Below are 259,052 nucleotides of genomic sequence, written 5' to 3' on the forward strand. Positions count from 1 at the left end.
ATTTGTTGTGATGAACATAAAAAAAGGCAGAAGATATTAATGGGATAGTTTTATCCTAGCAATAGATTAAGATAAGAAAATATAAAAAATGTAAACTAGGACTGTTAATATATAACAATTATGGGCAGAAAGGGTGAAAAACAATACAACAAAATGTTTGGTGACATAACACCATTCAGAATAACCAGCACACACAAAGTTAAGGAGGGTCACCATGCAAGTCTGTGTGAACAAGCATCTGAAAAACAGTCAGGTCATTGTCAACAATGGCTAGAGACAGAAATAATGTATAAGATTCAATAAAGACTAGGATAGACAATTACCCTGACAAGTTATATCAGGTCATAAACAAGCAGCTCATTCTCAGCTGGAACACCATGATCATCTGTTGTTCTATCTTAAAGACAGTAGGTAGAGAAGAGATTTACTGACACCTGATTACTATTGTTAGAGTCATGAGAGAACTAATTTAAAATGATTCTGAAAAAATGTGTTTGGCTGTTTGAATAGGCAAAAAATTAGTGTCAAGTTATAAAAAGTGTGTAGTAAGGGATAGTGGGTTTTGCTAGTTAGTTCATGTTTCATTTATGCTTCTAGGTAAAAAATAGAAAATATTCTGACTAAGGAACTGTGCATAATGGGAAAATAGTGTTGTGAGGGGATGACCTAATATTCCCCCTGCTCTGATAGAGTATCTAACACGCAGTACATAAGTGTTTAGTTTTCTTGATATGGAAAAACATCAACTGAGATTGCATAAATTTCTTCATTTGGGTACTCCATTGCTTAAATATCTCATTTACAAAGTCATGTCTAATATATAACTCAATTTTTTACAGAAAAGTGTTCCAATTATTACTGAATCTACCTATAGTCAACAATTTCAGACCTTTTATAACAAACTTTTACATATTGAAAGGCTGCTACTATGTCTGTCTCCCAGTCTGTTTTCTCCTAGACTAAACAAACCAAATTCTTTCGACCCTTCTTCATAGACCATGCTTTCTAAACCTTTAATCACTCTTGTCACCCTGTCCTGGACTCTCGCCAAACTCAGTTATTCATAAAGCATGGTGCCCAAATCTGGATAAAATATTCCACCAGTAGTAGATAGATCAGAATAATTACCTCCCAAAACTCACATCCTTCTTCTGCATCTCTGACTAAGATTTTCTTTTTGAAACAACATCACATTTCTGCCTCACATTCAGTCTGAGGTGCTGAAGATATTTTCTGCAATACATCATTCTTTCTAGTTACTGTCCACTTTGTGGCTTTGTGTTTGACTTCTCCTTTCTTCATGTATCACTTTATACTCTCCCTCTCTTCAGGTTTAATCTCATTAATTGCAGATTTCAATGTTTTTTTTTATTTTATTCTTCAACTGCATGTAATTCTCCCTCCTAGTTTTGACATTCATCAATTATGCTTTCCAGTTCTTAATCCAGATCACAAAAAATATTGTGCATGGTTCAATTTGAAGTTTTATAGAGTGTTATTGATGCCTTCTCTTTGAGTATTTTTTTACAAACAGTTGTTCATCTAAAATGAAATTATTTCATTGAGTTCATATAATATTTCCTTGGGAATGTAATATGACAGCATAAAAATCTTTACAAACAGCAAGATAAATTATCATTATATTTTTCCAGCTTATTCCAGTCAATTCAACAAAGAAAGAAAACAGATAGTCGAGATAATTTTGTCTGGACAAAACCATATTTATCTTCTATGTGCTTCATATTATTGGCTAATATTTAGATCCAAGGTTTTAAAAAAAATGTGTAGAGTGCCCCATGTAATTTTTGTAGGGTTTTTTTTTTCTATTTTTATGAGTCAAGTGAGGTTTTTTCCCATTCCTTGGTCTTGTGAATCTCTTCCACATTGTAGGAGATTGTTTTGACTAGTGAAAATACATCTCCTTTGTCAATGTATTATCAGGCCTCCTTCCCTTCCCTTCCCTTCCCTTCCCTTCCCTTCCCTTCCCTTCCCTTCCCTTCCCTTCCCTTCCCTTCCCTTCCCTTCCCTTCCCTTCCCTTCCCTTCCCTTCCCTTCCCTTCCCTTCCCTTCCCTTCCCTTCCCTTCCCTTCCCTTCCCTTCCCTTCCCTTCCCTTCCCTTCCCTTCCCTTCCCTTCCCTTCCCTTCCCTTCCCTTCCCTTCCCTTCCCTTCCCTTCCCTTCCCTTCCCTTCCCTTCCCTTCCCTTCCCTTCCCTTCCCTTCCCTTCTTCCCTTTTTTCTTCATTTTTTGACTGCATTAGAGATTTCAATACTGGCTATGCACTGCTTATGTTCCACAAATATTTACTGACTGTAATCTTGTCTCTCTTATGAATGGCCAGTTCTTCTGAGCTTCATTTTTCTTCACAATTCTTTCCCAAGGAATTTACCTAACCATAGGTTACCAACATTTCCCTCTTCAAAGTTTATTGTGACTACTTTCATATTCTTCTTTCTTTTGCTAGAATCAGTGAATCATCTTTTCATTTCATAAATCTTCTGCCCACAAATTTGTCAAAGTCCCTTCAAGTAAACAAGTCAATATATATTGACTGTATCCAATTTCTTCTCTTTTTCTTCCAAAATAAAAGCTCTTTCCCCCAAAACAGTCCAAAATAGAAAGATTTATATGAATAATAGGAATTTACTGATCTATTTTTTAGAGTACCAAAAAAAAAATAGTGGTATTGAAATTTTTACGTTTCAAGGTAAAGAAAATATGGTTTTTCTCCTACAATAAACACATTGTAGAACTCACTCCTGCTACATACATAAAGTAAGGAGTTAAATTCAGAGAAGGATTAGATCTAAAAAATATTAATGACATAAAATACTGATCTTCGGGGAAAAGTTTAACCACTGTCATGTCTTAGAGTAGGCAATTTGAAAACACCCTGTTCTTTTTTTTTCCCTTTCCCTTCTCCTTTCTTTCCAGAAATATCTGGGGTTAGCCAGTGTCAAGATAAGAAAAGTGAACTCCTAAGCTGATCCAGTTCTTCTACTTTCATGGATAACTTTGGCATTTAGCTTGTCTGCAAATTCTTTCTAGTCTAAACACCAGTAAGTAAATTCAAACCATAAATAAAAAAACATTGGCAGGCCAAAAAAGAACTTGAGGAACAACTTTCTAACAGTATAAAAAGCTAACAATAAAACCATTTTTAGACCATAAAAAAAACCAGAAGACTGACAGGGAATCTGTAGAGCTGGTAGATGGTAAAGGTGCAAGAGGGAAGCTCAATGAAAATAAACCTTTAGCAGTTAGAAAACCTCAGAGAATTCCTTGCATTAAGGTTCACTCTTGGGAAGCATAAAGGGAGTCCAACACTTGCCTCTTTCGATGAAAAGGACAAGTTAGAAGAACTGTGTCAAACAAGAGCATAAATTGAAGATGCTTTAGAGCCTATGTCTGAAATTAACAAGAACAAATCTCTGGAACCATTCACTCGAGCTCAGAAAGATCTCAGTATGTTGCTGGACTCTGGTCTGATACTTACTGCTGTGCTCTGGCTCAGTCTCAGCACAGCAGCATGAGAACAGGCAAATGTGACTTCAGTTTCTAAAAAGAGCTCCAGGAGACACTCTTGACACCATGGATCAGCAAGTCTCGTTTCTGTACCAGAAAAGCTGGCAGCAACAGACATGAGTTAGCCTCTGAGTATAAAGGAGGGGAAACAAAGAATGGAGTTACACTGACAGTGGTCAAAGACTACAAGAAGGTGCTCATGCATCTTTGTGCTGGTGCAACTTAGTTTCGATGAATCTAAAGTAAGGTACATTGGGAAAATAATCCTAAAGGTAAATGAAATAGCAGTAATAGAATAACAGATAACTGTTACTCTTCAAAAGGAGATTCTGGAGATGATCTGGCTATTTTTTTTGCAAACCTCAGGTCAGTATTGTACTACAAACAGTAAGTGCTGACAACATATTAAGGAGCTGTTACATGGGCAGCCTCTGTCTCCGGAAATCTCTAATCCATGATGAGAGTAACATGATATTCCAGGAAAAAAAACTGTTCTCTTCTTGCCCTGGGATAATTTTCTTGGTTTGGTTTTTTTTTTTTTTTTTTTTTAATCTGCTACTGGCAACTATTGGACACAGGACAACAGTCTGGATGGATGTTTCATCATCTCCAGAACAAACATTCTAATGTTCACATGAATTATGGATGGATTTGCAAGCTAGCCCCAAATTTACACTGAAGAAGCAGCCACCAAATTCCCCACATCACACAGTGATGTATTCTCCCTTGGAACCTTTTCTGGTTTTGGTTGAATATTTCTTGAGTTACCTGAAAATTTATGGCCAGATTTTTAAAACTGCACATAAACACATTTTTTTAATCAGCTAATGCAGCAGATAAATTCATGTTTAGACACCTAAAACTAGAGATAAAAACATTCTTAGGTGCCTAAATACCTTTAAAATATGGCCCTACACATCTTTGAAGATGATGCCAAGACTTCTGTGGACATCGTTAACATAGGGCTGAACTTCAAACATATTCAGCAGGATTCAGAAAATGCACAGAGCCCATCTTGGCACGAGCTCCTCTTAAAGGTTAAGAACTAAAAAAGGAAATTCTCCTACAGAGATGGATGATGCAAAGAAACTTTTGGGAAAGACAGTTTTGGGGCCCTCCTTTATCTTGATGAATAAGAGCAATGAAAAACAAGGAAAGACAGATAAGGAAACAAGGAAACAGATAAGAAAATAGATAAGAAAAGAGTGCCAAAACTTTTAATATTTACTGCCATTAGAAAGCAATATGCCAACTAGGGAAGTGAAAAGATAATAAGTTTCAAAAACAGCACCTTGGATTTTATTTTTTTTTACAGAAGTACCTGAAGAAATTCTCATTTATATGAAAGAGCTTTAACCTACACAGGATGGACTCTACAGAAGAAAACTTGGAAGTTTATCCCTTTCTAGGAAAAAATAATATGTCAGATAAGAAATAAAATATAATTAATACTGTCTTGCAGATCTAAATTGAAACAGTCTTTGAGGAAAAAAGTTGTCATGACCAAATTCTATCCTTTTTTTTTTCCAAGGTACATACTTTTTTGGAACAGAACATCAATACTAAGTTATATTTAAATTAATTTGTTTGTGGTGAATACTAATTTATTAAAATAATCCATCGTCTTCCTGGGATCCAGTTTTGTTCTGCATTATGAAAAGGGATTACATGTCTTACTGAAGACTGTGGTCTTCTGACACTAATTTTACTAATTAGTCTGACTTTGGTCTTGAGTCAAGATGATTGGTGACCAAATGAATGTTAGGAATCCTTCTGCTCCCTACATCTCACAGTGAAATTGCTGTGATGAATACCTCCATGCCTGTGGCTCTAAAATCTGCAGCAAAGTTACTTTTTAAAGATTTCAGTAATAGCGTTTTACAAATATTACTGTTTTTCTGGTGGACTAAGTCTGATCTGTGATTGTGCTCTTTCACTTTTGACTTGCAGTTTTTGTTGCTATTTATAACTGAGAAAAGCATATTCTATTGTCCTGACATAGAAATATTCCTCATGTAAACTATGGAGATGTAAACGAATTCACATTGGGTTTAGCCAATAATATACAGTGAACATGTATTGTTCCAGTTGATGGAGATTTTTCTTACATTAAAAGTCAGCAAATATATTTCTCCAGAGATAACTCTGGTGATGGAGAATAGTCTGATAAAATGGACTAAAACAACACCAGGAGGAACAAAGGTATCTCTCTGTAAATCAGAATTTGCTAATAAACCTGAAAAAAATTGAAAGATTTGTACAAGTGAAATCAAGAACAATCACAGTGTGCAGTGGTTGTTCATGTAGGCAATAATTTCCACAGCTAGACCTCTGTATATATTTGACCGACTAACAGCGATTCTCCTGCTATGACTCTCTTGATATTGAAACTGGGTTTTATTTCCCATTTTATTAGTCTTAAAGCAGCTACGTAGTTGCAGCTAGATAATTATTATTGGTTCCATGTTATTATACTGAGGAAAATATATTGTGATAATTGTAATGGACTTTTGATGTCATTTTGTTTATCAACTGTGCCATTTTAGTAGTTTTCCACATCTGCATACGTGACACTAGTCATGCTCAGGAAGTGTTAATTAAAGAGAATTTAAAATAATATACAATCTCCTTAGCATTTGCAGCAACAAAATATGTAAACTATCTTCATTTCACATTTCTTTATATAGTGATGACCTCAGTTATATATTCAAATAAAATTTTGTTCATATTATTTTAAATTTCTAAAAAAGGACTTAATTCTTTTGTCTCTTTGTCAATGTTGATTTTAGTAACCTCAATTTTCAAACATGCTTGCTAAATAGTCAGCAGTTATCATGACGTTATGCAAATGAAAAACAAACACAATGCTTCCTTATATTTCTGACTAGAAAATAGTACAGTAACTCAGAGCCCACCACTGGTAAATGCTTTCCCTGAGTTCCTCACTTGAGTTTTTCACCCAGTTTTTTATATAATGTAATTAAAAGGAGTGCCAAACTTAAAATATAGTGTTTATTTAATAAGGTTGATTGGCCTCAGGAGAATATCTAAACAGATTTGGCACTTTAATACTTGGAGGAAACTCAGCTTAACTCTTGATAGATATATCCAGAGATGTGTTCTGTCCTTTTATTTTGCAGAAATGGGTTGCACTGATTTATCTCTTTGTTCAATTGGGAATCATCCAAGACTTAGAAAAATGTAGGAATATTATGGACTATCACTTTAAATCCCATTCCACTCAAAAATCCTTTGAGTAAAGTAAGGCAACTAAATTTAAAGTTTAAAATAAGACAATCCTTGCAGTAAAAATCAGTCACTTATCAGTATACTTCCATGCAGCTCATTTGGAATTCAGAATTTGGAACACAAATTTAGAATATTGAACATGGCATTATTCATTACCTGGCACACAGTCATTCAAGGCAGTTAGCCAAACAAGCTATCTCTCTACTTACAGGTGAAACAACATTTTTGAGAATCTTAAAAATTTGAAAACATTCATAAATCAAAATATGAGGATTTCTAAGAGGGAAGCTAACATCATGCCAATTTTAAGTATACTGGATATGGAAACAAGTCAGCAGTTTAAAAGGATTCTCTGACAGGCACTTCCACTTATTCAGACAATATCAATTAGTGTCTGCAGAGCGGACTTACCCACAATGATATTTCAATCGGTGTGTTTTCCAGATGCAAAGAGACTCTATTAAAAGACTCTATTTTTCCTCTCTTTGTTTTATACTGCTTCAAAAGAAACAATTAATAGTGAAGGTTAAGACATGAATGGGAGTAGAGAACTGGTGTTTAAACAGAAGTTTGAAAACCTGTCAGGTCCAGAAACTTTTCCAGTGATCATCACCACTCTTCACAATTATTCTTCTCTAACAGCAAACTATTTTACTCTTTTTTCCATGGCTGTACACTGTGAAGTGTGTGGCAGGATTGCAGTGGTGGAAGGGCTGATGGAAACTGGTCCAGGAGGGGACAGAGGCCCCAGCCACATAACCTGTTCCTGAGGGAAGGGCTGTCTGCCTGTGCCTCAGCCGCTGCACTGCTTCCAGCCCCTGCAGCCTTGTCATGCTGGGAAATGAACAGCATTTGCCAGGATGGTAGGTGGGATGTCTTGCATGTATCCAGGAGGAGCAGTCCCACCCCACCAAGGTGCTGTATACTCAGGACCTTCCTCCCTCCCTGTCAGCTTCTCCCAGTACCATAGAGTTTCAATAAAAGGAAGGGAACTTGGGAATTTGAGGTGAACACTGCCTTAGTCACAAGACTGATGGCTGAGCAATAGGAATAAAGCCCAGATGGACCTACACACTGTAAATTGTGATTTCCAGGGTGTCCTCATGTCCATGCAGACAAGGAGATCCAGAAATGAACTAGCTCTGAGGCATTCATTTCTTATGGTGCTCACCTGCATCCTCTTACCAGCAGCTAAGTCCTGGCTGAGACTGAAGAGAGACCTCCAGGAGAATTTGGTCAATTGCTGCAGTTGAATGAATACAAGAACCTACTAGTTTAAAAAAGTAAGCTGTTACACTGTTCAATTCTTTATTTCTGCCACTGTATTTGTTTTATATATGCTGAAAATTTCCACTGCACTTCTAATGTTGTGATTTCAAAGACTTTGAATATTTTCAGCATTCATATTTATATGAATACAGTGTTTTGGCATTCATTTTTCATCCTTTGGTATTCCATTAAATAAAGGAGGCACGGGGTCTTAAAGAGTAACCATCCATCAGGAAGACAGAGCAATAGCGTAAGGTTTAGATGATCAGCTATGCCCTACAGAAAGCAATTATTAGTTAAATAAATAAACCCCCATCAGTGCTTAAAAATATATATTGATTGTAATATCTTTATGAGAAAGTCAAAAGCAAACACTGGTGAATAAAATATATCTGCTTTAATGTTGTCCTTAGCGGATGATACAGTTTATGATACAACAAGACTCAGAAAAGTAGTCCTAAATCCAGGACTAAATGGGGAAAAAAGCATTCACCACAAGTAATTTAATCACATCTGCAAATATTATTCTGTCTGCTTGGAATCCCTTGGAATTTCAACTGGATTAGTTCTCCTTCACTTCCTGTCCTAAACATTTGTTTTGTGTTTCTGTCTCCTCTTAAACAGAAATTGCCTTTCACCTCAATGGATGCCAGCATTTCAGTGATGCAGGAAGAGTTTCATGTGTGTATCCTATAGAAAGTTAGACAGAAACATAAGGATAGACAAATGGGTAAGTGTGTGATGTGTTCATTAGGATAAAAGAAAAATTAACATGTCTGTGCAATACTTGTAACCTGAGTTGGATTCATATCAGCAGAAAGGAATATAGCTGCTGTAATTTCAATAGCGCTAGACTGGTGTAAACCTTTCTATCCATAGAACTCAATATTTATATAGGTCCTTCAGCTCAAAAGGATCCTAAAGTGCCTGGTGTTTTAGTAAAAATCTCTTATCTGTATTATAGCTGGATGAATAGTACTTAAGGAATACATTACCTTAAAAATTTACCATTTTTCATCAAATAATGTGTTCAACAAGTAATTTTATGAGGTGTTAGAGTAATTCTGAGTAGTTGAATACTATACATACTTGAACAAAGAATTCAATAAACAATGGTAATATTTACCAAATATGTGTTCAACTATTTTATTCCTTTAAACATGTCAACTAATTTCTATGTTAAGAAATACTAATAAAGCTCTAATGCTGACCACTTTTAATATTCTATCACATTTCCCTATCCCTGCCCTCCAAAAGAATAAATATCTGAATGAAGTCTTCTATTCACATCTCAGAGACCAGAGATCCAGGGATGTGAAGTATAGACACAGATTTTTTTTTTCATGTACACAAACACAGAGTAAGTCTCTTCTAGGACCCTCTGCTTGTTTGCAGTCAATAAATGACAGTAAATAGGATCAACATCTGCCTCCTATTCACTGGTTCTGTCGAGGTGCTGACAAAGGGTGTGTGCTTCATATCCTGCTGATCATTCCCCCACTCAGAGATCCTCTGATGCACTTTTGTCCACCCAGGGTGCACAGCCTGGCTCTCTTCCTTTCCAATAGCTCATCTCATCTTTTCTTTTAAAATGCTGTAACATCCTCCACTGTAACCTACCTTTTGTAAAATATCATAGTGATTATCCCTTCAAACAAGAAAATATCAGACTTCTTTTAACACCCAGCTCACTCTGAAGGATTTAAACACTCATCCAGCTGGCCAGGGGAGTAGAGTGGTTGACTTAGAAAAGGTGGGATTGAATTTTTAGACACTGCTTAAGAAAAAATTCTGTACTTAATAGTGAGCAAAATAAAGACATAAATCTTGAATCAGGTCTTGAAAGGCAGTCCTCCCACTTCTGTGCTCTCCCTCTCTTCCTGTCTTCTCCCCTTCTCTCTCTCACTCCCTCTCCCTCTCACCAGAGAAGTCAGAGAATGCTTTATTTTATTCATCTGCTACACACTCAGCAACAGTCTAGATCAAATCCAGGCCTACAGTTATGTACTAATTTCTGGATCAGCCTTCTTCCCTACTCACTGATACAGACAGAGCAGAATATCTAAATAAAAATGTCCCTCTGATATAGACATAGCTCTTTTATTAAAAGCACAGTTCTTTAATGGAGAAGCAGCAGACATAGTTGCTAACCTCTTTGGGATCCTACAGAATGAAAGGTGCCTTGCTATTTGTGGTACTATTATTGGTACAAAAGCCTCTGTAGTGTCTTATCCTGGACAGATTCTTACAGCTCAAAAGACAAGGATGCATTCATTGTTTTAAAAATTGTGATCTACCACGATGAGACCAAATTTTATCTCATTGGGAGACTTCTGCATACATTTAAATAATGATCAGATCTTCCTTCCTCTTTATCTTTTCAGAGTGCTCATGCAGCCAGAATGATATCAAGGTATTAAAATCCAAGTGTTATTCTTTTAAAAACCAATTTTTCTTTTCCTGTAAGTGTATGGTTTAATTCCATGTAAATTAATTTTACTCGGGAAAGTATTTTTTTCCTTCAAGTATCTTTTAAATGCTTCTTTTTACACCCAACCTGCTGGCAAAAAAATTAGAAAGCAAACAAATGAGATGATTTTCAGTGAAGAGACAGGATGCCTAAAGAGCACAGTATATAATTGGAAGAGCACAGGAGAATGTTTAAAATAAGTTCAAGAACAGTGATAAGGCTAAAGATGATGTTATCTGTTGGACAGAAGAAGCCATTAACATACACCAGAGTGTTTTCAATCACTTAATCAGAAAACCCTTTTCTCGAGCACTGTTTCTTGTCTGTGTGCCATGAACAAACATAAATATTTTGGATTTCCTGCATCCTTCACTCTGATAATGGGCTCTTAACTATAAGCCCTTCCCACCTCAAAGAAAGAGCTAAAAACAAATGATAAAACGTGAACCCTTGAGATGATTTCTAGACCAGAGGAGTTACAGAATTCAACTGCATGTTCAAAACAGCATTTTCACTGCACTTAGTCCTAGTTCAGTATGAATGTAATTCAATATGAGACAAAAGGAGAATGGATGGGGATGAGGATGAAAATGTTCTAAATGAGCTAAAATGACTGCAGTGGTATATGTTCAGCAACACAGAAGCAAAAGCTTAACAGTTCTACTTTTACAGAAATAGAAACAAATACAAAATTCTACTTTTCAGTGAAATAACATTTAATTTCATAGAAATAAAATTAGAGAAAAACAATCTTATGGGGGTTTTTTTTCCTCTTCATACATATTTGATGTGTGTGAGAAATGTTCAGGAGCTCAAATATATACTTATTCTAAAGAAGATTTTTGAGACGGCTTGAAGAGGTCACTGTTTCTGCTTCTGGAGGTTTTTCCACTAGTTTCTGATGATTCCATGGAAAAATTTAGGTGATGTTAGTTTTTCTATGTAGAAACAACAACTGGATGATTTCTGTAGCTGTACAACTCCATCAAAGCATCATTCACATATTCACTCTTCTCCCTTACAGCTGCATGGCAGTCAAGTCCTTACAGCATTGTAAATCCAAATACTGCACCAGGAAAGGGAAAAACAGCATTCAGTCTACATCACAGTATATTACCAAAACTATCCCAACTTTGGCAACAGAAGTAAGGCTTCAGGGGCTGTTTTCAGATAATTCTGACACCGCTGATGCAATGTTTTCCTTGGTCCAAATGAGCTGTATCAGTCATTTGAATTATAATGAACTAGAAACTGCACAGTGTGTTTCAACAAATAAATCAAAGTGGAATACTTGGGCATCAGGTGAAACTAACTTTAAGTAATCATTACATGGAAAACAGTAGATGCCTTTTAAAATGGTTTTGTAATGCTTCAAATGACCGGGAGACAAATTTGTTTGCTGTGTTACAACACATAACAGGAAAAACACACCATAGAGTAGATTGATCACTAGTCAAGATTCAACTTCTCAGAAGTTATGTGAAAATAAATAGTGCCAAATACTCAACTGGTGTAAGCAGCAAGAGTGCACTGAGGAATACCAACTTACATCTGGTAAGGATCTTGCTGTTGCACTAGTTCAGGAACTCAAAAGTGGTTATTTGCGTGGTTTTAAAGTAAACACTTTAAAAATAAAGGAAAAGTTGTTTTATAGTCTGAATTAGACCACAGAAATATAAAATGCATATAAATTTATAAACAAACAAAAAAAAGGGGTATTCTGGCACTGAAAGTCACAGAAAATAATTGCTCAGTTCCATTAAAATATTTGGAAACATTATACCATTGAATAAATGTGCAAAATCTACATTTTTCCAGATGGCATATAATAGTTATAGGTTTTATACCTAAGAAAGGAGGTCTTTTTTTGCCATCACCGAATGTGTTTATGGGCTCTCAGTTGTATTCTACATAAAAACAAAAAAAAATCTTACATACATGCAGAATGCTGAAATCAGAATTGAGTTGATTCAGTGTTTTCGATGTATATTCCCTTTGTGTATGTGAGGTAGCAACAGGAAAATGTTTATGACATTTTCCACTTGTTTTTCTTACAGGTGAAATGCATTTTTATGATAAAAAGGTGAATTTTTTTCTGTGGTAACTGCTAAGGAAATCTGATGGCTCATTAGGGACACTGTTTTCCCTTCATAAACATTTCCTCTCATTACTAAGAAAACTGCCACTAATCAAATGCATTTCTGAAGCACTACAAAAGGATTTGGCATTAAATTTCAAGATAATGGTTGTTAAGTGTGGCTTGTTTCCTTCTTAGGCTTCATTTTAGTCTGTTACTGCTTTATTCTTTGTCCGTACACTGGAAAATATGCAGCATTGTTTGTTATAGAGTGTGGGACACAAATACGAATCAAACCTGTTTACATATGATTCTGATTTTGGGGGGAGGAATTACTTCTCAAACAATCAGACTTAATAACTGCTACAGAAACAGAATGCAAAGTTGGTTTGTTTCTCATTTTAAAAAATGTTGTTTGAATCACATCAAAATCTCAAGACAATTCCAAGATGAACTGACTCTGAGAGTAAATGACCTCTTCATCTCAGTGATAAAGTTCCAGCCAAAATATTCTCTCGGCCTGAGACGTGATTCATTAGAAATATGTGCATGGTGTGGAGCTCTACTTTCTATCTGGCAGAGTCCAGCCTGCAGACTGATAAGAAGCAAATGCAAATGTCCTGATAAGAACTGAATGCAAATATTTATGATATGATATTCCCTGGGAATTATGTGCAGATAAAACAAAGTGTATTATTTTCCTGCTTCTCTTTCAGGTTTGCCAAAATGCCCTTTTTCGCTTTCGGAATTTGCATTTCTTCAAAATTGATTCGGCTTGCGTATTATGTTAAGCTATTTGTTTGCTAAGGATGGTAATTAGTTACTGTAATTACAGCAATGACAGTTGCTAAATTGTTTTTAAAGCATTACAGTGAGCCTGTGCCAGAAGATTGCAGTATTTTTTTGGATTTAAGCAGAGGCTGGAAAAACTCCCACTCTAAGGCCAGCATGGGATTTTCAACTACAAAGCTGCTTTTCCTGATTGAAATATTTTTTTTTAAGAAATCATTAATTTGCATTGATTGTAAGTACTAACTTTAAATTTTGGTTTATTCACAGATCACAGAAATATTAGTGATAGTGGGCCCTGTGGGATAGGAGATACAAGGGGGACTCCCATCGTAAATAAAAGTGAAAGCTGATAGCAGAGGAAAAACGGTATAACTGTTACTCTGAGCCTGTTAATTAAACTCTTTAGCTTAGTTTTTAGATAAATTAAAAACAATTTAAAAATGCTGGATTGAAAGTCATTCCTGAACTTTTCTGAGGTGCTCAGAGCTAAGTAATAAATTCAGAAACAACTATATTCACCAAGTCCATATTGTATAGCTTGCTCTGCATCAAGACAGAGCAGAAAAAGGAAATGGACAGCTCTTGCAAATAAATTCACAGAGCCACAAAGTCAAATAAAGGTTTTTTTTCCTGTGGTATCTTGACATTGTAGTCTTAGCTTTTCATTTTTATTTACAGGCTAACACTGGACACTTGCATCCTGAGTATGTCCAGAGTGAATATTTGATGATAATCCCAGAAAGCTCCAAGTTTCATCCCTTCCTCCTTCCCTCTAGCATTTCCTCCAAAGGAGTTATTGTCACAGCAGGAAGAGTGTTTAGCTCAGCAGTGGAAGAGCCCCAGGCATCATAGCATGAGCTCTTCCTCTTCCAAGACATGTGGTCTCGGGAGATTAGCTGGTGTGTGTGTGGGAACCCTAAGGCTTTCACCCATCTCTTCATTCTGTTCTTCCTTCCACTCCACCCCCGTATAATCTCATTCCCCACAGTTTATAGGAATAGACATAATTACTGCACTTTTCTTCCTTCAGAGAAAAGGCAGCTTCCTTTGAGGCTACAGTTCAGCTCTGTAACTAGGAAGAGCACCTGTAACCCACCTTCCATATCCTTCATCCCTCTCTCAGATGCCAATTCACCTAAAGCCCTGATGCCTGAAGTCCTGGGATTTATTCTGAGATTCCTCCCACCCTCAAAATCAGCCTTTCCTGGCTGTTTCTCACCATATCTTGATTCCTCTTCTGCTCAGTCCTGTTGTAGCTGCCCATGTGCTGCAGATAGCAGCGTGCAGTGCTCACAGGCAGCACACCCTGCTGCACTTGCCTGGGTGGAGTGTACACATCCACTGAGCCTGCTGACACTACGTTTAAGTACACAGCAGTGTTTCCTTCATGGTTTGCAGGCCTCTGCTTTCATTTTGACATAGAGTCAGTCTTTCAAAGGTGCATTTATCTAGTTCCCATTTAATAGTCATTTGTAGTAGACAATTAACTGAATAGCCAGTCCTTGCCCCAGAACAACAGCTTGAATAAGATACTGTCCTCTTGCTTACACAAAATGCCTTAATTCTGATGATACACAGGTTTTACATTTATTTGGAGAGAAAAAAAAAACAACTGTTCTGTATTGTCTTCATGAAGTAGCTAAAGATCCAGAGAAATGTAAGTCTCATGATATCATCAGATCATTCAACACAGGGGAATCTTGCAGTTTCTAATCATGAGGGAATAGCATGCTAACAGCTCATGAGAAACACATGGTGTGACATTCTGAGGTCACTTTTCTATCCCATATATAAACTTAAAACCGTGGATTTTGACTGAGCAGTATTGGATCAAAGAACAACTGCAGGAAACATAAGTTAAGATTCAAATATCAGCTAAGTGATTGCTTAGCTACAGAAAGAAAAACATTTCTCCTGAAGTGAGAGAGTTTTCTTGTCCTGAGTTTCAAAGGCTTATTCCTTACAAAGTTTATTAGCTTATATTTGGATTATACTCTTCACTTTGAAACTCCTACAAAGGATTTACTTCCAAGGCCCTCCACTAGCTACATAGACAATATATCCAGACATAACAGCCCCATCTGCTGCTAAGCAGATTTGTATCTAATTTGTACTTCTATTTGGATGATAGTGTTTTAGAGATGATGGATGAGAGATATCTTTAAGAATTAATTTGGATCAATCTTTATATGTCATTTTCATCTTAAAATGGAAAACAAGTTGATAGTGTGATCATGTATGGTATGTCATAAACTATTCTCAGAATCTTTATTAAAGGAGCTATGACAGATGAATACAAAAACCTTAATTATCATTAGGCTTTGCAACAGCTTATAAGTACTGATAATTCAGTGGGTAACACATCTGGTAAACATTTAGTACCATTTATTGACCTTTTAAAGTCATCATATAAGATCTAATCAAGCAAATGAGAAATGTTCATACATTGTGTCTCTTACGGAAAGTGAGATGCTACCTACTTTGGTGTTCTGAGACACAATGGCAGAACATATTTATATTTAACTTACATAATAGACAAGCAAATATGTTTGATTACTGCAAGAGTAAGCAAAACTCTTGCTTACTGTAAAATGACTGCAAAATTACCTTCTACCTCTATAATGACTTTCTTTTGTTTTGTGTATATGTACATATATATGCAATGCTATCATTTGCATTATGCATGCAGAGCCTTAAAATGCACTTGTGAGTTCAGCAGATAGCACAGAGCTAGATGCATAGTGAGATGCATAGCGAGATGCAACATAAAGCACAGAACACTGATATACATATTTGCATAGACATACAAAACATAGCAATCTACTTCTTGAAATCACAACCAAGGCTGTGGAAACAGGCATTGGTCCAACTCAGAGGTTAGCACAGCAGGTTATAAAGGACATATGTAGAGTATATATTGCCAGCTTAATTTTAGAGTAAAATCAGTCTTGCAAGACACAGATTGGTGTCTGCTTTGATTTTTCCTGGATTACAGGAGAGTGACTTGGCCAGGGGAGAGTTCTGGAGGAAGGGGAACGTTGCACTGTCTCAGCAGCTGAGGGGCTCTTGGAGAAACTGCATCTGAACTCCATCCTGAGTGGGAATGAGAAATACAGGGACTCATAGAGATGGTTTGGGATTCTCAGGAAGGAATATTGGGAAGAGAGGGAGAGAAATGCACAGCTAGTTGTTTGAGGGGATGGACAAAGCAAAAGCTCAAGGACAAAAGAGGAGTGTGCAGAATGGGTGAGATCCAGCTGACAGTTTCTCAGTGGTCTGAACCAAGCAGGGAAGCAGAAACAGACCTAGGAAGACTCAGATGGTTGCAGCAAAGGGCTTTCTTCCCTGCTTGTGATTTCTCTGCACTTTGACCCAAATATTTAGTTTTTTATCTGTATAAGAATTTATTAATTACGTAGTTTAGATTACAATACAAACTGGCATTTTGAATTAAAAGCCCTTTTTTGAGTGGAGCTTGTCACTTGCAGTGAATAAAATCTAGGTAGAATCCCTTACTACATTAGGATTATGTTATATGCCTTTCTTGGTTTTTTGTTTGGTTTTGTTTGGTGTGTTTTGGGTTTGGTTCAGATTTTTGTTTTGAGGTTTGCTTTGTTAGTTTTTTTCCTGAAAATTCTCATCTCTTGGAATCAAGAAATAATAGGAATATATTCATTAAAAGAGAGTCCCAGACTATGCAGAGACTAAGGAAATCTTGAAATTCACCCAAATGAAAACCAACAAGCTCAGAACACAAAAAAATTCACAATAAGGGAAAAAGGTCCTTAATGATATCCTTTTAAAAGTCTTCTTGTTTTTAAACTAGTTTCAGGCTTTTTGCAAACTTGAGTTTGTTAATGCTTTAACTGTTTTACTCTGTGCTGTCTAGAGACTGTGAATACAGAGTATCATAATACCATGCAAAAAAGTTTTACACTCTCGGAAGAATAAAGCAAATGATTAAATAGATTTCTCTGATGTGATGCATTGTATAAGGTGCTGTCTTCCTGTGTGAATCCTGGCAAATGATAGAGATTAAAATCCAACACGACATCTAATTAACACCAGTGGTCTGGCTATAATAAAAGTTCAACAGATAGATACAGTGCCTAGAAATGAGTGTTTGTTGTCTAGCTTGAAATACATGAAAAAGATGAAGTTAATAAATGATTGTAACTTGCTTACTTGACCAAGGCCAATATTCACTTATTATTGTAACAGCAGTTGATTTTATTCTAAATCAAAGATAGAAAAATATTATATCAACACTTAAGTGTGAGTTTCTGTGTTGTTATTATTATATTCTAACATGAGAGAACATGGATGCCTTGACTGCCTAGGTGTCTGGAGTTCACTGTGCTTTTGCTAATAACATCTCTTCCTGCAGTTCTTCCTGTAGCTGCACAGGTTTGCTGGAACTGATGACCTATCAGGGATAACTAAAAAAGAGTTATGAAGTGTGGGTCATTATCAGTGAACAACCTGTCATCAGCCCCATGATGAGCCAGTGACTGGATTCAGCTGTGATGGGGACAGGGTGAGGAGCAGACTGTAGAGTCACTATCTCTTGGATCTTGGATCATTTCCCCAACTAGGGCAGGTCACACTAATGGGATTTGAATGGGGAGGAAGGCGTACATGTCCCTTTGCACTTTTTCATGCACCACTGCAAATCCAGTGGTAAATCCACCACTGACCTTGCTATAACTCTGTGTTGTTACATTATTGCTTTTGGTGTTGTTTAAGTCCTCAACTCTTAAAATCCATCCTATATGCTGCATGCTATCCATTTCAGCCTTCTGCACAAAATGAGAACTACAAATAATTTGACAGAAATTTTCCACCTGAAGTCTTTTTTTTTTCCCTATCATAGAATCTTTCAATCTGTAGAGAGCGTGGGATTCCAGGACGGTTTGGATGGATGAGAGATCTCTGAAGTCAGGTCTTAGAAAATGTGGTTTATTAAAAGGGGTGAAAGTCCCTGCTTGGAGTTGCCAGGCGCAACTCGTGGCAGGCCCAGGGAGAGATGGAGAGGGAGAGAGAGGGAGCGAGGGTTCCAGGTGAGGGTCCCAGGGGAAGGTCCAAGAGAGCGTCCGGTCCCTTGGGCACACCTTATCAGGGGGCTTCAAGGTGGGCTGGAACAGGACTTGGGCCAATGGGGTCACAGATACCTGATACTTCAGGGGAGGGTTACAGGTGTGGGATGAACCATACATTGGGGGTGAGACAGAGCATTCCATTTGACCTTTGGACCTATCTGCAGGTAAAGGGCATTGTTTAATCAGAAAGGGGGGATTGCTTTCAGCCTGGCTATACTATTGTTTTCTAGTTATGCAGTAGTCAAGGTTTGTTATTTCAAATCTAGTTCTCATCTCAATGTCTGTATTTTCCAAATCTTTTGCCAGGCAATCATATTTATAAGGTTTTCCTATTTCATCTTCCCCAACAGACCACGAAGTCAAACTCAGCTTTAGTATGATTGTACTGCCATTCCTCATCCTGTGACATGAGCAAGGAAGAGATGCTGCACTGGAGGAGGCTAAGAGGAAACAGCTACAGCCTCTAACCTAAGAAATTCTTATGATCTTTTTCTTATGCTAAATGCTTTGAATGAATATGTTGATTTTTTCTCTATTTTCATCAATACACAAAAAGAATTTCAGTGGGATGGTCCAGGCTGTTAGGACACACAGGTCTGTGAGATACACTGCCTGGGACAGTACTGCCTGGGACTGCCTTGGCCACAGGAGTGGAGAGCTTTCATGCTCCCTGCCAGCTGACCACAACTTAGAGCTGCCTACGCCACTTGCTTCTGCTGATTCTTGGATCCCTGTCAAAGCCAGGAGAATGGAAGTTCTGCAGCACTCAGTATGAATTGTGATTTTCTAGACTTCTATCCTTCAAGCTTTGAGACAGAGGACTTTCCCAAATCAGGGGACTTCCCCAGAATAATAAAGACCTTTCAGACAAGTCAGGTTTCCCTAGTTAAGTCCCTTTAGTGAGAGACAGCTTCTGTGTTCTTCAACTGAGGACAGTGCAGTGAGTTTCCAGGAACTAGGATACCTGCCTTCTCTTTTTTTTTTTTCTCCCTTGAGAAATATAATAAAACATAACAGCTTATAAAAAAACCCAAGTGGACATTTTCTAAACACACTTAAAATGAGCTTAGTCACTCTGCAGCCTCTATTAAATATATTCTGCATTAACTATAAGAGAAGCTTAGGCACATTAAGGTCCATGTGAAAATTTGCTTGTAGAGTCCTAAATTTAGGTGCTTAGCACTTATATCTTAGAATATAGCTGACACCCCCAAGTTATATCAGCAGTATGTAGGTATTTGCCACCAGTCCCCTTAGTGCCTCACTATTTCAAATCACATAAAGGAGAATTGACAATTAACCCACACTTCACAGATTCATCTAACAATTTGATTGAAGATGTCCAATTTGCTTATTTGAGAGATTTTCAGTTGTTAATGTAAAAGAAAAAACAGTGGTAAAATAGAGTGACTTATGAATGAATTGTCTAAAGAAAACTTGTGATAGATTTTTTGTATACAGGTTAAGGAAAGTACACCTATAACTTTGAGAATGTTAATTGCCCATTGTGCATTGTCTTAATGTGCAATGAAGACATATCTAAATACTAAATCAATTTAGGTATGTGTAACAATTAATCTGTGGTATAGTAGGGATCAGAATTATCTGAGATATTTCTACAGTTTATTGGGTGGCTATATCCTTACAGTTCTATAATGATTTATGATTAGGATTGTGCTACAAATACAAATAACATCTGTATGTGTATAAAACATATCACAGTTTAGGAAGGAAAATAACCTTTCTGATCAAATGACTAACAAATGAGTGTATCCAAATCTAGTATTTGAGGAACTCTGAAATATGTATGATATGTTGACACAAACCAAGTGCTCGCTACCACCAATTAGAAGATGGCTCTGTTGTGTTCCATCAAGAGGATGAACATGTCCTAACCACAAGTCCTAAAATAGTCTCACACTCCATCAAAAGAAATGTATTCAGTCCAGGTGCACTTCTTTTCTAATAAAGTTTTGATGGCAGATGATAGCTGGTAAATATAAATTAGCTGTACTGCATCAAAGACCAGCTGTAATGATGGGGAGAGAAGAATGGCTGCATTCATCACTCCATGAAGTGGAGAGAGACATGAAATGGTACTAGTTAAGCAGAGCTGAGCAAATACGAAGAGGAGAAAAATGAAAGGAAAACTAAGATATAGAAGAGAGCTAATGAACAATCATGCATAATCAGTATCCGTATATTATAAAAAAAATATTATAAAAAAGTGAAAAAGCTATTATTTCCCAAAGCACTTTGCAGGTCATTTTAGATCACTTTAGTTTCCTTGTGCTGAAGCCTCTCAAAACATTGTGAAAAGAGATTGTAATCCTAGTTTGGTTTTGAATTCTTGGACGTTTTAATGTTAACACTAACTTTTTATCAAAATATAAAATCCATGTGGAAGCTATTGATAATCTTAAAGGTTTTGCTAAGTAAGAAAAACCTTATTGTATTGCTTTCATCCACTTGTAGATTAAAGCAATACAATTTTTACACAATAAGGAAAACACAAGGACTATGGAAATTTAAGCATTCTGTATTTTCCCAGATGAAACTCTTGTGATTTGTGTGATTTTATACTGGAAGGGAAAAAAAATCAAATGGATGTTTTTCTAATGTGACAATTATTTAGCACAGCTAAACAACCCCTTTCCCACAAAGCTCAAGATGCTGTTGTAAATAGAACATGAATTGTTTCTGGCTTTTCTCACAAACTTCATTAATCTTTTCTCAGTAATTCACTTTTTTCAAGAACCTCTCCCTTTGGACAGACACTTCCTCCTGAAGTGCTTGATGACTCAAATGTATTGTTCAGAACTACCAGCATTAAGATCCAGCCTCTGAATTCCATTAAGTCTGTGGCCACAGGCATCAGAACATGAAGAACATTGTGCATGTAAAGGGGAATCAAAATTGCTCAAAGGCCAATGCTTGCCCCCTTGCTGGATATCAAAAGCTGAAAAGAAAATGATGTTTTTCTGTAATGGTCAGAATTAATCAGAGAAAGTTGCTTTGTATGGTTAGGACTTGCTTATATTTGCACTGTCTAATCACAAAATATGCACCAAGTGTATCTTATCCTAACTACAGTAAATATATATACTTGGAATTGCTGATTAATGTAAAAATCACCATCTCCTTTCTTCCTTTTCTGCACACCTGATTATTGCTAGGATTCCTATGTTGACTGAGGCAGAGCTATGGAAGGTTTTACTAAGTCTATGTTTCATCAACCTTTGCAGAAGGGACCCTCTGTGTTTATATACCACTTACAGAAGTGAGTCCTGTCTTATCCTAAAATTAAATCAAATAATTAAAATAATAATACTCATGACAGTGGTAATAACAGGCCATCAAGCTTACCTGAATGATATATTTTTGCACACCTGATGATATTTTAATTACTGTTTCAAATGCTCTTTGAAGCATTTGAAAGCTTCAATGGTTTTATGCAGTATTTATTTGGTTTTCCTTTAAGAGCTATGTTGAATAAAGACACAATGAATCCAAAACTAATAGATAATGCATTTTAACATTTAGGCAAAGCAGTTTAACTTCAACACACAGTAAAGTCATTGAAGGTTTTACTTGTAGATTTCTTTGTATTTGTGCCTACATTATGGCAATGCTCTGTTGATGACCTACCAGTACTAAAGAACAGACAGTTTCTACCCAGGACCTTGGACCTGTAAGCTGCCTCATAGACCATCCAATAATAATTTTCATGTTAAACAAGCCAGAAGTGTTTTACAGTCCTCAATATGAGCAAGTGTTGAAACAGACAAAATACATCTGTTAACTAGAAACCTCCTTTGTTGACAGCAGAGAAGTACTTAAAGGGTTAACTCTGCTTCTGATTACCTAGTAAGTAAAGAAATGTACTGCTTTTTCTGATGAACTATTCAAATCTACCTGGAAACAGTGCAGAACTATGTTCAACATATTTATGACGTGACAGTGTTTTCCAGTTTTAGGAAAGATTTCTACTATTCAATAGATGTTGCAAGACTTTACTTGAGTTTCCTTTAAAAATTATGGTGGAAATTTTGCTGCATACCAAGTATTTTGTTATATTAATGTGTTTTACTGCAGTATGGCTGAGGTAGCGAAACACAAAGGGGATTTTTTTATAGCTAGAAATAATTTCCCAGTACCTAGATGCTAGAGTATTGATATACTCTAACACAACAGAGATAAATTTCATCTGCATAATATGATGTGAATTATTTTCTCTGTCAAGCAGTTTTTGATCAAAGTTAAATCAGTAACAACATCATTTTGATGGGTGCAGACTCAAACAGAAGAGTAGTAGCATGCCTAGACTTCATGTGGCTTATGCTCTACATACCCTAGAAGACAATTTCCATTGTTCATGTCCTGTCTCCTCATAAAATGAATCAAGCTGTACCTACCTGGTGGTATTTAATTTCTTTTAACCATTTCTTTTGACAACACTGATGAAACTGCCTCCTTTGAAAATAAATGTTCACAGCTGCCTTGGCACTTGAGTATTTCAATTACTGTTACAGCCATGATGGTCTAAAAGTGTAACTGAAAAAAAAATTTGTGAATTACTCAAAGAAAGCCTGTGCAACTGGAAGTATGCCTGCTTCCTACACATTACCTTTTCTTAAAAGTTCTGTCTCTCAAAGGGTGCATTTATGCACATGGACATTGATTCTGCTCTCTGGTGTCATTCTCTCAGGAGCTCTGACTGTATTTTCCCATCAACTTCCATACTGATATAAGGTCTTTATTCTAATTGTCTCTTTCACAGCTTTTCCCATAGGAGCATGGATGAGGAAACAGTAGATTTTTTTTTTTCTCTGTTTGGTAGTGCTTTGCTTATAAGGAAGCATCTTGGAACTCCAGCTAATTGGATGAAATTTAGATCCAGTTTAAGGCAGTCCTAAATTATGCTGTCAGGGCTTCCATAGGGCTGAGGTATGAGTGTTGGCTAAGAAGTTTTCCCCTGCTTCTAGGCCATATGAGACCTCACTTCACCACCTAGTTATAAATCTAGATACATTCTAAGCAATGAAAAATTCCACAATTTTACCTGAAAAAATACTAAACCAAGTACATGTAAGTGAGAGATGTGATTTTCACATAATGACTAGCTTAAGAAGGCTCAATGAACAAGTGATTCTAAAAATCACTTAATCACTGGTAATGACCATCTTGGATCTGATCAAATATATATTTAAAATGTTGTGGTATCTATTGAGAACACTTTAATTGCCTTGGATAAAACAGGTAGTGCAAAAGAGGGAAATCTATCTATACTTCTTTCTTAAAATGGCCAACATTTGCACAGTCATCTTACCAAGCTACCATCTTTCTACTGAAGTGAAATGCACAACTTGGAAAACACAATTCTCTTTTTTGCTGAGAAAAACATAATTCTGTTGGTTAATAGTAATCAGAAGTCATTGACGTGTTTACTAGATGGCTAAGCAATGAGACTTACTAATAGCTCTTCCTTCAGAAAGGGTTATCAGCCTCTGCTTCACTTTCATGTTTTGTGTCTTTTATCTGGAAAGCACTTTTTAGGCCTACAATTCATGACAAACATAATGAAGGTCCATGCAGATTTCAGATTTCTAATCAACTCACTTAATTTGTCAATGAATGCCAACCTATCATATCTACTTAATGTATGGCATGCTTAAAATAAGCAGAACTGCAGTGTATATTAACACAAAGGGGGTATTTCACTGCCAAAAAAGTCTGTTGTACACAAGTTTTTAACAACGTGTCACTGATTCCCAAATGGTGTGTTACTGATAGTAAAACTGGCCTGTATAATGGTCCCTAGAATGTGCAATGCACAGCTCTCTTGCGTTTGTGGGGCATTACTTAACTGTCTGTCTTATAGAAAACAAAGAATTCCAGACCAGGATTCAAAATATTTGGTAGCTGAAGGCTTTTGTTGCTGAGTTAGTAGGATCTAAATAATTTCCCAAAGGATGCCGAACTAAAGAAGGAATTGCAGACCTCCTGATGCTGTAAAGACCTGCAGTTATCATAAATGAGGTTGAAGCTATGCCCTTTATATCAAAAATATTTGGGGCACATGCAAATGTCCCACTTTTGCTTTGGAACTACCACATTGGCTATTACTAAGAATCAAGTTTAGCAATGTTTCTAAAGTATATGAAGGGCTGTTACCATGTTGATTGTATGCTTCTAAATTTCAAAATGCTTCTATCTGAGATGCTGACTGAATATTTGTGTCAAATACACAGCTAAAATTTTAAAACAAAAACTGGAGATTCATGTAATCTCTTTGAACACTTGTGCAACTAACAGAATTACTGCAGGATTATATTGGTAAAGAAAGTACAAAAAAATCTCCATATGCCGTGCTCTGCATGTTTTAAATGTGAACACTGGTCTGTACATATGCCATTCTTGTCAAATTGTTATACAGTTCTGCAGGTAGTTTGAATTCCATTGTGTATTAACAAATCCATACATCTTATGTATCTGGCCAGAAATATGGAAATGGTAACATAGGTTATAATTTAAGAACACTTCTCAGGTAAATATTGTTACAATTCTTCCCTTGGCAATGAAGGTTTGAAAATCAAGATGGTTTAAACACAAGCTTAAAAGTATGGTTCCCAACTTATTTACCAAAGTAATGCAAGCCCTTTGTTAATTTAGGAAATTTCTTATTACTTTAACTGCTTTATTAATTTGGACTGGGATGTTCACATAAGAAAAGTCAGTCAAAAATACTAGGACACAGGCCTGATTAAACACTCAGGATCATTGTGGATAAGCAAAAAGCTTACACCAAACTCTTTCTACTCCAGGCCATTCAGCTAAGGAGCTAAACGCTCCTCTTCAAAACACAAGAGCCACAAAAGACACAAGGATGTGAAGGATCATGTCAGTGCAAGGCTCTATCTGAAGTCCATACATTTTGCCATTAAACTTAGTTTTTATATTGTCTATGACTTGGAAGAAATTGTATAGTGCCTTAGTGCCTGAGCTTCACTTTCTGTCAATGCAAAAGTAATTCTTGTTCTGCTATGTATTGAGATGCATGATACTAATCCTTGTAGAACAATGTCGAAGTCTTAGACAAAAACAAATTCAAAAGTGCAAAATATTATTCAAGGACAAAAGCTTTCAATAAATTATTCAATACAAATCTTATATTCAGACCACCCACCAACACAAATAATTAATGTGTTAATACTTATCATAACGACTCATTTATCATAGTTTAATATCTGAACCAAATTGAATATGAAATTTTTTAGGAAGCTATGGTAAGCCCCACTATGCACTAAAACTTCTATTCCCAACACCTGCCCTTTTGCAGCTAGCATTCTTCTTGGGGTACGTGGCTGGCCAATAAATAAATAAAAAAAAAAAAGAACAAAAGATGGGAAAATTGGGAAAATTAACAGAAATACAAACCAAGAATATTAAGCCGATATTAGAATTATCTTCAAAGCTTGCCTGTTGGTATTACTGGCCTTTAAGCATACATTTGCAAGTTACATAAAGAAAAAAACCTCTCAAATGGCTGTTCCAAACCCTAATTGTTGTAACTTATCCATGCATTCCAGCAAAAATTTTCAGTGCTCTGCAGAAATGTTTGTTCACTTGCTGCAAACCATGTCACAAATCTTCACTGCAACAGCTAATATTTTACAATTGATCAAATAAACTGGGATATGTATTCTAAATATGTGACTTAATGAAAACAACAAAAAGATTTATGCTCCATTTAATGTACTTAGCTGAAGTCTCATGGGATTGCCAAAGGAGATAAAAACTGCAACGTGGGTTAATGCTTAGTTATCTTTGGTTAACTTATATAGCTTAGTAATCAAAGGACATGAAAGGAAAACCTTTGATAAAAAATAGCCTATTTTAAAATTCCACAAAAGACAGCTGCCTTTAAATATAATACAGTGTAAACTTTTATAATTACAAACAAGAGCTCATAGCTAAACTTAATTTGCAATTTATAGACAAGAACAGAATTCTTAGTTGTTTGGCATCCTATTAAATGTAAAATCAGTTTGGGGAGAAAAATTAAGAATGTGAAATTATAAGTTGTGGTGAGAAATATGCATATTTTCTTCTTGTCTTTCACTAGCTTTTGCAAGAACAACAGTGGAAAGCAAGAATCCGCAATGTAGAATGTTACTAAAAGAAAGATAAATAAATAAATTATGAGTAAATAGTCATCTAGATCTCTGTCAAATTCCCAACATTTTGCAAACAAATAGAAGTAAAAAATGTCTCTGTTTAATCCACTGAAGAAGAGTGTTATTGATTTTTATAACTATATCCCCTTGTGGGTGAATATAGCTGTTGATGTAAAATGGTCAAGTGGTATAACACTGCTGTTACAAATGTTAAAACAAAAAGTACTTAGTAAATCAGAATTACACCAGGCTGCCCCTGTGCTTTAAAGCAAGGTGCAAGCCCTCTCAGGGTCCAAGGCAGACAATCTATTCGAAATCTGATTTCAGTCTCCTTAAATGCAGTGTTTGTGCTCAAACAGGACATCCAAATGCATGCTACTAAATACCAATGACTGAAAGACTGCCTGAGACTGGAAATTTCAGATACTAAGCAACAGAGAATATTATATTGGAAGAAGAAAATAATTAATTGGAACAAGACACTTAAGGTCCGGAAAAAAGAAGGGAAACCATTTCTTTATGGGTGTTTCTGCTCTTCTGGAGAAGGGATGGGCAGGTTGGTGTGCCGCCTGGGTATGTATCTATTTTTTGTCTCCTTAGTGCTTGTTCCTGCATATCTACGGATCCTACCCCATCTCCATTTCTGCATCTCACTTTCCCAGATATGGCAGAAAATTACTATTTTGCTATTACTCCACAGTTTATTTGCCCTTGTGTTAATGAGCTTGAACTTGCTGCTTAATAGTAATATGTTACTCCAAATCACATTAGTGACTGCTGAAATTTGATGTTTCTTGTCTAATACAATTTTTGTAATTGAGAGATTTGGAAAATCCAAGAGGAAAAAAAAAACTTTGTAAGAGCTCTAGGGTAGTGTATCTTGCAATACTTACTATAGAACTCCATAGCTGTGATTATAAAAGGATAGAGTGGAGGAAAAAATTCTTTCTGTCTGTCCAAGAAGACAAGGAGAGACAAGAGGGCATGCTGAGAGGCTGTATGAGTAACACTAGGCTTCCCCCTTGATGGCTTAATGTCAGCAGGGCTGGTCTTGTTGAAATTAATCCAGTCACAATAATGGCATGAAGACATGCATTTATACCTCTATTGACTTTTCACGTTCACAGGATAATTGTTGTAACATTTTCTTAAAGGCCAAAGACCTTTTGATGATAAATATATCTCATTACATGGAATTTTATATGTAATCATCATATGAATCTCAGTGAAATTCAATGGATGTATTTACCATATGTTAATCTTAGCATAACAAGCCTTTAACCTATGTGACTTAATTATAGGCATATCATCAGATTTACTGTAAAAAATGCTGGGGTTTTTTTCACTCACATTTGCTTTTAAAAATCCTTTCACTTCTTTAACTCTTTTGTGAATTGCCTATCAAAGAGTTCATCTCCTCTGCTCCTGACCTTGCTTGAAGGTAAATCCGGGGATGTGTGATACCACTATTTGCTCAACTGATGTACAGATAGGTACAGCTAGACAAGCTTCTTAGTTGAACTTTTGAATAAACGTAGACCTGCCAAAGACTCTGTGTTTCATTTTAAATACCTCCCAATTTGCCAACGCATAATTGATGACTTCTGATGAGATTTTTCATTTTCCAGCAGTGAGCAGCAAGTACATTTTCATTGTATATGAACATGACATATAGAACAATGTTTAAGCATTCCTGAAAAAGAGAAATATTGATACCAAGCTCTCTTAGTAGCCCAAATCTACATCTGGTTAGAAATGAGTAACAGATGCATGAAAAAAGTGAAGAAAATGGGTTTATTTTGATTAGAAAAAAACTCAGTATCCTAAACTGTGGATACATGTGAAAATATTCAAATGTTTTCCCTGACCTCTGGAAGAAGGATGGGATCATAGAATCACAGAATGGTTCAGCTGGGAAGGGAAGTCTGGAGGTCATCTAGTTCAACCCAGCTTGTCAAGTAGGAACACCTAGAGCCAGTTGTACAGGACCATGTCTAGGTGATTTTTTAATATCTGTGAGGAGGGAGACTCCACAATCTCCCTGCACAATCTATAACGGTGCTCAGACATCCTCACAGAATAGTGTTTTCTTATGTTCAGATAGACCCTGCTGCATTTCAGTTTGTGTCCATTACTTCTTGTCCTGTAACTGGGTATTATTGAAAAGAGCCTGGTTCCATCTTAGCACCCTCCTTTCAGGTATTTATATGCATGATGAAATTGCCTTAATTTGCATAGGGAAAAACAGTGTTGCTAGCAAAATTATTCAATAATCAGAATTCTAAATACTGTGTTTTAATGGAAACCACACAACTAGAGATATTGAAAGCTAGGTATAAACTATCAGCTGGAGCTTGTCTTTGTGACTTTCAGTCTGTGAAAATTGTTATACTGCACAATCTCTTGAGATGTCTTTCAACCTTGCAGTTCAGTAATTCCATTACTCTTTTTAGTTTCCCCATCCTATTTCTTTTGACCACTGTCACTCGACTATACTACTTATAGTATACAACCTATTTCAGTTGACTACTGTCACTTGATTATAGACAAACTCCTGGGAGCCAAAACATTTTAAAACTAGTTCTTGTACCCTATGGACTTTTAAAAATGTAAAGAGATTTTAGAGAATCTTTCAAACATATACTTCAATATGGCAGAAAATAAACCCCATTAAAAAACCGCTTCCTTCATGAAAATTCATATGATAGTTTGAGCAATATATTGAGAATAGATCCAACAAAGTCTTAATCAAATCAGGTTACAGACCTGGTATGTACATAATTTACATGTATTCAAGTTTATAGTGCCAAGTGGTATTTAGTCACTGGGCTGTAATGATCTATATAAAGTAATGGACTATCAGTCATTGTGTCCAAAATTTTGTCAAGTATGGGAGAGGTTCCAAAGGACTGAGAATGGTAAATACAGTAACTATTTGCTTTTGGGTTATTAAAAAAAAAAACAAAACAAAAAAAAAAAAAAAAAAAAAAAAAAACAAAACAAAAAAAAACAGAAGAAGAGAATCTTCAAATTATAGTCTAGTTAAAGACAGCCAGAAAGACACACCAACAAATCATTAAACAATCCAGCTGAAAGCACCAAGAAGATAGCAAGGTGAAAAGAAACAGCCAGCATAGATTTGTCAATAACAGATCACATGAATCTAATTTCTTTCTTTGACAGAATGACTGGATAACAGTGTAGCAGAAGGCAGATTTGATAAATCCTGACTTCAGCAGGTCTTTCAACGCAAGTCTGCATATTGTTCTCATAAGCAAGAGAAATGTGGTCTGGATGATTTAGTGAAAAGAGTGTGATGAAGTGTTTGGAAAATAGCACCCACCACAATGATTAGTACAGATTCCCTGTCAAACTGGAGGATATTTCAAACAGAATCCTCTAAGAATCCCTACCAGTGCCTCTGTTCTACTATGATTTTCACTGACAATCTCAGTGTTGGGATAGAGGACACAGTTATGTTTTTATACTTGGCATTTGTCCCAAGAGTACGTGGAACAAGACAAGAACAACAAAGCATTTTGGCAGTTCAGTCAGAATATAAGCCATTCGTCAAATCCTGGAGAAAGCGTTCACAAGTGAATGTGAAATGCAGTCAATACACATGCAGAACACGAAACTTAGAGAAGTTATATGAGCAACTGTTAAAAGAAGAATAAACAGGCAAGATTAATGTAAAACAAACAAGCACAGGAGGCCACAAACTAAATTGTTGCTTGTTATTGCAAAAAAACTCTTTAACTGAAGGGGAGGTCAGAAGTGTTGTGTATAAGCTATTGGAAGTGCTGCTCTTGATGTTCTGTTCTCCTTGGGTATCGCTCAGAGCTCAGCTGGAGTAATGTTTCCCATTTTGGTCACCACACTTCAGAACAGATACAGACAATTTAGAGAGAATCCAGAGGAAAGCAGAAAGAATGATAAGAGCTTTGGGAAATGTGACCTACAAGGAAAGGTTGAAAGAGTTGGATTTGTTTAGTCTGGAAAAGGGAAGACTGAAGGCAGGCATGATAATGTCTTCAAATATATAGAGCTTGTTAGAAAGAGTGTGGTGATCAATTATTCTTAGGGCCTGAGTGGGATTTGTAGGAGAAGAAAGCCAAAAAATTTGAAGCAAAGGAGATTCAGGTTACAAGGTTTCCAATTGGAAGAGGAGTTAAGGGTTGAAACAGCTCACTGTGGCAGGTTGCAGAATCTCTTGCACTGAAGGTTTTTAAGAGCAAGTGAGATATGTCATGCTTGTTTTATGTACAGTGAGGATAGGGAATGAATTATCCTATGTCTGTAGATACCTTCCAGCCCTATATATCTGTGATTCTCATGACAATGAAGCATTGATTCCACAGACACAAAAAAGGATATTGTGGGATGTATCTATAGACTGCTTCTTGACAGTAATTTGTATGACTGCATTGTAGACTGTACTGTGTGTTCCAGAAAGTAAAGAGCTAAAATGTTCCTAGTAAAGATCTCTACTAATCTGGTTCTTCAAATAATAAATAATATTGGTTTATACACATGGATAAAGTGAGCAAGATATTCTATTTACTCTTCACATAAATGAAATAAACACATTTCTTTTGGAAATACAAAATACGGAAATATTTTGTATCTTAGAAGAAAAATTACTATTTGTCAAACCATGAACCAGTAAGAAGCTAAAATGAACATAAAGACAATGCCCACTGGGTGGGTAGCCTCCTATCTCATTACAGTGAATGAAATACCCATAAAATTCTGTGATTTTGTAGCTGATAATGAACACCACATAAACTGAGACCATTATCACAGTGTTTTACCAATGGCAGGAATTCACTGCAGCATCTGAACCTTGGAGACTAGCAAAACCGTGCTGCCCATGTCCAGATGAGTATCTAAGCATAAACAAAGTCAGAGTGATGTAAGCCAGAATATGAACTAAGTACTGCATTGCTCTAAGTATGCAAAAGTGGATATTTTGCATTAGCATATGAAATTTTTTAATGGCAATGAGGACTAAATTGCTCCCATGAGGATTTCACAGGAAGAATAGCCCTACTTTGGTAAATCAGCACACAGGGATGTCAAATACTTTACACTCATAAGTCAAACCCCTCAAACCATGCAATTGGCTTTAAATATGCCTTTACAGTCTCTTACAATGTTTCTTTCATTCGCCTTCTAGGTTTTGAGCCTGCAGTGTGGACCCAGACCACATTTTCAGCCTTTTTTCAACAACCATTATATTTAACTTTTGTAGGAAGGAGGAAAAAAAGTAACGAAAAAAATACACTTGCAATGAAATCTCTAGCCAATACTAGTTTCTGTGATGGTTTACTTTTCTTTCAGATATAGGTAAACTGCTTTGGCCAGCATGGTGATTCTTGTGAGCCTGGATCTGAGCACTAGAACACAGGCAACTACATTGCTTTACTGTTAGTGCACTGCCTCACAAAATTTTCACTCATGCTGTGCAGTTTTCTTTGTGACAACACCTGCACGTGACTTATGTTACATCACAAGTCAAGGACCAGCCTTAGGAATAAGCAAATGAGAAGCTGGAATTCCTATGTATGACCAATAGTGCACTTTTCTTCTAGGTTTTACTTCCATTTGCCGAAGAGAGAGAAAAGCACACAATGCGTGTGCAACTCCGAACAAAATTAAGTGACCAGAACCGTTCAAAATCCAGATGCCCATTGCTTCCTTTAAACTGCATGTAAATAAACAAGAAGGAAATCCTGCTGCCACTAAACTCCTGACAGTATTTCACCTCTGGATTTTCACACAAAACTTTATTGAACAGGAGGACTGCTACTGAGAGAAAGAACAACAGTTGGTCCAAAAGGAAGGAAAAAAATCACTTTTGGCTGCTTCCATGCTACGCCATGCTACATCCATCTGTGATGGAAAAGAGGGCAAGCTGGATGCAACAGCCTTCAAAGAGAAGAAAATACAGTGAATAAATACAGGAAGATATTTACATCTCATATAACTATATATAACATATTAGTAAGCAGTATTTGCACATGTAGATCTAGATAGAATATATATTTAGATATATATACCAATATAGGTAGATATAGATACACACACACAAACACAAATATGGGATATATATATACTCCTTCCTAATATCCAGGACACCTCTCTCAGCAACGACAGAGTTGAAGCCTCTCTTGAAACCTGTTGGAATTTTCCCTTTACTGTGAGGACAATAAATTAACTTTAAACGAACCTCTAATTCGGGATTTCATCTCATACAAAGTAAAGTCAAAAGCCAGCAGGTTACCAGTGCAGCATTAGAGAACATGGTATCCCCACTGATACAGTGGGTGGGGAGAGGAAGCTATTAACATGTCTGTAACACTTTGCTTTATACACAACTACCCTGCTTTTAACTCCAGCCTTGGTCGCTGAGGTCAGGCAAGACAGAGCTGACTAATAGTGTCGCTTTCCTACTGCCTTCAGCGCTCACCCCGGCACAGCACGACAGCCAGCGCTGGAGGGGGTGGTGTAACACCTCGCCGGGGAGCGGAGAATCGCTCACTGCAGCTTTTCATTAATGGTGGATGTTAGGGGAAGAAGTGTCACACTGCCACAGCTACAAAGCTGCTGAAAAGAGAGCTGCTTAGCCATTCATGAAACACTGTTATGTTAACACAATAATGAATAGGACAAGGTCCCTCATTGTCAAGCAGGTGGTGGACTTTTACTCAGCATGAAGGGACCTGAGTGCCCAAATTGCTCTGACCGAGTGTAAAGAAGCTCACAAAACATAGCTGTCAACTCATTATTTCAAGTTTAAAATATAAGTATATGTGATGAAATGCTCCAAAAGAAATTGAATCTTCAGAAGTTTCAGTTCATAAATGTGTCCTCCAGACTGATGTATGCAGAGGGGCATTCATATAAAGTTATAAGCTAGTGGAGCATGAAGCAATGAAGCATTCGTTCAATCATGTCATTTTTGAATATGAAATAACAGCAGATGTAATAAAAAATCTGAAAATCAGTTTAAGCTTTCCCCATCTCTATGGTTGTATTTGTACCTGTCATTCAATAGAAAAATGAACCCCGGGGTAAGGGGCTTTTCTCAAGACCAGTCAGTCCACAGCTCACCTGCAAAGAACAGTGCAGAGTGAGGGCTGTAGGCAATCTCTACCGCTGCTACTTTTCTCCAGCTTCATAACTTTCATGCTCAGCACATTAGCATGGTTAAGAATCCAGCACTTCCTAAAGAAAATTTCCAACTTTCATGCTCAGCACATTAGCATGGTTAAGAATCCAGCACTTCCTACAGAAAATTTCCAACTTTCATGCTCAGCACATTAGCATGGTTAAGAATCCAGCACTTCCTACAGAAAATTTCCAATTGGGAGACAATGGGAATTTTGCCCCTAAAGCTGAGTATTTTGGCCGTAGGTACTGCAGTAACTGGAATACATGACTTAGAGAAATCTGGGCCAATACAGCTCCACAAAACTGAGTCCCTCTTGTAACCTCAGAAAACTACCTAGACCAAGAAGAAAGCTATCCTTCTTCTCCAGCAGAAGAGCTTGAATCCTGAATTCATGAAGCTTTTTCCTTGCATTCTGAATCCAAAATGCTTTTCCATCACTCTTCTAGGGTAATTCAGATTTCAAGAATTAGAAGGTAAGAAGTGTTAATTTTATAGGTGATCTTTCTGATTCATCCTATTGTAAATACTATCAAGATTTCAAGCAACTCAAGATCTAATTTTCTCTTCCTAATATAGTTTTTTTTAAAATCAAATATAACATTGGGTCATTTTCATTCATAGAGATCTGAATAAACCACCCTTAACTAATGGGATAGAATACTTGATGCTAAGTGCACTTGATATAACTAAATTTATTACTCATGCTTGCAATGTAATTATTAATGTAATGGATAAAAAAACTAGAATGACAAGAAATTTTGTAGAAAATATATCTAGGAATTCAATGGCATTCTGAAATGGGAGAATTGATGCACATTTGCATAAAATATAACCATTAATGCAGAACCTCAATATCTCTTTTTTATTTAATGTTTTTTATCAGAAAATGAAACAAATTTGCTTATGGTATATGTGGGATCACTTCTTTATAGAGAAATTTAAGACAATAGAATTATTGAATCAAATTATTCAAAACATGACAGACACTTCTAAAATGAAAAAAAAAAAAAAAAACTACAAAAAATAAATTAATCAAATGGCTCAAAAATAATCTATCAAATCCAAAATGTTTTATTCAGGCCTTCTTCCTGAAGACAGAACTTTTTCCTGCTATTTTATTTTCTCTACAAAAATAATGCCGCATATAATGGAAATGGTAAAAAATATCACAATGACACTAAAAAGATTTCAGGGATGTCACAGGTTGCCCTGTGCAAAGAACTGCCTATAAAAAAACAGGAAGGAGTATTAAACCGGAGGATTGAACCTCAAAACAAAACAGATTCTTTCCTGTAGACAGGAACAGGTAATTCCTCTGACATAACCAAGTGAAGCAGATTTTCCAGTTCCTTACTCCTATAGTTTCCTAGCAATTCTGTTCAGTTTAGTAAACTCACAAATAAACCAGAAAAGGATGTAACAAGTGGAGTGTTTGGTTAGCCTTTTTTAGTTAGAAATTTATTTTGAATAATGATTCCCAGATTTAAAATCAGGCAAGAGACTTGTCCATAATACCAGATGATTCATTTTACTTTCTCTAAAGAGACCATGAATTTAGACAGACATTTGTCAAAGATGATACACTGAGAAACAATTTCACATTCAGTAAGGACTTCATTCAAAACACACAGGCAGAGCTGAAGCTTAGTGAGACATCTGAAATACTGCATCTACTTTTGATAACCCAGTGTGAGGATACTTATAAACTTGGGCTAGCTCAGCTTAGAACCTCCAGCTGGACAGGGTAGAGAACTTGCTCTGTAAGGAAAGACTGGTGGAGCTGAGCTGCTCCAACCTGAAGGAGCAGTTCCAGGCATCTAAGAGCATCCTGCCAGTACCTGCTGGGAGGCTAGACAGTTTCCATCTCTTTGTTTTTCAAGAACAGTCCAGATAAAGCCCTATGCCACAACATAATACGGACAATACTATAGTTGTGTATTCCAACTATCACTGTTTATACTGATGTTCATATTTTCTTGGTTGAATCAATAGGAATCTTAAATCAGTGTAAGCCTAAGGAAATGCTAAAAAGTTCATCCCCACTTCCTCCGCAGTCAATAGAGTTGCAGGCTATGTTAGAGAGTGATGCAGTGCATCACTGTCTGATTTGACCCCTGTTTCTCTCTGTGACTAGACAGAAGACAATATAACAGGAAGACTGATTTAACCATGAAGATTGATCTTCCCTAGTCTCTCTCTTATTCCTTCTTCTATATCTCTCATAGTTACCCTAGAACAGGAGGATTCTGAGTTAGCTGAACCTGAATTTCACTGTGATACTACCTTTTCTTTAACCAGCAGTATTCTTAAAGTACAGCACACAGATTCTTGGGAGATGCTTCACTACTTCAGTGAAGCAGTGGGATTTGAGAAGCTTGGAAGGTCCTGCATAATGTCTTGTTTTGCTAGTAAAAGAAAACACACTTTTCCTTCACAGATAAGAAATATTAAATTAGGTCCAAAGACTCCTATTAGTTCTGTGAGTCAACTTTATATATTCAATGTGTCTGGAGTACCCAGCAAGAGAGAGGAATCAGTCCTGAGTTTGAATGCATGAAGAATTTAATAATTTGTATAAATGTTTAAAAATTAAATTTTCATTTTCTTTGTGAACATTTAATTTTCAAAGTTGTCTTTGATACTTACACTTCAGAAATCAATTAATGGGAAGAGTGTCAATTAATGGGAAGTAGAGAATCAGTGCAGTGCACATCTGAATTCACTCAAATGGAGTCGTCACAGTTTACAGCTATGAAGATTAGTACAAAATCTGGCCCATATTTTCTTTTTCACAGTTTTCAGCTAAAGAATGACAGCATGGCCAACTTCATGATTTTAATTGAAGTAGTTTCTTGCTTGTATCTCACCTTTGTACACAGTATTGGAGTCTTGAGTATCAGGTGGGTTCTTGCAAGAAATCAAAGCAGTACTTCTCACTACAGATCTGGGCTATGAATGTGAAGTGCAGAAATACAGGCTGCACGCATTAAGAGACACCTGGGCTTCAAGCAGCCCCCCCCCATCAGGGGATTTATCTTTCTAATAAGCACTCTTTAAATGCCAGTTATTAAAATGAAAGAAATAAAGGACCTTTTGTTCCTTCATTGAAAATACTGTTGATACTGGTAAATCCTTTACTGTGGTGGAAAAATTACTTGGAAAGCAATTGATTATATTTGGTCAGTGTTTCAGAATGCAAAAAAACCCTACATCTTTTCAACTCCAAGGCTGTTTTTAATGTGAAAAAGTAAAGCTAAAACCCATAATTTTTTAAATATATTTTTGAACATGCCTGCAACATTAACTTGTTCTTTTTTTCTTACTGGTAACAAAACAAGGAATTCGTACAATATGGATAAAATAAATGCTAACTATCAATAAAATATAGGCCTCACAGGGACATGACAAGATCAATATTTTTACAAGGCTAAGCTGCCATATACCTTAAATATCACAAGCCTTGTAAAAGAAAAGCCATTATAAAGAGGGATGAAGGGTGCTCCATACAGAAATGTCCTAAAAAGCTTGAAACACATTTCAGAGTAGCTTGCATCAGCAACGCATCCTCACTTAGGTTCATAAATGACTGCGTGTACTTGGGAATTCATGAACATATTCTGCTGGGTCTTCAATCTATTTAGGTTTTCTGTTGGATTGTGTGGTCAGAACTTTGTTCCAGGCATCATATTAAGCTGGGCAAGAATCTTACTTACAGACTGCCCTAGATAACATTATTTTCATTTTAGGTCTCTCTCCCACCCCTTGCTTCTCAGGCCAGCATGATTTTTCATTACTTAGGTGTTAATAAGCACTCCACTGGGGCTTACTTTGCTGAGAAATCAGAATTCAAAGCAGGAACAAAACTGCAGGGTGTATAATGATGGAAGATATTGTACTATAAGCAGTCCCTTTTTCCTCCTTGCCTCATGGAGTTTAGTGGGTTTCACAGAGCCTCATCACTACTAGATGGTCATAGGTTAGCCAGGTGCATGTGGCTGAAGTGGAGGAAAACTGGGTAGGAAGGAAAATGATAGTATAGAAGGAAGAGTTTTGGTGCTGATGGGTTTCCCTTGACTAGCTGAAATGGGCAATAATGGAAAAGACGTATGGGATAATCTACTGCCACACAGTCCCATGCACATTAGTACAATTATGACCAAGTTACAGCACACCTGTCATGCCTAGTCCTTTCTTTTCATGATAATGTATTACAAGACTTTGTGGTAATAGCTAAAAAATAGAAAGTAATTTTCTAAACCATTATGATTTTGAATACATTACCCCATCTCAAACTCATTCCAACATCACTGCAGATTTAAAGGAAAATAGGAATTTTAACTGCACACTGAATACAGAAATAGAGAAAAATAAAAATAAGGCAAGTGACCACTGTCATAGTGCCACAGATAGAAACCCTTCCCCTTAATATTTGTTATGTAAATTTCCTGCAATAGATCATGGTTTAAATTTCTCGCTCAATTACTCAGAGTAAATCAGGGACATTTAGGCATAATTTAGGCATATATATATTGGATATGGACTTGTGTCCCAGATTTTTCTAGAACGACAGTAGACACTTCCTGGGCATAAGATTTAAAAAATAATTAGAGGATATGTGAACCCATGCCTTACAAGTAGGAAAGTATATCATACAAAATATATGTGAATCAGGACAAAAGGTCCTGCGATATAGATTGCATTCTGGTATAGCAGTTCTGTGAAAAACTATTTTGAAAGTTAGTTTAGAAAATAATTAAATGTAAAGTCATTTTAATATACAAATGTCTGACAGGAACTTGAAGTCCAACCTTTAACCCCGAAAAAAAAAAAGATAAAATAAATTTAGATTAAAAAAGGATTTGAATTTCTCTAAAATCCACAGAAAATGTTACCATTTAGTAATGACATTCCCTTTCCATTTGACCCCGCTTGACATGCTGAATTGCTCTGAACATCCGCCACCATGTACAGAAAATCTTACTTCTTAACTCTTGCTATTCTAATTTGCACACAAAAGTACATTAAAAGGGACGTTAGGGCTGTGACATAGAACAATAAAAGCAGAAAATTCATAAGTAATTAGGAAATATACTATACAAAATGTTCTCCAGTGCAAAAGGGTTGCTAATACATCACAGGCAATAGAGTTCTATGAGAAAACAATGGAGTTTTCTGATACATAATTCCGTGTTTCCATTTCACAGGGAAAAAAAAAGATAACTGCAGCTAGTAAAGATAGACCAGAATAGCTATGTATGCTTATAAAATATTAGGGCTGATTTGGAGACAAAGTCAGCACCATTCTTTGAGAGGCATAGATATCCAAAGGAATGCCTAAAAAAATGTTTTAGACCTTTATTCTCCTAAGTTAAATATGTCTGTGAAAGCATCAAAGGCACCTTCAATACTTTCCTTCATCTTTTCTCTTTGTTTGCTCCGTATCCCACTGAAATCGGGTGGAGAGAAACAGCAATCAAACAGAACAAAGGTGAAAGCTCTTGATTCTTCCTGTGTATGGGCAACTGTCTGCTCTCCTTCAAGGAAGGCAGAATGCACTAGACTGATGTGAACAAAGACTTAGACACCTACTTTACTAAGCTGAAGAATTCCAGCTTCCCATAGATTTCAGGCAAGGACAGAGTTAAGCTAAATGTTGGCAGAAGGATGGCTCTGGAAGTAGGACGGGATTTGTTTTTGACCCACTGATGTGAGTGAGATATAGAGTTACATCATGTGCCTCTGGAAGATGACATTGCAAGCTCTTCAGTAACCTGCTCTGAAGAAGGGGAGAAGGAATTGTTTTACAGATCTGGAACACTCAGAACAATTTTAAGTGCTAAATAATATGGCAGCATGTTTCAGGGCCATATAAACTCTGCTGAAAGGGGAATAAGTAGATAATAGTAAATAGTAGTAATAGTATTAGGTATTTCTGCTATTATCTGTCAGGAAGGTATCAGTCAAATTTCCCTGAAAATTTTAAGAAATACTTTAAAGCAGTGTTTTTTGGTTTTTTTTTTTTTTTGGTTTTTTTTTTGTGGTTTTTTTTTTGTTTGTTTGTTTGTTTTTGTTTTTTTTAATATCTCCAAGTCTCATTTTGCTAGCTCCTTTCCCAAAGGTTTTTTACGGATACTTTCTCAATGCCAAGCTGTCAGTGTTTCTGCAGATGTAGCCCTGCCACAGCATAAGACTCTCCAAGTCAGGTCTGCCATAGTTACAGCCCATGTCTCCTCCAGAATCACCAATTTGTCCTCCATTCACAATGGTGACCCAGTAAAGGGAGCAGAGACACGAATGGAACAAAATAATGACATTTTTTTAACAGATTTGTTCAGAATCAGCACACAGACTTGGAACAAGCAGTCAAGAGTCGGTGAAGGGAAGACAGATCCCACCTAGATGGGATTTTGACACTGCAGAACTGGGCTCTGAGTCTCCTCTTTTCTTGCATTCTGGCTGTTTCCTGCCCTTGCACAAAATTTTCAGTACAGAAAAAGGTATTAGTACTTTTTTGTACATACATTTTGTTAGTATATTCTGGTTAGAAACATGTCTCTAATTGGAATACAGAATGCTCGCTATATAAATGATTTAAATGGTTACATTTATGGACTGCATACATCTCCTTTTTCAGAGGAATCTGGCTCAGTCTAAAGCAGAGTTGTCAGCATTCCTTGATGGTATTTCGTATTTTTATAGAAATTGAAGAACAATGGAAAACATATTCTTTTTTTTTTCTTTTTCCTAAATGAACAAATCAAGCTTAAGCTGATTCATACACAGTGTTCAGTTCTTGCAAGTATTCAGGTGATAACCTAGTATTTGTAAAAATACAGTTCTGAAATTATTGTAGAGGAAGCAGTTTTCTGGGAATCAATATCAGAACTGTAGTCTTTTTATTTACTGTTTTTAAAATCACATTTTTCCTTCACTCTTTTTAATATATCATTTTTTATTTTAAAAATATCTTCCAATAAAAGAGCAGAAAAAGATCCCATTAAGTCAAGTGAAAAATCTCAGTCCTTCTACCAGCTGGAAAAAGCAAACATCCATCTGCCTCCAAATGGAAGCCCAGTGAAGACAGAATTCCTAGTACTTGCAGCAGGATTCAGTGTCAGGTACCAGAAAGCATGAGGGTGCTCTAAGAGGGAAGACAAGCACAGAGATGATGATACCAGCACAGGCAGAGGCAGTGCCCTCATCAGTGAGATGCCAACAATTCTCTTAAGAGAGCAAGAGAGGTAAGAGGAAACATTTCCCTCTAGATGTTAATAAAAGAAATATTTTACCGTGATCTTTAATATGTTAAGTTGTAAGATGCTTTGTAAATACTAACTGCCTCAAATTTGGGAGTCAAAATTTCCTTTGTATTTCCTTCACATTATACACATTTCGATTTCTTCTTCCCAGTAGTCTCCCTAAATTGTTTCTTAGAATTTTGACTGAACACAGTAAAGCAATAAAAACCCAATTTAACCACAAGCAATGAAATACACATACTTAGCTCTAGGAACACATCTCTTCATTAAATGCTTCTGGAGTCTTTTCTGTGTCCCATATGCCTATGCGCATCTCACTTATCATCCAGTTTGCTTTCTTCTATCACTCCTACATCTCCTATAAACATAAGGTCTCTGATGTGATCACTTTGATATCTCTTGTTCTTTCACTTTAAGGTCTCTTGTTCTGTCACCCCTATCTCCTGGTACAGCAGGTTTCTCCAAGTTTCACCCACTCCTTAAGTCTGATGTTGTCTGTTGTCTGTTGTCTGTTGTCTGTTGTCTGTTGTGAACTGTTATTTCAAGTGTGAAACAACTAGAAAATTATGTATTATGTCTTAAAGATAAAGCAATTTTGCTATTTCTTTGCCCACATTTCTAACCTCTCTATGACCCTTTGTATCATTTCTTGTTTCTTGCAATATCTCTCATCCAGTTTAGTACACAATAATATTGTTAACATGCTGGCTGCTGCTTCATCTTGAGATCATTAATTACACTATTAAAGCCTGGAGCTACTATTTAAGAGTACCACTGCCCTCCACAGGAGAGAATGACAGACTGGATTGTGTCCAAAATACTGTCTCTGTAGAGCCACACCTTACAGAGAGTCTTCATTTCATCTGGAAGAAACCATCAGTCGTCGGTGGTCTGAAAGGACAGAAACGTGGCAGTGATATGTCCCATGTATTGGTGAGATCACCTGGGTAATGAGGATTCTCAGCAACCCTGCCCATTTATTCTCATTAGCCAGTGTTAAGTGGCTGTTGTTTCCTTTTCTGCTTCTGGGTAAAACACAACACATGAATACTTCCTCCTTAACTTTGCCTCTTGATCAACAGTAGAAAAGTAAATCCTTTACTCTTCGTCTTGTGAAAGCATCATCCAAATACTTTCTATGTATTACCTCCATCTCTGTTAATCCATATCTCCCACAGGAAATATTTCTTCTTTCTATGAAAGCCTTCCATTTTGGAGCCTCCTTACTTGTAGACTTTCCTTACTCTCTAGTCAAAAGCATTTGAGTCTTAAAGCCATTGAAGTAATTTAGTGGATCATTTGCCCTGTAAATCTAATCCAGTAATTATCCTACACTGAGAGACCTACATCTTCTTCCTCTCAGATTTACCTTTACCACTGACTATGAAATGTCCCAGTCTTCTATAAAACTTACTTTCACAGGGTCAATATAGCTGCTACTAACCCAGATCAAACAGAACAAGAAAGCCCTCAATGCTTTCCTAGTGCCACTTAGGCTACTGAACTGCATCCTTACCTAGCTGGTACATGGTCCTGATTCACCACTACTGCCAGTCAATTATACCTAAGTATGGTAAATGCTGAAGAACTGAATTCGAAAATAGTAAGTATTTTGCACAAGGTAGCGTTTATTTGGTTACCTGAATGTTTTTCTCTTTATCTAGAAACAACTGATTAACTGCATTACAAAAGATCATTTCCCAACACAGCGAACTGGGGCTGGCCACATCACTCTCATCAACATTAACAGATGTGCTCATCTATAAACTCAGTCCTTTACCTTTACATGCGGTGAAGTACTCTGAGATAAGACAATCACAGAGGGAAAGTGAGTAATATTCACTCCTTCACTTCTGGTTTTGCCTGGAGTGATTCCAACATCAGCAGTGAGTTGTCTTTTTTTTTTTGTTTCCCTATAAATAAACACGAGAGTGGCCAGTTTACTTCTCATTATTTATAAATAACAATGTGAAGTGTTATCTCAAAAGGGAATTTTGGTAGTGAAGTTACATATCTTTTACAAGAAGGATTTATAACGGGAACATATATAGAAAGAAACTATACCCTTGGTATTGTAATTACGTTTTTAAAACACCCGATAATTCAGTGTTATTTGTTTTTCCTTTCTTTGATGAACTGATAAATGTCACTTGAATATTTGCGTGAGCACTCAGTAGAGAAGCTAGTTTTCTTCAAAAGAAAATAGCATGCACACTTATTCCTCCTCTGCTATACATAAATTCTAAATAGTACCTTGGCAGAATTATGAAATAAAAATGGATGTTTTTAAAGGCATTTGTGCAGTCTGGGGAATAAATGATAGAATTTTCTTATATTTCTCATATATGCAGATAACAGATACATTTAATGCAAGAAGGAAATAGAATTTTAATAGAATTTTTAACTAAAGATCTTGAAACAAAACTAGACATACATTTTAATTGAATTTCTGGCTCAAATTACAGCAAACCATTATAAATCATTAGGAATCAGTTTTAAAACTGCTTTCACTTTTACCCGTATTACAAACACAGAGGTAAGCTTTTACAGCTACAGATAAGTGTTAATAAATTACCCGAATTTCAAAATTAATGGCTGCCCGGCTGCTTTGGGGAGATATCATTGTGTTTCATGAATATTTTGATTTTGTGATTAGATCAAAATGCACTGAATTCCTAAACAGTCATAACTAAGGTCTGCTGATCATAAACTGTTCTTTTTTTAATAAATTATATTCCTCACAAATCTGCTGATATGGAATAATTAGAAATTGGTTGCCTGCATTTACTGTAATATTTGCATGACTTTAGATCTCCACCTACTGATCTAGTGGCTGGCAGGAAATGTACATTTTGTACATTTCTAAATATACCTTGCCTGCAGAGATAATGGTTTATATTGTGATGTTAAGAAGGTTTTTATTTGCAAAAAACAAAGAGGTGTCACTTGCCAGTTCTGGAAGACATTGATTAGGCTGTTTATGTCATTCCTATTCAGAACTTATTATTTACAGCTTTCCTGTTTCCTTTCCTTTGTAGGAGATAATGATCTGTCTCCTGTAAACTGCTTAAAGTGTGCCTATTTTCTCTTTTTTTTTTTAGGGAGTCTTGAAATACATTTTATAGAAGGCAAGCATATTGAAATGGAATGTAAACTGTATAAAATACAGCATATTAATCGAAAATGATATCTTTCAGTATAATCTTTAAATTAAGTGGCATACAAATATTTATAGTTAGGGAAAATGAAAATTGCAAATCCATTTTTCATTGTGGAAAGCACATGCATCTGAATGTGATCTTGTAGGACATATACATTCCACAATTAAATACACTTATATTTTGGGAACTATTCATTTTAACAGTACTGTACATGGGCATATCTGTTTTTTGCTACAGATCTTTATTGAGGGGAGTGCTCATTGCTGTCTAGCATTCAGGTCTCAGAATGGCCTAAGCACACAGTGTCCCTATGGAGGTTTTATAACCATGTGCTTCAGGACACATTTCAAATTTAGAAAGGTGGCTTCATTTTTTTGCCATATACTGCAGAGATTTAACATAATTGTTGATGTTTACTGCATTACCATCACCCAATATTAAATCAATGCATCAAAGGGGCAGGCTGCAGTCTACTATATAATATATTTAGATGACAGGAAAAATGTATTTGGGATAGCCACATGCTAAAACAACCTTCTGTTTCAAAAAAAGCAAATAAAAATTGCTACCATTGCCATTGCTTTCTAATGTGGATGATAGATCAAGGAAAACATATTGATGACAGGCAAAATACTCAGCCAGTTCACAAGACCTATAACTTATTCTAATGATTTCTGAAGAAAATTCTATTTCACTTTGAAAAAAAATTGACGCTGATCTTTATTTCTTCCCCATTGCTACTGTAGTTTTTTTCTGCAGCACAATGAACAGGTCTTATTCCCACACTGGACTAGTCCTGTAAACTAAAATACATGTAAAACAAACAAGGACAAAGCTGTTAATTGCTCACAATCATGCTCTTTTACCATTTCAGTCCAGCCTGTGTGGTGTTTATTTTATGGGTATTTATCCCATTTCAACTCTCCCCCAAATAAATTCTGTTTTCTTTTTTAAGACACATGAAATAAGTGTAGAACAAGTCCAGTGCCTCCACTTGAATCATGTATTGATTGATGCTTCATCATTAGCCTTTAAAACCATTGAAGAAATATTAATCTCTATATAAAGTGCTCTTGCAATTGTGAAAAACCTGATAAATTGGCCAAACACAAGTTAACAAATATAGTGACAGAAAAGGGAATCATGTGTGCTATTCCCTTTTCACGGGTTGTACTGGATACCAGATTCCTGGTTTCCATGCTGGAAACCAGGCACTCTGGCTGAAGTCCATGGTTCAGAGCCTGGTGATGTGTTGGCCCTTCTTCAACATGTTGTTTCTAGCCCATGAGTAATTTCTGGTCAGAAACCCAAACGGGAGAGTAGGTCATGTGGAGGGCCTTCTCTGTCTCCACAGGTTGGGCACTTTGCCTGGGCAAGGGGGAATATGATCCACAGGAAACAGGAAAAACAGGCTCTCCTAGCACCAAACAATGTACTTTCGGTGACTAAACTGGGCATCTTTGGTTCTAACAAAGGTTTCTTTGGCAAATTTTCCGACAGGAAATCAACTTAGGCAGCCTAAAGTTTGCAATAGAAGAGACTCTGTCCTCATTAGCTATATTAGAAGCTGACAAAAACCAATTTCATGACTTTGGCGTACAAATTTGGCACCTAAAGTTGGCCAAGGAACATACTAGCAAAAAGGTACTAGCATTTTTATACTAAGTGTAAAAATAACAACTGTAGAAAGACAGCACATAATACAAAACATTAATAATTGAATTGATGTAGGGTGGTGTTTCTTTGTTTTGTTTTGGTTTTACCTATTTTTTTTAATTAGAATCTGCAAAATAATCTGGAAAACAAGACCAAAACTGGAACAAATAAATAGCCAGAACTCCTGACATTTGAGGAATATTTGTAGCTCTGTGGAACAGAGACCCATAGAAAGAAAATTGCATGGCAGAGAGAGAGAAAAAAATGTTTTGCTTTGAAAGCTATGTTTGACCAAGATATCCTTAAAAAGTACTATGTAGGACATGAGAGCTGCTATGGTTACAGCAGTGAAGATTGTTTTATTTGAACCTAAAGATTTCTGTGAGAATCCTAATTCTACCCTTAGCAGATATAGCTAACTCCCATTGATGTTAGTTCTTCATGGGACAAAGTTTGGGCTGGAGGATTGTTAACTGCTATAATTCTTATGAAGAAAGAATATACATTTCTTCCTGCAAAGAAATAACAAGGGATAATCTGAAGTGCTCTAAGCTACCATCAGGAGGAAGAATTATTATCTTTTCTTTTCACAAGGAAAAAAGAACTTACATTTAAGCTAATATTGACAGATCTCTGCAGACCAGAAGAGAAACAATCCCACAGCCTAAGCAAAGCAAAGAGATCAGTCTCCGACATGCATTCAGAGACCAGCTGCTGGTGAAAGAGAACAGAGGAGACAGGAGCCGGAGGAACAGATGTGTCTGATGAAATGTGTGCAGGGCATATTCCTGGGTTCCAGTAAGTAGGCCCAGCTATTTAGCAGATTTTGTAAAGTACCTTTTGTGTGGGGAATAAATAGACTAAACTATGATCCTGAAGATTTCAGGATCATACATGGCATAAGAAACTTGGGGAGCATCAGTGTTCTGCTGCTGAATTATTTGTACCTGCACATGTTTGCCTTAGTGATAGTGACTTCAAAGTGCTGTGGTGACAGTCATTCTGCATAATGCCAAACAGCCAAGCCTGTTTTAACAAGGGGGCAGGATTACATTTTCAACAGTTCTGGTACTATTTGCTTTGTGAAAATGCTTAATTGTATGTTAAATTGACTGTAGACATCATCTATTAAAGCTTGGTTTTTCAAGGGTACCTCAGGGAGTCAGCGCCCACCTCCCCGTGACATGCCATATGATTTGGCCAGGGAGCTCCCTCAGGCTCATGTGAATATCCCAGCCTCACTGCACGTTTCTTAGCAGATGTGGTGAGCATTGTCCTGATTTATGTGGGCTGATTAGTCAATATTTATATTGTGTTCTGCAGGCTGGAAAGTAGGAGAGAAGTGCTAACTGCTGTTGTTTTTATTATTGCTTTACAACATGAGGAAGTTGTGGAAACCTTTCCTGGAGCCTTCAAGTGACAGCTATGAGTCACAACCATGTTTACACAGTTTGTGTTAAAACATCCAGCCTCAGGAATACCCTTGGCAATTTTTGAACATTGTGCATTTACATGTGCTCATGGCTCCTGCCCCTGAGTTACAGAAACTGCACATGTGTGACTTAAACAGGCAGCATCATACCCTTAACTCAGGGAAAAAAGGGCCCAGTATCTTTGCCTGGATTGCAGTGAAATGCAGTGTAATGGACAGAGTGCCTCAATCTCTAGTGTTTCCTCCCAGTACCTAAGCTGCAGGACTAGTTCAGTTCAGTCAAAAGCATAGTCTGTGTCATGCAGACTTTGGAGAGCTGGGACTTTGCTTATAACTTTCCTAAATCCATCTTCAAGAAGATGACTGATCCTCTTGTTGTCTTCCATTCCTATCTGATCATCCAGAATCTTCTTTCTTCTATCATTGGTGTGGCACACATCTCCTCACCACAGCTCCCTGAAGGTGGATGTGATCATGACAAATGATGTGGCCAGATTGCTTGATGTGAAAGATTGCTTTCCACTTTTGGGTCTATTTGGTAAGGACCGCAAGGGAAGGAGCAGTCAGGACTATATGAATAGGCGGGGCTTGTAAGGAGACCTGGAATTATTGAGCATGCTGCTACCACAGTTCCCTGCACATAAAGGCAAAAAAGACTAGTTGCCAGAGGTAAACTGTGGGACAGGTAACATTTGGCATGTCAGAAATCTCTCTTTATTTGCCTCTATTCCATCAGAGCAGAGGACGGCAATGTTCAGAAATGAACAATTTATTTGGGACAGGCTGAAAAAAGCCAATTTTCACTTAACACTGCTTATGTGGTACTAAGACTTTCCAGTTCTCACTGGAACCAGTTTAGTTCCTGATGAGTGTGGGAACATTCTTGTCATTATCAAGTTGAAATAGTATGCCTTCTATTCAAATCCATCCTTGTGCCTGATTTTGGGCTTATTAGTGCATATTATTATGATGACACAGAAAAGCAAATTTATTCTGCAGTGTAAGCCAACATGAATTTAGAAAATGAAACCCTAGCCTCTATAGATTTAGAGGCTTTGTAACCAATTAAGAGTATTCCATGAAACACAATATTGCGTCACACATGCTTGTCTTTTTAGAGTAGCCACTGACAATGGTTTCTTAGAAGATGAAGAAATTATAGTTCTGCTGAGAAAAGGCAGATGTGCAAAATACTGGTTCCTTACCTGGATTCTGACTCACCAGAATGGCAACCAAATCTAGTAAAAGCAAAGATTCAGTTTACTAAGGGGACCAATAGCTATGAATATTTATTCATACTCATATGTATGGTAAATTTTTTCAAACTGCAGCTGGAATTATGACTGACATGTGAAAAAGAGCTTACATACCCGAAATAGGATGAAGTTAGGTGGAAAAAATCAAAAGAAGAGAGATATCTTTAAATATATTAAACTCAAGAGAACAAGCCCAAGAGTAGGCCCCCAAGGCACATCTGTATTCATCCTAGAGGCACCTGTGTTATGTATGAGCTGGGATGTGTGCCCACACAACAAAGAAAGGTGCTGTGAAAAACATACATTGGAACTCAAATGCAATATAGATGCTTTTGAAGATCATACCTCCTGATGTCAGGGGTAGTTCCCAGCTCCTGTGTGTTACTGTACAGTGTTGTGCAGGCATCAATTAAGATCCAATGGGTATTGCAGAGGTAAGGGCATCTCTGCTTACTGTTTTTCTTGTTGCTGTCCTCCCTGTGGAGCTTTTCTGCCTGCACTGGAGATCCTGTCCCTGACAGGATTCCTTCTCCCTTTGATTAACTGCTTAGCCTGTTTCAGGGCAAACACTATAGACCAACATTTTCAAAATTAAGCAGGTCAACCAGATACTTCAACCCACGTAAGTCACTTCAAAGAATGGACAGATTCTACATCATGTAAGAGCTACAGCTTTCACAAGATTGATTTGGAGGTATCTGTACTCAGCAGCTCTAAAATCTAGGCCATTTTTATTTAGACTCCTAAAGCCAAAATCAAATACTTAGCTTTAGGCAACTTCATCCTGAACCTTGGTCCTAATCTCTTTTTTAATACTCTGCTAAGTAGAAAGATGCAAATAGTTACTGTGTACATAAATCAGTGTTGTTTCAAAGATTAGTTAGGGCTAATGTTATGCAATGTTATGTGTTAGGGTAAACGTTATGCAACACATTAAAGCATTTCCATTTTTATTCTGTAAAGACAGTGCAAATAAAAGACAATTACTTTTATCTAACTTTTTCTGTAACTCACATTAAAGTATTATTCAAGTTGTACATTAAACTTATGTTTTCCACATTGGTTGATTCTCTCTAGAGTGAGAATGAAATTGTTGTGGGATGGCTGCTTTGGATTGTGGTAATTTTGTTTTAAATTTATAAGCTTCTTTGGGTTCCTGTTAGATAACTCAATGAAGAAGTTTTTTTCCACTAACTAAGAAGGAAATTTAGTGAAGTTGATATGGGGAAGATCAAGAGAACCTTTACTGGTACTGAGAAACATTGCTATGAATTACCATACTTTATGAATGAATGATAGGAAGGCCAAATATAAGTATTTCATTTATAGCTGTAGCTAGACAAATTATGGTTAAATCTTTATTACATTGAACTGGTGGGAATTTAAAGGTTTTTCACATCTCCAATGAGTTTAGAATTAGAGATATGATGAAAGTTTTTCAAAAAGGTTGGATTATGGAGCTTACTCTAAAACTTCTGGAATTTTGTCATTAAAAATTACTAGATTTTGATGGTAAGAGCACAAAATATTTTAGGAAAATATTTCAGGACCTTGGAATAATCTATCTACATGTAATAATCCATTATTAAATTGCTCCAAGAAGCTAAAGAAATTCATTAGGCAGGTTCACACATAAATTCTGTCTGAATTTACTGAATTAACTTCAAGAATAACTGCACATCCACAACTGTGGTGATCCATATGGAAGTACTTTTAGGAGTAATTACTTGCCAGCAAGGAGCATATAATCAAGCTCATGGTCTTCTTGTAACAGTGATTGCCTCTGATTCTGCAAACCACCACCAGTTCAAAATTGGAAACTCCCTGCATATCATGGCTATACTAATCCAAAACCTCACCATAATGCTCATGTGAAGTAAACAAGGGTGATGCAGCTTTCTCCTCTAGTCATTGTTATTTATGCACATTACTTAGCCATTTCAAAACCAGACTTATTTAAAGAAAATAGGGAAAATTATAGATTTCACAGAACCATTCAAAGAAACATAGTCATCCAACAGAGGGTCAAGTATTAACTTTTGCTCAAGCTGTTTTCCAGTTAATTTGTGATCTAATAACTGTATTACATACAGAGTTCTCCATTTGTCCTAAAGGCTAAAAAGCCTTCAGCATCTCCAGGATATAATAATAAACTTTCAGTGTTCTGTGGAATGATTGCTGGATGGTGTGAGGTCTTGGTAGAGCTGGGCATCTCTGACAGTTGGAAACACCTCTTTCACTTAAAAGTTTCTCAAGGTCATATGTTTTAGTCCTTGAATTCAGAAGAATAATTTAAAACAAACAAACAAACAAACAAACAAACAAATAAGATATATCACTTAACTTCATTAATCGTAATAGAAAAATTTGTCATAAGGGGAATTTGTGTTTGAAACTTTTACCAATTTTACACATCCAAAGTAAGAAACTATGGTGTATGTTTCAGTTTCTCAACAGGACAATCACTTTCAAAGCATGCAATATTCAACTAGAAAAGACTATACTTACACTTTTCCAGGTACTAAGAAATGCATCTTATGCCTGAGAGCACGGGTCTCTTCAAATGTATATACCAATAAAATTGGTTTCAAAGCACTTCCTGTTGTAATGAAAACACTATAAAAGAATATTTATTGACTGAAATTAAACACTGAAATAAATTACATATTGAAGTACTCTAAATCAAAGAAGTTATTCAAATCTGCTGGTTAAGTCATGCATTACCAAGATGTAATGCTGGAAAATATAATTTGATAATATCACCTGATATTATCACCAGTAACAAATAATACCCACATTGTTTATTTTCCCTTCACTGGAGCATCCTGCAAGACCCCTAATTTTAGGCAAAGTCACACGAGATAGTAATTAGTACTTTTTGTACTGCACCATGAAAGAAATCAATCCTTCATACCCTCCAATCAATCAATTCTCCATATTGAGACAATGCTAGTCATAGCAATTTTGCGAAAAAATCCTAGAATTTCTACCTGGAGGATTGAAGGACCACAATTACAGCCGGAAAGACATATCTGCTCAAGCAATCCTTCCTGGACCTGAAGAGGAGGAACACTAAGTGATTTCAGCAGAGCTACACAAGCAGCCTCCTGCCTCTGTTAGCAATCTTTCAGCTTTTGGGGCTGCACATGAAAATTCATATCAGGGTATCACATTTGGAACAGAAAATAACTCTGTCCCTGCTCCCTGTTGTTATAGAATTCACAGAATTCACAGAATGTCTGGGTTGGAAGAGACCTTCAAGATCATCGAGTCCAACCCATGCCCTAGCACCTCAACTAGACCATGGCATCGAGTGCCATATCCAGTCTTTTTTTAAACACATCCAGGGACGGTGATTCCACCACCTCCCCAGGCAGTCCATTCCAGTACTTTATCACCCTTTCTGTAAAAAACTTTTTCCTAATAGCCAACCTATATTTCCCTTGACACAGCTTGAGACTGTGTCCTCTTGTTCTCTCAGTTGATGCCTGGTGAAAGAGGTCAACCCCCACCTGACTACAACTACCCTTCAGGAAGTTATAGAGAGCAATAAGATCACCTCTGAGTCTCCTTTTCTCCAGGGTAAACAACCCCATCTCCCTCAGTTGTTCCTCACAGGGCTTGTGTTCCAAGCCCCTCACCAGCCTCGTTGCCCTCCTCTGAATGTGCTCAAGCACCTCAATGTCCTTCTTAAACTGAGGGGCCAGAACTGGACACAGCACTCAAGGTGTGGCCTCACCAGTGCCGAGTACAGCGGAAGAATGACCTCCCTGCTCCTGCTAGCCACACTACTCCTGATGCAGGCCAGGATGCCGTTGGCCTTCTTGGCCACCAGGGCACACTGCTGGCTCATGTTCAGCCGGCTTTCAGTATCCCCATGTCCCTTTCTGCCTGGGCACTGTCCAGCCACACCGTCCCCAGCCTATAACATTGCAGGGGATTATTGTGGCCAAAATGCAATACCTGGCACTTGGACTTATTAAACTTCATCCCATTGGACTCTGCCCATCCATCCAACTGTTACAGGTCTCTCTGCAGAGCCCTCCTACCCTCCAACAGATCAACACATGCTCCCAGCTTAATGTCATCTGCAAATTTACTAATGGAAGACTCAGTCCCTCCATCCATGTCATCAATAAAAATATTGAACAGAACTGGCTCCAGAACAGACCCCTGAGGTACACCACTCCTTGCCTCAACAAACAGCAATGGGATAGTTCTGAAAAGAAACTGCATATCATCCCAAAATTTCTCTATTATAGAGAAATCCCCAATGACTATTATGGTAGCACCACACCTAATACAGCAACATCATTTTCCTGCACTTGTAGCTTCCCAGTTGGTCAACACTTAGTCCGGAGATATTTATATTAAAAGCCTTGTAAAATGAAGAGAATGAACTTCGAACAGGCCAGAGTTTTTCTAGATGGGACTGGGATGAAGTACCTTTTCTGAGCATTTAAAATCATCCCTCTGTCTTAACAAAGTATGTCTCTGCACCATAGTAAAAAATTGGAAGAATGAACAGTCTTCAGAGCATGGCATATTTAGAGTTTATCAAATTACTAACTTAATTTTTTACAAAAGCTGATGATGCCAAAACTATCCAGTAGCTGTTTGCATTTGAAGTCATGCATCAAAAGAAAATGATAATGTTGAGATGCTGATAAGTACAAGCAGAGCCTGGAGCTGACTGGGGAAACCACTAGATAGATTGTAATGCAGTATGTCGTATCCCAGGGAGGTACCACTGCATTGACCTCAAAAGTAGCCACAAAGTTATGAAGCAAAAACTATTTTGAAGGACATTATGGCCCAGTCATTCTCTGATGTTGAAGCTGTTCTGAACACTGGCTTATATGTCTCTGCAAAGAGAATTTCAATGTGAATTAACACCTGTTAAATGATCAGACTTAAAAAATTCTGCTCTCTAAAGCTTTTCAGAAGTATGTATTTTAAAATACATATCTCAAGGGCAGCAGAAAAACATTTTAATGAATGCTAACATGTTTGTAAACACAATGAAAATGGTATTTCCTACTGAGCAGTATAGGATCATTTAAATAAAATATCTGCCTTTGGACATCAGACCCTGCTGGTGATCCCAATAGGATTTGTGCTTCATTTTCCTATTGGAAAACACATCATATATGGACATGTTTTATGAGGACTGATAAAAAGAGAAATCTCTGACACATGTCATCTGTACAGATTTCTCCTTTTTAAATCTGTATATCTTAATAAACTTCCAAAATTTATCCCTGAAACTGTGTTGACTTGTTCCAAATGCCTCATGCTAAGAGGTGAATATCAGCATAAGAATTCATTATTTTAATAGAACTAAAGTCTGTCAGAGGTAGGAGAGCAGAATGCAAATGTCAACATTGCTGGAGGTACCAGCCAACTGATAAAGGCCATTTATTTATATGACTATATTTCCAGAAGAACAGTGTCACTTGAATATCTTCAGTCACATTATGTTTATCCTACTTTCTTTATAAAGTGGCTTCCACCTAACACCACAACTTGACGTCCTTACTAAGTAAATACCGAGTTTTCACATGACAAAATTTTTTGGGGGCTAAATCCTGAAAAACCAACTAAAACAATGAATAGAGACAGGTTTTCATGGTGCTGCACCCTTCTGCAAGGTTTGAAGATCTTTCACTCTGATTAAGTGAGAGCTACAAGTAAGAGAACATGAACATGTGAAGGTGACCAGAGAACCTCCCATGGCTCAGACTCCTTGTTTTGGTGGGAACCAAAGCCTGAGGACCCTGATGGGTGACCAAGACCCACAGATGCCTGCTGCCATCTGTGTTTTCACCCACCTGCTCTTAAAGACCTGCATGTTCTTGTGCAGTCAGTGGCTGTTAGGTTGAACAGCATCTCTCTCTGACCCCATATAGACAGTAGTCATGACTTCCCTAAATACTGTAGACACAGTAAATGGAAGATTTTTCTCCTCTGAGTTTCTTTTCCTCATATCCTACTGCTAGTCCTTCTACAGCACTTCCAGTTTGGATAAATTATTTTTTTAGAGAGCAATGTCAGATTTTTGCACAGAGCAACAAAGGACATCTTATTAGCACAGTGTGTGATGGCACTAATGCCATTTTTTCTCATAAGTTCTCTTCTGTGTTTGTCTTCTTCATCACTGCAGATTCCCAGCAGCCTTCAGCCATCCTGTGGTGATCTGGTACACCAGGCCCTCCTCCACTACAGGCTTTTGCAGACAGTGACCTCTCAGGATGAGTTTCTGAACATATGTTTTTTCCTAATGAAGACCAAGCCAAAACCGACACATCACTTTCAAAATGGTCCTGTGGGATGTGAGCTGTATGTAGATATCAAGTAGCTGTGCTTCAAACCACTGTAAATTCATATGCTAGAAACTGCCCAATCTATTCAACTCACTGTTTTAATTTATTTTTCTTAAAGAAAACATATGCAGAACTGATTTTTTTCTTTAATTTCAAAATATTATTTTTATTTCCTATTGAGAATAGCAGAAAGATTTATATATATGTACTCACAGCAACCATATCTATCAGTATTTCTATAGCTCATTACTGAATCTAAAGAAGGACTATTCACATTCACGTCAGTGATATATATTCAGTAGCATAGTTTATGACATTTGCAACACTGGATGGAGACTGACTAGGAAATTCTAGCTATGTGTGATACAGCACTGAAAAAAATCTGAAGGAACACATTTTTAAACGCAAGGTCTGAGTGCTGATTGACATGCTTTGTACGATAGTAAAATCTGGCAGGTGCATTAACTTGCATTCCTCTGATCTGTACACATCCACACTTGTCTTCTTAGGGTACTTGGTAATAAGCTTCTTTAAAGATCCCTGAGTAAGCACTGAAGATAATATCTGGAGTATGTAGCACTCAGTCCTTTTAGAATGGCTTTTTCCTGCTCCTTTCGTTTTCTTAAGAAAATGTCAGTTTAATCATATCTTAATGCTTTGATAATGCGTTTCTTTACATAGCTGTAGAACACTCACTTCAGTGTTTTAAAAGAATTAATGTAGATGTAAAAATGCCAGTTAAATGAGATTTCTTTCAACAGGCTAACAAAACTGAAGTGCAAGGCTTCAAAACTTGCAAGACACTCACACAGCAACTCAAACGTGCCATAGCAGAGGCCACTGTGTTTATCATTGCTGAAGAAATTCTGTCCCCATTTGGCAACTTCAGAGAATCTATATACAAGCTTACCTGCTGTCAAATGCTATATTCAACTTTTTCAGAGAAGTTTATTTCTGATTTCTACCTAGCAGTCCACAAACTTCACCAACCCAGGAACCCCTATGGCAGCCCTTCAGTAATAAATATTTGTTTCCAGAACTAGCCAAATTCATTATACTTGCCAAACTCATTAACCCTGCTGCTGCTGAACAAAGAATTGTACCATGTTTCCACTGACTTGCTCCATACCAATAAATATGTTACAAACTAGTAACATATTCTTTTAGAAGACTACACACCAAATTCCCTGTGCAGGTTGTCATGAAAGAGCAGGCACACCATAGATAGGGTTGAGGGAAGAGCCTTCAGAGGCAGGCATACATTCCTCAGCTGAGTTCTGCTTGGTTCACAGCCTCCAACAATATATCTCAAACTGCTTGTGTCTCTTAGCAAAAGTAGCCATGACTTTACCTTTCAATTAATTTCTTCTTACAACTCATTCTCAAATACAAAACTTTATTATTCAGTTAAATAAAATTCACTTATTCACAAAATAAAATTAAGTTTGTTGCAGTGGCATAGTTAGAAGTGGCTCAGGGAGTATTTATATATGGCATTTAACTTAGGGAATCTGCATACTTAGGAGATTCTACAGAATTCCCTCTTCACAATTATATTTGACTATCAAGAGACATCTACTTTTTTATTGCTGATTTCTGGAGTCAGCTCCTCAAATAGGTGTAATGGAATGGTTTTGTGATTCTTGTACGTTAGTTGCTAAGATTAAAAGAGGCTTTTTCCTCCAAGAAGAGCATAATTTACGATGTACTGCAATACACATTGCACGAGATAAATTGACAACTTGGATGTCTTCAGCTGTAATGACTTTCTATAAGTAAAAAATGCTTTTTATTCCCTGTGTGTTTTGCAAAAATTAAATATCTACTCTGAAATCCAAATGCAATTTGGCAGAACACAACATCAAGTAAGATGATCCTACCTTCAGGTATTTTGCTTGAAATGTCAGACAACACTCTTCAGTGTTTCAACAGGCATAGAATAAAACCAAATAAATTCTTCATCCACACCCATATGATTTTAAAGAAATTAATTTAATTGATGAATGAATACATAGGTCTGGAATATTTGTGGTCTGATACTATTTTAAAAATACTTTTACTACAAATTGGTTTCATATGAATAAATGTTTGGAGGATGTGTCCTTTTTATGCCCTATGTCAGAACAAGTATGACCAAGGCCAAAATTCTAACAGAAATAATGAAGCACAATGATTCAGAAAGTTCATCTTTCATTTATGTCTTTATCTAAAGCATGTGTAAGTTAATACATTTTTTTCCAATGGTACAGTAGTCTTTGGATGAAGCCCTTACAGAGGCACAAAATTTACAAAGGTACATAGTTGTATAACAAGTGAAAATGTGAGAGAATCAAGACTTTCTTGCCTTACAAACCTTCACCCAGGAGATTTTGAAAAATTCATGTATCATTAAAAAAAAATGTTTAGTATCATTGTTCCAGATTATTATTTGAGCAAATTGTATTTTTTTGTTTTGCTCCAAGAGGATGTTTCACTCCTGTACTGATGAAATCTTCAGCCATTTTATTTTGCAATATGTTGGCTTGATTCCAGCACTATTGTTTGACATCGGTTTTTGGGCTATTTCTTGTAACTGTACAGAGAAGTCTGCTCTTGTTGCCCCCCATCATACCCAAGATAATGCAGGATGGATCCATTTTTTCTTTGCTTGGTTTATACCAGGTATAGGCAGGGACAGCTAACATCAAGAAGAGCTGCTAAAGACATTACTTCTTGGGTGGGTCACGGCAGACTATTTTGAGGATTAATAATTGGACTTCCTAAGTAAAAAGTGAAAATGCACAAATCGTTTTAAAACTGAGAAATGGTAACAGCATTTCAGAATTCAGAATAGAAATTGCATTAACAGGGCTTTTGTCTTTGAACTCCTATATAGATATTCCAACAACAAATTCTTTGCCTGGAGAAGACATGCTTTATTGGCATACCCAGAAATACAACTTCACTTAGATGAGAAAGAACGAAGTTCAGAAGTGTAATGTAGAGTAGCAGACTAAAGGAAACAGAAAGAACTGCTACTGTTGAAACAAAGAAAGTACAGAATCTGACACAAAGTCTTTCTAATAAGTAACTTAACAGCTCTTAAAGCTAGTATCTTGCTGTTCTCATCCTTCTCATGGCTTTAAAACTCTGTGAGACAGAGGCTATGATTTTGTTATAAAGAGCTGGGGGTAAAAAACATGAGCCAAAGATACTTAAATTTAGAGTTCTTGTTTTGTTCTGCAACTAAATATTAAGGTTAGTTCTCATCTAAACAACAGGATACATTAGGACTGCAGACTTTAAAAGTAGGTCTCAAGTCTGTGGGACATAAGATGCTTGGAATTAGACTTTAAAAATTAGCATTTCCTTCTCCCAAATGATTGTCTAGGGCTATATTTGATAGGTATGTTGCAAAGTAGGCTCGCTATGTTCAAATAAAATGAACTCAAGCTACCTAATAGAAAATACTTCATCTGCTGTTGAAAGGTGTCGCAGTTTTGACAAAAAAGAGAAATTGCTTTTTTATCAAGTCTAATGAACGTGAAGTCTAGCCTTCCAAACTTTATTTGTACCTTCCTCTCAATCTCTTTTTGTCCTCCAATGAGCCATAAATTGTCAATAACTGTGAAGTAGCAAACAATGCATCAGCTAAGGATGTGACCTCTTTATCATTACGCACCTCTAACATCCATTTTCTGCTATTGCATAATGCATTGGCCTTACAATGAACAGGAAGTGTGCAGGGCATGGATCACAGCATTTGGATTGTGTGTTCTCCCAGTGAAAGTCCAGTCCTGACTGGACTTAATATTGCAAATGCCAAACAATCTTAAAACTAAACAGTTATGGATGTTAGTCTACCTGATTATCCAAGATTACCTCCAACTGTTTAAGCTTGTACTATTTAATGTACATAAAACTGTCATTATATTTGAATCTGGGTGTGGATTTGTCACTGTAAAAGTATCAAAAAGGAATAAAGATACTAGATAATTCAATTAACACAGTTTTCACCTGTTTCAATTGGAGGTCCTGGATCCTCTAAGGAAAATTTCTTAAAGACTCCACAGAGGGGAAATAGGTTTCCCATAGTGAAAACTGGGGGAAAACACCTCCTACTGGTAATTTTTTCTTCAGAAAAGGCAGACTGCCAGAAGCTTTCAAGCATGCATTTATTTGGTCCTTACTCAATAAATCCTCTTCTGACACTAATTTTCTTGTGAAGAAATTATTGTCTGATTGCTAAACCTCCCATTTCTGGGCAAAATTATTGAAGAGATGATAAATAGCAAGTAGTGTCTAACAGCATCTCCTCTTAATTATTAGACACCAATCAGTTAGGTTTCAGATTTCTACATGGCATCTGAAGGGCATCAGTTTCAGTGACTGAAATGCTCCCTATGTCACTAGGACAACGTTCTGTGCCCTCACTAATAAATCCAGGTCTTACTGACCTTCTATCTTCAGTTCCAGAAAGTTCCATGTGCTGTTTATTTGACTGTGGAACATAATGAATGCTAAAAAAAATTAGTTCATCCTTTCTTATGCTGGAGAGGATCCAGAGGATGGGTTATGATCATTCACTTTTCTTCTTTAGGGGCTTTGCTGGGGCTGCCTCTGAAGTACAGCCCTGACAGCCTTAATCCTCGTTTTTTCTGTGCTGAGGGGAAAACAAACTAGGAAGCAGGAAAGTCATTTAAACAAAACTGGGCAAATTTACAAATGTAGAGCTGATGATATTCCAACTTTGCCTCTTTTTTTTGCCAGATCCTGGCCCTGAATTAAATACTGTCAGGTAAGGGTCTTGCTGGCATGGAGGCAATGCTGGCAAAGGAAAGCCTAGTAGCAAACAAATAAAACTTACAAGCTCTCCATCAAGGAATAGTATCTTCCTTTACATTTATAAGGGGATATGTGTAGATATGTGGTCATGCCAAATTAAACCTGGGTCTGTTTTCCCAGATGAAAAGGATCCAGGTACATGTTTCTGTTCTGCATTTAGGACAGAGCAGATGTCACCACTCTGAGCGTGTTTCTCTTTTGCCAGGGTTACACCAGAACACGCATCACATATGACCTGCTGTGAAATGTTTGTGACATTTACATACAAAACTCAACAGTCAAAGCCCACATAATTGGAAGAAAGTTCCTTTCTCTCTCTCTTTCAAACCCGCCCATCTACCGCAGTGCTGAGTGGGGCCAACCAAAGAAAGTGTGGCTTGGACAGTTCAGAGCGCTTATTCTCTTATTGTCTTATGTGCAATCCAGAATGCAATGAAGTAAATACAGGAGTAAAGCGCAGTGTTCAGATCGTGGAGGTGGTGTCTAACTCATTCTGGTTTTGAGGCTTCCGCCCTTCCTGCCTGGGAGAAAGCATCTGTGCCTGTTCCTGGGAAACAGTTGCTTTTTTATGCAGATGAAGTAGTGTTAGATGTCTTGGACTGAGCGATGTAGCCCCTGCCAAGAAAACCCAAAAGAGCGACAAGGTAAAGTAAGGATTAATGTCAACCAATAAGATCAAAGTTAGAAGCCATGGATTTAAAATCTTAATGAGAAAAACAGATTCTGAAACAAGCTCTTAAAAAAACCTTGCATCAAAACAATAGATTGTTGAAGTTTCTGCAATGTATTTTATGGACATTAAGCATTTGAATAATATTGTGGACACGGAATTTTCAAATGCCTTTCCACCTTCTCCCTTTCCCCACTGAGGTTGTCCTGTGTGATGAACATTCCCCGCTTCTGGGTAATTATGTAATATGGCAGTCAGCCACTCACCAGTCTGCCTAAAGTCTCCCTCCTTTCATATCTGGTACACATGAGGATTTTGGAACTCTGAATCCCACTGGAATCAGTGAACACTGCAGCCTTCCCCTTCCAGCTTCACAAATTCAAATGGTTAGAGGAGATAGTTTATATGCAGAGGGAGATCTAATAATATGTGTTTAAATGCAACTGAGCATTTAATAACATGTATTTTAATGCCCTGAGCCACTGCTATATATTCTTCAGAGTCTGCACATGGCATTTCTTGTAGTACCTCAGTCTCTGCATTGCACTACCCCAAGAGATTTAAGGCACGTCATATAATAAGAAGGAACCAGAGGAATAAGTGAATTTTTAAATAAATATGAAAGAGACTTCATATAGAGCTACAGATGTTGAAAAATTATATATTATGAAAAAACATAAGCCAAATTTTTATTTATTTGAGTCTTGGTTTCCTCTATTGATATCTCTGTTTGTATCATATCACAAAATGATCAGGAATTTACTATAAGAGAAATCTGAGAACTTGAAGAGAGCAGCACAGAAAAGCAGACCAAATACCACATGGTCATAGAACCTGCAAATTCATGTAAGGCATTTGTACCTATAATTCAACTTAAGCCAAATCTTAAATTCATCTCCAGACAGAATAAAGTAAAAATACTCTCCTCAGATATTTTGACCAAAATGTTGCTTTTCTGACATATTTTCCTAGCATTAAATTATTCTAAAATCACTGGAAATATATTTCAGTAAGAATACTTAAAGGAGGCTAGCAAAATTAGCTGGAAATATTAATATTATATATTTTTCCAGAATAATAAGGGGTTCTTGCAAACATAATATGGTATATCAGCTTTACAGAATTCACATAAAAAGCTAAATATAACCATAATTTCATTAAAATATCAACAATTGTTTTGTATTATACTTTGGAATGCTCTCTGAAAGGAAGAGTAGAAAGCTTCATCACTTCAGCCTCTTAAGGCTGGATTATGTAAAACACTTTGGGAGGAAAAAAAATTGCAACTGGTAGATACAGAAGACTAAACATTTCTAGCAACAGATCTTTTCCATTTTCCATTCGGTTTTGGTTTATTAATGTGAGAAATACAGAGATGCAGAATTATGCATCATTACAGCATAGTGTTACTTTCCACAGATAGAATTTATCTGAGATTTTAAAAATCCTGGTGCTACACCAGGAAAAGCTGAAGCAGTCAGAAACTAGGCTGAAACGTGAACAGTGTGCACACACTTTCCAGTCTGATTACTCAGATCCACACAGTTCTTAGAAATTGAAAAAGGACTCGCCTGTTGAAAGTCCTTGATTACTGCAAGCAACTGCAGACTACAGCCCTGTTTAGCTGCTTCTCTAAAAAATATTGTTGAGCTTTTGAACTGCTATTATTAATATGTATTTTTTTGCCCTCTGCTGCAATTATCCAGTGAGTATTTCTGTTATGGAGAATACATAAAAAATACTTCCACAACCTGAAAAGCTATAGTTTCAAGCCAGCACTCAGTAATAGCCCTTTTACTCTAAATAAAATTGTGTATGTATTATTGTCAGATACTGCTTTCTTTTAACAACAAGCTACTGATCAACCAAATTACTTTATGAGAGACTTTTTCTCTGTTGTCACAGATGTTGTTATTTGGTGAAAAAATCTATCCTAAGGTTAAACTGTAAATGGAATATATATCTATATTCACAAATCCAATATTTAATAATCTTTTGTACCCAGCAAATCATGCAATCACTTTTCCCTTCATTCCTCAACAGAATGGGTGATGTCCTCTGCCCTGCCTCATATAGCTCAGCATCAAGCTTTGAGACTTAATTAGCTAGAATCTATTAAGTGTTTTAAAATTCTCAGACAAAATATGTAGAGCTCGTCTGAAATCACCCTTGCTTTTTGTAGGTCTCTTCAATTGCCCGAAAAATATACAGAACATGTATTTGGTTCTTTTTCTTTTTATTATTTTCTGATTCTGGAAAGGTTTGTTCTTTTTGCTATTTTAATATCTCAGGTTTAGGATGGGAAGAATAAAAAGCCCCTGTGGATGTATATTGCATGTAGCAGCTGCTAAGATACCACAAAATAAAGGTAAAGTCAAAGAAACACATTTACCTAAATAAAGAGGTGCTGGCAGGGAAAGTCATGAAAAACCTTTACCCATCTCTTCTTAGAAATAATAAGAAAGGTATCAAAAGATTTCAACATTTCAGGATTTCAAAATAACTGGAATTCATAAGCCTAAGAAAAAGGACTTTGCTAAGTGAAGTAAGTTCAGTCTTTGCAATGTAATTCAAATTGCACTCGTAATTCAGGTCCTGGAATTAACCCACTGAAGCAAAGCTTGAAAAGATTTAGATTTACTCAGGCTACCAACAATACAATAATATCTTACAATTTCACAACTCCCTGTCTATTGGTGATACTGCCAAATGGCGGTAATCTGTCAGTTTGAGGCTCAGACTTGCTAATTGTTAAAAAATGAACCTGGACATCATTCCTGAGTTTCTCTGGCTGAAAACTTGTAGAAATTCAAGCACTTTTTAATCAGGATAAGATAACAACTGAGCTCTTAATTGAGATACCTAAGGAATTATTTCAGTGGTGCTGCACCCCCATTTTTTAAGATAGGAATGTTCAGGAGACAATTCTTGCATTGTCCAACCATTGACTCTGATGAAAAAATATTCTCTCAGACCATTGCTCTCCCTGAGGTAAAATTCATGTTAGGTCAGCTATCAATATATTTTCAGAGGACGAACTTGTTGGATATTGAGCACAGGGAGATTATTTTATATTGATATTAAAATATTTTGTTTATTAATTACTTATTTATTTAGTTTACATTTACTTGTTTATTATTATTTACTTAGTTTGACTTACTAATAATATTATTGTTTATTATTATTTGAAGGATATAAGTGGGAACCTGGGGGGAGAAGAGAAAGAAGGAGGGAGAGAGGGAGGAATGCAGGGAGAGATGGGGGGGTGGGCTGGGAGAAGGACTTGGTTGAGAGTATCAGGACGTGGCACAAGTAGCACATGGGGCTGTCTGTTGGCCTTCTATATAAGCAATTTAGGCTAACTCTGCTATTAAATCTCTATCAAATTTGGCAACTGTTCAGACAGTAAAGTAAATAGGGTTTAAAGATTCATTTTTAATAGCTATTATCTTTGACACCCCCTCCCCCAATAATGCTACAAAATGAGTAACATTATTGTGATGGAAAATACAAAATTTCATCAACATATCCAGCTATTTTTAGAAGTGTTTATGATTATTTGGAAAACCTGTCTGAACCTCCAGGGGACATTGAATACAACTCTTCTTTGTCTTAATCTCCATCCCCAGAGGCAAGTCAACTTCAGCTAACAGGGCCCCTCCAATAATTTCAGTGGGCTTTGGATCCAGCTCAGAGTAAGAGAAAGCTGCGGTAATGTACTAAAACTGGTGCTATGTAAACAGTTAAAATAATAGGAAAACATAATGAGTTCAAAATTGCACACACATTAGAGATAACAAAAAAAATGCTTCACGCAGATGCTGCTCCTACATGAAAAAAGAATTACTGGGACTAGCACAAGGGAAGTATTGCTGGTGAAATCAGAATTCTTTCCAGCATTTTATATGATACCCCTACATGAAAGATATTTGTTATCACAAAATATGTATACTTTTTGTCTCATAAATAAGATACAATTTAGTATTAGAATACTGTATTTTCTGCTAAAAGCACCATATGCAAAGTAGTGCAGTTTTACATATATTTAACTTCCTGCTTTCTCTCTTTTAAAACATTTATTAACCAGAAAGACCTCACTGACATGTAAATTTCATTTTCTATGCCCAGCAGATTAAAATACATCTGTTTCAGACATCATTCAGTAAAGAAAAAATTTGAATAGTTCATTTTATTAGAAAAAGATTTATGTCAGCATTCAACTACAACAAGAGAGGGGATAGTGGCATGTGCACAATACTAGAAACAGATTTTCCATGAAAAGTATCTGTATTGAACAGAATTGTTCCAGAAATAATGTGGGTTTTTTTGTGTACAGGTTAACCTAGTAGGTTGTGGACAACACCTGTCTTTCCAGGTAGAGTTATTCTGTTCCTTCACTGTACAATTTACTCATGCTCCTGAATTAGCAGCTGAGTCAATGTACATTTAATGCACACTGGGAGAATGTGTATGATGAAGTAGATGGGAGTCAGTCCTGTCTCACTATATGGAGCTCCAGGAGTCGAGGAGACAAATTTCATTCTCTTGAGGATTTAATTGTACTGTCTCAGGAAAAGTTAATTTTTTTTTACGTTTACTTTTCTTAGAATTTGCAGCAAGATCAATAGGCTAAATATCTTTTTCATAAAGGCACAGTGAACATAAAGCATAATTAATACAGGAGTAACATGTCAGCATGTGGTATCCTGGGCTATATGATCTACCAGCATATTATAACACTGATATATGAAAGGTGATAAAGTTCCATGCATGACCAGGTAGTTTAGTGAGTTAGAATATAATACAGATCTCATCTTATCTAGGTCACTACTCTAGAAGCAAGCTGGTTTTTGTGATGGAAAGTCATTATAATCCAATGTATTTTTAGTACTCTACTTGGTTAAGATCATCATAACTTCATATTTTAAGAGAAAGTATTACCCCCTCACATAGGCTAAACTCTGGTTTCTTCCAGGACTGAACAAAAATGACTACTGTGTTTTTCAATTTTTGATTCTTATAAATATCAGGATAGTATGCATACTATCATGCATTCATAATGTAAGTATCAAATAATTCATTTCCTTGGAATATTCACACTAGCCTAAGAAAAATGTTTGATCCTGTCAAAGTTAAAATATGCTTTTCAAAACATGCCTAAATACAGAAGGTGGGAAGCTTTCTTGAACTGCAGCATACAAGGAAAATGTAAAGTGGAAGAAAGGATATCTCTATTAAACAACTTCTTTGGGAAAGATTATTCAAGTTAGGATTGTTATTAAAATATACTGGCAGGTGGATTCAGAAGAAATGGATGTCTCTGCACCTCTAATATAGTCATACCATGCTAGTAAATCTCAGCTGCTGGTCTAGGGACTACATTACTACAAAACTTCAGATGCAAAATACATGAAAAAAAAAGTCACACTGGTTGAGCATATTGCAGCATTTTAATGTGTTCCTGTTCATACAAATATTTGATAATACTGAACATCCAATGCAGGTGGATGCAGAAAAACAGAGTATCAAAACAGAAGCAGAAAAAAAATATCCTCAATATAATCATTATTGTTGTATTATCAAGTTAAATCTTGATAAAAAAATCACATAAAAATATTTTTACTAAGCTGCCAATTCTTGCTTATGAAAGACATCTTTTAAACAGAATTTTAAAGCACTTGCTTTATATACCTATGAGATATTGAAATAAATCTTGAGATGTAAAAAAATATATAGAACTCAGTTTGAGATAATAGAATAGAAACAAATTTGGAGGAGAGTGGTAAGAGGTTTTTTTTAAATACTAGCTATATTATTCATTTATTCATCAATCAACATTTGTGTTCCTCACTGGCAAAAGTATATATATATATATATATATATATCAGCCTAATCTTGTAAACCATTTAAATGTCTGCATTGCTCTGGTTCTACTCTGCTAAAAACAACTGGTAAGAAACTGGAAAACTGGTTTGCTTCAAAATCCTCAGAGTCATTTTTTAATTTATCTAGCTATAACTAGAGATTTAGAAAACGGTTCCTCGCATTGCAATACAGTTATAAATCGGACCACTATAACTTAGGAAGGAAGTCTTGATTTTGTACAAGAATTAATATCTAAATGCATTTAAATTGTCTCTTAAATCGTTTCCATCCTTTAAATATTTACACAATATATTTTCCATGTGTATCAGCATTCAATTCTATGTAATTATCTCAGTACATGTACAAGCTAGAGTGAATAGCGTCTTGTGTTAACATATATGTTATGTTCTACATACAAATAAACACAAATCAAAAAGTTTTACAGACGGCAATTACTTTTACACCAATTTTATGTTCATGTTTGGAAGCCATTACAATATGTTTCTGAGATATATGAGTATTACCTTATTTTCACATTTAAAAAATGGAGTAATAAATGAGCTCTTGAAAACATTTTTCTTTCTGCAGTGTATTGCAACTCTCGGTTAGAGATCTCCTGAGAAGGACTTTTATGATGAGAAGGTACTGTATGTCTCAATTTAAGGATCATCTCCTGGTTATATAAACCAAATTAAACTTTCCATAGCAAAATAACAAAAAGGAAAATCTTTTGTATGATGCCAAACATCTCCATTCTTCTTTTTGTTGTAGATGTGATTTCCAACCATTTTTACCTCCTGAAGGATTAACAATAAATGAGAAGTAGAGAAGATTGCCAGTTTGTGGTGTGGGACCAGGCTTGAACACATACATCATTTATTTTTTATTAATGAAATCAGGTATGGCAAGCCTTATTTAACTCCTTCCTGCTTCATGCAATCCCTGTTTAATTCAATGTAAAATAGCCTTAAAAAAAAAAGCAGGTTAAGAACATCCGAGAACTGTGTATCAAAAGCCATTTCCTTTAATTAAATTCTTGGCAATAAAAAATATTTATTATTATATGTCTGAACTAGATTTGGTGACATCCATTATAAAGGACCACAAGCTCTCACAAGAAAAGTGTGTGCATGTTTTTCAAGCCCACAGTTTCACAAGGAGGTGAAATTTTTCAGAGCAAACAGGACAGTTGCTTTTAATACTGGAATGGAAAAGGGTGCACAAAGATGCTGCTCGGCATGATTATATTTTTCTTTTATAGGAAGAAAATTCAGAGGGCTCTCATTGACTGGAGTTTGGAAGGAAAAGCCCAGATCCAAACTGCTGGTGCAGGGAGGGGAGGCACCACAGCTGAGCTCGTAGGATTGGGTCCGCGTGCGCTGCTTGGGTGCCGCTGCTCTCGCTGAGTGCCAGGAGGAGAAATTGGCTCACAAGGGTTTCCTCACCCACACTTCAAGTTAAATATCGTTTAATTATTAAGGCCTTTAAAAGCAAGAAAGACTAAAAGAAAGAAGAGATCTTGGAAGGATCTGAAGGGAAAATGGCATTTTTTATTAGTAGAGAGATTATTTAACTTTGGCACTCTACTAATGATAATTTCTGTGACCAAAAATGTCCCCTTATGATTAATCAATTATGCAAACCATCCCCACTTCAAGGCTAGTAAAGACTTATTTAATGACATTTTTCATGCATCTCATGTCTTTAATATATTATTTTTTGCTTTTGCTCTGACAGAGCAATCAGCTCTGCAGAAGCAGCACTGTGTGTCATCAAATAAAATCATTCTCCACATCGAGAAACAATTGTTTATTTATAATACATTCTAAAAACTTATCCTTTTAAAAGAACTGATTCGGTGTTCAGCTTGTTTCTCTGCAGCACGAATTATTCCTTCACCGGCATGTTTCAGTTCGGAGTGTTCCAAAAATAATGGCATAAGGCACTAAGAACAACAGGCCACTGCAGTGTTGATTGTTTTATTTTCCCTCCTTTCTGCTGCCCGAGGAATGATCCCATTTCACCTTGGATATACCCTGACTCCACAGACGCCGCAAGAAGTCATTCAGTCCTTTCATTAATTCCTTTCTGAGTATTTTCAGGGAAGAAACTGGCAGTAATCCCAAACTGCATGTTACATAGTGTGGGCTAGTGTGTCCCTACAAAATGAGCTGAGACAGCCAAACTCACTTTAGTCAAGACCAGTCCACAGCAGAGACTGAAGGCATGAGGTTGGTGCCATACATGCTTCTTTACAATGAAATTTGCAAAGCCCAGTTTACTGAAGGAAGAAGAAAGAATTCTTTGAGAAAGGAACTATTTGAGACAATGGCTCAAAATATGATTCACATTTTAAGGCTGAGCTTGAAATCACATGAAAGAAAGAGGTGCTTACTAAACAAACAACAACATGGTAACAAGAGAGATTAATTTATTATCATGTATACAAGTCATATGGAGATTTGGGGAAGATTGAAGGAAAGCAGCTTTCACAGTTGTATTGCTCAGGTTTAGTTAGCACACAAAGATCTCATTTATGGAAATAACAATGCTTGGGTCATTAGTACTGCCGCAAATGAGCGACTCCGCCGCCTCTCCCCTTGTTATAATTTGTGCTATGCAGCGGTGAGACAATTGTCACTGCAAACTGCATCCCTCACTGAAAAGTGAGAAAACAATTGCAATGTGCCATTGGAATTAAACAAATAATTAGGATGAAGAAGAGCATGTGCTCTACAGTTCCAGATGCATTCCCTTCTGTTTTGAAAGATGCAGTGTAACCTTAATTAAACTTGTGTTTTTAAAAGTAAATATTTATTTACTGTAGATTACCCTTCCCCCCAAAAAAAACTTAGTATAAATATAAATGCCTGAAGAGTAAACTTGCATTGCATGTACTCTGTCCATGATAAAACAGATTAAAATATAGAAAAAAGCCGAATAAAGGAGGCTCTGGCATGGCTGACTCAAGATCTCCATCTAGCGTCCGAATGAAGATTAACAGAACCTTTGGAAAACTAGGATTTAAAAAAAAAAACCAACAAAAAAAAAAAAAAAAAACAAAAAAAAAAACCACAAAAAAACACAATAAAAACCCAACCAAAAAAAAACCAAAAACAAAACAAACCAGAACAAACCAAAAAATCAAAACCAAAACCCACACACAAACAAACAAAAGTACCAACAAAGCAAAACAAAATAAATAAAATTTTAATTGTTGGCCACTGTTTGCTTTTTTTTCACTTCACAAATCACTTCTAGTCTAGTCTTGTCTATTCATGTCCTTATACTGCCCTCTTAACTGTTTATTAGTATCTTTCAGGGGTACACTAAATATGTAGACATGATAGACACTTCATGTATTTTTCGTCTATCTACTCTTCAGTAGCAATTATGTTTAGTGATATGTTTAACTAGGGTATACCATGGAGAACAGTGGCTTTGAGTCCAACTGGTTCCTGTTAATTGCTTTTTATTGTTGTTGTCACAGCACATTCACATATTTGTCAGAATATTTGCCATAAAAAGCAAGATCAAAATAAATTTCTGAGTGCTCACAGCATCAAGTTTGACAGTTTGAGAACCTGGGTTCTGCTGCTACCATTTGGGCCCAACTCCCTTCCCATAGAAATAACCACACTGAAATAGGGTGTTATAGTCATGGGATGCTCACACACCTGATCCCACAATGGACAGCAACACAGTAACAAAAACAAGGGAAATAAAAATTCCTAATATTTATTCCAAACCTATCATGCACACTAAAAACAGTCTAGGTAGCAATGTGGGAAGAAACAGCTGCATGGACTCAGCAGTGCACAGGAAAGATGCATGCTCCTCTTGGCTGCTTAAGCCTGGCTCTAACTCAGCTACATCCAAAAGTGCTGGCTCTGAGTGCGAGGTAGAGCCCTGAAAGGCTTGTTTATCCAGGGACACACAGGGCTGTCACTCTTCCATTCTGTGGTCCTGGATGAAGGGTTCTTAGGGCACAGGGTGTCTTGATGGTTACCTCGATCAGAGCCACTCTCAGGTGCAAAGTTTTGGATGTATCTTCAGTGCTGGCCACAGTCAAGTCAGGAGAAGGAGGAAAAGCATTATGGGACGCTTTTTGTACTTAAAAACAAACCACAAAAGGCTGAGATGCTAAAATATGCTGGGGCTTAATATTGCTTCCAACAGGTTTGTAACAAGTATAAAAATTTTGTAAGAAAATTTCTTCTGAGATATTCCTGGACTAGAGCAGTCTGGGTGAAATGAGCCTGCAGCTTCCTGAGGCTTGTGCTCCTTCTCTTCCTGTGAATTGAAACACTTGATGGGCACATTTATAAAGCTGCCCATGGTTTTCAAAGAATTTCATAGAATCATAGGAATACTTAGGTTGGAAAGGACATTTACGATCATTGAGGTTTCCAGGCTTTTGCAATAGCACTTATATTTACAGTGGTGAATGCCCCTAGAATTGGTAATATTTCTGAAAGTGGAATCAATTTTTCAAGATCAGGACTGTAACTAAGCACATTACAGCCATGCTGAACTCAGCGAGTGAAGAAGGCTCTCTGAGCTGGCTCCTAAACCCAAGAGGATATTCTGCAAGGCAAGGATAAAACAGTCTGTCTTTTCTATATCTAAACTTTCAGAGTAGCAGTGGGCTTTCTAACACATGAAGACCACATTCTCCTGCTGCATATATACTCTGTGGTAGTGCCTCCCAGCTTTGCTCGGAGGCTTGTAACAGGAGCTTCATGAATGCAAAAGAATGAACAGGAGTGAACCCCACATGCCCTAATAGTCAGATGGATATAGACAGGCTTGAAAGAACAAGATAGTTCTTGTAAGTGATGGACAACTATCCACAAAGCAGTCACCTCAGCAATGGTAGATTGTCTTGCAGACACCAAGGCAAAGGTGTTTTAATTATGAAGGCTAAGGAGACTGTTCTCTTAGACACTTTAGAGATGGAGGTTGAGGAAAACAATCTTTTAGACATCTCCCAAGCCTGGGGCTAGTGTGGGAGAAAGAAGTAAGATACTTCTGGGAAAAGGTAAAAATAGGAAACAACAGCTGGCACTCACAGGGTAAAAGGAGATTGGAATCAACCATGTCAAAACCAAAGCAAGACATGGAGGATGAGAGAGAGAATGAATACCTGAGCAGTAAAGTGGCAAAAACACAGAAGCAAAAGGAGGTGAGAGGGGTAAAGCTCTTTATGGGTCAGAGCAGCGTCTTTCTTCCCCAAGACATGAAGGGCTGAGGATCAGAGACATGTTTTTGGCTATTATTAATGCTGTTATTTCTTTCTCATAGTAAGAATCAACTAAACCTTTCAAAGAGTAACTGGAAAATTATTAATTAATATATAATTATATACTATATGCCAACATTCTTGGATTGTTAGAAGCAAAAATATCTCCCGAAGTTTCTTTTTTCTTTAATTTTTTTAAGCGAAATCTTCTTTTTCCATTGTTCTGGGTAAAGCAATATAATTGCATATAAATATATATAGTACATGGGTGCTTCCTTTAATACACTAATAGCTGTTCTTTGTCTGTACTTATATAAACTGTCAAATATTTTGTTTAACATAAATGATGGAGGAATGGCAAACTGACAAAATTAATATTAATAAATTTCTCATGATCTTTCATGTACCGGTGAAATAATCACTTTCTCAGTGGTCGCTGCATCTTTTGTATCCATATTCATCAAGGTTCATTAACTGTGCTCTTCATGCTTTTAAGAGGAGCCTTTCTATCCAAATTTCTTTCCTCTTCAGGTCAGTTCTGGAATTTCGTCTCCACCACACTTTGATTCCCTCGTTTCCTGTGATTACCCAAAACAGGTTGTATGGCTTCCTGTCTCATATGTAAACACCTTTCCATTAGTAGTTCAGTGGGGATACTTTTTGTGGGACTACGTGCTGCTGTGCCGCTGTGCTCACTCTGAAGCTCCCTGGCTTCGCCTGCCTGGCAGAGGCACGGTCAGCAGCAGGGAACACTCCCCTGTTTCTCGTGGCAGATTTGGGGAGCAGCTAAGACAGAGCGCTTCGCTGTCTGCCTTGTATGGAGGAGAGGCAGTGTCCGAGAAGGCAATGAGAGAGTCAACTCACGGCTGAGAAAAGTCTCAGGTTTATTGTAAGCTCCGGGAAGCTCTGAATTCCATGTCCCGGCGGCCGAAAGTGAGTCACATGGCTTTCATAATCACCTTAAGTACCAGGGCGGAGACAAGGGGGAAGGACGCCCACCACCCAATGGGGGAATTTGGGGGAGTGGAAGGCAGAAGGACAGAGAGAAACACAAGCCAGTGGGGGAAGGTTAAGGGAGGGACCCCTGGCCTTCGTCCACTCACTCGATGCCCAAGGCGGAAGATTTTGGGAGGGTGGGATTAGGAGCTGCGTGATGGACAAGACACCAGGGAGGGGTGGCATTGGAGGAGGGGCGGGAGAGCTCAGGGTGGAACAATTGGGAGAAAATGGGGGGTGAAGGAGCAAACCATTACAGAACTGTTAAAAAGATATAAAAACACAATACAACACTGCTGTTTGATAAGATAGCAGGAATGAAGCTATTTTCTGATTTAAAGATAGGGTGTCTCTCCTGATTGCTTGTGTGACAGTTAAAAAGTTCTAAAAACATTTGGATTCCCATTAGTGCTCTAATGGCAGGGCACAGATAAAACATGTCAAAATTTTATCAACACACAGAAATTTCCTCAGTTTTTAAGGCGTAAATGACATCCTAATATATCAAGCATTAATTCTTTAGGTAAATCAAAAGTCACAGAAATTAAGGGACCTGTAGGGTGGAGAAGACTATACAACAAACCCTGGCCTCATTTGCAAAGTTTTTATCAAAGAAAGGGCAACTTGACAGGGATTTCTTGGTGAATAAACTTTCAGCTATAAAAACTGACAAGGTTTATGGTTATAAATCAGTTCTCCAGTATCATCAGTATCTGACCACCAAGCATGCTGTCTCACTTAGACTTTTTTTTTGTGAAATGTACTGGGAGAGTTTTAGCATTGTCAACAATAATTTCTTAGCATTGTGGGCTTGACACACACAAGTATTTGCTTTCTACTTAATTCTTTTTATAAATAAATATGTCTTCAGAGTGGTGAAGTAACTGCAAAAGTATCAGTGAATTTAAGGAGCAGTCTCCCATTGCAACTGTGGGAATGGCTTTGGTAATATTTCCTCACAGCTAATGTTTCCTCACAGCTCACATGTGCTCTCTTTCTTGGGCATGATGGTAGTGGTAGCATCTAATAGTAGGCTCACAGCCTTTTCTGGGGCTGTCCATGAAGATTAAAAAAAAATCAGTAGTTTTTCTTAGCATGTAGGCTTTTCCTCAGTCCTGTCTCACCAGTCTTCTTCTAATGACTTGGTATCATTAAGGTTGTATTTACATAGCCCTTAAGCAGTGCGCTGTCACCTGGTGCCAATGCGAAGATAGAGAACTAGGGAAAAAAGCTGTCTCAGATAAAAAATAAAACCAGAGAACAATATATCCAGGCCTCCACACTGTCAATCTAAATCTAGCTGGAGTGCAATCACCAAGGCTGTAGTCTCAGCTTTGGGCTGGTAAACTCTCCCTTTGTGCTCTTTGTATCCCAGGGAAATCACCACTCATCTCCGGCTATCAGTAGTCAGAAACTGAAGTACAGTTTACTATTTAAACCAGACATTGTTTATTCAAAGTGGGAGAGACAGAAGATAGACAGAATGCTTGACAAAGGCAAGAAATAAAATACAAGCCTGACCAGAACCTTCCAAGAGGAACCTAAATATCAAATATCATTGTGAAACAGTGGTAGCATTAAACTTCCATGGTGCTGACTCCCTCTCTGATATCAGCAATCCTTGACAGGTCACCCAAAACCTTTTCTTCATCTTCCAAAACATTTGGTACTCACTTCCAAGAAGAATCTGTAGCAATACCACCCCAGTTCCCCCACAGGCTCCAGACAAGGAAGCACCTCTGAACTGTCCTCATCTCAGCCACAGCAGCCGCTGCTGCTTGAGCTGCTTTAAATCAACACACTTACCAGATGCTCAGCCCCGCCAGCTTTGGCAGCTGCACCATCTATCTCAGTCCCTGAGATGGAGTAGACTTGGTGGGCTGCTTGTAACTACCATAGGATCCTCTGCACAGACCATACACTGCTGGGAATGGCACTGTACCAGGGCTCTGCCAGCAAGGAATTAATCCATCTGAATACCCCAGGGCAAAAATGAGGGTAGCATCTTCCACAAACTGTTTCCCTCAATCTGCATCCCAGAGGAAGTAATCTTTATATTCATGTAGAACTCCCGGTTTCAGAAGAGATGACAGCCTTGGGTTTTAAATCTACAAAGGCTTTTTTAAAGTTCTACCAACTCCTTCTTTCTTGTATCTTTTGGCTGAAGTCTGGAGAAATTGTTATCATTTGCCCTTGGAATTCAACGCTTCTCTCTTTCCTGGCTGCCTGAAGGATCTTCTCCTTATCTCTCATTTCCACTAAAGTCAGAAGCTTTGTGTTCTTGGAAGGAGTACCCTTGAGTTGGTTGTGGGTGAGTATTTTTTAGCATCAATCAATGCAGGAAACATCCTCATTCTCTGGCAGCTCACAAAGAGCAGACTGTAATTTTTCTAGGAAATCCACTAGATCTTTTTTGTAATTTCCAGCTGAAGATACTGAGATTTATTCACGAGAAGGATCTGGTTTAAATAATAGCTTTTTTTTCCTGAGCATGTCAGCACTCTGACCATAGATTACGTGGTTCATTTTAACAGATCTCTGTTTAGTCTGCATGCAGAAGGCTTTTGTGTCAAGTCTTTGATCTGTGCAATCTGATTTCCTCTTTATCCATGTAGAGCTGTAGTACTCACTAACTTTGCTAGAAGCTATACATCATCCATACAACAAATACAAAATTTGCATTAGTAATTAGGATCTGAAGATGCAATGCTACCATTCCTTCCTCATTCTTTTTCTCTCCCTTACTTTGGAAATCAGTCATTGGCAGGGGTGTAGAAGAGAATGTTGGCACAAAAGACCTCAGACGAAATGTCGTGTCTGAAGTACTTTTATGATCCAGAGTAAAAGCCCAGAGCTGTAATGGCTTAACAATACGTAGGACCATAAGCTTTGCTTTATTGGGGGACAATCTCAGTAGATTGGAGGAGGGCAGGAGAACTGCATTCTGCTTCTGCCTCCACCACTGAGCTGTGCTGGGTAAATCACCTCATCTGCTGCTACCTCCAGGCCCCCTCCACATTTTGAGCATTTAGACTGGGGGGAAGGGTATAGTGTGTGGTTAAAAAGAGGTTTCAATCACTCAAGATTACTTACCATATGTGACAGTCTGGTCAGAGAGAGAGAAAGCTAGATAAGCTTTCCCATGAGTTGGTCTGGGAAGCTTTAGGGAGCTGGAGAGAAAGAATGATAATCAAAAGGTAACAATCTGCAGGTGGTGTTTATAACAAGTTGTTTTTCTCATAAAGTTGTTTACTGATGGGTGTCTTCTCAATTAGCCAGTCATGTGAAATGTGTTGATTAAATGACCAATCAGGTCCACCTGTAGTGAACCAGGGTATAAAAGAAGAAGATTCAATAAATGGGCTGCTTTTTGCTCTTAGCCTTCTGACTCAACAGTGACAACTGTACAAATTACTGTTAATCATAAAATCCAAGACAAAGAGTGTGTTTGACAGGTTGCAGTGGCTTCTGGATATGCACCTGAGGGATGCTCATGATTTCCAGTATAAGGGGTGTGGTGGGGAGCACTGTGTACCTGATGACTTCCCCCACCTTTGCCTCTGAAAGTGTTGCAGCCAACAGGGGTAACTGCAGGAGATGGATGAAGGGCCTCACCTTCAGCAGCTGGTTTGTGTGGAATTGGGGGAGTGAGGAGGGTGCTCAAGCCATCCTTCTCTCTTCAGTATCACCTCTGAGTAACAGAGAGGCAAGACTGCTGGCTGTAGAAGACCTGGCTGGGCAAGCAGTGCCTGTGCACAAGCCATAGTGATGGAAAAAGAAGCAGAAAAGGGGGTGTGAGGGTGGAGCAGAGAAGAGGACCGGAGACAAAAGCCCCACAAAACTGAATGACAGCATGGTTGAGGCCTTCAAGGATGAGAAACAAGATGATTCAAGGGCAGAACAATGGCAGACATTTGATGACAAATTCTTTCCAGAAGACTTCCATCACAAAAGCTGACATTCTCTACTGAATGCTATAGCTTTATACTAATGACCACAGTGCCACTATATTCATTAACATCTTCAAGTCATACTTAATTATAGTAATTGTCTCCTTTTCCTCTGTTATTTTCCTCCTGGATTTAATTTCTTCATTTCTCTTTCTAATTTTGCTGTTTGTTGCTCACTTTCCCATCTCTTTAAAATGCCATTAATTGTCTGGATTTTATTTAAAAGTTTATATAAAAGAAAAAAAAGCATCCCTCACTGAGTGCCTGATAAAATGAAATTACATGTTAGTCCATATTAGATTACAGGAATAATCTTTGCTGTAAAGTTCCAGATCTCTCTGTGCTGAAGGGATGGAGTGTGGAGAAATCCACAGATCTCATGTCAGTGACTATCAGATACACACAAAAAAAAAAAAAAACCAAAAGAGATATAGGTACAATTAAATTTTGCTGTGTCACCTCTGTGCCATTTTGCAATTACACCCACCCTTCTTTCACTGGATGTGCTAAGCAACCCAGGGTGGGATGGAAGTAACCTCACAAATTCTCTACCAGCCAGAGCTCCTCCACTCCAGGCACCTCCACCTCTGGATACTTTCTGAGCAAGCTGTTTCTGGTACCTTGTTTCAGGTTAGATCTTCATGAGAACTAAATCAGATTAGCTCCACTGACTGCAGGGAAATCATATCAGCGTAAATCAATTCAGACTGTGATAAAATATTCTTGAAACTAACTGAAGTGGTCTTCATTAGAAAATTTTCAAGAATCTAAAGTAATTAAAATTAGGAGGTTATTATTTGACATAAACTACAAGAATCATATATATGGCAATTTTTACCTTTTTTCCTTTTACAAATTAACAACAAATGAGTTATAAATTTGTCACATACACTTATTATTTGAAGTCAGTGGAAACTATGAATAATTTAATCCTTAAATTGTGTATCTCCAGGACTTATTAAGAATTTGGTATTCACAGTCTCCAATATTTATTTTTGTTTTGACTGAACACACAGATCAGTGATGGATTTCTGCTCATTAGTATGAATTTTATGTTGTTGCACATAAGATTTACTATCCCATAAATAATATCAGCAAGCTCATTTGTTAGTATAGCCTGACAAAATGAACACAAAACGAGTATAAGCACAGCTGCATATAATGTAGCTAGAAACTGAATATTCACAGAATTTGACCTTTTCAAAGCCTCTTTGTATGAGTCCAGTTTTAGTATGCTGCAAAGCAGTCAAATCTCTAATGTACTTGGGAGAAAACAGCAATTATGTTCCTTTACACCTTTATAAATAGTCTCAAAGGGAATTGAAAGTATATGCTGATGAGATGCTGAAAAGGTAACAGCTGGGGGAAGGTAGAGACAAAGAGCTGGGCAGAAGGTAGACCTTGGGCATATGATGAGAAAATAATAAAATAAATTCAGTCTGCAAATATGCTGGGAGCAGAGGGAGGCAGCACCTGCTCTGGGGCCACATGATGAGCCAGCAGTTGAAATAGCCATGGCTGGTTAGAGAGACAATTACAGAGGTTAGAGAGGTTAGGCATTGTCCTTTTTTTCCAGCCTCACCAAGCTCTGCCTATTTCTTGCCATGGCTCCTTTTCCTTGAGGGAATTTGTAGCAACCATACAACATTCCTGCTGTTGTTTCAGAGCTGGAGCAGCTCTGCGGTACCCCTGCTGTCAAGCCTCACCTACAGTCTCAGGGTGGTGGCCTGAACCTCCCCTAAGAGTCCATGGGGCTTCGTAGCTCTCTACAGGAGGCCTGTGAAACTATGCCAACAAGAGTATTTAATTTCTCCTGGGTCAATTTGCTTTGTTTAAAGCCTGTTATGTTTGCCCTTGAAATAACATCTCCTGCAGTGGAAATCTCTATTTGCTCTCATTTGATACTGTATTTCTCAGGCATGGAGTTTTTGGTACAGCATTATGCTGGTATTCAAAAGAGGCATCTTGAGAGCAGACAGTTTCTGTCCAAGTACTTTCAGAATTTGCTGGAAGCCCACTTGGCTGAGCAGAGGTACACAGTATAAATGTTTAGGTTTTTTCAATATGCAACTACAAAGTGCCATGTTATTTTTTAGAATTAAATGGGTAAAAATCCTTCTGTGGTTCTACATAGTTTTTTCTCTTTGCTTGGGTTTTAGTTTGGGGTTTTTTTGTCTTTTGGCTGGTGAATGCTTTGGCTGGTGAATGCTTTGACATTAGGGGTTTAATCATAGAATTATAGAATAGTTTGTATTAGAAGGAACCTTTGCAGGTTATCTAGTCCAAATCTCCTCGCACTGAGCAGGGACATCTTCAGAGAGCTCAGATTACTTAGAGCCCCAGCCCAACCTGACCGTGAATGTTTCCAGGAATGGGACATCTGCCACCTTTCTGGGCAACCTGTGCCAGTGTTACACCACTTTCATAAAAAAAATGTATGCCACATACCTAATCAAAATCAACCCTTCTTCAGTTTAAAACAATTACCTATGCAATGTTCTATTACAGGATGACCGGGGTATCAGACCCAGCTAGCATGGGTTTAGGAGGGGTAGGTCGTGTTTGACCAACCTGATCTCTTTTTATGACCAGGTCACCCGCCTGGTGGATGCAGGAAGGGCTGTGGATGTTGTCTATTTGGACTTCAGTAAGCCTTTGACACTGTCTCCCACAGCATACTCCTGGAAAAAGCTGGCAGTACCTGGCTTGGACAGGAGCACTCTCTGCTGGGTTAGGAACTGGCTGGATGGCTGGGCCCAGAGAGTGGTGGTGAACGGTGCTGCATCCAGCTGGCAGCCAGTCACCAGTGGTGTCCCTCAGGGGTCTGTGCTGGGACCAATTCTGTTCAATATTTTTATTGATGACATGGATGAGGGAATTGAGTCTTTCATTAGTAAATTTGCAGATGACACTAAGCTGGGAGCTTGTGTCGAATTACCGGAAGGAAGAAGGGCTCTGCAGAGAGACCTGGATCGGTTGGATGGATGGACAGAGTCTAATGGGATGAAGTTTAATAAGTCCAAGTGCCAGGTACTGCATTTTGGCCACAATAATCCCCTGCAACGTTATAGGCTGGGGACGGTGTGGCTGGACAGTACCCAGGCAGAAAGGGACATGGGGGTACTGGTAGAGAGTCGGCTGAACATGAGCCACCAGTGTGCCCAGGTGGCCAAGAAGGCCAACGGCATCCTGGCCTGCATCAGGAGTAGTGTGGCCAGCAGGAGCAGGGAGGTCATTCTTCCGCTGTACTCAGCACTGGTGAGGCCACACCTTGAGTGCTGTGTCCAGTTCTGGGCCCCTCAGTTTAAGAAGGACATTGAGGTGCTTGAGCGCGTCCAGAGGAGGGCAACGAGGCTGGTGAGGGGCTTGGAACACAAGCCCTGTGAAGAACAACTGAGGGAGATGGGGTTGTTTAGCCTGGAGAAAAGGAGACTCAGAGGTGATCTTATCGCTCTCTACAACTTCCTGAAGGGTAGTTGTAGTCAGGTGGGGGTTGACCTCTTTCACCAGGAAGCAACTGAGAGAACAAGAGGACACAGTCTCAAGCTGTGTCAAGGGAAATATAGGTTGGCTATTAGGAAAAAGTTTCTACAGAAAGGGTGATAAAGTACTGGAATGGACTGCCTGGGGAGGTGGTGGAATCACCGTCCCTGGATGTGTTTAAAAAAAGACTGGATATGGCACTCGATGCCATGATCTAATTGAGGTGCTAGGGCATGGGTTGGACTCGATGATCTTGAAGGTCTCTTCCAACCCAGACATTCTGTGAATTCTGTGAATTCTATTGCAACAGGCCCTGCTAAAAAGTCTCTCCCCATCTTTCTTATAAACCCTTTTAAGAATGGAGAGGATGTTGCAAGATCTACCTGGAGACTACACTTCTTTAGTCTGAACAACCCAAACTGTCTCAAGCTTGTCTTCATGGGAGAGGTGCTTCAGCCCTCTGATCAACTTCATATCCCTTTTTTGGAGTGGTCCATGTCCTCCCTCCCCAGGGCTGAACACAGTGCTCCAGGGAGGTCTTATAGGAGTGGAGTAGAGGGGGAAAATCACCTCTTTGATCTGCCTGTCATGCTGCTTTTGTCGCAGCCCAGGATATGTTGGCTTTCTGGGCTGCCTTTGCACAATACTGGCTCATGTGCATCTTGTCATCTACTTAGTATGTCTGCCTGTTCTCTAAAACAGAAGTGCCATAAAGCACCATAAAGGCCAATGTAACAAATGTATTGTTACATGTGATATATGCTCAACTTACTTTCAGGGTTTCTGTTGTTCCTCCTTTCTGATGCTTCAGACTGTTTCTTTTCCTAAATTATTTTTATTGAAAGATGAGAAAAATGCAAAGCCCCAGTTTACAATCTCTGCTGATAAATGAGTCATACCACCATGGACACTTCCCAATAATGCTGCAAGATTTGTGTGCATGATTTGTAGTCATAGTTTGCAGGAGAAAGGAGAAACTAATTATAACTATGTGTCATGGCAATGTTTCTTAGTGAAAAAAAAGAAATACTGTCAGAGAAAAATGAGGCCTTAAAGGCCCTTTAGGAGGGAGGTGTAGCTGACAAAAATAAAAATGGGGGAGGTAGGGATGCCCTGGAGAAGCTGTATCCTTTTGGACTGAGCTTGTATTTGGAATCCCTCCGAGAGGAGGCTGTTTGTGCAGGCTGCTGTCGATAAATAAAACATTCACAAACTAGGTCAAGATTAGAGCTATGAGACACTAACAAAACTGGATGATGTGAGGTTCTTTTATGTGGTTGAATAAATACACCAAGATCCATGAGCTGAAACTACTAAAAATTACTTGTTGCTAACTTTAAAAGTCCACAGGAAAAAATGAGGCCCATATGAAAGAATTCTCTGGAAGAATTTCTTTGGGCAGAATAAGTATCCAGGGTAGGGTTGCACAACTTTGGTTGAAAATTTTCAGCTTCAGGAACTTGATCTCTGAAGAACTTTTTTAAGTATTAAATATTTTTCAGAGACATGTTTGGCATATCCAGCCTTTACAGTAGAAACAAAATTGGAAATTAAATAGAAAATAAATCAAATAAACATGTTTTTGTTTATTGTATTTGTTTACAGTCTTTATGATTCAACCTATGCAGTGTACAAGATTGTCAGGAATAGCTTAGCAGAAATACTGGAAGTAAAAAAAAAATTAAAATTTGCTGTCAGTCAGCTTGTGACAGACAAAGCAGATGCCACCATGCCGAAGGCATATTATTGAACAAGACCTATCCCAGGCCACTCTTCTAGTTTCCACAAAGTTTCACTGCCATGTTTATCGAATCAGAGTATCAAAGAATCATTTAGGTTAGAAAAGACCTCTGAGACCATCGAGTTCAACCTTTGACCAAGCAACACCATGTCAACTAGACCACAACACTAAATGCCACGAGTCATTTCTCTAACACCTCTAGAGATGGTGACTCCACGACCTCCCCGGGCAGCCCACTCCAATGTTAACAACCCTTTCTGTGAAGAAATTCCTCCTGATATCCAACCTGAATCTCACCTGGCACACATTCAGCTGGCTGTTGACCAGCACCCCCAGTTCCTTTTCCCCTGGACAGCTTTCCAGCCACCCTTCCCATGGTCTGGAGCACTGCCTGGGGTTATTGTGGCTGAAGGGTAGGAGTAGGAAGCATGCTTTGTACACCCTCTGCCTCTAAGGCTGGGAACTGGGATGGTGTAAAAGAGGTAACAACAAACAGAGGATCTCTCAGAGATGGTGCAAAAGAGATAACAACAAATAGAGGATCTCTCACAACACTTTAGTCTCACCAGCTGGGGCTGTCAGCTGGGAAAAAAACTTTGGTTGTGGTCTAGTTCTAGATCGTGACAGTGCAGCTCTGATGTAGAATTGTTATGGTAGTTCAGTTAATCTGTGCAGTTATTACTGTGTCATTTCTACAGTCTGTACGCCTCTGGTGCTGGTATCACAAGTAACTCACACTTTGATTTCAATTTCTTTACATCTTAAGAATAAAATATCATTCTTATTGAAAGGTTATCCAATCTATACCGTCACGCAACCCTGCTCCCAGCTCAAATGCCACTGGATGCTATGCTAATATAGATGACCAAAGGAGTGTTTTTGTGAAATATACCTCAAGGGCTTGATCCAGAACTTGTGAGTCCATGGATTTTCATACAGACTGATGGTGTTGCTATGCTGCAGGATGTGCTCCGTCAGCTGAAGGACCCATGTCCAAGTTTACTTCTGCACTTGAGTTGCTCCACTCCTGCACCTTGAGTTGTTCCAGAATGTGTAAATAATATTTACTGAATAGGCCAATAATTTGGCAAGTTTTCTCATTTTCACAGCTCTTGTTTCTCTTTCTCTTGTTTTTACCTGCTCAGTGAGCTCACCCTAGCTGGACCTGCCTCAGGACCTGCACACGGCCAAGTTCTGAATGGGGAGTGCTGGGTTTTTACAGAAAATTGTTGCCTGTGACAAGAAGTTAGTTAGCTAGGCTGGTTAGTTAGTTAGCAGGCTGGCATGAGTAACGTGAACAGGGACAGACTGCGGAACCGGGCCAAAACAGTGAGACCTTCACATCTGATGGAGACGAGTTCTCAAGGAAGAGCTTGACCCGGGCCGCGGGCACCCACCCGCGTCGCCAGCCCGTTTCCTTCGGCTTGGTTTCCAAGCTGCGCACCTCAGCACGCAGCACCCGCCGAGCGGCGGAGTTCACAGTCGGTGGTGCGGGCGGCAATGGTTCACCAGGCGGCTGTAATTCCCCCGGTCAGGAAACAAGCACAGGGCAGCCGCTACGGCGCCTCCAGCTCCTCCGGCCCCTGCCCCTGCCCGTGCCCCGGCCCCGGCGCGGGCGGGGCTGGCGGTGCCGCCGGAGGCCGCTGTGCCGCCGGCAGAGGGCGCTGCGGCGCCGGCGCTGAGGCGCGGCGGGCCTCGCTCGGCCGCAGGCGCAGCGCGGCGGTCACGGGCCGGGGCTGCCCCGGGAGCTCCAGCAAACTCTGGCACCGCTCTATAGCACCAGAGCCAACCCCCGGCAGGATCGAAAGGATATGGGGTACAGGTATAACCTATGGAACAGTTCTAACCAGAGGCGTTATTTAGGCAGCACGATTTTTTATCAGGCCAGTGTAGCACTTATGACATAATGGTTTTAAACTGAGGGAGGGTCGATTTAGTTTGGATATAAGCGAGAAGTGTTTTGCGTGAGGGTGGTGAAACCCCGAACAAGTTGCCCAGAGATCTCCCATGCCTAGAAACATTTAAGGCCGTGTTTGACGGGGCTCTGAGCAAGCTGGTATCCCTGCCCATGGAAGGGGAGTTGGAACTAGATGACTTTCAAAGGTTCCTTCCAACCAAAACAATTCTGTGATTCCGTTATCTATTATTATGCACAGATCATAGGTCTTCCATACTGATACTTTTCTTCCCCTGCGGTGGCCGAAGAATCAGTGAGTGCTGTTCTGTAGGCATAGTTCCATATCTGTACTGAATGCTTGCTGTAGGCTGATCTGGCAGAGGTCTTCCCTCTGCAATAAAGGTCTGGCTGATAGGCCCTGTGTGCTTGCATTCATGGTTGTGTTTTCCTTAAAGTGGTTGATTTGAGCTCTAATATATGAACCTTCCCAGCTCTATATTTGTACTGTCATGAAAACTGATTTTCAGACTAAAATTCTTTTGGCACCAAATTTTCCAAGATTATTTACACATTTTGAGTGAACTCTACACTAAAGCACACATTAATGCTTCTGTGCAGCGATGCTCCAAAATTACATTTTCTAATTTTAAAAAGTCAGATAACCCCCTTTTCTTTCTTTCTTTAATTTTCATAAATTATTTTTGTGACACTGAATATATACACATATATAAACTCAGTAATTTTCAGAATTTTCATTTGCGATGACATAAATCTGCTCAGTAAATAATAATGTGGGTAATAATCTTAACATAATGGCATCAGAATTGGTAGAAAAGGATAGTTGACTGTAACTTTCAGCCACCCCTCTGTTGCTCAGCCTGTTGTTTCTTTCTGGGGTCAGGCTCTGACCATGACACTGTTTGTCCACTGAGATACCTCCTGCTGCTGCTGCTGCTGCTGCTGAGGGATATTCATTACTTCTAAAATTATCTCGGTTCACAACTCTGCTTTGAAAACTACTTCTACTTTGCAGTTTAAAAGCTATTGTTGCTAACAGTATCTGGATGCTACACAGCACCCTTAGTCCTTTGTAGGTGTTTAGATGTATGTGTATCTTTTTCTGTTTTTATGTTAACACTAAGAATAACTAAATCATACTGGGAAAACACTCTTCAAAACACTGCAAGCTGCTGTATTTTTTGTCTGCTCCCAAGTTTGTTAAAAAGGAAGTCACAGGTCTTCATGTCAGCATTTGGTTTTGGAAGTCTGTAAGTTCCCTGATCCGTGAAGCTTACCTAACTGCCCCACTTGTCCTTTCCAGTATCTGTCATCATTTATCTCACTGACCATTCTGGTTTCTAGGAGGAAGAGGTAAACAGAATCTTGTCAATGCATTGCTCTATGTTCATTCAAACTGATGGGAACCATGGCCTTCCTCTTCTCTCTTTTCACTTTGCAAATACTTCTGAGGGACTTTTGCATTTTTTATTCTTCATAGAATCATAGAATATTCTGACTTGAAAGGGACCTACAAAGATCATCTAGTCCAGCTCCTGGCTCTGCACCCGACAACCCCAAATATCACAGCATATGCCTGAGAGCATTCTCCAAACGTTTCTTGCCAGGCCCTGGCAGGCATGGTACTGTGGCCAGTTCTTTAGGGAGACTATTTTAATGCTTTCTCTTACAAATATTGCAACTTGAAGTAACTTTAATATTCCATACAGGCCTAAAAGACTTTTTAAACTAAGTCAGAGAGCAGAAAAAAACGAAATTAACTCTGGCATGGATTTGTGTGAGAGGTAAAATAATGTTTTGCTTCAGCCACAGTTTCAGCCATAGGAATGTGTACTTATGTCATGCAGGAAAAGATGTAGCTAGCAGGAGGCCAGGACTCCTGATAATGGAGGGGAAAAAGAGAAGTGATGCTTGTTACCTCAGAGTCCTTAACCTCAGAGTCCTTAGCTCTGAGAGGGATAGAAAGGGGAGGGGAAAGGAGGTGTCAGTTTGGACGTGGTAGGCAGTCGGAAAGAATATGAATTCCTGAGTACTCAGCCAAAGGCAAAAGGGACAGGGACCCCACCAGTTGAGGAAGTTTGTGCATTTTAGAGAGAGGTGTGCCTCCTTAGTAAGATGTGCCTGACTCAACTTACTTGTTTATATCAATAAATAGTTTTGCTTTGATGACTTTTTCCTCTTTCAGTTTTGTAGGCAAATTCCTATTTCTCACACTGGAAGGATCATCATCACAGACAAAGTAAATTGAAGGAATCAGAAACAAAAATCTACTCTTTCAAATAAGCTCTCTTTACTCCTGAGAGTGAAGGAAAAAGAGAGAATCCTGTCCTGCAGGTGATTAATCATGGTTTTCTCATTAACCCAAGCTCAAAGGTTCATCTGAAAAACCACAGGGGAATGTTATAGTGAAGCAGTATAAGAAGGAGGGTGATAAGAAAGAAATTTGTTTATGTGAGAATACTGAACTGCCAGCTCTGGACTACTTTTGAGATAGGGAACACTTGGTGGAGATGGAATAAAATATTTAATTTCTGATTTCAATTGAAGTTAATATTGATAAATGATCTGATTTTTGTTGAATTCAGAATTACTGTCTTGAAAATAAAAAAAAAAATAAAGATGAAATTCAGGAAAAAAGTCTCAAATTTTTTCCTCCATCCAACACCAAGTTGAGTTGCAGTGTTGATCTGCTGAGGAAATGAAGGCTCTTCAGAGAGGTCAGGACATACTGAATCAGTTGGCTGAGGCCAGCTGTATGAGGTTCAACAAGGCCAAGTGCTGGGTCCTGCCCTCAGGTCACAACAACAGGCTGGGGACAGAGTGGCTGAAAAGCTTCCCAGTGAGAAGGACCTGAGGGTGCTGGTTGACAACAGACTGAACATGAGCCAATGTATGTCCAGGTGGCCAAGAACACCAATGGCATCCTGGTCTGGATCAGCAATAGTGTGGCTAGCAGGACCTGGGCAGGGATTGTCCCCCTGTACTGGGCACTGGTGAGGCTGCACCTCGAATCCTGTGTCCATTTCTGGGCCTCTCAGTTCAGGAAGGACATTGAGGTGCTGGAGCATGTCCAGAGAAGGGCAATGGAGCTGGAGAAGGGTCTGGAGCACAAGTCCCATGAGGAGCAGCTGATGGAGCTGGGTGTGTTTAGCCTGAAGGAAAGGAGGCTTGGGAGTGACCTTATCATTCTCTACAAGTACCTGAGAGATGGAAGTCAGTCTCTTTTCCCAGGTAACAAGCAATAGTTGAGAGGGACTGACCTCCTTGGTTTAGATTGGATATTTAGAAACATTTCTTCACCAAAAGCGTCGTTATGCTTTGGAACAGGCTGCCAGGGAATACCCTGGAGGCATTTAAAAGAATTGTGGATGTGACACTTAGGGGCATGGTTTAGTGATAGACTTAGCAGTGCTGGGTTTATGTTTGAACTCAGACTTAGAGGTCTTTTCAAACCTAACTGGTACTGTGACTCTACAAATCTACCAGAAACAAACAAAATTATTTTAATCAATCTCTTTTCTTTATTTCTTTAAAGGAATAAGGAAATTTATCCAAATCAGTACATCACTTACATATATGTATATTTTATATATATATAATTTATAAATTAGGGAGGCAGGAGAGGTAGCAAGCCTAGTATCTGAAAGGAGGGCAACGTACAACTCTGCCATAAGGCACAGAGCAAGTCAGGAACATGATGCTAGTCTTAAAGAATTTGAATTGGAAAGAAAAAAAAAATATTGAACTGTTGATTATTCTGCAGAATGGCCAGCTTTCTGTAGCATCAGGTTCTCGACTACATTAGATGGGAAATGGTCTCTTGCCTTTGTGCTTCTTACTTCATCCTTGTCTCCTCTTTTCCTGCTTTTCTAAGTATTTGAATGCCTTCACTATGCATTAAGTGAACTCACTGAGACTTGTCATGTGTTGTTCTTTCCATCTTTCTCTCATCCCTTACTCCAGGAAAAAAAAAAAAAAAAATTATTCAACTTGTTGATGCATGTAGTTATGAAAGGTAAGCCGCATTTGAAGCAGGGCATGTGTGGTTTTGCCTTTCATCCAAAAAGTCTTTTATGAATGGTAGGGTAGGGATTGAAGGATGAGAAATGCATTCCAACATTAAAAAAATACAAAATACAATCTCCCAGATTTCCTAACATCCACAAAACCAAAATTGGGATTAAGCCATTGTAGCCATTCAATTGTTTTTCTGTTATATCAGCTTATAACAGGAATCAAAGCATATTAAGCAGAACTGTATTTCTGTACTGACAAAAAATAGGACAGAAAAATCCTTCAGAAGGGTAAAGATGTGTGCAGAGAAAGGACATATGCAGAAAGAGACTACAAAACTGTTTTAGAAACAATGCTAATAAGAGTTACTCTGTATGTTGCCCCAAAGTTCTATCAAATCATCTACTCATTCTGCCCCAGCAGAATCATTAGGGAGCCCTGTGCTTCTTGACCAAGCCTCTGCTATGTGGTCTGCTTAGCACAGGAAAAATATGCTGTCCTTAATTCTTAGACACTGATAGCAGTTTAAAAACCCACAAATGGGAGGGAAGTGTCCATCTAAGAGTGATTTTCTGAAGAAACTATGGGTTTAATAAAAGCAAATCACTTGGGATCCCATCTGGCAAGGTGGATCTCAAGATACCTCTTAGCTGGCTGCTCTCCCTGCCTGGTGGGTGAGCCACCTCCCTCCCAACAGAGTGGTGCATTGGTCTACTTAAAATGTGTGGGTAGTGAAAGCTGGCACACCAGCATCAGGCTGCTGTAAGCCTCCTCCCACTTAGACCCAGCTGGGCATTTTCTGCTGAAGGTGAGAATCTGCTTTAGGGGAATTTGAAGTTCAGCATCCTCTTGGCCTTGGAAACAAGCGTGCAGCTTAACATGACCTGGAAAAATACCACAACCACTGGGGTGAAATTAAGCTTTGGGAAACATATTTCTCCTCCTACTGCTGAAGAACTGCCTCTGTGGGTAATGCAAACAAAACCCACGTGGTGAAAAATGGGAATGGCATTAAGTGTAACTATGTAATTGTCTGTGTGTTTTATGCTAAACATTCATTAGATTAAAATAATAGAAGTACAAATCCTCAGATCCTTTCCTGTTGAGCTGACAAGTTTTTATCACAGCTGATGCTTATTTTGGAATTTGAGAAATAAAACCCCCATGTTCTTAGGCATGGAAAAATTCAAGTGAGAAGTTACAGGAAACTTTAATGGTCATAAAATATGCAGCTTCTCAAATTTGGCTGACAAAATCACTTCAACTGACAGTTTCCATTGTTAGGGATGTAATGGGTTCAAAAAGATATAGGAAGCAAATTATAGGCTCTCTACAAATCAAACCCACCTAGCACATTTCTGTGGTATGCAACGGTAATTTCTGCAAATCTCTGCCAGGCAGGGACCAGGGTGGAAGGCATGGTGTACCTGCAAGAGGCTGATGTGCAATGTTGGTGAGGTGAACACACTGAGTTGCAGAAATACTTTGCAGGGATGTGACATTAAACTTGTAAACTTTTATCCTTCACTCACAGTGTTTTAAATTAATTCTTTTGGACTGCATCACCTGGCACATATTTTGAAGCACTGTTCCACATCCTCCCAAGTTAGTCTTCTGTAGCTTTCCTGGGATCTAGCCTGAAAGACTCCCAGTTACCTTGCCTAAGACATTCTGTGTCACCTTCTCCCTTCACCCCCTTAGAAAACCCCTTACTGGTAGAGCACACTTGTTGCTGGGGGCCAGCAGGAAGGGACCAGCGAGTAGCGAGAGGAGGCAACAGGGCAGAGTTGAAATGGATACCAGAGGGGAGGCCCCGTCTGGTTTCCTCCGTGACTGCTCCCGTCCCTCTAGGTACACTGGGGATAACAGGATCTTGTCCTGATCCACTCCCTCCAGGAACACTGGGGATAGCAAGGGGGTGGAAGGTGTGTTGGTATCTGCTGCACAGATGTGAGAGTGTGAGTCCCCTCCTGACCTCTTTCCCCATTCAGTAGTGGCAAAAAGGTTGTGGCTGGCTTTGTGGCAATCATTTGCCATCACCACCTGATTTAAAGCTGCTATTACAAATGGCACACAGGACTCATTGCCTGTGCAGCTCTACTCAAAATGGCACTTAACTGTGCTGAGTGAATGCTGATGAATGATCTTTAATTAAAGTGCTATAATAAAAAACATAGAACATCTGTGCCAAGGTGCTAAGTAATCTGTCTAAACAGATGTCTAATTTTAAGTTTGGTCATATAATTCAAAAATTACATAAAATTTTCAAATGGGAAATAGGGTGGCTGCTTTTCATATGTGCATTGTATTTCTTTTCCCTCAATGCAAATCTCAGTCTGCATTTGGTTGCTCCTTTGGGCTTCCTGTTAAGCAGCAGACATGCTCTGTTGGAAGACTTAAAAAAAAATTTCCCTCTTTTTTAATTGTGGTTTAACACCCTAGTATTTATTGCATCTGAACTACTGGAAAGAAATAGATGTGCAGACATGAACTTCTATGATAAATTTGATGTGCAGAAAACATGGGATTGCTTGTGTTGCAAACAATCCTTTTGATAAGGAGACCTTTACCTGAACAAGCTGACCTTGTTAATGAGCTCTGCAGTGCACCATGAGGCTCTGTTTTTAATAGGGAACCAACAGGCTCCAGCATAGCCTGACTGATGACCTTGAACACACCAAACTGCACATAATCCTAAACTCCACATGGGAGAGGCAAGAGACAACAGCCTGAGCTTTTCTAACAGGTATCTTCTACAAAACACAAAGTGAAATTTGATTCTATAAGAAGTTACCTTAAAAAAAAGGCAAAATTTAATTCCATGAATGATCAAGCTGATATTCACAAGCTATATCCACTTGCTTGCATCCTTTCACTCTGTTTATTTTATATCCTCTCTGTAGAAAGAAAGTTATAAATCAGTATAACTGATGCTTCTCCTGTCACTAGCAGCCACTAAAAATGAGATGACACCTTTCACCTTCTCTTTACCTTTAAGGCTCTCTCTCCCTTTCTGCTTTAGCCTTGGTATCACAACTTGCCTTGGGATGAAGTGCCAGCACCAGTAGACTTTTGCTGAATGTCAGAGCTCTGGAAACCGTTGGCAACCACCTGGGCACTGGGAGAGCATGGGACACCTCAGGCAGCAAGGCACACTTGGTGCAGTTTCAGTAAAAGGTTTCTGGGAATAAGCCCCGTTCTAAAAGTAGCTTTAAATACGGTTTGTCACATTCTGTCAAGGTTTTCCCAAAATTCAGAGAAATAAAAACATACTGTCATTGTCCTTCTGGATGACTGAAGTTTACCCCAGCTAAAGCTTGCCACTCACTACCCTACAGGGAGAAAAGCATGAAGAAGGTTATTTATCAAAAAAAAAAATACAAAACAAACAAACAAACAAAAAAAAACAACAAAAAACTCACAAGGAAAAATAGAAGGGGAAAGTCCTCTAACCAGGGGAGTGTCAGCTTCCCTTGCAAACCTAAATGATATTGAGAGGTAGAAGGGCCAAAAGACTTTTTGCCTGCCAGTTTTTATGTGAGATGGGTAGCTTTTTCCAAAGGGAAGTGCAAATGGCCCTGACACTCATCCCAAGCTAGGTGGCCATTGGAGACATAATCAGAAAAAAAAAAAAAAAAAAAAAAAAAAAAGGAGGTGGAATAAAGCTTCTTACATTCTTGAGGGGAAGTGATTTTACTCCACGGGGAGGTGGAAGGTGGGGATATAAAAAGAAGTGCCGTCTGTGTGCGGTGAAAAATTCAGAAAATGTTCAGTTGTCAAAAAGGACAGAAAAGGTGTGTGTGCATGATCACAGGGAAATGATGTAGGAAATGTGTGCAGAATCCTGTGTGCATCAGGAGGGCAAATAAATGCAGGTTTATGGAGACAAAGTAATTAGGGCCAGTGAACCCCAGGGAGAAGCTGGGTGTGGGGAGAGGGGCAGGAAAGAAATTAGTAGGAGCAGGAAACACAGACAAGTCTGGAAGCTGGAAGGATTTGCACACTCCGTTCCCAATAAGCTGTGACCCTTGGGTCCTATGCATGGTTTGAAAGGCTGCCTTCTTTTAGACTACAGGTACTATGTATTTGGGTTATCTCAGATGCATTCTTCTCCTGTCTGAAAACTTTTCTTAGGTATCTCATGTTTCCTGGCATGCAGCAACCTGGCAAACCATGATTTCTCAGGTATTCCAGCCTATGTGCTATGTGTTCCAAATCCTAAGCAACGCCACTGTGGAGTTAATGCCAGCACTTCTGGGAAGAAGCAGCTGTGCTGCACATGAACTTTTCTGCACGTACGGGAGATGCAGGCTCTCCCGTCTGTATTCCCAGGGTGTGAACAGTGGGGGTCAGTATGAAGTTACTGTGGAGGCACCACACAGCCTGTGCCAGGCAGTCTTTACATACGAACCTTTAAAAAGGGCCAATGTTACCTTGTTTTAGTAAGACTTTCCAAGGATTTTTGTTGAGAGATGTAGAATTAACTCATAGTTCTGGCTGCCAGTCAAGTAGGTCCCTATCACTTCCTAGGAAAGCATTGGTGAGGTACACAGCAAAAGCAGCATGTCCAATTAAATTCTCTTCTCCTTTGAATAGTCCTAAGACATTTTCCTCTCTTGCCTGCATGTGGGGATTGGTTATGCCCTATTTCCTGCCCTCTCTATAGTCATGCTCTGTGACCTGCCACAAAATAACAAGAAACCCCGAGGAAACTGTTGCTCCAAGGAAGTAGCAGTTGAGAAGTTCTGTGCATTTGGTAGCAATAAAAGATGGGAGGCAGAGACTGGAGGAGCAGATGATCCAGCAGGATGGGAAAACAGAGCCTGGCAGTCAGCTGGGTGGGATGTCCCAGGGGCCATCTGTTTTGCTGTTCTGCCTGGGCTGATGGAGCCCTGGAGCGTGTGATCTGAGTGTAATAGCTGCCTCTGATTTATGTCTTCAGTAGCAGATGTGCTGTGCACCAAGGAGGAGGTGTTCCTGCTAATGGTTTCTAGAAGGCAAATGCCGAGAGGAGAGGAGAGGAGAGGAGAGGAGAGGAGAGGAGAGGAGAGGAGAGGAGAGGAGAGGAGAGGAGAGGAGAGGAGAGGAGAGGAGAGGAGAGGAGAGGAGAGGAGAGGAGAGGAGAGGAGAGGAGAGGAGAGGAGAGGAGAGGAGAGGAGAGGAGAGGAGAGGAGAGGAGAGGAGAGGAGAGGAGAGGAGAGGAGAGGAGAGGAGAGGAGAGGAGAGGAGAGGAGAGGAGAGGAGAGGAGAGGAGAGGAGAGGAGAGGAGAGGAGAGGAGAGGAGAGGAGAGGAGAGGAGAGGAGAGGAGAGGAGAGGAGAGGAGAGGAGAGGAGAGGAGAGGAGAGGAGAGGAGAGGAGAGGAGAGGAGAGGAGAGGAGAGGAGAGGAGAGGAGAGGAGAGCTAGAAAAGGTGTCATTTGATTTAATTGTGCCACTGACCCTGTCGGGATGTGGGGTTGGGCAACCTGATGTATTGTGTTGCAGTTCTACAGGAAGCAACTTGAAATTTCCTTAATCAGTCCTGATGCAAATGGAAACCTGCTTTCTTGGGTTTTGGAGTTGCAAGCAGTTCCACAAATGAGCAGCCATCCTCTCCTTCCATTACCATGTCCTAATGCTACATGCTTATGGGACTCGTAGGTTTGAATGGATCTTTGTAAATATTCGTCTTCTAGTCTTTAAGCTGTATCAGTCTTTATCATCTGAGGACTTATTTACAGTAATTGCACGCCATTCCTGCAAATATACTTCTGCATTCTATGGTCTCCACAGACTTTCATACAGCCTTCAGAGATTTACCTCAGCTGTAACTCCCTACTCCCTGATTACAGCTTGGCTGCTAGTGAAGTGACTCTAGTCCTTATTCACCAGAAGGACCAAAGCAAAGGAAAATACAGCAAATGCCATATTGATCTAGTCCATTAGTGTTGCAGCTTAGCATATCTAATTCTCAGAACAGCAAACTTTCTAGAGCAAGGATTTTTTTTTATCCTTGTTTATGTAATTTCTAACACAATGGAGTCCAAGCCTTTGATGTCTGCTGTAGTAAAACTAACACATTACCTTTTTTTTTTTGTTGTTTTTGAGGTTTTTCTTGGTAAAAATAATGAGGCAAACAAGAAGGAAATGAAGTTCTATTTCTAAGGGCAGTGCAGAGGAAATGGCTTAGAGGAACATTCCGTGGTCCAGTGCACCTGAGTTGGTAGGTAGTATAAATGATCTCTTACAGGGGTCTTTGTGCACAAAAGTGCAGGACCAGCATCCAAGAAAAAGAAACCATAGGCTAAGGTTAAGAAATGGTGAGCACAAAAAAAACAATAGTCCTCCTGTCCCAGAAAAAATACCATTCACACTGCTGCAAGGATTTGTGCTTGGATATCTGCCATTTCTAACCTAGGTGAAAGGATTCAGACAAATGTTCCAAAGTGAACTGGTTAAAATATTAAGACTAAAGTGTTTTAAAAGCAGGATAAGCTTTGTGTGTATTAGCTGGAGAGGAGGCGATATCTGGAACAAATGGATTTTCTGAATATACTTTCTGAGTGTGATGTAAAGGAGTTCCAGGAAGGAGGCAGATACCTTATTTAATTAGACACTCTGTCTCCTCTGTTGTTTCTTTTCCTATTGGTTATTTTTCTCAGAAAGTAATGCGGGAATTAACTATAACAATGTAGGGGAAAAGTGACACTCATGGAACTCAAATGCTGATTGTATTTACATAAATGCGTGGGCAGAAAGGTTTATGCACAAATGTATGTTAATCACTTCACAATATCTCTGGTTTTCCTCTTGTTTTTTAAGTTATAATTTAAGCAGTGAAAAGGCATGACTTCTTACATGCAATTCTGCTGCTTTTTTATTTTTTTTTAAGTGGAGGCAGTTCACCATGTGGTTTGTGTTTTGTATGAATGCAGTATTTATGTAGCTCAAAGACTTTCCTGGTAACTGAAAGTCATGTTTGTGCAACTGACAAGTCAGAACACACTCCTGTTTTATTCTTACTGGATCCTGAGGATATTTAATCAACAGTGTAGTCTGAACAAGTCTAGAAAATTAGTGTTGTTAATTAATAACTATTTCTGTTGCAAAGATTGAGATGTTTCCAGTCAAAATAAGTGGAAGACAATTATATAGTGTGAATGTTTTCCTATTTCAAAAATATTAATATTTTATTTGAAATGTTAGAAATAAACATTTTCCTGCTGATGTGGTAAATAAATGCCATCAAGCCATTCATCATTAATTTTTTTTTTTTCAGTCTGCAGTTGTTTCTGTTTGCAAACTGTTAATAAAACATATTTAGGTCTTAGAAATTTTGGACATGTTGTCAGTCCAAGGCTTCTTTGCTCTGCTTTGGCTATTTGTTCCTCACTCTTGTTAATAAGGTTCCTTGAAGTCCTGACAAATCAGATTGCTTCTCATCTCTGGTCAGCTGGAACTTAAAAAGGGGAAGGGAATCTAAGTATCTTTAATGATAGCTGAGTAAGCAGGACTAATATATATATATTTTAAATTTAGCAGGTTATCTGCCCAAATACCAATGTTAACAAACTTTGTAACCCCACTTCTGAAACCCTTCATGATTAGTTCAATAGGCCATTTGAAAACAGAGAACCAGGCATTCTCATGAAGCTATTTTAGAAAGCAAATATAGGCATGAATGAGCAAATTCAAGGAAATTGAACTTGACAATAAATGTGGAAATTGAAAAGACCCTAAAATCAGCTAAAATATATTTATTTTCCTAGCTGCAACATTCATATTGTGCTTGCTGCTGCCAATGGTTTCTTTTTTGTATATATGCCTGACTAGTTGATACTAAGCCATGTTCTTGCTGTTACATAACTTCCTCATCCACCTTGTCCCGTCTCCATCTTGCCCTGATTTTTGATGGTCTCATCCAGTATTTACACACTGTCTGTATGAGTGGTGCATTGTAGCCAGATGGGTGCTGCCTGTTGACTTGTGTAATGTGGCTCCCACTTTCTCCAGACATCTGTGTACACCACAAACAAAATAACTACAGCTACTGTACTCTATTATATTAATGGTTTGAAAATGAAAATTATCATAGATCTGTAAATTTCAAATGAATTTTGAATGTCTGTACCATGAAGCTATTGTAGTAATTGAGTATCTGTCCTTATTACTTGAAACAAGATTCTTCTTTGGCAAGCAACAAAGGATGATCCTTTGGAGGATGAATCTATATTGCATATTCATGATCCTGTTTTTTTACTATGCTCATGTATGATGATTCCAAAAATATTTATTTATCCATTGAAAAGGAGATACCATGCTCTTACGCACTGAAACTTGTCTGCCATGGGGACACCTTGATAATTAAGGCTTATCACCAACTGTGAGCAGGAGCAGAGATGGTGTTTGCCTTGGATGACACTGCAGCAGACTGTGCCCCTCCTACTTACATTGTCTGTGGCAAAACTGGGAAGGTCACTATTGGAAGTGAGCTACAATGTGAGGATGAGGGCACATGTGGGCAGCCCAGGCCCATGGGAGTGCCCAGACCTTCTCTCTGGCAGCAGCTAAACAAACAAACTCTATACCTTCACAAGATTCCTGTGGTGATTCTGCCCCTTCCCATGGTCAAAGCCCTGAGTCTCCATACTTGGAGAGGCAAAATTAAATTTTGCTAATGCCCCTGGGCAGCCTTAACCTGTCTCTCCATACTGCAACTCCACACTTCATAATTAAAATCTCTTTTTTATCCTCCTCCTACACAAAACCTTTTCTGTTTAGGACCTCAGAAAATTTTCTGCATGGCTTCTTTGGCCTGAAAAGTAGCACTTAAGGGATTACTACACTGCATTATCCAGTATTACAGATAATAAAAAAATCCTGAAAATTACGATCTTTATAGCTAAAAACAAGTGGTGTTAAAACTAAAATATATATGCATACAGTGTCTTTTGATGAGTATGAACAGGTAGGTTATAAATTGCATAATGTAACAAGTAGAAAAGTTAACACAGTACTGAAAATGAGAACTAACAGATAATTAGATCATTAAAACTATGCATTTTAGCTCATTTGACATGTTTGTTCAGCTCACCCTTTTATAAACATTGTTAGACTGCATATATGTTGTAGCATATGTCACAGTTGAGAGGGCCACAATACACAGAGTATCACCATACAATTTCAGAAGGCTTTAAACACCTGCCCATACAGAGTAACATCACAGCACCTCAGAAGGCTTCAAGTATTTGCCCTCCTTGTTCTTTAGCCCAGCCTTTTATGCCCCTCATGGCTCATGCACTGCACCTGTGTGCCCTCTGTTCCCTTTGGTGGCTGGTCAGTGCACCTGGGCACTCCCTGGCTCATTGCTGTCAATGCTGTTCACCTGCTTTTCACAGCTGTAGCCCATTGGGGATGAGGCTCAGCCGCAGCCCCACTCCCAATTACCACAAACTGTGTACCTACACATATACAATCACCTTTTCACTTACCTGTTAAGGCTAGTGGGGAAAGAATATATTTAACTCCTAATTTGTAAATGACTGCATGATTCTGGCCTGTTATTAATAGAGGTAGACATGATGTAATCTTCAAATTTGAGATATGGAGCCAGAGATAGACACATTTAAAGGTCCATACTTGCTCAGAGTCAGGGATTTGTTTACTAATTATTTCTCCAAGATCAAGTGGGCTAAGTAAACATATTCATCTTCAACACCTTGTTCTCTAGAGGATATATGCCACCCTTCACCATTAATTTTAAATTTCCAAATTCTCCTCTTAAAATAGATATATGACTTGCCCCCAGAAGGCAGCTAATGTAACATCATTTTATCACACGGCTTTGGAAAACATTTGCACAACTGAGTATTTAAGTCTTGTATATATGTTTTGTATTTTCATGCTGAAATGTATGCAAAAAAAAATAATTACTGGAATCTTTAAACAACTGCATGAGGATAATTCACTTTCTTGTAAGATTCAAGCAGATGTCAGAAATAGAAACCTGACTGAGCTGTGCCTCCCTTTGATCCTTGTCTGACTTACATAGAAAGGATTTTGGTGTCTCTCTTTGGAAGCTAATGACAAATTCCTCCTGGTCTTAGGGGCAGCAAGGCTTCACTTAGCACAGGCAGCTGCTCCTGGCAGAGGTGTGTCACTGAGTGTGTCAGGTCAGGGAAGGGATAGCCCAGCAACTTGGATCACTGATGACTCCTTGGTGAGAGGATGAGCATTGAAATACCTTTGAGGGATCTGGGAGTTTTATTGTCATTGTTTGTAACTGGGTGTCAGTTAAGCCAGTAATTAGTTAGCACACTATACCGAGCTTTTAAGGCCCATCTGGAGCAAAAAATATGTAAATGGAAAAAGGGGAAACACATTTAGCCTTAAAATTATCACTGAGTTTACATCAGTGCTGCATCTCATTTTCCTTATGGCTTTGCAGTCTAGGAAAGAATAACTGCTTGACTCTGGCTAGATGTATTTTAAATGTAATTACCTTGGTTGTTCAGCCCGTCAGGCCTAAACCAGATTTAAGATGACAGAGCATGGCATAGAGTTGTTTTCCATGGCAACTGTAATTATGGGCTGTCTGTTGTAACTGTTCTCTGAATATTCAGTTTTGAAGTGCTTATCCAAGCATATCTGGGATTTGCTACCTGGAAAGGGGTAGAATAAGAGGGTGCAGAAATCTATAAATAAGGCAGAACAAGCCCTGAGGGGTGTAATTGTGTAAAACTTTTCACCTCACAGCTTCTTCCACCTGCTTTAATGTGTGCTGTAGTTCAGTGTTCAATGTATCCTACCTGTATCTACTACAAAAGGAGGTGCAGTTCATCTTTAATGAAGTGCTATAGCAGTCCTGAGGGAAGCTGATGCAGAAGATGCTCTTTCCCTGGGGAGGACTTTGGCTGCCAGGACTCTTTCAGAGCAAAGCAAGAGAATGGGAACAGCAATAGGAAATTTTGGAGAGTAGTGCAGGTCCTGTGAATGCATTTGAAGAGAACTTGAAAGAGTTGCTCTCAGTTTTGATTGTAGGGTTGAAGAATGCAGACAGCAGCTGGGAGAACCAGATGCACAAGGACAGCTCAAATGCCATGCAGCTGTCTCAGGGCTGTGTTCTTCCCACACTAAATGACAGCTTAGAGAAAAGTTTGGAAACCATCCTTTAATACATTGTTGACTGAGTGTTCCAGTGTTCCAGGTGAAGATGTGACTGGTACCCAGTAGTACGTGCTTGACAAAATCTAGTCTAGAAACTGAAACCCAGAGACTTACTTTCCTTCATTATTTCTTTGTTATTGTTTGAAGGTGAGGACAAACAATTAACCATTGAATGCTGCAGGTGGTCTACTACCTTTATTGTTTTTAATAAATCTGAACCACTTCGATAGATCTACGTGATTTTAAGTGGTTGCTTATTCAAGGATATTCTATAGCCTTGTCCATCAGAAAAAAAAGATTATGGTCATGGTTCACTCTAGTATTTTAATGTGGAAGATTTTGTTGCTACTTAAAATACAAAACCAAAACTAGTATGTATTAAACAAGCATTGAATTTCCCACAGTGATTGCCCTCAGTCTGGTGGGAAGAAGAAGAGACAGAAAAAAAGATACACAAACAAATACTGTGTGAACTGAAAATAGGATGTGCATAATGATTTTCAACTGGTAGAGAAGAGGCTTGATGAATTCCCACAGAATTGGCAAATGACATACATCACCTATTCCCACAAGGTCATTAGTCATGGGATGTTTCATCCTAATTCCTCCCGAAATCCACCCAAGAAAACAAAGCATATGGAGGGAAAAAAAAAAAAAAAAAAAAAAAAACCAAAAAAAACCCAGAAAAAGTTCCTTGCTGCCTGGTGAGATTTTAAGTAATTTCCTGCTCTTGAACTTTCCTTCCTATGTAACTAGAAGATGCACATTCAGTCCAAAATGAAAAACAAACAGTCGGGATGACCAGCTTAAAAATGGTACCTGCACACTGCTTCCAGAACTTCCTTGTACCTCATTCTGTGACCTTAAATGTTGTCTCTTAAGGTTGTTTAGCTAGGTCATTTTCATTTTGCTATGGAGAACTGCTACACTCTACCTGCTCTGAAATCTTAAAGTGTGTATAGATATTTCTGTGAGGGTTTTAATATGTGCCTCTATGGTGCCCAGTCTCCAGTTGCACCGGGCTGCTCTTGTGTTGGAGCAATAAAGAAACACCTGGAGAAACAGTCCCTTTCCAACACATTAGCTGCTTAAGTAGAAAAGTATTTTCATTTAATTTGATAAATGCAAAGTTATGAATAGAAACATGAATTGCATTGATAAATACAAGAATTGACTCTAGGTTTTCTAACTGTAAACCCAAGATTTTAATCACATGGCAATCCAACCAATCTCTCTTTTAGTTGTGGGTTGTTATTTCATTAAGTCTTGTTTTTATTATTTTCTTTTTAATTTTTAGGCAGGTATTTTTTACAGTGGTTGCTGCAGAAACTAACAGATTACACTTCCTTCAGTGTAATCAATTGGTTTACCATAATTCTTCTGGTGTGACTGGGGAATGGGTCATTTACAAAGCTTGATAATGATAAGCATATGCCAAAGGACACTTATAAACTAAAATTTATTGTAGTCTGATCTTTCTAAAATGTATACACGTAATAAAAATTTTCTGAATTCAATGCTGTTTATCTAATGATGCATTAATACCAGGTTATCTCTAATATATGAGATTAATTGATACTTTTAGTATGGTAAGAGTGCTAATATTCTTATTAGCAATTATATAAAAAGATCACTTAGCATGGTTATAAACTATTGCTTTGTAGGATTTAAAAGCAGTTTGGAACTCTTAAGGACCATGCTATATATAGCTAATCTTTTCTGTAGGAGTAGAGACTGTGTTTCTATTGAAATGTATGTAAATTTGACACATCAGGTCAGTTCTAAAAAGGTAAAGAAAAAAGATTAGCAGTAACTAAATTGAATGAATTATGTACTTAGTGACAAAGAACACTGGTATTTTCTAATCCCTTCTAAGACTTTTTCTCTATGTGCAAGATTAGGACTAGTTTTCCTGAATATAATAATGTTTTCAAAGGTCCCTAAAGGCTGACACCTGAATCTTCTTACCTTTTACATAGAAGAATTATTTCTTAAAATTATGGGGCATTATTAACACTTTCAAACTGGTTCAGGAAGAGATTAGAAAGTTATACCCTATCAGATGGCAGTCAACATTTCTGAGAAAAAAACCTGCCTCCAAAGAAAACTAAGAGTTTTGTGTGGGGTCAGTGTCTTTGTAAAAATCACCCCAGAATGGTCTTAGGTTGCCAACATTTTGGCTGGTAATTATAGCTAACTTCCTGTAGATTTTTACATTTACTTTCATATGGGTCAGTGATGAATCATATGCACTTATAAAAAGTCCTTCTTCAGCTCTCTTGTAGTTTCCTCTGGGCAGTGGAAGACTGCTCTAAGGGCAGCTCTGCACTTCCTCTGGCTGAACAACTCCAATTCCCTGAGCATGTCTTTATGGGGTAGCTGCTCCAACCCTCTGATCATCTTTGTGGCTCTCCTTCAGACTCACTCAAAGCTGTTTCCCACTCAAAAATTTCTACTTAAAATCATGAAGCTATGATTATAACTTCTTTAATACAGTATTTTAAAAATTATTTTTATTTCAAGGAGAAAACTAAAGAAATGACCTCCTCTTGAATACATTTGATCCAAATTAAAATCTTTTGAACTGCACTAAAACTTTCTCTCTGAAATCAGTTCAATCTTTATGTGTTATGGATGGTTTCACAGATTTGTGCAAATGTTTTTGTGGCCCTCCCTTACTCCATGGTCTGAGCTTCTGTTTGCCTATACATCTCTCTCCTCATGCGTTTCGGCTACTGTCACGGCAATCATGCACTGCAGAAAAGGCTGACTAACACTTAGGCAGGAGGGAGGGCTCTAGAATGACAGGTCCCATGAGGCACTTCAACCTCACAGACTGCTGGATCTTTATGTGGCCTTCAATCAACTTTTCTTTAGTTGGTTCTAATGCAAGAAAATTAAATATGCAGATATGAAAATGCTGAAATTATTCTTTTGGATTTGGAGGAAAAAAATATTTTCTGTTTTTTTTCCAAAACATTTCAAACAATTTCTCAGAATGTTTTGGTATTCAGTCTGTTTCTGGAACAAAAGTAACATCAAAATATTTGAGCTTAGAAAATATTTGAGTGAATGTTCGTGGGTGTCTCAATCAATCCCTGAAATGAAGAAAATACGCTGTCGAAGACAAATAAAAGGAGGAGGAGTTCCCAAAAGACGGTAGCGACACAATGAAATGTTGGGTACATAAAGTAGATCAGGCTTTTATGTGAATGTCAGGGAACTGCTTGTCATGTAGACAGTGGTGTTCATGGAATCATAGAATAAGCTGAGTCAGAAGGGACCTACAAGCATCACTGAAGTCCAACTCCTGGCCCTGCACAGCACCATCCCTAAGAATCAAACCATATGCCTGAGTGTATTTTCCAAATGCTTCTTGAACTCTGTCAGGCTTGAGGACGTGATCGCTTCCCTGGTGAGCCTGTTCCAGTGGCCAACCGTCCTCTGGGTGAAGAATAATTTCCTAATATTCCATCTCCCCTGATACAACTTCATGCCATTCCCTGGGGTTGTATTGTTGGTCACCAAATAGAAGGAACCCCTCCACTTCACCTTGTGAGGAAGCTGTAGAGCACTGTGAGGTCTCCCCTCAGTCTCCTCTTCTCCAGGCTGAAGAGACCAAGTGACTCCAGATGCTCCTGATACGACTTCCCCACAGGACACTTCACGATCTTCATGGTGCTCCTTTGGGTGCTCTCTAAGAGCTTTATATCCTTCTCAAATTGTGGCACCCAAAACTCCACACAGGACTTGAGGTGAGGCTGCACTAGCACAGAGTAGAGCGGGATGGTAGTTGATGAGGCTGAATGACTCAAAATGCTCTTTTCTTAGCCTTTTGTCTAGGATGTGCTACTACTTGTTTCCTATTCCTCTGCATGGATGTGCCTCCATAGATCCTCCTTGATTCCTAAACTAAGCTATTATTTTATTTAGTTGGGTTTCTTGACAATTTTTTTTTTTTACTAGTTTATTTGGTATTTTATTTGACCAGAGTGGTCAATTGAAAATAACTGGCTAATGTTTCTCACAGATTTTGACTATGGGAAACTCCATAGATGGACCAATATCTAAAAAGCACTTTGGTTTATGGCTTTTATGGAAATGAAATCATGCTATCTTTGTGCAAGCTTATACAGATGTGGATACCCTTCTTAATAATTTTTAAGCTCATTGTCCTTGCAGAAATCAGCCCTCAGAGATAATCGCACTCTGTGAAAACAGATGATTATTTAGAGAAACAAGATACCATACATGCCCTCAGGAAAAGATGTTGGGTGAGCTCATCCTTTTTTAAGCACTAGGTAATCAACAGCAGAGGGACGATACACAAATGAGCTGGCCGTAGAAGTTTCAGGAGAGCTTGCACCTTTCTAGAGAAGTACAAAAGAAGTGACTTACAAGTTGTAGAAATCAGGCAAAGTCCATTTTAGTATTTGTAATGTTTGAAGAGAAAATACCCGTGTATTTCCATGGTAGTCATTCATTCAAAGTGGAATGTTTCTGAATATGAATTAAGGATCAGAGAGAGAAAAATTTTTCAGTGAGATGTTTGTGTTCCTGCAGTTCTTCAAAGTGATTCCTGTCTGGAAAGTGTCAAGGGAAGAAAAGAAACTAAAAATACAAGTTAAGTATAGCTAATGTATTTCTCTCTATTATGTCATGTAGCTATCTCAGTATATGATCAAGGGATGCTCTGGTCTCTCTTTATGCCACAGTGCTATGCTTGGCGCAGGGTTGCTACAGAAAGATGTTGGATAGGAAGAGGCTTATCAACTGTATTTTGTTCCCTTTTTGTTTTGACATCCTGCTATCAAGAAGGTCTTCTGAGGAAAAAGAGATGAGATTGTTAGATAATTCATCTAGGTCAGACTGGTATTAAATAGAAGCAAGTAAAATTCTTGCATTTCATGAAGTATGGACTTAATATTCTGTGACATTTTGATTTAAAACTTTGCTTTGTTTCAGAACTGGAAGTCATTTTAGTGTATTTCTAATACAAAGACCAGGGAGAGGAAGTTCCAGAAGGACCAAAATCCCTTCTTTAGGAACAATGCTATGCCATAAAAACTACTAATTAAATTTGCATATTCTGCAAAGAGAGCTGAAATGAATTACCAAGTGATGGATGTTGCTTAGTCAAATGTCACTTTGACTTTAGTGTAAATGTTCAGCAGAAAGCTTTTTCATGAGATTTAGATCTCTTTCTAAAAGTCATGCTTCATCTACCTTCTGTGGAGGGAGGGGAATTCAGCCTAAATATGTGAGATCAGTAGAGCTGACTTGTTTTTATCTCAGTCCAAAAGCCGCTAATATTGAAAGTTGGTCTCCCTCTATACTTCTAACTGACCTTAAAACCCAGCCAAAGTAAACAGTGAATCTGTGAGGAGGTCCCAGTCAAAATTTGGATGCCACAGCTTATGTGTAATGTCTAAACTTTTCCTGCTAAAGTTGACAGTCTTAGATTTATCTCTATTATACTGCTGTCAGTGCTCATCGATTTTGCACACTCCAGCTTGACGGACCATTTAATTAACATTAATCTGTTTTGAATATACAGCCTGCATAGGTAAGATGTGTTCCTTATTAAGTACTATCTTTATATAATTAACTGTTGATAGCCTATACCTCATTTACAGATAAGCTCCTTATGAGTTTCCTGTAGTGTAACAAATTTTTTTGTTTTGTTTTTCATTTGGGTTTTTTTTTCTTGTTTTTAATGCAAGGTCATTGGCAAAGTTTTAGGTGTAATTTCTTACTGTAAAGCCTGACTTCTAACACCATACTGGTAACTGGCTTATACAGCTGGTTCTTGAAAATAGGTCTTTGAATCATTTGCCATCTGGTTACTTCAAAGTTTATGGAAAATGGATTTGGTGTCATTCCCCAGATGTCCAGCCTCTTTTGCCATTTATGTTAATTGACCCAGTTTGTTGGTCAAGTTCAAAGAAGGAGCAAAAAGTTAATATATTGTAGAGATGAAATTTCTCTGTCTTTCACAGAAATGACTGAAGGGCTGGCAGCATGGATCAGGAGAGCTGGCACTCCTAATTTACTTTCCAAGAGAAAAGGACTTCTTCCAATAGTCAGGGAATTTATAAAAAATCAGAATGAGACTTCTTGTCTTATTTAAAGAAAAGCTTTCATTCCCAGTGGGTATGGTGTTTATTAGAACAGTGAAAATATACATTCAAGATGAGCAACCAACACTAGCCAAGCTGAAAATCATTATAAGGGGTCACTTAGGAGTAGCTTGTTATAATTTTTTGTCCTATAGTCAAGGTTAGGAGAGAAGAACTAAAGATTTATTTCAAGTATTTCATGTACAACTGAAATAAAAAAATGTCCATCTTCTCAATGTAGGTATCAAACCACAGAACCGTACTAAGTAATTTCAATCATTCTTTTGGAAGAGGGGAATATAATGACTGAGAATTGTAGAAGGTGAACTTACTGACTGTAAAGAACACTAATATTAGAAATATTATAAGATTTGTGGTATGTCTTCCTCTTACAAAGGCTATTCTCTCGAGTCACTGAAGCAAAAAAATTACTCCAAGTTGTGATTTTTTTTGATTCTAAGATTAACCAGGATCCAAGAATTTTTCTAAGAGAACTTCAGACATGGGAACTTCAGTGTATTTGGGATGCTGCTTACACCATGGGCTATGCAGGCCATATCTTTACAGAGCTAGTAATGGGAATCAATAATGAAAGGAAACTGAAAAACCACCACATCAAAGCTGGAACTTCAGGTTAGCAAGTACCAGATTTACCTTACTCCAAAGGTAAATCATTAGCTTTGCCTCAGGACCTGTTTTCTGCTTTTTCAAAGGATTTTCTAGGCAGACCTGTGATACACATCTTAATCACTGCTTTTTTGAAAGACTGATTATGACATGAAGACCTGTGATCCATATGGTAATCAGTTTAAAAATTTTGGATGCTGTTCAAAGGCAAAGGCAAAAGTGTGATGTCAGGTCTAGATCTAAAATCTCTTGGTATGTCACTGTCATTTTTTGGTTTCTACAGGCAAAGACTCCACTGAGAGAAAGAAAGCAGATGAAAAAGTGCTACATGCCTTAATTCTGTCATAGGAATTGGTAACAGCCATGTCAGCAGAAATACTATTTTGCTGGTGTAAGTGAGCCTGTCGACACCCCTCCCTGTCCAAGAAGGCTGCACTGACTGGAGATATTATTGTACCCCAGCTGCTCATTGTAATCCTGTCCCCATCCACAGCTTTTCAAATGAAAATAATCATGCCACCACTTCTGGACCATCTGGGTGAACTGAAACCAGACACCTGGGTGGACTGAATCCACTGGCCATGCTGACAGCAAGTGTAAAAGGGAAGTATCCCCCTGATATTCCTACCTGCAAAATGGGGATGGCAACAGCTCCCAGCAAAGAGTAGGCAACCAAGAACCGAGAATGCAATAGCACACTCAGCCTGTAAGGCTGTAAAAAAGCTTATTTTAGGATGGTGTGCTGTTACGGTTCTTAGAGAACAGGAAGGTTTTTCTAGTGAAAACAGGTTTAAAGTATTCCATAGACAGTAGTGTGAAAGAATATGTTCCAAAAAACTGCATATAATGAATATGCAAGAGGTTGTGCTGACACATTTAACTTTGGCTGGTTTTGCAGTCTCTATGTATCCTGAAGATAGCTTTTATATGGAATATATGTGTGTGTGTATATATTTTATATATATATATATATTTATATATACACATATATATACATACATATTTAACACAATCCAATGCTTTCCTATATAAAAGGCCATAAAAAAATCTTGGCTTCTTGTGATGACAAATAGCAAAAAAACCTCTCAGAGCTAATGCATTTAAATTGACTGATATAAAATGGAGGCTTTTTTTTTTAAAGGCTCTGAACATTTTCAGCAGTGCAGACACTCTAATTCATGTTCTGTGCTTAACTAATGGCAGCTGTATTCTCCAAAATTTTACATTTGGTCCTGTCTTCCCACATGCTCTAACAGCTAACCAACAAAAGCTCTCAGGAGTTAAAAAAAATCTTTCTGAGCTCAGGGCAAAAAAGGTTTTTACACTGATACTATGTTGCAGGCCTTTTATAAATCAATTTATCAAAGCAAAGAAGCAAATCTAAATTTTTAATTCTAACTATGCATGTGATAATTATTAATAAACTGATGGACAGCAGTTGAGTGTTTATGATGTACTGAATATTAGTTCTGCAGATGTCTCCTTTACATTGCTTTCAACATTCAGATATCAATATAAGTCATTAAAACAACCATTTTTAAATTAATGATATGTGATTTCATTGGAGCCTTAATTTTCTAGGGAACTGATACTTAACATTTCTGATGCTAACAGAAAGACTAGTCAGAAGTTTCACTGGCCACAGTTTTATTTATACAATTAAATTTAAAGTGGCCAGGTTTGAAAATAGTGTGCCAAATTTAAGCATAGTTTGGAGTGTCATGTCTAGGTGATCATCCTAAAGACAGATGTTTTAAAAAAAACGTTAACAATTGGCAGAAATGCCCATACCAAAGGGAGAGGAAGAAATCCCCCCTTTTGCCAGAGGCAACAATTAGTAGGAATTATTGCAGTACTTACTGTGCAAAGACATGTGTTGGCACATAGTGTTTTACTCTCATGGTACTAAAAAATTCAAAGAAACTAGCTCGCAATGCAAACAGAAAAATTATGTCAATAACTAAAAAGCTAACCAAACAAAAAACTTTCCCACCAAAGCAAAACAAACCAATGCATTTGGCTGTCTGTACTTTAAATTTACAAGACATTTTCCTCCACATCGATGAATAGTCTCCAGCTATAGAGCAACCCTTTGTCACTACGTGACCCTTTGTGCCAGAAAAAGGCAGTCACTGTCTCATAGGTAGGCTCTGTGTTCAGAGTGGCTGTCTCATCTTTCTGTGATGTTCACAGGAGTTCAGTGACATACAGAGCATGTACAGTGGTTTTAATGCTTTCATCACTTGGGCCATCTATGAAAATTTTAGATCAGACTGACCAGTCTTTGACCACCACTCTGCATTTGGTTTTAGAGGAGTTTGAGGGTTGTATAGTAACGGACAATTTTGTCATCAAAGGGCTTTCATGTGTCAGTTGTTCACCCAGAAAGATTTTTGAGACTGGAAAAAGGTCAAGTCTGTGCAAACCCCAGACATTTGGTAGCCTTGCTTACAGTCAAGGGTGTCCTGATTTACCCCCATATTCTACTGCAGTGCTGGATCTTGATGTGTTGTGGGAAGCAGTCAGTCGATCTAGAAGAGATGTCCCTCGGTCTCATAAATGTCCTCCCCACTTTGAACTGCAGCTGTTCTCCAGCACCTTGACCCAGTATGCTGGAGGTGTAGCAAAGAGGGGAACCAACTCTGCATGTGTAAGGGAATGATGAAGAACTAACCAGAGTTTAAACTCCTTTTGAGCCTTATGGACTGGGAGACTGAAATATTAATGGTTAATTACTTAAGCAATTGGCCATTTGCAAAAGCAACGGTGTGTTTTGGTGAGGCCAGATTTGTGTGCCCAACAAAAGCCAGGGAGGAGATGTTTTAGAGTGTGGTGGCAAAATCTCTGATCTGCATAAAACAGAGAGGGTGAGCACTCATCACCAGGAGATGACCACAAAAACCAACCTTTGTTTAGTAACAAGCTGGGGTTTGAGCCACATAAAGGAAGAGGGGCAATAAGAAACAGATTCTACTCAGTGGGATAATAGTTTTTATCAAGCCAATTTCCTCCCTTGTACAACTGTCTCAGATGTACTTCCCCATCCCAGGAAGTACCAAGACATTCTCATGTAGGCCTGAAGGTATTCATCCCTTCTGATGGGGCATAACTGGCTGGTGTGAGAGACAGCTGTCATGTCTTATAAGGTGTCATGTACCATCAAAGGTCCCCAAAGTGCCCCCAGACACATTTCTGAGGCCTTCCACCTCAGAGAACTGTGCTGTTATCCACAGTGTTGCAACAGATCTACAGGTTTATATCAGGCAGTGTAAAACAGCCCCCCCCTCCAGGGTACCTGGGCATTCCCACATAAACCTGAATTTATATTAACCCATTGAAGTCTTTGTTTCATGGGCCTCCCCTTCTCTGATGGATCAAGACTGTAATGACCACTTCAACCAGCAGACATTGAAATTGAAATGATCAAGTCTCATTTCTGGATCCACAGGTGATGATATTTTCCTCTCCACAATCTACTCCTATCCTTTCTTTTTCTCTTTTCCTTTTATATTTTCTTGAGTGATATCTTTATACTTCTATATTGTTATATTACTATAGAGACTAATAACTGAAATGGCTACATATCTCCTTTCTATTGCAACAAAATTGTTCCAAAATAAACCCTACACACAGACACAGACACAGACACAGACACAGACACAGACACAGACACATATATATATATATATATATATAATCATTCACTGTTGTTTCACTCTAATCCATGTCAAGGGAATCTATTAAAAAGAACTTCAGTTACCCTCACCTTCAGGGACAGGTCATAACACTGAGTCTGTAATTTTAATAACTGCAAGTATTGGGAGTCAATTCCCTTTCTCCACCTGTGTCATTATTCTAGCATGATGCCAATGAAAGGTTTCTGGCTGCTGAAATTGGGAGTTGCATTTAAAAACAACAGTCAATGATGAATCTAACATACGTTTTTATCTGCAAGCATTTATTAGGACTGAGCTGGTAAAGAGGGACATGGGACTAAGCAAGGTAAGAGGGGAAATAGAAATTAATGGCAGGGAGTTGGGAAAAAGCAAAAGGACGAAAAGAGCCTGGGAGGAGGAAAGATGACAGAAACAAAAGAATCATTGCTGAAACAGAAGGATGCTTTGAAAGTGAACTCACAGACATGGTAGCACACTGGGGAAAGAAGATGTACAGAAAGGAAGGGAAATTAATAATGTATTGCTCCATTGAACTTCAGTTCTGAAGTGGATGCTGGAATTATTGCTGCAATTTTAAAGTTTTCCAATTGAATTGAAATCAAGCTCTCACTTTACCCTTCACATCCTATTAAACAGTTCTTAGATCATAGCTTATGGGTGCTTGTAATCTCCCATCCTGGCTATGGTGGCTTTGGTGCAGCTTGACCTCCTTGAGCCTTGTCTTCCCCCTGGCACAGATTAAATGCAGCCAGCTCTGCATCCATCTGCAGCTGACCTCCCTTTTCATCCTATCACTCAGAGTTTTCCCTTACAGAACCTTTCTAACAATTTTCATGTTTACTTTCTTTTTGCATCATCCCATTCATGGCATTTACAATGAGGGCTTCCATGTACAATGCCTGTCACATTTTATACCATGCTGCCCTCTATAACTTGACTCTTAGTTAAATCCAGAAAATTATATGACCCAAGAGTGTTTAATGAACCAGAGGCTACTACTTAACAGAAGCAAATTTTCCTGCCAAGCTCAGGCACCAAGATGCAGCCTATTGTAAACTGCATCCTTTCAATTACTGTTCATGAATTTTATTTTTTTTTGTGATAAGTTTTGCATTTTCTCCACTGGTTGGAAAATATGTACTGTATGGGTGTTATGATCCAGTTCTTTAAATTGTTAGAAATGTCTCTGCCTGAATTGAGGTGCAAATAAGACCATATGCCAAAGTCAATAGTATGGATTTTATTTAAAAGTGAATGAAAGAGAGAGAGAAAGAAAGAAAAAGAGAAAGAAAGAGAAAAGAGGTGGGGGGACAGAAAGAGAGTGAAAGAGACAGATTTAGTATAAAATATCTATAACTACTCCCTGGATCCCAACAATGTCCTGTTGAGCCTCTCCATCCAGTCTTCCTGGTGGTGAGGGTCACCCCCAAAAACATAGAGTCTGATGGATTAATATGAATTTAAGCAGGTGGGAATGCCCAGGTATCACCCTAGAGGGGGGCAAGTAATTTTGACACTGTCTATTGTAACAGACTTGGGATCTGTTGAATCACTTTGCATCACATGCAGTGCTCCAGTGCAAGGCCTCAGGAATAAGTCTGGGGAGCATTTTGGGAGGTCTTTGATGGGTTATGACGCCTCCTCAGCTTCTCCTCACATGAATGTCCCATGGATATGGCCCTCCAGGGATAGGGTGGGGGGGGGGGAGGGGAAGTCTGTGCAAACCTGCCCTCAACAGAGAGCCTGAGGGTTATGGCTTCCCCCACCCCATGGAACCCAGACAGGGATGATTTTTGGGACAGCTGCTGGGTTTGGCTTTCTTGTGGATGCATTCTTCTCCCTAAGCCTTGTTTGCTTTTTGAGATGATTGAACAATAGTGTCACCTCTATTTTATCTCAAGTTGCCTTAGGTGGCTTAGCTCACAGTCCAAAGTTCCCCTTAGGAGGCATCTTCAGGGAGGGGAGGGCTTTGGTATCACACATTCTTTATACAGTTTTGTCATCATGGGAAAAAGGTCCTTCATAATTATGCTTAAGCCATGAACCATAACATTTCAGTCTCTGACAACTGGGAAAAGAAAACCATTTCAGAAAGTGAAGACAGTCTTCATGAGTAAAGGTCATAATAAGCAAGCCTTGACTTGCAGCCTGGCTTGCTAAGCTTTTGCTTTAGGCTACTAGGTTTTCTGAATGTCTCCATGAAAATCAAATTGAAAAGTAACACAAAGGTCATCTGATTTACAACTGAATGAGTTTTGAGACTGAGAAGAGACTGCCCATCTCTTATCCACCTCTCACCCACCTTTAGCCCTTTCACTGTCTTTACCCCTCCCACCAGCACCAAGGGATTTAAATTGTTGTACTTCCAATTATTTCGTAGCTTAAGGTAAAGAAAATGCTTTGCTGCCTTCATCTACATGTACTGTATAATGCAGGGAATTAGCAAGAGGTGGTGACACTGACACCCTTTCTAACACTAGAAGGACTGCCACTGCTCCAGTTCACCATTTATGTAATTATAAGATCTCTGAATCTGAGTATCTTTGGTGAACCAAAGCAGTTGTCACCCAAAACAATTTGCCCTACCAGCCCTTCATCTGTTTACAGAGCAAAGGGCAGGTCTTCACCAAGAGAGGAAGAGCTGATCACACTCAGTAAAAAATTGAATTACAGGCACAGCAGAAGCCCTGTTGTAATTCCATTTGTTTCTTATTGCATTCTTAAAATTATTCTGTTGTTGGTTAAAAGTTATTGTTTGGCTTCAGTGATCTAGCAGTCCAAGATATGTAAAGTAGGCATTTTAAATGTAATAAGCAGATTAAAATGTAACATGTGAAATATGATCAGTATATAATTTCAGCCTTCAGTGGACTGCTAGGCATCTGCATGACCATGCTGCCTAGCGCTCCCACAGCTGACAGCAAGTCCCATGAGACCTGTGACTGGAAGGCCACATGACACTCCCAACTCACCAATACTTACCTTTTCCTCAATATCAAATAGAATAAATGCAGGTTATGCCACCTGATAACCTGCTTATGCCTTCTCTACACAGTCAGCAGCTCTGGAGAGCCATCCCTGGGTAGAACTTCACTGGGTAATGAGGCACTGCCAGCCACTGCTGCAACCATGCACTTGACTGCCCATGCCTCTACATCAGGATCAACCACCATTATGTATTTGCTTTTTTGGTTTCTTTGTTTCTGAGTGCACAAACAGCAGAACCAACTGCATACCTTTAGACTCATAAAGAATGTTTTCCTCTCTACATATTAATGTCAGCACCTGTATCTTTTTCTTTAGCTATTGCCACAAATTTATTGGCCACTTAGCTCAATGAGTAGACAGGCACAGAAGTGATTTGATTTTGGAACAGTCCTAAGGTATTTTACAGTTCTGAAAACACAGTTTAAGAAATATTTAGCCAAAATTTCCAATCAGAGATGGACTCATCTGTTCTTTGCAGTTTTAAAATAGGGAAACCAAAGTGCACAAGTGAGATCACTTGCCCTGCCACATCTAACAGCCCACAATGTGCACAAAACCTCAAGAGGAGGAAAGCATTCTCTCCTTCTGCCAGCAGCTGACTCCCATGCAAAACCAAAGAGCAGATATTTTCAATTCAGCAAAACAGTTGTGTTGCTCTATGGCAACTCTGCTATAGAGCAGCAAAAGAAAAACCTCTGTCTTTTACATCACAGAGAAGATACATCTGTCCCTCTTCAGGGAATAGCCCTATTCACAGGGACCACTGCTTTTTACTTTTCTTTTTGAGGTACCTGTACCCCAAAGGCAAAAATCTCATTATCTTTCTCTGTCAATCTTGGCCTGGAAATATTTTTAAATATTCCCTCTGGAAATCAGGACTGTGTTTTCCAGAACATATACTTAATGTGTCCTGTTATTCTTTCAGATCTTAACAGGTCCAAATGCTGCATTCCTTCCCATGTATGGGTTTGTATGCTCTCCCTGACAGAGACTGCTGCATGGCTATGGCAGCTGGGTGCTACAGAACCTGTGGACGTGCTGTAACACATCTTCTTTGATTATGGGCAGTTTAACAGGAATGGGCAAAAATCAGGCACAGAAACTTATTGCTGATGTTCATATTTTTTGTATCCTATTTTTCATTTTGAGCATGTACTTACAGCCACAAAGTCTCCCAGTAAAAAGTCTTCACCCTCCTTTGCCTCCCAATATGTTGGAAAAGAGAAGAGGGCAGACTCGACATTAAAAGTTAGGCTCCTGCCAGGACACTACTCACATTCCTTTATCGAGGCTTGGTTTATTTCTCTGCAGGCCTCGATCCAGGAGAATTGCCTGGAAAAGATCTCTGGCCCCAGGTTGCAACACCTGGTTTTTCTGGCAGAAAACAGGCAGAACAGCTGTCTCCCTGAAGGCACCCTGCTAATGGTACTACTCTACTGTCTGTCTGTCTGTCTTAATGCTTGACCTACATCTAGAGATGTGGTTAGAGAACCCATGGCTCCTTCATGAGTCCTTGGAAAGCAAAATGGGTGGTATGTTTTGATTATAGTGCCTCTGCTTCATGTCACATTTACCCACACTGAACAAACATGTGATCTAGTCTGGAGTGTTATAACTACTGCACGCCGTTAACCACAGCCTGCAACTAACAAGGCTTGAAATTTGCCTATTTATATGGCTGATAGATGAGGACTATATTTGCAGTATAGGTCTGAGGAGCTGCAACTGTGACTAGTAGAGTGTAGAACCCCTTCACAGTGCTTACTTTACTGCTGGGTGGATGAAGGGAAAAAAAGATTATGAAGATGAAGAGTTTCTTCCTAATCCCAGGCACTCAGCTCTGGCCACTGGCTGTCAGTACACCCTCCATAAGCAAGTGTGTGCAGAGCATGTCCTCTCTCTAAAGATGACATTGTCTGCCCTTCAGCCTTACTCCCCTCACTAAGAGCAAGCATACCTGCATCAGCTCACTTGCAGAGTAATGCCATAATGCTGGGCTAGGTCAGGCAGGTTATATTTGACTTATCCTGAACTGTAGGAAAAGTGTCACTGCCATGGCTACAGTCTGGGCTTGGGAAGAAACTTCTTTTGTGTCTTGGAAACAAATATAGACAGGATGGATGATCTGATTTGGTCATAGACACCTTGTAAAGAATGAGGACCAGCTTAGTAGCATGGGTAAATCTGGTGAGCTACTCCAGACTGAAGACTTGTTTCAGGGGAACAAGGATATTCTACTCTGGGGTTTTATTTCTAAGTGAAATGGTTTCCTGATCTGTGTTTTCCAGGTCTGGGACAGATTCGTGCAACTAAACCATTACTTGCGGGAAAACAATGCTCATCCTCACCACCTTTGCTGCTGTTACAGCAGGAGTAAGTAGGTGAGAGTTGCTCACTGCAGCACTGCATGTCACAGCATTGTGCACAGTTATGGTGCCTTGTGCTTGGTGGCACAGAGCAAGGAGGGGGCAGAGTTCATGGGCAAACTGGAATCCCAACTGGAATCTTGTCATTTGCAGTTGCTTTGAAACCATCTGCCTGCCTCCAAAATTCCTTTTCCAGACAGATCAACACATAGGCAGTATGGATGATTGTGGACTAGAACCCCTGTGAGAAATTCAGTCCAACAGTTATAAACACATTGTCTCATTACACATTGCTGCTGACAGTGTTAAAAGAACTAAAGTAATATTTTATTTTTCAGAAGTCAGGCTATAGATAGCTATGATTAGGAGCTTAGGCACAAAGCACTGGAACATTACAAACAAGATCATATGAAAAAACTAAGCAATTCTGTTGTATGGGTTTCATGCCCTAAAGAATGCAAGTTTTCTCCCTTTCTTGGATGAAGTTTTGTGAGCAGAATCTTTGCTGAAAGAAATTCCAAATACTTTTCCATCAACAATGCATAGTGTCAGTGTATAAATTCCTGTCTGAAACAGGGCAGGGCAACTGTGATGAGGTTATTAGTAAATTAGTATTTTCCTGTTGGAGTGTCTAGAGGGAGGTGAGAAGTATTGTTAATTCTCAATCTCCCCCAGGGAATGGAAGCTGCAGTAAGTTCACCACACATTGTGCCTGCTGGTGTTTCTTCCTCAGGGAAGGACTCTTCACTTTCTCTGTGCAAGTGTGGGGTCACTCCCATGGCAGACAGTCCTCCATGAACTTCTCCAAAGTGGGTCTTTCCCACAGCCTTCAGTGTGGGTCCCTTCCATGGCGTGCAGTTCTCCAGGAACATGCTGTTCCAGTGTGGGCTCCCCCCAAGGACACAGGTCCTGTCAGAAGGCTGTTCTAGCATAAGTGTCTCGCAGGGTCACAGTCTCCTTCAGGCTCCATCCATAGCTGTACAGGATTTTCCCCTTCTTAAATCCATTACCCCAGAGGTGCTGCCACTGTCACTGATGGGCTTGACCTTGGCCAGTTGCAGGTCCATCTTGGAGCTGCTTGGTGTCAGCTCCGTTGGACATAGAGGAAGCTTCTTACAGCTTCTCACAGAAGCCAACTCTATAGCCTTCCCACTCCCAAAATCTTTCCATGGAAACCCAATACAAAGACCTAAGAAAACTATTCAGTTATCTTGCAACTTAACATTTTGCAATGCTGCTTAACATTCAGCTACAGTAAGTGAAAGCCAGCACTGGCTACTGTGCTGTACTTCCTATTAAAGTTAACAGAGCAGTACAGAGAAATACTTACGGTTACTAGCAGGGAGGGAGGAAATGTTTCCAGCAAGAGGGAAAAGAAAATCATTCACAGCACAAATGTTACTTCCATTTAGTTTCTGTTATTTATCTATGGCCCCAGACTCAAAATATGTGATTCTAAATAAGAGGAAGTAATTCATTAATGAAATGTATTTTCATGTAGTCAAATGAACAACACTCATTACAAATGAAGTTTTATACAATTGTCTCAAGATTGATTCATAGATTTAAACACTAAAAGACATAAACTGCCTAAATTACACAGACTAATTTCACTGCACTTGGTGAAGTTGCTTAGTGTTCACATCTGTATGTGGGAGATCTTTTGTTCCTATTAAATCCCTGTGTGTGCTGTTGCACTCTTTTGACTGTTATATGATAGCCTGCTTAGTTTTGGACTAAAACACAAGGAAACATAGGCATATTTAATAATAATATTTCTTCAAGACTTTATCAAACAGGCATATGTACATTTATGTATATAGCATCTTCTAAGTTCCCCAGGTTAGTTGTGTATTGGGGTGTTACAGAATAAAGTCTTTTACTTTTGCATAATGGCATTAGATGCAGAGGGACAATTTTGGGGTTTGTGAGCTGGAGGAAGCAAGTTGATAATGAGTCCAGCCACTGCTTAGCTGGAATCTCTCATGATTCTTCCCCCTTCTGTGCCAACACATGCTTTGGAATACCTCTCCTTTAAAGTGAGGACTGGTATATGCCTTCCACACTGAAGCAAAGAAAAATAAAGTTTAGTAAGAGATAAGCTTTCTTTTTATGCCTCCACCTATTTATTTGCCATCAATTTCCCATTTGATAGAGGTGATCGTCCCGCATCATCTGTATTTGGGCTTTGCTTTGAAACCTGAAGAGGCATGAAAGAAATCTGCTATAGAAAGGCAGACTGTTTCTAGTGTTTATGCTTTTCAATACTGGTAGTAAGAAAGAACCTCTGAAAATGGTGACAGAGAGCATTGGGGATAAGGCTGAAGAAGAAATAAGTTGTGTAATGTGCCAGAATAGGCTCAAAAATATACTTTTAGTAGCTTTTCTACTATGCTCAAAGCTTTATCTTCTTGGTTTTTTGACTCAAGTGTTTAGCCAGTATTCAGAACTGTGCTCAATTAGTCTGCTGGTAAGGGGAATTGATTTTTACAATAAGGTCTTTCTTTAGATAAATTCACTTTATTTACAAAGGAATCTACACAGCGTCCTACTTCTGTGGACTTACTAAGTCCAAATATCCAGTTCACTTCCTCACATTTTCCAAGCTGTCCTTTCCACTGATTTTCACCTTGGGAGCTCAGCATTGTCCTTCCCCACAGAACTGCAGACATGGGTCCTTGGGGTGATGGCTCTGCCCTTCTGCCCTTCTTCCCTATGGCCTTGGATAAAAGATGCACATATCTGCTGTCAGTCCATCTGCTGGTCCATGAGGCTTAGCTGTGCTCTGGCCCTGCCATCTTGCCATCTGGCCCTGTGAATATTTGTTTCATTTTTTGCATATTATGGCTAGTACCTGCAGAAACTGTAAGAAGTTGATGTATGTATGATACTGCCTGTTTCAGTCGATGTGTTTATGGAATTTCTTCGTATATGTTCATGCTTACATTACACAAGGCATCCCTTCACAATGAATAGGGAGACCCTTTTCACATGTGAATTTAGAGAGGAATATGAATACCATGTTCGGGAAGGAATGTGTATGTCCCAGTGTCACGGATAAAGTTTTGGTATGGACCTTCACTACTAAGAGTTCTGAGTTCCCCAGCATTCAAAATATACCAGTGGGGGCTATTTAATTTTATGCAAAAATATTATAGATCCAGATTTAAAAAAAAACACAATTGGATCATTTAAGAGAAAATATTGAAGAGTTTAAAGCAAGGGTGAATGTGAAATTTCCTAGAGAAGCAAAGAGACTTCTGCTGGTCAGTATTTGGGAAAACTTCAACAAGAGAATTGAAGTCAATATCTTGCTTGGTAATAGTTTTTTAAGCAGTAGCATATAACATTTTACTGTTTATAGAAGGAAGTTTGTTAAAATCCTAACTGTAGTGTTACTTTCATATTGTTTTAATTTGGAGACTGTTGCCATTATGTGTATTTATAATGAATAGAAATGTTTGTAATTTGAAAAGCTATCCAAAGAAACCCAGACCTTATTTCACAACTAAAATATCAATATTTAGCAGTAGTCAAAAGACTGCATTATAGCTCTGATACTGAAGTTATGTATTATTCTAATATAGTAGCTAAGATTTAACTGTAAGTACCAGTTTTAAAAATGCTTTTAAAATACAGTGTATGACTGGAGGGGAGGACACAATCTCAATAGCTCCTTTACATTGAAAATTTTCGTGGTGTAACTTTCCCTAGCTTTCCCCCAGGTAAGGACACTGCTGTTGTTTACATAATGCTGAACTTGTTCTTTTCCTGTAGGGAGTGCATGACACACAAGCTGAATGTTTTCATAAATGTAACAAAATATGATGGTGTTTAATTTTCTTGCATTTGTAATGGAACTTTGTTGATTGTTCAGCCTTGAATTCTTTTATGAAATGTTGCCTGTTACACTGGAAAAAATCACATCTGTTTTCTTTGTTTTCAGATCAAGGAAGGACAGTATTTGAGGAAATGCTACATCAGATGTATAATCAGTAGTCTTCAAATAATATAGCAGATGACTGATCTGTTATTTAGGTGTTCCCTAGAGTTAGCAATATAATCTCTAAGTACACTATTTAAACTCAATGTTAATTAGAAAGATGTAATTTCAGACATTGTCATTTGGATACCATTAGACTCAAATTAAGAAGTGGGCATTTTATTTTATTTTTTTTATTTCCATAATTTTGTATCATCTGATTAGTGAAATTCTATCTTCTGTATTCCACCAGTGACCAGCTACAGCAGCACTTTGGGTTTGTTGTTTTGCTTAGTTTTTTTTTTCCCTTAAGAATTATGACAGTAGATCAAATGGGAAATGGGTTATCTAACAGATGTTTTACATTTTTCAATTTACCGGTCTTTTATGACATTTTGTTTCAAACAGTATATTTCTGATTAAGATATTCTGTGTGATCCCTTTGTATCCCTGCAGCAGTTAACTTGATTTCTTTAATTTGTCAATAATTACTCTTAAAGAACTGTTTGCTGAGCAAGCTAAATAAATGTAGATAGTATTCCACCTCTGGTAAAACTCAGAGGTCCTGCATGATAATCAGTACAAGCTACTCTTCTGAATTAAAAATGTACAAAGAGGAAAATTCTTAGAAATTAAGTTACTTTGGACAGGATGAAATACAGGTCAGATAACTTAGCAGATGAAAGACTGGAGGTATAATGCCATGAAAGTGAAATGTCATTGCAAATTCTCTTACCCCTGCAGCTCCTCATTGCTAGCACTGCTCAGACCTTGGTAAAAGAGCCATACAGCCAGGCTGCTGAGGACATGTATAGACATGGGCTTAGACCTTTGTCCTGGCAGCCTCTCTATATTGGCACCATTACATCCTTCCAGTGGCCAAATCCATGTGGTAGCCACAGAGCATATGTGTCTGATTCCAGATATATTTCACCTCCTGCATCCACATCCACTGCAGTTTTCTCATACTTGCACTGAGTAACATAGTGGGGTCTGTCCATTTCACCTCTGGAGAAAAGCACACCTTCACTTCTGCCCCAAGGAAGCAGCTGAGTGGCAGATAGATGTCAGTCATCACCCCACTGCCCTGTAAAATACTCAGAGACCACAGCAATAAATGTAGTTTAAAAACTTTATGTCGAATAAAATAGCATAAAATAGTGTCTGCTTCCCACAGGAGTTCATGGGTCTTTTGTTGTTGACTTCAAATTCACGTAGAATTCCACCCACGCTTTTTCAAGCTAACTGGAAAGTTTTCTTGAAAATTTCTGTCAAATTTGGTATAAAATATTTTTTCTTTTACTTATTTTTTTTTAATGAAGGCTTTTCTGTATTTAACTAGGCTCAGCTTGTTAGAGTATTGTGCTAATAACAGCAAGGTTGTAGGTTCAATCCCCATACGAGCCATTTACTTAAGAGGTGTACTTGATCCTTGTGGGTCCCTTCCAACTCAGAATATTCTGTGAATCTGTGATCTCAAACTCATATTGCTGTTGACTATGGAATTTCTTCTCTTTCCGTAACTCCTCAAGTCTCGTCAGGTTTTATAGTTTTATCTAATAATCTAATGAAATTCTGACCTAAAACATTAAGGTACCACATGCCTTTGCATCTGCATCCTTTGAATTGTTATTAGTCCTCACTGGTGTAGATACTTATAGATGTTCTTATTTATGATCTTAATTAAGTTTATGATAGTTCAAGGTATGTTTAGAAAATTGTAATTACTACTATTTCTTTATATATAACCAAAAAAATTAATCAGTCTATCTTTTCATTTCCAATCCCTTAGATATAATTCTGGCTCTCCTTTAACTTACAAAATATAATTACAAGTCATACAGTAATTTTATTAGTGGATACCCTGAAGACTACAGGATGCATATCTTCTAGACTGGCTCATCCTTATATATTCTGTTTCTTCATGTATTCCCTTACCTGCCAAATCACCAGATATAGTGGCATTATCTTCAGTACTTAATTATAATTATTAGTCAAGGGGTTTCTACCCCAGACATGTGGCTTTTGAGCAGTCTGTTGAACAGATTAGCAACAGGTTTAAAAAATAAACCATTTGATTATGGGAATATTATCTGCTAGCCACCTAAGAAGAACAGTAGGAGAAAAAATACTACTTTAATATTTGAAGAGTCCTATATAATGAGCAAGTACAAATACAGAATAAAGGCTGTTTGTGCATACATTGCTAGAATTTATTCACTTTTGAATGCACTGCAGTTTAAAGTATTTTTTCATGCAACATATGAATTATGCATGTATATATAGACATATATAAAAAATGTTTGTATATTCCTTATGTGGGCTTGGGCATTTCTTGAAGGAATTAAAATAAGAGGGGAGGGCTCCTTGATATTCCAGTGCAATCTAGTTTGCAAGCAATTTGCAACTATAAATTTCACTCAAGAGATTTCCAGGTGTTTGGTACACATCTACACATAGGAAGAATTTCCCAAGAAATTAACCTTAATGGCTTCAGTAAAATGTATCAGAGGCTTTACCTTTGCACCTCTACTCTCTGTGCATTTCTACTTCATGGATCTGTCTTTTGCTTTTGTACTGTCCTTGTTATTTTAAAGGCAGATGAATAGGCTTTTTACTAATGAGCTATACTAAGAGGCTGATGGATTTCCAGACAGAGATGTCATGAATTATAGCTATATTTTGCGAAGCCAGTTTTTCAATTCGCTTTCCTAAACACACTGTAGAATGGCTAAAAACAGAATCCTTGAACTATGGGTACTGTACATTTTTGCAGTAAGACATCCACCATCAGAATCTTCCCAGTTTAAAGAAAATATTAGGTAAAAGAGTATTACCTCATTCTTTACCTTGGAAACTCAGAAAAATCTTGTTTTTTACAAGGTCAGTGAGGATAACTGGAGGAAAGGCATTATCTCTTGATTTTGTGCCAGTTTGTGCCAGCTTCCATGGATGTCCTGTCAGCAGCACTCCAATCTTATATTACTCTTGGCTTTCCTTTTTTTCTTTTCTGGCAAAGCCTAAATGTCACAAGTTGTCACAGAGCTAAGTAGATCTTATAGGTAGGCTGGATTATCCTATGCAGAACTGTCTGTACTGAAAGTGATACTTTAGTCTAGGTTTGTTTAATGGGCAGCTGAAGAAGTCAGCAAACTGAAATATGAAAGTTCCACTTCTCTGCAGTACTAGTTAGAAGAGCTGGAAATTAGTAACTAAGAGTGTACAGAAAATTTGCAGCAATATGTGAAACTTTCAGTGACCTTTCCTTTGTCCTTAGAGCAGCAAGTGCCATGTCTCTACTGGGCCTGGTCAGGAAAAGCCAAAATGTTGACTGCAAACAGCCCAACAGCAGCTGAATGGGAGGTTGTCTTGATAGGTTTCTTGATGCCTCAGATTGCTGGAATGAAGTTTTATAGTTCTGCCCCTCTTTTCATCAGATTTTATCTCCTCTTACAGGAAGAAATTGCCAGGATTTGTTCCTGCACTTTATGTCCACATTCAGTCTAGAAAGTTGAAGTCTTCCAAGGAAGCAACCAAGGGAGTTTTATCTTCTCCTTGGTGTCTACAGAAGCTTCTCTAGAAAGCTGTATCTGTTCAGGGCATGTAGAGATTAACAGCATGGCCAGAGTGTATACTGTCTCTGGACACACAGATTAAGTGTGAGAAAATACTGGCTTCCCCTCAATTTTTATCCTTCCAGCTCTAGATCTGTGATGAATAAGGAGGGGGACTAGGGCATGCAGGGGAGTAAAATGAGAGATGGGTGCAGCAGTGTCAGCTAGCTGGTTTTCTGTGACACAGGCCATCATCAAGGACAGTGATAGAGGGTTTAGTGCTGACAGAGCCCGTGTCTTTACCCTTTGTACCTGGACAGTCATGAATAAACAACTGTGAAAAATAACAAAATGTCTTTCTGAATTTTAAGAGCCTCACATGCTAGTTCTCATGAAAATTATCCCTGCTGCCAGCATTTCCAGGAGTCCCTGATATCTCTTGCAATGCAATTATGCAGGCTCAGTAGTAAACTATTCTCCACATTTGGAGCTAAAGGACAATGTAATAAATGACTGCAGTAAACTACATTGATATTGCATTAAATTGCATCTGAATCCACTACTACTGGGTTTTCTGGTGTTGAAAATCTGCCCTTCAGCCTCTCACTGTCCTCTTGTTTGTCTGCTTACATCCTCCCTGATGCTGCAATACCAGTGTGAGTCCAAGGTAGATTAGGAGCAGCTGTTCTGTAGCAAACAAACAAAAGCCTTTGTTTATTAGCCCCTATCACTTTTTTCCAGTGGGGGAAAAAAAGCCAGATGTCTGTTTGCAGACAAGTGAAACTTCATCAAATGCTTGAATTTTTCACAAACAGAAAATCTGAAGCTTGATCCAAGAGTGATTTCAGGCAAATCTGACATTAGTAGAGTTTCATTCACTTTGGGGAACAATGCTAATTCCTGCAGTTCATGATACACTCTCTAACTCAAATGTCTCTGAATATAGCCATGAAAATATTTCAGTGTTATTGGAGAAGCCTAACAGGAATATATTTTTTAAAATCATGTCAATAAATGAGCAGCATAACATAGCAGGACTAAAGATTAAAAGGGAAAATGAAGTGCCAAATTGCCTGGCACAGTGAAGGACTAAAATGTAAAACAACTGAGTCTAGTACTAAATGTATTTTTGGTATATTGAAATGGTCCTCCAAATTATCATTCTAATTGTAACCCACTGATATCTGTAGCTACAGGGAAACAGGGAATATTAGGACATCTCTTCTGCTGTGAATCTCCCACTGTCACTCATGGGAGATGCATTGAAAGATGCAAATGGGATTTAGGCACTCAGGCTTTAATTTACTCCTGTATCTCTAATGATGTAAAATGTACTGTTGATATGTTCTCTGAAGAATAGGTGACAGAATGTGAATTTCATAATCTTAATCTTCCTTTCACATTTTCTTGTATTTTAGTTAAAAGATGGGGAAATGCTAAAACAAAACTGTAATACATCTTCCTTTCACCACAGGATATCACCCTACCACAAGGTCCAATTAAAATACTAAATTATTAAATTTAGGACGTTTTATTTTCATTTATATTACTTGAATATACTAAAGGACATCTTCAGGGTCTTGAAATGCACTTGCTTCTGTCTTATGAGCAGTTTAATACAGGTTTGCTTTTACAAATAAGAAAAAAATTGAGTATGGGATTTCAAAAAAAGGTGGTTTGTCAGAGTAAACTAGAATGGTCTATAAAACACCTTTGTAAATGGAAACAAACTACAAAATTAAATTTGCTTTGAGTTCTAATTTGCATGCATATTTCATACACACTTCAGAACCAAAAAGTTTGTGTTCATCTTGGGGACATCCAGAGCTTTGTGAATCCTTGGCAGTCTTAACATATTAGCACATGGTTTATGTCTTTACTTTACTGCATCACCAAGTTTTATGAGTCAAGTCATATGCAAAGTCTTATTGAGAGCCTTGCAATTTTTTAATCATCATGTAATTTGGGGCAAGGGAAGGTAAGAACCAGAATGACTCCTAGGATTTTTTTGAAATAGGTACTATTAAGATAAAGTACCTAAGTAAGAATGGAAGGTGGAGCAGTGTATTTTACTGTAATACATACACACACGCACACACAGAGGTGTGTATAAATTTGGACTTTTGACAGAATAACTGTCATGTTCAGAAGTTTAGGCAGAAAAGTGTGGTACTCCTTGGAATGCTTTTGCTCAAACCAGTAGCTGTCAGTTGCTCCACCTGTATTTAACAGCTTGAGAGAACCTGCTAGAAGACCCTCTCTTCTAACCCTGGCTATCCTGTTGCTTATCTTAAGGTCTTACTATAGTTACATTATCTGACTCACAGTTCTCATGAACCTAAGAGATACCATTGCTTTTGGACTTAAGACTGTAGTTCCTCTTGTCAAATCCAGTTCAGTCATGCCTTAAGACTGAAATTTTGACTTTGAAGGATAGTTTCCACTGATTGGAACAATGGAAAGGATGAGTAAGACTGAAGTAATGTAATCCCACTCTGAATATCTGGTTCCTCTAGGGGTTACTCCCTTTGAAGTTAGTAGTTATCCTACTGAGTGCTCATCACCACCTCTACAAGTTTAGACCCATGGTTTTCTCCAAATCTCAAACCACATCAATGAAAGGGCATTAGATATGGCTAAGCAAAACAAAATTTGATAAGAATTTTAAAACAGTATCATTTCAACTGCCATAATGTAAGAAAAACAAACCACTTCATTCTTGGTCCTGGAGAATTGTAGACATCAGTTCTGGCATCCACTAAGGAAGGATTGGATTAAGGACTGGATTAAGTCCGTGAATCATTGTAGAATTAGGTTGGGTTGGAAGGGACCTGAAAGACCATCAAGTTCCAAGCCCCTTGCCATGGGCAAGGAAACCTTTCACCAGGTTGCTAAAGGAACCATCCAATCTGGTCTTGAACTTTTCCAGAGATGGGACAACTGTAATTTCTCTGGGCAAATGGTTCCAGTACCTCACCATCCTCAGAGTAAAGAATTTATTCCTAATACATAATCTAAACATGCCCTTTTTCAGTTTAGATAAATTCTTCCTTGTCCTACGTAAAAAAGCCTCCCTCTTTTTTTTATAAGCCTCCTTTAGATACTGAAAGGTTGCTCTAAGGTCTCCTTGGACCCTTTTCTTTTCCAGGCTGAACACCCTTACTTCTGTCAGCCTGTCTTCATAGGAGAGATGCTCCAGCCCTTGGATCATCTTCATGGTCATCCTCTGGACACACTCTAACGGGTTCACTGCTTTCTTTTGCTGAGGACTCCTGTGTCTGGGATCCTTCCCTCAGACTCAAAATCTTCCACTTGGAGGTTATGCGTGCACAGTAGAAACAGATGATCTGGAACCATAACTAAATACTAGCTGCACTCAACAAGATTAAAAGATCTATTTGGGCAAAATATGAACATATTACACTTGTAGCCCTTTCTTGCAGATCTATCAACATGCAGAACATGATTACCACTATAAAACTACAATTTATTGTGCTTCTTCAAACTTTAATAAATTCAGTAACTTTAAACTGCTGTACTTTAGAAGTACTTCACTACTTCAGACTTTGTGTTGTTTCTGCTTTAATGACCAGTGGAGACATAATGTGCATGTGCAGGCCAGATAAAGGAGGCTCTAATTTAACCTAATTAAAAGTCAAGAATATTACCAGTGTCAGTATGGAGCTTGGAATGATAATTGCTTCAAAAATTGTATGCAAGAAAAAACAAATTTAATTTAAAAATTGAAAAAATCCACAAAAAAACAACTTGTGGGCTTTTTAATAGTTCTTTCCACACTAACTAATTAGCCTCTTAGGTTTTGAAAATTGCTCATTAAATGTTCTGTTAGTATTGATGAGATTTTTTTGGCTTTTTTGCAATCATGAAGTCTTTTGTCTTGGCTTTTTTTTTCTTTTTTTTTTTTTTTTTTTTTTTTTTTTGCATATTCAGGATTTTTTGCCTTTTTCTTCCCTCTGGTCTTTTGGCTTGTTCTAAAATTAAAATAATAGTTTAGTGCTTAATTTTATCCATGAATCAGCTGAACAGTAGAGCTCCTTCTGTGATTGGATAATTCTTAAAAGATATTTGAAATCTTTATACAAATATCCTCAGCTATAAATACATTGTTTAATACTAGACATTAAACTCAGACCTTCCTTATGGGTTTTTTATATTTTATTCAGTAATGTGTAAAAATCAGATATTTCAGTGATGGAAGTTTCTCCAGGTATCAACAAGCAGATCTGGTTCCTTAATCCTGAGAAAATAAATCCAAAGGTATGAGACTGGCTGCGAAGAGCAGCCTTAGGTCTGTTACAACTGGGGTGAAAGACTAAATCTTCTTCTGGGATGCAATGTAACTATAGACTGATCATCTCCTATCTTCTGATACTATTCAACCACTTGAGATAACCACTGCTGTTTATCTAATGCACTGGAAATTTTGTAGTAAAATAATGCTAATATAGTGGTTCTTAAAGCACTTGTGGGGCTGTTATTAAGGAAGCAGGCAGAAGAATGAAGATATCACCCAACTTGTTGATCTTTGCCTGTCATCTAGGTCCACATTGCCACAGTAAGAGTTAAGCTGCTTTACTTAACAGTAAGGAATGAACAAAAGCAGTTGTAATACCGGTGGTGTTACTGTGTTGTACTTATCTAAGCAATAAGTTATGCGGTGTAATTGCAGGCTGAATTAGGTCACACTTTGTCACATGGCTTATTCCAAATTGATGGTACTTCTGTTTGATTGTTCCTTTCAGGAGCAGCAATGTACTTCAATAAATGAATAAGCTTGGGCAACATTTCCAGAACTGTTTAAAACTACAAAATTAGGCAACTGCAATTCATGCAGCATATGACAGAAGTGCTATTACTGTCAGAGAAACTACAGAGCTTATGACCACAACTCATGATTTATTCTGTAGAGTCAGTTGAATGTAAACCAGTTGTAAAAATATTTAAAGCATAATATCTGATACATGTAAGAGAGACAGTCCAGATTTGGATGACAAGCAAAGAAAACCCCAACTACTATCGTGTTAGGGACATGAAGTACTTTTAACTGAAGTAAGACATTTTCTAGACAGTTCTTAAAACTTGTTTGTACAAAATCCCTTTCTTCTGAGGGGGATACAGTTACTTTGTTTAGCTTCTAGGCAAAGAGCTTACAAACTGTCTACAAATAGGTCCTCAGTCCAGAAAGCACAGAAAAAGAGCAATGACTTACTCCAAGTGGTCTGCACTGGTTTGAAGAAACAAACGTGAATCCCAGAAGCAGCTAGTGGAGTATAAGTGCTTAAACTAATGTGCCCTACAAACTTAGTTTTGGTGGATGCAAGCTACAAGGATTAAGCTACACTGTCACTGTCTCCAAGCACACTTCACTTGCTGTTAGCCAAACTATATTTGGACTATTTTCACTGCTAAATATACAGCATGTCCTGTGTTTGTAGAGTTCTTTGCAAAATGGGACCCTGCTCTTGACTGACCTCTAGACTGCACAGTGATGCTAATAATAAATACCAGGGAAATAAATGATGACTTAACACATTTGATATATTTCCTCCAGTATGAAAGAGCAATATGAATATGTACACCAGCACACTGTAAGCAGATTCTGATGTATGAGATATATTTTTAGCACAATGGCCTTGTTCCAGACATTTCTGACATCTTCCACTGTCTTTCATCATTTTGCAGTGAAGTTATGTAGGGGACTCTAGATTCGAGGTAGCTGTGGTCTAGTGTTAAAATTAATGTTGTATAAAAATGTCATTCGGTAGCACCCTTTAGACAACTGCTGTGCAAACAACCGTTTGTTAGAAAAAATAAATGACTGAATAGATGGCACAAATAACTTTTGCCCCAGTGTTCATATGTTGTGCTGCAAAATAAACATAAGTCTAGAAGAGAAATTCACTTCCTCTCCTGCCTATTAGCTATGCTTTACTGTTTATAAATAATTGTTTTTTTAAAAACTAATAAGAATATTTAGAATTCCATTGCTGTCTCTCTTAGGATAAACTTCTGCAAAAAGCAGAAGTAAATTCAAGTAAATTCAGATGTGGTAGAGGGGCTCACCAAAAAGTTAAATACTAGTACTGATTATAGCAATATTTCTTATGACTTCATGTAAAGGGAAATTATGGGACAGGAAATAATGTGATTGGTAAAGGAAGAATATAATTTCTTTATTTAGCTGAGATCTAGTCAACACCTTAAATTGTCCTCATTATCACTTTTTATTAAAATGGTGCTGAGAGGTTCCAACCAGGTCTTGGCATCAGGGAGACACTGTAAGATCTTCTCCAATTTTACACATTCATTTTACACAGTCAGAGCAGGAATAGAGAGAAAGGAATTAAATGTGGAGTAGTTTCACAATGGGCCATAAAACCGCTGTTAAATCTGTGGGTGGCATTTGCTAACACCATAGTCTGAACTGGGAGAACTGATGAGGAAAAGGAAAAAAAAAAGAAGAGCAAGGATGGCAAAAAGGATGTGCATTTAGCAGGAAGTAAAATGAAACTGAAGTGACTATACTCAACTCATCAGTAAAAACATAATAATGCTGCAAAGAAAAGTACAGGAAGAAAAAAAATCATATGCTGATATTGTCAGTGGGTGCCTGATAATTCTTGCTGAAGCTGTCTCAGTAACTTCATGTGCCAACCTCAAGCATCAGACAGAAGAATAACTGCCTGTAATAGCAATCTTGATTTGGTTCAAGGTGAAGCATGTGTGCTTTGTTTTATCTTCACCTGCCTTCAAGTACAAAAGAAAGATGCTGTCAACATCTGTGCCAGTTTAAAATTATTCCTAGTAATAAACTTCTATTAGTCATCTTCAGATAACAGTACACGAAAAAAAATCCAAACAAAAAATGCAGTCATTATTAGAATTTTGTGTACATAAAGTTATGACTGTGATTTACAACATACTTTTCAGGCATAGGAGTAAAGATATTCTCCCAAAACATCAAAGAGATTAAGAGAGCTCTCAGCAGAGATGAAAAGGAGTAGCAAAAAAATGCCAAAAATGAGTAAGACTTTTTATTTGGCTAGGAAAGAAGTTTGTAGATCTGGTGGACCTGCTAAGGGTGTTATATGAGTAGATGTTGCTTGACATCCTGAGTGTTTTATCTGGACTACTAACACATTTTCTTCCCTAGACTTAGAAGATCCGGCTCATCTCATATACAGGCAAACTGCTTCCTGCAGTTGTTCTTTTTCTTTGGATCATCCTTTTGGTATCTTATCATTAGTTTGCCAAGCTCATTTAGTACTGAGGCAAGACTCTTTTTCATATCAATCTTCACTCTGCATCTTTAAGAAGGATGTTGGAATTAAGCCCCTGATGCCAGGGGTAGATGCTCTGCTCTCTGTCATGAATGATCAACCTGGGTACATGGTAAAGGGTAGCCACTTGTTTGTGTAGTAGGTTGAAAGTAGTTTTGCCAACAAAGATATTTGAGTTGTTTGGAATTGCATTTAATCTTAAAAGATAATTAGTGTTGTCTTCTTTGTTATGCAACTAAAATCTATGGGAAGAGAATCACATCACACCTCTCAGTTTCAGCTGTAATTATGTTTGAGGGTTAGAAGTCCCTGTGTGTTCATAGGTTTTGTGTGGTGTCTGTTCATAAAAGCAGTAATGCCTCTCTCAGAAGCTACAAATCAGACATCCTGAGCATTCCTTTAGTGCCCCATTGTTAACAACTAAAAAATACAGGAATGGGACAGAAAAAAAGACCTTCTGAGGTTTCACTGAAGAAGATAGTTAGACTTGTGAGTAGAAAGAAACCCAAAAGATTGTTGGCCAAGCTGTTGTGAATGCTTTACATATTTGTATAAAACTATAAGGTTATGTATTCTTCTTCCATGAAATGTTGATTTTATGTGCAAACTCATGGTTTTGGAGAGATGAACACTCATAGGTTCAAACTGTGACTAAAGGCCAATGTACTGAAGACTAATACACTGAGAACTGTTAAACTCGATGATGCCACCTCAGGGTGTTTCTGGACCACATCTTCCGAGACTTGGAAAGCATTCATGCTTGGCTGGTTTCCCTTCCTTCTTTCATGACAATTATTAATGCTGAATCTTCATCACGAAGCTCACCCTTAAATAAACATCTCCTCCCTTTCAAATGAGACATCACCCCAATATATTTCTCTTCCTTCCCAAATAGATGTGGATTTGGAAACAAATGCAGGAAAAATCACAGAAAAATAAATTAAAGGAAGTGACATCAAGTTGTGAGAGAAAAAGTTATTGGATATTAGGAAACATTTCTTCACAGAAAGGGTTGTCAAGCATTGTAACAGTCAAGTAGTTGATTCACCATTCCTGGAGGTATATAAAGGATATGTAGATGTGGCATGTGGAGACATGGTGTAGTAGTGGACTTGGCAATGTTATATTTACAGTTGATCTCAATTATTTTAAGGGTGTTTTCCAAGAAAAATGATTTCATGATTCTATGAAAAACTGAGATGAATGAGAAGAAATAGCCTAGAGCACTTTCCATAGCAATGACCATTTGTGGAGCAAGAACTCTGGTCTGACTCAACACGTCTGCTTTCAAGGTGTAACTGTAAAGCCTTACCAAAATAAGTTTTGCTTTTCTCAGGAATGGCAATACTTTGCTATTCCAAACAAATATCAAGTTCTAGTCGAACAGGGTCAATAAACACTTCTCATGGTCTGCAAGAGGCACGGCAAAATTAAAGCGAAATATCAAAATTGCGCTGTGAATTCCACTTGGTTTTGACAACAGGTAACTACGCAGCAGGAAAACAGGCAACTGTAATCGAACAGGAAGTGTCACAAGGAATTTCTATGAGGTCCATAATTTTGCATGTACAGCAGTTGCACTTTTTGTGCTCCCACGGTTATTTTTCGGTCTTACTGTTGAAATGCAGATTTGGAGGTCAGAAGCTCAGCAGCCGCCAGCTGCCAGAGTACCCGAGCTTTACAGACTGCGTTTGGATTCAGGCAGTTTTACTCAGGGCGGAGAGCCAGCGCACTCAAACACCCCCTGGGTTGTCCTGTGTGGGCCGGGAATCTGGGCTGCTCAGCCGCCGGCACATTCACCCTCCCTCCTCCGGATGCGGCCTCAGCCTCCTCGGGTGGCGGCGACCGCCTCGTTGGCACGGGGCGGGCCAAACCTCGGCGGCTGCGGCGGCGACGGAGTGGGAGGGGAGGGAGGAGGTGACGAAGGAGGAGCCGGAGGAGCCGGCAGGGCGGTGCTGCGCCGAGCGCGGCGGCCCGGGCCCGCCCCCGCCGTCTGGGGGCCGCCGCTCCGCCCCGCTTGCCCGCCCGGCCCGCGGCTGCCGGGAGCGGCTCCATGCGCTCGTGCCGGCACTGCGCAGCCGCGGCGGAGCCCAGCCGGGAGGAGGAAGCGGCGCGCGGGGAGGGAGGCCGAGGCCGGCGGCGGTGGCGGCGGCTCATGGCTCGGCAGGCGGGCGGGCGGCCGAGGCGTGCGGGCCGCTAGGGCTCCCCGAGGCGGCGGCTCCGGCGGGCGAGGGGGCGAGGCGCCGCCGGCCCCTCCTACGGCGGCGGCAGCTCCGGCTCCGTGTCGGGGGCGCGGCGGTGGCAGCTCCAGCTCCGCGCCGCCTCCCCGCGGGCGGGTGTTATGGCCCCTTGGGGGAGCGCAGAGGGCTCCCCGGCTTGGAGGTCAGCGCAACTCCTGCTCCTCGTCGTCTCCTGCTGCGGTAGGTACCGGGCAGTGACGCTGCCCCTCCGCCTCCGGCTCGCGGGCCGGGAGGCGGCCGCGGGGGAGGGGGAACAAAGCGGCCTTTCTCCCGGCCGGCCTCGGCGGGGTCCCTGGAGCCTCTTAGGACCGCCGCCACGGCCGGCTGGTGTCCCCGTACTTGCCTTCTCTGCCCCCAGCCCCGTCTCCTTCTAGCTCGACTGCTCCAAAATTCGCTCCGGCGTTTTTTGTTTGTGTTGTTTGGGATTTTTTTGTGTGTTGTTAATTTATTTATTATTTGTGGGGGTGAACGGAAATCTCCTCTGGGAAGTCCTTCAAACTGCGGCCGGGATTCCGGGATTTGGCCCAGCTGCCCTGGGCTTGCTCTCCCGCAGATGTGCGTTGCCGGGAACTCCGGAGTTGGCGCGGGGCCGCACAAACAAGCCAGCCCCAAATCCTCTGAGTCACGAGTAATCGCTGCCTGTGGATAATAGGGATGGATGCTTGGGAGGTGTTCCACGTCCGGCCAGGACGAACGAGGCCTGGTGTCGGGGGCAGGGCGCCCCTCCGGGCCGCGGAGTCGGGGGCTGGCGCTGGTGATGAGTTTGTGACACATCAGCACAGGCCTGGAAGACCTTCCAGGGACCTCTGCTTCTGCTCAGCGTGGCTGCAGTTCATAGCCGAATAGGATTCGGGTATATTCTTGGATATAATCCCATCTTTAAAGCAGAACTGCTAATGGAAAATATTTGTGTAAATGTACTGAGGTTGTTTTTTTACAGTGTAAAGCTGGCCCAGTAACACATGTCAGATACTTGACAAGGAGAGTCGTCTCATGCTTTCTCAGGAAGTTGTGTTTGTTTTATGAAGTCGAGCATAGATTGTGTCCCTGGGCCTCAAGCAGGAGAAGCAGCCTTTGGCACAGAACTGGGCATGTGCCTTGCCCGGAGGAGGACAGCAACAGGGGCCCTGCTTCAGCAGTTTATGAAGTAGATGCCTTTGCTCTAAACACACAATTGAGCACAAGAAATTGGAATCTCTTTCACTGTTAAAAAAGCAAGCTTGTGTTTGGAACATCAAGATAATTCAGATTCGCCTTTGTGAAATGTTTTGTCCAGCACATGCCTGTGCAACAACAATCAGTCCAAACTCTAAAAATGTAGATGTACTACATAAACTTGTAGGAGCATTTCTCATTTCATATCTACATGAGTAGAAAAGTAAGGAAGGCTTCTTCAAACAGAGCTGCAACTATGCCACTACCCATAACCAAATAGTTACATTGGTAAAGTTTAATTTTTGAGCGGGTGTTACTTGCATGAGCGAAGTGAGGTATTGACCAGTCTTAGATGCATATTAAGTAAAGCAAAAGCGTTTCATGTCAAAAGGTAAACTACAAGCACAACTGAAAAGGAGATAGCTAATGGTGGAGCAGGAAGTGGTAGCAAAAATCTCGAGTTTGCATATATTAAGCTGTTCTTCTGTTTGCGTACTTAATGTGCTTAAAACATTTCTGTGAAAAGGTTTTTTAACAAACTCAGTGTGCTGGTTTTATTATACTCATCACAGAATTGAAATTAAAAGTCAGAATTATAATTGTGATATTCTTCATCAGCCTGACCTAAGTAAAATGCTTTGAACTGTGATATTGTAACTTAGTTGTTACTGTCAGCATTTCTCTTACAAAAACATAAATCACAGACATAATACTTGGTTAGAGAAAAACCAACCAAATTAAATTCTTTCTGATAATGTTGTTCATAGACCTTTAATCTAGACTTTTGAAAGTTCAGCCAAGAAGGATTCATAAGTTTCTTCTGCCTTGCTTAGGCACATATCACCATCCATTAGTGCCACTGCCAGGAAGGAGAAGGCGCTTCTGATTTTGATCAGCACTCTGTTTCACTTCATCCTCATGAGGAATTTGTTTCTCTTAACAATTTTTCTTAAAAATGTCTGAAGTTCTGACCAGTTTCACAAAGGAGCTTTATCATCCCCAGGCTATAGTATCCAAAACAAAAGCAAGCATTTACTATGTAGCATAGCCCTTTTTCTAGCTTTCACTTTGATTTCTCCCATTTATTTTGGGAGAAAAAAGTGAGACTGGGAACTATGTCCTGTTAAAGCATTTTACCTTCCTATACAACTGCTTTTAGCTCTTCCAAACGAAACTGATTTAGTATTGACACGAATTTGATCAAGACTGATGTCAGCATAGATCTGGACTGTAATGTTGATGCTGAGCAGAGCCTTGCCGATATCATTATGTTAAGGCTTTGAATGCAGTAGGCAGTACCCAAGGTAAATGCATGCTTGGAAAAGCAATGGTGCATCGCTTCAGTTGCCTTCCATTATGCAGTTGCACAGCTAAAATATCTAGAATTTTCTGCTAATTAAAATACTAAATTCACTAAGGTTGTTATGTGGGCATTGAGCTCTCCAGAGAATGTTTTTCTGTTTCCCTGTAGCTGGTGAATTTTTCAAACCTTCTTTCTGATGATGACTATAATTATAAAAATTTGAGCAGGAGGAATACTGATGAGTGAAATATTGGAATAGCACCGACTAACAAAAATTACGGCTTAGTAGGGCATTGGGCAACAGTATTTTTTGGTTTATATTTCCAGCCTTCCTGTTGCCTTGAGAGTTTTATATCCAAGAAGTAATTGATTTTATGTGTCTCTATATAATCCTGGTCTAGCTTTTACTGGGACAAATATTAAGACATTTCTGCTTATCTCAAAGGCCATAACAGTTATCTGAGTTTAAAACAGAACCATATGTTGTGCAAGTAATTATTTTAGGGAAAAAAATGTTGTTTGAGAAATCAGTCCTGTTCTTGAGGGAAGTATTTTACAAACCAAAGTTCCGTGATTGATCAGCTGTAAATTAAGTAAATCTTGGAATCATAGAATCGTGTAGGTTAGGAAAAAAGTTCAAGAGCATAGAGTCCAACCACAAATCCAGCAGTGCCGAGTCCATTATTAAACCATGTTCCTGAACGACACATCTATGCATGTTTAAAGTACCTCCAGGGATGCTGATCTTATTTCTTTTTTGCTATAACATGAGCTTAGGTTAGAGAACTGAATTTCTAATGTTACCATTTTGTTTGATATTTATTTAACTCTTGACAGGATGGTGGTTTATATCTGATTGGTACTATGATGGAGCACTTTCAGGACCATTTTGTGAGGGATTGGTGTTCAGAGCAGAGGCTGAGTTATGGAAAGTCTATGAGGTGGTATAGTGCAGAAACTAGGACCTGCCTTCCTTTGGAATGGAGTCTGGAAGCATGGGTATTTGGCTTCTTCATCTTTCTGGAAATTCAAACTTTATGTAGTCTTAACTATATTTGTCACCCAGATATATTAATTCAAATTTCCATCACACTGAGCAGAAGACTACAGGCAATTTCTATAAAGCTTTGTACAGTTGGTAGCAGTCAGTGCAATGGTACAGTAGATGAATCTCCCTGCTTCTGACTTCCAGATGTAAATGTGTGTCAAAAAAATATTTACAGTAGTAGGACAGGGACACTGAAAAAGTTCCAAGGTAGAAATGGTGGCAGAGGAGGATAATTATCCTTATCTCTAGGATGGTTTTTGGTTTGGTGGGTACCCTTGGAAGCACTAATGACTGAGAAACATTAGTGGAGATCATAAAAGGATTATTCCCCAAAATTGTGATTGAAGCAGTGTTTTGTGTTAAACCACTGAGACTACAGTGCTACTGATACTATTTTGTCCTGTTAAAGAAAAACATAGTACCCTTATATAAGCTTTAAACCATTTAATTTTGGATTAGAACCATTCCAGGTTTCTGTGGTACAGATGTTGCTGGAATTGATAACTGTACTGTGTATATAACTCATTCTTCATTTGGTTCTAAGGGAAGACAAGTAAAATTGTCATAAAAGTTCACTTGTCAGGACCTGAACTTTACTTGCATGTCAGTTTGTTAATGATGGTGTGAATGAGGAAGAATAAATAGTTTTTTGGGTTCATTCACCTTGTTTGGAATAACAGTCTGAATCATGTAAGCAATTAAAGTGTGCAAGCCAGTTTATTCAGTTTTCTAAAGAAGTTGTACTCTAAAGCCATAACAGGCTGTTCTAAAGGAATCACTTGACTTAATAAATTATTATATCTTAAACTCTTGAATGTCCGTCTTTACTGATATTTTGTGACAAACTGAACAGATACATTTTGCTAAGCTGTAAATCGTATTATTGGTAAAACCACTGCATTTAATTTATTAGAACAGTTTTGTAGTCCTTTAAGAGAACATGTCCTAATTTTAACACTGTAGAAATTTATGTTGTCTAATAAGTTAGTCGTATGTCAACTTGTCCAAGTATGTACACATTCAAATGACTGTTCAGAGACAATATTGTATCTATAGTCAAAATGTCTGTGAGGTCATCTGGATAATATTTAAAGCAATGTTCAATCAAGGGGAGAAGAAAAAACCCATATCCTAAACAACCTCATAGCAAAAAGTTTGAAAATTGAATATAAGGTAGTCAGTATAATTGTTGTTATGCACTACTGTCAGCCAGAGAAAGAGCAGAGGTGTAATTGTAACCACAATCATGACAGAAGCCATCTGACTCCATTCCTGTCATCGGAGCAGAGCATGTAATGAGCATGGCTTTTTCATCTGTTCTATCATTGCTAGGAGAGGAAGAGCTCTACTGCACTGGTGTTGGAAGGACCCTACAGGTGAATCTGTTTGATTCCTTTACTTCAGTCACTGCTGTTTTAATATCAAATAGATGTAAATTGTATCAGTATTATTTTCAACTGAGCACTAAATATTTATTGTTTTGTACTTGGTCTGGCTAAAACTTAAAATTATTATCAGTTTTGTGGTTTGTTAGCAGATCTCAAATTTTTAAACTTTGTGGCTTTGGTATATTAGGTGCATTCTTTCACACATTATATACCTTTTACCAAATTACTCAAGTTTCCCAAGGTGTAGACATTATTTCCATACTTATTAAGTATAATTCACTAATTTCCTTTCAGGTTTTTTAAAAATTCATGAGTACTGTTTTTACTGTATAAATAGTGTGGTTTTGCTTTCTTAGATGTCTCTGCATTTTCTGGTTTTAGTGTTCCATTTATACTGCCCCAGATAGTTAATGATTATGTTAAAATACTGGAACAGCTGAGGTATCTAGCTAGGCAGTAATTGAGAGAATGTGATTTGTTGACAACCTGTGATGTTTTTAGCTCGTATGCATTTCAGAATTACTAGCTGTGGCATTTCTGCAGTACCAGTTATTACTTGAGGTGTCTGTTGGTTGGCAAAATTGATCCTCTATAGTTCACATGGTTTTAAGAAAACACTGGGTACCAGTACATTGGATACTAAAAAATTTGGTTGTAGATTTGAGTTCCCGTGTTTATCCCCTTGGTAGAAATAAATGCTCAGAGTGGTTTATGGCAGGCTGTCTGATAGCGTGCTCTGAAGTACTGTGAAGTATTTGTGTTGTTCTGACTATGTTCCCTACACTTGATTTTTTGCTGCAGTTGTTACTTCACTGATGATTCATTATGCAAAGCTTTACAATTGCTTTGAAATATACACTATTGATTCTTGTGAGTATCTAAGTTAAAACTACTGAATTCAGCATAATTGACAGATCAGTGCAAACACTTCAAAAACTCCCTAATCTAAGTTGTGGTTCAGACTTGTTTCCCTGAACAGCTGCTTTAAATTTGGATATACTGTAACTTTTGGTACATTGTTATCATGGTGGTGATGTCTTCTTATCAAGGCTAGCATATTTAATAGCTATGTACTAAATTTTTTTTCCTGCTATTCTATTTGACACTAAATTTTAGGTTATGAGGGAATTTCTATATCTTTCTCAGCTATTTTGTGAGGAGCAACTTCTTGGAACTACTCAGGAAGTTAACAAGCAAAAATAAGAGCCTCCCCAAATTAAGAAAGCTTACAAATAGAGCATGTTTTGAAGGGGGGAAGGGAGTCACACAAAACCACTTTAGTACCTTAAGTCAAGGTGGTCTCTCACTTAAGCATCTTGTGAGTTTTAGTACTTACAGGACTTTCCCAGATACATTTACATGGTTACGGAATTTTATGTTGTGCAAGAAAGCTCAACGTGCTCACACTTAGTAAATCATAAATACTGCAAAGCAATGAAAGTGAACTAGTTGTGTTCCTCTGAGTGGAAAGTACATTTGAACTATATACATTGGGATGGGAGCTGCATGTTTCACCCATCTGATTGCGTGTAATTCATGACTACCCTTTGCTTAACCTTGCAGATGTTTCCTCTGCTAAGTGGAAGCCCCTGGGACTGCCTGTGGGTAACCAGAGCAGACATTCAAAGTCAGTTGTAGCCATATAACAGTAGAGTGATCCTCTAACAAGCAGTGTGAGCACACTTTGGCATGTGGTAAAAGTCTGTAATGAAGTTGCTTGTATTTAAAAGTCAAGAAAAAATTAGTCTGCTAGAGGGTCCTGTAACTTGGTTTTATTACTCCAGCTTCATATGCACGTATTGGGAGATAGAGATAAGTCCCTCTGTAAGTACAGAAGGATTGTGAGAATAGTTCTTTTGTGGAAAAAATAAGATTTTCTTCTAATTTATATCTAGTGTTACTAGAAATAATTTTGTTCTAGTCAATGATGTATCTTAAAAATTTAATGATCCTACTCATTTAAGGAGCTGTTCCTTTAGGAAGAACTTTTCAATAACTGAAGGTAAGCAGTTTAGAACAGAAAAATTAAGTCTTGTTTCATGTGCCTTGTAGTGGGAAGGCACACACATTCATATGCTTTGACTTCTATATTTTAGCTGTATATGAATTTTCATAAGACTTTGCTTAATGCCTTTTTTCCTATGCTTCACAAAGGGTATTAAATGAATTAGTACACCCTGGTAGGGTGTTTTCCTGCTATGAAATTGTATCGAGTATCTCAAATAAAAGCTTCCATTAGGGATATTGTAGTACCTGGGACTGAGATAATGAATACATCACATGCAGTAAACAAATCCATACATATGTGCTTCTCTTATCACATTGATTTAAGTGGAGACTTTAACATTCCCTTTCTTTATTTCCTGCACATAGAGTTCAACAGAGTAATTTTCAATCAAAGATTCATTTTAGAGTCCTAATTAAGGTGTTTGTTTGTAATATTGTTATTTACTTCAGCCTGCTCTTCATATCACTAAAGAATTACATTTTTCCATTTGCTGTCTTCTAGAGAGGTGCTTAGGGAGAGTGCACAGGGATTTAACTAAAAATGTGTTTAAACCACATTGAAATATTTGTAACTGGACATATTTCATTTTTTCCAATTTGTAATTTTTTTAAAGTATGGAGAAAGAACATATGTCCTTTCCATGATCTAAACATCTGTTAAAATTATCTGAGAGATGTCTACTATTAAGTCAGGAAGATGAATGACATCAGACACATGACTCTTGATCACAGCAACTTGTAGCTGGAAGCACTGACAGGGATGGATTTGGGTGATTGTGTAATTAGCAGAAATAGCTTCCCTTGTCAGGGCACCTCCCATTTGTCATGTTTCATATCTAAAGGTACTGAACAAGCAGTCAGTTCCATGGCTAAAGTTCAGCTGGTGTCTGTGGTTGGATTCATGAACACAGGAGAGCTGGGATGGCAAGGGAGGGAAAGACTGGGATGTCTTGTTAAGGCACGTTCACAGCTAAAGGTGGCAGAACTGTTTTTCAGAGTGGAATAGGAGGCCAAGATGTCTACAAGAACGGCTGTTTTTGAACAGATTGGGCAAATAGAGGGGAGTAAAGGAACCATGCTTTTATTTTGAGGGTATTATGGTGGCTGAGTGAGCATCTAATCAGTCTAAGAGGTTGCTCTTATGGGCAAGGAAAAAAAAAGGTTTGAATGCAGAAAGAGTTTGGAAATTGCTTGAGGTTTTGATCTCTGGCTATCCAAGTATTCTCAGGCAGAGAACAGGACATTACATTACAAGAACATTAGAGTCCTGCATTTGACCTGTACTTTAGCAAATAAGTGAATAAAAAAGTAGAGATCTTTGAACATTTTGTAATTCAGTGAATGGCTTTCATCAATATTTTTCATCAATATTTTTAAACTTCTTTTTTTGTGATCTCTTTTCTGGCTGATACTGGCATTTGGCATTTCTGCACTCCAGCAACTTTACTGCAGGATGTGCCTAGGAGCTGTATGTTTATAGAGTCCAGTTACTAATGACCTACCTCCCTGTTGTTGCTGATCCAGCTAATGCTGTTTCCAGTGCCTGTTGCCTAGGTGTCATCTAGTTTGTCTTACTTCAATTCCAGATTTTAAATTACCTGTTATGTCTGTCATCTATGCACACTGTAACAAAGCCTCAGTACTATCACAGCTCTCATGCAAATGACAATCCAAGATACCACAGCTGAGTGATAATGTTACTAACCTCTTTTTAGGTCCACAATACTGGCTTTCCAGTTTTCCTCGTCCGTTGTGGAAATGTGGGACAGTACACAGGCCTTTTGCCTTTACACTGTAGATGAGTAAAGCTTGAGGGAAAGAACTATACCTTTGTTGTCTTGCTGTAGCGAGGAGCACAGTCCACTTTCCCCACTGTCAGTTGGAGTTGCAAAGCTTGTATGTGAAACGGTAGTGGACTAATCCTGACCGAACACCAGGCTCCCACGAAAGCCACTCTTTAACTCCCTTCTGCAACTGGACAAGGTAGAGAATGTATAACAAAGGGCTAGTGGGTTGAGATAAGGTCCTTGAGAGAGATCACTCACCAAATACTGTCATAGACCAAACAAATTCGAGTTAGAGATATTAACCGAATTTAACAGAATTGGAGCAGGAAAGTGAGAAGTAAAAACAGACCTTAAAACACCATCTCCCACCCTTCCCTCTTTCTCAGCTCCACCTCATGCCCACCAGTGGCACAGGGAGACAGAGGGAATGGGGGTTAGCGCGGCTGCTCGTTACTTTTCTCGGCCCCGGTCAGCTCTCGAACGCCCAGCTTGGGCGTCTCAGCTTTTTGTTGGGGCCGGGGCTCACCGCAGTTCCCGGGCGCTTTTGCTGCCGCGCTCCGGGGTGGGCTGCTGGCTGCGCTTCGCCGTCGGCGCGAGGGAAGAAACAAAGAGGTAGGGAATTCGTCCAAATCCGTCCGCGTGGCGGCTTTATTGCAGCTTTATTGGCTGCAAGAAAGCTCTTGCAGCTTTATTGGCTGCAAGAGCTGCGGTGGAAAAGCTGCAGCCGCTCCCAAATTCACACGGATGCAAATGGCCTCGAGCATGCCGAGGAGTGGGGTGATATAGGGAAGGGACAGGGCGGACGGGGAGCCCTCCTGCCCAATGGGTACAGACATCGTGGTGATGATGTGCACTACAGCAACCAATGGGAACACGGCAGGGGCGGACACGAGACTTTGGGGTGAGTGGGACCACGAGAACGGGGAGACAGGCACGGAAACCGCACTAGGGGAAAACCCGGGGGATGCACGAGGGTACAGAGAACTGGAAAACTAACAAAGAAAAAACCCATAATTTGGTCAGTTCATCCCAGTTCATCCTTGCCACTGCTCAGGGAGAGGAATCCTTCTGCTTCAGTGTAGGGTTCCTTGCATTAGAGACAGTTCTCCATGAACTTCTTCAGTGTGGGCCATTCTTCCTTGAGGTGTAGTCCTTAAAGAGCAGCCTGCTCCAGCCTGGATTCCCCACAGGGTCACAAGTCCTAGCAGGAAACCTTCTCCAGTGTAAGCTTCTCACTCCATGGGTTGCAGATCCCTGCCAGGAGCCTGCTCCAGCATGGGCCTCCCCTGATGCCACAGACTCCTCTCAACATCCACCTGCTGCAGTGTGGGTCTCCTCCACAAATGCAGCATGCAGGTGGATCTCTGCATCCCCGTGGTCCTCCATGGGCTGCAGGGGCACAGCTGCCTTACCATGGGCAGGCTGCGCCATGTTCTGCTGAGGAATCTTGGCTCCAGTGCCTAGAGCACCTACCACCTCTTTTCCACTGATCTTGGTGTCTTCAAAGTTGTTCCTTTCACATGTACTCACTTTGCTCTTCTCTGGCTGAAGTTACATCTGCACAATGACTTTTTTTTTGTTCTTGAATAAGTTATCACAGGCTTTACCACTGTTTCTGATGGGCTCAGCCTTGGCCAGTCTTGGAGCTGGCTGGCATTGACTCCTGGACACAGTGAGTCCAGCAGCTTCTTCCAGAAAGCCAACTCCTGTAACCCCCCTGCTACCAAAACCTGGCCATGTAAACCCAGTATAGGTGCTTTTAGGATCCATGAGGAGTTTTCCTGGTATAAGAAATCCTATTTTCTAACTGTGCAGATTCATAGGAGCAGCAGTGCAACTGTCCTACACAGTGATGACATCCTTCAAGTCAGATCTGCTCAGAGAGTTAAGGTCATTGCTGGGGAGTTGAGAGACATCCCTCACTCCTATGGAACAGAAAGTTTTATTGGTGCTTGATAATGAATTGTTTTGATTTAATATCTTGAAATATTCAGCTATACATCAATCTAAAAATGTTAAGTAAAATCATGGAAGGAGAAATATGTATGTGAGAATTAAGTGAATAGGTCTGTGTTTGACTTCCTTCCACCAGTTTTCTGAAAATATCCATATTTTGCAGCTTTACAAAGGAGGTCAATCTGAAGTCTGAGATAGCAGTTTAAAGTGTTGGTCATGAAGGACTTCAGCATAAAATGCAAAAGCTTTCAGAAATGATTGATGATTAAAATAAAGCTGAATTTAAGTTTTTAATCTGAGGTCTTGCTTACTGACCATACTGCGCATTTGGGAGCCAATAAAGTGCTCAAAGCACCTAATTTGAAATAAGCATGCACAGTTTCTCAGGCGTATGTGTTGCTCAACTAAAATGATCATATCAAACAATTTTTTTGAAGGAGATGAGATACTGTGATTGCAAAGAGGTCTGAACTAGCTTTAAACTTGTTTGAATGTGGTGTATAAATTACTGCTATGAACATAAGGATCATGGTGTTAGATTTTTACTAAACAACTCCTTCATGCCTGTACTGAATTAAATTGTACTTTGATGTATTTTTGAAATGTCTTGATGAAACTTTAGTTTATTTAGACAGATAATCAGAGTTTAGTTTGCACTTTATGGGGTTCCATTGTCCTGGGAATGCTTTTCTCCCTATATCTGGAAATCTGCTCTTAAACAGGAAGGATATGTACTTAAATTAGCCATATACTTCATTATATAAAGGCAGATAAATAGGAATTTGAACATGTAGGCATTATGTCTGACATTGATCTTGTACTTGTCACCATACTGTGTCACATTTTCTGCTATTTTAAAATTCAGTGCCTCCCTTTAAAAAGGCTGTAGGAGCAAGTGCTGAATTTTGTTATCAGGTTGGCTTTTAATAGAGTGAAATGTATGTAAAATGAAAGTAATTTTTTGCCCTTTATTTTACAGCTGAATTAATGCATTGAAACCTAATATACCTGCTCTCCTCTTCCAGCTACATTTCCTAAGAAGGAAAGCCATAGCTATTGGAATGTTAGAATCTTTTAGATGCAGAATAAAGTATTACTTGTTGTAGCATGATCCATGATCATTAAAAAAAAACCCAAAGCACTGATTTGTGACACTTATACATTGGTGAGGACAAAGGCCGACAGAAATGTCATCTGTGTGGCTGCAGTAAGCCTAACCAGTTACCTTGTGGGGACTGAACCAGCTCAAGTACTTTGAGTGAATACACAAATGTCTTGAGAAATCACATTGTCTTGGTGCCCTAACGCTGATAATGGCAGATTCCTTCTAAAAGTTGCCATGGAATGTCAGTGCTGAGCCTCTGAGTACTTCTGCAGATGATCCAGAAAGAAAAGCGAATAAATGGTCAAGTGGATAACAATCAGAGTGAAGTATAAATTGTGTAAGAATTTGCAGGTATGCTGTCTTTACAACATCTGCTTTATCACAAACAAGCCTTACTCTTCAGTTTTGTGATCTCTATCAACTTGAAAATTCTCCGTAATTTTAGAAAGTTGTATACGTATCTACCATCAATAACAGATGAGGAATGGAAAACTCTGGTACAATGAAATATTGCAAGGTTTCCTTTATACTTGTTTCCCAGAACTGAACCTCTTCTAGAGATACCCTTTTTGTTTCTCAAAGAGCCAACACACAGCAAAGCCAATGCCCTTAAACTGTGACTTAGTATTATTATCCGTTAGACAAAGTTACCAGTAAGGAATTGTAAGGGTTGTAATCTGCTTTCATCAATGCAAAAGTGTAACAATGCTTTTCATGTGCATTGAAAAGAATCTACATCCAAAAGAATACAACTGCCCATCAAGTTTGGTAAATGGTGTTTACATAAGAAAGTAATATATTTTTCACTTAGCTCTTTTTCCAAAGCATTCTTCATCGCTTTCTTCAAAAAAACCACTTATTTTCAGGCATACACAGGTTGAATCTGAGTTTCCCAGCAAATGGCTGTTGTTTCTTTCCCTAGCTGGCCATTAACTTCACATGTGATTTTTCTTTATAAAAAAGCATGTATGTACCTAGTGGTGACTTGCTGGTACTGGGCTTTCTTCTTAAAAAATGGGCGTACTCCAAAAGCATACTATAAACCTGACTTGCATCTGAATTTATTGTGCTTCAAGATGTGACATGGTTGGTAGCAAACCTTCAATAAATATTTTTGTTTTAATATATTTTTTTGCATAGTGTCCTAAAAGCTCTTTATTATCTGAGATTTAATTATTAAGATAGACTAATACTGACAGTATTCCTGTAAAATATGTTGAGCAAGGTAGAAGCTGAAGCACAGAAAATAAGTAGCTGTTTCATGGTTGTGCATGTATAGAGTTTGTTACTCTACTTTTCTGATCTATACTGATTCTGTGTGAGTGAACTCGAGAGTCTTGGTTTGGCGTCATTTGAGGCAGAGTCGGTGTGGGAAAAGGCAGACTTATTAAAGGAATGTGAGGCAATAGGAGCGTGACTTAATGATCTGAACTCCTCTGCAGAGAAGTCTCAATTCTCAGTGTAAGCAGATTAGTCTGGCCCTTAGAGGGAAGATAGAGAATGAAGAGTTGTCCTAAATTATTTAAATGCCAACAGCATCCTTCTGGGAAATACCCAGTTGCTGAGTTTTTGTTGTGGAAGTGGAAATAGACTACTTTCAGAACAGTATATGTTCTACTTTATTTAAAACTCCAGCTCCTATCCTTACCTGGTTTTACAGATATTACTAACCACTGATTTCCTCTCATCTGCTCGTTAGAAACGCAGTCTATTGTATATTTCAGCTGTGTTTAAGTGAGTGGATGCAGAGTGCTTTAAGAGGTTTAGTGATGATCTGCTGCTGCCACTTAAAGAGCTCCTTCAGACCACATACATTTTCTTCGAAGCAGAGGTAGAACATTCTTTATCATGGATTACTGTATTCTTTTTGGAATCTGCTACACTTAGTAACAAATCTACATTGAAATCTGTATGTTAGAATACACAGAAAAGTGTAAGGTTTTTTTTCTTGAAATTTTTATTATCTGGATTTTTGGTACCGTTACTTTTTTGCCAAATGTAGAAATAGTCCAAAGCATTTGGAAGTTGTGGGGAGTGTGCAGATGTGCATAACTCAGTGATCCACAGGAAGTGAAGCTTGAATTTATAGTTACATCATTGAGTAACAGTAAGTATCCTGAAATTAAACAACTGAAGTGGCTTTTGGAGGATGAGGTTATGAAATGAATGGACAAAGGAGCGGAGTTACTATGTAACTTGACCTTCAGTCATCTGGTGTTAATCAGAATAATTCTTGGCAGGCTTTTCCACAGAGAGAGTCAAATTTTGTTTTATATTATCCCATATATTTTAATAAGTTTTTTTTCTAGGAAGCTGGATTGCAGAAAGAAGTATTTGTTTTAAAATATCCTTAGGAAGTTAATGACTTGTGTAAACAAGTAGTGAGAGTGTTTTTTGATCAAGAAAAACATAGATCTGAAGAGCTTGTGTCAAAGACATGAGGTGTACTAGGGGTAGGGGTAGCATACTGGAAGGTAATTATAAATGTGAATGTAAGGGTATATGGTGATAAGGATTTTGGAAATACCTGTTAGGTGGCATTCTCTTCTCCAAGGTGTTCATTCCTCTTACTGTGTTTGAACCTCTCTTCCTATTTGTGCTTTTGTCGTTGGGAGCCTGCCCTAGAGCAAATGGATGTTTGTGTGTGTGTGTGTGCTACTTGTGGCTGCCTGCTTTTCCCTCTCTGGGGAATTGATGGTTTGGTAAGGTTTTTCAGAGCACTGCAGTGTGATGCTCTTTGGTATTCCCAGTGCTCATCCCCGGTAGGCAAGTTTCTTTGAACCTCCTTTCCTAGTTCTGCTGATGGGACTGGCATGTGGGTGAACCTGAGAACAGGAGTATTAGAAATGGGCAGCCTCATACTGGCCCTGTGGAAGCTGAGGGAGATGGTATGGTTCCAAGTATGGCTATGTTTCAACGAAAGGAGGAAGCTTATTTCTTTGTCATTCATTTCCATAGGCTTTTCATTCGGTTGGTAACATTAAGGGGGAGTGGGCCAATTCACACCTCTGTAAACGCGCCTATTTCAACTACCTAACTTCTGAAAACCTCTTTGCTCTTTTGAATTGCAGTGAAATTACATCTAAAACATGATGGTTCAGAGTGTAATGTACCACCACATTTGAGTTAATTTGACCCTGAGATAAACATGTATCATGAATTTTATAGATGTTTCCAATTTCTTGCAAAGCACTGATAGAAAGTATGGTTCTGCTGCCCAGGACTACGTGGATGTAGTTGACAGACGGGAATATCTGTGCATATTTAAGAAGGAAATCTGGGTGTGGTTCAAATTTCATGTTGCAAAAAAGAACCAAAGATTCTTGAATGCTTAGAGCTACTGTAATATAATAAAATTAGGGATTTTGTGACGCATAAAATGTGAGACTTTTTGTTACTGACTACAGAGAGTAGGCACAAGAAAGTGCATTTAGGGTCATACAAACAAGCCTTCATTTGTAAACTATGACATCTGTGAGTAATTGTGATCTTTGAGTTTCTGTCACAAATACTTGCTATGTAAAAAGCCAAAACCAGAATCCATATAGCAAATTACTTGTGTGTTTACTTTAACACATTTAAAGTTTTTCAGGGGTGATTTGTGAGTCTCAGGGATGTAGTTTGATAGTGTGATATTACATACTTAAATGATTTGAAACAGACTTTGTTGTGTTCTCTTCAACCAATGTTATGTATACTATAGCTGTCTTGAGGTTGTGCTATACTCTGCTGAACTGCAGGTGCCTAAACTGTCTTATCTAGTCAAATGCTTATCTAGTTCTACAGAAAGGATTTTATTTTTCTTTATTTTGCAGTTTTGGAGTCATACTACTATCCAACACTCATGTTTGTAGTCCCTGATAATAGAAGATTATGTTTATCTTTTCTAACTACTGGGAACCCCCATGGCAAGAGACTGTAGTACCCTACAGTACTGTGCAATATGAGAAATAGTGTTCTGGCTGTCACAAGTGCACTTGTTTCCTGTGCATAGAAAGGTGGTAATGTTAACTGTCCTTATCTTACAATTACTGTATTAAAAATGTTTTCACATAATCCCTCTTGTCTCTGTTACTACCCCCAGGACAATCAATGTAATTCTGGATTTCCAAATATTTAATGAAAGGGACAAGTCTTTCCTTTTGGTGCTTAGAATTTTGTACTTTTTCTCAGTGATTTTTGGGGAGAGAGGGAAGGTGATACACAATGAGGAGATAGTTGTTAACACAGGGTAGCTGTATGTCAGTTCTGTTTCTCTTGGTTTTACTCTGCTGTTGTTCTGTGTTTCTTTAGTACTGATAGCTTTATCACTTATCAACATTACTCAAGCCTAGTCATTCTTTCCTATGTGCTTCCCACTACCTGGAACACTGTCTGTTCCATACTGTCATACTGTCCATTGGAAACACAAAGCCATCGTATGTGCTTTCTTTATCCCCACCTGTCTCTGCTTTGCTTCCGGTAAAGCAGTGCCATTTGATTATGTTTTGGAACATGGTGAGCTGAGATTTCCAGTTTTTACAAAGCAATGAGTTCTGTGAAGCAAGAGTTGTTTTTCTTGTTTGTACAGTTCCCGACACAATAAAGCTGTAATAATGAGAAAAGCTTATTTGTACTGTTACAGGAAAAGTAGCCATGCAGTGGTATGTTACTGTATCATGAGCCAAGTAGAGAAGACTCCAAATTTATCACAAATCTATTTTGAAAATTTATTTCTAAGATACTCTATGGTGTCTGAAATAAAACAGGTGTACTCATGCTCATGTGTGAGGTACAGCACCAGAATTATTCTTGCAGGACAAGAATCACAGGATTTATAGCAGATAGCATGGGAGGAAAGGAGGAAAAAGGAAAAGATCTTTTCAAAGAGAGGGAGAGAATTTTGGTCTTAGTGATGTGCACCTACTTGTCTGTTGGTTTTAAAATTTTTTGAATACATATAGACAGTTTCTAGACTTTTTAAAAATTATCTTTGAGGCTTTCAGGAGTTTTCTGTTTGGAATCAATGACTTGAATCAATGCAGTAGCTGTAATGGAGTTTTCTCAAATAAGAATATAGATCTTTATAAAACACTGGAGACAAAATAATTTTTACTAAATTATAAATTTTATTGGCTATTTCTCTTATCATGTTTGCTCTGATGAATCAAGTCTATTTGAACAAAAGAACCTAAAAATATCAAGGCTGCCATGTACAGAATTCTTGCATGGGTGCTGAGTGTACCCATTCAAGTATGTGCACACATGTTAATATTAGGAGTATGCTTTAGCAATTTCAAGATCTGATTCTTATTTAAAGAAGTTGCTAATCTGAATAAAATCATGTCTTGCAGGCCATCTATCTTCTATTAATGTCTTGTCTTTTTTTAATTGTTGCGATTCACAGTACATTTTGAGGAATGCAGTATGCTATGACTAACAAGTTATAGCAGGTTCATCTCTTATTCTTCCTAAGTCCTGAGGATATTAAATAAGCAGCATTGCTTAGACAACTCTAGAAAGTTAGTGCAGCTAATTAATAGCCTTTCCTATCATAGCAATTGAAATTTCCCAGCTGACATCGTTAGAGCAAGAAGTGTGTCAATTCCATGTCTTTTCAGTAGCAAGAACAGAAGCTCCTACATGGTGTGGTTGCCTTGAAAGTTGGTGACATCTCCACTTCTGTCTGCTGAAACTAGAGTAGATCAAATAGCTCGTAATAAATAATGAAATTAATTTTGCACAAAGTTGTTTGCATGCTGTTAACAAAAAGCATTGTTTCACAGATGTTGAAGGGACAGACAAAAAGGGTGCATTGCCTTAGGAGCTCTTTCCCCCTTTGGCTGTGCTTTTCACACTGGGTGCACAATGGCTGCAGGGTTGCACTATGCAAGGTTACTTCTACACTTTAATTAGTTCAGTGAAGCATTAACAAGAGACCAAGACTGTGTCTTGTGTTACTGGAAGATAGCTGGACAGATAGCATGACATGTGGTTTAAGTTCAGTTTCATTGTGAATAGGTGTGTGGGGTCTAAAAACTCCAGTTGCCAGACTATGCAAAAACAAGTCTACACGAGTCTTTGCAAGGTCTGTAGTTTCTGTGAACTTTTTTCATAGATTAAAGGAAACAAGTTTTCTTGGGAGCTCTGCAGTGCTTTTTAATTCTATGAGAAAGAAAAGGAAACACATTAAAAAGTATAAAAAGTTGTCAAAATCAATGTTTTATTTCTAGTAATAAGTAGCAAGAAGGAAAAATATCCTCATTTGAGGATATTTTCTCTCCTAGATGCAATAAACATGCAGTGGTTTTATGATTTTTGTATTTGATATGTATGCAAAGTGTGCTGTAAATATACTGTTGCTTCACTGCCCTTCCCAGTAAACTGCTTGCTTTCAAGTCAATTATGTCACTACAGTGAATTCAGCTGGGATGTGTTGCAGTTAATTCTAATTTATTGTTACTATCATAAAGGTAGAGTTGAAGCTCAGCAGCACTATACCACTGACTCCAGTATTCCCTGGTTTGCTCAGGCCAATGTTCCAAAAAGGATATAGCAGATCTGGAAATTACAGTTGGATTTTTCAGTCCCCTCTTTTTGCTTCAATCAGAACCATGAAATTTCCTCCTTGATCTCTCTCTGGATTGTGACATCTTAGGCCTTCTGCTGAATAAAGACTTGCAGTAAATTGATGTTGTAGCTTTATTTTATGAATCCAGTTAGCTTTCTAGATTTTGAAACCATTATTCTCTGGATGTATCTTATGCCTTTTTTTTTTTTTTTAGCACATGACATGTAGGCTAACTAATAAAGATGCAGCAGTAGAGCAGTGTTTTCCTTCTTTTCAAAAACCCTTGTGATTCTCCCCCACCATCCAATATGTACTCCTACACTATTTCAGTCTTTTTTGGAAAAAAAAAAAAAAAAAAAAAAAAAAAAAAAAAAAAAAAAAAAAGTTGTAAATCTGAGTCATACTGTAATCTGGAACCAGAAGCTTGGATGTTTTGTGGGTTCCTGGTAGAGATTCATGGAGTAATAGCAGATTATATTTTCATTTTTTCAACCTTATAATAAGTTTTTGATAGTTGCAGTTATTATTTATGAATAATGATTTAATTTCTTCTGTTAGCATTTCTTCAGGATGACACAGGCCCAAAACATGAGAGGAAAAGAGGATAACCAGCAGTATTATATTTTAAGAATATATGACCTGTTGAAGTCCTGCTGTTACCATCTAACTTGTGACAGAGGAGGGAAATCTTCTGTTTGTTTGTATATGGTTATGGGGTTTTGATTTTAATTTTTTAAAATACAGTACACCAGCTCTACATAAACTGTTGTGTGCTAGCATTTGTTCCTGTACTTACACAGAATTAAGATGAGAAATAATTTAGCATGATGAAGAAACAAAACAAATTTTTTTACTGTAGCCGTAATTTAAAGAAACCAGTAGATAAAAGTATGGGGCATGTGAAGAATGTGAATCAAATTAGCGTTGCTCTTCCCTTTACTGTATAAGCACTGTGCAGCCCACACATCAAAATTTTCCCCTAGTCTGCCACTTCTCAAATGTGACATAGTTAAATTCTGAAATGGGATTTCAGAAAAGGATAGTTACAATGGTTCAACGTGAACAAATGTGCTAAGCAGTTCTTTCATAAAATAACAGAGTTTTAATAATTTAAATAGCTTTTTAAAATAGCTAGAAACTTGGGGTTTTTTAGTTTTTTAGGTAATACAGCAGTGGACGTTTCCAAATAGGAGGGCAAAGTATTAGATTCAAATTAGTGATAGGGTCTAATCAGTTAAGAACAGACTTCTAAGCCTCATCATGGACATACCTCATATAAGGATGGGTAGGCAGTATAGTCTCTCTTGCTTCCACTGCTAGTTTGGATCTCCTCCCTTTTCCTCTGATTTCCTCAATCTTTTTTGTTGAGATTTAGTTGTAATTTAGGTGACTGAATTCACTGTTTGAGTTGTTTAATTTTGGTTTAGTAATCAGGATTTTTTCCTACTCTCTGTCTAATGTGAAATGCTGCATTAGGTTACCACCTGAGAGCATGTACAACCTTCAGGCAGTGGTCAGTCAGGTAACCTTCTTTTGTGCTTGGCAGGACAGAAGTAGGGTAGGGTGTGACATGAATAGAACTACTTATGTACTTAAAATCAGGACTCTTGTTGAAGTTGAGCCAGTGTCTCTGCTAGATTTCCAATTTCCACTGCTTGCTGCCAAGTATATTAGAGCTGTCTATAAATAGTTCGTGGAATTTTTGACTGAGAATAAAAAATAATGTCAGGTTCTTTTCTCTCCCTGCCTTTTCAAACAACAACTGAGAAGCTTTAACTGTTTTGTTGTTGTTGTTCTGAAACTTTCACACAAAAATCCTTAAGTTACATTAGTTTAGCTGCTACTTTAAAATTATGTATTTTAGTGGTAGCAGACTCAAAATACAAAGAAGAGTGGAAAGTGACAGGGAAGCCACACTTAACGGTGCAAGAATGTGAATTGTTTGTAGACTGCAGCATCTTCCAAACATTTGCTTGGCGTTTCCTGATGGTGCTGTGGGTTCTGTTTTAAGACTCCAGCATCATCTGGCTGGCAGCATCTATGTGAAATTTGAATTATGCTAACATCTCAGATTATAGGGAATTCTGTGCAGTTTCTTATGTGTGTTGCAATGGCACTCACAATTGGTGTAATATTAGTAAATAATGTATGCAGTGCCTAGTGAATCCAGAATGAGAACTTGTGTGGTTTACACTGAATAGCTGCAGAGGCTGAGCTTATTCCTGAAATTGAGGTGGAGCCTCCCTGGCAGCACTGGAGCTGTGGGGAGTAGAGGACATGCCTGGGGTGTGCCTTGGTACATCCCTCAAGAGGGGATTCGTGGAGCAAAACAAGTTATGCTGAAGACATAAGTTTGTGCTATATGTTTCTGAAGGGTTTTTCTTGGACTAGGTCTAGTGTGGCCTAGAAAACTCAGTATCTATTACAAGTAGGAGCATGTCCTCTAAAAGAAATCCAGTTTGCTGGTTCCAAGGCCCCAGTGTAATGTGCGTGAAAGCGCAGGAAGTGGAGCAGATCAGGCAATTCAGAAACATGTCCCTTACCTGAAACAAAATACTAATGTAGACAAGTCCCAAGTTCACACCATAAAACTGTCAGGAATAAAGGATGTATTATGTTTTGGTAGAGAAGCGAATAGATTTGTAATTTGTAAATTCAAAGCATTCACTGATGTAGCAAACTTAGATTTTTGGAGAATGTGTTGTACTAGTCAAATTTTGAAGAAAGAATGCAGAATTTTTTTAGGTGTGGAGTAATTACAATGCTAAGAAATGTAAAATTAGTAAGACATTTGACTTTGGAGATTTTTAATTCAATGTTACAAATTATAAAATATCATTATAGAATGGCCTGTGCTATCAAACGACCATCTATTTCACCTGCTGTAGGCAGGGGACTTTCCACTAGACCAGGTTGTTCTAAGCCCCATCCAGTATGGCCCTGAACACTTCCAGGGATGGGGTATTTTTTATGGGGAGAAAACTCTGTTTCTCACCAGCCTCACAGTAAAGAATTTCCTCTTGGTATCCAAACTAAGCCTGCTCTCCTTCAGTGTGGTCATTACCTCTTGTCCCATCACGACAGGCCCTCTCCAGCTCTCTCCTATAGGACCCACACTGAAATAACCACAGCTCTCAGCCTTTCCTTACTGGAGAGGTGCTCCAGCCCTCTGATCACCTTTGTGGCCCTACTTATGGCAGTAAAGGTAGATCTGATGTTCATTCAAGTACTGATAAACTTTTGAACTTAGGCTTTTTAGAGCAAATGTGGGTTTGGAACCTTCATGACTGTTTTATTCACCAAGAAATGAATCTAGGCCTGTTTTTCAAAAGTGTCATGCAACTACATGTTATACACAAAGTTCCTCTGAGAGAAGGAAAGGACAGTCTGGGAGAGTGATTAAAAGAAGACAATGTTAGACAAGTTTTGAGTATACAGTGCATACTTTCAGCAGCACCATACCCATTATTTTATACCCAAGAATAATTGTCTAAGCATAAAATGGTGGATACTGCTTGCTGTAAAAGGTAAAAAAAAAATCTAAAGCCTACATAAAATTATTCAATTGCAGAATTGATTCTTTAGTTTTTGTCTTAGCTTACTAAATAATGTTACATCATAGGTTAAAATGAAAATGAAGTAATAAAATAACAGTATTAAGTATTGTAAGAAAATTCTGTGCTTTATCTGCTTTTACAGTGAAATTTTATGTGGTTATTTCTGGATTTTGTATTGTTAAACATATAAAGAAGCCACTATTTCAGTATAGTTTCATCTGTTAGTCATTTTTATTCTTAATTAAAGAAATTACCTATGCCACTGTAGTATTTGCATATACAACACTTTCTCAATTCCTCTGAACGTTGGTCTTCAGTCTTTGAAATTTTAGATTCATTAACTGCATCCTCTTTGTAGCAGATGTTCTTCTGTTACTGGAATTTGATCTAAAGGTTGTCACTGTTGCTCTGCTTGTCTTCAGTAGAAAATTCTGACTGGTGCCTATATGACAGAGTTTCTGTGTATTGCATGTGTAATTTTATATTAAAATAAATGATTGTTTAATCCATCCCTCACATAAAGGATACTTTGCATCTTGCTGCACATTTGAAATCTGATTTACAAACGATCACCTGAAATTCTAATGACCCCAGTACTTAACCCTAAGGAAATAAGGAAAAAATTAAGTAAACCTAACTAGTTAATGCCAAACTGTTGGTTTAAAAATAAATAATATAAAATTTGTCAATAACTCTTCTGGAGATTCTTCAGCTACACAGGGGATTATTGATCAGTTAATGCCTAAAAGTCAGTATCATCCCTTCTCATGATGCATTTTAATTTGCCTTCTGTTATGAGTTGCATATTGCCCTTTGTCAAGGAAGTAAGCAGCCACTGGGTGTAGGACAAAAACTAGTGGTCAAAGTGCAATACATTAGGTAAAAAAAGTCAGCGAAGACAGGAAAATATGAGGTTACTGTGGTTTGTGAATCTTATTCTGAGTAGTTGATCCAAATACATATTGGTACACAAACTAATTTTATTTCATGCATATCTCTAATAGATTGGATGTAGTGATTGCAAACTAAACTGTCAGAAGACAGAAAATAGTAAAATGGTGGTACCTGTAAAAGCTGGGACTGGTATTGTAGAAATCTGGGAATGATACTGATGCTTTGCTTTTTTACTGGATATGGAGATATTATAAATGGTTGCCTGACTTCAGTGGACTGTGTGTTTTGAGCTGTGCCTCACATTAGTTTGAAGCATTCCCGGTAGTAAAAACTCTGTGTTTCATGGACTGTTGGGGGAGGGGGGGAGGGTAAGTTTCAAACTATTAGACTGCTCTTATTTTTTTTTTTCCTTTTGCTTCACTGCTTGCTTCACTTTCAGTTCCTTCATTCATGTAGTTTAAGCGCATATGCAGCTCTTCCTGTCTTCTGAGAAAGAGAAAATTTTAATTTCTGTAGTTCGATTTAGCAGTGGTTGGAGAACAAACACATGGTGCACAGATAGAAAAGAAACTACAGGAGAAACCTTAATTTCTGAGACTGTGGATTATAAATGAGGAAAAAACACATCTAGTCCTTTTTGCACGCTCGTGTCTTTCTGAGATTACAGAAAGTAATTTCTTTCATTTGGTACTTACAGTGTACTGAATACTGATCCTTTGCATTGCAGGAGAGCTTGGCAGCAGTATGGCCATACACCTATGCGTGTGTAGCTCTTGGCTGTGGTTACAGCTTTAAATTCCTGCAGCTGATGCATTTTATTCTAAATGCACATTAGTTTAACAAATATAAGGAAAGCGTTCAGGAGATGAGGTTGTAAATGATGAGTCAAAAGACTGAGAAAGCTCCTAACTGATTTTTTTTTTGGCTCGTTAACTGCACGTGGCCCACAAGTAAGTAATCCAGTAAAGTATTTTGGGTTACATACTGAACTAATGCTTTTATCATAGAATGGTTTGTGTTGGAAGGAACCTTTATAGATCATCTAGTTTATCTGAAGAAGAGCAGTAGTACTTGTTTTTCTGTTGGTCTCCCACATGCCCTGCCCTGGGCTGTATCATAGGCATGGATTAACCATGGGTGTGGTAGGCAGGCAGTGGCCTTTGCCACTTTTCTCTCACAGGCTTGGCAGAGGAGCCTGACTGTGGTTCAGCAGGACACACGGCATCTTCAGTGGAAGCTTGTTTCTGCTCAGCTGTACTTAGGTGCTTGCAGGCAGTGGGCCACTGGCTGGGACTGTCACAAAATGTGCTATCAAAAAGGGTCGTTCCAAGAAGCCTGATATTGCAGAGGCATCATGGATTTTCCAGCTCCCGTATCTGTAGATGAAGAAGGTTATTTTTATTTTTTGTACTCGGTAGTCAAAGTACCAATTTCTAAGTGGCTTTTTATTGAGGTGATGGAAGGCAGCACCAATTTGTTCTTGAAAGTATATAGTACCCTTATTTTGGTCAATTAGAAGCAAAACTTAGTGAAGAATAATGCAAGGTAACTTCAGGACAAGAGGCAGCTTTGTAAGGTAAAGGGTGGGAAGGAATTTTGGGAGTAGGTTGAAGAAAGGATGTTTGGTCATGAAGTACATTGTCTGAAGTAAAGCAAGTTGCACATCTATCATGATGAAGGGTGTTTAGAAACATAGAATATACAGGAACTATTGTTGATCTCTTGCCCTTGATAATTGTGGTTCAAGAAAAGCACCCTGTCCAGTCTGCTTATGTAGCATTCATTATGCAGCACAGTACCTTTTAACTCAAGGTAGTTTAGAAAAAGCTCTCTCTTCATAGCTGTTCAGTTACAGCACTTCTTCAATTTATACAGTTCTGTTTATAGGGGGCTGTAATTTGTCTGTTGAGGATCATGGCACAGGCTTAATCTTGATACAGAAGAATTTAGCTTTAATGGAGATAGGCGTATGTGATTTTTCTTTGTGGACAGTAACTGCTTGGTGTAACAGCATAAATAAAGGTGACTTAAATAGCCTTTGCTACTATGATTATTTTTTTCTTCTCATTTTTTCATTTCAACAATCAATTTTTCTGTAAAACACAATCTGGATTTAATTCAGTCTCAAGATACATTATGTTATTTCAAATTGAAGTTACAGAGTTTGATTTTACAATCACAGTGGACAAAGTAGCATGTACCAGATCTTTGTGTGTGCTTTTGCACTATTTATCATTTCAGTGTATTATATTAGTATTACTAATTTTAGTCAATTTGAAATCAAAACTGCTTCATTTAAGAGTCATTATTTGCTGTCTTGCTGTCTCAAATATATTAGCATTTAGGTAAACTTGTTCATTGTCCAAAGCCTTCAAGTTCATATATATTCATATATATATATATATGTATATATATATATAAAGATATATATATATATATCTGGAGAGAGACAACAAGAGAAGGTTGTCTTGTTTAATCTGAATATTTTGGCTAAGGAACACTTAATTATAGGAATGTGGAGGTAAGTGGGAGTCTGTTTGGCTATGCTTTTTGTAAATGCATAAATTTGGGTACAAGTCAAAGGAGTAGCTCATATCAGGACTGTAGGCTTAGTTCTATGCTCTGAAGTTATATGCACATAATCCTTTGAGTCTGATACTCATCCCATTTTGAGAGCTGTGCATAGCATAGGCTATGGGGAAAGATGGATGTAGGGGTGTAACATCCTAAAATGAAGGCTGCTGCATTGTGGTTAGCCTCCAGACTGAGGCTCAGCATCACTGCTACTATGTGGGTTTCAAATAAATAGAACTTGGCAGGTGATTTTTCCAAGCATGTAACATTTTTCAAATGTGAAAGCATTCTTTTCCTTTGCTCTTTAGTTGAAGTGTTTGCTGCTGCCACAATTTGTTGCCAGCCCACTCCCCTGGCCTGTATTTCATCTCCTACCTATGATGAAATGCAGAAGCAGTTAGTGAGTCAAATACCTTCCAAGGCCATGGGTGTTATCTTCTGCGTAGTTCTCTTCACCTCTCCAGATTATATATAGGAGTCTCAGACCAGGATACTGGGAACTGATGTTTTGACAGTGTCAGGATTTTCTGGGTGGGGTATGTTTGCCATGGTTTCATATGGGTTTGTAGGGGAGAAATTCCCCAACTGCTGGAAAACCTGAAGGCAGACCTAGTGTAATCTTGCTTGCTTCTGTGGTCAGTCAACTGTGAGACATGAATCAAAAGGAGTTAATTCAAGTGTCAGTGGAACTACTTGTCTCTGCCTGCTCCTTAGATGAGGTGGCGTTGCAGCCCAGAGGATTTGAGTGGAACAGAAAAAAGTGGTGGAGGTCAAAACGTCTGGCTTTGTGCTGTGAAAGCAAAATAAAATTTTATGGATACATCTGTAAGAATAGGTGAACAACTTTGAACATAACCATTCTTCCTTGGACCATTTGGGAGATTTTTGAATTTGTTGAAGACAGAGAAGCACCTCAAATGTTGTAGATTGTTCAATGCTGTAAAACATTCTATCAAGAGTCCAACTCATTTAGTGACCAGTTGGGTGAGTTTTTTTTATATTGCAGTCAAGCAATCTTTAGAGATATTACCATGAATGGTGGCAGCAAATTCGTGCACCTCAGTAGAAAGCCATTAAAAGCACTTTCCGTACTTTTGCTTAACCTGTAGTTACCAGTAGTTTAAAATTTTTTATTCTACCTATGAATTTATTTTATTTTGTTTAGAAAAAACACATTAAATGCTTGATTTTATCTTGATCCTTGTCCATTTGAATTTTTTAACTTATGTGCAGTTGCTGCCCATATCTTAAGCTGCAGGGCTAAAGCTGACATACTGTATACAAAATACAGTAAAGCTGTTTTGTATTTGTACTAAGTGTTTGTAAAAGGATGTGAGGAAGATAGGTATAGTCCTGGTTACACAAGTGATGGTGGAAGGTGTTGGTTTAAAAAAAAACCAAAAACAATCCTGGTTTCTCACAGGCAGCACAGAAGGCAGGATCTTCTTGGTGTGTAGCTTCCAGTGCTGCGCTGTCAGACTCCTATAACTGATATGGACAAACCTAGCGCTGAATTTTGTTAGGTGACACCTGTTTCAGTTTAAACCTTCAGGTTGAAATGGGAATAAATAGCAAATATTTCTTTAGGACATAAAGAAATACAAAAACTTACTGGTGACCTAAGAAATTTTATCTTACATTTTTATATTCTGCTGTGTTAAATAGACTAGCAGGAATTTCAAAGATAATTATGTTCCCATATCTTAATGGAAGTTACTGACCTGTTACCTGATATATTGGTCTTCTAGTAGGCTAACTTTAAAAGGAGCCATGTGATTATTTGTTGAGATCATATAAGGATCATTGCCTAAAAATTTCATAAAGTTGTCAGCAGTTAGTAACACTTAAATGGCATCTGAACACACTGTTTCAATGACAGTTTTCAATAAAAGAGGAAGTAATAATCTGAGAGATTTTGCCTCTTCAAAGTAATGAAAGTTTAGTGGGAGTTTATTATAAAAAAAGACCTTATTTTGATACTGTAGTACTTGGATCTGAATTGAAGCTTCATCATTACACATTAGGGCCACTTCTGAGTAATCACTGAAGTTAGTTTGACAATAAATCTGACATCACTTTATCTCAAGAGATTAATTATTAGATCGTAAAGCATATTTAGATGGAAAATATTCAAGTGTTCCCTATTTAGGTATTGGCTTAAGTTTTCTTAACCCATTAATTCTGAGTCAACACATACAGGATTTGGATGCAAGTTCCTGTTTTAGTATGCTTCTCATTATTACTGATTTATAGGTTTTGTCAGTCTTTGATATATATATACTTTGCTTTGTTTTCCATCACTTCAATGCTATGTCAGTCTTTCCATGTTTTACTGTATTTTTATCAGAGCTGATTTCATTAGTATTCTGGGGTTTTTGTTTTACTCATCTTTATGTACAGGCAGCTTGTCAGGAATTCAGATTCTGGGAGCATCAATGGAGTGTTCAGATATTCACTGTCTTCAGTGTAATTACTTCTGGGTTTTTCATATGTCTAGATGTTTGAGAGTTTCTTCTTTTTTGTCATGATGTTCGTTTTCAGTCTTCAGTAAATACAGATGTAGCTGTATGTGCTAATGCCCCTTTTTACAAGTAAAAAGGTGAATAATCCCTGGTGTACTTGAAAGATTAAATGTCAGTAAGTTATTTTTAGGTTAGGCAAGAGGTCCTGAAATGTGTTAATGTTTTCTTTATGCTGATGGAAATAATGGAAAACAAAACAATCAGAAATATGCTTCTGTGGAATTAGTTCCAAGTAAAATAATTTTCCAGCAAAGATGTTTGTTTTGTAAATTGAGAACTAAGTGTTACTGTACACACAAAATTAGAGTGGCAATGTCCCTTGGCATGTCAGTGATAAGCAAAGTGGAGAAATTATTTGGAGAACAGTTTTTTAAAACTTAGAAGTATATTTTACTTTGAAAATAGTTTAATTGAAAAATAGCTGCTCACTAACACAGTATTTGAAATAACTTTTGTTTTAAAAATACTTCAGTATTTTGAACATTGAGGAGAATTGTTGCAGTGTGGAATTTTTTTAACAACTGAGACAAAGCAACTTGGTATGTAAATATATGCAGTGGAATTAGTACTTTGAAAATGGGGTGGGAAACATGCCACTTTGAAGAGCCAAGAAATCTAGTTTTAAAAAACAAATAAATTAAACTTGCTATTTTTCCACAAATTCTGATCACGAGGTTTCTAACTGTATTGTGTCTCTAAGAAGCTAAAAATTACAGCTTTCTGTATTTGGTGTCAACCCTGGGAGCAATTTCTTAAACACCTTGCATATAATCACTTACCAGAGAAGTACTGAGGTGCTGGCCTAGGTATACTATGTTCATGGTCAACTTGTACCAGTCTTTAAATTGGTGTAAAAGGAATTTGTGTTTTCTTCATATATTTAAGGTTCTTGTTTCCCAGACATAGTACACTGACATTGCAGTGCTGGTAGAATAACTGATATCACATGCAAGAGAATCTTTGTGATATGGCAAATCTTAAATACTACAAAACTTTGAAGGATTAAGAGTTGTGTTTTTTTTGCTTAGTGAAGTATTTTACATTTTAGATTCACTGCCTGGGTTCAAAAGAGCTTATATATCAAAGTAGCTCTTTCCACCTAAAATTTCTGAAAGATTTTACTAAAAATTTGTCATAAAGGTTAAAACAAAAGATGATGAATAAAGGAGGGGAGAAATGCAGACAAGTACAATTTTATGTGTCACATCATGTACCAGGACTGCCACCTGGCAGCAAATGTGTTGTCTTTAGCAGACTTCTTTTACTTTGGAGAGTACAAAGTAGTATGGTGTTTGGAGGGATAACCTTTTTTGATCTCCTGCTCATGATGACCACATGGGTCTTGTTCATCTTGGCAAGTCTACTTTGTTTTAATGAACATTGTGGGGGAGTTACTCTCGAAGGTAGCTGTTTCCCTGCTGCATCTGAACTGTCTTTCTGGATAAAAGGTATAGGCTGCAATTTTTCTGACATAGAGGGGTATAGTCCCCTGGATGTCTTTTTATTTGCATAGCATTTACTTACAAATCTTGCTCCCGAAGAAGATGAGGAAGATGCATTGAAACAGACCTTTCTTGAAAATAAAATAGCACTTAATGCAAAATACAAAGTCTACCATCTAACATGCATAAAGTTTCTCAAAACTGACAGTATAAGTCTCTGCTTGTTCCTTAATTTTCTAGTATATCTAATGTTCCTAGTAAACTAACAATGCTTGGGTGGGGGTATTTTTATTGTATGGTAACTTTCTCTCCAGTTTTTCTCTTTAATTTATGATAAAACTTATGTATGACCTTTCATGTTTAATATTAATTAAAATAACTTCAGGTTTGTTCATTCTGTTATGTAAAAAGGTATCTGAAGAATTTTTACAAATTTTATCTTGGAAATTAGCTTATTCATTATGTTTAATTTTAGGAAATGGTGCTCTTGCAGAACATTCTGAAAATGTGCATATTTCAGGAGTGTCAACGGGTAAGTCATTTTTTGTAATGTTTAAATTTCATGCATGACTTAAATAGTAAATATTGAAAGCCACCTGGTATCTTATGAAGAGATATTTGGCTATAAAAATTATTACTGCCTTTTGCAGCATGTAATAAGGAATGAAGCAACTGGAACATGGAAAAATTCTCATAAGATAAAACTGATACCTGCATGCTCATGAACAGATTATGCCTTTCTAAGTGGACTGCTTAATTATTTTTCCATACAAACATTGAACTAAGAGGAAAGTTGGTTTAAGTTGAATTGATATTTTCTTTCCACAGTAAAGTTTTTGTGAAATGAAATTTACTGAAATGTAATTCTGGACACTGCTACTATCAAATAACGTAAATCCAAGAGTTATGCATTTCAGCTGATTAGATTTAACTGAAACAACTGTACACTTGACTGCACAGTTTCCTTAATACAAGAAAAAAATTTAGAACTCGTGAAACTGAGAAACTGATGAGATGCTGGGAGAACATGGGGTATAAAAGCAGCACACACTGCTCAAAGCTTTCTGTGTTCCCTTCCAATAAGTCAGTTTTAGGCCTCCTCTGGGCAGCAGCCACAGGTAGGTCTATTGTGTGTTAGTGGTGGGACTGTGAGGCCATTGAGGCATTGGTGTGTAGTCTTTGTTCTTCAGATGCTGTGCAGTGTCAGCAGCTGCTGGAGGTGGTTTATCATACAGATACCCAGAATATGTGCAAGCAGGGAGATAAAGGCTCCTCAGCAGGTAGCAGAATACAAGCCTGGTTCTTTCCCTAGGAAAACTGCCTCTAATCCCTAGAATTCAAACTGATTTTCATACCCCCTTCTCCTAAAATAAGAGTCAAAATGCAAAGTTGTCCTTTTTCAGAACAACTTGTTCATCTCACTGTAGTTATCCTTGCAGTATTGCTTCAAACATTAAGTTGCTACTTATACTTGTATGGTTGAGTTTTTGGATAAATTTGTGGTCAGTGGGTGGTCTCTTCACCTACTGCTTTCTATTTCCCTTTTATTGCTCGCCACTCAAAGACTGTTTGATGTCTGTTTATAGAAGATCTTTGTTACCCATTCTTATGCTGCATCATGAAGAGTGCTGTTGCTTTTTAATAGTACTGGAGCAGCAAGTATCATATGTATTACATCTATGGCACACTGTAAATAATAAATACCTACATAGCTACTTGCCCCTCTTGGAAGAGTTATTGCTGGAATTGGAACGGATGAGAGACGCTAAGTCAACCTAAAGTCTCGTTATGCAGCTTTCAGAGTATGTTTTAACAACCCCTCACACCTTTGTTGACTGCATTCATTGTGTCACAGGTCACAATGCAGGCAGAAAAGCATCTGCTGGGCAAGAGGTGAATGGAATTTTTGACTCTACTTCCAGTACTTTGGCCAGCATGCTTGAATAGGCAGTGCCAAGAAGAGCAGAACACAGCGTACTTTGTATGCAAGATAACAACAGCTGGTAGATAGAACTTTAACTACTGAGAAGAAAGATCCATTTAGAAATAACTAATAACAAAAACAACAACAACAAAAAAGATACCTCTGATGTTCTTGTGTTTTTAAATAGCTTTCCAGATGGGAAAAAATTAATTAAATACTGTACTCCGAAGTTTCTTTCTTAATACAAAGTGCAAGTTCTTCACTGAGGAATTTCAAGGTAATGGGGTAGGGCTGATCTGTTAAGGACAACCTGAAGAAAACATATAGACTGACCCAGTAGCATTTTCCTTACTGCTCTTTGTATGTACATCTTAAAATTTAAGTGTGTAGCCCAAGTATAAAAGATGGTGATGAATGAATTTTTTTTTGTTCCTTTTAAATAAATTTGGTCTCCCAAATATATTTTCTAACTTGCAGGTTATATATTTCATCAAGCATACCTGGGCAACTTTATATTTAGCAGAACAATTTTAAGTAGAGTTTCTATAAAATAGAACAAAAGACATCTGGCCTTTAATCTTTCTAAATCCAACTTTCATTTGGTGTTGAAACCAAGCAAGCGATTGTCTTGGACAGTTGTACAGAGACAAGATTTAAAATGAAATTTTTGTCTTGATGGTAGATTTCCTGTCTTGCTGCTGCTGTAAGACTACGTGACCTACCTTACTAAATTATGTTTTAATAGTGCAGACCTCTGTGGCCTTTGGTATTTATGATTTTGCTGTATACTATATTGCCAAGTTACAGGTACCCCTCTTAATATATGAGCATGCTTTTTCTGCCAGCAGCAATTAGTGGAATGTTGTCTATTTGCATATAAGCTATCACTACAGAAGAAGTGTTTATGCCTTTAAAATCTGAAGAGTTCAGAAATATTTTCAGGTCTGTCTTTGAGGTATGTTGAGCCATAATTGCCACAATTGCAAAACCAATTCCCCATCTCCCCAGCCCCTCACTGTACATTTTAAAGAACTGCAGCACTGTTACATATGTATAATGATTTCTTTTTACTGAATATGTCTTTGTATTGCAGAGCAAAGGGCATTTTAAATTAAAGCCTTTTGGCTTGACCTGGAGGCAAAGATTCCCATGCCTTCTTCCCCTGTAGTTCCCCACATAAGACTTTCAGTGGCTCCTGAGAGTTACAATGCAATAATTATCCTCCCTGTTCACGGATTAGACTTTATCACAACATTATTCTCTTTTTACTCTAAGCTGTTTTAAACACCTTCAGATCATTTATCCAGCTGCATTCATGTCCTTACCATGTCCAATATAATGCATACCTTATCATCCTGTGGTTCACATTGAAAGCTAATTCTTTTATCTTTTCAACTAATCTCCTAGCATTACGGTGAAGATAAATCCCTAATCTCCCTCTCCATGCTTTTCTGAAGTGACTTTTTTCCTTGACATGTTGTTCACTCTTACTGCAGGTACTTTACTTCTCTAGATCTTGCTACAGAAATTTTGCATAGGTTTCTTAATTATTTTCTTATTATAACTAGCTAGTTGAATTTGGTACAATAAACTTTTAATTGACTCTTCTGTTTACCAGTAAACATCCCATAGTTTACAATAATGTTCTGTAATGTGGGATGGTAAACAAATTTCAGAAAGAAGAAAATTAGAAAAACTGTTGTGTCTGTTTTTAAGAAGTCTACAGGAAAGTCCATATACACCAGAAAATTATGTGCAAGCTCTTTTGACCATTATTTTACATTGTAATATATGAAATATCCTCAGTCCTAATTGCAGTATTGCAATTTACTGAAAAGTTATATCAGAGTAACAAACAGAATTGAAAATAGATTTTTAATGGAATAAAAGTTATCAAAGGAAAGAGTTTGAAACAGGTAGGAGAAGGATGAGCAGAATTGTGCCAAAGAATACAAGAACATTGAAGGGAATGTAAGCAGACACAACATTCACGTAGAAATGGTTGTGCAAGAAGAATTTGTTCCCCCCTCCAAATATAATATTACAGCCACCAGCATGATATTTGAAAACATCTTGAGCATGTATCACTGGGTGTCTTTGCTTCTCTACAAAGCAACCTTCTCAATTTCTTTTGTGCTTCTGCCTTGATTACTGACTCATTTCCTTTTATCCTGACCCGTCTAATTTTCATTCTTCTGTTCTCTTATGTATTTTTAATATTTTATTATTTTAAACCTAATCAGTTTTCCTGTAACTTTAAGTTGTCATAGACACAATTGACCTGTTTGACAAATGCTTGTAGGGCTGATAGCAATTGAGATTAAAAGTCAAAATTTTCCTCATCTTAAAGTAAGGATGTTTGCTTCTATTGATGCATTTCTATTTTACATGCTGCCAGTTGGATTTTTTTTTATTCCATATCCTTCGTGGTGTTGCTTACATTCTGCATGTTTACAAATACATGCATAAAATATATGTTACGTGATAGTCTATTATGGTGTAGGAGAAACACCCTTGTTAGGGAGAGGGCCAGGAACTGATTTTAAAGGCTTGCTATTGTCTTTATAAAGTATATTCCCTTTAAAGCTGTTCTATTTCAAAAGTTTATCCTTGATTTTAAAAATATCTCTGAGAAATTATTCTCTCTCCAAAAGACTGCATTTCTGAAGTGTAGCTTCTGCACAGTTATATTGACCTTTATACACTTTTTAAGCAGACAGATTTCTGTTGTATCCTGAGTAAAAAGTAAGAGATTTTTAGTGCATGAATATATATCAAGTGTGCAAGTGTGTTTAGCTTGTCTAGCCAACTTGAAGTTAAGAAAGCTGTAATTTGCTTTTCAAGTCCATTCCATTTTTTTTTGAACCCCGTCTTTGTCACCTGAATACTTTCTTCAGTGTTTTCTCCTCTACAGTGTACAGTTTTGTTCACCCTGTGTTATTGTGCCTGTGGTCAATTCTTGCTTCCCCATGCCCTCCATAGTCAGGTTCTCTCTCCCCATGTTCGATGCTGTTGCAAATGATTGTCCTTTGCTGTCAGCTCTGTAGTGTGAGCTTTACTAGAAACAGAGAAAAAAACATCTTCATTAAATAACATAGAAATTACACAGATAAAGTTGGTTCTGCAAAGATAAAAAAATCCTGAGTTGGAGTAAAACTGAAAGCTTTCATGTGCTCTGAAAGCACTACCTTGTTTATACAGGATTTTCATGTGGAATTTCTTCCATTCATACTTGTGTATAAATACATTACTGTTTGTACCGCTGTAGGGTTTAGCATGTTAACGTGTTTGGTGGTGAACTCTGTAAAACTGAATGAATCCGTGTTGAATTGATTTTTTTTAATGTATTTTAGTGCAAAGTTTCCTTTGTCAGGTAAACTTAATAGCATCTTTAGAGGTTCTGACAAAATTTTGTCTGTCAGTTTGGAAATATTTGATAGCAGGTATATGTTGTAGTATAAATTTCACCTCTAGGCAACTTTCTTGAAGTTGGGGACTATTTCAGTTGTAACCAAGTAGTATGTGGGATTGTTGCCAGCATTTGCAAGCTTGGTACAGAATGTCTTATACATTATTCTTCTTTTTTGCATGTTTTTGTTCTGTATGTTTTTTGGTTTTTGTTAAAACTGCTATTTTACTTTAGCAACTGAATAATCAGCTTTTCTTTCAAGTCCTTACTTTTATTGCCTGAACAAATGTTAAGTATCAAAAGATCACTTACACAGGAGCTGTATTCCAAATTATCATGGTGTTAGAGCACCACCTATAGGGTTTGCTCAAAAATTAAATTAAAGTGAATGATTGCATATTCAAATGCAATAATATCTTTATGTATTTTGTGACTTTCATCCCGAGATATTAGGGCAGCTCCTGTGTCCTGCAGTTACGGTATGCTAATACTTAACTGTGAATCATGAATAAACCTCTAAAAAGGAACACGTGAGAAACTATTTAAAGCATTATTCTCTTACAGATATACAGGAAAATAGAAAATTTCCTGGGTTTTATTTTTGCTGTGGTATTTAAGTTAATAAAGAAAATTCAGACATATGTCAGCATTTTTGTCTTTATTCCTTCTAAAATATATTTTAAAGTGAATCTTTGTAAAGACTAAAATTAAATATTGAAATAAAATCTTTAATTTAATAAAGTTGTCAAAGTCCACATAGTTAATATTTTTTAATCTGTAATAGTAATTGACATAAGTAAAAACTGCTGCACTGGCAGTGTTGGAAAACATCTTTTGGCTGACATGTTCCATTGCAAACTTCTTTAGAAGTTGTGGGTTTTTTAATTGGTATGTTATCTAACTCACTCTGATGTTCTGCCTGATTAGGTGCTGATTGGTTGAGTGGGGTTTTTTGTCCTACTGACTTTTTAAAAAACTGAATTAATGAAGTTGCTTTCAATATATATGTCTTTTTTAGCTTGTGGAGATATTCCAGAACAAATTCGATCACCAAGCGGGACAATCACGAGTCCAGGGTGGCCCTCTGAGTATCCTGCCCGAATTAATTGTAGCTGGTACATCCATGCCAACCCAGGGGAGATCATTACTATAAGGTAACAGTGCTTCCATGTGGATGGAAGAAGTACTAACCAGACATTTTTAACTGCCAGCTGTACACGTACCAGTTTTCTCTTCCTTCCTGTAAGTGAAGGATTTTGGTTCTGTGGTTTTTGCCTTTCCTTTTATCTGATTTGCTTGCACACAGCCATGTAGTATTTGTTTTTAACTGGAGAATTGGTGACTAGAAAAAATTTCATTGTGCTCATTTATTTGAAATTTTTCAATGTGTCTGAAACATAGAAATTTTTCATTAAAAAGTATTTAACTAGATGTGACTAAGTGCTGTTCATTGCTATGAGGTCTCTTCGTGTGCTTAAAAATGTCAGGGACAAATATCGAGTCAATGGATACCAGTTTAGGAAAGGCTGAGTTTTAATGCAGGGAGCTCCTCACAGTTTCAAACATCTTGTAACTTTTCTAAAGTAGTAATGTAAAATGCATGTGGATTCAAGTTCTCATCAGTTCATTTCTGATTACTGATTTCTTTTAGCATCAACATACAAGTTAGTACTGCTTCATGGACTTGATTATTAAACTGCATTACCTGCAGGTTTTTACAGTTTCCAGTTCAGACTTGCTGACCTAATAAACTGCTATTCATTATGAAGTATTTTCTCTGACATCAGTTACTTGTTTAAATTCTGCCTCTTAATTTAAACAGTCTTTCTACTAAATATTTGACTGGCATAAATGCAAGGTAAAGGAGGTGGAACTGTTCAGCTACTAGAATGCTTTCTAAACTTTTCGTACTGTTTATTTTTAATAAAACACTTTTTTTTTCTTTCATGTTGTTTTCTTCCAGTCATCCATACCACATTTCAGTTCTGATAGTTCTCTTTTGTTTGTACAGACCTGTTTTGCACAGTCTCCCCCTCACATGTCATTACCATGGCAGCTGTCTTGACTGAGTGCAGCCATACCATGGCAGTCCATGACATAATGCTGGGGTAGCAGAGTAGTGCAACTGGGAGAAAGTGTTTTCTGAAAACATCATTTTGAACAATTTAGCTGTATTTATAATGTCAAATCATGTTATTGCCATAAGTGTAGCATTAGCTAAAATTCTGGTGAAATTTGAGTTAAAATTACTTAGTAGTGTATGAAAGCCATTAAATGAGACACATAAGGACAATTTCATTACCAGAATTTTAGATTAAGACAGTGTGTGTTTTTGCAGCAGAATTGTATTTCTTTAAGTGGTGGATGCAACATCTTGTTTGACAGAATAGATTCTTGCTATCCTCATAATATAAAAGTATCAGCACAAGGTTAAAACCCTATTTCTATGTGGGTAGAGAGAAGCTACTTTTTATATCAGAAGTATTTATTTCAAAAAGAACGTCAATCTAATTTTCATGTGTAATAATTCAGCATCTTGTTTGTGTAATATTCAGTTCAGTAGCAATGTGTACCTTTTCTCTTTTTCAGCTTTCAAGATTTTGATGTTCAGGGATCTCGACGATGCAGCTCAGACTGGTTAACAATTGGAAGCTACAAGAACACTGAAGGCTATAGAGCATGTGGCTCTTCCATTCCCTCGCCATACATCTCTTCACAGGATCATGTTTGGATAAGGTTTCATTCAGATGATAGCATCTCCAGAAAAGGCTTCAGATTAGCCTACTTTGCTGGTATGTTTCAAATGATACCTAGTATTATTTTATGGTTTCACTTTTTGTTTCCTGTTTCAAGAATTACTTCCTTTTAACAGGGTACAGTACTGACTCAGGTCTTTCCTGTAGTCACCTCAAGGTCTATTGAAGTCAGAGAAAATACAGATTAGGTAATGAATTTTGATCCCATGCACAATCTGAATATTCAAAGTGGAAGTAACAGTAAGCAGGTTGAATTATATTTGGGAAGAAAAGGTTAGCCAGTAGAAGTAGGCACCTGGAAGTTCTTTTAACATAGTAAGACTTGAAATGTTTTCATCAGACTAAAATTAATTTGTTAAAGTAGTTGGGTAAACTTCTGAGTATTATACAAACAGCGAGAGAGAAAGGAGATGGCAGGATTTTTTTTTTTTTTACATTTCTCAGAGAATTTGCATCATTTTTCTCATCTCCAGGAAGCATACTGTCTTTTAAAAAATCTAAAAAAAAAACCCCACACTGAAATTACAGAGTATTCTAGCCAAGTGCAGACATGATTCTGTACATACAAAATTTTTCTTGTGTAATTACAGGATGTGATAAAAATTAGTTACCAGTAGTAATAGTTTGAGACTCTTTTGTGAGCCATTCTTGTTCTATTAGAGGTTGCCAAGAGAGAGGAGGAAGCCATTTGTGGGTCAAAACTAGTTCCAAACTTTTCCTGGCTTAAAGAGATTCTACAGTTTTATGTAATAGCATGATTATGGTGTTCTACATCATGATCATCCCAAATACTGGATTCGATTTTTCTTGGTTTTCACAATGATTTCATGTTACCTTGCTCCCTCTTAGTGTGCCTGTATCCACTCACTGGCCTGACCCAGATTTCTGTGCATGCCGACTTTTGACTCCTCCATAAAACAGTTCATACTTGTAAGCATATCCAGTGCTACCCACGTTCAAAACTGTTCCAACAAGATTCAGTAAATCTACCCCTGATCTCCTCTAGTCTAAGCTCCTGGTTTTTACTCCGCACTCTTCTTATCTAGTAGCTTCCTTCACTATGTCAGTCTCTCACAAACAAGTTTCCAAGCAGGCTTATCGCTCTCTATCACCTGTTTTCAAGTCTACAAAAAAGCTCCTTCTGTGGTTCAGCTCATTGCACTTTAGCAGGTCTTGGGGAAGTAATGCAGCCTTGCATTTGATGCTGGCCCAGCTTTCAGGGCAGTGTTCTACCTGGGGATTGTGCACTGTCTCACCAAAAGCATGTCAGTCATCCTGTGCTGCCATTTCTGCCAACGGCCCCGGTGAACACAGCTACCTGTGTCAGGCATCAGCTTCTGCCCTTTTCACCTCCCTCTCAAAGTAGGTGCAGAGGAAAGACAGCATTCCTTCCTAAGGGGTTTGCAGAAGGAAACATACCTTGGATAAAAGTGTGGAATGGGTAGGGGACGTAAGCCATGGGATTTGTAGAATTCTTCTTCTTCCTCTTTCCAAAATCCTTTTCTCTCTTTTTTCTCTGATCTTGAGAAAAATTTCATTATGTAACCTCTCTTGGAAGAAGCTATAACATTTTCAATAATAAGCACTTTTTTTGGTAATTGATTTCTTCTATTTTGTGTTGTAGATTAGAGTGCTTAAGACTTTAATCCTGTGTTTATAAATGTCTTTTTTAAAACAAGTAAGTTTTACTTTGTGGAGGCTTGTTCATTTTTTAACAAACAAGCCTTGCTGAAACTTTGGCTTGAGTTTGCTCCCTATATTTGATACAATACTTAGGAAGTATTTCACAGTTGAGGTGTAAGTGTAGTGTTCCAGTGATCACAGTGGTCTTTTGATGTTTTAAACTAACATGTATATAGGAGAAGACTAACTAACATGTATATAGGAGAAGAGTTGACAGTTGCTTTAATAATAATCTAGTAATTTCTGCCTTTGGTTGTCAAAAAGGGCTCCTGAAATGCTTACACACTTACTGTGCGTTTAGCTGTGCCATTATGTTTGTTTTCTTCTCATCAGCATCATGCAGTTGTGCTCAGATTAACACCTCAATAGAGTATTTAATTCAGTGGTTTTAAGGCTACCCTCAAAATCCCCAAGTCATTGTAGAAAAAGGGAAAGACAGTAATAAATCAATTACTTGGATGCAAATTAAGCCTATCTGTGCTGGAATGATAGAAACACTACAGATTCCAAGTATAAAAGTGACCATTAGGGAGCCCCATGTTTAAAATCTGATGTGGAAGGTAGGTCATGTGAATTGTTTGAATTAATTATTGTTTAAAGAAAACAATAGGTAAATATTCATATTTAACTTAAAACAAACCAATACTAGGAAAGAAAAAAGCATTACAGGTAGGAAGGGTGCTGGACTAGAAAGTAAATTTTGTGCCACTTTTATTTGTCTTTCTTCCCTATGTCTTCCTTTCGCTGCTTATTTTATCAGCCTTTTTAATTATGGAAGTTGAAATGGGACAGAGATTACTAATGGTGATGTAGAGTGGAAAATAAAGTTACTAAAAGCACAGAGGTCAATGGCCACTGTAAATGCAAGGAAGAATTTTGTTAGTCCTTTGGCTACAACTGCATATGGATGCTGCTAATGATCTTGTGCTATTCTGAAGTCTTTTGTAGTACAGCTTCCAAAGTTAGTCTTATTTAGTACATCTCTTATCATTTTATGACTCTAATTTTTGATTGATAGGTAAATTTTCTTCATGTAAGGATAGCAGGATTGGTGATTAAAAATGCTAAATCAGGATCAAGTGTCCCAGCTCTTTTCTGGGATGTTTAAAAGCTTGTTGAAGGAAGAGCTTGGGTTGAAATTGTATCCTGTTTTGTTACTGCAATATTCCCATCAATATTTATAACTCCATGTTACAGCTTTCTTCTCAATCTCTTCCAGGTTCTGCAATGCAGAAGGACTGAGCTAGATTATGATCAGTACTTGAACAGGTTCAATGATGCATATTCTCCTACCTCTTATTCTACTACCTCCTACCTACTATTCTATTACCTCCCCCTATGGAGCTTAGTAATTCAATTTAGGTAGGACTAGTCTAGCAGTTCAGTTTTACAGGTTTTAAATTCAAGGCCAAGGTTCCAGCTTTGCTGTACTAATATTGTGAACCATATGTATGTGTGTGAGTGGACTATAAATGCTTATATATCTGTAACAGAACAAGATGGTATCATTTATACTGCATCTGTTCTTTGGAATTTTTTTGTGTGAAATGACATGTTCTGAAAATTAGTCACTGTCAACACATACATTTTGCTCTCCTTTCATTCAGTCTCTGAAAGCAAATTTGTAGACTTGAGCATTCTTCAGCAGTGCATAAAGCATTTAACACTTTTGATTATTTCATTTTTTCCTGCATTTACTTTTTAAAAGCCTAAGCATTTGTGAAATTTAAAAATTATGTGTTGTACTTTTTAAAAGAAAAATTATTATTTTAAGTTAGAGTATTTATTTTCAATGCTTTCTAAGAGATATTCAAGTAGAAAAAAAGGAGAACAGAAGTATGATACGACTTGACCTATCATGGCAGATTAGTTCCAGCAAGAAAAATTCCAGCTAGCTGTGAAAACTTTTATCATGTTGTTTAGTAAAGCACTGGAACTTTAAAAAAAACTTGATTTGAGACAGCCCTGAAGAGCCTAATCAAATACCATTTGGCCTTGTTTTGAGCAGATGATTTTATTAGATGGCTGCCATTCCAATCTGAATTGTTCTGCTTTTAAAAAAGATAGAACATTCTTCTCTTGGGAGCATTAGGGTTTCAGTGAGTTCATCATGCTGTCTTTCCTGTTTCCTTATTAAAACCTTAGGTATAGAATGAATGTATATTTGCCTAATTTATTTTCTAAATTACTGCTGTGTAGGACCATCTGCATTGCAGACTTGTTTAAAATATTCTGGCCATGACAGTTTGTTTTACAGCAAATTTTATAGTCTATACTGTGGTTTGTAGAAATAACTGATTGAAAATTATACAGCAGCGTTTGACTCAGCTGAATTGTTGCAGAGCTGAAATAACTTGGATCCAAGGTATGCTTCTGTGTTCAGCATGGCTGAAACAACAATAAGTAAAGGCAAGCATGCCTTTTTGCATTTGCTGCACTCCCATCTTAGTTGCTGCAGGAGAGGCAGGAGCAAACTGTGGGAAAAGAAGAGGACAGAGGTTTCTTTTTGTGGTGGTGGTTATACACTGTCTTCAGCTGTCAGCTTCTCTCTTGCCTTAGATCATTTGGTACAAAGTAGGAACCTCCAGAAGCAGAAGAGAGTCTGACTGCTTTTTCTGGGAAAGAATTTGAGGAGATAACCAGTACTGCAGCACAAAATGTTTCTGTATTTTGAGTGATAGAAGAGGGGGTGTTTTTCTAACTTATTTTTAGCATATTTAAAGTCAGCTTTCTCAATAGCTATAAATGAGCATTGTTTTCTTGCTTGGGTTAATGTTACTTGACTGAAATCAGCTAAGGATAAAGTTCATGCTGATGTGTTGATTGAATTTTGACTTGAAAAACCTGTTTTGTCTTGAAATTTGCTGAAAGTTGTCATGGTTTAAAGACCCTTCAGGCATTTGCTTTGCCCTTCTGAAGTACCTGGCACAGCAAATAAGCACAACACAAACCATCAAGTGCTAAATTCTAAGAAAACTTTTTTTTTTTTTTTTTTTAACTTTCAGGGAAATCTGATGAACCAAGTTGTGATTGTGACCAGTTTCATTGTGCTAATGGGAAGTGTATTCCAGAAAGTTGGAAATGTAACAATATGGATGAATGTGGAGACAACTCAGATGAAGAAATGTGTGCCAAAGCTAATCCTCCGACAGCTTCTTCCTTCCAGCCTTGTACAAACGATCAGTTCCAGTGTCTTTCCCGCTTCACCAAGCTTTACACTTGCCTTCCAGAATCTTTAAAATGTGATGGTAACATTGATTGTCTTGACCTGGGAGATGAAATAGACTGTGATGTGCCAACATGTGGGCAGTGGTTGAAATATTTTTATGGTACTTTCAGTTCTCCCAACTATCCTGACTTCTACCCACCTGGCAGCAACTGCACCTGGCTGATAGACACAGGTGATCATCGCAAAGTAATCTTGCGATTCACCGATTTTAAACTTGATGGTACAGGTTATGGAGACTATGTCAAAATATACGATGGATTAGAGGAGAATCCACGGAGACTGTTGCGTGTACTGACAGCATTTGACTCTCATGCTCCCCTCACAGTTGTTTCATCCTCAGGACAGATAAGAGTGCATTTTTGTGCTGACAAAGTGAATGCTGCAAGAGGGTTCAATGCAACATATCAAGTTGATGGCTTCTGTTTGCCCTGGGAAATCCCATGCGGTGGGAATTGGGGGTGCTACACAGAGCAGCAACGCTGCGATGGCTACTGGCACTGTCCAAATGGAAGGGATGAAACCAACTGCACTATGTGCCAAAGAGATGAGTTTCCCTGCTCTCGAAATGGTGTTTGCTACCCTCGTTCAGATCGCTGCAACTACCAGAATCATTGCCCTAATGGTTCGGATGAAAAGAATTGTTTCTTCTGTCAGCCAGGCAATTTTCACTGTAAAAATAACCGCTGTGTGTTTGAGAGCTGGGTTTGTGATTCTCAAGATGACTGTGGCGATGGCAGTGATGAAGAGAATTGCCCAGTCATTGTGCCCACTAGAGTGATAACTGCAGCTGTCATTGGGAGTCTTATTTGTGGATTGCTGCTTGTCATTGCACTGGGATGTACTTGTAAATTGTACTCACTCAGGATGTTTGAGCGAAGGTAAGTAGAACTCAACTTCATAAAAATATTTTTTTGTGTTTTCTGTTGTTTGTACTTGAAGTAGTTTTATTGCCATGCGGAAGTTGTTGCACATGATTTGTAAAGACATTGCTCCTTTTTCTTTGGTAGCAAAAAGAGGTTAGTTAATCATAGAGTTTATCAGGTTGGAAGGGACCCATAAGGAATATCAAGTCTAACTCCCTGCTTTTTGCAGGACATCTGAAGCTAAACCTTGCTAAGACCTATGGCTGAGCATTGTCTAGATGCTCCTTGAACTCTGAAGGCTGGGTGCTGTGACCCAGTTTTTTTGGGGAGCCTGTTCCAGGGACTGACTACTCTCCCAGTGAAGAAAAGGAGATAGCAGTATTCTGATCACTTCACTATAGAGGGTTAAAGCTTTCAGATGGTGTTACCAAAAAGGAAGTATGAGAAAACTGCAGTTAATTAATTTGAAGTTTATATCACAGTTCTGTATATAACAGCGTGTTTCTTCTCTTGTAGGCTAGTTCATATCAGGATTACATATCCTTCAATCTTTTACAATAATGTAAGCGTTACTCGTGGTGCTTTTTATATTTAGCCCATGGGCTTGGACTGGTTTGTTTGTTTTTAAAAAATGTATTGTTGGGTTGGTTTTTTTGCTTTCATTTCAGCTGGACAGACTCACGGGAATGACTTTATAGTCTTTGCCAATTAAATTTCAATTAAATTAGCTAAACTTCATCTTCTGAAATTTTTTATTTTATTATAATGGTCTGATGTACTTTAATTCTTGTATATATATGTATAGATCAGTGTCTTACATATTTTGAAATTTCTTTTTTCTTTGAAAGATCATTTGAAACTCATTTGTCAAGGGTTGAGGCAGAACTGTTAAGAAGAGAAGCTCCTCCATCCTATGGACAGCTAATTGCCCAGGGTTTAATTCCACCAGTTGAAGATTTCCCTGTTTGTTCCCCAAATCAGGTAAGATTTCAAAATAGCAGGCAGACCCCTTAAATTTTAAGGAGACTGAAGTAAAGATATTTTAACTTTCATCTGCTTCCTTTTCCTCTACAGCATTTCCTTTTTCTCCTTGCAAGTCAATAGTGTTATACAAATGATTAGCCCTTGAACAAAATCATGATATAGTAACACCATAGTTTCTTTTGCAGGCTTTCTTTTGTTGATACTGCCAGTAATGCACACTACAGAACCCCCTCTTGAATGAAAAGTAACAGATTGGTTGATCTAATTGTATGTTCTGTATTACTGTTGTGAAAGTAAAGATTGCAAGATGGCACTTTCCAATTTGGGAAAGAAGACCTAGACTTCTAATGCAGAATGGTAGACATGCACAGTGTATAGGTACATTCATGCCTGCTGTGCATAACTAGATGATGGAGAAAGACAGTGTCATATCTTATAAAATAATCATGAATGAGTAACAAAGCAAAAGCTAGTAAATGGCAGTCAGTAGTTTCTAGTCACTCAGATTTAGAGGTAGATGATTAGTGCATTTCTTACTTGGTTGATAAATTAATTTCTCTCAAAAAACTTTTCAAGGAGTTAAACATGTCTTTCAGTTACAAAACTCTTGTGAGAAATAGAAGAAAAGTCATAGTCTGGGAATCCTGATGTGCTCTATTAGAGATGGCATTAATTATATTGTGTTGCAGTTAATACAGCAAAGTTTATGGTAAGAAAAAATTATATGACTATCACATGTTCCTTCATGCTTGTATGTTCTCAAGCAGCTGGGACCTGCCACAAAAATTTTGCAGAAGAAAAGAGGAAAAAAAATTGCAATTTGCATGAGAGGCTTAAAAAAAAAAAACACCATCGTAAAGATTTTTCTTTGATAGCTAAATTAGCAATGAGCTTCATTAATGAATTTAATAAATGTCTGTAGTAACACTGTAGAATCCCTTGTTCTTTTTCAGTGGGTTGCTGTGGTTATAATAAAGATCAGTATGTTTCTGTTTCAAACCAATTCTGTACTCTACAAATTTGTCTTGCTGTCCTCTTTTCCAAAAAAAAATAAATAACCTTCACCGGTTTATAATGGATCTATGTCCACAAGTCTCTTGAGGTAGGTTAACTTAAGAAAGTCTCTGGAGACAATGCAGTTGTCATGCCCAGATGTGTAAGTCCTCTAGTATAGGTAACTTGGAGCAAACCACTGTTTCCTAAAGTTGCCTGCCCTGTGTGGGACACTTCAGGTTTGGCGTACATGAATATGTGTAGGAACAGTTATGATTTTCAGAAAAACCTAGCTTGCTCAGACTCCTTTATCATCTTTAAATCCCAGGAAGGTGATGTAAAGATCTTGGGTTTTACTAAAATGAAACCTCCTCCTAGAGAGCACAGTTCTGAAAAACCCAGACATATACTGGCTGCAGTCAGAGGCTGGTACTGGAGATTTTTAAAATCTGTGTAATTACTGAAATTTTCTTTACTCTTTGGTTTGACTTAAATTTAATAAAGCACTGTTTCTTTGGATAAAATATAATTTCATTTCAGAATATATTGGAATTATATGGGAAACTTTTATAATTATACATAATAAAATGTAGTTGCTTCATAATATTTCTGTGTAATCATGATTTCACTCTCCATGAAATATCAATGCACATACAGTAGTTTCAAACAGTGAGAGTGTTAGTGAATTCCCATTATGACACCAGTATTTCAAATAAGACTTGTAGCCTTGAAAACTATAATTCAGTAACTATACTGAGCAATTAACTAGAATAGAAATAAGAAATAGTAGTGAGCAGGCCATCAAAAGTAAAGAAAATGTCATTCTAGAACACTGATGCTTCCACGATAAAAACTTTACTCATATTTAACCAATGAAGTTGCAATGTCAAAAACCTTTGTTTTTCAGAGGAGACAACATTAGTAAAAACTCAACTCAATGTAAATTGATTTCTGTAAATTATAAAATGCAATTTTTAATATGGAAAAGTGTTGGGGGAAGGGAGTTGGTATTAAGTCAAAGTGTGTTTTAATTTGTTTTCAGCAAAATACTCATTTTAAGCTTGCAGGGCTGTGTAGGACTGAAGATAGTTACTCAAGATTTGCTAGAAGTCTCAGGCTATAGGAATGTTGGATGTCCTAATTTCAGTGTAGTGCTCTCTATCTGAAACTGATAGATGCCCTCAGAGCTGGATTTTCAAAGATGAGTAGCAGCCTTTTTAGTAGCTTTTGAAAATTAGGCTGCCATACTCACATACTGCATGCTTGAATTCAGTCATTCTATGAACTAAGGGAAGAGGTAGGTTGTGCATGAAGTAGTGTTTGGATATTCTGCTATGTTGTCTGAAGGATGGTGGAAGGGAGATGAAGGTGACAGCATGAGAACACTGAATTTCAGTTTTTATAAATTAAGGGGAATACATGGATATATGTTAAGGGTTTAATCAGGGAATGGTTCTTCTGAAGAATATTCTACTTTTTTGCCATAATCTTAATGAAGAGTTGTGAATATGGGCTTTTCCTCTAATTAAACACATTTGTGAAAATTTTTATAATGATGGGCACGTGGAAGATCTTCTACCCTATTTGAGAATGGAGCTACTTAGCTGAGGCAGTGTTTTGTCTGAGTTAGAGATCCCCAAGAAAAAGGAGTTTGTGTTCTTATGTTTGTGTTACCTTAGGGTTGAAAAGTTATACAGGATTTTAAACAGGAAGATTCAGGCATGCATTCTTCGGTAGCTGAGTAATTAGAAAATGTATACTGAATTTGGGAAATTTATAGTTTAGAACACATAATTTTATTTAAACAGAAGAATTAAAGCATTTTGAAACTGCAATTAACAGATTATATCAGAAAGGGGAGGAAAAATCAAACTATAAACCTCTGCTGGAGAAGATACTTTAGTCCCTTTGAGGCAGCCCTGTGGTAGTGGTGGCCACCTTTGTTAAATCTTTCTGGAAGACCTTGTTTACAAATCCTAAACTTTTTGAGACATGCTTCTATGTGCTGTATTCTAAAATCCACAGTGACTACCTTTTTCGGGAGACTGTAATAGATTTTGTATGCCTGCTCTAGTGGCTCTGTGGTTGTACTTTTCTTTAATCTGTGTTTCATATCCAGACTATAGTGCCTTGCTTTTTACAATGTATTTATTTAGAGATCCTTGATTAGGGCAGAAATATACCTTGTATAGAAATCATTGCTCTTTTATTGTTTTTGCAGATGTATTTCCACTTAATTTGCCTGTTTATAATGTTGTTTCCTCTAGAGCATCTAGACTTTTGTCATGACCACTTTTTTTTTTTTTAAATAGCCTTTTGCTACATATACTAGAACCTTATTAAGAAAGATGGAACATTTTGTAGTATTTAAGATTCTACATTTAACCTCGTTAAGTGCTGTTTTGCACAATAGTTAATCATTCTTTCTTTGCTAGAACAGTACCAGCAGACTATCAGTGCTTGATTGTTGCTTATCTTCTTATTTAGGCTTCAGTTCTGGAAAACCTGAGGCTGGCAGTACGATCTCAGCTTGGATTTACCTCAATCAGACTTCCTATGGCTGGCAGATCAAGTAACATTTGGAATCGAATTTTTAATTTTGCAAGGTCACGTCATTCTGGATCGTTGGCATTGGTCTCGGCGGATGGAGATGATGTTGCCAGCCAAAGTACTAATAGAGAAGCTGAACGAAGTAATACTCATAGAAGTTTGTTTTCAGTTGAATCTGATGATACAGACACAGAAAACGAAAGAAGAGACACAGCAGGAGCAGTTGGTGGTGTTGCTGCCACCTTGCCTCAAAAAGTCCCTCCTGCAACAGCAATAGAAGCAACAGTGGGAGCGTGTGGGAGTTCCTCTGCTCAGGGCAGCAGTAGCAGCACCACGGATGGTGGAAGAGAAGTGACAAGTGTAGAGCCCCCAAGCACAAGTCCCGCACGCCACCAGCTCTCGAGCGCACTAAGCCGTATGACTCAAGGCTTACGCTGGGTACGCTTTACTTTAGGGAGATCAAGCTCAGTGAATCAGAACCAAAGTCCTTTGAGACAGCTTGATAATGGGGTAAGTGGAAGAGAAGAGGATGATGATGTTGAAATGTTAATTCCAGTCTCTGATGTAGCATCAGACTTTGACATGAATGACTGTTCAAGACCTCTACTTGATCTCAGCTCAGATCAAGGACCAGGGCTTAGACAGCCTTACAGTGCAGCACATCACAGTGTAAGGTCATGCAGTCGAGATGGCCCCTGTGAGAGCTGTGGCATCGTACACACTGCCCAGATACCCGACACTTGCTTAGAGGCAACAGTGAAAAATGAAACTAGTGACGATGAGGCATTATTACTCTGCTAGGTACGGATTGTTTAGGAAAGATTGTGTACAAGTTGGAGCAATATCTGTCATTGTTTTGTACTTCACAGTTAAAATTAGTTTTTAGTTTTAAAAAACCCAGGACAATATTATGTTAAAGCTATTTTAGCCTGTGTGGTTGATTAAACTTTTCTTATACTGGATGACATTATGGAACTATAAGAGTGAACATTTTAATGGCTCTGAATACACAATGTGTGTATCCAGTATAATTGGATTACTCTTTAAACTGAAGTTTTCCCCATTAGTTTCAAATTTAGTTTATCCTGGTACTATAGTTCAAACCTGAAACATGGCTGCTCAAGACTTAGTGGCTGCCTGTTTAACCCCATATTAACAGGTGAATTTGTACAGAATTATTTTCCTTTAGGAATTGACTCTGTTGTATTGTTGCCAACATACTTGTAACTTAATATACTACATATGGTAAGGATTGTTAATGTAAAATATGTACTTTTCTTTGAGTTTATTCACTTTGTCTAAATATTCTTGAATTTCATCACAATGTGAACTTACTTAAAGGGAGGAGAAACTTTCTTCAGGAGCATTCTTTTTCTTTCAGAAGTACAAAATACAATGATATATGAAATTTAGGCATTATAGATAAACTGATGGCAAAAGCTTTTTTAGCACTGACTTTCCTGAACTGCAATTTAATATGGTACAAACCAAATAGTATGTAAAATCCCCAGTCATTAGTCTTTTTGATTTGAAAAAAGGGCCGAAGATATTATAATATCTGTTAGTTCTTTAAATATCCGATATGTACAAATACACTACAGAATAAGTTCCAACTGGTAATAGATCTTTCCATAATACTGTAGGGTATTAAAGCTTGTTTGGACTCAAGGGATTTGCACTAAAATCATATTAAGGTCTCTAATGAGCTTAGTGCACAAGCACTATCACTTTAAGTACTATTATTGTCTAATATTGCAATGGCTATATATTTCCATGGCTCTTTTCTTGGGGTGTTGCATTTTTGTTGCAATTGAATTTGCTTTACTAATTCCCTATTTATTCATTGTATTTAAAAACTGGTTTACTCAGTTGCAGACTGGTGGTTTAAAAAAAACCAAAAGAAAACCCTTTTAGTGTATTTTTTTATGATATTACATGTTGGAGCAAAATAAATCAGTGAGGAAAAAAGCTCATAATTTCCAATTTTGTGATAAGCAGGTTAACATGTGGCTACTAGTGTAACAACAAGAAACTACACCTGTTAAAAACAAAACTGTCAACTACTGTTTTATTTATTCTTTGCCAGTCTGTTTTTAGTAGGCTTAAAGATCCAGTATGAAATGTATTTGTGTGTGATTGTATGCTATTTATTAAATTTTAAATACTTTGTTGAATGTCATTTTAAAGCATGTTTAAAGTCTTGTGCATTTCTGTCGTGTTATGCTGTCGGGCAGAACTGACTAAAATTTTAATATGTATCAAAAATAAATTGAATTTTTGTTATGTTTTTGAGGTACTTTTAAAGATAAATCCAAGGTCTGTCTGGCTTTTAATTTTTTTTAAATCCTCATCTCTGAAGTACAAATCACATGCAGAAGGAACAAACAATTGAATGGATTCCAAAGTGTATGTATCTTCTCCCTCTTCTCTTCATTCACAGACACTGGGATGAGAAAAATAAACGATTTTACCATCTGGTTGATTTTTTCATGAGCGTCAGGTAAATTCTGAGTTCAGGATGCAATTACGTCGATTTGTGCTTTTGAGGAACCTTATGTGCAATACAGTTGTAAAAGATTTTATTATAATGACCCATGCGGTTTCAAGTTTCAGAACAGATCACATCACACTGGTACCAGATCAGGTACAAGTTGGCCCATAATTACACATACTCAAGTAAAAGTCATCAATGGCCATTTTTATTCACATTGAATAATATCTAAATCTGTGGGTAATCTCTAGTCTGATTTCAGTAGCATTGCTTATAGAGCAGGCAGCTTTGCAATAGGAACATGGTAACACACCCTGAAGTATATGTGAACAGTATGTCCTGGTATAAAATACTGGGTTTTTAAACCTTCCTAATTAATTGTCATTAGAAAGTGGTTGTGGAAATGCTTGTCCCTGAGGCAGGTAAATTTTAAAGAAAGTCTCTTCACAGAATACCTTCGGTGTTGAACACACATAGTAATCTAAATTTGTTCCATTAAATGCCCCAAATAGCATGTACCTATGGACTCCATATTGCAGATGTAAAAAGAACACAATGTTTAATTTGTTTTAAAGGACAAATGCTACACATTTAACTGAGAAGTTGGATTTGATTGATAATTTGGAAAATTGTAAATAAAATTCATATTTGTATGAGGTGAATTTGTTGCAGTGATTTTTTTCCTTAGTGATATTAAAAGGAGTGATTGATTTTTCTGTGAGTAATGTATGAGTGATTGGTTGCATTTGCTTAGTTTGGTTTTATTGAGGTTTCCGATAAGACATTATTACCCTATTTCTTTTTATGCTGGAGAGCTTGAATTAGTGTTTTGTTTAATTGATTCTTGATTTAGCTGTGCTACAATACTAGGGCAGTTTGAAAAAAAAGAAATATTTACTGTGGAATTATCTTGTTTTCTGTAATAAATCACTTTCATCTGCCAGCTTTGAAGAATCTAGGTTATTGTGAGACAAGTTTTCTCCTTATGTAAAGTTATTTAAACATGGAAACAGTTTGTCACAGTTCTTTTTCACATACCACACTTTTTTTGTCATTTGAAACATTAGAGGGGGCTGACTGAGCTTCAGATGGTGCAAGAGCTTGTTCTGTTTCCAAAGTAAAGTTCATTTTCAGTATAAGTTCACCAAGTGTTGCTGATAACTCTTCTTTCAAAACAGGTTGCTGAAGCGGATGCTGGAATTAGTTACTGTATTATGTGTTCCACTTTCTATCTGAATGCCAAAGCATGAGCTTTGTGCCAAAGCTTGGATTCAGTCCAGGGAAATGAAGTTCAGGTTGGGACACAAATACTGTTTCAGTGAAGTTTATATATTAAATACTCACTGCAGATCAAATCATGGCTTTTCCTGTTGGGATGAGGTTTTGCTTCCTTTCTGAAAAGTGGTTGTTTTATTCTCCTATATACATCTCCAGATATTTTGCTGTGACAGATGTCCTGAGGAAGTGCTGCACATTTCTCATAAATCTTGGTTTAAGGCAAAAGTTTTAATCTTCCTCGAGTTGAGATGAAGCTTTTTTTGAAGTGTTTTGTCAGTTTGTGGGGTTTTTTTTGACTGTATCTCTTTTCTTCCTCCCTTATGAGTTTCTGAAAATAAGCAGTTGGTAGCTGAATTCCTCCAGGACGGCAGCTAAAAGTCAATTGCCTAAAATGGGGTGTGTCCTGAAAGGACAAGGGAAAAGACTGTCTTGTCCCTTTGCTAAGTCACCAAAAGTATATAGAGGTAAGCAGACTGATAGTTAAAACACTTTCCCTTCTATCCTCCACTGGGATTTCACTGTTGTAGTTAGCTTTTGCTTCATCCTAGTAAATTAAAGTCCATAATTACTGGACTTGATACAGAGATTTGTAGCACAACATTCATGTCAATATGTCTAATTGAGGTTCTTGTTCATGTGCAAAAGTTCCCCCTATCTGGTGAGTAGTACCTTGGGGGAAGAGAATGTAGGATTCTCTAAACTGAAGTATTATCTAAGAATTCAGATGGACAAGACTCCCCATGTGTTTGATGGAGGAAATGAGAGACCGCTCTGAGCAGTGTCAGTTAGTGATTCTAATCACATTTTGAGAAAGGGCATGTACAGTAAACAAAATTTAGCTAACCTTTGTGAATATCCAACCACAGATTAGTGTTTGTGGTATTTTTTACATGCACACTGAAATCTAGCAGAAAAGTTCAGCTTCCAGCATTAATTTCTCCTTGTGACCAAGTTGCATCCTGTTATCAAACAACGAAACAAAAGACTCAAATGCAAGTGAAGTTTTTACAAGATTGAGGTTTTTTCAGTTCACAGTTACTCTTTATGCTGCTTGTGCAGGAAAGAAATGGGTGGAAAACACAGGAAGCAAAATACAAAAAATTGAGTCACTGGATTTTGAATTTCGGAAAGGTTGTAATAAAACAGACTAGACACTCTAAAGGAATATAATTATATTACACTGCACAAAGGAGTTTTTTGTTTTGGTTTTTTTTTGAGGCAACCTATTGCAGGAGACATTCCCAAAAATAAGTCTAATGGACAGGACATGTCAAATCAGCAGATAAGAGAAAGAAAGGAGTTATGGTTTAGTGTGGGCTTCCTTACAAATAATAAGGTTTTCTTATGCAAAATGTAAAGGACAAAGAAATAAACTTGCTTTAAAGAATAAGAACATGATCCCTGAAATAAGCATACATTGTGCATATTATCTAACAGAGGCAGGTGTCTGAATTCAGAGCAGAAATCTCAGATTTCATTACAACATTGTTGACTTGTGGTGTTACAGAGGTTTAATAGAATTACATTTGTACCTTTGCAGTGAAATAATCATGCATCTGAAGGTGTGCCAACAGAACTGAAGAAATAGATTTATCTACTTTTCCAATTTATATAATTGAGGAAAAAAAAACTGGTAAAATATATTGATTTAAATCTGTAATCTTTCCTGTGGTTAGTTAAGAACCACCTTGAACAGTCACAGTTGGAGGAAGAAGTTCTTGTGCACCAGAGGAAAAAGAGGAGCAATATAGAAGATAGTGAGGAATGTCGTAAACTGACATTGTATTTCTGCAGTGGCCCAGCAAGGAACAGAGATGTTCAGTTTTGCTTTCTCTCATATACTCTGTTGGCCAGCAGTTACAGTTCTGACTTTGTGTTCTTTCAATAAATGATGAGTTCGAGAGTTTGAGAAGATACAACTACTATTTTGCAGTGTTTCTTTTAGACAATGCATTACTAAATATAACCGTTTCCAAAGATTGCTAATCCCTGTGCTTTTGTGGTTATATTTCTTGGAGTTTGGAAAAATCCCACCTGAGAACTTAGTTTCTTTGACTGAGATTATGCACTGGGAAGTAACTGACAGGTATGATGAGGTTTTTTGTTGTTTTTTTTGTGTTTGTTGTTTTTTTTTTTTTTTTTTTTTTTCTCCAGAGCACTGTGAGACTTAGAACTTCAATGCCTGAGTTGAGCTGTCGCACGCATATTTAGAAAGTGGACGTTTTATTGGACCCTTATTGAGCCAATGAATAGTGAAAAGAGGAAAGAGCTCTTAGAGAGAGTATGAGGGTTTCTTAGTTCCTCTTCTGCTGGATTCCTGGTCATTCCTTTTTCTTCATTGGTTTTACTGTCTGTGGTTCACCATTTGTGTTGATCAAAGAGGAGGAGGCACTTGACGTTATGAAAATGAGAGAACAGTCTACTTATTGTTTCTCTAAAAAGTAGAATGGTCTTCAGCACACACACACCTTTGACTGCCTTCCTTTGTGTCACACATGTGGGACGCAAGGCTGGGTGCTAATGGACTTCATCACTGCTGATGTATTTGGGGAAAGACTAGCACTAGGATGTAGCCTAGTACTTCAGAGAGCATATTTATAGTTCAGGTGATGTGGAACTAGAGGATTGAACTCCTTCCTTAATGTTCTTTTGCCTTGTTTTATTATAGAAAGCCATGGGGCACTCTTGCTAGTTTTGGAAAGCTTTTACAACTGAAGAAGGCTTGGGAGCTTAGGTTTTGAAACCTCACCACTTGTTCGTGTCTGAAAATCCATCTCATTAAAGTAGCCAGCAGACTCTTCTGAAGACTTGTGAGGTTTTGACAAGGGCACCTGACTCATCTCACAATTACAAAGACTTTACAAGTGCAATTACATTTAGACCACCTGGTTTTATTGAATGAATGTTAAATTCCCACTGCAAAGAAGAGTGTGAATGTAAATCCCAGGTGAACAGGCATTATGGATTTTTTTTATAGGAGTTGCAAAGAAATGCCTACTGAGTATTCAGTCCTTCTGACTTTCTGAATATGGCAAAAGATAACCATTCTTTCCTTTCTGCAAATCCAGTGTGCACCTCAAACTCACCAATTCTCCAAAACTTTGTGCTTTATCCATCATTACTGAAAGTTGATGGCACTGTTTTTATTAATTTTCTTATATTGCAAATGTGGTTCATGATCCAGTCTTTCTTCCTTGGTGGAAAGTTGTCAAAAATAAGTAATATTATGAATTGCACATCTTCGTTAGCCGAGCTTTCTTTCTGCTGCTCATTATCAACCTCTAGTTTCCTTCACAAAATGTCTCTGTTTGTTCAAAAGCCTATTTGTCTTCTGCTCCTGCATTTTGAGATACATTTCAGTTTCACCAAATTTAATTTGACGGTTAATGCCAGTAAGAGTCCTGGAGTTAAGAAAAAGCTGAAAACGCTGTGATAATAGAAATGCTTTACAGCACTAGGGTATGGTAAGAAGAATGTGAAAATGGAAGCAAAGGGAAGAGTAAGGTGTAATAATTACAGGAGAAGTTAAAAATAAACAGTATTTTATGCAGGCAGGTAGCAGTTAAAAGGTTCCAGGATGAAGTGGGTGAGAGTATGTGTGTCTCAGAAGACTTTGAACTGATGGTGTCTGCATTATAATGACTTTTAGATGTCCTCAAGGTTTGCTGGATGTTCCAAACTTCGGTCCTCTGTTTCTTGCAAACTTATTCCTCAATTTGCTAAATTATTTTCATTTGGTAATTCAGGGACATGGATTGTGTTTCCTTTAGGGTTGTTCAAATGGAATCAGTTAATCATTAGGCTACTGAGAAACCTCTTATGATTGCATTTGTGTGATAGTTGCACTAAACAAGACACTCCATATTTAGATTTCTAGGATTATTTGCTAGACACAACAAAAACATTAGCATATGATTCAACTTCAGATTTGTGAGCTTGGGAAGACTTTCTTCAGTGGCTCTCAAATTGTTGAGCTACTATGTAATATTTTAGCATCAGTAATGTTTCCTAACAGGAAATTTCTCTGCAGGGTTGTGGTTTAAGCCCAGCTGGTATTTGATCACTACACAGCCACTCACTCAATTGGCTTAGAAGGGTGATAGCGTGAAAACTTGTGGGTTTGAGATAATGACATTTTAATAGGTAAAGCAAAAACTGCACTTGTGAGCGAAGCAAAACTAATTCATCCCTCACTTCCCAGGGGCAGGCTGTTGTTCTGCCATCTCCAGAAAAGCAGATCTCCACCATCCACTAACAGTGGCTTGAGAAGACAAATGCTATATATGCCGAATGTCCTCCCCTTCCTTCTTCTTTCCCCAGCTTTATATGCTGAGCATGACACCATATGGCCTGGGGTATTCTTGTGGTCAGTTGGGGTCAGCTGTCATAGCTTTGTCCCCTTCCAGCTTCTTGTGCACCCCCAGGCTCCTCGCTGGTGGGGCAGTATGAGATGCAGAAAATCCCTTGACGTAGTGCAAGTGCTGCTCAGCAATAATGAGAACTTTCCTTTGTTACTAACACTGCATTCAGCACAGATGCAAAACACAGCAATACCAGGTACTATGACAGAGTTTAACTCTCTTCCAGCCCAGACCACTTCAACAGTGCAGACTCAGACCTGTCGCCCTGATTTCTTAGGATTTTCTAAAGCCTTCTGAATTTACATTCTTGTAGAGAACTTTCTCACGCAACTTTCTGTAAACAACCTATTGTTTTGCATTCTTTCATAGAGGCGGAGAAATTTGATAGACTGGTAGTTTGTCCAGTGTCGTTGGAGAGGTGGCACGTTCACCTTCCAATCCACTGGCACCTTTTGAGAACTATAAATGATTGGAGTCAGAAAAAATAAATTAGTCTCTTCATGGTGACCAAAGCTGTGGTGCGTCGTTTTTCCTTGTGTCCTCTGGTGACACAGACCATTGATTATGGAGCAAAGATTGTTTTAAACTCTGCAAAGAGAAGGAGAAAAAGGTAAAATGTTTTGTGGGTAAGTAAATACTATGAAGTCAATTAGGAGCCAGGATCCCTGTTGCAGCAGCAGTAGATATTCAGTGATCACTATGAATGTAGGGCCAGCTGTCTTCTCTGAGTATCTTAAGTATTATTTCTGCTCCACCAGTGGTATTTCAGGCTGTTTTTTCTAGGGACAGCTGAGCTGTTAAATATTTACCAAATATACATAAATGCAACTGATGTGATATTATCTTTTTGGTCCAAATGGTTTAAATAAAAGGGCTGCTTAGACAGAGTCTTGTTATGTACCAATACGTTATTTAATGTGTTCAAAACCACCTGTGGGATGAATTCAATTTTCCTAGGTACAATATTGTAAGATGTCATGTTGCTGGTTTGTGGGCAGCTCTGCAATTCTGAACTGGGCATGAAGTTACAGATAGGAAGGTTTAGGCATTTAAGAGTAGGATCCAAAAAGTCTAAATTATCCAGGAGGAAATCAGAGGACGGGAAACAGAGTTTAAGCCTGTTCTTGTTCAGAAACAGACATAAATAGGACTTTGAGCTGTGCTACTCTTCATGCATTTATGTATGAAAGTTGTATCAGCTCTTTCCTGTGCAACACACATAGAAAGGGAACTGGATATCCCAGTGTGCACTATGATCTGCTGTGATGTGGCTGATCTGCCTTCAGATCTCCCTCTGCCCAATTTGGCAGAAGGATTTGAGCAGAAACAGTTTATGACTGCCACTGGCCCAAGAGCATACTCAGAGATTACCATCTAGGTCTGTCATGTAAAAACACCTTTCATAGAAAATACTAAGTAATCATTGGCCAGGGAGAAATTACAAGAAAGTGACTATTTTATTTTGGGTTGGCAGTTTAGATACTGAAGTGGTACTGAAATTTCAGGGTGAAGTCTCTTTGCCAATAAATACTGTAAAATCTGTTCATCCTGTTCTACATCAAATCATTAAATATCCATTGGGGTTGGCATAGGAACTTAACTGCTATACATGATCAGATGAACCTCTGACTTTGCTACCCCCTCTCCTCACTTAACAAAGGTCATTTAATTTATGCAAAGTGAAGCTGCTTTTCCAAATGAGTTTTGACCTGTTTTGTTGCTGTGTCAGGTTATTAATCCCAGTAGGTCTCTGTTCTGTTGCACAAAAGTGAGGTGTAAGACAAGATACTTTGGGATGAGCAGATAGAAAAGTAAATGTATGGTAATGCTCTCTTACCCATCATAAGGGAAGGAACAAAGGTGACATGCTGATGGGAAAGTGAGATTTTTCCAAATCTTGTGTGCTGTGTCTAAATGGCTTTTTGGTGCCCTGTGTGGTACTCTATTTGGTACACTCTCACAGCCCTCAGAGACAATGTTCTATCTTGCTAAATCATCACCACTGAACTGGAAGAGGTGAGGGGATGAAGATGCAAGTGCTCAGTAGATTTAGGGACACACTTGAGCAGTGCCATGTCACTGCTGAGTAAGCAAATCCAGGGTTATGGAAGAAGTGGGAAAATGCCATAGAAACTGGTGCCTCTGAGATGGTACAGAGCAGGTCTTTCCTCTTCTGTGCCAGTCTTCAGCTCATTTTCCAGTTGTCTTTGTTTTACTTTCCCACCTCTTTTTCAAGGTGTGTATTCCAAAACACACAAGCCACCTCCTGCCAAGGTCACACCAGCCTTGTGTGAAACCCACCACGGAAGATCCTGACTTTCCCCTGGCCCTCGGGAAGGGCTCCCGTGGGGCCAGCACAGCCGGGGCAGGCAGTGGTTGTGTGGGCAGCAGTGAGGGGGGTGTGGTGAGCACGGGCCGGGCCTGCCGGCCGCGCACAGCGGGGCCGTGGGGCAGATGGAGCATCAGATACTGAAATGTGATTTTCACGTGGATGTTGGCACAAGCACCCCAGCTTTCCCCTCAGGCCAGAGCACTGTCCATGTGGTGTCATTGCAGTGGCAGGGGGAAGCTGTGTTTGGATCCTGAGGGTGATGTGTCCCAAGTCCTCTGAGAAACAGCTTGGGAGCAGTGTGGACCCCACCATCTCCACTGAGAAGGATGCAGCACTTGGGTCACCAGAGCACTGCACTCTGTCTTTCCCTTTGCATGGGCTGGACCCACAGGCTCCCCAGACATGGCTGCCGGAAGCTCAGGTCATCCCTGGGCTCTCCGGCTGCTTCTGTGGAGAGCTCCGGTCACCCTTGATTTCCTAAAATGTGGCTGCAAAGAACTTAGTTTTTGCTTTTGGGCACTACAAGATGACAAAATATCCAAATTTTCAAAGCAGCTCAGCAAGTTGCAAACCCCCAGGTGCACAGGGCAAGCTGGAGCGCGTGCTGGGAGAACACCCCAGACCCCCTGGAAGCCTGGCTCACTTTGTCCAGGCAGAGTCCGGAGCAGAAAGGGCCCAAGGGCAGCGCCCTGCTCCCATCCGTGTCACTGGGCTGCACGGGAGGAGGGAGGTGGAGCTGCCGGGGGCAGAGGGGAGAGTTCTCCGGTGTCTGTTTAAAGAGCGTGGCGTGGTGTGGGTTTAGGGCCATTTGGAGAGAGCTGCTGCTCGGGGAGGAGGGGGCAGTGAAGTACTCTGAGGCAAGAGCAACTTTCTGAGCTGAGGCCTCACTCTCACCTGCTGGCATGCCACCCCGAACCCGGGCTCAGTGGAGACTTTTGATCAAAGGGGGAAAAGTTGTGAATGATGACCTCTCTGTGATGGCTGATGTGTACGTGGAAGATGGAGTGGTGCAGCAGGTGGGACCAAACCTAAACCCAGAGCCCTCGACTGGACTCGTTGTGCTGGACGCGACCAACAAGCTGGTGATCCCTGGGGGCATTGATACTCACACACACATGGAGTTCCCTTTCATGGGAAGCAGGTCAAAAGATGACTTCTATACTGGAACCAAGGTGGGTGCACATGTGCATGTCTGTGTGTGCATCTGGGCTTTCTCAGAGGGGGTACCTGCTGGTTGTCCAGTATTATTTCTAAAAGAGAGAACAGAATGTGAATCAAGCGTGGCCAGTTTCTCCTGTCCCTTTGACCAGGGCATTGTTGTAAAGCAGTTGGGGTACTCAGAGGTCCACCCTCAACCAGTATGATGTTTGGGCTCCTTCAGAAACTATTGTGATTGCAGGGGTCAAGTGGGGCAGGCATTAACCCTGGCTGTCAGCATGCAGACTACAACCTGCTTTGGTGCATGCATCAAGCTTCATACTTCTCTGAGCAAAGGTTAACTGAAACAACAGTTTAATTCCACTGTGCTGTTTGAGCACTTCTGTGGTAATCTGATCTTTCTCCTCTGTTAGCATAAGGGAATGCAGACTTTTTTTCTGTCATTCACTTTGGTGGTTACTGTGTCTCTCAATGAAAGTCCACTTCAAATACACTTTATTAAAGTACTTAATTTCTCCCAGTTTTACATTTGGAGTGGGTTTTTTTCCAGCTTTTTAGCTGATCTTATTATATTCCCTGAATATGAATAGTGTATCAATTACTGATATTAACAGTATTATGCATCATCTCCATACAGTTTCGATAACCAAAATTTTCAAGGTGCTTTTCTAAGAGCTTTGTTGTGCAGACTGAAATCCTTTGTTCACAGAAAGGATCACATTGCCCTGCTTGGCTTGTCTGCTAGCCATTACCTTCACAGAGACTGTTATACCCAGTTCCTCTCACTGGAGAACTGGGGTTTACTAAAAAGCAGAAAATAAGTTTTTAAGGTTTTCTGAGTAACTCTGAGGTACTCACAGAACAGGGAGGCTGCAAAACAGAGGCTGCATATGCAAAACAGGATGTCCAGATAGTCACTTCAGTGCCTACAAGAAAATTCTAGATCCAGCTTAGCAATCAGATGTCAAAAAATTTGATTTTGTGGCTATTCTTAACCCAGGTCAAAGTGTGGAAAGTGTTCAGACCTATTCACTGAAGGTCATCATCTGACAAATATTTTGTCAAGAAATTCAGTGAGACAGAGTTGTATTCTAACTATTGTGAAATATGCTACAATGATTAGCTAAGATTTACCCATTCAGTTGAATAAGTAAAGGCACTTTACAGATAGAGGGGGGAAAAGGATGTAAGAATAAAAAGAGACTTTGAGTGGAGTTGTGGAACCCATGATGTTTCTTTTTTCTTGAAGTCTATAAACTTTCTTTAAATCCTGTTTAACAAACAAGTCAATCAGTCTTGCTGAAAAATATTTGACAGTTTGAAAAACTTTTCCTGGAGAAAATGTTTTCCTCAATTAATTAGAGATTACAAATACTCGTGTAACTCTCCAAACTTCTCTTTTTGCAAAATATACTGACATATTTACAATTATTCTTTTGATTTCTAAGTGAACAGAAGGAAGAAAGAGACTAATTGTTGTAGAAAAAGGAAGAGTAATATGTCATGAGGGACCTGGACAGCCTGCATAGATGGGCTGAGTCCAACAATACAAGGTTTAACAAGTCTAAGTGCAGTGTCCTGCACTTTGGCCACAACAACTCCCTGCAGCGTTACAGGCTGGGGACAGAGTGGCTGGACAGTGCCCAGGGGATCTGGGGGTGCTGGTTGACAACAGACTGAACATGAGCCAGTGTGTGCCAGGTGGCCAAGAAGGCCAATGGCATCCTGGCCTGTGTGGCCAGCAGGAGCAGGGAGGTCATTCTTCCACTGTACTGGGCATTGGTGAGACCACACCTTGAGTGCTGTGTCCAGTCCTGCGCCCCTCAGTTCAGGAAGAGCATTGAGGTGCTCAAATGCATCCAGAGAAGGGCAGCAAGGCTGGTGAAGGGTCTGGAGCACAAGCCCTGTGAGGAGCAGCTGAGGGAGCTGGGGCTGTTTAGCCTGGAGGAGGCTCAGGGGAGACCTCAGCTGTTTCTGCAAACCCCTGAAAGGACGGTGCAGGCAGGTGGGGCTTGGTCTCCCAGGCAACCCACAACAAGACAAGGGGACACAGTCTTAATCTGCGCCAGGGGAAGTTTAGGCTGGACATTAGGAAAAAATTCTTCACAGAAGGAATGATTGGGCATTGGAATTGGCTGCCCCGGGAGGTGGTGGAGTCACCATCCCTGGAGGTGTTTAAAAAAAGACTGGATGTGTCACTTAGTGCCATGGTTTAGTTGATAAGGTGGTGTTAGGTCATAGGTTGGACTTGATCTCAGAGGTCTTTTTGAACCTAGCTAATTCTGTGATTCTCTGATCCTGTGAATTTGAACTGTGCATATTTTGATCTGAATTGGTTGTTACCGTTTTGCAAAGGGACATTGTTCAGAGCAATAGAGAGAATTTCTTTTGCTAATCTGGAAGAAAGCAGCAATTACTACAAAGGAACTGTATTGGATCAATTTCTTTTAGTCAAGGATCTGGCATCTGAGTAACTTTTTTCCCTTCCAAAGGCAAGAAAAGTAATAATTCAGTTGTCCATAAAGAAGAGTGGAAATTATTTGCTAAAAAGCAATTTTTGATCAGCATTCATCTGTTAAGTAAAGTTGTAGTTTATTTTATTACTTGACAACAATTATGTAGAGGATGAAAATTCCTCATTCTATTTAAAACCCTCTATACAGTTTTACTAAATGTTATCCTGTTACTAATAAAAATGTGCTTTTAAACACTTGTAAAATATTTTAGTATTAGTCAAGAATTTGTGGGTTTTCATATTGTATTTTCAAACTCAATGGGGTTTTTTGTTGTGTATTTGCCCCTTAATTCTTGCCTGTCACTCAGTCTTGTTTTTTCTACTACACAGACTCTGAGGAAGCACATCTCTAGTTGATTGTGCTCTTCTAATAATGTTCTTCCTCAGTCATTCCACACACTTGAGGAACATCACTGATGCATGAACACTACAGATACATCTCCAAATCTTTTATAAGGTTTTGTACATGAAGAGAAGCTTCTCCTTCAGCATGAGAATTTCACTTGGATTCTCTTGAGCATGGTTTTGAGAACGTTTTTCTAAAAGCAAATGAAATTAATCTCCATAATCATTTTTCAAGTCTGGACTTACTTTACTCAGGAGAAGTCCTCAGTGGCTTTTGGCTTTTCAGTCTATCCAGATTAATTGATGTAAGGGAGTTGGAGAGGGTGGGAGGAAATTTGCGTTCTTTCTGATTGCTAAATATTAACTTTGTTCTTTTCAGGCAGCTATAGCAGGAGGAACCACTATGATCATCGACTTTGCCATCCCTCAGAAAGGTTGTTCTCTTACTGAAGCTTTTGATACATGGAAAAGCTGGGCAGACCCTAAAGTCTGCTGTGATTATTCATTGCATGTGGCAGTTACATGGTGGAGCAACAAGGTAGACACAAGAGCTGATTTAAATTCCATAAATTTGTGCCACACCTGATTCGAATCAGTCTTCACATGCTAAATATTGCTTGCTGGTTAGTGGTTTTGTGATTAAAACAACGTTTGAAATAGCCCACACCCTTCTGAGAGTATATGTATTTGAAAGTCTGCAGATAGCCAATATCTCTGGATTATACTGCACAAAGTTAAAGGTAGGGATTGTGCAAGACCAAGAGCAGGCAGGTCAGAGAAGGAAAGAGGTGTTTACAATAATTTTGTCTTTTGTTGCTTGAACACTTGATATTTTATGCTTCTGATGAGTTTTGGTAATTTTAGTTGCTTTTTTTTTTTGGTTTTTTTTTTAGTAAAGGTATACATGAAAAATATGGTACTTGACTTTCGTTTGTAGAGGAAATGAAATTTTTTCCTGGGTGACTGCAGTAAAACCCATTTAAAGTAAAGCAGGACTGTAGCCAAGAGTACATTGAATGTGAAATAATCTTAAAAACCTTTTTTGAATTTACATATGGGAGAATCACCTTTGCTGAGTGAATGTTTGCTGATAGCCTGAAAGCTTTACTGATAAATTAATTTTTCAGGTGCTTGATATCTATTTGAATGAGACCCATGTTTTACAAGATGACTTTGGATTCTCAGAGAACTATGCATCAGTACACAGATATATTAAGTAAATTCCTATTTTATATATGGGTACTTCTTCTAATTTTTAAATTCTAAAATATATGCACCAAAGCCTTCATTCTGCAAACAACACATCTTTAGTGTTCTGTGTACTGAGTGCTAAAATAGGCTGACCACAACTTCTAACTTAAGGCAAAGTCGTGAAATAAATTCTCCAATGAAATTTGAGTAATGTGCATTGGAAACAGCCTCAGCAGACAACAGTGAAATTGTATTGATGAATCAAATAAAAATAGGGAGATGTAAATCAATTAAATGTTCTAGTTCATATTAAGAATGTAACTGTTTATAAAGGCCAAGATTAAAAGAAATAGGTTGGGCATTTGGTAGCTGCAAAAGGCCTGGGTGAAAAAGACTGATATGTCATGCCCATCTGATCACTTCTCATCTCATCAGGATTTGAACTATGAATTAAAAGCATATATTCTTGACAATGCCTTCTGTTAGTTGTAGTAAACAGTGAAGAGGATAAATGACATGCCTCTATATTTGTGCCAGAGCAGGGCCTTCTGTCATGTGTTTATTTGATAACTCCCACTCGAGATGTGCTCCCATTCCTCCTCTGGATAACTAAAAAAATTTCCTTGAATTTTTTCCATATCTTACCCTTCTTGGGCAGACCCAACCAGATTATTAGAGAGAAGATGAAAAATAATATTTTACTTTTTGAAAGGAATTAATCCCATGGAAATTGTAATATCATTACAGATACATGTCAAATATTGTAACCATCATTTTACTGGGAAGGGAGAGCCAAAGTTATGTAATATATGTTTCTAGCTAACCAGTTGTGCGAGAAATCTTTAGACTACCTTTAGACTAAGATATGTGTCTTTCTTTCTTTGTGATGTTATGTTTTGCTGGGCTTCATAGGCTCTAGCAGAAGCAGAGAATCCTAATAAGTATTGAATTAAAAAAAAAAAAAAAAAAAAAAAAAAAAAAAAAAAAAAGCTGGCCTGCACTTAGCATTTTGTAGCTGTAGCTGTTTTGTTTGACAACAAAATGTTTCAAAAGGCTGTGTGTGTTGTTTAGAGTAAGGACAAAGTTCAAAAAGATGAAATCTTTTCTGTCACTGTATTGTTTGGTAGAAGCTGTAGCCCGTTGCAATCCAATTTTGAAAATCAGTTTTGCACAAATGTCCATGTTGTGTGAGTTGGACACATTGATTGTAATATTAGAATGGGTGTTTTCAACATCAGGAGGTTTATTTCAAATAAAATTCTGCCTCATTACCTTTTGTAAAAAGCATTCCCTCCTGCAATTAACTTGTGCTTCCAATATTTGCACTGCAGTGCTACTCTTTTATATATTCTGAAAATCAATTAGATGCAAGAAGAAGACATATTTAAAGATTAAGTTAGTCTTTAAATATGTGACTTGGGCCATTTGTACTGAACATATGTTTGATGGGTGAGTAAAGGTTCACCATTTATGCTTAAAATTTCTTTATACATAATTATTAATATGTAAAATATAATTGCTGTATTTTTCAGGTGAAGCAAGAAATGGAAAGTCTTGTTCAAAACAAAGGTGTCAACTCCTTCAAGATGTTTATGGCCTATAAAGATATATACATGGTCAATGATGAGGAGCTATATGAAGCCTTTTCCTGCTGTAAGGAACTTGGGGCAGTTGCTCAAGTCCATGCAGAGAATGGAGAACTAATTGCACAGGTGCACATTTGACATTTTGTCCATCAAAGTCAGGAATATAGGTGATCCTAACCCTAGGTCTCTCCAGCCATAGTCATCTCATGTAACAGAAGCAAATCCAGAAGTATGGAGAAAGCTCCACTGACTGGGCACAGAAGTCTCAACATCCCTCTATGCATAGCTTCACTTCTTCCTTGCTACTGCCACCTTAGTGCTGTGTGGAGGCACTGAGAATTCTGGGGCCCTGAGGGTGTAACTACACTGGTGATACTCAACATCAGTGATAACTCGAGGGGCTAAAATAGAATAATTTCTTCAGCTATTCTAGTCAATAGCACCCCAGGTCCTGTAACGGAAATTAATTCATTGATAAATAATCTCAAATCAGCAAATCTAAAATTCCTGGAACAGAGTGGAGACAAAACCTTTTGGCCTCTTAAAACCTTGGAGTTTTCAGAGGCTCTGGAGATGCATTTTTGTGCTTAGTAAGAATTTTTTCCTTTTTTCTTTCCAATGAGGGTTAGTAGCATCATTGGACATCCTTGGCCATGATATTTAGGTGTATGTATTGAGAGAGCAGTAGGGTTTTCAAGAGCAGTGATTTAATCCTGCAAGCCAGTGAAGTGTGTTCTTTGAATTTACTTAGGTATTCAGAGACCTGAATTTATTGATATATTAGATTTCAGATAAAACTACAGGAACTTATTAGATACATTTTAACTGACTATTTCATGCTTTTGTTTGGTCTTCAGGGTGCAAAGAAGATGCTGGCAATGGGAATAACTGGCCCTGAGGGTCATGAACTGTGTCGTCCTGAAGAAGTGGAAGCTGAAGCTACACAAAGAGCAATTACCATAGCAAATGCTGTAAACTGCCCCCTTTATGTAGTCCATGTAATGAGTAAATCTTCAGCAAAGGTGATAAGTAATGCACGAAGAGAAGGTAAAAGTTGTAATTCTTTTATGCTTGGACAATGGCATTGGAGGAAGGGTCACAGAAAACCAAACACAGCATTAGTGTCTTACTTTTCATGGGTATCATAAGCCTCAGATCGTGAATTTCTTGGAGCAGGATGTCTAAATTGTGTGTGCGCGCGCGTGTGTGTGTATGTGTGTGTATGTGTGTTGTCAGGCCCAAAGGGAAGCAGTGTGGAAGAACAGCACCTAGAATTGAGACTTTCCCTTCTCCCCAGAGCAAACTTTTTTCTCTTTGTACTGTCAAAGTACAGGCCAAGGTCAAAGTGATCGCCAGAACAGCTTTATTGCATTAAAAATTATGTGACCTGTTCAGGACAATAAATATTCTACTGTTCTCCTCTCTTGAGTTTGTCTGCAAGACTTTACCAGATACCTTGATGAGAAATTCTATAGCAGAGACCACACCATATTTTTACAGATAGTGCCATGATGACTCCTATTCACTGGGCATTTAAAGTCATGGTGAAGATGACAGTGTTTGAAAGTCTTGATTTCCATCAGTGCAGAGTTGCTCAGGTTTGCACTGCAGTGTTCACAAATAACTCTGGTCAGCCAAGGGGACCTGACTTTCCTATTAGGTAGACTAGAAGCAGCCTGAAGGCCTAGGTATTCAGGATGTTTTGTCTCCTCATCTATAAGTTCATCCAGAGCAGCACATGGAACAACAGCACTGTGAGGAGACATTATCAAGGTGGAAGGAGCAGGATAGGAGCCCAAGATTTGGAGGACCTAAAATTATTTGTCCTCATTATCTTTTTACATCTTTTTTACTATGTTTTTACATCTTTTGCATTTACAGCTTGTTTTCACCTGACTTGGTATGAATTTCATACAGACCTCAGTTTCCCTACTTCTTGTCTTTAGATAGGGCCTACACAGAGGGCATAGATTATTAATATTAAAATGCAGAGTATGAGATCATGATAAATCAACACAGTGTGGTGTCATTGTACTAATATAGATGGATATGTTTATGCAAAATATGTATGACCATGACTTCTAGTAAGATTTAGCAGTAATTCAAGTTTGTAAAAGAACTTACTAAAATATATTGTATTGGCACATCTTTTTGTACTGTGCTATATTGGATTCCTCCACTAGATGCCAGTGCTGCCAGGAATGTGGATTCTATCCATCGGTTGGTTGTATATTCACAGGCATCATGTGAACATTAGCTACAAGAAGTTATGACAACAGTGAAATACCCAAATTAAAGATGAAAAACTGGCTGTGAAGACCTAAGCCAGTGTTTTATAATACACTGTTCAAGAAAATAATTTTATGCTGACAGTAAATACTGTAAAACATTGATTAGGCGTGAGTTGTAAGAATCTACAGTGCCAGTTTGATTACTGAGGATAGATGTATGCCTCTCCAAAATGTACTAAGAAAAAATTGGGACAGTTGATGCACATTGTGGTGTAAATTGTATTTTATAGCTTCCTGGGCTGCTGCAGTCAGATTCACCAATGCTTTCCTTTGTGCACAACAACATATAAAATATTTTCATAATTCATATTGATCTGCATAGAAGTATACTGTTTAGAAAAAAGAAATCTAAGATTGATTAAGAAATTACAAAAGATAACTTCAGTACCGCAAAAGTAGTTACAAGAATTGTAGTTTTTAATGAGATTGATCTGTATGAATTTTGGTAATTGGAAATTCACTATTGTTGCTTTCAGTCGAAGTTATTTTTCATTTTTCAGTAAAGAGTGGTAATAAAAAGCAAAGAGTTACAGACAAAAAAAATATTCTCAAAGTATGGTATGAATGACAAAAATAAAACTCAAGTATTTTGATGAAAGATATTCCATTTGGACAGGTTAAAAACTACTCTAAATGTGAAAGTTGTGTATACTCTTAAATACTGGAAGCCTCTAAAGCATTTGGAATAATATTCACTCTAAAACAGTTTATGCATCTTTTCAAGATCATTTCTCCATGTCTTGATGCTAGCTTCCTGCTATTCACAATTGTGAAATTTTTCATGTTCCTTTTCAAGCACTTACCATGAAATACAAAGTGTGTGTGCATATTCATCCCTGCTCATGTCAGAGGAAAATTGATATCCCTTCCAATTCCATCACTGACCTCAGAAGGGGAAAAACGGATCTTCAGTGAGTGAAATCTATTTTCTGGTCGACAGTGTGATACCAGAATTGAATTGCAATTGCATTGCTTCTCAAATTCTATCGGATAGTGATTTTCTTAGTCAAAAATGTAACTCAGAGCCCAACTCTTCCTTGTCACTCATTTAGTTATACAAGGTGAGAGCTAATATTAGAGGCTGAATGCCAGATAGAGCTTGCTCAAGACAGTAGGCATAATTCTGTTGTCTTCAGTGAGCTATGGCTCAGACCTTGAAGGTTAAAATCAGTCATACACACTGTAAAGGAGCAGCAGTTCTTATTCTAGATTAAGCAAATTTAAGAGAATGAGGTGAGTGAAAGTCTTTCTTTCTCTCTTCCATGCCAGAGTTCACCATCTATGTCTGCTCTGATCTCCGGCAACACCACTCAAGGAAGGAAACCTCCAGATTATTAGCAGCATGTTTTTCATGTACATCTGCAATAGCTGCTGAATATTCAACAGGGAATCCAAAATTCCACATTGTGACCAAGTTGGAGAGGGACAGGCTAACTCATGTCCCCATCCTTTTATTTTTGGGGGTCTACCAACCTGTTTGCCAAAAGCAATGGTTCATCAGTTCTCCACTGAAAGGACCAAAGACAGCACTGCTGTGAGAACAGCACTGTGTGACAGGTGTGACAGTACTTCTGTCCTTGCTTGTCTTGGTGGGCTGTTTCTTCATCCCTGTGCAAAATATGACCTTGAATCTTGACAGAGTAGGTAGAGGAACTGTATTCTTCTACAAAAGGGCAGTTCGATATATTTGTGTGCATGACATTCTCATTCCCTTAAGTGGGAAGACAAAAGGCATTCTCTTCCTGCTATTGTGTAAAATCTTCCCTCCAGTGAGAATAAAAGGCTCAAGAGCTCTCATGTCAGGCAGTACAGCTCCTTCTCCTTTTTAGGATTACCTGATGTGAATTTACTGGGGAAAATTAATGTGGCCTTGTCACCCACTCCTGCCACCAGAAATGGCAGGAGAGAGCAAGGCTAATAAAATGTGATTTAGGGGTACATGATTTCTACTGTCTCCCCTTAAAAAATGTTTTCAATTTAAGCTAAATCTCAGCTAAAGCTGGAGACCATAGAATCACAGAGTGGTTTGGGTTGGAAGGGACCTTAAGGATATCATCCTGTGTGATGATTAAAGATCATGTCCCTTTCCTCATTTAATGTGATGCTACAGCCAGGAAATGGGACTTTCTACTGGAAATCCAGAGAGCACAATCTTACTGAAAAAGTAATTTTTTATAAAAGTTTCTCCTTCTAAAAAAAGTGCATAGAAATAGATGTCCTTAGGCAGATTCTAAGAAGCTTACTTAGGCTTACAAGATTGCTTCCTACCAACAGTCATGGGTTATGTCTCTTCTCAGTGAGAGGAAAGGCATGTCCATTGCTGAGGGAATACAAACTCTCAAGCTGATTCTGAGCACGGGAATGCAACTAAACATGTCAACTTTTTAGCTGTCTCATGCAGGACATCTCAGGTCCAGGCTGTATATAGCCTAATGGATGCAATGCTATCCCTGATTCAGTAAACCCTGCCTTGCAGTTCTGCTCCTTTCAGAGCACAGCTTGTGAGTATCTTTGCCCCATATGACCCTATCTTAAGTGCTTCTAACATTTCTACTAGAATAAGAACATATGGACCAGTTTTTGAAATCTGTAAATGTTAGTTGATGTTTATCAGTATTGCAACTCTTTTTGAGTTCTGGTAGGTGGTACAAAAATAACAATTGAATGCTCTTCTTTTCGATAAAGTAATCTATTAAAAATAGCTCTGGGTATTCAGGGCATCTGAAAAAAAGTCACCAAATACACAGCTGATTACCAGCTGCTCAGAGGTGTCAAAAAGACCAAACAGCAGAACACTTAGTGGTTCCTTTTTTAATTGAATGCTGGAAAATATAACAATTTGAAAGATGTGATTTATTACTTTATTACTTCACTTCTATGCCTATAGGCAGAAATCAATCAAGCTAGAAGAGCCTTAATGCAGAATTTCCTTGTTGCCAGTTCAGCTGAAAGAGCCTTAGTGCAGAATTTCCTTTTTACTAGGCTTAAAGTAGAATCTTGATATTATTGTATCCTTCAGGCTGGCTAGTCATGCCCAAGTGAAATGCATGAAAATGCACATTCAGCAGAACTGTCCAGAGGTAGTCTGTTGAAACTGCAGTGCTCAGACTCAAAATCACTTGAGGGAATAACTTCTACTCCTCCCCACTCATGGGAACAAAGGGAGCTGGTCAACTGAAACTCTGACTGCAGAAATACTGTCATCAGCTATGGTACATGAGTTAGAATCAGTTCAGCATATCCAACTGGGAGCTTGGAAACTTCTTTTCATTTTCATGTGGTGAAACTATGATGAGAAAATTATTTTCCTATTATTCTCTGAAGTATTTATTGAGCAAAAAAATATTCTTTTCATGTAATTTTAATTTTAATAATTTGTAGCTATGTCCTAATGTTTCATAGCTCAGGTTTACTTTGAATGAAAGCTTCTTTAGCTTGTTTAAATGTAGTAGGAGAGACACAAACCGCAATTCCCTTTCCCTCCCCTTTCTGGTGGCTTTGATAATGAAAAATCTGTCAAAAGACTAATAGGTAAATATGATAGATTGGTTATATATACCAGACCTTCTCTATATACATCTAGATTGGTGGCAGCCTACCCTCAAATACAATGTTTGGAGTTGGCCAGGGAAGGCCAAGGGTTCCTGCAAGAGTCTGGGAAGACCTTGAACTAAGGTGAATCAGGTTTCATCCTGATTTCATCCATTCTCCTGGTTTTATCCATGTCTCTTCTTAAGTTTCCTTATTCAGCTCTGAATTAAGAAAACAATCTGCTCAAATCACCTCATCAGTGAGTGGTCATATGACTTCCATGCATGGCCTCATAGTCAGTGCTTTTTGAGTTCCAAAAATAAGATGTAAAAAAACAGTAAATAACTGCCAAAGTCGTGTTTTCAAGTCTAAAAAATGGTGGTCTCCCACTGAGCTCAAATATTAATCTATAAAATATGTAAATAAGTGGAACTGAGAATGCTCCAAGCCAAAGCATCAATATGAGACAAGCACACTGAGCATATCAGAGTATGCTGAGGTGGTTGTAGCAAATTAGAAATGCTAATAGGGAGTCTTTAGGCTGTGGATGAAGTTGTACTAGGTAGTACTTGGAATAAATACAGTAACACCAGTAACATCAAAGCAGACCTCGACACCATGTAGAGACAAAGTTGTATGAGGCCTTTTAGCAAAACTAGCACCAAAGATTTCAGGAATGGCACTACTGCAATGAGAATCGTATTATGAAAATAACCGAGCTCCTCAGTAGCTTCCAATGCCAGTGCAGGAGTTATAATCCAGTAGCTCACAGCAGCAGCAGTCTAATGTACAGAGAGAGATCTGCAAAGCTTTGCTTTTTGTCATGCACCATGACTGCATGACTTACACTCAGAAAGTCAGAGAAAGGTCACAGTGTTTTATCACCAAGCAATCATCAGCTGTGGCCTTGCTGGGGCAATGCAGTGATGGTTCCATTAAAAACTGTGCCTGGAGTGAAATCTGGCATCCAATGCAAAACACCCACTGTCTGTAGGGATCAGGGGAGGGAAAAGGCTCTTGCTGGGACCCAGCAGAAGCTGCATTTAACCAGCACCACGTGGCCTCTGGGTGGGTGTAGGAGGTCCCAGCTTATTCTGCTTCTTTAATGACCATTGCAGTTGGAGACATTTCCACCTGTCAGCTGCAGAACTGCAAAGTGTCTGGACCACTCGCTCTGGGAGTGCAACATCTTGTTCTGATGAGTTTCAAATCCATGTTTCCCAGGAGAAAAAAGTAGTTAAAATATGCTAGCTCTGTCCAAAGGTTAACAGCCAGTCTGGGTTGGTGTTTCCTCTTCTGAGGAAAATAGGATACTGTGCAGCAAAGGATAAAGGATTAAAATTTGGGAGATAACTTTTTAAATTAAGTTATTTATAGTTTTTGATTCAGGAAATCTTTCTATACTTTCTGGTTTATGTCTTCTGCCATATTGTTCTTCCTGGTATGATTATAGCCTGACAATTAAAAGTGCCACCTTGCAAAGTCTGTATGCTGTATATATTAACTTACACTGTTAAGTAGTCAGTAATTTCAGAGCACCAAACAGGTACTACCAGGTATATGAATCTTAAACGTAACTAATGCAACTGAGGACTGCTTTCCTTTTGAAATCTCAATCACATTCCTAGTAAACAATGTGTAAAACCCATTATAGTATATCTGTCAACAATTTAATTAAAAAACTTGCCCAAGCAATGTTCTTAGGAGAAAATATATTGGGAAATCACTAGCAGAAAATTCAGAACAAAGATGCTGTGTTGTAGCTTAGGTTATTATGTCCTTCCATATGTAGGTGTTTAATTTGAAACACTCATTCAAATTTAAATTCATTGTCACCAAAAAGATCCTTAGCAGAGGAAATACAAGTTATGCATCTTTATGTTGTTTGATGATGAACACTTTGCTTTACATTTTTCAGGAAAGGTGGTTTATGGGGAGCCTATTGCTGCAAGTCTTGGCACTGATGGCACCAACTACTGGAATAAAGACTGGGCTCATGCTGCAGCATATGTGATGGGACCCCCACTGAGACCAGACCCATCTACTCCTGGTTTCCTCATGAACTTACTGGCCAAGTAAGCAGATGAACAAACAGTGACCACTGATACCCAAATGCACAGCAAATTTTGTCAGAAGTACATAATAGCGGGCTGATGCTCTGGAGATTTTCTAAGTACAGAATGCTACATTATCAGAAAGGAGAAATGGAGGGTAAAATCACAGATAAAAATAATTTCTCTTTTCATATTTATTTCTCTGAACTCTTATGGTCTTCTGTCCACATATGATTTTATTCAATAAGCCCTGCCTTGCTCATAACACAGCAAAAATTGTAACATGACCAGGAAGACAGACTGTAAGTCAGTGGGAAATGTGTAAAAGGTGAGGTCACAGCTAGATTTTCTGGCATTTGTTAAGTCAGTTACCAATTTTGCTTGAAATTCAAATGCTGCATAAAACTAAACCTGCTAACTTCTGAAGGTACATACAAGGTATTCACTTCAGAATATCTGCTTCAGGACATAGAAAAAGAAGTATCTTCAGGATATCTACACTTAACAAGATGTGTGGTTTGCTGGTATTTCATCACCAGTAAAGGTTAACTCCACAGAAGGGTTGAATTTGACAGAAGAGCCTGTAAAGGTATGCCTGAACTGGCTGTTGTGTAGATCCATAGTAATTTCAGAGGTCATATGGAGTGACACAGACTAAAATTGCCCAAATTGAGGATGAAACCAAGCTGCTTGCTCTGGGCAGAGTGGACAGTCTTCCATTTGTGGGTTGTCTTTGACATACACAGAGTAAAAGCATCAGTGTTGGTTCTTGCTTTCTTCTGAGCGGTTTCTGAAGAGGAAACTGCTTCATAGGGCAACTAGCTGTTACTGTGGAGCCAGCCTTGGAGGATGGGACTGAGGACAGGCCGGCAGGGCATATCGGGTTTTTTTTTGAACGATGGATGTCTTGATCTACCCAGCCTTACAATAGGTTTTCCTCTGTGGTACTGTCTGGTAGATGCACTGATTCATAATGAACTTTGTTTCTCTGCAGTGATGACCTATCTGTGACAGGGACAGACAATTGCACCTTTGACATATGCCAGAAAGCTCTGGGCAAAGATGACTTCACAAAAATCCCTAATGGAGTGAATGGTGTGGAGGATAGGATGTCAGTCATATGGGAAAAAGGCGTTGTAAGTATATCAAAATGTCCAAACATAGAGTTAATTGATTTCTCCCACAAAACATAATCTCTCAGCAGGTATTAACTCTTCAGTTTTATCAATTGTGTTTATCATAAGATAACTCATTCAATTGAAAACTATAACAGTCCTTATTATCTTTCACTTTATGCTCACGGAAGATGGAAGAAGATTCTTAGTGTTTAAAGTATCTCACTAAAGAATCATTTTTATTGTTTAGCAGTAAGGGATTGCTATTGTTTCAGTGGTACTGCAAGTATATTTCCTTGAAGCATTTTTTTCAACTCATGAAATGAAAATAAAAGAGGTGCCTAGAGTTTCAACTCTATCAGCTGTGTATTTTTCATTTTTGATCTCTCTCCAACTTAGCTGTTGGAGGAGTTTGCATACTGGTGTGCCTATCAACTTCTAATTTATGTTTTAAGAAATGCTTCTCTAATGTGATAAGATGCAATGTCTTCAAGTCCCACTGACTTCAGATTCTTGTACCAACATAAGGTAATGTCAGAATGTCAGTGCTTCTTAGACAATGTCTGATGAGGGGAGAGGTAGGGAAATCTCTCGAGGAAGCTGCTGCATATTAGGTGTTATGATTGTTCTGGTTAATGCAAAACTGTTATGTTCTGGAAGCTCTAGTTCTATTGAAGTTCTCTTGAAGTAGTGAAGTCACATTGATAACGCACTGTGAAGCATATTAATTTGTCACAGTACAATTACCTACCTCACACGCTTGGTAAGAATGTGGTTCATGATATCTCTTGGTTATCTGTATTTGGGATTCAGCTCCAGTTGGTATGTGCAAAACACACACACTTGTGCCTATACTTGCCTGTGGCACTGTTCTAGTGAGATCTCTTATGGTGTAAACAGAAATCTAGCTTGTGGTTCATAGGAAACTGAGACATGGTAGTCTGTTATTTTACAGTTGGTTCTTCTGTAGTATGTTTTAATATTCCTTGTTATCAGTTTGTAGTAGCTCAGTCTATGTACCCCATTTGGCTTCCCTAATGGTTCAGTCCTGAGTTGTTTACCACAGTTTTCCCTGCCAAAATGTATGTCAATCCACATGTCACTCCACCTGTATACCTCCCTTGTTCCCTTGTCTCACCCCTGTCTGTCAAAGATAGCACACTCCTTTGGTTCTGGAGTGTTCCCTGTCTTTCATCCCTTCCTCGAAGCAGAATTGGATTGTAAGGTTTGCTCCCTCCCCGTGTTGGCTTCTATTGGGGAGCCCTTACCCTGCACCCCTCCCCTAATGACCTCCTATTGGTCAAAGGTTGTGTCCTCCCCGTGTTCCCCCCATCCCTATAAAAGTAGCCCCTTGAGGTTCTGATTTGGTTCACTTGCTCTGCGCCGACTTCGATATTAAGTGTTTGGAGACTCAGACAAGTGTCCTTCCCTTATTCCTCTGCCTCGGTTTCCTTGTGCCCTGTGCCTCTGCTGTGCTACCCACGCCGCAGCAATGACCGCCACCTGCGACAGTCTGGGCAGAGACTCGGGGGTGGCCGCTCCCGTGTCTGCCCTGCGGCCACAGGCGGGACAGCGACCGGCCAACTTCCATCCTGTGGCCGCTGAGAGCCAGGCGCAGAGACATGAATGTGTTCATCAGTGCTGGTTGGGCAAGATCATTTTTTAAAAGTTCCTCAATTGATAATATCCTCCCTTTTTTCATTTGTAAAAGATTATACAGCTGTGTGAGTTAGTTCTAACAGCTTCTCTCTCTTCCCACACAGCATTACTTAGAAAAGCAGTGTTCACCATTTTCATTGTACTTTTCTTCTCAGATGACTGCTCACAGGCCACCATAAACATGTTTTTATGACAGTCTGATTCCCAGACTGACCTGTGCACAATATTACTGCCAGTGTAGGTGGCTTTCCAAATAAACAACAGTCATGGAAGCTGGATTAAATTAGTTGCACAGCAGTGGACAGTCTCAAGACACATGTATATCCATTGTTACTTGCTATTTTGATGAAATGTCACGTGAGCAAATCTGGTTTTTATACTACTTGATTGCAACATTTGCTGATCACTGCTATACTCTGTGTCGTTGCTAAGGAATTCTGCAAATCAGTTTTCCTATATTACACATTGTACCTTGCCTTGCCGTTATCACCTTCCAGGCTCCCCTTGATACTGTGTCACCATTTTCAAAACCAAAATACTTGAAAAATGTTACATTTCCTGAGGAAATTGCTGAGCAGGACGACATATTTAAAGCCAGCTAAAACATTTGATATCAGTTGACCTGAGGCTCAATCCACAGAGTGTTTGGTTTAAAGTTGTCTTTTTTTTTTCTCTTTGCTGTGCGATAAAATAAGATAAAGTTACTGTATTTAGTGAAAGTACATTGCATTATGGACATCTGAGACAAAGAGTTACTTTTACTTCTAAATCCTTCAGTATGACATTTAAAAAACAAATATGGATATCACTCATCCTAATTTTTCAACAAGACGAACATTTTTTCATTCCTTGTTTAAAAAAGTAACAAGTTTGCTTTTGTGTACTGTTTTGCAGCACAGTGGAAAAATGGATGAAAACAGATTTGTAGCTGTTACCAGCACAAATGCAGCAAAAATCTTTAACCTTTACCCAAAGAAGGGCAGAATTGCTGTGGGCTCTGATGCTGACATTGTAATTTGGGATCCTAAAGCCACAAGGTATGCATGGGAAGTTGTTCTCCCCCCCTAACCCTTCCCCCCCAACCCCTTCCTCCTCGCCTCCCTCCCGCCTCCTCCCCCTCCAGCCTTTCTGCAGGAAAAAAGCATCACAAAGCCTTTGTACAACAATTACCCTTTATCTGAGGTTATGGTGGTTTTATATAGCACCTCGTTTGAATTAATCAAAGGATTTTTTCTCCCACAATAGTGTATGTATGGAGAGATCTTTGATCTCTACATGGATTAAAAAGCATTCTCTCTGATTGCTGACCAAGTGCAAAAATTAAAAAGTCTTTACATTATGCAACCAAGGCTTGGTATCCTAAGAGTAAAAATTGCTCCTTTGGGATTTTAGAGCAACTCTTTTTAGTGCTGGAGTATGTTTGAATTCCTTGCAAAGGGCAGAGAGAAGAGCCTGCTGCAGCATGACCTCTTACAAACTTGTATTTTGAATTTAGAGCCCCTTAAATCCTGTTCAGAGCTGGATTGAACTTAAGTCTGAAGCTCAATCTTTTTATGCTTATGCTTTTATTTAAGGAGTTTTCTCACTGTGTGCACAGTAATTCTGCTAGAATAGAGCTTGTTGCACCGACAGATGCACAAACAGTGTCCTGGTGTCTCACCCTGCATGACTTGATACCATGGTATATTTTGCTAGAAAGGACACAAAGTGTCTTTCTAGGAGCTTCAACTCACACAGCGTACTGTGCATTACAGCTGATTCCTGTCCTCACACCATCAGGCAACTCCATAGTCAGGACTCTATAAATATTTCAGGAATTATGTCTTGAGTCTTGTTCTGGCTCTTGTGCCCATCCTGGTCTTGTTTAAACTGCCTGGAAATGGTCTGAGGGCTGTCTGTCACAGAGCCAGATCTCCTGGGGAGTTGTCTCTCAGCTGAGGTGCCTACGAGTTCTGTGAGTGCATCTCCACTGTTCCAGTGCTGTGCAGGGTAACTCAAGTCTGCAGGAACTCTAACAGCCAAGCCCTACCTCTGGCCACCCATGCACACAGCAGCAGCAGCAGGTCAGGAAGTGTTCTGGGGTGGTGGTTTTCTTCATGGCCTCAGCTCTAGTGAGCAGTGTGACCATACAACTGTGCTTTCAGCCTTTGATTTTTGAGAAGAAAAGAGTTGGATACTTTGTTCATGGTGTAGGAAAGTTCTGAAACATAATTGGACGTGTCTGATTTTGGTAGCCAAATAGATAACATACTCCACACCCTCTGCCCAGTCCTAGTTTTACCTTACACAAACAAAAGTCTTTTGACCAATCTTCTGGTTTTTTGATTTTTCATATGTAATTTTCACTCATTTCAGTATTTTAATGAATACCAAAACCATGTGAAAGTGTGAAGTCTTCTGTGTTTTAAGCTATAACATTTGAGGATATGGAAGTTGCTATTCAGAAGTCCCACAAAAAAAAGTGACAGCACCAGCAAAATAAGTTTCAGGAGTGTCAACAACCCAAATAAACATAGAGGCTTGCCCAGTGCTGGGTCAGGAAGATTTTCATGTGCATTATGCCTTCTGGCATGTTGAGTAGGCATATTTTGAGATACCAGCACTGAGCTATTTCAGGACAGTGGAGCTATGAACTCTGACTTAAAAAAAACCCTGAAGGATTGTTTTCTGAGCTCTCTTCTGCTCTGCCTGGGGACAAATGAATCTAGAGGGATAGCAAGGTTCTGACAATGTTCTTAAGGTGCTTTGTCAGCTCCTGTAATTATTTATTTTTTTGCTTCTCAAACATTTCTTCTACTTCCCTTCACTCTCGCCTGAGTGCTCTAATTGCCTATTCACCCTCTTTGGCTGTGAAGGTGCAGTTTTTCTTTAAGCATTTTTTAAACATTTTAACTAAATTTTCTTATTGAGCTTATTTTAAGTTCAGCCAGTATTTTTCTTCCTGATCTGGTACTCTTCCAATTGTTTATCCATTTGGGTTTGCTGGGAACAGGCTCTCTGTAGGTACAATTTTGTGAACTATATAGAAAGTATAAATAAATCTCACTGGAACTTGTCTGTTAATTTCACTACAATTCCTGAAGAGGGCATAAACAGACCAGCAGAAAAAAGTGATCTAGCTAATGGATTTCAGCCATTAAAGATGTTACACAAGGCACAGCCTCCTGTGCTTTGTTGATTCTGGGGAGTGATTTTCAGTTTCACAATAGGCTTGTTCCTCTTTCTTGCTAAGTTCTTCCTCTTTTGTGCATGACTTTTTATCTTGTTTGCAACTATAAGTCTTGCAAGAGGGAAATGTAATTTTCCAGTTCTGGTTTGAGGTTGTTTTGCTGTAGTCTTAAAATTCTGATTGATACCAGCCTAATGAGTTAGAAAATTGCTGAAGGATTGCTGTGAGGAATTGATCTTATCACTATCTGTCAGAGGAAGTCTGTACAGAAGATTCTAGAGTCATTTAGAAAGGTAGTGCAGCTCTTTCATACAAAAACTTGTATCCCCACAAAATCAGCTGCATTTCCCCGCCCACATCATTGCAGAATAACGTTGGGTGCTATCTGAGCACTCAGGATTTTCCCTTTCTAGGTTACAAAACCCTGGTGAGTTCAACATGACGGCTCTGCAAACTGGGAGCAATTGCAATTTAACGTTCTGCTTCCAGCACTCCGTTGCTCTAGCTGAGGTTTTCAAGTGTCAGCTTCATTGACTGGCCTATTTCTGTAGCATTTTCTGGTAATTTGTGCAGAAAATACTATATCAACAATTATAACATTTGCTACTGCGTTTAAAAGCATCTGAGTATTGATTTTAGCAGGTCTGCATGACAACAAGCATTATTGGGAAGAAACATTAAATGTACAAATTGGTTAGAAACTGCATTACAAAGGATGGGTTGTGAGTCTTGCCAAAGTAGGTGTTTTTGTTAGATTCTTTATACTTATTCCATTCATTAAAGGCCACAAAAATACAAAAGGGATCTGTTGGTTTATTACAAGCCATGTGCTACCAAATACCATATGGCAGACCTCAACACCCTCAGCATCCCATGTACAGTCTGTGCATACAGGATTGTTCTGTGAAAACTCCTTGGGAAAATGCATGTAGGCAGTAAATGTGTACTCACTGTACCATCTTATTTTAATCTCTGCTTTGATCAAGATTGTTCACTGACTTCTTTTGTGGCTGCACACAAATAATATAAAAGCCCCAAGTCTGTGAGACAAAAGCAAATGTAAAGACTTTTTCAGGAGGAGAAAGCAGAGTAAGTAAGAGAAAGGGAATTTCACCTGTCAGCAAGTATGTGTCCTCTGTAGCTGATGCCTTTAGCTGTTTGAAAGCAAGCAAGAGTATAAAATCTCTAGGGTTTGTTTCAGAAATGCTCAGCAAGGAATCTAAATACTGCAGTACCCAATTCAGGCAGCGAAAAGAGCTGAGCATCCCTTGTAAAGTAGGGGCAGAAGGTCCTGAGGATCTTGTAAAGAGACATCCATCTTCCAGCAGATATTAGAGCTCAATTAATTCACTGTAGCCTGTCAGAGCCTTGCAAGTAAACTTTGGATCAGGTCCCAAAGGCAAGATCAAACACCCATAAGGATAAAAAACCTGTCTCAAATAGAGTTTAACTTTCTAAGTCCAGCCACTTCATTATAACAACATCCAAATTGGGAAGACACACTCCCCAGGGTTTTTCCCTCATTAAATATAGCTGAGAAGTTAGATACATCTGATTGCAAAGGCAGAGCTGGCTGTGCAGGTGGCACCATGCTCTTTTGGGCTTTGCTGGAGTGGCCCCCTTTGGCAGGCCCAGCATGTGCCCCACACGTGCTGGTGGAGCTGGGCAGTGGTGGCTGCAGCCCCAGTACAGCTGCCAGAGCGCCAGCAGGAGGTGTGGGAAGCCTTTAGTGGGGACAGGAGGGAGGAGAAAGACAGGTCACTCTGTAATCTACCTGCCTGAAAGGACAGAGGAAGTTGTGTTTTCTAGTTTGTTTCTAGTATTTTTGCGTTTTAAGGGAAACAGTGACTGGATGTGAATCAGCAAAATGTTGGAGTTCCCCTATCTCCTGGCATATGTTCCCTCAATGCCTTTTCTGCTATGCAGATATGTTCATGGCTAGATCTTTTGCTTTTGTTAGAACTAAAATCTGTAGCTTATGTCTGTCTCATTTGTAGTCAAGTCTGCAGCCTCAGAGGCTTAAGTGGGGACGTTACAATGTTTAAGCACTCTGCCATGTAACTGCCTTTAATTTTTAGTAACATAAGAGAGGAAGAAACCAAGATGTTAGCAGAAGATTAGAATAAATAATGCTGTAACTGTCTTCTGATGAAGGAGCATAATTTTGAATACTGAATATATGGATGACTGCATGTAATCACAGTGAGAAAAAATGAAATAATGTGGCGTACAGATATCTATGCATAGGACAAGTATGTTCTGGCATTTTCTACAGCCCCATGTTCTTCTGCACAAGTGAAAGCAATGTGCATGCATGAATGTACACTAATTCACCAGAATCCTGCCAAAGATGTCTTATCTCAAATTAAGAAAATGGAGAGAAGGAAACAATAGGCACAAATTAAAAAGAGGAAATTCCATTTCAGCATGATAAATAATGCTGTTTTTCTGTGATAGTGATCAAATACTGGCACAGATTGCCCATAGAGATTGTGGCTGTCCCTCTTTGGAAGCACTTAAAACCCAATCTAACGTGGCCCTGAGAAGCCTACTTTGACTGACCCTGATCAGAACAGAGGGCTTGGAATAGATGACCTCCAGAGATGATTTCCAGCCTCAGTGACTCTGATTCTGTGACCTGTAACAAGATAAGCTTCTCTGAGAGTGCTTGATGTTTGTTTCCCTGGTAACTTACAGTCTCCAAAATATCACTTCTCTTCAGAGAAGCGAATCTCAGAAATGTTACCCAAAAAGTCAAATAATTCTTTATTTTCTCCTTACATGATTTTGACTTTTTTTCCCTTGTGAACACTTTTCACTTGTAAAGATCTTCTCTAGTCATCGCATAGACTAATTTGTGTTCTCTTTTTGTATGCTTTTCTGCAAGCTATTTTTTCATTACTGCTTCTTTTCTGCCCACAGTTTTTCACAAACATTCACTTCCATTCTTGGAAGCTTGGAACAATTGGTAGGACCAGACTGGATAATACTGTTGATAAATGAGCTACTTACCATAATAAAAAAAAATATTTTGTTGTCATTGTCTACCCCCCTTAAAATGATGAATTTTAGGAGATATGATTACATGAAATAAATATCCCATTTCTTCACATAAGTCACTTTGGTCTGAAGCTCCCAAACATCAACTTCCTGCCTCTTCTTGCATCTCTTTATCTACAAATCTTCTCAATTCATATGACTACTCAAAAGTAATGTTTATTGAAGATATTTTTAAGAGGCTAGGAGCACAACTTTACAAATAGTTGCCTGTGTATTTTTACATATGCAGTTATTGCAATTCCTTAATATAAAGTAGGCCATGAGGTTTTGAATCCACATTGTAGGCTTATAGCTAGCATTTTTAGACACAGATTTTAAGACTTTCTTATATTTTCTCTATTTTCTTTTTCCTGTTTTTGCTTTTCTTTTTAATAAAACTCTTAATTATCATTATAAATGAGTGGTGACTCAGAAATCACAGAAAGGTGAAAGATGTATTTTTTCTAGATTTTAGAAAAGCGGGTTAACTATATATAGAGTTCAAAAGCATCTATAAGTGGTGAGAAGAGGCAACTCACAAATGCTGATACTTTCCCCAGCAAAGTGGCATTTCTCACCTACATCCAGCTCTGAAAAGCTCAGAGATACTGCACTAAAAGCATTGAGAGAGGTCACTTACAGCTCAAATACTCACTCCTACATAAACTGGTTTTCTTTGCCAGCTGTCAACAAAGCAGCTGTTTTCAATTACAGACTTTATTACTATGCTTTAAATTAGGTAATTAATTGATTATAAAATAGGTGTCCTCCCTTTACTGAAATGTTGAACCGCTATTCTTGCCTGAGGGTTGTCATCTACAGCATTCCTTCATATTACTGTCTCTGAACTTTTTAAAGAAATCTGGGTGAGGTATGTAGCCATTTCTATTGAATGTAGTTCAATTCTTCATTTGCTTGCTTATGTGACCTTGAAAATTAAAAGGACAATACTTGTGATAGTCAAAGTTTTGGTTCTAGAGCTGGTGTAGCTTCATGTCCTATGCATTACGAAAGGTATAAGATCAATCTAATATCTAATGGTTTCCCTTCATCCATGTCCCCCTCCTGCCCAACTGTAACTCACTGTTTACTGTTTCAATCTCTGTCTGAAGCATAGACACGTTTGTTGAGATTAAAACTGGTCCCTCTAATTCCCTAACAAATTTTAGGTCATAACTTGAGCTGACTACCGGTATAGTCTTGAATTTAACCCTACATATTGCTGCATTAGTCTAAGCTGCTGCTCTTTTTCAAGTTTCAAGCTGTAGTCTGTAGTTTATTTAGTGACAATACTCTGGGAGTGGCTGTAAAGTCCTTTCTCACATAGAGCATAAATACAGTACTACTAGTCACTGAATCCTCATACAGAGCAAATCTGTCAGCTGTTCTTAGTCTAAATTACATTTTGACTCTAAATTAGTTGGACAGAAGTATGGTGGTGAAAAAAGACAATTTCAGAAGCTTGTCTTCCTCTTTGGTACTAGAGGAATGGCAATGTATATATTAATAGCTTCAAATTGCTCTGCAAGCCAGGTGTATCAAAAGCAGCTGAAGTGACCTGCATGAAAACACTGATGTGAGAAGAACAATATAGAACCTGATGTCTTAAAAGAATCCTTTTTGTAGAGGAGAATGTTCTTTTAAATGTTGAAACAATTGTTCTGATCTCAGCCTCCATTTGAGAAAGGTTTGTTTGAAACAAGAGCCACTGCAACTTATAACCAGAACTAGATAATTTTACAAGTCTTATTTTAAAAATACAGTACAAATTTTTGAAACCTGGACTTAGAATCTGTTTTCATGCTGAGTAACCCCTTATGTCAGGTATCACTTAAGATGCTGAACACAGCTGTTAAGTTGTACTCTACCATGGTGGCAGTCTTGCTTTCTTAGATTATTAGTGGGTTACAACTGCTTTTGGTGTTTGCTGAGAATAAACATCAGAACTTTGCTAAGCTGCCTTCTACTGAAATTGGTGACACAGCTGTAAACAGTCTGTTGCATAAAGTTGCTGAATTGTGAGCTTCAGACCCAAACATACCATCTAGTTCTATTTGGTTGCTTGCTTGCTACCTGAAACTTTTACTGACATTGACAATGTCAAAGGGTTAAATCACAAGCAAATTTTGATGATTTCCATCAGGGAAAATGCACTTCACCTTCAGAAAGGGCAGCATGATCAACAGCTTGTTTCAACAGAAGAACTGTGAATGAATTCTATTGAGGTTTGTTGCTGAGGCAAGCTCTGGAAATGTGTTTTTTCCCATTGCAAGGTTTAGCTGTACAAATGGATATTACTTTAAAATGTGCCAACTTCCATTCATTTTGTATCTTTAAATGAAGGACATACCTCTGAGACATAGTTACCTCTAGTGATCCTGTTCTAGCACATTTAAACAGATCACATGTTGATGAAGGATCTTGCTTATTTTTCTGTTTCCTCAAATTACCCTCTCCATTTTTCTTTTCATGTTCTGGTGCTATTGTGCAAGTAGATAGGATATATACACTGAGAATGCTAAAGATTATTATATTACAGTTGTTCTTACTTACTGTTCTAGCAATTGGACCCATAAGGGTAATGCAATAAGCTAGAGGAATATGTTCAGAAACTCCTAATAGGGCTGTTATAACAACCATGGATAAATTTGTTTGACAGCATTCAGTAAGACCAGTGAAAATAAGAGAGGTTTGATTTTTCCCAATGTGAACCTACAAGGTAATGCTGATATTGGTGAGCAGGCATGCATAAGTTTTCTGTCCAAGGTGTGTTGTATAGGGCAAAGTTTTTACTCCTATGGATAGACTGGTCATAGAGAGTATTTGCATATATATATAGCCATTGAAATGTCAGTTACCACCAAGATTTAAATGTAGCCCTTGGCAGAACCAATTAGTCTTAGTTCAACAGAATTATATAAAAGGAAACTCAGTATCACTCCATGAATTCTTTTTTCCTCTTTATATGTAATAATTTTGAATATTTAGTATTATTGGTTTTGAAAATGGCTATACTTCAAGTAAGATACAGATTTTTTTGGGTTTTTTTTTTTGATAAGGATATTGACTAAAGTTTTAAAAAAGTCTTCTCCAACTTGACAAATATTTTAATCTATTAATATTTCATATTTGTTTTGGCTTTCATAATTCCTTTGCAGAAAGATGTAGTCTCTGGAATAATATGAATGCATGCATATGCATTATAATATATGTATGATAGATTTTTGATTGTGTGAGCACCCATCCTGGAAAAAGCCTGACTGGTAGCCAAAAGCATGAAGCTTCTTTCTTTTCAGAAACTATAAATGACAATAAAAATATAAACTCTCTAAAGAATATATATAATCTGTAGTTTGGATACAGGAAGTTAATAAAACCATTAACTGAAATTCAAAGTCTGTTATTACCATATATAGTAAGTAGCTTAGTAGGGAAAATAGACAATAAAGGAAGTATACACGGCCTGGACCTCCAGATAGTAATGTCAGGTCTAGCATTGGTTCTGCCTTTAAAGTAGTTGGGGTTGGAAAAATTGTCTAGAAAAATGGAAATCATATAGAATGAGGTCTATATGTACAAAAAGCAATAATATAATAATTCAAATGAGTGCTGTTGAAGTCTGAAGTTCTAATTTACTTAATATCCTTGGAGGAAAGGTATGTAGAAGTGTGATGTCATTATTATTTAGCAGCCTTAAGATATTTGGGCTGTCAGTCATTGAATCAATCGAGCTCACACTAAGCATTACCAAAAATCATTGTCTACTGACTTTCCAATGAAATGGTCCTTGTGTTATTTGTGAAACTCAATCTGTCAAACATTGCAGCCATGCTTTTCAAACTTGAAATTGCAAGTCATTCTAGCTAAAAGGTCAGAGCGTTTCCTGATTGAATTGTGCATAGATATTTGCTTGACAAAGCAAAATAAAATCATGTTATCCAAAGAAAATATTACAACCTGATTTTTCTTCCACTAATCTCTTTTGTAGTGGAAAATTTTGCATTTAAAGGCTGCCGAGTTCTGTCCTTTTGACTCCCTCTTCATTCTTTTGAAATGCAATTACTGTTCAATGAAATGTTATTGCACTATTCTATTTTTACAGCAGCTCTATGATGTACTGTACACAGTTGTAGTTAAATAACGTTGCTATATCAATTTATCCAAATTTTATAATGAAGTCAAATGCAAGAATCATAGTAATTTTTGTGTGTTGTTTTGCAAACACAGGACAATATCTGCAAAGACACATCACCAGGCAAATAACTTCAATATATTTGAAGGAATGGTCTGCCATGGAGTTCCAGTCGTGACAGTTTCAAGAGGCAAAGTGGTTTATGAAGGTGGAGTTTTCAATGTCACAGCGGGAGAAGGCAAATATGTCTCCCGTCCACCATTCCCTCCATATGTCTACAAACGAGTCAGGCAGCGGGAACAGGTTAATTAAACTAATAAATCTCTGTAATGCCTTGTACAACATGAGGATAACTAGCTCTTGGGAAAAGAAGTTTGGGGATTCAATGGTAATTTTCCTTACTAATCAAAATATGCCAAGGTGGGAGGAAAGGAAACTAAGGACTCAAATTTTATTGCTCTTTCTCTTACAGAAAAATATCATGGACTAGTTCCTGCTCTTACAGTAGTCTGTCCAGCTCGTGAACTAAGCCTCAGTGCTTTTAAAAACAAACATGTCCTACTTGCAATAAAAGTGGACAAAGTTTAGCTTCTGAGTAATCTAACTGCTACATTTCATCAGTGATTTCACTGAAAATCAGAGAGCCGAAATTTCATATGCAGGAAGAAATATTGCACCAAGGAAGAAATAAAAAATTTTCTAATTCTTTCATGGATCAGAAATTTTGAGCTAAACCTTGCAGAGTGTTGAACATTTTGCTGTGTTCCAGCAAGAATGTGTTAAAGCAGAACATCTGCAAAGGGCACTGCAGGGCCAAGCAAGATAGATCTGTTTAAGCTTCTGTTCTCTTCTGTTTTTTAAAGAGAAATATTTCAAACACATAAAGATTGGGTTTTCAGTGCCTAATTACGGTGCAAGCATCCATGATGCTTTTGCATCCTTAGTGTACTGTGAATAGGATTTTCAAAAGCACACTGTATTAAGTACCTTTTAAAATCACCACCTGAATCAGTGGGATTCGCTGCAGGATCTAAAAGTTGAATCCATGTGAAATAAGGCCCAGTGAAATGCCCCCAAAATAATTCTGTATATTTCTTTCTGCTGTTGTCTTGATGGACTGAGAAGGGCATGTAAAAGTGGCTGAATGACACTTTCCTCCAAAGACCACAATTTCACAGGATGTAGTGAGCTGCCTGCAAGTTCATACACACAATACAGTATCAAAACTAAACTAAACTGAAATTTGTAAGAAATTTTATAATTACAAAATTCTGAAAGTCTTCCATGAACATAGTAATTTCCATTTCCTATCAAAGCTAGAGAGAATTTTCCCTTAACCCAAGTATCAATTGCAGCCTGTCTTCAGAAATGATTTTTCAACCAGCCTCCTGCAGCCAGCAACTTGGAATAGTGAGTGATAGATATCTACACAAGGCAGAATTTGATTTGTTATTTACCTCTTACCTGATGTATTAAAAACATCACTGGAAAATGTGAATACTCTAACAAATAGAACAATCCATAAAATGAGGTGGAACATGTTGTTTCTTTAAAAGATGGATTTGGAATTGGATTGTTACAGTGTTGAGCAGATTTAGCCACCCAGCTCCTGATGAAAGCTGAGAACTGAACAGTTTAAACCCAGTGAAAAAGATCTTTTCTAGAGAGAAGTTAGATGAAAGTACTGCGATGCATTTCATAGAAAGACAGATTATCATAGGATTCTATTTCAATTTTGTCCAATTGGCAATTGCAAGAGAAGACAAAATAGTGAAAGATTTAAAAAATTTTATTGCAGGTATGTCAACCTGTTTCTGTCAAGAGGGCACCATATACAGGCACGGTCTCAGGAACAGCTGTCACGCGAAAATAACAGGCTTATCCCTCAGTTTTGGCTGTTGCAGGTAACCATCTCCTTTGCTTAGTAAAGACTACCTAATGCTTCTCTGAAACTTCAAGAAAACAAAAGGGTAGCAGGCTGTCTACCTGGTGACAGGCTTGTCTGAAATAAGCCCTCTCAGAAGCTGTGTTGTCTTGGTATCTGTAAATTCAACAAAAAGGTCTGGCATCCAGGCATGGGCATCCTCATTTTGATTGGAACCTTATTTTAAAAGTTCAGTTGAAAGAAACTGATGAAGCTCAGCTGTTAGACTGACACGTGGGTATGAGGGCCCATACAAAACCCAAGTTCAGTTAGCAACAGGAGTATGAAATGAAGCATGACTGTTTGACTCGCAAATTTACAAACAGCTTGATGTGAAAAATTAAATTTGTTACTGTCCCTGTGTTACAGACAATAACCCCGCAACAAATGTGCTGTTTGGGTTAAGCTGACAGATTTGTTTTGCAAAAACAAAAGCTGCCTTCGCAAAAAGAGAAGGCTCCAGGGAGACCTTAGAGCAGCCTTTCAGTACCTAAAGGAAGCCTATAAGAGAGTTGGAGAGGGTTTTTTTTTTTTACAAGGGCATGCTAAAGGAAGCCTGTAAGAGAGCTGGAGAGGGATTTTTTTTACAAGTGCATGGAGTAGTTGGATAAAGTAGAATGGAATTACACTGATAGTGTAGGTTTAGATTAGATACTAAAAAGAAATTCTTTACTGTGAATTTGGTAAGGAACTGGAACTGGTTATTCAGAGAATTTGTGGGTGTCCTATCTCTAGAAGTGTTCAAGGTTGAAACACTTGGTTTAATGGAAGGCATCCCTGCCCATGGCAGAGGAGCTGGAACTAGATGACCTTTAAGCTTCCTTCCAACCCACACTATTCTGTGATTCCACGAATAAGGTGCTGCAAGCAATGCCAGCACTGTTTGAATTAGTGTGAGCTCATCACTGCTAACAGGAGTAACACCCAGCATCTGTCCTTCCCTCCCCTCCAGTGTTCACAGTGTGTAACTTTGTTATTGACAGTCCATGTACATGCCCTGGTGTTTGGCAGATCTTTCTGTGAGCAGAAATCAATTAGCTTTGTTTTCTGTGTTAGTTTTCTGTTGCCTTGGTGAGTTGAAGTGTCTCTTAGGAGAACCAAGCAAAGATCAATGCAGTGCAGCATATGAGTGGGGTGAGGCAGCAGGGAACAAAGACTAACAACAGCACCTCACTCTCCAACTGTTTAACAAGCAGAGGAAATGCTTCAGGAGAAGGTAAAAACTAGGCAAGTCCTTCAGCAAGCACGGCTGAGCCATGCTGCTGCTGTGTGTCAGCTGCAGCTGAAGTGTTTGCTACAGCAGAGGAGTTGATTAATATGGGTTGGGGGAACAGTGTGTGACAGGAAGCATGCCAAAATCCAAGCTGAAGTTTTGGGTGCAAATGTGTACCAACAATGAGATCAGGTAGTTTGAGAGATGATTTCCCAAATAGATGAACAGAAAGCACCAGTTTGTACCTCAGATAAAATGAGTCTATTCTTAGTGCTAATTAATATGGGACAGGAACAAGCCTGCTATGGTAGGAGGGTGAAATTAACTTTTCCATTTCATGGTATCATTTTTAAAGCTACCTTACAGTGTACCTCATCCAGGGCATTAGTAGCAGCAATAGAGTGCAGTATCTTATTTTTTTTCCTCTATCCTAAGGGAAAAGCTTTTCTAACAGAGAGGACTAAAGGCTAAAGCTTCAGTAGAGTTGCGGGAGCAATAATAATTCTTTCTAGCTCCTTGCACTCCTTCTCCATTATTATCTCTGAGTGACAAATTGCAAAGAAGAGATTTTCTTTTGAAAGATGATATTGTATTGTCTTTTTCTTCTCTGTAGATAAAAGCAAATGAAAATGACCTTGCTGCCCCCACCAGCAGTTCCTTCTGGGTCCAGCAATCAATCCACAATCAACTTCTCCAGAGCCAACATGAAACAGTAACCAATGAACATTATACTTGGTTTCCTACATAAAATTGTCATTGAAATTTGTCTTTGAAAATACTTTTGCTGTAAGAATTGGAAAATCCTTTTTAGAAAATGGAGTAATAATTAAAAAAACCCTACAATTATAACGCAGCAACAGCTCTGTATATTCTTAAAAGTATTGGGATTTTGTTTTGGGATTATTTTGGGATAGTATTTCTTAATGTTTATCTTTAGAAGGTATTAGCTACCCAATAAAGTAAAAAACAATGAGCAATGGTGTTTAAGAACATTTTTTTGAACTCCTGCTCCATTGGGTCCCAAGAGATTAATCCTAATTCACTAATTTTATATGTTAGGAAGATCTCTGTTGTGCTTGGCAATGCAGTGATTACTGTATCTGAGAGTAGATGCTGAATTTTATTTTTTTAATTTTCCATATCTGGAAGGGGTCAGTACAGAAATATGCTGATTCAGAGCACCCACTATTTTGGAGCTACTGCCACATCTCCATGTCACTATCTTTATATATTTTGTCCCTGCCAACTGCACCACCAAGCTTTTTTTGGTGGGTTCAGCTATTTTCCTTGTTGAGAAACAAGGGAAAATGGCAAACCTATGCCAACCATACTTGTGAACTCACCTACAGTAATAGTTTGTGTTCTAGCTTTATGGAGAGACACACCCATCACCTGAAGGCTTATGAAGTGAGATCACCAGAGAAAAACAATTATATATATATGCATTAATATCAAAAAATCCTTTTAACTGAAAATTAGGTTTTTCCCAATGTAACTAAAACTTTGCTTTTTGTAGAATAGGATTCCTATTAAAAAAAAAAAAAACCTCTTTTGCTCAATTTGTCTAATTTCCAGTTTCAGGGGTTGTAGTACTTTCAGAAGCATGATTCTGCTACCATGTCTAGACAAATTTTGATTTGGAGAACTGGAATGTTGTTTAAAGTTGCACTTTCATATGTAATAGCTCTTCTTTTTAAGCAGCTGCCACTGGGGAAAATTTAAGAGAGTGTCATGGTTTAATCCCAGCTGGCAGCAAAGTACCACACAGACATTTGCTCGATTTTTCCCCCTCCCTAGTTAGGTGGGGAAGAGAATCAGAGGGGTAAAAGTTAGAAAAGTCTTAGGTTTGGATAAAGACAGTTTAAATGGTAAAGCAAAAGCCATGCCCACAAGCAAAGCAAAACAAGAAATTCACTCCCCATTGTCAGGCAGGTGTTCAGGCATCCCCAGGAAAGCACTCTGAATGTTCCCCCTGCTTCTTCCCCCAGTTTTACATGCTGAGCATGAGCATATGGTCTAGGGTATTCCTGGGGTCAGTTGAGGTAAACTGTCCTGGCTGTGTCCCATCCTATCTCCTTGTGCATGCCCAGCCCTCTTGCCAATGGGCTGGGACAAGAAACAGAAAAGGCCTTGATGCTGTGTGAGCATTGCTCATTGATAATGAAAATATCCTTGAATTATCAATTCTGTTTCCAGCACAAATCCAAAACATAACCCCACACTAGCTACTGTGAAGAAAATTAACTCTACCCCAGCCAAAAACACAGAGAGAAGAGGCCAACACAAAATCACCTGCACAGCAAGTTGGCTGTCCTATATGTAGAAACAATGTATTCTGCAACCCACAGGCGAAACAGGCACAGAAAGTGCTGCATATTTTAAGACATACACATTAAACATATGAAAGTTATTGTTATTTTTGACAGTGGAAAGCAGACTTGCAGTTCCTGCTATTTTCATAGGCATACAGTGATGTATGAGCTTTTATGAAAAACAAACTCCTATTAGGTCAGTAGTTCTTGTGTCTCTAAACAGAAAAAGAGGGTTTTCCTTATAAGATGATGGAGGATAGTCATGGGTATGGCTGACAAGGTCTAGCACCAGTTCCCATTTCTCAGGTTTATCTTTGGGGTGGCAGAACCATCAATCCAGCACTACTACAAGGAAATAGAGTTTACTGCTCAGTACAGACTTCTGTACTTCATACTCTGCATCTCAGTTTGTTGTCCAGTCTCCCTTTACAATCAACAAAGAGAGAGATGCTTCTGCAACTTTTTTTGTCTCTGCATCAAGATCTCACACAGGTTAAATGACTCTGTCTGGAGCTTTTCTTTAGGATGAGGGGGGCAGTTTTCTTGCAATGCTTGTTTTTCTTCATTGGCTACAAAGATTATACGGGCTGTGTAACTATGGTGCAGACTTCTACTCTACGGCTGCCTTCCACTGAGCCCATCTTTGCCTCTCTGAACTGGAACTTTCTTGTATGAAGGATGCCTGTCTTTTCTTATCTTTTGTCTCATCAATAGTCCATGTCAACCATTAATCCATTCGTTCTAATTAATATTTTGCTACATTGGAAAAAGAGCAGAAATTTTATAAGAGTAATCTCCAAACTCTGAACAGTATTATTTATGGAAAAATGTATGATAATTCTTGGTTTCCTACTCATTTGTATTAGATTAGAAATGAGTGAGCTTTCTCCTGTATAATTAACAAGGAATTCCTGTTCCCTATGTTCATACATACTGCTCTGTATCATGGACTATTCTTCCTATAGGGCTATACTATTTTTTGTTTAAGAAATACCTACTTTTTAATTCCAGTGAGTCTTAACTATTGTGCAGATGAAAGAAATTATCTGCATATTGTGAACTGAGATTTACACCAAATCATCTGCTGTATTTTTGCATCCTTGGGTGCAACAAGCTATTGAGCTTGTCAGGTTTGTTATATTTATGAATATCTGTTTTGCCATGACACATGCTAGCCCTAGTACCTGAATCCTACCTGAAGCCACAAGATGCCAAGTAACAGCCCTTGAGGAACTGTGTGACATCAAAAGAATTTCCACTGTGCCGTTCAGGCACTCCTGCTAATATTGAAACTGTCAGATTGCAAATCTCTGTCATCCTTGTTCTTTCCCCCCTTACATGAGCTAGGCTATAATGGTGGAATCTTCCTAGGGGTATAATTTTAGGACTGCCCAGGTCTCTATTCCAAAACACTAATAAGGAGTGACAGCAGAGCCAACAGTAGCATGGGATTTTTTAGTAGGCATATAGTTTGGGATTCAATGGGATCACAATTATGTTAGCATAGGTCCTGAACTGGAGCACTAGAAGAAGCACTGACTGGTCTCTCAGTTGTACCTCAGTCTCTAGAGCCTGACAAGACTTCTGAATTCATTCTGTAATCTCATCCCTGAGCTATCACTTGCTCATTGCATTCTCAAGTTGTTGCTCTGTTCTATAAATGTTGTGCTAAGAAAACAGATGCCACACACCAGGTTGGAAAGGTGATTTAGAGAGGTTCTGCAGCCCACACAGTTGTCCTGAGCCTTTCATGAGAAAGTAAGACAATAATCGCTGTCCCAGATTTTTGAATCCTATCTCATTTAGCCATAATCCGCAGGCTCCACCACTTACTGAGAAAAAGGTTTGTTTGCTTTGACTCTTCCTTCAGTCTTTTGGTCACTCTGATTGCTTAGAGAGGTGATACTGCTGCATTAAAACCATTTTTCTCTGGAGCAATATCTGTGCAGAGGAGCCAAGGAACTGTTTTGTCGAGGCTAAAACACAGACCATCCTTTCTTTGCTTAGCACTTCTCCTTGGAATGTTACTGGTTTCCATCTCTTTCTTGTATGGAAAGGTTGAAGATTCAAACACTTTGTTAAAGTAAGGAAAAATTCTATTAACCATATTTTCATCTCTCTCCCCACCCAGACAGAAATTTGGGATCTTTAGTACTCCATTCTCCCTGGTGATATGGATTCCAGAGGCAGGAGCAGAAAAGCAGTTTGGGAGATCTGACCCCTGAATGCACAATACTGCTTCCATCCCCATCATTTGCCAGAGAAAGCCTCAATATGGACGGTATGTGCTGGCACTCAGCTCACCACCCGTGAAAGTCACAGCTGTGGTGCAAACACCCACAGCTGCAGCTCTTCTCTGTTCAGCCCGAGGCATCACGGGTGGATCTCTGCAGAGCAGCAGGTCTGGGCCCTGTGGCTGCCCTGGGCCACTGGAGGGCAGGGCAGGTCTGCGGTACCAGCAGCGAAACGAGGAGGAAGGCACTGTCATGCACTGCAGCTCCCGTGAAGCGTGCCCAGGGTTTGAGATCTGTGCCCCTAAAGCCGACAGTAACATCCCTGTTTTCAGGCTCTATTTTATCAGCAGCAGAGAGGGGTCCTTTGATCCGTACTCTCCACTTTTGTGATGTAAAACAGAATTAGAGGAAAAGCTTTGATTGTCCTTTATTTTCTAACTGCATCTCTGGGCTATTTAAACTGCAATGAAAGCAGCGAGTCAGTGTGATAATATTGACAGAGCAGGGGTCACGGTGAGAGCACTTATAACCCAGCACCCTTTGCACACCCAGCTGCTCACATGAAATGCTGCAACAAAACCAGCACAGAGGAAAAGAAGCCTTTAGCCAGGTCTGGGGGTATGGGGTGCTGATAAGGAGAGGTCCATAAACACAGCTGCTGAAAGGAAATGTCCTTGTTTGTCGGGAGGGTCAGGAGCACTAGCATGCCTTTCTGAATTACCTTCACAAGACAACCAGGTCAGCCTTTCACTAATTTTACAAACCAGATTTGATCCTATTGGAGGATTTTTTTACAGTAAATCAAACAGCTCCTCCACGAGTGAAGGATGTTTCAAAAGGAAGTTTTTGTATTTTCTGTGAGCTGAGAGAAGGACAGGGATGACTGAGTAAAAAGCCAAACCTGAACTTCTCAGACTCTTGTTCTTAGTGCTGAATGTGTTTCTTATGAGCCCTAGAAAGTAATTTAGAAGCAAAGCCCAGTAACATGATCTTAATCGATATTAAAATTTTCTATTACACCAACAAATGAATAAAAATCCTTAATTTCAACTGCACCTAAAGTCCCATGCTCAGCAGAAAGAAAAGCATTTCATGCTTTTATGGATGAGAAAGAATGATCTGGTGAAGAAAACATACTAAAAGAGCTAAAAGAGGAAAGAAGACTATGAACGACAGAAGAGCCAAAATAAAATGTAGGAAATCTGAGGAGAGGATAGTCAAGAAGAGGAACAGAAATAATTGTGAATGGAACACTGTATTTTTATTGTAACTGGTAGACTTTTTTTTAAGAAAAAGGAACAACTTAATCCTGTGGTTGAGGGTTATGGTTAGCAGAGAGGCCAAGGAAATAGCTGAACAACTTGCAGAGGAGACAGCTGAAGATAAACAGACTTCCCCTGCTCACATGACAGAAACAAATGGAAGAAAACAAAAAGAAAATAAGGTCTGGAGAGAATGAGAAGTATGTCTCTGTGTAATTTCAGGGGGCGACAGACCTGCCTTTTCATCTGTACAGCTAAAGAAAGACACTGAGCAACTGAAGGAATAGGTATAGTGCTGTAGGCCAGAGTAAGAACTGTCCTACTGCTGAGATAAAACTCAATGTCTTTGAGGCCTAGAAGGTAGACTTATTAAAAAAAAGTAGACTTTATTTAAAAAAATATTAAAAAAAAGGTGCAGAATGTGCCATTTTCCCTGATAAACCAGGTTTAGGGAGATGAGGGAGAGCAAACTTATCTCTTTTGCCTGCCATTGAGGTCATGTTCAGCATATAGGTATGCATGTGTATGATCACAGAAACGAAGTGTGCATTAGTCCACTCAAGTATGTGACTCTATTTTGACTGTAATGATTACAATATTTGTCAGGTGGCACCCTTGATGCTGGCACAACACATTCACAAATTAAAACAAGCTTTTTCTGTGCATATCTAGTATTTTTCCTCAAACGTGCTGTGTTAAAGTCAATAATCACACAATGGCTGAGGCTGTCAGGCAGCTCTAGAGATATCTGCTCCAGCTTTGCTGCTCTGAGGCGCTCAGAGCCATGTCTAGTGGCTTTTGAGTATCTCCAAGGATGGAGATTCCATAACCTCTCTGGCCATCCCATTCCAGTGTTTGACCACCCCCACAGTAAAAAAGTTTTTCTTGTGTTTCAGTGAAATACCAGTCAACTTCCTGTCTGGAAGCAGCTACCAGGTGAAATTGTTCCATCACCTTCCCACAGATTGAGATGAGTCTGACAAACCTGTAGTTTCTCAGATTTTCCTTCTTGCCCTGCTTGAAAATGGGAGTGACATCTGCTTCCCTCCAGTCCTCAGTAATGCCTCCTGATCACCAAGACCTTTTACAAAAAATCAAGACGCCTTTCAGTGACATCAACCAGCACCCTCAACACCCATGGATACCTCTCCTCATGTCTCATGGTGTTTGAGAGCTCTCTAACTATAAGGGGTAAGTCATCCTTTTTCTAGCTTTTCCTTCAGATCTGAAAGGTCTATGGCTAAAGACCAAGAAAAAGAAACACCTTGGGCTTTTCCATGTCTTCTGTCACTGGGGTCAAGCATCTAGGTAAAATATTTACCAGAACTGAGCATGTACAGAATTACAATTAGTTACCCAGGAAGGATTGGTTTTTATCAGTTTGAAGGGCAAACTAAGCAATGTTTAATTGTCCTGACAGGTAGTGGGGGGAGCATCCATATTTAACAATGGCTGAATATCCTTAAGTAAATGAAAAATACAGACATGGCATTGTCCTGAGAGTACTATGGAACTCAAAATCCTAACAGATTTAGGCACTTCTCTCAAAGATTGACCATCTGAGTAATTTTGATGAACCATTCCCATGGGCTGCAAAGCTTTTTTGTGCTCCTCGTAGAACAACAGAGTGAAAAGGTAATCTGAGTGGTAACACCGTCAAACAGGAAAAGCAAGAAACTCCAAGCCAAAGTTTTCCTCCTGATGATAAGTGCATGGTGTTTTGTGGTAGTGCTGTCAATCAGACTTGCACCATATATGGGCTTCTCACCATCTTGTCCCTTGTGATTGAAAGGAGCACGTCCAACTCCTGCCAGCAATTAGTCAGAACTATGCCAAAAATATTTAGCTCTTACTGACATGTAACTCTTCCCCTTTCATTTGAAATTATAGCAAGAGTGTGATCCTCTTATCAATAATACCTGTATAGCTATTCTGTTCTGTGAGTCCAAATTTAGAGCAACCTTCTAATTGCCTCTCTCTCACCAGAATGCTTCTTGCTACTGGTGCTTGACAGTAGCACCTAAAATACAAGCTGACATTCTGCTACTATTCAGGGCTGTCCCACTTTAGCAAAAAGGACATAGTCAGGCCTTTCAGAGACATTCAGTACAACCCTCAATAATGCATGGCTTTAATCCAGCGCCGTTTCCCAAATTGTTGTCACACCAGCAACCTGAACCACCTGCATGCATGGAGAAGTGAGACTTTGGAAGGCTCAAAGAAAAACAGTCTTTGTGTTTTTCAGTGGTTTAAGTGCAAAATGACTTCTGACACTTGCTACTGGAGAGTTTTAAGTCTTAATTCATTCAGATAATAGAGACATTGATCAATGGCTGTCCTGAAACCATGCATGTATTATAGAGGAAGAGAGCAGAATTTCCTATTATTCAGACTAAAAAAGGAAGTTGGCTGTGGCTGAAAATCAGAAATACACTGCCTGTTGGGTACATTTTTTAGCTCTGCATTAAATCTCTAAAGCTACGTAAGTCATTCCTACGTCTTTAGGCATTTTGCATTTGCTCTTGTATCATATGAAGGTCACATCACCAATGTTGGTTGAATAGGTGAAGCACTTCAGTTTTGGCTCTGTTTAATTGAATTGAAGTCATTGGTGCTTATGCAGCATAATTAAGCCCATTTTTATCTCTTCTGTGAGCTTCCTCAGTCTTCAAGATTTGAAACATTGCTTATCTTTATTTACATGCCTCACCCTTTAAAGATACCTTGTTTGCACCCACAGCAGCTGATTCCTGTCTATTCTAGCTCTTGTGACCATTCTCACTTCTACCTGTTACATGACCTCTCATGATTATCAAAGGCATCTAACAATCTACACTAGTGATACAGTCTATGGATATGTGGAAGTGGGGACCAAGATCAAGTAAGGAATTCTGGGTGGGAGACTAGGTAGGAGACTAGAAACTAGGGATGGTAGAGATCCAGGCTGAAGGGCTTGAGGCTTGAGAAATAGATAAAAATGTCTAGAAACATCTAAGTCCCAGTTCTTGGCCATCCTAGAAGGCAGTGGATGCACAGCCTCTGCTGTGTCTTCTATCGTCGGTGTCTGGCAAATGTGAAGAAGACAAACCTGCTGCTGTCATTACATCCTCTGTTAGCTCAACCCAGAGAGGTTTCTGGTGTAGTCCTAAAAGCTACAAACTATTTTATTGCTTTTAGACAGAAGAACAGATCATCCATGATTTTCTCAAGTACCAGAATGCAATCCAAAACAATCTGTGGTGAACTGCACACTATCCACAATGACATCTTTTCCAAAATACTGCTGCTCAGCCTTTGAGTGTGAAATTTTTGCATTTTACAATTGACATTCTATAGGAAATATGGTGCAAAACACAGGTGGAGCTAAAGCATCTCAGCCATATCCAAAGATTCACTTGGTCTCTTTCACATCATCCTGTAATTCTGCTACACTCCTTTCTTTCTTCCTCACTGCCTCTCTTGCCTTGAGGATTGGAAACCAAAAGTTGACCTGAAAAAAACAGAAATATGATCTGTATTATAGTATTACTGAGTTCAGATCAGCCAGACACTAACACCCTGTATAGTCAGTATTGGAGGCTGTAAAAAAAACAAACAAACTATATGTCTGCAGCTTTCTATCTGGATATGCCATAGGTATATGCATGTGTGTTTGTTGTTTCCATTAGTGTGTCTGTGTGTATGTATGTATATATATATGTGTGTATATATATATATAGTATATATATATATATATATGGACAGGATAAATGTTTTTGCAAGCAAAAGTTATGTTCCCTAGTAGTATATGCAGTCACACTGTGGTTTTAAACAGAACTATATCACCTTCCATATTGCTAACCAATACCAGAATATCTTTCTCTACATTTAAGGCTGCTCTTGCTGCCTAGGATTTGCTGTCTTGATTGCAGGAATACTCTAAGTGCTTTTCATATGTTAATGAAAACAAAGTTTCTTCTCTGGAGGACTCTGAATCTGAGAAGTATTTTCTTGCCAGCACATAGTCATTTGAGCATACCAGTGTCATGTCTGAGGCATGTGTACTGAAGTACAGAACAAAATGATTGGATGATCTAATCTTACCATTAGGCAACATGTCTCTGGCTCCTGAGCATTGGGAAAAGTCTATTAGCACATAATTGAAGTCAACAAGTGTTTAAGTATTTCCTGGATCTGGCTACCACCCAATGAGAAGCTTTATTTTTTCCCCCAGGGCTCATGGCTTACCGTTCTTGCAAACATGTTCTTCCCAGTTTTCTCTTGTAGCTTTGCTCTTTTTTTGAGTAATTTTGCATGTAAATAATGTATCCGTTTCATCTCAGTATCAGGATAAAAGGAAGTTGACACAAGTATTTTAAGTTGGGTCAGGAGGCCAGAGAATAACCCAAAAATTATTAAGAAGAAGATGATGACTCCAAGCTGAATCCATGTTGTGGAGGGAGCGAGCTCTGGATGAGGGATGCAGTTTTGCTTAACCAAAGGGATCTTGAAAGAATCAGTCTTTGCAATATGCTCTTTCATAGAAATGATATAGCTTTTCTCATTCTTCTGCACAAGAAAAGTGGAAAAAAGGTGTTGGTTATAGTAGAGATTCCCTCCTTTCTTAATATTTCTCCCACTGGATATTCAGATTTACAAAGGACTCTAAATCATCTAGGCCATCCAGTGTCTATATACAGTATGCTCAAAACAATATATTTATTGGCTATTTATAAATGTTTTGGACTCTATTCTCATTATTTCTCTTGGGACAATGTCCAGCACTTTTGACTGTTAAAAACTTACCTTCTCAGTGGCTCTGACAGGGAAATATTTAACTAATCTGGTTATAAATGGTTTATTATTTTACGACTCCTATGACTCTGCTCAGATGCTATGTTGGAGTGTCCTTTGTTGAGAGTAAAACTGCAGAGCAGAGTGTCTGTCCTCTTGGTTTTGTCTCAGCACACAATCAGTAGTGCTTCCACACCATGGTGGTTTAACCCCAGCCAGAAATTAAACTCCAAATAAGCCTCTCCCCTTCCAGTAAGAGAGGGACAAAGGCAGAGACTATGGGTTGAGATAGGAAGTTACTGAAAGCAGCAAGCAATGGAATAAGAGATGCACAGTAACAGCAGCAGTATTATTAACAAAAGTACGTAAAAACAGGAGGTGGTTTACCTACAAAAGGTATTCACCATCTCAGTTTAGTTCCACGTGGCCCTGGGACAAAGCCAAAATGGTGGCTCTTCCTATGTCCGGTACCACATGGCTGTCCCCACACAAAGACAAGGTGGAAGTCACTCACCACAGCACTCTCTTTGTTCCTGAGCCTGAGACAGCAGAAAATAATGACTGACAAACCCCTGAAAATATGAAAGTATGATAGTCTCCACCATGCTGTGCCTCTGCTGGGGACACTGGACTCAACTCTGGGCAGCTGTTTCCAGTACTGGCCCTGGCGCTACTGACTGCCCCACCCAGCTCCAGTCATCTCCTTTCAGCTCGGCTCAGACTTTGCTGGGTTTGGGCTCTCCTCCCCGCTCTGTTCCCTGCAGCTGCCTCCTGCACCAGCACTGCTGTTCAGCACCGTGTGCCTGAGTCAAGTCTTGGATGAGCAAGAGGGCAATGGGCACCAGAGGATGGGAGAGGCAGGGGCAGGGCTGAACCTGACAACCTTCCCAATGGAGAGAGGAAGGCAAAAACGTTTCTGTTCAGGGGTTCTCACCCTTTCTTCCCCCTGAAACCACACCTGCGGTGATGCTGTGGGTGGTATAGAACAGCAACGCAGCCATGCCCACATGGCACTCTGCCCTGTCCCCTCTCTGTGGCCACACACTGGCCCAGGCAGTGCTCCAACCAAGGGCTGTCACACAAATGAGGCTGCCTGACCTCCTCTTGTAGCTGCCTCTGCTTAGCTGGTGTCTTTCACTGCTTGTGGAGTGAAATGCTCAATAAGAAGGGTAAATTAGACATGCTGCTGGGGCCATACTATCAGGCAACTTTCTGTTCTGTGAAGAACACTGTAGGGACACTGAATAACCCAGCCTCTTTTCTGATCATGTCAAAGGAATAATAAACTCTTCCTTGTGGCTTTTCTAATCACCCTACTGAGGCCAAACACTTCTGTTAGATGTTCATTGGAGAAATGAAGTTCCCAAAGCATGCTACCCATCTTCAGTCAGTGTATCTCCATTCCTCCTGGGACTGCTCTTCCTTCTTTCACCTATTCTGTGCTTTTTCAGGAGTTCCTTGCTCACCCATGCTGGCCTCCTGCTGCCCTTGCTTGATTTGGTTGCGATGAATAATTCTTGAGCTATCAAAATGGGTAGCTTTACTTAGCACTAAAGGCATCACTCCAATGGTAAAATATTCTCCTTTAAGAATATTCAGACAAGATCCTGAGCAATCTGATCTATCTGTGAAGTTTTCCACAGAATCACAGAATATTCTGAGTTGGAAGAGATCCACAAGAATGCTCAAGTCCAGCTGTTAAGTGAATGGCCCATATGGGGCTCAAACCCACAACCTTGGTGTTATTAGCACCATGCTCTAACCAGTTGTCCTTGTTTTGAGCATGAGGTTGGTCTTGATGGCCTCCAGACTTATCTTCCAACCTAGTTAATCTATGTTTCTCTATGCTGCTGCTGCTCCTGCTAGAGGAACCTGGAGATTTTGGCAATAAGCCATTATTTTGTGTGTATGTGCCCATGCACACAAAGAAAATGCATAAAGTAAGATAGGCATCTCTTACATCAGTCTCACAGTGACTTTTGACTGTAAAAGGTAGTGCTTCACAAATGTCAGTTTTGTGAGTTTCCAATTATAAGCCTCTGGTTTTCTTAATGTATATAAATGGAGGAATTAAAATCCTCCTTTTAAAATTTACCATTCTCTAGAAATATGACAATGCTCTCGAAAGAACTATCTGGTTCCATCCAACCAATGTATCTGTAGAGGCAATGACTCATTTTGAAATGAATGATATTCCAGGAAACAATTTATGGCTCATTGCTATTTGTCTGCTCTTGCAGCTGCTGAAGATGAAGGGACATTTTTCAACACTAAACTAAGAAATATATGGTACCGATAAGTACTTACATTCTGAAAGAGACTGAGTTGAATGTCTAGATCCGGTACTTCTTGGAGATACTTGTTCACAGAAATAATTAACAAATAAAACAAAGAGTCTACTGCAACAAACAGAAGCCAGATGCAAAGATGAATAATTATAGGGAGAAAAGAACACAGCATTTTTTTCCTGTCCTTTCTTGTGAAGAAAAAGGATGGGATTGTCACATAATCTTTTCTCTCTTTTCTGTTAAGTGGCAGAAGACAGGGTCTTTGCTGTTGCTTTTGTTGCTCATCAAATGCAATGAACTGTTTTGTGATATAAGTATTCTTAAATTTAGCACTATGAGAACCCACAAATTTTTTGATAAAGAGGCCAGTTCCAAAAGAAACTAGAAAAACCCCAAATATAGGCAATACTTTCTGACCTATATAGGGCAGTATAGTCAACATAAAAGATATCTGGTTAGCAATTCTCTGGATTTCTTGCTCTGTGTCATTTAGCTCTTGTTTTAATGCCTCATCTAAAATTGAATAAGATGGTGTGAATTCATGCTTTAGGACCACTAAATCTTTGGGTAGCTCAGGAGGAAGCTTGGCCACCTCATAAATCCATTTTATTGCCTCAACATAATATTTTATCAAGGCAAATTGCTCATGCTTTAAATGACAGGTTATACTGTCTGCCAGAACCCTTAGATTGTGAAAAATATTTTTAATGTTGTTGGCCACCACAACACCTGTGCCAGCAGTAATAAGAGCATTCCTGCCATTTTTCAATCCACAGGAAAGGAGGAACAGAACACTAAAACAGCGCAGGTGCTTGAAACAAAAGAGCATGATAGAAAGCCAAATCCAAATGAATCCAGAAATCAGTAAGGGACCCAAGGAATGGTGTGCCAAGGAGAAGTGCATGCTAAGGAAAAACAGAAAGCTGGAGAGAAAGCCAACTGCAAAGCAAACTGCAAAAAGCTGCATTTGATACTTCCAGCCAGGCTTCCTTTCAGATATAAAAATTTCCCATGCGTTCCGAGCTATTGAGATGAATTTTTGCATTTTCTCCTGATTGTTGCTGACACTGCAATGGCTCACACTAAAAGGAAAGGAAAAGAAAAACACTGTCATTTACAGGGTCATACTACTGACAGTGATGTGCTTTTAACTGACTGATACTTCTTCACACTTCAAAATCAGCAAGTCTGACTCACATGAGGCTGAACCACCACACATGAGACCAAAATATTTGTACCAATGCCACAGATGTAAATATTGAGAAGGTGACTCTGAAATTATTTCTATCTTTTTTTTCCTTTTATGTTTTGCACACTTTGATTTCTCATTAGCTATGTAGAGATAATGGTTCACATGCACATGTGTGGATGTGAGTGTATGTATGAGAGAGACACCAGCTTCTTGTAGCACCCACTGCTCCCCACAGATGCTAGCTTTTCCTTGTAAGCACCAAGAAGGGAAAGAGAGGAGCACAGAAACTTCCTATTGGTAGCCCCACGAAGTGGAGCATGGGTTGATCTGCGGGGAGCAGCTGGAGCAGGGAGGAAGGAGCTGGTAAAGCAGCATGTGCACACTGCCCAGGGATGGGGAATGAAGCACAGCTACTTCAGGTGGAGGTAGGTTAGTACAGAGCGAAGGAAGTGTGCCTCAGAGGCACCATTCCTTCTTTGGGTCTCTCCTGGGATAGCATACCTACAAATTGGTCCATATACAACAAGCTGTCCATGAGCCAGCTGTGTGCTTCATGGCCAAGAAGGCCAATCCTGGGGTGCATTAAGAAGAACATTCACAGCAGCTTGAGGGAGGTGATCCTGCTCCTCTGCTCAACCCTGGTGGCACATCTGGAGTGCTGTGTCCAGTTCTGGGTTCCTCAGTGCAAGAGAGACTTGGAGCTCCTGAAAGGCTCAGTGAAGGGCTATAAAGATGATGAGGGAACTGGAGCATCTCTCTTAGGAGGACAGGCTGAGGGAGCTGAGCGTGTTCAGCCTTCAGAAGAGATCACTGAGAGAGGAATCTCATCAATGTATACAAAGAGGTGAAGGGAAGGTGTCAAGGCTCTTCTCAGTGATACCAACCAACAGACAAGAGCCAATGGGCAGAAACTGATGCATATGAAGTTCCACCAGAATTTGAGGAAAAACATCTTTACTCTTGTAAGTTCTCCAAAAACCTTGCTCGACATGGCTCTTAGAAGGGCTTAAAGTTGTTCATGTAAGCTCTGAGTTAGATGCACAGGATAAATATGGACAGGATATTCTCAAGAGGTCAAAACAACTAAAAAACTTTACTGGCAACTTTAGAAAATCAGAGAACTAAAAGACTTAGTGCAACATTCAGTCAATATAAAACACTTCTCAAAGCATTAACTTAGGAAACTCTAAGTCTGTTTGGTGTTAAATTACACAAAAATTCTAAGAAGAAAGAATTAGAAACAGGAAGACAGAAAATACATAGAAGAGGAGCCACAAAACTTCCACTCCTGGATTCCAGTGTTGTGCAACTGATGGAAATTCCAAGAGGCAGTAGAGTCAAGACATGCTTGCCTCATGTTCCACTTTAAACACCCCTTGGCCCTTCCCCCAGGGGGGAACTTCCAGTCATTTGGCCACTCAGGAGCTGGGTAAGGAGCTCTAGGGCTGGGGTGTGCAGCATTGCCTCCAATGTGCCAGTGATTGGCAGCCTCTGCCAGGCTGTGATACAGGCTCTAGGGTGGGGGGTGTAGGGCAGGGCACTGCCTCACCAGGGCAAGGCTCCACCTGCCCCTTCCACCACACACGCACCCCAAAATGTCTTGAGATATCAATCAATCCAGGCTCTCATAACTGTGAGGGTGACCAGGCACTGGAAAAGGCTCCCAGAGAGGTTGTGGAATCTTCATCACTGGAGATACACAAGAACCACCTGGATTCAATCCTGTGCCTTGATGATCCTGCCTGAGCAGGGGGCTTGGAGCAGATGACTCGCTGTGCTCCCTTCCACCCCTACCACTTTGTATTTAACCCTTATTAAGCCTAATAGCTTGTGCTTGTCACCATCTGTCCTGGTTACCAGTATGCCTGTTATGTAAATTACAGAGTATTTCTGTGATTCAATTCAGTTTGATGGGAGATATTATAATATAATATTTATAGTGCAATTTGTCCAAAGATGCAAGGTCAATTCATATGCATATTAGCATTTTAACATTCTAGAATAAATGAGATACTAATTAAATAAAATAAACAGTGGTAAATTTATCTTAAATAGGGAACAGTTGTCTTTGTAAAATACATCCTGAAGATATTACCTTGTCTTTTGCTTAGCATGAACCCAGCAGGTAGCCAGGAACTAAACTATAATTTTGTACACATACTGTATTTTATTAGCATTAGCCTTTATGAATTCTGCTAGCATTCACTGCACAATTTCCCCCTCCTTCTCATTGTAATTAGTTATTAGTTGTGTCATTATCTCCTTTGTGTGCAACAGGAGCTGAATATTATGGGAGCAAGCATCCATCACCAGCTGGGACCTTCTTGTACTGATGTGCTGCTCTCCCTTGGCCTTACTTGGGCCTGATCCTTTATAGTGCTGAGGACTATTCTGAAAAATGCTGTGTTTTTTGTGCTTAAACACTTCAGCACAGATGAACAGTGGGCAGTAGGCTCTCATGGTGGGCTTAATTCCTAGCACTATCACAGGTCCTGGAGAGTCTGAGAAAATTGCTCCCCACCAGGGCCTAAGTGAATTCAGCTGTAAATGAAGTACAAGAGCAATTAACAGCTCCTTCATAGAAGCAAAATTAGTTAGTCAATGCCCCAGAAGTAAGTAGAAGTCACCATGTTTGGGAAGGTGCTGCAAGTGAAATGAGGAGGAGAATTAGCACACTGCTGCCTGACTCCAGCTCTGCTATGAGCAGAGCTGCCCTTCTGCTTATGTGGATGGTCTGCTTTGTCCTCTTCCTACTGAAAGGCATTTTTAGGAAACATAATCAAAAATGAGATGTTTATGGTCCTGAAATCAAGCAGAACCAGACCTAACAGCCAGCAAACCTTGTCAGCAAATCCTGCACCTCTGCGATCAGATCGTTAAACAGTATGTGCCACCACAACTTCTTTATAGATCCAAGAAAAATTGCCTTGCACAGTGAATACATCTGGCATTCTGTTCTTGATTTAAGAAACCTTCACAAAATAAATGCAAAAAGTCTAGCATTTATCTAATGCTGTCCAAAACATCTGTGTAAGAAAAGAACAAATTTTCAGTTTTCTTTAGCAGCACCAATTTCACAGCTGTTCTCAGGCACAGTTTTTACATGGTTTTGAGTTTTACATGGTTTACATTTGTATGTATGGGTATGGTGAATTTGGGTTAATGCTTATAAGCATTCAGTAAATGGCTGTAATATGTGACTGGGATTTTGGCATGACTCCATCCTTAGATTTAATAAAAGTACTTCTGGACTGGGAGGCTAGAGACTTGCAAAATATGGACAGAACCTGAAAAAAATCAAAAAGTCTCCTTTTCTGAGCAGATTCAATGCTTTTACATGAGATCCCTGCAGTATTCAGAACATACATGGTAGGTTTGTCCTTAACCTGCATGAACCCAGAGCTTTAAGGCAGGAAAGGCATTGAAAGACACAGTGAATTTTGGAGCCTGTGGCATGGATGCTCAGGTGTCTCTCCATGGTCATTGAAGGTCACAAAAGGAGCATCCTCATCCCCTCAAGAACCCATCTCTAAGCTTAAACTTTTGTAAGAGTCAGGCTCACAGTGTGCATTTCTGTGGCTTGTCTGACACCTACCTCAGTTTTCCCCACATAAGGCATCAGGCAACAAGTATAGATATTCAACATTGAGTACAGGAGAACCACTCAAAGGATGAAAACTCAAAATCAAAAAAAAAAAAAATGTTAGGAGGCTGAATATTCTTATATCACCAGGCACTTATACAGATGTGAATGCTTGGGAAAGGAAAATAATACTCCGTCTTAGAGGTAGAAATAAATTGTTGGCATCACAAAAGAGGTTAATTCAGAACTTAAAGAGTAAACTTTGAGACCTTTCTGGAATTATTCTTCTTAAAAACATAAATCACAAAAGTTTCCTGAAGCTGTTTGGTGCAGTTAGGAATTATAACAGGAGGCTGACAAGAACAAAACCTTCATTTCAATTGCAGTCTGAAGCAAAGTACTTTTTCTCCTGTCCTGTAATATGAACTACGATGGGGGCTGCTGCCATTATTTATGTAGCATAAGGAAAGAATGATTCTTGGAAAGCTGTTTCTTGCTCTGAACTGCCAATTTCTTTTCACCATAGTTTCTAGTGATGAAAAACTTCCCCTCCCGCAGAGGGGAGCTGGAAGCTCTTGTGCTCTAGTTCTGCTTCCATAACTGATTTTTTAGTTGGGTCCAAGGGGAACCTCACTATGCTTTAGTTTCCCTCTCTAGGAAATAGTTACTCAGCTCTGGAAGCATGATATTCTTCTACCATATGGCATGCTGGCAGAAGTAATAATAAAAACAAATTCTCCAAAGGAGCTTCTATGGCAAGGAGGTTGGGCCACAGTTCTTAAGACTTGTGATGTACTGAAATTAATGCCAAATATTTAAAAGGCATTTTTCTAGTTTCATTTTAAGATAAACAAGAAAAATGTAAAAGCATTTTAAGGTCCTGTTTGTGTTATTTCAGATATGGCTACAGATTTGAGGAAGCAGAAGATAAGTACATAGCATCAAGAGTCCCTAGAAAATGTCCTTCCAATTCAGCCATGAACCCTGTGGTAGAGCTATGTATTTTTTAATAGTATATGTTTATGTTATGTATGATTTCTTCCCTGCCTTCTATGGAGACTCCTCCATATTCATCCTCCAAGTAGTTGTGGCTGCCTCTGCTACCAGTTTGGTCCTGTCCTAGTCCCTTGCTCACCCTGCAGCTGATGATGCCTTGCTACAGATAGAATGGAATAGAATAGGGCAATGAGTTGGAAGGGGCAAACAACAATCATCTAGTCCAACTGCAGTAGATTGAAACTCTAAATATTTGCAGAGAGTATTTGTGAAATCTTTTCTACCTAGGCTATTTCTTGCTTAGAGGTGAACAGGAGGTCTGCATGTCTAGTATATGGATTAGTCACCCATGCAAACACCTTGTCAATTTTTAATATAATGGAAGAAGCAGGTATCTCCTAAAATACATAGTGAGTAAAAGAATGGGATTTAGTAAATAATTTGGGGTTTTTGACAGAGACACACCTGACTTGGCAAAGCATGACAAAAAGAGTCAGATCTCTAAGTCTATTTTGATACACATCTAAGTCAGGCAAAGCCTAGGGACTACAAGTGCCATTGATTTAGGACTGAATAGTACTACCCAGTTTTTGCACCTTCACACCAAGTCTAATATAACTTTTTCCGCACTGTTGTTTGGGCTGATCCCAGGAGCAATATGGAAGTTTGGCAGGCCCTTTGCCCAGGATAGTGTGCAGGATCCTTATACATAAAACCAAAATCTTATTAAGAGAAACGTTAGATCCCATTGATTCCCAGCTACACAGAGATCTTTGCTTTGCCTCATAAATCCTGTCGGGATTTTTTACAGGAATTAAAGAATAGAAAGCACACAATAGGATTTTAAAAACAAATATTTCCTTTTTTGGCAGTTTCAGGAGCCTTCTTTTCTAGCCTGAATCAGTTACATTGAAATGTAAGAAAATTACTTCCCTTTTTTGGATACTGTCAAAAAATCCAGTGCTGAACTATGGCATAGTAAAAGCAAAAATACAGGAGGGAGTCCCACATTATTTCCTTTGGTCAATGCAGGGCATTCAACAAAGAAATAACAGCCCAATCAAAAATCCAGCAACATTACTGATGCTATCCCAGGACTTCATTGACACCCTTACAATTTCTCAAGTTCACATTATTTGCTTTTAACTGCATGAGGAAAGAAAGTAAATGGTACTAAACACATTAAACAGAAGGGATGACTAAAATATCTAATCATATATGTGCACATAGGAACTTGAAATACTAAACAACACAGCAATGCAAATATAACAATTTATACACAAGGAAAAACAAGCAAAAATAGCAACTGAGTGAGATCTCTTCATGTATTGAAAATAGCTTGGGATAATTCTGAACATTGCAAGATATTACAAGTTCTTTAGGATGCCATAAATTGATTAAATATCATCTAATATGAGATGTCTATAGCACTGGAGGTTGGACTCAATGATCTTTAAAAAGGGTTCTTCTAACACAAGTCTTCTGTGATTCTGTGATGTCCACATCTGAGGTGTCTGTGTGTCATTGAAGAGAAAAGGGCAATCACTCAGAACCATTACTTCAGACCTGTTTTAGGAGTCCACCCTCACAGAAGATGGATTGCATTCTATGAGAACTTTAGCTCAACTGTGTTCCTCAGACAGAGCTATCCCAAAGCCTGGGGAGATGAACCTCTCCGTGTGTTTCCTAATTGCCAGCACAGGTTGTATTTCACTGACCTGGACACTCAGAGAAGGACACAGAAAATATGTTGTGGGCAGCCATAGAAAATGGACAGCTATGGAAGGGACATAAAACAAGAAATCAGATTTTCTCACAACCCTATAGGCTGTGTTAGGAAGCTGTGATGCAACAAACCCACAGACATATTCCCTTAAAACACAGGAAGGAATGTAGGCCTAGTTTGGGAAATCCAAATGGCAATTTGCCTATTGCCAAAAACAAATCTACAAAACATAGAAAATTCTAAGTATGAGGAAAGGAAGGGAACATATGAGATTACACAGTCCCTCTACTACACAGAATAGCTCTACGCATACTTTTGGGAGAGTTTAGGGGTAAATTGCTTCACAAACTTTAGGAAAAGACTCTCCAATCAGTAAGGGGACAACAGTTAACTTAAAGCAAGTTCTTTTACCTTAGTACAGCTAGCTCAGTCCATGATTACTGTCCAAAATTCCTTGATATTAACCTTAAAGTGTTACTTACAGGCACTCCTGTAAAGCACTTGAAGGTTCTTCCCAGTGCTGTATGTCTCTTGACTTTGGTGGGGAACTGAGACACACAGTAGTAAAAAATCTCACATGAGTAATTTTTTTCCTATACCCTCCCTCAATGAGTCAGACACACTACAATTTTGAAATTGTTCTGGTTTTGACAAAGACTCATGAGGAAGTAACTTATGCACAAGACCAGAATAGTATATAATTTGCAATTACCACTTTCTACCTTTTTTTCTGGCAGAGTAATAGATATCAGCAAATGAGTTCAGGGCCCAAATTTCAACAATTTAATATTATGTTGAGTAATGCCTTAGGTCTAGAACATTTTAGCTATTTTGGTACTTCCTTTGAAACTTGCAACAATTCAGTACCCAAATAAATTTAAAGCTCTAATACTTTTCACCCCAAAAATGTTCCTACTGAGATATGTGCAAATACTTTTGTAGACAGTCTGTCAGAATATGGTCCTTAGAGTAAGACACACCTTAAATATACAATAAAGACAAAAGTTATATACAGTAAAGACAATTTATATACAGGAGGGTAGAACTGCTATGTAGAGGAACTTTAACTTTTATTTTAAATCTGCTATTGGTTTCTGCAGACACAGTTTGCATGTGCATTTGTGTGTACAGAGGAGAAAGATAATTCTGGACACCTATACTCCTCAGTTGAAATGTGTTACACACAACCTACCAATTACTGGATTGATCTATTGAACCAGTCAGTCCTTTTATTCAGTTGTCATCAAGACCATCTGATAAAGACAACAACAGATTTAAAGCAGATCAAAGGCTGATACACAGCTTCACAAGGACAACAGCAATGAAAAGAGTAAGAGGATTGTTACATACCTATGATACCTTTTCAATAACACCCTTCATACACTGATTTTTTCAGCCATTTTCAGAACTAACTTGCAATTATGGTTTTACTGTTTATGTTTAACCTTTCAGATTAATTTTTCTCAGAAATGTCATAGGTGGCTTGGTCCATTGCAGAGATGTTACCTGTTACGCATAAGAAATTCTGAATTGGAAACTGACTCTCTTTAAATTCTGATTTCATAGCTCCAGAGCTGTACACTAGTCTCGGTTCTGTCCTTGGACTCTTTGCAGAATCCAATCAGTAGCCACTGTAGTGGTGGCATGCACATTATCTGTTTGCCCTTGGTTGAAATGTCCCTACCTGTAATTTTCCAGACAGCTGGTTTTCCAGCAGATACTGATAGTACTAGGTAGCAGGTTGAGCCCAGGTTTCCCCTCTAAATAGCAGCCATACCCCTGCTCTTCCAAAAGCAGCTACTGAACAAGTTCAGAAAGCTGTCAGACAGAATGGTGAACATAGCATAATGCTCATAGCATCTAAATTATGCATAATGTAGGGCTATAATTAGATACAGTGGACCATCTATAACTGGAGAAAGTCTCTGATTATTATAGGTTGAATGGATGAAATTATCTTTTAGCAGAACATACTGTTCATATTATGAAAAAAGGGAATATTCTGTTAAGGGATGCAGGTAGGTGCATATTAAATCAGACCAAGCCTCCATTGAACCCAGCATATCAGCCTTGATAGCAGCATACAGCAGATGTTTACAGAGTCCCACAATGGGGAATATGGACCATTTGAACATAATCTAGGTGACCCTGCATGGGAGTGAGGGAGGGGCAGAGATGACCTCCAGAGGTCCCTTCCAGCCTCAACTGTTCTTTGATTCCATGACCACTGACATTCCTCTTTTCTTTTTTCCATCCTCTGAGGCCAATCCAAATGGCAGCACAGCCATCTGGAGTATCAGGCACTCTCTCAGGTTATTGTCATCTGCAAAGCTTCTGAGGGTGGACCCCTTCCAGGCCAGTAATGACGATGTTATACTGTGTTGGCACCAGTATCAACCCGTGGGACACACCACTAGCGAACTTTGTGTAACTGAACTTTCTGTGGCTGACCCCAGGACCAGTAGTTCATCCAGTTTCCAATCCAACTCACTGTCCATTATCTACCCAATACTTTGTCAGCTTTTCTATGAGAATATTATGGGAGACACTGTGGAAAGCCTTTCTGAAGGGAAGGTAAACAGCATCCACTGCTCTCCCCTCCCCCACTTAGTCACCTCGTTGCAGTCTGTCACATTGGGTAAGCATGAATTCCCCTTTGTAAATGCATGCTGAATAATCACTGCAAATGATTTACAAGATTAGTTGCTTTGTAACCTTCCCAGGGATCAAAATGAGGCTGACCAGTTCCCTGGATCATCCTCCTTCCATTCTTGAAGATGGGAGTAACATCTGCTTTCTTCCACTCTCCAGGAATATCTCCCAGGCCCCACGATGTTTCAAAGACAAAAGTGGCCTCACAGTGACATCAGCCAGCACCCTCAGCACCCATGTATGCCTTCCATCAGGTCCCATGGTTGCACACTTGCTTAAATATGCCCCAACACGATTCTCCTCCACCAAGGTTAAGTCCTCCTTGCTCCATCCTTGCCCTTTTCTGAAAGGCCTGGGGTTCCTAAAGGCTGGTTTTCCTAGTAAAGGCACAGTTGAAGAAAGGCATTTTTGCATTCCCTTGTGCTCTATATGAGAAAGAAAGTAGTTTATGGTCATGTGGATGGACTATTTCCACCCCTTATGTTTTCAAGAACAAGGAGTTGTATGGGCAGGCTTTACCCATATCCACCAATATGGATCAAGTGCTGGCAGTGACTGGCAGCATTTCTAGTGTCTCCTAGAGAATCAAATATGCTGTAAAGTACAGACAATGTAGAAATCAACCCCACAGTCTGAAAGCTACCAAAGGCCATAGCTCCCTTCAGAGATACAGCATTTTGATAAAGAGCTTCAGCTGGTCTTTCTCAACCCATATGCTGCAACCAGATGTGCTGGTGTCACTGTATTTTCTTGGCATGTTTTTTAACACAGAATATTTTAGCGACCCACTCACAGCACAGCCTCACAAACTCTTGTCAGTACCACATTTTCTGGGACCAAGGTGGATGCCTGCTGGCTGGTGGTGGCTGAGGGGGGATAATATTCCCTCTGCTGGAGGAGTATTATCCCTAGCAAACATCAGCTGCTTGGGCTGTCTGGTTCCTGGACTTCCTTGTTGACATTACTGGCTGCTGTAAAATGGGAGGAACTGACAGTTCACAAATTTGAACAACAGTACAATGATGGCTGCTGGTTTTTTTTCTTCTGCTCTGTCACCAGTGCAGTGTAGATGTTTCTGTACTCAAAAAAGTGAGGATCATTTCAAAATTAGTGCATTTATGACCCTTTTCCCAATTTTCTTCTTAACCCCTGCAGAATGACTAGCAAAACTTGCTTGCACATAAAAGGTATTAAAAATGTCACTGCTTGAGATCCTACTGTTCTGGCAATTGCTAAATGCATTTCAATGTGAGCAACACAGTATGTGTGTTAATTTCAACTGTGATTAGCATAGTTTGGATAACACTGTGCTCCAACCATTGTAACTTGCAGGCTGGATGAGTGGTTTTTGGGCTTTTGTTTAGGATACTGAAGATTGCTTCCTTTTGTGACAGCTGTGTGTGGCAAAAACAAAGCAAGTTCAGAGCTCTGAGCACCATGTCTCATTGAAAGCACTCCCTATTCTGCTTTGCTTCCTCCTACCTAAGGAAGATCAGCTAGCAGCTAATAGTCCTTCCTTGTGGCTGGCTTCCAGAGAGCAAGGAAAGAAACAAACATAAACATTTGTAAATATTTGCACCCTTGTTTTTGAGTCACGGTTCTAATTATTGTTTCTGTTTTACTGCTACAGCAGAAATTTCAATTAAAAAAAGACAATTGCATTTTATTTTCTAAATAGCCAAGGAAATGAAATAATGACACTGGATTGTTATTCCCAATGAGCTGCACCGGATGAGCAGTATGTCTGGAGCCAGCAACCAAAAAGCTATGAGTAAATGGTTCTTGGATTGAATCAGGATTGTAGAAACTCAGTTCTGAGGGGCCCCAGTGAAAAACCCAGTCCAAATACTGCTGAGCTTGGGAAAAGTTTGTATTTAATGCTGGTAGCTGAAACTAATCTTCATATGATATACAGGTATTGTTTGAATCTTTGAAAATACTGACTGAATGTTTGCTATAAAGAACTATTCCTGTAGGCAGAGCTGAGGAAGGTTCCTAAAAGTCTCCAGGAAAGCAGTTAAGCTGGGAGTTTTCAGCTGACTAATTGTCATTGATAGCCATATAGATGCTTCTGACTTGGTCCCAGGAAAATGAGCTCTTGATATCTCTCTATGGAGTCTTGATTGAGTGTCCAACAGATATCAAGAAGTGGCTGCCCAAGGCGCAGATTTATCACATCCTTTTCATGAAAGCTGGAAGTGTCTCTCTTTGCTGCTATAAGTCACTTTACTTTGTTTATATTTCATAACCTCTTCTATGTAGGAGATGCCACTTCCAACAAATTATAGAGCCAGCTACAGCTGCTACCTCCAAATGCAGGGAGAATAGGCCTTTCAAATGGAACATAAAATCGAAGTTTAAAAAAGCACTTTTAGCAGTTTCACAGTCATAACGAGAAGCTGCACCTGCCAAACTAGCTCTTCCAAAAAACAGGATACAGCATCTGTGAGATCCTAGATTAAAGGGTCTGTAACAACAACCTTATTTGGAAATAAATGCTGGCTGGTTCGTGGCTGCCTGTGGGATTCCTGCCCTTCCCTCCACAGACTGAACTGTTGAGCAGATTCATGGGCACATACTTTTGGGCCAGAGTTTTGCCTGGTGCAGTCATGTACCTTGTTTTGGACTCAGCTGAGTCCCTGGCCTGAGCATTCCCACCCTTCTTAGCATTACGTACCCAGCTGCTCACCCATTCCTGCTTTAACTCATTACAAAATCACACTGCTTAGAAAAAATATATTATTAAAACCCCTTAAAATAAGTGGTATCACTTTGACATTGTTAGACTGACTAGAGACTGAACAAGAGATTATTCCAGAAAATTTGAGAGGAGAAGTATTCTCTGCTGAGCCACAATAATGGGAATGGACTGGGAAGAGCACAGAAAGTTCTCAGGCTGAAGATGCTGTGTGCACTTCTGCTTGATGGGGGTACACCTGGGGATACTCACAAGGCACATTTCCGAGAAGTGGCTTCTAGATTATTTTCAGCTTAAAGTGACCCTCAAACTATTCATACACTGATAACTGATTTTTCATCCCTTTTTATCTCCTTTGTGTTTTCATCCAAATATTTACTCAATATAATATTAGCTTTTATACCAGAGCAAAATACACCAGGCATAAGAACTGAATTATTTAAAAGACTCAAAGGAAATGCAAAACAAATAGGATGCGCCACAAAAAGTTTTTACCCCAGACAGTTACAGTGTAATGAAATACCAAACAATTCTAATCTCGTTTTTCTATAATATTTGCTATTCCAGATAACTGAAGCCAGCATTGCTCCAGTGAAGATGCCCAAACAGCAAAGACTGAAAAAATGATAAAGGAAAAAGGTTATATGGAAAAAAAGAGTAAAATATAATAACAGCATTTGTTGGACCATATCTTACCAGGAAATCTGATACATTACTAATAAATTTCTTACTGTATGCTATGAAAAGAGTCAGTGAGATAAGAAAAGAAATAATATATCCAAGGAACAGGAACTAGATAGCAATCTTAGCTTAGAATAATGTAAGATGAATTGATAATGGGTCTATCAAAGCATCTGGCAATGTTGCTATAAAATAGGTCTGGCATGTCCATCTTTACCCCTCAGTTACTTTGAAGGCATTTATAACATTGCTAACCTGCTTGAAACTTGCAGTAAAGTATTATTTTCTAGTCTTGCTTGGATGTTTGGGTATTGTTAGTGACTAATAAGAAAGTGCCTTCTGACAAAAAAAGAAAAAAAAAAGAAGAGGAAATAAGGCAGACTGAGTTCTACAAGGCAATACTTGCACAGTTCTTTCCAAAGCCTTTCCTTGTGTTGTTTGCTTCTAACCAAAGACTGAAATTTCTGTCTTCTGTTTTCTGCCTTTCACGTGGTTGTGCTAAAGAGTGGCTTCTTTATATTAAAAAGAAATTACGAGGGAGGAAGTGGTTGATGCAATGAAGTTAGTTCTCATGCACAATGACTATATGATACTAAAATCAGTATAGAAATAGAGTGTTATGAGAAAGAAGTGGTAAAACAAAGGGGAAGACACAGAATGAAACCCACAGAGCATTGTAAAACAAACCTCAACACATATGAGTTTACAGAGTTATGGAAATAGTTACACTTTCATGAGATACTAATTTACAGGATCCCATCTGCCCTGTAACTTTACAGGACGTGCTATCTCCCAGGATAATTATTGCTTTGGGTTGAAAGAGACCTTAAAGACCATTTAGTTCCACCTCCTCTGCCATGGGCAGGGACATCTCCTACTAGACCAGGTTGCTCAAAGCCCCATCCAGCCTGGCCTTGAGCACTTCCAAGAAGGAGGCATTCACAGCCTCTCTGGGCAGCCTCTGCCTTGCCACGCTCATGGCGAAGATTTTCTTCCTCATATCTAATCTAAAACTACTCCTTGTCATTTTAAAATATATTATTCCTTATGGAAGTAAGAAAAGAGAGATGGCACACAGCCTACTAACTGGAAGTTGCAGCTCATGACAGTTCTGGTCAGGAGAAGGATAACTCAAATATGGAGAAGTAAATGTTTATTTATAAATAATATTATAAGTCTAGTAAAAAGTGAGCTACCAGTGTGAAAAACTGAAAGGCAAGATCCTGCTTTTCTTCTGACCTATACAGAAATTTTTTGACCCTGATATTTACTAATAAAATCAGAGGATTAGCTGTATGACACCTTAAAAGAAATTTGGTGTAGTGAAAAAGTAAAATAAAAGCATTTTCTTATTGATGATATAAATACTGCTAGTTGTCTGCAAAGAGTGGAAAACAAAAGAAATTTCCTGTGGTTATACACTTATTGTTTTTAATCTTAAACTGATTCATTGTAAGTTTTGAAGTAAGTCTCATATAGTGATTGAGGAATTAATTATTTAAGTTGTTACAGGCAAACAGCATACATCAAATGAAGCAAAATATAAAACCCAATATTAAACGGTAAAGTATATGATTTATAAGAAAAGGAGTTTCTATTCTTGCAACTTCCTTCTGCATTTTATGAAAAGCAACATTCATGCTTCCCATATATCATTCTTTCTTCAGTAATCAAAACTTCAATTAGCATTTGTCAACATTTGCACTTTGTTAGAAAGAAAACTGCTCATGAGCCATTTCCTTTCCTACAATCAGGAAAAGATTGTGCTCAGGATGGGACAAGCCAATTGGAACTACAAAATTTTCTGTAAATATGGGAAAGATTGGGGTGAAACAGGTTGCAGCATGAAAGATTTCTCAGGTAATAGGGCATTTGACAGAAAACAGGGGAGTTAGGAGTCTTTTAGGAAGACAGCTTTCCAGCTGAATTTAGCCAGTCAGAGCCTGAGCTTTCTACAAGCACTCAAACAACACAGATCATATGCCAACACCAGGCAAACACAGTTCAAAACTGATTTTAACAAAAAGATTTATAGCACAGGTAGCTGTCTTGAGGACACTTTTGTGTTGGACTGTAATTGCTAATGGGATGAATTACACTGTGCTGAAAGAGCTCAATAATAGCCATGACACTATTAAGGATTGTTTAGACACCAGCCAAACCTCCTGGAAGCAGGACAGAGTGAGCCTGAGGCTGGTTCCTCGCTCCCCTTTGGGAACCTAAGGCAGCATAGAAGAGAGTTTGCAGAGAGAGTTAGCCTGGGATGTGCTCAAAATCTAAAATATAAATTATACTATATTTTAAAAGCTCTACCATAGGATAATTAAAGTCAATAATTCTTGTTGAAAAATTTGCTCCTGGCTGGCAAATGCCCTATTTTGTACTTTTCAGTGTTCCCAAAGAAAATATCAGTGCTATGACATAATTATTGTATTTTCTTTTCTTTTGGCATGCTGCAGATGTTTTACTAAATTGGATGAGAATAAAGGAAGATGCTCAATACACTGTAATTACTTTCCCTATTTCTTGGTTTACCAGTTCTAAATGGATCTTCCCTCTTCATCACCATTATACTGAAAGTACTTTATTTCTATATCTTTTCCATAGAGATTGTTTAAATAGGAATGAGATTAAATTACTGTAAAAGGAAGTGCAACCAAGTCTTTTCAGTAGCAGTCAGTGAATTTTATCCTTGTTTCCCTTAAGTTTCATAACAAGATTTGTATTTTAGTTGCTGGAAAGAAAAAATCTTTGTCACATCTTTAGTCAAATTGATTTGCTACCATTTATTCAGAACACCAGTGCCACGAAGAGTTTTATCTTGCTCCAGTATAATGAGTAACTATTTAAGTCTGTTATGTATGAACCCTACATTTCATGTAGTTTACTAAATACTCATTAAAATACAATTAGCTTGTTTCATTTTTTTTAATGGAAAAACTTCTTTTTTTCCTAAGTGCCATTGCTCCAGTGTCCCGAGAAGGGAAAGACTTAATTCACATTAGGGCAATTTATGTAGGTGGTAGTAGGTGTTTTGTCCTCTTTTTTGGCAAAAACCCCCACCTTGGACCTTTTCCTACAGCTCTAGTTTTCTATTCAAGCAGAAAATCTAGGTTTTGATTTAGACACATGATGTTTCATAGCCACACAAATAATGTTAACATTTCTAATACCCAAATGATTCCTTTCTTCATGCAACCCAAACAAACCATAAGGCAAACAAATAATATAACGCACCTTTCCATGCCTCCATGCTTCCCCACTCCTAACTATTCTTTGGGCTTTTAGCTAACTCCATGTTCCACACCAGGCATTTTCTTCAAATCATGGAGCATCTCATATCTTCTCATATCCTTCTCCCTTTCTAAAACATCCAAACTTCCTTTCTCTATAGTTTATAATCCATATCAGGATGAAGCCATGAAAAAAAACCCTTTTCAGATTGCTGTTAATGACCCCACCAGACCTTTGGCCCCACCAGCCAACCCAAGTGCTTTCTTGGTCTGGCTGTGCCCTTGTCCAGAAATTCAAGAAGAAGTCTTTTAGAACTTCACAGAAGTCTAGTTTTAGTTCTGTGTTACCACTTGCAAAAATTTTAGTCAAATGTGAAGGCAAAAAATTTGCAGATTTGACTACTTCAGTAATAACATATTAGTGGCAGTTCATGTCTTCAGATAGAAGTGTCACCATAAATTGGCTAGAGATCGTAAAATTGCAATGCAGAGCTGGTGGTTGTATTCCTTAGCCCGGATGCATTAGAAAGTGTCTGAAAATGGGCTTGTCTCCAGTGCTCATGTGAAATGATCCAGGCCAGATCTGCCATGGTGGACAGATCTCCTGACACCCTGCTACAGGGTCAGAGCTGTGACACGCATCACAGGAGCACCCAGTGCTTCAGCTTGGTCACAGACACTGCCCTCTCCAGCTCCCACCACCAGCCCAGGTAGCAGCACTCCTGCAGCACTCAGCCCTAACAGCTCCCTGCAGCTCCTCAGTACCAACCCCATGCTCTCCTGTGCTCCTCCCGCACAGTGGGAGAGGAGATATTTGTGGGGAAGATGGCAAGAGAGAGGGAAAACTAAATCAGATAGTTTTAAGAACTCTCTGGGGACAGGGGAGGAGGGAAAGCTTTAACCTTGGCTGCTGGTCTTGGTCCACACTCATATCACAGTCGATCACTTACATAGTTCTGTCCTTAAACAGGACTAGAGGCTCTCCCAGCCCCACAGCAAGTTTGTTTGGAGATTTTTTGATTGTTTGTTTGGGAGTTCTTTGTTTTGATTTTTTTTGTTCTTGTTTTTGTTTGGTTGGTCTGGGTTTTGTGGTTTTTTTTGTTTTTTTTTTTTTTTTTTTTTGCTTTTTTGCTTTTTTTCTCCCTGTCCAGGATACATATCTCCTTTTTCATATAATATTAAGAAAACTCTCAAGCTGCCTTGACTATCAACAGCTGGGCTTGTGGTAGGAGTGTGGAGCTGGCTTCCCAAGGATGATTTGAAGGATTTTGCCCCACACATGTGTAAAGCTGTGTAACAACTCCATGCACATTTGGAGTTTACTTGACCTAGTGCCAATAAAATATTTACCCAGCCTCTAGGACTATTCTTTGATGGCACTTTCTCATATATCTTTGCATTTAATAGGCTGCTTTTCAGTTTTAGAGTGGCAGGGTGTGCCTGTGTGAGGGTGTGTGTCAGAAGAAACATAAGACTCTTTTAGAGCCTAACAAAAATGTCTTGTTTTCACTTGTCTAAGAGTTGTAAGAAATAAGAAGAGCAAAACACTTCTTCAGTTGACCATACCTGGTGGATGCCAGTGGGATACAAATCAGTGAGAGTGCCATAAGGTACATTTGACTGGGTTGACAGAGTCTTTCTTCCTGGGGCATCCAATGACAAAAGTCTACTGCACTTCCTATCCAAAACCTATCAGGGTTACTCAGAATGTACCACAGAGCTTGCTGCTGATCCTTCCCCCCAATGTGATTGAGAACCATGTTCTTGAGCTACACTAAACAGATTTAAAAACTCTGTGCAGGCACAGCTCCATGCAACTGTTCTGTCCACAACCCAGGGTTAAATAGTATTTTCAGTATAACTGTGAAGTTGTATTTTTTTGCAGAATATTGTGATTTTATTTATGAAGTGAATGAAATTATGACATAAAATAATTAGTTTGTATATTTTTCTCCCTTTTAACTACAAAGCAATACTTGAAAGACCATGTAAATGGCCTGTGGATGTTTTTCCCTCAAAATTAAAGTTCTTTACTTAAAACAGGTTAGGATAAATGGCTTTGGTGACACAAATGCAGCATATTAAAACCGGTAATTAGCCCATGTGGCAAAGAAGAATGGAACTTGTTTCTGTTTCCCAAACTCAGAATGATTGTGTGTATTTTATTTTGTTTTTGTTTTTAATTAAAACTCCAGTACAGCATCTTTTGTGTTTGTGGTAATTATGCTGAACTTTGTATCCCAAAGGAGAAATGTGTAAATGGTTCACTCTTTTGTGGCTATTTGTTTGTGCCATTAGCTCAGGAAATATATTTTCCAAGCACTGCATTAGTTCAGCCAGCTGGTGACAAAAGTAGTCATTTGTTTTAACACAAGCAGAGCAGAGTTAAACAACAAACTACATTTTAAAGTAATATAATATGACCATCTGAGGAATCAGTAATTGTACAGAATAATTTAAGTTTATTCTTTATTATTCATATGCTAGTTGTCAATGTGGATGGAGAATGACTCATAAATCATTTGCAACTGTCACTTGAAATGTTTATGTTTTGAAATTTTTTCAAGCTGTCCTGCTGTCCTTGAAACTAACATGGATGCTACTCTCAACTTGCATTGTAACAGAATTTGGGCTTTATCAACCATGCATAACACTGTCTGCCTTGGATTTGAAGGATCCACTAAAGATGCAGCCTGGACAGTTGGCTTAGGCTGTGCCCTGAGCCAGCAATGCTGCAGCACACAAGCAGTGATGCTGAGGGCCACTTACCAGCTGTCAGAGGGGAAAAAGCTGAGTAATCTTTCACCAGCACAAATATAACTGGTAGGGCAGCATGGCACGGCCATCCATGAGCTACCCAACCAAAGATTTTGGAGAAAAAGGGGTGTGGATTCCAAGACAAAAGTGTTGAAGTCAGTGCAAGTCCATCAACATACAGCAAGTTCCCATGGAGGTAAATGTTACAGTACAGACAGTTTGCACTCTTATGGTCCATGGAGAATACAGGACAGATCTGGATTCCAGTGGTACAATGGAATTCAGGAGAGTGATACCTGCCCGCTGGTGGTGAAACACATCCAGGTCTGCACATGGTTGCTGGAGGGCCCCACGGTGCTCCTTGATCCCCACAAATTCACTGGGACACAGAGAAGGACATGGCCCTTACACTGTGTTTACAAACTCCCACAGGGCTCTGGAATTGCAGACACCTGCCAAGCTCACCTCCTGGCTGTCCTCTAGCTCCACAACCTGAAAGTCCCTGCTCCCTCCCCAAGTCCTTTCCATCTCCCAGTTTCTCCTCTGGGGACCCCAGGGCTGTCCCTTCTGCCACCTCCACTGCCAGCCTTCAGTCTTGGCTGATCCTGCTGAAACACCAGCCTGAGTTTGGGCTGGCAGCACCCACATCCTTGCAGACAGCCTGCCACCACCCTGAGCTCCCTGAGCTCCCAGCCCCATGCTGTGCCAGCCCACGCCTGGCACATTCTGTGCCTTATACCAGGTAGCTGCCTGCTTCTGCAGAAATGCTCTGGAAATATCTTTCCAATGAGCTTCTCCACTTAATATCAAGAGTTGGCATGGAATAGTGCCAACAGATTATTTAGACTGTCTGGCATGCAATCTCCCTTAAAAACACCACCACTAAACCCCTTCTGTTCTACAGTGTTTCAAATACTCCTGTTTCATACTAAAACCAGGAGGTATTCCTGTAGCAAACTATTATGTGTAATAAATCCTGATGAACATACTTTTGCAGTAATCCTGTAAGTTTAAACTTCATTACAGTTTGCACTTCAGAACTTGAATCTCATAAATGGTACATGTTTTCTCAAACATGTGCCATGTCAAAATGAGCAACCCCCATCCCAGCCAGCTCCACCAGGTCACATCACCTGTACAATGATGTCCATACCCCCTGAAGTCTCCTCTCCAGCAGGAGGCTGAACTATAGTCCTGCTGAGGTCCCATCCAGCCTGAATTACCCTACTAGAATTCTACTATTTCTTCCCAGGTACAGGACTTTGCATTTGTCTGTGTTGAATTTGTGCTTTTGGCCCAAAGGCACAGAGCCCTCGAGCATGTTGTCTGATTCCTGCCCCCCAGGTGGGTGTTGAATGCAAACTTGCTGAGAGCAAACTCCACCAGGTCATCAGTAAAGATGTTTAAGCTGACAGGTCCCAGGACAGACTCCTGAACTCTACTCCTGCAGCATCCAGAATTCTGTGGATTATATCCCATTATCCACTACCCATTAATCCTGACTGCACAATCAGTTTTTTACCCATCTAGCTGTCTACCTGTTTAGATGGTCACATCCTAACTCTGATACTTGATGGACTTCATGTTTGCGAAACAGAGCACATGCTCTGTCAGCTCTTACTTCTTAAGCTTTTTAAGAACTGCCATGAGGGTCTATTGATCCATTTTTCACATCAATTCTACAGTCTTTAAGAGCTCCATTGCATGTCCTTCCCTTGTCTTGGTTCTGTCTCAAATGAGTCTGATTATCCAAACTTTAACTGGAGTTTAAAGTCAGAGTAATCTTATGTGTCAACTAGGTTTAGAAAGCAATTACATTGTAAACTCTCTAGACAATAGCTGCTTCAATGATTATGTGAGTTGTAGTTGACAGCTGAGAGTTTCTCATGTCTGTCTGTTACCATTGACCTGCAATGCTTGTATTTTCAGTAATGACTCAAGGACAGGTGAAGAGGCTATTCTGTCCATCACAGAATACTGGTCTTTATAACACTGTGCTAAGGAAATCAGACATTTGAAAACCAGAGACAAGTAATGCTTGGCTGGTTTTCTGCTGCTCTGACAATGCAAACATGGTTTTGCTGGCCAGTGAACTCTGCCTGCTATGGACTGTTCTGAATCTTTCCTTAAAAGCTGAAAAAATTTGAATGATTTTGCCACCAGACTCCATAACAGAAAACATTAAAAATAGCAAGGGATGTTGTTCAGTGTTTTTTTATAGACTCAATGCTAATTGTCAAAGCCCAAAGACATTCTAGACAAGAATGGAGAAAAAGCAAGATAGGGGTAAGAAACACATTCTCCAAATTACCTACTCTGAACTCAGATAATTCAAAGTCAAGCTAACAGAACTATGCTGACTACTAGTGATGCATCACTGAGACATCCACAAAAGCTTAATGCTTCCCAGCAGCGATAATGTAAAAGCAAGATTTTTAAAAAGAAGGTCTTTAAAAAAATCACAAAATCAAAGAGTACTTGAGGCTGACAGACATCTCTGGAAACCATCTAGTCCAGCCTCCTCTTCAGAGTAGGATGGATAGAGCAGGTTTTTGGGACCATGTCCAGTCAGGATCTGAGTATCTCCAAGGATTGTAAGTCCACCACCTCTCTGGGTAATCTGCTCCACTGTTTGACCAACTGAACAGTAAGCATATTATTTTTCCTTATGTGGAAGTGGAATCTCCCATTTCAATGTACCCCGATTGCCTTTTGTCCTCACACTGGGCACCACTGAGAAGAGTTGAGCTTTGAGAAGAGGTTGGACTGAGAAGTCCAATCACTTTTTCAACCAAAGTAATTCTTTGATCCTGTGATTCTAAGTCTGAATCTTCTTCTTTACACCCACTCCCCATCAGATATCCACAAGCACTGATGAGATTTTTCTGAGTAATTTCTCTTCAGCCTCTCCTCATTTCACAGAGGCTCCTGCTCTTTCGTCAACTTTGTGAACCTTCACTGGGCTTGTTCCATTATGTCCTTGTCTCTCTTGTACTGGGAAGCTCAGCAGGGGTACAGCTTTCCAGATGGTCCTTACCAGTGCTGGGCAGAGGGGAAGGATCCCCTGCCTCTACCAGCTGGCAATGCTTGACCTAATACAGCCCAGGGTACATTGCCTTCCTTGCCACAGTGCTGGTTCATGATTAACTTCTTGCCCAAACTCACAGGGTTTTCTCGGCAAAGCTGCTCCCCAGGCAGCAGGCCCCCAACACCTGTATGTGTTGAAACACCTGATGGTGTATGAAAATCCTTTCAGTCTGTCACAAAAAAAATAAGGGTAACATTCACCAGATGACCAAAGTCATGTCAGAGGCCTCCTTTTAGGGGTGCACCGAGTGTCTCACACATGCTGACAACACATAGTACAAAACCACAACCAAAGAGGCATGATGCTGCTTCTTACTGCTGTGGCTGTAATGGTCAGGGCACCAGATTGTGTTACTTTTCCTTCACTCTTCAGCCCTTGCCCAAGTTGCCCTGTGCTGAAGGCATGTTTTGGGGGAAAAAGAAAAAATTAATTTTAATCACCTTAGAAAGTGTAAGGACCTGACACAAAACCTCCTTTCACTGAAGCACTGGAGAAAAGATAACACACAATGGCTTCTTTCTAGTTCACTTTTAGGAAAAAAAATGTAAGCCAGTCCTTCCCATCTAAAAAATATGACTGTGCAAAATCCTGTCCCACAAAAACACTTCAAGGTTGCAGGTAAGCACTTCTGCCCAGGAAAGAAAGAGAGAAAGAGGGAAAAAAAGTCAGTTGCTTCTTCAGAATCATAATTCATTTTTTCTCCCTCTCTGTGCTTTTCCTTCCTCTCTTGTACTGTTGTCATCTCCCTCTCAAGACAAATGGGATGGCTATGGGATTTCATCTTTGCAAAGCAGAGCCAAAGATGCTTGGATGTTCTAAGAATATTACAGGTTACTTAATCTCAAGTTAGAATCCGAATACCATTTTCCGGGTTTGTTACAAACAGTTTTAATAAAGTTATAACTTTCTGATGCTCTGTGCTTCCTTTACTTTCCTTTTCCTTCAATGCTATCTTAATATATCTGGGAACATAAACAAGAAAACTAATTCCAGTTTTTCTGTTGTTTTGTATCTCACTCTACAAGTTCTCCTATAGATGCACGTTCTGTACTACTGCTAAGAAAACTCCCCAAATTCTGACTATTCTTGTCATAAAATATTTGTGTTATTGAAGCTGTACATTCAGGAATGTCTAAATTTACTGAAGCAAGGACAAAAGGTTTGAGGCTTTTTTGCCTGGAATATGTATGAGCCACTGGGCATTGCAAAACCCAAGGGTCAGGGTAAGGCTACAATAGTGTTGTACCCCTTCAGAAAGTAGAAATTTCCTGCACAGAAGAAGCTGCAATGACTCAGCTGCAGGGTGCACAGTGACTGCAGGTTTTATGAGCAGCTGGTTAGGAGTGATCCAAAAATACCTTCTGAATCACCAAAGGATCCCAAACAGCATTCTCTGTGATGCCATGACAAAGCTTTCTGTTTCTGTTTCAGGTCTTTTCTGAGAGTGGGTGAAATTCATGGTATGCCCTTGACATGTTGTCTGAGCATGTAAAAGAGAGTTTTTTCCTCTCTTCAACTACAAGCAGAGATGACACTACAGTCAATCAGTACAAATATCACCAAAATCAATGGATCATGCTGATGGATTTCTAAATTCTGTGTGGATTTTACTTTCACAGCATCTGAGTCTGTTACAATCAATACATTTCATGTAAGGACTAGGTATAGAAAACAATATATGAAAAATATATAATATATTGAATTAATATAATTAAATATTTGGTTAATGTATTTAATAAGCAATATATTATATTAATAATATAAAGCAATATGTTAGTGATGAGAAATAAACAGTAATAATAACAATAATAATACAGAAAAATATGTAGTATGAAATTATAGAAATGTCAGGTCAGATACTAAGACGGAATTTTTAACAGAGATTACTGAAGTCCTTATACTTGTGATTTTTATGTGTGAGGCACAATATAGTGACATAAATCAGCCACGTACCAGTGAGGTTGTTCAGTAGGAGCAAAAAGTGACTCTACTCACATCAGCCACTTCACATGGAGACAAGCAATGCAAAGCTCTCTTCCCAGCTGAACCTACAGAGATCCCTCTGCCAGGAAGATACAATTGCCTGGGACAGAAGAGTTGCCATCACATTTCTTACGTATCCCAGAGGCCAGAATGGCTCACCTTCAAATGCCTAACTAAATCCACTCCTTTAGGAGAATGCTGTGCATAAATTCATGCATAGCATCAGTGCAGCAGTTGTCAGTGGAAAAAGCCCACATCTTACACTGACTGTGCTGCTTTTCATCTCTGTTGCTCAGAGCTTTCCTGCCAGCTTCCTGCCGACCCTGAGATATCCCACTTGAATAGTTCAGCTCCAGAAAGCACAGCCATACAGCTGGAGACCATCTGCTCTCTGGACTTAACTCTAGGCAGTAGGACCTACTGATGTGTCAGCATGTGTTACTACAAAGCACTGAACAAGAAACTGTGTGTGTATGAGGATGAAGATGTGAATGGGAACAACTAAATAAGTGCAGAGGCAGGATTTGTGGATGGAGTGCCTAAAGCCTGGATCTTAACAGCTGTGTAGCAGTGCCATGGTCTGGTGCTTCTCTCTGGCCAGTGAATATTTGATTCTAACACACCAAAATGAGGACACTTAATAGTATGGGTAGTGTATTCTGAAACAGATTCTTAGTTTGTGACTCTTGTCAGTGTATACAGAGAATCCAGGCAAGACTTGGTAGCAAGCACTTTAAACTAAAACATCAGATGGCAATGCAGCTTTATTGCTTAAAACCTGCCTGAGCCCTGTTATGAGTGAGGGCAGCTGTGTGTGCTGCTGTAGGTAGTTGCAGAATGGGGGTCCATGTTAACAGAGGCAGATAGCAGAGACTAAGGGCACATGTGCACCAAGACTCTGCTCTGTTGCTC

General features: G+C 38.6%; 3 protein-coding genes across 6 annotated transcripts; 2 read left to right on the forward strand and 1 right to left on the reverse strand.

The window, feature by feature from the left end:
• The first annotated feature begins 131,582 nt into the window (after positions 1-131,582).
• Positions 131,583-182,451, forward strand: LRP12 (LDL receptor related protein 12). 2 transcript variants are annotated; one of them, XM_068183060.1, is made up of 7 exons: positions 131,583-131,799; positions 161,383-161,439; positions 167,259-167,394; positions 168,830-169,032; positions 173,685-174,786; positions 175,620-175,752; positions 179,236-182,451. In XM_068183060.1, the coding sequence occupies exons 1-7, from the start codon at positions 131,721-131,723 to the stop codon at positions 180,097-180,099; spliced, it is 2,574 nt and encodes an 857-aa protein (XP_068039161.1). In that variant the 5' UTR covers positions 131,583-131,720; the 3' UTR covers positions 180,100-182,451. The 2 variants fall into 2 exon arrangements, with proteins under 2 accessions (XP_068039161.1, XP_068039170.1); XM_068183069.1 differs by lacking the exon at positions 161,383-161,439.
• Positions 182,452-190,535: 8,084 nt separating this feature from the next.
• DPYS (dihydropyrimidinase) lies at positions 190,536-221,490 on the forward strand. 3 transcript variants are annotated; one of them, XM_068183082.1, is made up of 10 exons: positions 190,539-190,932; positions 194,158-194,316; positions 196,502-196,681; positions 197,413-197,602; positions 204,296-204,452; positions 205,426-205,567; positions 208,100-208,242; positions 217,641-217,848; positions 219,344-219,449; positions 221,296-221,490. In XM_068183082.1, exons 1-9 carry the CDS (start codon positions 190,663-190,665, stop codon positions 219,416-219,418), a joined length of 1,524 nt encoding a protein of 507 aa, XP_068039183.1. In that variant the 5' UTR covers positions 190,539-190,662; the 3' UTR covers positions 219,419-219,449; positions 221,296-221,490. The 3 variants fall into 3 exon arrangements, with proteins under 3 accessions (XP_068039201.1, XP_068039192.1, XP_068039183.1); XM_068183091.1 differs by lacking the exon at positions 194,158-194,316 and having other exon boundaries at positions 190,538-190,932; XM_068183100.1 differs by lacking the exons at positions 217,641-217,848; positions 219,344-219,449 and having other exon boundaries at positions 190,536-190,932.
• Positions 221,491-227,910: 6,420 nt separating this feature from the next.
• DCSTAMP (dendrocyte expressed seven transmembrane protein) lies at positions 227,911-241,633 on the reverse strand. Its single transcript, XM_068183112.1, has 4 exons — positions 241,531-241,633; positions 233,571-234,633; positions 230,718-231,038; positions 227,911-229,980 (listed from the first exon to the last, which is right to left on the reverse strand). The coding sequence occupies exons 2-4, from the start codon at positions 234,594-234,596 to the stop codon at positions 229,882-229,884; spliced, it is 1,446 nt and encodes a 481-aa protein (XP_068039213.1). The 5' UTR covers positions 234,597-234,633; positions 241,531-241,633; the 3' UTR covers positions 227,911-229,881.
• Positions 241,634-259,052: the final 17,419 nt, after the last annotated feature.

The sequence above is a fragment of the Anomalospiza imberbis genome, chromosome 1, assembly GCF_031753505.1.
Source record: "Anomalospiza imberbis isolate Cuckoo-Finch-1a 21T00152 chromosome 1, ASM3175350v1, whole genome shotgun sequence".
NCBI lineage: Eukaryota > Metazoa > Chordata > Aves > Passeriformes > Viduidae > Anomalospiza > Anomalospiza imberbis.

Coding starts and splice junctions, on each gene's coding strand:
- DCSTAMP (XM_068183112.1), bottom strand. CDS start 234,596: ATGCAAAAATTCATCTCAATAGCTCGGAACGCATGGGAAATTTTTATA. Junction 231,039..233,570: donor AACTCAGTCTCTTTCAGAAT/GTAAGTACTTAT, acceptor TTTCTTGTGCAG/AAGAATGAGAAAAGCTATAT. Junction 229,981..230,717: donor AGAACATGTTTGCAAGAACG/GTAAGCCATGAG, acceptor TGTTTTTTTCAG/GTCAACTTTTGGTTTCCAAT.
- LRP12 (XM_068183060.1), top strand. CDS start 131,721: ATGGCCCCTTGGGGGAGCGCAGAGGGCTCCCCGGCTTGGAGGTCAGCG. Junction 161,440..167,258: donor TATTTCAGGAGTGTCAACGG/GTAAGTCATTTT, acceptor TGTCTTTTTTAG/CTTGTGGAGATATTCCAGAA. Junction 169,033..173,684: donor CAGATTAGCCTACTTTGCTG/GTATGTTTCAAA, acceptor TTTAACTTTCAG/GGAAATCTGATGAACCAAGT.
- DPYS (XM_068183082.1), top strand. CDS start 190,663: ATGCCACCCCGAACCCGGGCTCAGTGGAGACTTTTGATCAAAGGGGGA. Junction 197,603..204,295: donor AAGTAATGCACGAAGAGAAG/GTAAAAGTTGTA, acceptor TACATTTTTCAG/GAAAGGTGGTTTATGGGGAG. Junction 204,453..205,425: donor CTCATGAACTTACTGGCCAA/GTAAGCAGATGA, acceptor GTTTCTCTGCAG/TGATGACCTATCTGTGACAG.